This window comes from Chelmon rostratus, chromosome 22 (assembly GCF_017976325.1).
Source record: "Chelmon rostratus isolate fCheRos1 chromosome 22, fCheRos1.pri, whole genome shotgun sequence".
NCBI classification, from domain to species: domain Eukaryota; kingdom Metazoa; phylum Chordata; class Actinopteri; order Chaetodontiformes; family Chaetodontidae; genus Chelmon; species Chelmon rostratus.
Window position 1 is genome coordinate 3,238,049 of NC_055679.1, and position 284,852 is coordinate 3,522,900.

At 42.9% G+C, this 284,852-nt stretch overlaps 16 protein-coding genes and 3 non-coding genes across 24 annotated transcripts; 6 read left to right on the forward strand and 13 right to left on the reverse strand.

Moving 5' to 3' along the window:
• Positions 1–2,063: 2,063 nt before the first annotated feature.
• On the reverse strand, positions 2,064–5,698 carry asb13a.2 (ankyrin repeat and SOCS box containing 13a, tandem duplicate 2). 2 transcript variants are annotated; one of them, XM_041964011.1, is made up of 6 exons: positions 5,572–5,698; positions 3,965–4,152; positions 3,544–3,700; positions 3,299–3,433; positions 2,816–3,007; positions 2,064–2,258 (listed from the first exon to the last, which is right to left on the reverse strand). In XM_041964011.1, exons 1-6 carry the CDS (start codon positions 5,612–5,614, stop codon positions 2,131–2,133), a joined length of 843 nt encoding a protein of 280 aa, XP_041819945.1. In that variant the 5' UTR covers positions 5,615–5,698; the 3' UTR covers positions 2,064–2,130. The 2 variants fall into 2 exon arrangements, with proteins under 2 accessions (XP_041819945.1, XP_041819944.1); XM_041964010.1 differs by lacking the exon at positions 5,572–5,698 and having other exon boundaries at positions 3,965–4,342.
• A 219-nt stretch (positions 5,699–5,917) lies between these two features.
• On the reverse strand, positions 5,918–9,247 carry asb13a.1 (ankyrin repeat and SOCS box containing 13a, tandem duplicate 1). The gene is made up of 6 exons (XM_041964233.1): positions 9,152–9,247; positions 8,322–8,509; positions 7,801–7,957; positions 7,578–7,712; positions 6,314–6,505; positions 5,918–6,206 (listed from the first exon to the last, which is right to left on the reverse strand). The coding sequence occupies exons 1-6, from the start codon at positions 9,192–9,194 to the stop codon at positions 6,058–6,060; spliced, it is 864 nt and encodes a 287-aa protein (XP_041820167.1). The 5' UTR covers positions 9,195–9,247; the 3' UTR covers positions 5,918–6,057.
• Positions 9,248–9,849: 602 nt separating this feature from the next.
• On the reverse strand, positions 9,850–22,444 carry gdi2 (GDP dissociation inhibitor 2). The gene is made up of 10 exons (XM_041963779.1): positions 22,287–22,444; positions 16,104–16,211; positions 15,715–15,814; positions 14,233–14,367; positions 13,899–14,097; positions 13,646–13,777; positions 13,334–13,433; positions 12,763–12,934; positions 12,277–12,476; positions 9,850–11,013 (listed from the first exon to the last, which is right to left on the reverse strand). The coding sequence occupies exons 1-10, from the start codon at positions 22,329–22,331 to the stop codon at positions 10,861–10,863; spliced, it is 1,344 nt and encodes a 447-aa protein (XP_041819713.1). The 5' UTR covers positions 22,332–22,444; the 3' UTR covers positions 9,850–10,860.
• Positions 22,445–23,130: 686 nt separating this feature from the next.
• Positions 23,131–28,125, reverse strand: ankrd16 (ankyrin repeat domain 16). The gene is made up of 7 exons (XM_041964194.1): positions 27,672–28,125; positions 26,556–26,776; positions 26,300–26,342; positions 25,885–25,993; positions 25,627–25,788; positions 24,235–24,313; positions 23,131–23,855 (listed from the first exon to the last, which is right to left on the reverse strand). Exons 1-7 carry the CDS (start codon positions 28,007–28,009, stop codon positions 23,692–23,694), a joined length of 1,116 nt encoding a protein of 371 aa, XP_041820128.1. The 5' UTR covers positions 28,010–28,125; the 3' UTR covers positions 23,131–23,691.
• Positions 27,481–27,568, reverse strand: trnay-gua. Its single transcript is given in 2 exon segments — positions 27,481–27,516; positions 27,532–27,568. It is a non-coding gene; the product is annotated as a tRNA-Tyr (tRNA).
• A 2,613-nt stretch (positions 28,126–30,738) lies between the features above and the next one.
• On the reverse strand, positions 30,739–30,826 carry trnay-gua. Its single transcript is given in 2 exon segments — positions 30,739–30,774; positions 30,790–30,826. It is a non-coding gene; the product is annotated as a tRNA-Tyr (tRNA).
• Positions 30,827–36,944: 6,118 nt separating this feature from the next.
• On the forward strand, positions 36,945–40,722 carry glt8d2 (glycosyltransferase 8 domain containing 2). Its single transcript, XM_041964290.1, has 8 exons — positions 36,945–37,026; positions 37,762–37,963; positions 38,050–38,167; positions 38,315–38,399; positions 38,658–38,770; positions 39,008–39,174; positions 39,802–39,914; positions 40,232–40,722. Exons 1-8 carry the CDS (start codon positions 36,966–36,968, stop codon positions 40,405–40,407), a joined length of 1,035 nt encoding a protein of 344 aa, XP_041820224.1. The 5' UTR covers positions 36,945–36,965; the 3' UTR covers positions 40,408–40,722.
• Positions 40,723–42,411: 1,689 nt separating this feature from the next.
• On the reverse strand, positions 42,412–42,483 carry trnaq-cug. The gene has a single exon. It is a non-coding gene; the product is annotated as a tRNA-Gln (tRNA).
• A 22,562-nt stretch (positions 42,484–65,045) lies between these two features.
• Positions 65,046–78,122, reverse strand: adm2a (adrenomedullin 2a). The gene is made up of 3 exons (XM_041963947.1): positions 78,041–78,122; positions 77,409–77,729; positions 65,046–68,781 (listed from the first exon to the last, which is right to left on the reverse strand). The coding sequence occupies exons 2-3, from the start codon at positions 77,504–77,506 to the stop codon at positions 68,364–68,366; spliced, it is 516 nt and encodes a 171-aa protein (XP_041819881.1). The 5' UTR covers positions 77,507–77,729; positions 78,041–78,122; the 3' UTR covers positions 65,046–68,363.
• An 11,340-nt stretch (positions 78,123–89,462) lies between these two features.
• sbf1 (SET binding factor 1) lies at positions 89,463–148,298 on the forward strand. 3 transcript variants are annotated; one of them, XM_041963663.1, is made up of 42 exons: positions 89,463–89,645; positions 109,511–109,596; positions 111,226–111,363; positions 111,820–111,948; positions 112,591–112,701; positions 117,766–117,795; positions 119,839–119,944; positions 120,422–120,554; positions 120,803–120,911; positions 122,106–122,219; positions 128,057–128,134; positions 128,669–128,782; positions 128,936–129,064; positions 129,618–129,716; positions 130,000–130,207; positions 130,824–130,936; positions 131,172–131,321; positions 131,722–131,790; positions 131,939–132,100; positions 132,317–132,582; positions 133,008–133,180; positions 133,288–133,361; positions 135,050–135,242; positions 135,364–135,491; positions 135,590–135,765; positions 138,028–138,164; positions 138,380–138,587; positions 138,699–138,895; positions 139,053–139,190; positions 139,273–139,368; positions 139,660–139,734; positions 140,266–140,438; positions 140,561–140,737; positions 140,836–140,937; positions 141,026–141,211; positions 142,025–142,151; positions 142,257–142,387; positions 142,479–142,823; positions 143,593–143,798; positions 144,145–144,232; positions 144,398–144,529; positions 144,654–148,298. In XM_041963663.1, the coding sequence occupies exons 1-42, from the start codon at positions 89,591–89,593 to the stop codon at positions 144,750–144,752; spliced, it is 5,760 nt and encodes a 1,919-aa protein (XP_041819597.1). In that variant the 5' UTR covers positions 89,463–89,590; the 3' UTR covers positions 144,753–148,298. The 3 variants fall into 3 exon arrangements, with proteins under 3 accessions (XP_041819597.1, XP_041819599.1, XP_041819598.1); XM_041963665.1 differs by lacking the exon at positions 139,660–139,734; XM_041963664.1 differs by lacking the exon at positions 117,766–117,795.
• Positions 148,299–148,828: 530 nt separating this feature from the next.
• Positions 148,829–167,197, reverse strand: ppp6r2a (protein phosphatase 6, regulatory subunit 2a). Of its 2 annotated transcripts, none has more exons than XM_041963683.1 (24): positions 167,123–167,197; positions 163,301–163,470; positions 162,201–162,455; positions 161,499–161,685; positions 161,239–161,376; positions 159,110–159,175; positions 158,879–158,991; positions 158,281–158,394; positions 157,871–157,997; positions 157,469–157,621; positions 156,835–157,059; positions 156,642–156,706; positions 156,197–156,312; positions 156,026–156,111; positions 154,966–155,046; positions 154,747–154,844; positions 154,430–154,487; positions 154,125–154,252; positions 153,870–153,994; positions 153,621–153,765; positions 152,072–152,160; positions 151,777–151,954; positions 151,063–151,170; positions 148,829–150,366 (listed from the first exon to the last, which is right to left on the reverse strand). In XM_041963683.1, the coding sequence occupies exons 3-24, from the start codon at positions 162,425–162,427 to the stop codon at positions 150,318–150,320; spliced, it is 2,676 nt and encodes an 891-aa protein (XP_041819617.1). In that variant the 5' UTR covers positions 162,428–162,455; positions 163,301–163,470; positions 167,123–167,197; the 3' UTR covers positions 148,829–150,317. The 2 variants fall into 2 exon arrangements, with proteins under 2 accessions (XP_041819617.1, XP_041819616.1); XM_041963682.1 differs by having other exon boundaries at positions 166,783–167,197.
• A 1,283-nt stretch (positions 167,198–168,480) lies between these two features.
• cbll1 (Cbl proto-oncogene-like 1, E3 ubiquitin protein ligase) lies at positions 168,481–172,885 on the forward strand. 2 transcript variants are annotated; one of them, XM_041963965.1, is made up of 6 exons: positions 168,481–168,601; positions 169,640–169,804; positions 170,773–170,879; positions 171,082–171,165; positions 171,313–171,386; positions 171,607–172,885. In XM_041963965.1, the coding sequence occupies exons 1-6, from the start codon at positions 168,589–168,591 to the stop codon at positions 172,622–172,624; spliced, it is 1,461 nt and encodes a 486-aa protein (XP_041819899.1). In that variant the 5' UTR covers positions 168,481–168,588; the 3' UTR covers positions 172,625–172,885. The 2 variants fall into 2 exon arrangements, with proteins under 2 accessions (XP_041819899.1, XP_041819900.1); XM_041963966.1 differs by having other exon boundaries at positions 169,640–169,786.
• A 1,709-nt stretch (positions 172,886–174,594) lies between these two features.
• On the reverse strand, positions 174,595–181,174 carry slc26a3.1 (solute carrier family 26 member 3). Its single transcript, XM_041964419.1, has 18 exons — positions 181,047–181,174; positions 180,811–180,950; positions 180,233–180,343; positions 179,821–179,981; positions 179,564–179,728; positions 179,212–179,364; positions 178,880–178,962; positions 177,731–177,878; positions 177,353–177,466; positions 176,601–176,678; positions 176,375–176,470; positions 176,155–176,261; positions 175,843–175,912; positions 175,653–175,745; positions 175,468–175,563; positions 175,154–175,375; positions 174,870–174,924; positions 174,595–174,764 (listed from the first exon to the last, which is right to left on the reverse strand). Exons 1-18 carry the CDS (start codon positions 181,172–181,174, stop codon positions 174,595–174,597), a joined length of 2,190 nt encoding a protein of 729 aa, XP_041820353.1.
• Positions 181,175–182,386: 1,212 nt separating this feature from the next.
• LOC121625569 (chloride anion exchanger-like) lies at positions 182,387–197,519 on the reverse strand. Its single transcript, XM_041963699.1, has 20 exons — positions 197,443–197,519; positions 196,874–197,050; positions 195,895–196,034; positions 194,117–194,388; positions 193,056–193,220; positions 192,816–192,968; positions 192,444–192,526; positions 191,614–191,761; positions 191,410–191,523; positions 190,154–190,231; positions 189,975–190,070; positions 189,750–189,856; positions 188,582–188,651; positions 185,943–186,035; positions 185,631–185,726; positions 184,005–184,232; positions 183,869–183,923; positions 183,060–183,205; positions 182,898–182,957; positions 182,387–182,695 (listed from the first exon to the last, which is right to left on the reverse strand). Exons 2-20 carry the CDS (start codon positions 197,002–197,004, stop codon positions 182,669–182,671), a joined length of 2,262 nt encoding a protein of 753 aa, XP_041819633.1. The 5' UTR covers positions 197,005–197,050; positions 197,443–197,519; the 3' UTR covers positions 182,387–182,668.
• A 27,203-nt stretch (positions 197,520–224,722) lies between these two features.
• LOC121625804 (prestin-like) lies at positions 224,723–239,142 on the forward strand. The gene is given in 19 exon segments (XM_041964071.1): positions 224,723–224,857; positions 226,176–226,475; positions 227,523–227,662; positions 228,106–228,216; positions 231,433–231,614; positions 231,892–232,056; positions 232,226–232,461; positions 232,662–232,809; positions 233,486–233,599; positions 233,725–233,802; positions 234,054–234,149; positions 234,635–234,741; positions 234,885–234,954; positions 235,067–235,159; positions 236,639–236,743; positions 237,058–237,264; positions 237,437–237,491; positions 237,885–237,997; positions 237,999–239,142. Coding segments are annotated over 18 exon segments (2,253 nt in total). The 5' UTR covers positions 224,723–224,857; positions 226,176–226,296; the 3' UTR covers positions 238,053–239,142.
• Positions 238,884–243,433, reverse strand: psmc2 (proteasome 26S subunit, ATPase 2). The gene is made up of 12 exons (XM_041964075.1): positions 243,282–243,433; positions 242,933–242,970; positions 242,738–242,819; positions 242,532–242,631; positions 242,027–242,158; positions 241,844–241,916; positions 241,582–241,677; positions 240,826–240,990; positions 240,653–240,740; positions 240,172–240,374; positions 239,910–240,006; positions 238,884–239,164 (listed from the first exon to the last, which is right to left on the reverse strand). The coding sequence occupies exons 1-12, from the start codon at positions 243,349–243,351 to the stop codon at positions 239,007–239,009; spliced, it is 1,302 nt and encodes a 433-aa protein (XP_041820009.1). The 5' UTR covers positions 243,352–243,433; the 3' UTR covers positions 238,884–239,006.
• A 288-nt stretch (positions 243,434–243,721) lies between these two features.
• Positions 243,722–250,776, forward strand: dnajc2 (DnaJ (Hsp40) homolog, subfamily C, member 2). Its single transcript, XM_041964072.1, has 16 exons — positions 243,722–243,889; positions 245,154–245,344; positions 246,530–246,605; positions 246,699–246,797; positions 246,874–247,096; positions 247,225–247,290; positions 247,381–247,472; positions 247,571–247,692; positions 248,334–248,483; positions 248,580–248,668; positions 248,779–248,848; positions 248,997–249,187; positions 249,653–249,753; positions 249,999–250,109; positions 250,271–250,431; positions 250,615–250,776. Exons 1-16 carry the CDS (start codon positions 243,835–243,837, stop codon positions 250,681–250,683), a joined length of 1,866 nt encoding a protein of 621 aa, XP_041820006.1. The 5' UTR covers positions 243,722–243,834; the 3' UTR covers positions 250,684–250,776.
• A 48-nt stretch (positions 250,777–250,824) lies between these two features.
• pmpcb (peptidase, mitochondrial processing subunit beta) lies at positions 250,825–256,669 on the reverse strand. The gene is made up of 14 exons (XM_041964073.1): positions 256,380–256,669; positions 255,332–255,424; positions 254,854–254,991; positions 254,573–254,659; positions 254,200–254,329; positions 253,762–253,960; positions 253,486–253,565; positions 253,212–253,324; positions 252,673–252,816; positions 252,370–252,530; positions 252,113–252,198; positions 251,946–252,034; positions 251,553–251,628; positions 250,825–250,910 (listed from the first exon to the last, which is right to left on the reverse strand). The coding sequence occupies exons 1-14, from the start codon at positions 256,551–256,553 to the stop codon at positions 250,846–250,848; spliced, it is 1,635 nt and encodes a 544-aa protein (XP_041820007.1). The 5' UTR covers positions 256,554–256,669; the 3' UTR covers positions 250,825–250,845.
• Positions 256,670–256,835: 166 nt separating this feature from the next.
• Positions 256,836–257,630, forward strand: phax (phosphorylated adaptor for RNA export). The gene has a single exon (XM_041964421.1). It carries the CDS (start codon positions 256,836–256,838, stop codon positions 257,628–257,630), a length of 795 nt encoding a protein of 264 aa, XP_041820355.1.
• Positions 257,631–284,852: the final 27,222 nt, after the last annotated feature.

The following is a 284,852-nucleotide window of genomic DNA, read 5'->3' on the forward strand; positions in this document are numbered from 1 at the left end:
TTGGCTCCAGCTGCACCATGTAAAAGTGGCTCAATCTGAGAGAGGCCGATCGTCACGGTAAACGGTGTCAGCGGGACTGAATTTTACACATCAAATTCAAAGGCCGAGTGTCCTGAATTCCTCTGAAAAAGGTTCACTGTTAAAAACGGAATGCATGTTCCTGCACAAAGGTGTCCGATATCTATGGAGGTGACAACAGCAGCAGCTAAAGTTAAGATCACCGACTGGACAAGAAGAAGAAGAAGAAGACAGACAAAATGCAACTAAACTACTACACAGAGACAGAGATCACACCTGCAATCTAAGTTAGAAATTATGTTTAGTTTCAGACGACAAAATCATAAAGAGGGTGTTTGGCCTGATTCAACCTCCACAGATGAATAAAAGTTCCAAACAGGTCATGCCAACTTATGAGACGGAGAGCAAATACAGTTAAAACTTTATGGAATTCATAAACAACTTCCTGCACCTCCTTCTAAAAATACTAAGACCTCACTGAGCTCTCTGGGTCCTGTCTATAAGCAGATACAGAGGATCAACAGACAAAACTATAAATAGGCAGCCAGGATCTCTGCTTCCTTGGAACTTCAGTGTCTGTATCAAACAAAGGCCGTCGCCAGGCGTGGGCCGTGCGTCGCAGGAATCTGAGACGAAGCTACGCAGCATCTGCAGAGCGTCACCCCGAGCGCCGCTGTGACATCGACGCCGCTCGGCATTCCCGTGGCTGTCACGTCAAAAGGCGAGCAACCTTCAGCGATCCACTGAGCAACTTCTCGTTCACATTTTAGCTGCTACTCAGCATTTACAGCCGCGTTTGGCGACTTTCCCCGCAAATCCACGCATCAATCCGGCAACCTTTACTCGACTGAAAGATACAGATGTTCCCTCTGGTGCCAAACTCTGACACTTGTTCTCCAGCTCAATAAGTAACCATCTAAAAATCATTGCTAATATTAGCAGCACACTGTTCTCCTGTAAGCAAGTTAGCCCTCTATTTATTTAAATGGCAAACACTGAATGCTATTTAAGACTTTTATAGCTGCAATTTATCGTTAAAATTACACACTGGAGCCTCCATTGGCAACAACTAACCCTAACAAATAAAAAAACGTTCACACAGCAGGCCCATGTTTACCAGAGCAAGCCACTGACTGGGATAGTTTATAATGAAGGAAAACAAAAGGGAGCAGTGGTGAGCGCAGCTTCGTCTAAAAGTGGATTTCTATTTTCGGGTTATTGTTTCCTCTCAGCGGGTTGACTCTCAGGTGAGGCCGCTATTGCAGCGGTTCCCAAACTTCTCAGACATGGCAACCCCTCACAACCAGCTCATCCCCAAAGATACGCTGAATAGCTTTGACCGTGCAGTCTGAATTTAGTTCTTCAGCTCACGTTCGGCCGTCTCAGCACCCTCGGCCCATCCTCGAGGCACCCCGGGGTCTCGCGGCACTCGCTCTGGGAACCACTGCATTACTGGACTGACATCCTGTATTCTGATCCTGGAATAATGTGTACTCGTTCCAGACTGACAGGTATTCCAGTTCTAGGAATTGAAAACTGCTTATTCATCATTATAGTAGAATTTTAACCAGCTCAAGTGTGTAAATGTAGCGGAAATGAATTTCAGTTGGGGAGCTGCGACACTCCTTTTCCTCTGCTCGACCTCGTTCTTGCTAGCGTTGCGGTTAAAGTGCTGCTTTGAAAAGAAGCATGTGAGAACATTGTGCTTGTGACTGAACTGTCATCATCACATCTATCGCTGTGGCGCCGTTGCTGTGATTTTCTCCTAAATGTGTAGCAGATCTGTGAGTCCTCACTCTCTCCTTGAGCAGTGATGCAGCTCCTGCTCCTCCAAACGTCCAGCAAATTTCAACTGAATTCAGGAAATAAATTGGCTGAAGAAAATGCGAGTGAACGCTTGTTTCCATCCACGGAGCGGAAACAGCTCATCAGTCATGTGAATTGAATATTTCCAACCTCGGAACTTATTTGAAAAAGGTGTTTCCATCTTCCATTAAACATATTAGCTCTTTTCCAAAAGAAGCAAAAAACACCTCAAGCGAGCGTAAAAACTTCTTTGTGAAAATGAGGATGTTTTTTTTTTTTTTTTTCAAAAGGTGCATAAAAATATGGCTACTGATAGCGGAGGTAGCTGATGAGGAGTTTTGGTATGTGCAGCTGACCCACGACCTTCAGAGCTCTGGTTCCCAGCTTCTTCCTCACCGCCAGCCTGCTGAGCTGCTGCAGACTCATGGGGGTGGCTACAGACAGAAAAAAAAATATGTGTTCACAACACACACACACACATGCATAGCTAAAACTTGTCAGCTGACGCACTGATTGGATGATTGGATGTATGAGTGTGCATGAGAGTGACTGATATGTTATTTGGAAAGTACTGTCTGATTGATTGATGTATTTTAATTTAAAGATGCCATTTTGGAAATAGTGTCACCTGTTTCTTACGCTGATCCACCTGTATTTCGAGTTTAGAAACTGCTGGACATTCCTTGTTTCACACTGTGCTCCACTTTCTATATAAAGCTCTGTCACCACAGTCAGGAGGTGTAAATTATCGCCTTCTCATATGCATCCAGTTACGGCGGGTGTCGTAGATGTGGCCAGCTGTATAAGGTAGCATCACGGTTAGCAACAGGTGTCATCTGTCTGAGACTTCCTGGAAGTGAAACGTGATCCTTGCTTGCCATCTGCTGGCGCTACATTGACACTACACTGTCGTACAGGATTGATGTAAACCAGTAGATCTAAATGCTAATGTTTGTTTTCCATGCAGCCCTGACTCTTGTGAATAACTTACTCTCATAAAACTGTAGGCAGGCTGCAGAGGGAGAGCCTGGCGTGGTGTAGTCAACAGGTTTCCGGTTGTGCTGATCTCTGGCGTAGACGTTGGCACCGAACTCCACCAGTATCTCTATCATCTCAACCTGCATGTTTTTAGCAGCGTGGTGCAGCGGAGTCTCATGTAGCCGGGCAGCATTCACTTTAGCACCTAACAGGAAAAGTAGATTAATGTCAACTCTTGACAGATAAGGCTGGTCATATTATTATATTGTTATTGTAAACAAATCTCTTTATTGACAAGAATTAAAATACAGAATACAGCACTTCTTATCCTGAAACCTTCATGAACCTTAAAGCATTTGGCAACTGATGCTTTTGTAAAATGCACCAACCACCTGCAAAATCTGAGAGCAATAAACATACAAACACGAGCTAAATTTAAAGCTGGACAACATCTAGCTTTGCACATTTCTCCATCCTGTTTTGCACTGACACTCACCTGCATTGAGCAGCACTTTAACACAGTCTGTGTGTTCGTTAGCACAAGCCACATGCAGCGGGGTCCCGTAGTAAAGGTCGTACGCCTCCAGACAAGCATCCGTGGCAATCAGGAGCTTCACACAGTCTGAGTTACCTGAATGACAAGATTGTGGCAGAGACTGTTCACTTATAAAAAATGTCTATCCGGCTTAAACTGGTGGGAAGTGGAAAGGTAGAGTATGTGAAGCGAGCTGCGGCACTCACCTCCCACGCAGGCCTCGTGAAGGGGCGAGGCCGTGCGGGAGGTGAGGGCAGGGTTGGCCTTGGCGCCGCGCTCCAGCAAGAGCTTCACACACTCCAGACTGCCAGCCGAACAGGCATCACAAAGCGGGGTGCTCCCATCTACGTTCCTCGCATCAACCTGCGATACATCACATGACACAGGACAGGACTTAAATATCTTCCCACATAATCATAATGTCTAATAACGCTGCCAAACTCCTATCTATGTCTTTACTTTTCCCTACATTTATCTTTTGTTTTGTTCCATCTAAATTCGCTGAATAATCAGAGCATCACAGTCCTGAACTTAATGGTTTACTGTTTTTAATGGATGGAACATAAGAATTCTGTGGGATATTTATGAACTATATTTAAAAAAGTGCCCCCCGTCGCCCTGGTTCACCTGGGCTCCAGCGTCCAGCAGCAGCCGAACACACTGGGCCTGTCCGCGGAGGCAGGCCTCATGCAGCGGCGTGATGGAGTCTACGGCCACGACGTTGACTGAGGCTCCGGTCTGGATGAGGTGCTGCAGCTGGGAGGCCTGGCCGAGGGACGCTGCCTTGTGCACCTCTGTTCTCTCTGACCAGCAGCCTGCAGGGGAACAAGTCACAGCAGAACACACTGTACATGCAGACATGGGTAACAACTCAGTATCATCACCTATTGTTCTTCTAGTATGGTGTGATTGTCTTGTTGAATTTAAGCTACTTTAGGCAGCAAACAAACTGGACGGCACAAACAAGACAAATGTCCTGTACAGGAAGGGCCAAAGTCGTTTCCATCTGCTGAGACTGCAGGAGCTCTGAGGGGGGACAGAAAGAGACTCAACAAACTGGTCAGGAGAGCTGGCCCTGTCCTGGACTGCCCTCTGGACACCATCGAGGAGGTGGGTGAGAGGAGGATGTAAGCCAAGCTGACGCCAATCATGGACAACCCCTCCCACCCCCTGCATGAGTCAGCGGGGGCCTTAAGTAGCTCCTTAAGTAACAGACTGCTGCATCCACTAAGAGGCAACCTCCACAGGCCCTTCAATCCAACAGCTGTAGGATTATTCAACTCCAGCATCACCTAACATAAGACTGTGTTGATGTTGTTCTGATTACACACATCATAAACCTACTGTTTTGCACTAATGTACTTATGCTATTCACCCTGAATCCTTTACTTTTTGTGCAATATTACATATTTTCTTTTACTGTTTTTGTATTTTTCATCTACTGTGCAATACTATTAACACTGTATTAATTATCCGTTTTTATCTGAACATATATTTTTTATACTCTTGGGGCAGCAGTATTCTCATAATCCTGTATATAATATACATAGCTGTTAGTTCTATTTTTTTATTCTGTGTACTTTTTTTATTGTCTATGATTATCGTTCAAATACATTAATTATTGCTATAATGATTGTCTCTTCTCTCACATCCTAAAATAATATTGACAAGAAACACAAACTAAAACAATTTCTAGTAAATGTCCCCTAACATAGTGTAGCTTGAAGATTAGGATTTCTAACATAATTGTTATAATAGATACCATCATGCTTGATAAGTGTGACATGATTATTAACTGTATGTGCAAATAGTTGATACTCATCTTGAATTTTAATTGAACAAAAACATAGTCGGCCGGTATGTTGAGTACATATGTAGTATATATTATACTACATGCTGTAGATGTTGTCATCACCGTATACTTCCAGTGTCTTCTTCTCATATTACTCGAAGAGTTTTCTGTCACAAAGCTATTTATACACACATTTTGTAGTGATGCAAAAATGTAAAAAGGTGTAAGAAAAGCCAATAGCAACAATAGCAAACTACAATACATATATTAGAGTTGTAGGTAACAGTAATATCTACAGTAAAACATGCCGGCTGGGGCTAGCTTACGCTCGCTAGCTCATTAGCTTGCCCGACAGTCCGACCATACATGCAGACGTCAAACTGGGTCAAGATCTGAAAAGGCGACACTCTCACCGGCCATGTCGTCTTTACTTCATACTCACCGATGTCTCCAAAGAAATATGGACGAGCATTTTCAATTTCCATCCTTCCTCTGTTCTCTCCACGAAGAATTTACAACGTTAGCGCTGAAACAGCGGCTCGAGATGTTTGTAAACAGCCGCGTCCTGGTAATGTTTACATGCGGCAGAAGTCACGTGACATACCTGGAACTCGAAGTGCATGCTGGGATTTGTAGTGTTTATACCAAATACGTTATTTCACGATCCGAGAAGAACGCAATAAATATTTATTCTACGACAGGATAAATAATACTACATAATACAAATTATATTAGAATACAAGGACATGTACATAATCCAAGCAGCAATGATGGCATCATCATGAGTCACATGACATGCCTTCCAGAAATATGGTGGAAACATAACATATTTTAAATTATATATAGATATGCTGTCCATGATGCTCCTTGTTAGAGGTGTTGGATTTAAAATCAAACATGAGTCTCTCACACAGGTTTAGAAATCCATTCACTCCAGTGATGTGGGATGGTCACAGTACTGGAGGTAGCTGTGGATGCGGTGGGATATGTCCAGCTGACCTATGACCTCTGAGGCTCTGGCACCCAGCATCATCCTCACAGCGATTCTACAAAGCTGCTGCAGGCTCAGGGGATTACCTGTCGAGAAGAAGAGGTTTTCATAAGCCATGTTATCATGGTTCAAATGCAGAACTGAGAAAAGGAAAAGGCTGCTGACAGCTCTCTGAAGCAGTGAATGAACTTACTTTCATAAAAGGTGAGGCAGGTGTGAGCGGGAGACGCAGGTGTTGTGTAGTCTACAGGCTTTCTACCCATGTTGTCACTGGCGTAGACATTGGCTCCAAACTCCACCAGCAGCTCGACCATGTCCACCATGTTGACTCGTGCTGCGTGGTGCAAAGCTGTCTCGTGGAACTTGACTGAATTAACTTTGGCACCTGCAGGAAGTTGACATGAGCTTAGGCCTGTTTGTTTTATGGATTCATTACAGCTGAAATGATCTGACTGTTTTGGTAAACCTTGTAGTTGTGATGAAATAAAATCCACCCTAATACAGTGCTTTTACAGATGACATTAAATTCCATATTACTGGGCTTTTGCTTAGTGGTGTATTTTGTGTTTGTCTCAAAGAGAAAGGGACTCTGTTGAGAGCTGTCATGCCGCTGTCATTCAACAATCTTACACTATGAAATGTGTCATAAAAGAGGCACAGAGACTCATCTCTACACCTAACAGACCAGAATGCAATGCAGCCACACAGCCACTTTTTTATTAAATTGTGTGATTTCAGTAAAGAAGTAATTCATGAATTCTCAACTTGAAAAATGCGTAATTTGTCGCTCATTGCTGCTGAATTTTTCCAAGGTATAACATAAGGATTTAAAATGATCTTGTCAATTGTACAGACACAAAGAATGATTCATATGTTGTAATTTCCAAACTTCACATAAGCCCATTGTAATTGCATCATTCAGATAATTTGGAAGAGAACAACACTGATGTCTAGTGACTGAAATTAAGAGACCTAATTACAATAGTCTGTTTAATAAAAAAGGTCAAAGTAATGTATGTTTTCACGATTGAACGTTTTGAGCGAATTAAGTGTAAAATCACACTTGTATCCTCGTCACTGCAGGACAATAAAGTGTTCATGCCACTGTCACAATAAATGTAAAGGGACGTGGAAATGTGCTCCAGTGTAGATGTCAAAGAAGACTTTCCTCTGGCTTTTCTATCATTAGTCTATCCATCTTTCTAACATTCACTAAGTTTTCAAACTGCTTTTCATCTTACACACAGCTGGTTGCAACAGCCTGCAGGTGTCTTGTCTGTGTGCAGTGTGGGAAATCAGTAACAAACAGAATTAAATGATGCAGGCAGGGAGAAAAATGACACCACCATTCATAACTTTATCGAATAATAATACAGATGTCTTTCATACTATTTTTCAGTTTTTAGGGATGCATTCGTTCTTTAACACACTCTCTGACCTGCAGTCTTGTTGCTGACCTGCATTAAGCACCTCCTTGACACAGGCAATGTGTCCTTTGGCACATGCGATGTGGAGGGGTGGACCGAAGTGGACATCATATGCCTCGAGCTTGGCACCACTGGCTATCATCAACTTCACCACTTCAACATTACCTGGGAGGAAGTAAAGTTCAGCTGACAGCGAAGATGTCTGATGGGGTACGACTGGTCAAACCCGGTCTTATTGCTGCTGAAGGTTTACCTTGTATGCAGGCCTCGTGGAGGGGCGAGGCGGTGAGAGCTGTGAGGGAGGGGTTGACTTTAGCTCCGTACTCTAAAAGCATCTTGGCACACTCCAGGCTGCCAGAAGCACAGGCGTTACACAGAGGAGTGCTGCCATGGATGGTCCTTACATCCACCTGGAAGAACCACGGAGACAGTTCCCATTTTATTCTTTCCATACAACTTTAGATTATTGTCAACACAATAATGGCAGATGTTACTCTTCTTTGGGAACTGTCTCAGTGTTCTCTGTTTTGATCTAAGTAATGTTTCTTTGTTAATTACAGTGTGTCAAAGAGGCAGTGACTCAAATCCACAGAAACCTTTAAGAACATAGGCTGCTTTGCAAAGCTATCACTTATTCTGTATTAGATTGCATCGCTCAATACCGCTGCTCATGATAAGGTGTTCCAATTTATTTGCACATTTTATTTCGCCATATCTACTCAGTTCACGTTCGGTCCTCCACAGTGGAAGTTGGACCATGCAGTTTTATCCCACCTGGGCTCCAGCTTCCAGCAGCAGCCGGGCACAGTTCGGACGAGCTTGTATGCAGGCTTCATGAAGCGGAGTGATGTTGTCCACCGTCACCATGTTGACGGATGCTCCACTTTCTATCAGCTGTTTCAGCTGCAGGGCCCTGCCGTGGGACGCTGCTTCATGCAGGGCAGTCCGGTCTGCCCACAAACCTCATTCAGACCATAACACATAAACAGCACTTTTACAATTATATGGGTACAATGAAAGTTCTTTTTTTTTCTTTTTTTTTTTAAATATATATACTTGCACAAGTTAACAAAGTTTTTCACGAAGCTGTTTTTTATGTACTGCATCAAACCCTATTTACCTTCAACTGTATTACAGACATTAGTGTTTGCACTGTTTAAAATTCAGGTGAATGTTCATTAAAAAAAAATCTTAAACGTTAGCTTTGCCTTGTTTTAACTGGTGGTGCAAAAAAATATTTCACCCTGCATGCTAGGCAAGAAGAAGAAGAAGAAGAAGTAGAAGAAGAAGAAGAAGAAGAAGTGCTAGCTAAATAACTATTGATAGCCGTGATAGCAACTCTTTACTTCTCAGCTAAAGCAGTTTCTGTATATACAAATTTCTTTATATTCGTTAACGTGTGTTTGTGCTGTTTCTTCACCTTAATAAAATGTTGTGACTGTTAATACTACATTGAATATTCTGTACTGTGTATTACAATCATGGTCGGCACAGTTTTCGTATGGTTGTTATGTCGGTTTAGACATGACACAAAAACAAAGTGTCACGAGCACAAACTTTTTGCTGGCGTATATGCTGTTGTTAAAATTATCAACAGGGCTCACCGGTATCGCAAAGAAACGAACGGCGTGCAGGTGTCATTTCCATGTTTTACCGGTAAAACACTTCGTGCTGGGCTCAGGCAGAAGCAGGCAGCTCACGATATTAGCTTAAGTCGCTAGTGTCGAATGGAGAGGCAGCATAGAATTGTGGGAGTTGTAGTTGTACTGGTGTGAGAGTTCCTGCTGCTGCCACTTGTAATTAAGTCCCCAGTACAGGTGTGACATGACACCTCAGCTCTGTAGTAATACACAGCACAGGAACATAAAGATGTGTAGTAATGCTAAAACATGTATTACATGTCATAATGAAGCTGTTTTTGGATTGTGGCTGGAATTTCCAACTGCAAGTAAAATGTTCCTATTTGTCATAAATCAAAAGTCTGACCAAGTCTGCAGCTTCCCCAAAGCACACCTGAATGTCCTGATGCGGCAGTTTTGAAGGTGCTTGCTTCACTGCACTGCTATGGTCGCAGGCTACAAAAATCAAAAACCCACAACTGTCAATAAATAACCTCTTATTTTGCTGAAGTCAATCAGTGTTGGTTCATCTTGGGCCTCATCATCGCTTAAAAGCTGCTGTGAGCAGCAGAAATCTAGAGCTTCATTTCGCTTGTGTTGCACACATTCACCATTCATTACACACAAACACTGAACTGCAGGAACAAATGGATTAAAAATCAAACACGCCTTTGGTTTTTGACAAAGTTGTTTTTACTTTGCAGTACAGAAATCATTTGAGCCCAAGATGTTTGTTTTTTTTAAAGTTGTTCACAACAGAGGATTTCACAGGGCTCTCATCAATTCAATACTGCTGCAGTACACATTTGGTCCTTCTTAAGCAATTACAGTCAACCATACTTCCATTTATCTGCTGTTAATGCTCAGGTCATCCATCATTTTGCATAATACAGGAACTAATATATCTCCTCTGATGCGTTGTAGTAAATCAAGCTGTTGAAAACAGGTTCAGGTGGTTTATGCTGGACTCGCGCTCTTGTGGCTTGGTTTATGGTATGTCTGGCTGTGCTGGAGGTTAGACAAGAAAGGGGTTAAAAGGACTCAATAATATCAAGCCCACACACCCTGGTAACCACTTTATTTTCGCAAAATCTTACAATATAATGAGCTGAGGTGCCACCTCGCATGGCGGTCTGCCATTGCTGGGCCGGAAAAGTGCTTGAGGACCACTGAGCTACTCATGATTTCTTTCAGACGCACAAATCCAAGTCACCTCTCTCACCCTGACATGAAAAAACACCTGCAGAGACTAAATAACTGATGTTTGGATATTCTATACCTTCCAAACGCCTTTATTAAAATGACAGAAAGACTTGCCCTCCCAAAACACACAACTCTGATGGATACTTTTGATTATGAATCATTTGATTTGGCATCTTTGGACTAAGCATCATCTGAACACGATGAAGCAGAAGAATGTAGGGTATTACTGTGTATCAGGCATAACAATTATTTAGTGCAACAACCCTCTGAATGTGATTTGAAAAGCACAGCTCCCTCCCTGAACCCTTTCCAACAATACTATATCATATCTCTCTATGTATCATGAACTTCCTCAATGGGCAAACCATACTTGGAAAAAAATCAGCCAGCCCACTGGTGTGTACGTTTTTTGTGTAGGTTTTCTATTTTTAAGATTTCAGTTGTCGGCAGCGTTGTCTTTGATAATCAGGAGTGTTGCGGACACTTCGCCTCTACTCTGCGGCGTCGCCGAAGATGTCCTGCTTCTTGCGCTCCATCTCGGCAAAGTCAAATTCCGAGCCCGTCATCCTCCGGTAGATGTCCTTGATGTCGTCACAGGTGGTCTCAAAGTGAGTCGTGGCGTCATATGAACGGGAGATGAAAATCTAGAGAGGACAAAACAAGGCAAAACTGTCAAAGAAGCCTTTTAATTAGAGCATTCTTTCAGTGCACGAGGACAAAGACGTCTGGGCCAGATTTCATAGTTTTGATTCTAAAATGATGTCTGAAGACAATAAAAGAAAAACAAACTAAAAGAGAAAAAGTTTACATAAGCCCAGTGCTAATTCTCTACTAAACTACAACAGATATTTTTTAAAGATGGAAGGAAACAGACAGACAGACAGAAAAGCTTTCTGAGGAGGATATTTTTCTGACATAACTTTCCCCGTTCATACACGGCAGTGCAACAATGGCATGTTCTTGCATAACAGCAACAGCTGAGGCAAATTAATCATTATATTACATGTAAAACCCACCATTACATGCATGATTGATCTAAATCTAATCCCTATGACTGTTTCTGTGACCTGGTCTGGCACTGTGCGATGTAGCAATGTTGTGTGTTACATGTAGTATGAGGGATTTTTGGGAATATTTACTTGACGTTATTTTTTGCATGTTTTAACCCATGTAAGACAAATCACATATACTTTACATTAAAACCTTTGTTCTGAGAGCATTCCACACCTTTCAGGACTGATTTCACTGGTTGGCCTTATAGATAAAAAATATGGATGTATGGATGAAAGATCATCAGTTTCACCAGGACTGGGCTGCTGACTTTTTTGTTTTTTGGGGGTATTTTTATGCTTTTATTATTACAGATTTGGTAGTAGAGAGATGTCAGGAAATGAGGGGGAATGACATGAAACAAAAGGTCCCTGGATGGACACAAACTGGGAGCTCACAGTTGATGCGTCACCAGCTCAGCTCTCAGGGACATTCAGTGATAACAGATGTATTAACTGGGACACGTAAAATCATATTTCACAACTGATTAATGCATCATTTACTGAATGAAACATCCAAAAACTGTGAAACATGCTCATCACAGTTTGAAGAGCTCAAAGTGACATCTTCATAAAACTGGAACCAGCAAATGTTTGTCATTTCTGCTTGAAAAATGACTGAAAAGATTAATCAATTTTCCAAATAGTTGGCATATCGGTCTCTAACTGACGTGACGAGCTGCGGCTCAGCTATCAATGCTCCAGAGGTGCCGTTTTAGGTGATTAAAATATTGATGAGATGAGAACAGTGTGAAAATAGCCAGTAATCGAAGTTCAATTGACTTGTTGTAAATGGGTTAAAACGCGCATCAACAGTGGTACGGCCCTTTAAGTGCCATCTCATCCCGCTGATCATACCTGGCTGTCGGCGCCCATGTCAGTGGGTGCATACTGGTCACTAATGCTGACAAACTTCTGATCGATGGGCTCCAGCAGGTCCAGGGCCGGCTTGATCTCTTTCTCAGGGTCGCTCGTCTCCACCGTGGTGCTGGCGATGGCGATATATTTACCCTTTGCTGCCACGTTGTGAGCAAAGGAGATCAAACAAACGTAGATGTCTAGAAACAGAAAGAATAAAGTCAACGAGGGATGCACGGTATGGATTTTTCTGATTTTTCTATGCTGATAACCAATAAATCCGTGCCTTTCATGGCTGACACTGAGTCTACCACAGCGTCGATACGCTTGGCTCTGTAGTCTACACAGCATGGTTCTGCCCAGCTGCAGGAGTTACTCTTACCTTGATTCAAAGTTTCTCTGTGCCTGTCTGCAATATGACATCTTCAAGATGCATTTTATTTAAAATAAAAAAAAAGAAATCTGCTTGTTTCCTTTGGTACTCACCGTGCTTCCTGTTGACCTGATACTGGGGGATGATGATCTGGCAGGAGTTGACATCGCCGGTGTTGCTGATGGGGTGACTCAAGATGCAGATGGCTCGGACCACCTGGCCCACTTTGGTGGCACGATCCATGGCGTAGCTGGGGTCACAGATCAGTTGCTTGCACCTGGCAATCTATGGGGGAGGGGCAAACAAAGACAAATGTCAGAGGTCATGGGCGACTGTGCGGACTTTTTTTCCTCCATAATGCTTCATGAGAAGAGTGCATCGAGCCAAGTAGTTTATAAGATGATACAAGGAATTAGTCAAATAAACTAGTGAGAGCTGGCACAGCCTTGTGTGGTCAATATTTTCCATGGAAATAACTCAGGTTTTCATTTCCCCCTACGCAACAAAACATGCTGGAATTCCCAGCATCAGCTGGAATTGACAGTTAGCTCTAATGATGACAGCATGTCACTACAGAAGCTTCCAGTTTCTGTGAAGTCAAGTATCGCATATAATGTCTCAAAGGGCTTCACGGGCCACTCGAATGACAGGTGTTTAACACAGGAATCCAAACAAAACGCCCACCTCTCCCTTAGACTTCACGCCCACCACCTTCCCATTCTCCATCACGATCTCCTCTATGGGCTTGTCCAACATATACGTCCCACCATAGATGGCACTCAGCCTGGGATAGAAGCACAATGTGAGACGTCACTTCCCATCATCAAAACATATGACCTGAGCCAATGACAGTGAGCTATATGAAACTATAAATTGAATATAATTCAATATTAACAATGCAACACAAGATTATGTTTAACACTGAGTCTATTAGTTGTCTATTGAAATGATTTTCCACATGCACAGTTAGTGGAACCTTTGGTTGTAACAGCTTACCTGGCAAATCCTTGTGGCAGCTCTCCCAGGCCGTACAGTGGATAGAGGTACGGGCTTTTGCCATATCTGGCCAGAGACTCACTGTAAAGCTTTATCCTGTTTATCGTTTCAATGCAAGGCTGATCCAGGTAACTGAGGAGAGAGAGGTGGATCATTTAAAACTCTACAAACTTCACTGTTCAACAAGGCTGGTGGACATGACATCACATTGTGTGTGATATATTCCTGTCATGGAAGTAGAAAGACCACTGACTCGTCTGTGCGGTAGAGGGCGAGGGAGTGGCCGGTGAATTCCAAGACATCCTGGCTCAGGCTAAACTTTTTGAAAACGTCCCTCATGGTGGTCTTGTTGGGGTCGACATCCTCCATGGTTTTGGGGTCCTTCTCGTCGAAGTTGGCGATGAAGCTCAGGAACTTTTTGAAGCGTCGTTTCTCAAACAAGCCCATCAAACCTTTAGGAGAGTTCAGACGTTGAGTGGACCCATGTTGAAAACATCAATGTTATATGCAACAAGCAACCAACAGTGTTAAAGGCTAGAGCCAAACAACATTGCGAGTCACTTGCACTGCATCCTCCAATAACTTACTAGATGCCAGAGCCTCAGTCTCAGTAGAGGGGACTTTATAGATTTTGCCTCCCTTGTACACGAAGCTGCCTTCAATCACTTTGAAATCCAGGTAGCGGGTCACCTGTGTGATCAGCAGCATGCGCACCAGCTGACCTGAGAGAAGGAGACGCAAACATCAGCACTGCTTTCACAAAAACAAAATGAGGATGTTACTTCTTTCCTGGAACCATTTATCAAGTATAAGCATTGTAACTTTAGCCCCATCGTTGACATTTTTAGCTGCAGTTAGGCCTGTCATGATAACTATATTGTGGACACAGGGGCACCCCGACAGCTGTGGTGTGCGCCCCATGGAACAAGGCTGTGTCCTTAAAGGATAACTTTCATTTATTTTTACAACCTGGACTTTATTTGTAGCATTAAATACACCCATTTACTCACCCAGACAACTTTGGTGGCATTTGGAGTCGTTTTGAAGAAATTAGCCCCAGAGGAGCGGCGCGTATATCCGTGTAATGCGAGTAATTGGGGCATCCATGCGCAGCCTCTATAAACACATAATCTGCAGCGAAACCCATTCATATTCCAATATTTTGTTATGATATGCTGGTGCTATTCCCCTCTGAGCCCTCTAGACAACTACCTCTGACGTGGATGTTGTCATTCCCGAACGCCAGGCGCTGCGAGCAGCCAGCCACAACACGGCTGACTCTGCGGCGGTCGGCTACGAATACGCAATAACGAACCACAGCTGTGCCAAACTACAGCTAAACTAGCCGACCGCCGGCTCAGAGGGGAATAGCACCAGCATATCATAACAAAATATTGGAATATGAACGAGTTTCACCGCAGATTATGTGTTATACAGAGGCTGCGCATGGATGCCCCGAGTACTTGCATTATACGGATATACGCGCCGCTCCTCTGGGGCTAATTTCTTCAAAACAACTCCAAATGTCACCAAAGTTGTCTGGGTGAGTAAATGGTCATATTTAATGCTACAAATAAGGTCCAGGTTGTAAAAAAACGAAAGCTATCCTTTAACATAGCAGCCTGGATTGTGATAAAATTTACATAGATAAATAAATTGATGTGGACAGATCTAACAGCCTATCACACAGCAGAAATTAACACGACAACATGCAAGTACGAGCCCATTTCCAAAGGCACAACAGTGTTTTGAGAGACCACTGAACCACTGAGAGGAACCAATGATGTGTATTGTACACTCTCATAGCTGTGTGACAGCATGCTGTATGTACACTCGTCTCACCAGACCCCTTTTTTCAATTAGAGTTAAAGTGAGACCACCCAGCAATCGATCACAAGTCAGCCTTTCTGAGCTATTAAGCATTAAAACATTAAACATTGTTCACATCAAATGAGACATACTGCAGATATTTCTTTGGCACTTTGCAGGCACTCTGCACCCGAATGTCTTTTGGTTTAAGTCGCAAGCTAAAGCAGCATGTGATACACAGGTGAGTGATCTAAGTTTACCGTTGGCCATAAGGAATTTAGGGATGAGGTCCACATTCCAATCCCGGGTTTTTCCCATTGACTCAGGAGGTTTGCCAGGAAGGTTGAAGCGCTTGTAGAGCTGAAGGGAGACACAGAAACAGACTTCACTCACAAGCTACAGCCACCAACTTATACTAGACGATCGCAGGACTACACACTTGTGCTGGGTGTTGATACGTATGGCTGACCTAAACAATACTGAATTGTCTAAACAATAATCATATAACTTAACAGACTATTACAGCCTTTAGATGTTTACCACAATTCCACACGGTCTGCAGTTCCTGCTTCCTTCTGACCACATTTCAAACCAGGTTAACCTCCCCACTGTCGCTACGTCAGGCCAGCAGGGTCAGACATCTACTTACGTCTTCGAGAGGCGTGATGGAGGCACTCTCAGCTCCGTAGTAGGTGTTGCGGTCCATGTGCAGAACCTTCTTCCCCTTCACTGACATGATGCCTGATAGAATGCATTCCTGTTGGGAGAAAACACAACAGAAGAGGAATCAGACCAAGATCAACAGGATGCTGGAAAACCCACAGCAGCGCCTCCCACTCAGCTCGTACCAACATGCACACATGCATCTTTGGAATACGTTAACAATGAGACATGTGCTGTTAACAGTCTATGTTTTAAGGGCAATTTAGAGGTTAAACATCTTAACACCACTATGATCAGGTTGTTAACGCATTTTGAAACCCATACAGCAAACAAACAATAGTGGCAAGCCATGAAGCTGTTTGAGGTTTACAGATTAATCCAACAGATTGAGAATGGCGAGAGAGAGAGCTGGATTATGCTTATCAATGGCAGGAGAAACTGTCATGGCTGGACTGCAGTGACACTAACACTGGATTATGTGTGTTGTAAAAAGCTTCATGTGCTGGCGCCTTGTAATGCAGTTTGTCTAGTTGTTGAAAATAATCGTACATTTAGGGGTGCAACAGGTGCCTAATAGTTAAGGCACGTGCCACATATCCACAACATCTCCGGTTTGAGCCAAGACGCTGTCTAAAAATGGCTGAAACTTGTAAGTTAGCACTTAAGGTGACTAAAACCGGTTACATGTGTCTATACTGCAGCACCAACGAAGCTATGAATCCAACATCTCTGGATATGCATGACCACTGCAGACAACGCTGCAAATCAATGAACTGGACTTCGTTATGACATATTGGATACACAGGGCATCATCATAGTGGTTAAGATGCATGCCTCTATACTATGGACTGTCACACAATCATCTATGCGATGTGAAGTACATGGGTTTGTCAGGCATTGAAATTCACTGGAATAACCAAAAAGAGACTCTATGTATTCCCCAGAGTTACTGTGTTTATATTCTTTTCATCACTTTGTCATAGAGTGACAGATTGGCTGCACATGTTCATATACATTTAAATCCTACTCATGTTTCTCTCACTTGAAGTGGCTTTAACGTAAAACATAACTATGAATGGATCCTCAGCTCTGTGATGGCTCACTCAGATCTCCACTCTGGGACACAAAAGCCTGGAGAGACAATATATGAAACTATGTTTGAGGTTGACTGAACCAAGACTATAACCAGACATTGGTGTATCCAATAAATCAGCTCTGACACACCCAACACAGTGTCTGACTTGCTTCTGTGGAGCGTGGAGGATGATTATAGCTTCCACTGGGCTGTCAGTCTCAGAGGCTGGGTAATGGAGAGAGAAAAGGTGTGTGTTTGCCAGAGTCTGGAATTCCCACAGACCGATGGCCTTAATACGATTAAAGCAGCTGGTTTGTAGATCCGAGAACATAGTATGTGCGTCATGTGACTGAGTGGGTTTTACTCTAAAACAAGTTTTACTACTGAATGCAACACTGGTACAATGCGTCCACAGTGATTACGTGGTACAACTGGTTTCTCACATTCAAAAAAAACACAACACTCCATCATACTTCATACTTCCCACTGCGTGATGTCACCTACACGACTGACTGCTGGTGATCAAGGAGACCAATAACTATTTAATGATTATTTACTCAAATACTTCACTTCAGTAATTCCTTACATTTTCCCCTACTTTATACTCTTTATTTTGGAGGTTACTGTAGTTACTGTACATACAACTTAAGGGACAGCACTCGTGTTGGAAACCGGTAGACACTGTTCTACCATTGCAGGGTATGTGCTTACTGAGCAATCCAGCTGAGGGCAGCTAGCTACAATTAGCAGAAGATAGCGGTTCTTTAACAACAAGTAAGCTATCTGTCCATCAGGGAACTCCTTAAGCCACAGAGAGTTCAGGCGGAGCAGCCAGAAGATATTTCAGAGTCCTGGTTGGAGATGCTGTAAATCACCTCACTATGACAGTGGTGAGCCTGAACCTGTCTCAGATGGGTCTAAGAGGAAGGCACAAATAGGGGTTTTTTTTTTATAGGGTTATCCTTTTATGCAAGAGCCAGCGCTGTGGCGTGTTTCGTTTATTGTGTTGCTGCAGCTTTTCAAAACATGAGTGTGGCATACGTGCATTCATTTTTAAAGTGCGAACATGAGCGATAATCTGAAATCTTCTGAAAACACTGCAACGGTTAGGTTGACTGCACCTGTGGGCAACCTAAATTTAAGCAAACCTCTAATCGCGCCCCAGTGACATACGTACTTCTCTACATCCTGCAACAGTCAAACTAGCTTCTGCATAGGTGCACTCCCAAAATAACACAAGCCCCAGTGAAATACGATCGTGTCTATTTGTAAATGTCGGGGTTTCATCTCCTGTATGATCTTGCGATGCCGTTGACTTGAAGGACATACAGTCAGCCTACAGATAAATCTGTGGAAGAGACAGAGCAGTTCCGATGTGTCACTGTCACTCCTTTCAGGTGACATGTGACTGAAGCAAACCTGCTGCCGCTTATATAAATACAGGCTTTGACACAGAGCCGGGGGCAGCCTAGTCATCACTACTACTGCCAGATTGTAGTGGCTGTGCTGACAAAGAGGAAAACACACTGATCCAGCGTACAGTCAGGCAGAAAATTAAGGCAGTATAACACACAGGGAGCAGAGGTGCACTGCCAGTTCAATTTTTAACATGCAGGACCCATAAAAATCCGAGTGAGGCTGAGAGGCAGCAAAGTCGAGCACAGAACGCAAGAGCCGGATGTGTGTCTGCCATTCAAAAAGATACAATCACATGACAGAACATCACAATCAGAGCATGACAGCACTGGCTTTGATTCTGCAACACTGAAAATTATCAACGCACTTTCAAATGTTTCGAGTCACAAGAATGTGACGGACTTTAACCCACTGGGCTCACAGGATCAACGGAGCTGAGAAATTACATAAAACCACCATTCTGGTTTTCTCAGAGGAGGAAGTTCAGAGCTGGAAAAATCAACCAATTAATTAAGCAAAAATGGAACAAATTCTCTGTTTCCAGATTCTCTGATGTGGGAATTTGCTTCTCGTTCCTGCTTTATGTTGTTGTAAACTGAGCATCTCTGGGTTTTAGAGTGTTTGTTGGGAATCAACATGGGCTCTGGAAAATTGTGACAGGTATTTGTTCCCCATTTGCTTACAAAGTACAATCAATCACTTTGTTTTTATCCTGTACTATATAGTACAAAATTCACCTGTAGTTTGCCATAGTGCACTTTTTACTTCACCATATTCTACCTAGTTGCATGATGGATTAAAGGTCTACACTCAAAACATGTGATAAGCTTATTAAATTAGAGAGCAATGTGCTGGCCTCAGACAAATTTAGATTTTTATGACTATAGTAATGCAAATCTACATGTTTTATAAAGTTTTTTGAGCAATGAGTGAAACTGCCACATGAAGTGAGCTTATTTATTATATAGAGAGTGAAGGCAAGCATTGTGTCCCATTTCCTTTCCTTTAACACCACTTCCTCTTTCAAAGGGCACAAAGATAGCAAAAACTGTTTACTTCTTACTGGAGAATGCAAAAGTAACAGCACTGTGAAAACAATTTGCAATTGTACTTTATATACTTCAGTATGTGTAGCTTCATAATAAGGAACAATTATCTTTATCATAGTGACCTGTCCGTTATTTTGCTGACTCGTGTAGAAAATGCCAAAACAAAAGCTAAAAATATTCAGAATCACAATTTCCTACAGTCTATCTTGAAATCTGTCTCACCAACAGTCCAAAACCAAAATATATTCAGTTCGCTATCACATCAGATAAAGACGTGCAACAAATCCTCGTCTAAGAAGCCGGGACCAGACAAGATTTGGAATTTTTGCTTGAACACTGCCTTCAAGATAAATTGATTATTAAAATATTTGCCAAATAACATAACAATTGCTTCATCTGTATTTTACAGCTCTATTTCTTGACTAAGATTTTGTCTTAAGAACTTTTACTTTTGGTACACTATCGACAGTTTTTCCTTGGGTAAGTTCAAGATTTGTTCGTATATTCCTCACTACCGGTGATGATTTTGCATCAGTCATCGCAGATGTGGCTGATGTAAAATCATCAGTGCAGCCTCTGTGCATTCCTGAACTCACAACCGCCTTGACCACAGAAACGCCACCTATTCGCTTCTCTCACCGACAGGCAACAAACTGCTTACTTGGGATCACCAAGCGTATCATAATGTGAACCAGCCTGCTTTTAGGTACAGTCGGATATCTTGTGCCAAGCCACTCCCCTCATGTGACATTAGTAGTGGACAGATGGGAAACTCCATCCCCCAACCACTTAACCAATCGAAAAGGCCCTACAAACAAAGGCCAAACTAATGATCTCCATTCTCAACAAACAGGACCACAACAAATTCATTTTGAGGTTTAAATATTGTATAAAAAGGTGACTTAGGCTAAAAGATAAAAAAAAATTAGACGCCATTCTCTACTAACATAATCCAGTGTGAGTAAAATGATTTACACAGAGTATGTTAGAACCACACTGTTAACGATTTTGATTGCAGGCCTGTTAGAATTGTGTATAATCTGCCGAGTTAGCAGACACGGCGGTGCTGGTGTGTAGCGCATAAGTGGACGCTGTGACATGTACAGAAGTGAAGTCCCTGCTTTGCATAACAGAATCAAAATCATGTGAAACTACAGAGCCACATTCTGCAGACCTTTTTAGGCTGCCCTGGTAGGCAGTCGAGCTCTGACTGAGCTTCCAGAGTACTTACAGCGTGCTTTCGGTTCCTCAGCCTTGGTGGAACCACACCCAAATGTGAGCTACATCAACACCCTGCCCACCAAGATTTAACCAAGCCCCTTTCTGCTCCGAGCCTGCAGCAAAGCACTCTGCAAGTCAGTGTTTGCTGCGTTTGAAATGGCAATTTATAGAAAAATGAACAAGGCTGTGTTAAGTCAAAGATAATATCTGCATTACAGCTGTGCACTAAAGTTCTCCAGACTAAGAACAGTCCAGGAACTGCAGTGAATTTAGCACATTGGGGTTGACAGGAAGCGGCTCGTTGGCCTTCCATGTCACGCTTCAGACACGTAGTGACAGCAAGTCAGGAGGACTGTTAGAACAATTCTGTCCGTTACGCTACGGCATCGTTAATGCTAACAAAGTTCATTTCCGGGTAAACAAACCCTACGATCGCTCATAAACTGCCACCGCACATTCTGCTGGATCAGCTTTTTAGGCTTTTTAGTGTAAAAGTTAAAGGGACGCCAGAAGTTCAACTTCAAGTTACACGTTAACAACCTATTGCTTAAGTTTCTGACTGTTACAGAGTCCAAAGTAATCCAGCTATTCTGGATTAGCGGTCAATCCGTTATTTTCCCCAACTGTCTTCTCGTTTAAATTATTAAAAGTGCTGAAGCTTCGTTAACTTCGCAACAATTAGCTTTACTTTTACGTTTAGAGCGCTTCGTTTTACTCCCCCCTCCTGTTGAGCTCACCGCACGGACCGGCGCAGAGCGGAAACTTAAGATTGCCTGAGTTAGTTAGCCGCGTACTGTAACGATTACTTTTATAAAATGTTAGTAGCTAACGTAACCTCGGCTAAAATTATACTATGACTAAGATTAAGTCAACAGCCGAGTTAACAGGCACCGTGCGCGAGAGATCGGTGACGCTGACACGTCGTACTTTTGTTGTTAGCAGGCTAATTACTTAGCTTAATTTAGGTCGGCTACCGTTAGCAGACTAATGATCAGCGTATAATCTTATCTTGACTAAGAAAAGCTGCCTGAACTGGCGCCCAACTTCCAAATAACCGGCTAAGTAACGAGGTTCAGTCCATTCGGAACCGACAATATACTTACTAACCACAGTCTAACCACAGCCGAAGAGATCGAACTTATCTTGTGTAACAGGTATCTTTAATCTTTCCTTGCATTTAGAGTAAATGCATATAGCATAGTGCTAACAGCTAGCATTAGCTACTTTGCTCAGTTTCTATTAAGTAACAGGTAGTCACTCACTCTCGGTTAGCGGCTAAGCTAGCTACTTAGCGCTTGCCCTGCTGATTAGGCCCTTTAGCTCAAAGCCGAACTGTCAACCGCTAACGTTGGTAACAGGTTGCAAATCTTTTCCGCGCTGTAGACAGCGTCGTTGGATTCTTTCTCACCGTAAGCCCTGTGCCCAGCACGATAACGTCGTATTCTTCATTCATTTTTCCAAATCTTTACTCCTCCGATCCTCAATATCGGGAAAGAAGAAAATGGAGATCCGCGGGGCTGGAAATGTGAAGGGGCTGCGGTTCAGCGTCAGGCGCCTCGGGGGGCGTGGCTTCTCTGCTGTCAATCATTTGGAAGACCAGGCGCAAAGTTTCCGGTTGAAAACTTCGCAGGCCTACCTGAGAGGAAGGAGTTCGAACATAGAAGGACGTAAACATGGAGGAGGGCAGCCAAAATGCCAAGAGAGACCAGGAACTGCCAGTTGACGTGTTATGAGATACAACTTTGCCATCAGTTCATTTAGAAGCCTCTTCCTGTTTTGTATATTTAATGTTTCCTGTAGCGTTTCATTACTCCCACCCTTCATTTTTAATCAGTGATCCCTCTCACTCAATTTGTTTACCCATTTCATTTCTACAAGAGGAATAATGTACCAGGAACTCATCATCGTCTCATATGAGGAACTACACTAACAAATAGTGTAATGATGTGTACTGCAGTGTAGTCTCACTTCACTATTTGTGTTGCCAGGATGGATTTTATTCAAGCGTGACACACCTGCTTAGTAAAGCCAGTGGCATTCATGAAGTATGCAGCAGTAATTCTTACTCATGTCCTTAGTTAGTCTGTGTAGGACTGGTTACACGTGATAGTCAGCAGACACACTAATATTAACTGTGGTAGAGGTATTCTACAAAGATAGATATCTCATTTCCAAGAGCCTAAAACTCATTAAAATAGGCTGAGACTAAAATGAAAGAAACACATCTCAAATGTTTCATTGTAACATTATTTATACTGTGCATATGTCCAATACATGTATTTCACACACACTTAGATGCATACACTAGTTTTTACAAACAGTGTTTTCATGCAAATGAATAGACACCAGCCAGCCACAAAGACTACAGAATTATCAGATGTTGCTCACGTTGTTTGGTTTAGGTTTCGTTTTGCATTTGAAATCCCAGAAGGTGCGAAGGAAAGCTAGAGGGTCATGATGATATCAAAATGCAATCAGACAAAGTCATACGCAGCCAGGTGATCTTATTTTGAGCATGTCCAATCATGTCTAAAGCTCTGTGCCTAGCATCTCCAAACAAGGTACTTGTTCCCATGCAGCAGAAACACTATTATGGCCTTTAAAAGTTAGTCTTGGAGACAGTTTTCAGTCCAAGTCAAGCCTAAAGTCACAAGCACCAAAGCCAGGTCCTTCGACTAAAAGACAAAAGCAAGACTTTAATTCAAGTCAAACAATTCTGTCGCTCAAGAACATACTACACCACACAGTAAAGTCAAGATTTATTGTGATGCTGCCAACCTAAACTGATGTGCTCTGTATCACTATGATGTCCTTTACGATGCGTCTGGTGAGCCACACTCAAACACTCGCACCACGTCTGGTTTCTTGGCGAGCTGCCGTGCCGTTGCGCCCGATGCGTCCTCTGAGTCTTTGAGTCCCAGCTGCAGGAGCGTCCCGGCCGCGTCCGCATGCTGACCGATGCAGGCCATGTGAAGAGCTGGGAAGAGAGGGGAAAATAAGAGGGGTGGTAAGAGACCGTGCTGGTGCTTTTGCATATTTGCAAATGCTGTTGAGCAGCCCGCTCTCAAATCTCAGAAGTTAGAGTTTTTCATGAGCACACAAATGCATGAGCCCCAAAGACGGTAAAACCCATCTGCTTTCCAGGTGGATTATTACAAAACTAAACAAACTGATTTTCATTGTGCTCTAAAATAAAGTGTAAATGTTATCTTAGAATCTTCTCCCTACACAAAGTGATGTGATTAGCCACAAATATTAATGTAACAGAGAGATACTTTGGATCTGAAAGAATATTTTCAGTGGCTTTAAGTGTGTTTAAGACACACAACACAACAAGTGTGATCCTGCTTACTTACCAGTTCTTCCCTTTTTGTCCCGCACATGAAGATCTGCCCCCAAGTCCAGCAGTGTTTTTATAGTAGACGTGTGGCCCTCCTGAAAATCAACAGGTCATGTTACTTCATTTAAAATCTGAGGAGGTTTTACTCGTAAGAACTTCTCCAGACAAGCCAATTCAGCTGAAACAAACAGACGGAGCAAGTTGAAGTCTTTGTAGGTGAAGACTGCCTGCCTGCTCAGTCATGATGAATGTCAGTCCAGGTCTTCTTCTTAGTTTTTTCAGAGGAACTAAGGATTTCTGAGGATTTTGCTCACAAAACCTTCCAGTGACAAAAACATTTAGAAAAAGGAACTGTGTACTGTTTGTAGTTGAGAGAAGGACTCATTCATTGTAGATGAACTGTGGGTTTTGTCCTGAGCACCAAGGTCTTTTCTAGTTAGCATCTAGTTATTCATTATCATTATGATTTTTCAATTGTGATCAATCTTCACACTGAAAAAGACTCATAAAAATATCATTCATTTTGTGAGAAAGTGAAATTATTAAACAGTGATATGCCAATTAGGTCTAAATAAAGAAAAACAGAAGAATTCTGACCCTTGGACAAGTGCAGTTGAGGACCCCTGCCAAACCTCATGTTAGGAACAGACTGCGCTACATTACGAAGTGCAACATTTTCTATTTAGCAATAAACTTTGTTAAACTGTCTGAGCCTTGTCTGCCTCGGTTTCATACCGGCCCAGTCATAAGAGATGTGACATTAATTAATTGATTAAATATTATCTTGCTATCGTTGATCATTCTAGAGCCCAGTCCCAATAAAAATCAGATGTGGACCTTTGAGTGAAAAGTTTGAAAAGCCCTGGTTTATAGAATACTAGAGGACTTATTCATAAAATGTTTTGATTAAAAACCACCGCTTGCTTTTGTTTCTCCATCTGACTTAAGGACAGAGAGTGTTGTACGTTGTACAGATTGCAAAGAAAAGTCAAATTGTGATTCAATTGATAAGCATTATTTGCCTACTGATCCCTCCATAGCAGAGATAGTGAAGCGTAAATATGAGAATTTCCGAGTTAATTTGTGAATTACTGAAACACTACTCAAATGCTGTGTCAGTTTAAGAGTTAGACAACAGCTTCAATCACACAAAATAAAGCAAAGAAATGTGTAAATCACTGATTTTCTGCCCTTATATGAATACATATTTATTGCCAGTAATTATTCACACAGTCAGCAAAAATCAACATACAGCTATGCTGTGAGAATGTTTGCCCTTCCTCTGTGTGATCACATTTCTCTCATTTCTCATCGTCTCTGCTTGCCTGCTCACCACTTTTCATGCATATTTTCAGACCGTGTCAAATTAGTCCTGTAAGTACCCCCGGCTGGGAATCACTGATCTTACCTTTGCAGCGTAATGCAGGGCAGTGAGCTCAATGTCAGTGGCCTTCTGGTTCACGTCTACCTTCAGGTCCCGCACCAGGAACCACAGCGCCTCCTCCTGGCCGGTGACAGCGACCTGGTGCACCGGCTGAGCCCCGAGTATGTCAGCTGCTGTTGGAGACGCCTTCAGTGCGCACAAATCAGGTCATGAATGCAACACAAAAATATCACAATTTCTACATAAGCTGAAACATTACTCAGTTAAAATGCCTCGTTCTACCTGGTGCTTATCTAAAAGCAGCCTGGCCACAGGAATGTGGCCGTTCCTGACGGCATCCATGAAAGGAGTAACTCCACAGCTGTCGGTGCTGTCTGGGGTGTAGCCACATCTGGAAGAAGGCCGGCGAAGGTGAGGGTCAGACAGGCAAAGTTACCGAGCTGCAAATCATCACTGAACTGAACAGTACGGACATATATTTCTCCCAAAACCTGTTCCCACATTAACACCTGTACGCTGCCCAGCATAACCATAATCTGATCAGTTGACCACTGAGCAGCTCCACTGGGGCCTTGCTTGAGATTTATCCTGCCTAACCAGGGATTAAACCTCTGGTTAACCTGACTGACCTCTGGGTCACAGTCATGTTCAGGTTTTGTTTTGGGGGAAGTATCCCCCATATACAAATTCAACCTACCTCTCCAGCAAGAGCTTGACAACCTCCTCACAGCCGTGCATTGCTGAATGATGAACAGAGAGAGCGTTAGTTAGAATCTGACAATGAATACAAACGATCCCTCTCAAAAGTGATCACCAAAACACTTGAAGAGTTGCCTGCGACAGAATACCACACACTTGGAAATGAGATATTCTGGGAAGATACCTGTATGCCAGGTGTAACCACCGATGTTCCATTTCCATTCACTGGATATGGGGATGTGAGGACGCCTTACCTGCAGTGTGCAGTGGTGTCCTGCGCGTCTTGCTCTCCGTCCTCCAGACATCCGGCGCCGCAAGAAGCAGGTGCTGTATGACCAGAGGATCGCCCTCCCTGCAGGCGATGTGGAAGGAGTTCCAGCCGTCTTTGTTCCTCAGTGCAGGGTCGGCGCCATGGCGCAGCAGCTCCTGGATCACGTCGAGGTGTCTCCGTGTGCAGGCCATCATCAGGGGAGTCCTGAGAGAGAGGAGGCAATGCTGACACCTACTCCGACCCAGTGAGAGCTGCTGTCAGCAATCACACTGCATGCTTAAAGGCTACCACACAGTGCTATTTTTAAAGTGAATTATCTTCATTATTGAATATTTAATCACAAGAAAAGTCTGTACAATAGAACAAATCATGGTAAAATGTCAAAATAGTTCACAATAAATTATTAATTCATTATAAATTTTCAATCTTTAATTAAACTTAGCTCAGACACCATCCAATAAACTGTAAATTATCAATTTCATTGTGATTTTCACATGGTGTGTAGCATTTTGAAATCTTCATCTTCAGTTTTTGTATTATAAGAAGATTAAATAACGCATTAGCTCCGACAACAAGCGATTAGAACAAAGTTGTTCCCTTCATGTATTAAGAATAAATTCTTCTTGCTGTTTTTACAATGCAAGAAAAACATGAACGTGTCATTCCACAGAAGAATCATACCTTAAGATGATGAAAGATCGTCAGGGATTTATCTTTGACAAAAACTGACAGTGAAGTCTGTGAGCCGCATGGACCCACAGCACATGAGCGGTACATGGTGGGCCAATATTAATACAAAAACTGTTTCTACTTTCAATTGCTTCTACATCATGTTTGTGCTTTCTAATTCGGGTTTCATTTAACGCTTTGTTGCCGGTCTACTGTTTTTTGGCAAAGGAAAAAGTTGCTCCTTCGAGCCGGATTCGAACCAGCGACCTAAGGATTTCAGCTTTATGCCGCTACAGTCCTCCGCTCTACCAACTGAGCTATCGAAGGGCATTGAAGCCTATGGGAGGACTATGCCTCCTTATCACCAACAGGGGGCGCTAAGCGCGTATCCACTCCAAAATTGTCGTTGTTGCAACCAGCTTATCCTCACCAGTCGGCCTTCTTCAAACTGTCCACCTTGGCACCTTCCCGCAGCAGGTAGCTAACACAAGCCCGATGGCTCATGGACGCAGCTTCATGCAATGGCCTCTTGTAGTCGTTGTTGTACACCTCCACGTCCACACCCACCCGCTTTATTAGAAACTCCACAACTTCCAGGTGTCCCAGTCTGGCAGCGTAGTGCAGCAGGGTGTCTCCTGACCGACCGAAGTGTTTCCTACTGATTGTCTGAACCGCCGCCGAGCCGCCTAATGTTATCCGTTTCTCCAGACAGCTTAACTGTCCCTCCTGAGTGAGCTTCACCAGGAGTTTTAAAGTGTTTTCGTCCATGCTGGGTGGAGGTTAAAGGCTGCTGCAGCAACATAAAGTCACTTACGACTCAGAAGAAAATAGGAAAATAGTAAAGCGCGGATGCTTGAAGACATGGTGGAGAGAAGTGTTTACTAGTTTTTTTTGTTTTTTTTTTTAGCAGAGTAGCAGATTAAGTGGCCAACCATGACCTTACCCTGTTCCTGTCTCGCCATACATTAAACAGTACATAATCATGCGCAACAAAAACAGCTGTTACTATGGAATAAAAATGATATTATTGAATATTAACATATAAAACCATGATTACAAATTCAACATTAAGACATCTGCATATTTAAATCTTCTCATCTTGAAGGAATATACTTAATAAACTTAAATGTTAGTAAATTGTTGTTTGTTGCAATTGACGGCACATAAATACCTTTAATTAAAAATTATGATGAAGTTGTAGAAGTTATTCATATGCATGCTTAAAGAAACTGAGTTAATGAGGAACACAAGGTAAATAATTGTTTATAAACCTTTACTCCACTAGATGTTGAAATATCATAACATGTCATGTCATATCATATCATAATACATTTTCTGGCTGGAAAAGCAAACTTAGAGGCAAACATTAATAAAAGTTTGTGTGACAACTTATCGCAATCAATATCTAATATACAATAACTTTATGTAAGGAACGTGACGACTCAAACGGTTGAGGCAGGAATACGCTTTAGTCGCCCTTTCCAGCAGAACGACCCTGTGGGAATTATGGGAAATGTAGTTTTTAGACGACGTGAGCTTTTGTCCGCTGGAAGACCCTCAAACTGTTTTAAAAGTTGATGATGACTTCTAGGATTTAAAGTTAGAAGCAACTTTCCTTTTATAAGCATAACAAACACTACTGTAAGTATCTGTCACAGCCCACTGGTTAAACCAGAGCACTCCCAGTGTCATTTTCAATTTATTTTTTATTTTTTGGTCAATCAACTAATCTTCTCACTGAACACGACTCCTAAAAATAACATTCATTTTGTAAGAAAGGGAAGTTATTTAACAGTGATAGGCTAATTAGGTCTAAATAATAATTGTCCTTCCTCTGTGTGATCACATCTCTCATTTCTCAACGTCTCTGCTTGCCTGCTCACCACTTTTCATGCATTCTCTACACACAGTTTTCAGATCGTGTCAAATTAGTCCCCCTAAGCTGTACCCCCGGCTGGGAATCACTGATCTCACCTTTGCAGCGTAATGCAATTGGATGCAATGAAATACATATTTTTTTCTTCATATTTTCTTTTTTTTATGTAGTTAAAAAATTCTTCTTGCTTGTATAATATGTACATATATATATAGTCTACCCTTTTACTTTGTATTTCTTTTTTTTTTACATTTTAGTATATTTCAGCTGCTGTTCGTACATTTCATTGCTATATTTCATTGTTTAGTATATTTTTATTGTCTTAGTATATTTTCATTTCTGGTATAGTTTTATTGCATTTACGAATATTCTTACTGCATGTTGGTTTTTTTTTATTGTAGTACCTTAATTTTATTTTATAATCTTTCTTGTCTTTCTTATTATGTTGTTTCTAACATGGGGGGTGCAATGCAAATTTCATTGACATGTCATGCTCAATGACAATAAAGAATCTTGAATCTCTGTTGCTGTTTTTCTTCCAACTGCTATTACATGCTGCTGTAATGCTCAAATTTCCCCTGCTGGGGATAAATAAAGTCTTGTCTTATCTTAACCTATCCTATTCTATCTTAATACAGGGCAGTGAGCTCAATGTCAGTGGCCTTCTGGTTCACGTCTGCCTTCAGTGCGCACAAATCATGAGTGCACACAAAAATATCACAATTTCTACATAAACTGAAACATTACTCAATTAAAATGCCTCGTTTACCTGGTGCTTATCTAAAAGCAGCCTGGCCACAGGAATTTGTTCCTGGCGGCATCCATGAAAGGAGTAACTCCACAGCTGTCTGTGCTGTCTGGGGTGTAGCCACATCTGGAAGAAGGCCGGCGAAGGTGAGGGTCAGACAGGCAAAGTTAGTGAGCTGCAAATCATTATTGAACTGAACAGTATGGACTTAGAAATGAGATATTCTGGGAAGATAACTGTATGCCAGGTGTAACCACCGATGTTCCATTTCCATTCACTGGACATGGGGGTGTGAGGACGCCTTACCTGCAGTGTGCAGCGGTGTCCGGCGCCGCAAGAAGCAGGTGCTGTATGACCAGAGGATCGCCCTCCCTGCAGGCCTTAATTAATTATACGTTTTCAATATTTGATTAAACTTATATCAGACACCATCCAATAAACTGCAAATTATCAATTTCATTGTGATTTTCGCATGAAATGTTAAAATCTTTATTTTCAGTTTTTGAATCAGAAAATGATTAAATAACCTTTCGGCACCGATAACAAGCGATTAGAACCCTTCATGTATTAAGACTACATTCTTCTTGCTGTTTTAACAATGCAAGAAAAATATGAATGTGTAATTACGCAGTGGAAACATACCTTAAGATGATGAAAGATGGTCAGGGATTTATCTTTGACAAAAACTGACAGTGAAGTCTGTGAGCCGCATGGAACCACAGCACATGAGCGGTACCTACATGGCGGGCCAATATTAATACAAAAACTGTTTCTACTTTCAATTCCTTCTACATCATGTTTGTGCTTTCTAATTCGGTTTTCATTTAACGCTTTGTTGCCGGTCTACTGTTTTTTGGCAAAGGAAAAAGTTGCTCCTTCGAGCCGGATTCGAACCAGCGACCTAAGGATTTCAGCTTTATGCCGCTACAGTCCTCCGCTCTACCAACTGAGCTATCGAAGGGCATTGAAGCCTATGGGAGGACTATGCCTCCTTATCACCAACAGGGGGCGCTAAGCGCGTATCCACTCCAAAATTGTCGTTGTTGCAACCAGCTTATCCTCACCAGTCGGCCTTCTTCAAACTGTCCACCTTGGCACCTTCCCGGAGCAGGTAGCTAACACAAGCCCGGTGGCTCATGGGCGCAGCTTCATGCAATGGCCTCTTGTAGTCGTTGTTGTACACCTCCACGTCCACACCCACCCGCTTTATTAGAAACTCCACAATTTCCAGGGGTCCCAGTCTGGCAGCATAGTGCAGCAGGGTGTCTCCTGACCGACCGAAGTGTTTCCTACTGACTGTCTGAACCGCCGCCGAGCCGCCTAATGTTATTAACCATGACCTTACGCTGTTCCTGTCTCGCCATGCATTAAACAGAACATAATTTACTTTTTTATTGGGAAACTGGGAAATGACTTCTCTGCATTTCACCCATCACTGTTTGAAACACACACATGCAACACGCAACATCCGCCGGCTAATGGAGGCGGAGGGGATGCTCCACCACACCCAGATTTTCTGCCAGTCCGGTGGGGGAATCGAACCGGCGAACTTCCGATCACAAGCGGCTTCCCCAACCTAGGCCACGGCTGCCCAATCATCACAAACACAAAAAGCTGTTACTATCGAATAAAAATTATATTATTGGAATATAAGCATATAAAAACATGATTGTAAATTCAAAATTAAGACATCTGCATGTTTAAATCATTTCATCTTGAAGGAGTACTCTTAAATAAACTTAACTGTTAGTAAATTGTTGTTGGTTGCACTTGACGACACATTAATATCTATGAATATTAAACAATTTTTCATATACATGCTTAAGGAAACCGTGTACATGAGGAACACATGGTAAATAATTGTTAATAAACCTTTACACCACTGGGTTTGTAACATCATATCATGTCATATCATATCATAATACATTTTCTGGCTGGAAAAGCAAAACTTGGAGACAACCATTAATAAAAGTCTGTGTAACAACTTATCGTAATCAATAGCTAATATCCACCGGCCCAATAACTTTATATAACAAACGCGACGACCCAAACGGTTGAAGCAGGAATACGCTTTAGTCGCCCTTTCCAGCAGCGCAACTGCATTGTGGGAAATGTAGTTTTTAGACGAAGTGAGCTTTTGCCCGCTGGACGACCCTTAAAAAACTGTTTAAAAATGGTTATTTCTTCTAGAAAATAAAGTTAGAAGTAACTTTCCTTTTAGAAGCGTCATAAATACTACCAATAGTATCTGTCACAGCCCACTGGTTAAACCAGAGCGCTCCCAGCGTCATTTTCAATTATTGTAGATTATTTTCTCTCACTGTTGCTAAAGGGACAAACCCGAAGCGGACACAATTTCACACAATGATGATTTTTTTTTTTTTTTTTTTTTTTCGGTATCGCTGCTATGAGTCCGTGACATGGACCGGGCTGATCCAGTTTCTGGCTAAATGACAGCCAGGACTGTTCAGGCTGGTTAACAAGCTGAGTCACATCTGCGGAGAGGAAGGAGAAAAAAAAAAGTCGGAGAGGAGAAAAGTGGGCGCGTTGGAGAGGGTGAGTCTCAGTCCTCGGAGGTTTTACAACATGGACCATGAACATCAGGAATGAGACCACTTCTCTTCCCCCCCGGCTTTCTCTGGTGAGTTCACGTCCGACACTTCGATTTAAATTGTGCTGCAGTTTGAATGGCTGATAATTGACGCATCAAGCCAGCAGGGACACACCTCCTCACTGTAGCTTCTAAAGTGCATTTTCACAAAGAAAATTCAGTTTTGCAGGTTCATATCTGTTATATACTGTGAAATATGTCTCTTGTATTTTGTGTTTTTTATGAAAACCTGCCGTATTGTTAATCAGGACTCCGGAGAACTTCTTGTCCTCCTACACTAAAAAAAAAATCTGTCCTTAAAAGAACATGTCTTCATAAGTTTATACTGGAAAAACAAGAGGAAAACCTGCAAAAAGCATCATGCATGGCACAGTTTTACGTTCAGTGCAGCTCATTACTTCGCTGTTATTAGGTGTCAGGGTTTATCTGTCTGATTGCTTTTTATTGTTTCTTTTTTTTTCTTTTTTTAAACTGCAGCCCATACTGTCCTTTGAGCTTGTTTCAAACTTTTCTGCCCCAGAAAATTCTCCAAACCAGTTTAACTCCATTGCACATGAGTGACATTTTACAGAGCTTTTCTCCAGTCAGTAAAGTTTAGTCCTGAAAACGTGTAATGCTTTATCCAGGTTAATCTTTTGCAGTGTGATGACTTAAGTCGTTTGGCTTGGACCCCCAACCCCCAACCCCCATTCACCCCCATTCACCACACACACACACACACACACACATACAATGACATGCAAACTTAAAGGAAACTTTTCTCATTAGGAAAAATTGTTTTTTCTAGTTTGTAGAAAGTTGCAACACAATGAAAAACTATTCATGTAAACTAATTCCTCCACGCCTTGATGCCTCGAAGGAGCTATTTCAAGAAAATAATGCAAGAAAGACAAAGAACCTCTTATCCTGATATTTAGTATAATTTATTTTACAAATTCTCAAAAATAAAGAATACAAGTGGCTTAAAATCAAGCAATAGTTCATATCTGGTGGTAAATTCTACAAAAACCATTGACGATGTGGCTATCAATGCATTGAGATCAGAGAACATTTTGCATGTAAGATCAATGCATTGTAATTCGGAGGGTCTTGAGTGGATAGACAATTGTTCGATTGCGGCCCAGAGACAGTGTGTTCAGCGGTTCTGTCCTCTGGAAGGAGTGGATCTGAAGCTAATCAGCTCCAGATGTTCTGGGCTGTTCTAAACACTGACAAACAAACCTGAAACAAATGCGCAACATAAACTGTATGTCCTGTTTCACTTCAGCTCCCTGCTGATGTGCAGTTAGAGCCCAATGGGTTCCGGATTAAGTGCTGCAACTTAAAAAGCCGGCTACTGTGGGTGTGAAATTTAACCTGATGAGCAACTTAAAGCTGTTTCCCGCTGAGCTTTCACCACTTTCACCACTGAACGCACAAAGAATGTGGTCATTGGAACTAACTGATACTGAGTCGAAGAGGAGGCGATATAGACGGGATAGATCAGAGAGGAACTGTGAAGCTGAACTGTTGAGATGTGCGTGCTGTCAGACAAGTGTGTGTCATTTCTATTACAGCAGTTATATAAATGTTTCAAACGCTGAGAGGCAAATAGGTTCTCAATGAAGCCCTGGCACCAGGAAGGAAGGAAGTGGTGCGAGATTTTGGAAAAAATACAGCCACATATGCTGTCCAGGGTCTCCTGGCTTCAGGCCTCAGTGAGATTACTGCAGGTCAGGTCACGGCAGCAGTTTGTCCCAGTCACAAACGTCAGTGCATGCAGCATATGTGTCACGAAATGCATTCGCGTGTGGGACTGATTTCTCTTTGTGTTGCGTTTCCGTGTGAACATAGCTTTCAGGGGCAATCCGAACAGCCCCTCCTCAGTTGCATTTGTTCAGTGATACACTGCACAAATGTTCAATACAGCAAGCAAGTAATCATTGTAGAGAAATGCTACTCCAGCGCAGCATGATGTAAGTGAGTTAAGCACAGAACATGGATTATATTTCCTGGTTTGAAAAAAACTCTTTGGCTTGAGAGGAACGTCCTTTGCCAACAAAAGTAAAGTATGGAACATTTTTCTATAGTGTGTGCAAATCAATGCATAGCTTTGCATGAGCTCTTATGTAACAAACAGTGGAGTGTTCAGAGTGGAAACAGACTTTAGATCTCCTGTATAGAGGCTTCTCACAGTCAGTTTGTGCTGAAGTCTTATTTTGAATTGAAGTTTTTCAAATACAAGGATGCATTGGTGGTTCCCGTCATCCTTCTCACAGAGAAACTGCCTGTTTGTTGGAAAATCAGCACATTCATGATCAAGAATTTCCTATTTCTTGGAAAGATCTTGCTGATGCATATGAACCGTTTAAATACTTGAAAAGAAGTCTGTGAAGAGCTACTTTGTCCAGCTATGCCATTTTTGCACCAGATGAATAAAGTTTTATCTCAATGCTTCCCTGCAGACTTTCAGGATCTCTGCTGTATTTTAATTGCGTTTTAGATTATAGTCGCGTTTCATGTGGCCATCAGATAAAGCTCACTGGGAGCTTATGATGAACACTCAGTTTGTAGTTTGTAGCCTGTTTTCTGTTTTGTGAGATACAAGACTCGTAAAGCGCAGTCATCTGATTACCTCACACATTCCCAGCAGGGACGTCCCTGGCTGACACAGTTAGATCTCTGCAGGACAAGCTGGATTGTTTAGTCATGTTTCCCCTCAGCCACGTTTTGTGAAGGTTTCCTTTCTTTTTCTTTGTTTTTTTTTTATTTCCTCTATGTTTGTGCACAATCATATGAGGCCGGTCATCTTTCTGAGAGATTCGTTAAGTCACTTTCAGCTGTGTTGGCAGGTTTCAGTGGTAATGCTCCACTGAGGGAAGAGCCAAGCCCTTCAACTCTGCACACATCATTGTTAAGGCCAAGCAGTATTTCATCTTTGGCTTCTCTCTGAATTAACTTCTCATCGGTGACTTAATAGCCCTCTCTTTCTCTGCCTGTGTGTGTTTGCAGATGTCGCTGGAAGCAAACATGAAATATGGCTCTCCTGAGAAAAAGTGAGTGAAAATAAAGTGTCATCCAAATGTAATATGACTGATTTATGCTTTCAAGTGATAAAAAGTTGCACGAGACAAAGACGCTGCTGTATGTTCCCGTCTGTCTTCTGTTCCTGTTGACGTGCAGCGACACTGACAGATTCAGCTGTTTACTTGTGATTTAACACTTATGTCCACGAGTAGTAAGCATAGTAAAAGTGAGGAAAACATCCAGTGCATGCACCAAATGTGTGTGTGTGTGTGTCTGTGTGTGTGTGTGTGTGTGTGTGCTGGGGGAGGGTGTGATGAGGTAAGCAGATGGCAGGCTGTAGGAAGTTAACTTTCAAAGCTCTATTCGGAGTGTGAACTCAATGCAAAATACTTACAGGATTTTAAATGAAACTACAAAAAATGATGCATGTTTCATAATACAAAAACTCTAGAGAGAAAATGACGGCGTCCATGGGCCGCTGAGACTGGCCTGAGACACCCGAACATTTGTGCTGGGAAAATAAGGCCAACTTCAATTCATAAAGAACTTAAGAATGATTCAAAATAGTCTTATAGTCTTAAAAAGTACGTATGTGCGATCTTTGGTGGCAGGGAGTCCTGAATAGTGCGGTGTAAACTGCTGCTGCAGGCAGCATAGTGTGCACAATTAGCTAAGGCACCTGAACAGACACCAAAAAAGATAAAAGTGGCTTGTAACTGTTTGCAGCTGAGTATTTGATCTCCTTTCTCTCCGGTCTGCCGGATGGGTGGAAGGAATAAATCTTTAGAGATGAACTGTGTATTTCTGCAGCAAGGAGAAGGAAACGTTACAGTCAAAGAATAACCTGCTGATTTCTAGAGCTAAAATAATTAAACAGTCGATCAGCAGTCAAATTAATCAATTTGCTAGGGATTTGTTTAAAGGAATAGTTTGACACGATCATGTCTGTTCATTATGTGTGAAGCTCTGCTCTGCACAAAGACTGGAAGCAGGGGGAAACAGCTAGCCTCGTGCTGCCCAGAGTAAAAAATACACCTGTCAGCACATCTTAAGCGTACTAACTAGTTTAGTTGAACTGTTTAATCGGTATTTAAACAGCTTGTTTCTGGGGAGTTACTTGCTAATCGCCTTAATGTACAGACACGAGACATCAACATCAAAAGTCCCAAACTGTCAAACTGGTCCGTTAAGTCATCGATTGAGCAAAAATGCAAAACAGTCCAGATTGAAATGTGAACATTTGCTGCTTTTCTCTGTCTAATGGACAAAAAAACACCAATACATGCTATATGAAAGACAGAATTCATTATTATTATTAAGTTTTGGGGAGTATATTCTTCTAAACATGGAAAACAAACAGCTAGACTGCTCGTGAAGTCTTCTAATCTGACTGGATTGAAGTGTGCATGTAGAAACACAGACTGAGTCCTGCCTCTCCATGTGTTTAACAGTTAACCGGGTCCTCCTGGTGCTGCTGGTGCTGATGGTGTGTCTCCTCCTGCACAGTACACTGCTCAGAGCCTCCACTCGGCCCAAACTCTCAGGTACATCTGCACGAAGGATAAGTCTGTCCACAAATCCCCTGAAAAGACCAAAACCAACACTGAATAAAAGAAGTGTGTGTGTGTGTGAATCTTGATGTATCTTATTCCTCTGCGTCATAAAGCTCTATTGTTGTCCTCAGCTATTAAAAACACCTCAATGTTTATCTTACACACATATACTGCCCTGCTGCCCTAAATACTCACCAGAGAACCAAATGTGGATTAATCCGCCGCTTAAAATAGTCCCCAGCAAATGCACTACTTCCTCCTCTTGAGTAATGTTTGTTAAAACTACAGTATCCAGGTGCTTCAGGAATGTATTGAGCCTTATTTTTTAACAATTAAAAAATGTAAATATATGTATAACCTGATTTTAAAGATGTACGGTACATCTCTTATAGGAAACAGCGGCCTTGGAGCTGAGCGCCACTGACGAGCTAGAGAAATAAGAAATTATAGAGAGACATGTTTCTGGATTCTGTCTTTTTATGGGATTTGTTGATAATAAAAAAAATACAGAGTAACATGAGTCTTTTTAACAAATTTCATAGTTAGCCGTAGGTGTCACGAGCATTTAGCAACTTTTATCTAATTCAGTTTGAAAAGCTGTTGAAAGCTGTGACAGCTACGTACATATTTGTAAAAACAACCAGGGAAAGTGTTTGTAGGCAGAGATGGCATCCAGAATGACATGGAACAATCTCAGGCTTCAGCCTCCCCTCTGGTTCCTCTCAGACCACTGGAAGAGCGGCGGACGCGTGGCACGAGTTCCTGCGGTAAGAGCGCCCGAGGCCGACAATGTCGTCCCCGTCATCATCTGCGCATCTGAGGAGCGTGTGGGCGCAACCATGGCAGCCATCAACAGCGTCCGTAGCAACACAGATGCCAGCGTGTTCTTCTATATTGTTACTCTTCGCGATGCGGTTAAACTGACGAGGTATGTCACTTTGTGTTCATATACTGTAAATGTATTGAATCTGTAATCGTTCCAAACCTTATCTTCCTGTCTTTGCATCCTCCCAGGCAGTACATAGAGAAGAGTAAACTGAAAGGCATCAAGTATAAGATACTGGAATTTAACCCCATGGTTCTACGCGGGAAGGTGAAGCCAGATTCCTCCCGACCGGACCTGTTACATCCCGTGAGTTCTGCCTTTGGTTTTGCTCATGTGTCGCTACGTACTGTCCCTTACACATGCGCCGATGCAGCTCTAAAGCGTGCCATCCCATAATCTGAACGAAGAGCTGCTGTTTCAAAGAGGTGAAATAGCTTTGCTTTTGTTTTGCAGCTCAACTTCGTGCGCTTTTACTTACCTCTGCTTGACATCAGCCACGAGAGGGTGATATACTTAGATGATGATGTCATCGTGCAGGGTACGTATGTGGTCACGCTGACTGAAAGGTTTTAAGGTTGGCTGAAAAATGTCCTTATTAGCGATGACCCCCAAACACTGACGTATTTTGTGTTGTTGGATTTGTGGCACAGGTCAAATCCACAACCATTATTTATGTCTCAGTGGAAGTTACTAAATCAAAAATACCTGTGTAGCATCTAATCTTTCATTCAGAGTATGATAGTGCTGTAACAGGTATAGTGTATTGTACCACTTAAAGGCCTTTCATGCTTTCCAGGAGACATCAAGGATCTGTTTAACATCAAACTGAAGCCAGGCCATGCTGCTGCTTTCGCCACTGACTGTGACCTGCCCTCCACACATGAGATGGTGCGCAGCATCGGCATGCAGGTGGATTTTTGACCTTTTATCATATCACTTTGTGTATTAACCTGCCAGTGTGTAGAGGAAGTGCAATGGGTTTTTATCTGAAAATCAAACCCAGAGGGCACACACTAATAGGTCTCACATTATTCAGCATGGGTGTGCGCTCATGTAAAATTTAGAATTCCTTCCATGACTATGACTTTTTTTGTAAAGATTTGGTAATTGAAGTATGGTGTCCTCTTCTCTGAGCTCGTCCCATAGACAACCTACATGGGCTTCCTGGACTATAGGAAACAGGAAGTTAAAGATCTGGGCATCCACCCCAGAGACTGCTCTTTCAACCCCGGAGTGTTTGTGGCAGAAATCCGCGAATGGAAGAAGCAGAAGATCACCAAACAGCTGGAGAAATGGATGGAGGAGAATTTCAGGTGTGCACAGTGACCAGCAGTTTCTGGAAACCATCTCCAGTGGCCACTGATTGGCTTGGAGAATCCCTTTCTGAGCGTTTGGCCAATAGACGATGCAGTAATCTAATTGGCAATGCAGAACTACATTAAACCAATGATATATTTTGTAGCATACAAAACAACAAACTACATGCAGTTCTCAGTCCCTCATTGGAGATTCCTGTTTCAAAAGACGAGCCCATGTTTTCTGAAGAAAATGCCTTCCCCTGACCTTCTGCACCTGGAACTCTGGTTCGATATTGCAAGGTTACAAGACCCCAAACATGCATAACAAGACGGATTTTTAATTTCCATCTTAGAGATTATGTGTCGCAGAAACATGACATACAGTATCTTGGTACAGATCTCATGCCCACCTGCTGTTTAAACACGTGCTTTGTTGTTGTCTCATTTGATGACACATCAATCTCAACAGCTATGCTGATGATACGCAGTTATACATTTTTGTTCATCCAAAAGTCTCAAGTGGCCAATTTGTCTTTCTTTTCAATGTGAAGTACTTTGAATGTATGTAGCCTGTAACATAAAGAGTTGTGGAGCAGTAGAAGCATTTGCCTAATCAGAAATCCTCTTCCTCCTCTCCATCAGGCAGAACATATACAGCAGTGCCATGGCGGGAGGTGTGGCGACCCCACCCATGCTAATAGTGTTTCATGACAAATACTCAAAACTGGACCCGCTGTGGCATGTCAGACACCTGGGTAAGATCATCACTCTGAACACAACTGATAACTTTGTGCATGTGCATAATATGAGAACGTGGCGCTATTTTAGTGGGATGCTTATCTTTCATTTCCAAACTCACATTGAAAACAAACCTAAACTGAACTGAAACTGCAAATCACAAGGAAATGTGCCTCACATTATGCCCCAAAATTTAATCTGCAGTGTTTGAGGTGCTGAGCTTCATGTACATGTAGCAGTTCTGTTGTCCTGTGTTGTCGGACGAGTGAGGCACGAATCAACCTACCACAGGGACAGGATAGAGCCATTTCAAACAGGTTTTGTGGTTGTCCAGGCTGGAGTCCAGATGCCCGTTATTCAGAGAGCTTCCTGCAGGAGGCGCACCTGCTGCACTGGAACGGCCCATTCAAACCCTGGAATTACCCTGCTGTTCACTTGGATCTGTGGGAGAGGTGGTTCATCCCAGACCCCTCCAAAAGGTTCTCCTTGGTACGACCTGAGAGCAGCTGAGTGCGATGGAATGTACCATATCTGAGCCACAGGGGGACAGTGAAGTGTGTGAAGTTTAGGACTTACTTGAACAATGGTGGAAGATGTGAAAGGAAACGTTCAGTGAATTTAGTACTGAGGAACATTATTGAAAATAAAATGTCAAACATTATATGAGAAACAGTATTGAAGTGTGTTTTTATGTATGCTAAATACACAAAATGTGACTCATCTGTTGTGTTCGGGAAGTGACAGATACCTGTATTACAATGTTACCTGTAGGAACGTGTTCAAAGTGAAACTCAGAAACTCAGAATAGTGTCCAGCGATTTTTGTGTCTTGTAAATTGTTGAACTAAGAGAAAATGTGTTTCTCTGCTAACGTAAAATAAATTTTTTCAAAACTACGATTTTCATCTTTCCTGCTTCAAATCAGCATTGAAATTGAGGTAAACAGAATGCAAACGTAAAAAATAAATAAAATAAGTAATATTCCCAGTATCTGGATGTTGTTGGGCCAGGATATGAGATTAGAGCACATTTGCATTAGTTAAAATGTTGAAGTTTAAACCTGCATTAATCAGTATTTTTCAGCATGACTCTCTGGGTGACAATGTTGGTCGGTCAGTTGGTTCACCCAGACTGACACATCTCAACAACTGTTGCATGGGCTGAAGACATTTGCACAGATGTGTGCAGTATCCAGAGGATGAACCCCAATGATCCTCTGACTTTTCCTTTGGCTCTACAGTGAGGTTGGCTAAAACCCAGATATTCTTCCTGTGCAGGCCAAACCATGAAGGAGAGTGAAGTTGGACTTACATTTATCAGCTGGCCAGAACCACAACTCAATAAGAATGCTAATGTGACTTTATGTCCACTGTGGGTGTAGAAAAGACAACTACTGTCAGCTGGAGCTTTGCTGTTCTTCTGCCCCCTCGTGTCCATAAACTGACTAATGCAGCTTTAATTCATTAATTGAGTTCATTAATTCTGTATTGATTCTCCTGCAGAAATGATGTTTGTCCTCTGCAGAGCAGCAGGCAGCCACACCTCGCTGTCATAGTGATTCACCTTATTCGTATCTGAAAAATGTGTTTGGAATCGTAAATGCAAAAGCATGTCCAACAAGCAGTCCTACCAGAGTTACATCTGGAATCTAATCCCCCCTCCTTCCTCCAGAGACAGCGATTTCTAACATGCATGTGTGTGAGAGAGAGAGAGAGAGAGAGCAAAATGGTAAGAGCTTCTCCTTCAGGAAAGACGATGCAGCGAGAGTCAGACTGACCTGTGAGCTGCCTGAGACCAGATCACACTGCAGCATTGTTTAGTTAGTATGCAAAATGTAGAAAGTTAATATGGGGATAATATGAGCAAATTTCCACCACACTAACGAAGAATTAAACAACTGTAGCTTCAACAGGCCTTTAACAGCAACTCAACTCATACAGTGCAGTCAGGTGAGTGGAGTTCAGGCGTAATTTCATTCTCTGTTTGTCTTGTACACACTGCAGAATTGACAATAAAGCTGACTTTGACTTGACTTTGATTCTCTGTTTCAACAGAGCATTGGCACATATATACTGTAAGTTGCACCTTGCTGTTCCCTGGCTTTTATTCTATGGGGTCAAGTAAATGTTTGAGTAATGTCTAACATAAGGAATCAATTTTGGTCCCTCTAATGTCTGACCGAAGGTTTTACCCTGGTTTGACAGATGATGACCTTCCTCATTCAGAGTCAGTGTTTCGAACCTGTTTTGCAGTGAGGGTTTAAGTGTTGGAGTGAGCGTTGGTGCCCCCTGATTTAATTTCTTGCTGGATTTGCCTTTTAAAAAAATATGGTCGCCCTCTGTTTCTGTCATTAATGTGAATCTCTGTAAATTTCCAGGATGCACTGTCTGAAACTTTGGCAGAGATAACAGGGATATCAGCAGAAGGATGAATTGAGGAAGTAGTGATATCATGATCTTATTAACACACAGCTGCTCCAACTTTCAATGCAGAATTTGTCTGTTAGCATTAAGGCAGGTTCCACTGAGATTTGAACTCAGATCGCTGGATTCAGAGTCCAGAGTGCTAACCGTTACACCATGAAACCTCTGTACAGGCTCAGCAGACAGCTGCGTGACAGCAACAACAAGCTTTTGTGCTCCTGTGTTTTCCCTCCCTGTGTGTGTATGTGTGTGCTGTTTGATTCTTAACTGAGCAGCTCAAGGGCCCGTCATCACAGCCTGCGCTGGGGCCCGTCGTCACTGACTGAGGCCACTGCCCTGATGGTGACGACTATGACTACTACATTAGATACTATTGGTACTCCTACATAATGCTAAAGTACCACCTTTCTGCTGCTGCCTGCTCTACTATAAATACTGTGCTACTAATTACTGCTCGTTAGAACACGGCACTCTGAAATACTCGATTCTGATTGGTCAATCGCCCAAATTAAGTGCCGTTTATTTCTGGACAGACAACCGCAAGAAAGGTAAAGAACAACGCTGGACCGACAGGAGGAGCGATATTATGGCACAAGAGACTTGAGGACACAGAGATTGACCAGATTGAAGCCGACAGACACGAAAAAAAAAACACCAAGAGAAACACATCGACCTGCTAAAAGACTGCTTAGTGGAGACCAAACTTGAGACAGATTTTTATTGTATGACGCTGAACACAGAAATCCTCTGACTTTTATCCATCAGTACAAAATAATAGAAACCAAACTCTGTCTCCAGCTACGTCTCTCTCAGGTCTGGGATGTCCCGTCACTTCTCCACATTTTACATGATTTCTCTGAATAACTGTAAAGAAATATTGTTCCTCATGCAGGAACTTCAGGAAATTCACAACAAGATTAAACAGCAACAGAATAAAGACATCACATCTGCCGCAGAGACCATTCGCAGAGAGAAACAGGTTGGTTTTTATTGAACCGTAGGATGTTCTGCTCATTGCATGTCTTGGTTTAAAAAAAAAAACAAAAACAAACAGTATTTCATATCTGTGTAGAATCCAAGGTTGGTTGGTCTCTAACGGTGACAGTGGCTTTAGCGCCAACAGCATTTTCTAGAAAAGAGAAAGAAAAAGGACAAACCGTTATCAATTTTAACAGCAATGATCACATGTATTTACCAAACAGGCCTTTTTGGTCACAGCTGCTCATTGTTAGGAGTCCTCAGTAGTTCATTTAAACACAAGATACTTGTGCTCAAAAAGAAGATTAATTCTCAGTGAAGAACCTTGGACCCCTAATCTGCCTCTATACATGCCAAAGAGCAGTGATTCCTAACACGTCTCTGGGGGTCATCAGGTGGATACCTCCCTTCAACGGTGTTTCGCCTACTTAGTCCCACGACACCTCCAGGTGTTACGTTCAACTGACCCAGGCCTGGAGATGCTCCAGGTAGTGGCCAGTACCATGGCTGTGGCCATTTATCTAATGCTAATGCTAATGCCAACCGCTAAGAAGAACAGAAGAAGACAATACAGTACCGATGCAACCATTTAGCTAATGCTAAATGCAAACCGCTAACTGCTTAGAAGAACAGAAGAAGACAATACAGCTAGATTCACCTGTACTGTTAATGTTAACTGCTACATGCCAATACTAACTGCTAAGATACTATCATACTACCACTGCTTTAGCTATTGTTAGCTGCTACAATGCTAGCACAGGCCTAGAAACAGGAAAAAAAAACAAAAAAGAACAAACAAACAAGCTAACTCTGTATCTTAGTAGAATGAAGTTTTAGGTTCATTTCAAACATGTAGTTATTCTTTATTCAGGGTTTTTGTCATGCATTGCACAATGAAAAGCGGTTGTAGCCCCCTCCATGCTCCACACATATCAAATGTGTAAACAGGTGTTCAAGCTTTTCAATAAAAAAGAAAATTCCCTCTGGGAAATTTTGAAAGGGACACGGGGGGCTACTGCCGGGGGAACCATCTCTGTCAACATAGACATGATCATCTTTCGCTGAGCAATGATTGAGGAGCTGTAATCACATTAAGTCTACTGTGTGTGTGTATCTCTGTAATCAAGTTACCTGTATGTGCGTGCATATGTGTGTGCATGTGTGTGTTTAAGCCGACAAAATTATCTATGTTTTAAAGTTTGAATGAAGTCTCTAGGAGAAAGTATGGCGAAGCAGCGGACAATTGAAAAAGGCTGAAATTTGAGGAAACAGCAGATAATTACCTCTCTACCTCTCCCACTTTTTTTCCCCATTTTCAACCCTCTCAGTGCCAGTGTTTCTGTGGCTTTCTCCTTGTCTTTCTCTGTTGATCACCTTAGCTGTCTGTGTCTGCTTCTCTCCTCTGCTTCATGTCTCTGTCAACATGAATTAATGAACTGAATCAATAAACATGAATGGAGCTAATGCTAACAGAGCTAACGGTGCTAACAGAGCTAACGGTGCTAACAGAGCTAACTGCGTTAACAAGGGGGCGGGGGGATGGGGTTTTCATTCTGCATTTGTCTGTGTGTGTGTGTTTATGTATCTGTCGTTGTGTGTGACTGCGTATGTGTGTGTCTTCGTCTGTTTGTGTGTGTGTGTCTGCTTGAACTACACAAGCAGCCCAACCAGCTCCTACATGGAGATGTATCTGGTATTTGTGTGTCTGAATGTGTTTGTGTGTGCATGTTTAAGTTCTGCCCCACCTGCTGATAATTACCTCTCTACCTCTCCCACTGTTTACCTGTTCCTGTTCAGTTTTGACGTGCTTGTTTTTAATCACTTTTTAGCTGTTGGTTAGCCCTGTTTGTGTGTGCGTTTGTGTGACTACTGTGTCAACCTTTTTGGGAAAGCGATTTTTGAAGGAGAGTTAAACTGCTTGTTGGACGGAGATTGTTTTCAAACAATGCCCTTGTTTTGACTGAGCTCGTTAAGATAATCACTCTCAGGCTGGTTGTCCTGCAGATGTGTGTGCGTGGGTTATTGACCGGTATGTGTGTAAATGACAGTTGCACCTGTTAAACTCTTCCCTTGAAAAGCTATTTTTTCACTGTCGGTTTCTTCCGAACAACTTGCGATTGTGTCAAAACCGTAGCTGCTATCAAAAAAACGATTACACTGTGAGATGCGGACAAGTCTGGGCCAGATGTACGTGTGTTTTATGTCCAGATATTCTTTGGAAAAATGACTAAATGGTCGATTTAAAAAGACACTGTCCGGCAGGCTGCGACTCAGAGAACAGGAGTTTGTATTGTATGCAGTGAGATTTGGGTTTGGCGAACCTCCTGAACTAAATCCTCTGGTGAGAGAACCGTACCTCCTATCAGAGTGTACTATAGATCATCGGACTCCCGAGACCTTCCTGAGTCCGAATATCATCTCGTTTTATTCCTGAGACAACAACTTTTCTTTTTATGGCGATCTAAAGACAGGAGGCATTTCTGCTTTTCTTCCAAAACAGCTCTGAATTTTTACATTGGAGTCAATGGACAGCTGGAGGGAGGTGGCTGCACAAAAAGCCTCACTATTTAAATTCAGTAAATCTCTCGGCTTTTTCGAGGACATCACATGAAAGAGGACAAGTTTGTCTACAAAAAGATCGAATAATTATGTGTCTCCTATTCACCGTTTGGTTTTTACGGCAATTTTAGAAAACAATTTCAGGCGATTTCTCACTCGCTCTGTCACTCTGAGTGATGACATCACCCACTGTAGGGGGAGAGATTCTGAGCATTTTTGTGAGAATCTTTATGGTCTTCAGATGGTCATAGCTCGAAAACCATAAGAGATATCAAAAAATGTGCTGAGGTTCATTTTGAGCCGACAAAATTATCTACGTTTTAAAGTTTAAATGAAGACTCTCGGTGAATGTACGCCTGAGCTACAGACGTTTGAAAAACTCCAATTTCAATCTTTTTTTTTCGCCCGTCCCATTAATTTCTTATGGGAAATTTATTGCAGTTTTTCGCGTCGTAAGACCCCCGTGTCCCGAAATAGAAAAAAAATATATAAAATGGCCAACAAAATAGAACAAACTACGTAAAAGTGGCGCTTGAGGAACAAATAACAAGGAAAATATTTCCATGGTATCCTTCAATCAATCTGTCTATATAAACAGTGTGTGTGTGTGTGTGTGTGTGTGTGTGTGCGTGTAACCTTCCCATATATGGACATAGACTGCTTTGATGTGTGTGCATGTGTCACCTTACCATATATGGGCATAGACTGCTTTGATGTGTGCGCATGTGTCACCTTACCATATATGGGCATAGACTGCTTTGATGTGTGACGGGCTTTGATCTCTGACGCATTCTGTTACAGTTACAGTTACATGAATACCCCTGCAGAGACAGACAGCAGATCTACATTGACCTTCAAACAGGAAAAATACAGTCGTTTTTATTTTTGTCCGAGTTCATGAGATGAAATGTTAGATAGAATAGATAAAATGAAGGAGACAAGGATCAGTAATTTTGATTTGCCGCTGCTCATACCAGAGGACTATGAGGAAGCGGGCAAATATATCTTCCTCATAACAGAACAGTAAGTAAATAGTTAAATTCATCAAATTTAACATATATATATACATACATGCAAATATTTAAGCAATACATCATGACAGGCATGCATGAGCACATATCACGGACTGAAGTGATGTATTGCTTTCATCAAATTACCAATAATGGCAATATGGAAGAAGAATACACAATAACTTTCATGTAGTTTTTAATTGAATAGAAGTACATATTATCTCATAAAATAGCCCCTCTGCGAAAAAAATAGTCCCACCTCTCCGTACGTTAACTCTGCTTGTCGTCTATTCCTCGCCTTTTTTTCTGCTCAATCAACTCTACCCTTGTTAACCCTATCTGGAGGTGAAAGTTAACCTTAAACATGCGAATTTAGTCTATTTGTTAACGTCGTCAAAACACCGCAGCAACTTTTTGCTGTCTAACAGTTTGTTGTCATGGAGACGCTGTTGCTTCTCTGTCAATCAGCCCCGTAACGTAAACATGCGAGCCCCCCCGCAGTTAACTATGAGTGAGTGGTCCGGAAGAATCCACCCAAAACCTCAATGAATATCATGACTTTAAAAGCGCCAAATTACCTGCCTTAACGAATTTCGTTAGTAAATAATGGGAAGAATTGTAAACTATCAGTTCCATGAGGCTGTTCAATCAGTGACAGATCAGCCTGTAGAGCGCTCAGTCGCTGTCAAGGTGCTGATCCTGTGACTGTCATTATAGCCTAAGGGAGCTGTCCGTGGTCCGCGATGTGACTCCGAATTACTCATTGACGCACATTGCAGGATTTTACAATCTAAACTAATAACGATACGACCCATCTGACAATAATGACAAAATTGAAGAGGTATACAAAGTCAATTTATTTTTATTCAATGTGAAACACAGACTATTATCTCAACACGTACTCCCACTTTTACTAATTTTAACCTGTTTGAATACATAAAAAGTTGAGCTTGTTCAAATAAATGAAAAACAGATGAAAAATAACATTATACTTTGATACAATAATCTCTGCAGCTTTTACTACATAACATTAGACCTAGATTGTATTTACATTAATTTCTGCAGCTTCTAGCCTTCTCCATAACATTGTTGCTTCCCCGAAGCAGTGATCTGCTGTGAGCAATCAGATTGCCGTAATTCACCTTTCCGTTTTATAAATGTATATATATATACACACACACACACAGACATATATATATATACACATATGCATACATATATATACACACACACACATTAAATGTTTGTTTTGCTTACACATTTCTTATCTTTTCTTCCAGGCAATGGTTGTCATTGGCACGTGGAGAGACTGATGACCATGTAATCACCGTGCTGTTCAACATGTGTTGTGACATTATACAGATAACCTACAACGCGGTCTTGGATGTTGTTGAACCGCAGGTTTACAGCTGGATGTATAACCACACTACCACGGACGGTGAAACACCACAGAATGATTGGAACAACAGTAGAGTGACGACCGAGGATATCAAAGCTAGCCTGGGAAATACGCTTCACACCTTCATTTACGAACTAATGGGAGTCACTAATGGGATGTCTTGCAGCTCTGACCCTCTAGTGCGGCTGGTTGCACAAGAGGTGGCAAAGAAAGTGAACTACCGCCTGGCTGCTATCACAGAGCCTTCTACTTCTCGTCCTCAATTGATGGAACATGACACATCGGATGATAAAATTATGCAGATGGTTTATCATTTCATCCACATATTGTGTGGGTGCCTGGTGTACACCTCTGTAGAGGAAGACCTGGACAGTCTTTCGTTGGAGCCACCTTATTCATTCTGTGTCTCCCAGGTCGAGGAAAGCTGTCAGAGTTCAGAGCTCCCTAGTACCAAAGAGGGGTTAAGGCAGGGAGAGAATACCTTTCTTGTTTTGTTCCTAGCTAAGCTGCTGGACCACATTGCCCACTCCACCAAGATGTCAGTGCAGGACTTTGACTTTGAAGGAATTTTCAAAAGTCTGACGAGGACTATGGGAGAAGTAAGTTGCACTCTCCCACAGACCTGTGGAAACCTCCACCTGGCCATCTTTAAGAAGCTCAGTCAGGAGTTTAAATCCCCACAGCTGCTGCAGACGGTCATCGTGTCTGACCATCAGGTGTTTGTGGAGGCAGTGGCCAGGGAATTAAAATCAGAGCTGCAGAAGACTACATCCAAAAGCCCCAGCTTTCTTACAAAAGTGAGGAGGCTTTTCGGAAGAAAAAGCAGGAGAGTTTCCCCGGCCTGTGTGGTCGACACAACAGAGCCGCACAGTGAAGTCGTCGAACGGAAGAGCGGATCATCGCCCGGCCGTCCGAAGAGGCGGACGCCACCTGCCATCGTCAGGATGTTCTCTGCCGGGGCCCGGATTCTGACGAGGATCTTCACCTCCTGCACCAGCGGCCGATCACAGGATGACTAGCCCCTTTCATTTCACAGAAGTGTAGGGGGCATATGAGGCGGCATGGTGGTGCACTGGTTAGCGGTGTCATCTCACAGGAATAACCTGCCAACTGGTTGGTGCCTTTCTGTGTGGAGTTTGTATGTTCTCCCCATGCCTGTTTGGGTTTACTCCGGGTGCTCCGGTTTCCCCCACAAGTACAAATAAGTACAGATTAAAAAAAATGTATATAAAATATAATATATAAAGTTCGAATATATTATACTTTATATAAAACATTAAAAAATATACAAGAATAATAATGAAAATAAAATTTGATAATAAAATAAAATAATAAAATTCCTCCATATATAATTGTTTTTGCAGTATTTAGCAGTTGTATAGTCAGGTTTTCATAACAACCTGCTGTAAAATATAATGACGAAGGCACACATTATGACTGCTGAGCAGATCAGAAATATGACTTGGGCCTGACGATGAAGCTGGACCGGGTCTGTTCCAGTCCGGGTCAGCTGGTGTTCACAGTCACACAGCGTGTGATTTGTACAGATTCTAATCTGAAGTCTTCAGATCCAGCCACTGCCAGCTGTTCTCGTACACATTTTTAAAAACAGGATTGAGATTTGCGACTGACATCGGCGACTGATGTCATCAAGTTTTGTCCAAGAAATGGACATGTGAAGTACATGTACACACACACAGACACACAGACACACACACACACACCTCTTTGCACCCACTTTGCTGAAAGATGGAGTGATATTGAAGCGATATTCCAGATATATTAAAAGCGTTTGGGACCATAACCAGCTTCATCACGATATGATATGATGTCGATATGTTTGGACGACGATACGATGCTTGTCAATATCACAAAGTCTGTCACGATATGATTTCGATTCGATTTGATTTACAAGCCTGTGATCAATATGATGCGATATCATTTGCTCTTTGGATTTTACTTTACAAGTGTCCTCCTGTTTTCTTCTTTGAAAGGTTTTTCTTCAGCAAGCAGTTTGACCGAATCTTCAGCTGTGGTGATGTCTCCTTCGCTGAGTGTATGCACATCATTTGCCCCTTTCCTTAGTTTTTTTGTCCAGTAGTGAAGCACACACTGTAGATTGTTGTTCCAGAAACCGCTCTTACATATCAAACGAACTGTTCCAGAGTGTTGTCACGTCTTGTTTTGCTTTTGCTTCTCTTTCCAAACAGGTTGCCACCGTGCTGCAGTGGAAAAACGTCACGACTCGTCTCACTCTGGCCAGAAGACGCTGCACCAGCGCAGTTTAGGCCTGTCTGCATGGCCAAGTTTATAGTATGTCCGAAGCATTTTATATGTGGTGACAGATTTGCCTCTACTCCAGCGACGGACATGTTGCTGGCGTTATCAGTTACAAGCACAGGATTTTTGTCCGCTATGTTCCACTCCTCGCACGCCTCCTTCAAAACGGTGCCAAGATTTACTCCTGTGTATGCTTCGTTCAGGAAATGGTGACACAGATCTACAGACGTGCTATGTAAATTTTAAAGTTAATTTGAACACAAGATACTTGTGCTCAAAAAGAGGATTTATTCTCAGTGAAGAATCTTGGAGCCCTAATCTGCCTCTATACATGCCAAAGAGCAGTGATTCCTAACACGTCTCTGGGGGTCATCAGGTGGATACCTCCCTTCAACAGTGTTTCGCCTACTTAGTCCCACGACACCTCCAGGAGGCTAGGCGGTGAACTCCGCACCGCCACGTTCAACCAGGCCTGTTTAGGAGATGCTCCAGATAGTGGCCAGTACCAATGCTGCCATTTAGCTAATGCTAATGCTAACCCCTAAGAAGAACAGAAGAAGACAATACAGTTCCGATGCTGCCATTTAGCTAATGTTACGTGCTAACCGCTAACTGCTAAGAAGAACAGAAGAAGACAATACAGCTAGATTCACCTGTACTGTTAATGTTAACTGCTAGATGCCAATACTAACTGCTAAGATACTATCATACTACCACTGCTTGAGCTATTGTTAGCTGCTACAATGCTAGCACAGGCCTAGATGCCACATGTAACTGCCAATTGCCGCATTACCATCATCTACACCTGCCTCTCACCAACTGCACCAATAAAAGCGGGGTGTGGGGATGCAAACCCTGGTTCAGGTAGGGGTTAGAAAGTTTAGAGCAGGGGTGGGCAAACTTTTTGGCTCAGGGGCCACATTGACTTTAAAAATTTGACACATGGGCCAGGTCAGCACCAGATGCATACATATCAAACATAGACATAAAAAAGGCATCACAGTGTTATTACTCACATTACCTTTTATTGGGAACAGTGTTGTTGATCACCCATTTTTGCCAGTGCATCAAAGTCCGGTGTCAGTTTTGTTGTGGCAATTCTCAGAACAGACCTGAGGTGTTCATCACTCAACTGGGATCGGTGGGGTGCTTTGTTGGTGTTCATCACACTAAAAGTCTGTTCACACACATACGTAGAGCCAAACAACACCAGCATCCTCTGTGCCATCTTTTGGATGTTTGGAAATTTGGCTGCACTTAATGAAGCATAAAACTCATCCAGTTTAACAGAGTTGAACTTCTCCTTCAAGACAATGTCACACTGGAGATCAATCAGTTCTAACTGCAACTCTTCTGGCACTGTTTCAGGATCTTGTGTGAAGGGACATGAAACCAGCTGAAGTGACTTGTCAATTTTTTCAAAGTCAGAGAACCTACGGCAGAATTCTCCATGCAGGTCATCCAGTGATTTTCTGTATTTTTTCACATGTCCAGGGGCCTGTGTGAGTGTTGCCAGTGTGGGGAAATGAGCGAATGAGTTGTTTGACATTTGCTTTGAGAATAAGGTGAGCTTGGTTTTGAAGGCTCTGACGTTTGTGTACATTTCATGCACAAACTGGTCTTTCCCTTGCAGCTTCACGTTCAGCTCGTTCATGTATGTCAGAATGTCCACAGCAAAAGCTAAATCGCAAAGCCAATCTGTGTCACTCAGCTCAGGAAAATCGTCAGCTTTCTCAAGTAGCTCCAAAAATGAGATAATCTCTTGTTTGAGCTCCCACACTCGTTGACAAACTTTCCCCAGACTTAACCAGCGGACATTGGAGTGGTAAAGCAAGTCCTGGTGATCGGCATCAGTTTCTTCAAGAAACTTGATAAACTGACGATGATTAAGTCCCCTCGCTCGAATGAAGTTAACGAGTTTTACAACTGGCTTCACTACGTGGTCGAGCTGTAGTACAGATTTACACAGTGCTTCTTGGTGGATGATGCAGTGTAAGAAAATTACCTCCTGCTCAGGGTTGTCCTCTTTCACCCGGTCCTGGATTCTTTTGAGCAATCTGACGAAAGCTGAGCGGTGTCCTTTATGTCAGTACTTTCGTCCAGTGCCAAAGAATATAATGTAAATGACTCTGCTTGTCTGTTTAGTTTGCTTGCTAAATCTTCGTCAATTAGCTCAACACGGCGAGTCACTGTCCTGCGTGATAAGCTTATTTTTTCAAATTTGTTCTTGCTCTCAGGACACAAAATTGCTGCAGTCTCTACCATACACTCTTTGAGAAACTCCCCTTCGGAGAAAGGCTTACTGGTCTTTGCTAATTTGAATGCCAGTAAATAACTTGCCTTCGTGCTTGATTCTTGGATGGCAGTTTGTCGCGTAAAGGTGTTTTGCTGAGCCTGCAAACTAGCTGCCAACCGCTATGCAGTAGCTGTCCTTTCTTGTGGTGACTGGTTGTTAGCGTAATTAGGATGCTTGGTGGAAAAGTGACGGCTGATGTTGTATTCCTTAAAAACCGCGACGGTTTCTTGACAAATAAGGCATACAGCCTTTGACCGGACTTCAGTGAAAAAATATTTGGTTGTCCATTCCTTATTAAACACTCGGCACTCACTGTCAACTTTTCTTTTCTTTGGCCCACTCATTGCTGCAGATGGGTTCACAACAGTAGCAGAGTGAAAACAGAGAAGCACAGGTTCGGCAAAATCAAGTCAATGCATCACTGTATGTAATGCGCCCCCTGGTGGAATGATCAGGTATTACAGGAAAAGGTCGAATGTTGTATATGATTTGAGCAATTCTGTGCCAATCTTTGGCGGGCCGGATGAAAAAGGCAAACGGGCCGCATGTGGCCCGCGGGCCGTAGTTTGCCCACCCCTGGTTTAGAGGGTGCTGAAGGTGGAGGCCTAATCCACAGACTAGATTTAACAGCCTCTTCTAACATTTCCGTCAAGAAGCAAACAAAACAGGAAAACAACCCAAAAAGAACAAACAAACAAGCCAACTCTGTATCTTAGTAGAATGAAGGTTTAGGTTCATTTCAAACATGTAGTTATTCTTTATTCAGGGTATTTAATTGTCATGCATTGCCCAAGGAACAGCAGTTGTAGCCCCCTCCATGCTCCACACACATCAAATGTGTAAACAGATGTTAGAAAAAAAAAATAAATAAAATGGGCAACAAAATAGAACAACCTACGTAAAAGTGGCACTTAAAGAACAAATAACAAGGAAAATATTTCCATGGTATCCATCAATCAATCTGTCTATATAGATAGATGTGTGTGTGTGTGTGTGTGTGTGTGTGTGTGTTTGTGTATAAACAGGCAAACAAAACTTTGTCATCTTCTCAAACAGCTGATTCTTCTCCAGTTTTGTGGTTATAAATGTGTGATAGATGGGCCGATATCATCAATGTAGCTTCATGTGCAGGTGCTGCTGCGTCCTCATAGGTCACTGCGCCCTGAAGGCAGCACCTTGGACCGCTCAGCCATCCTGACTGCTGTGTGCTACCGTTATTCATTCTGGAAGTTCCTGATTTTCATATAATACGCTATAGGTGTTACGTATGACTTCACCTCATCTTCATCTCAACATCAGGTCCCACCTGATCTGAACTCAGATGGCTGGATTCAGAGTCCACACAGATAAAGGAGCAACAGTTACCTGAGACAGACAAAGACAATGTGCTATAAATGATTATTGTACTGAGCACAATGAATAAGATCATTACCAAAACAACACAACATGATAGAGTCTATCGACAGAAAGAGGAACATCACACTGACCCCTACAAATGGCTTTTGGTGTGTATGCTTGACAAAAGGGAAAATGTACTGCATTACTTCCTGTAACTTAACTGAGAATCTCACATTTCCCATATTTCATTCCCTGTCGTAACTCCACAGTAAACTCCACAGCCCTGATCATTTGTTCCATCAGTCACACTGATGAGACAGATCATAAGCAGGTTAAATTCTCATGTTGAATTCATGTAAACTGTGAATTATTAGCCCAGAGGGCTCTCAAAATGCACTGCAGTATGTTTAAAGAGTGCGTGTCTTCCAAAGGGTAGCGCACTACCGGCTCTGCTCCACTTGGAGGCGCCAGATTATAGTTCAGGCTGAGTCATTCAGTCTATTTTGGAGAGCAGTCAAAATGGAATGGCGTCACCTGTGGGCCGCGGCAACACACATTTATAATACATCATGAAAATACAACATATAGCACTGATGAATACAAAGAATATGTTAATTAACCAAGACATCATTGACTAGACTGTAAAAAGTCATTACTGTGACATGTTATTCCATTATTCTTACCTAAGATCTTAATGGTCTTTTTTTCTCATCAGAATTTTTTTTTTTAATTAATTATAGATATTTTCATTCATTATCTTTAAAAAATAATTTCACAATTTGTTGTATGATTAATGCTTTTGGTGATTGTTCTAAAAAATCAGGGTCCCATTCATCATCACTACAGATATTATAGGAATTTTCTCTTGCTGATTTCTACTGACAGAGCAATTATTGTGTTTGCCAGGAGATATTTTGTGGTTGAGTTCAGCTACTTTGAAGTTGAATCCAGGGGAAAGACCTTTGAAACTCAAGCAAACAGTGAGGGAGTCTGTACAGTCAGTCTGCTGCTTCCCTCCAGTTGGAGAAATTCTTTCTGTCTGACGTCACAGATAATGTCTTAAATCTCAGACTGGTGTTCATTTCAGTGCTTTGATTTCTGACTGGCATGTGCACAGAGCTACAAATGACATGTACAGTTTGAGAGGGACATGCTGTGGTTCTCCTCATCATGCATTTTGAGCTCTTATTGCTTCTTCATTGTGGGATTGGTTGTTCTCTCTTATTATGTTTACAGCTTCAGGAGTGATGTTGTTCCGCTCCTGCATCATAGTCAGACTGGTTCAAACATCCATCTAGCAATCTAGGCTTAAGGTCATAGGTATTTAGCTCTCTCCCCCGGTGTGTGTGTGTGTGTGTGTGTGTGTGTGTGTGTGTGTGTGTGTGTGTGTGTGTGTGTGTGCAGAGAGAGAGAAAGAGAGAGGGAGTTTAAAGCATGACTCCCCTTGACGCCTCCTGGAATCTGATGGAGGATTTTCTGACGTTGGGAGCCGGCAGTGAATGCATCAGCGGCGGTGATGTGTGTCGTTTCACGTCAGCAGGATGTCAGAGTTCAGGTTCAGGTTGTTGTGAAGCGGTCGGACGCTTACACACCACTTTGGCAGGATGCCAGAGCCTGAACGTTGTGTAGCATCCCAAAGCTAAACATCTGCTCTGGGACTGTCAAAAGAGAACGAGAAAAAGAAAAAGCGAGGTAGTGCTGAAATTTTTATTTTTTACATGACATCTGAACTTGCACCAATCAGAAATGAGGCCATGCAACTCTGCACGTGCTCTGTGGTGATTCCTCTCCGCCCGCCAGCCAACAAACTGATGTCTCATGCTCGTCTGAGTCTGTCGCTCATTCATTAGAGAGATGAGCAGTTTATATTTGACTAGAGAGGAGATCTAAGGCAGCTTTAGTGGAGCATCTTTAAAAACCGAAATGATAACGTGCAGTTCTCTTCTTGTTGCCAGTGAGGAGCGGCCTTCTTTTTCATGTAGTTTACAGAAATGCAACTGCATCAGGTTGTTATAAGACAGAACGAGCAGCATGGCGGTGCTAGTTGATTCCACAATGCTCTTCAGTGTTAATCCTGATAAAAGTTTATTTTAATCGTAATTAGCAAATGACGCCAATGACAGAACCGTCCAGGGCTCTTAACTTCTTGTGGCGTTTGTGACTGCCCCTTTAACCTGCTGTTGACGCCTGAGCTTTCTGGCTGTAAACTCTGACTTCACATTGAGTCATTCTGCTCTTGCAAAATTTGGAGAATTCAGAGGATGAGAAATTCACGTACACATTCAATGAGCTGTTGAAGTCAGGAAATTTCATTCATTACTGCGCAAATAAGATGGACCAAGCACAGAACCTTGTGGTGCCCCCTTAGGTAAACATGTATTTTACCTGTATATGCACTACATATATGATATATATTAATATCGTTTTAATTCTTTAATTGCTGTATGTGAATTGTTTTGGTATTCTTATGTGTGACATGCCCGCTGCAACACTGTAGTTTCCCTTTGGGATCAACAAACCGCCCTGTCTATGTAGCTGGTTATTGCAGTGGAGGTTGATCTGATGCCATCGCTACAAATCACCTGTGCTCTGATTTTTTTTATTTATTTATTTTGAATGAGCTGGCTACATATACAAGCAGGCTGACTTAATTTTGTGACAACAGTATCATTGGCGGACGCGATCAGAAGTCGGCACCACTGCACCTTGAACCACACTTAACAGTGATATGACGCTGCATTGAATAAACCCGGAGCACAGCGGAGAGCTTGTTGTCAGCCTTTGCACTTTTTTATGCAATGACTGCTGCAGGTTTCAGGTTAAAAACAAGAGAAAATTGAAAAAAAGTGAGTGAAGAAAAAGTTTGAAACTTTGACCTTTGACCTTGTTCATTTAAAAAAAAAAAAAAAGAAGGATTTCACTGAACTTATGATTAGAAAATGGCATTTGTGTTTCACACGTCACCATAGAGACATCGCAGAGGATCCAGTCTCCCAGACCTTGTGCTAATAGCCAGTGGGAGAAAAAGGCTGTGCCCAGTGAGGAGACGATGTGTGAGCCTGCACGTATGCTGTTCACAGCTGCCAGACAGGGCAGGAGGAGCAGCAGTGTGTGTGTGTGTGTGTGCGTGTGTGTGTGTGTAAAAGAGAGTCTGTGTGTAGGTGATACAGTAGTTGCGAGCTGGAGGTTACAGATAATAGAGTCAGATTTAAGTTTTATTTGCTTGTGTATGCATGTGCGTGGGTTCAAATATGGGTGTGTGTGTGTGTGTGTGTGTGTGTGGAGCGTGGTGTGGAGCGTGATGTGGAGCGTGGTGTGGAGTCACGTTTATCTTTGCTTTATGGAGACTGCAGATTATGTGATGTCACTGCCTGCCTGGGAGGTTTTCCACTGATTAGTTGCCTCTGCTCTGCCACGCCGTCCACACTGAAGCTGAGCCTTTTTAAAGGGTAAAGTTTTCTGATGGTCCAGAAATCCCACGAAAAGACCAAGACCAGCAACAAATGTATCCTGCTGACGAATAAAATGAATCAAATGACTCTGCAGCTGGTGCAAAGTATTTAGTATTTATACTGGTCTGCTCATGTTCTATGTTCTATGTGTTCTACTTGTCAGCTAATCCCTGCTGCAGATCAAACCGACCAGTTTATCTGATAACGAGCACCATGTGTGTGTATCAAAGCTCAATATATGTGATTCCTATGGAGGATATGTGATAGATATGTGTCTTGTTTTTAAATATTTATGTCTTTTGTTGGACCCAATTAGCCACAGAATTAGATTTTTTTTTTGGAAATGACTGTTTTCTTTCTTCTCCTACATGTTTGACCTCCTCGCCAGACTTGGCATGCAGCATATCTTGATTGGCCTGAAACCAAGTTCATTTTTTTAAAATGCCAAACTGTTTGTGTTTTAGTCTTGTGGGTAAAAACAACGGTACAGTGAAATTAATCTGTGCGTCTTTGAGAAATCTTTTTCATTCTCGAAGCATGCTAGAGTCAAACCAAACTGCATTCAGAAAGCGTGTGTTTTATGGTGTGGCCCCTTTTCATGGTAAAAACTTTACACCATCACCACGACTCACATTTCCTGATTCACGTCCATCTGCGGGCGCAGTCGGCACACGTCATCACTAACAACATTCACTAAGCTGTGATAAAGCGTTTGATGAAGCATAAACAAAGCTGTACAGCGAGGCGGGGACAGTCCTCAGCTACATCTTCAGGACCACACTGAAAAAACACTCGGCAATTCCATCAGTCCATAACAATTTAACCGTTTTTTTTCCATATTTTATTATTATTTTTGCGGGCACTTTGGAATGTGCTCATTATGCTCATGGTTTAGAGTGTGGGAGAAAGTAAACCCAGGCCAAAGAGGGAAGAAAATCACCCTTTTGTGTGAGGTTGGACTTTCAGCCACACACTTTGACCCTTGTGAAGCTCAAAAAAGTATGGATTTTCAGCTCACTGTAGCTCTTCAGGAGATGCTCAGCCCTTGAACTCCATTGAAGCGCTTCATTTTCACAGCCGGTGGCATCCTTTTCTACTGAAATGTGCCCACCAATGTTTTTTTTTGTGTTGGAGTCATAGAGCTCAAGAGCTTATTTTGTTGGTTCAAGGCTTTATTTCCCTCTTTTATGACATTATTCCTGTCTTCCCTCCCCAGAGCTCCTGGGGATGTTGTCGCAGTGCCTGTTTCTTCTGGCTCATGGCTCTTTTGATGCTTTCATTCCCTCTTTCATTTCCTGCAAAACATTTACTTGCAGGAGCCCTTTGCACATCTCCTGAATATGTTGTCTCAGATGGTCAGTTTCCTGGCTAATCGCCTCTCTCTCTGCTTGCAGCGCATCACAGATCTCACCCAAATTTCGACACCTCTCCTCTTGGATCTCTTTTTGCATGGACTCATTTTAAATACTCACCTCTTCAGCAGAAACCAATGGGCACCACAGGTTTTGGTCTTTACATACAGTGGAAAGAGGGCTGCCATCAAAAGGCTGCATACCAAAACCTGATGTTCCTCCTTATTTTCCCTTGTCTTTGCCCCACAGTGTACATACATTCTCTCATAGCTTCCTTGTTATGTAATAAAGTTATTTTGGCAGCCTGTAATATAGGACCTTAGAATGCTGTGACCCCTCTGACCCTGAAACCTGTGAACCTACGTGCAGAATGTCTAAATTTACACCATGCCATTACAGTCAATCACTGCACAGCTGCAGAGATGTGGGGCAGGCGGTTACCTCCCCCAGACTCTCAGAACACGCAGACCATGTCTGACAGAACGTGTGATTCCAGTGTCACGTCTACTTTTCCCCAACAGAGCTGTCTCGAGCGCTCCCTCACTGGGAACGTGCGGCTTATGTCGCATTTTTGTTTCCAGCCACAAACGGTGGCCGGCGGAGGTGAATGATGTTTCAGCAGAACTTTCACAACCACTGTCTGTTCTCTGTTCATCTGAGTCAATGACCAACAGCGACGAGTCATTGTGTGTTCCTGTCTGCTCTCGTCGTCTTCACTGCGCCTACGTGCAGCCACCTTTCTTCAGCACTTTCCATCTGAAGTTTTGAATGTGACGTTCTCTGTAGGTGAGTGAGGCTTTGCACGGATCAGTGTAATTACGCTGCGGTTTACCGAGGACACTAACCCCTTTCTCTTTTAAAATCTCAGGTACAGTAACGACGTTCTTACTCAAGACAGTGACTCACTGCCATATTCCTGCCTCAGCAGAAACCAGCCGACAGCAGATAACTGAACAATGTGACTCCTGACAGCAGAATCAGGACAGAACTGGGCCAAAGGGCGAAAAGGCTACCGATAGCTGATAGAGTAACACTGAGTAGGACTCGTTCGGCTGTAAATTTAACAAACAGGGAGAAAAAGTAGAACAATGGACGTGTTGGGGTCAAAGAAGAAAAGTAGCGCTATTTTCTTACGCCTTGGTTCTTACTAGTTCAAATGCTGACCTTTTGTTTCAGACATTTGCTTTTCTTATTTCAGTTAAGTGTTGCACTATGAAAGATGACCAGATGAAGGCAAGACAGCCAGAATACATTATGGAGATGCAAACCTTGCATTTGAGAAGCTAACTCTGGGCTTTGTCAAGAGGTCTGGCTGCGGCGGGACATCGAGAAAAAGCTGATCCGCCATTGTTGTTACTGTCCGCTGCCATGTAGCTGTTGACACGTGATTGGCTGACCTGGGAGTGAATACAATAAATGCGGCATTTCTGCAAAGCAAAAATTCTCTCAGTGCTGTTTCATTTCATTCTACAGTTTTTCATGACATGCAAATTGACATTTGCTGTAAATGGATGGTAAAAGGATGTCAGTAACAGCTACGTGCTGTTGACGAGAACCCAAACCGCCCAGTCGCTGTAGGTCTATCATACGAAACTACAGGCTGAGAGGGAGCAGAGCAACCTGACGGCCTTGAAACCAATCTCGAGATATCTGCTTCTTTGTTTTCTGTATTACAGCCTAAACTGTAGTCAGCTGACGCATAACCACTGTGCAAACTGTTCTGTGTATCCACACCGGGCACAGTCGCTGGTATTTTAAACAGACGAGGTATTAAACCAGAGCTGACTGACCGTTTGGATCCTTCATCCACAGTCAAAACAGCTCACAGTTTTACCTTTGAAACTTTAAGTGCATTTTGTTCATTTTACTTAAAAACATTGTGAATACCAGACTTGTAACTGACATTCTGTAATCTTAATGGAGCATTTTTGCAGTCCAAAAAAAAAGATTTGCACGCTCCCTCAGCCGTCAGCCTCCACACGGTGTCTGTGACGTTGGTCGGACTTGGTGTAGCTGACAAAGCAATCTGCTGTCAGAATGAATATGAACCACATTCCAACAATGTCAAATGTACATGCATGTGCATTAGAGCTTAACAGATGTTTCAGCCCAAAGTGCGTTCCTCTCAGTTAGTTACTGTACATAAAGGCGGGGCCTGAGCCGTGTCGCGTGCTGGAATGTGAATGTTATGACAGTAGAAGGGGGTCAGCGTGGATCCACAGGCCTCCGCGGACAGGTGCGTGAGGTGAGGACAGTGTCTGCCTTCTCTCTGTTTACCACACTCGCGTGAATGGACAGTGTCTCACGTGAAACATGGTGTGAATGGCGTGTTTGTCGTTTTCATCGATAAAAATAGCGATTCATCGCTGATGAGCCTTTTTAGGGAAGGGAGACTGTATAGGTCTGCTGTGACTCAGTGCAAGAAGTTCATAACAACAGACTGACGTCATCTGGTGTCCCCTGAGTCCCCCAAGCGCTGTGATGAAGCAACAGAGAATTATCACCCAACTCCTTCTCTCTTTAGGTGCTTTTTATAGTCTCGTTTTCTTCATTGTTTTGCTTGTTTGGGCCGCAAATTACACTCTCATCAAGCCTCATTTCCAGCTGCAGCAGGCAGCTGTTTTCAGCATAAACCCGCAGTAACTACCTGCCCAGCTCCAATTGACAAAGTTAGTAATTATCTGGAGAACACGGGCATCCAGTTGCTAAATATCTAAATAAGGAGTTGGGAGGACCACACCATAGGTAAGAGGAGACTTACATTGTCGCTCTACTTAAACTGAAAAAGTCATCACATGGATTAAAAATATGACTCTAATTCAATGCTGGTCCGGCCCCCTGCTGGATGGGCGAATTGCTTGCTAACATATAAAAACTTTCTAAAGTCAGAAAAATTTTAGGAGTTGGTGTCTTTCGTTGTTGTGGAGTTTTTGGTCACTTGAAGCACAAGCTGACATATTATCACCTTTTCAAGTAGCTATAGCTAATAGTAAAGCAGTAGACACAGAGTGACATCAGCATTCATTTGGAGTGGTGTCTGTGTCCACCTGATCAATGGAAGGCCAATAGACACTCTCCTTTAGGCTCTGGTTTGGTCTCCACCAACTCCTGAGAGACGCACCTGGCTCTTTAGCTGCTAAATGTTCCACTAGCTTCACCAGCGAGTCCATTACTTGAGAAGAACAGTGAGAGTCAACCAAAACAGTAAAACTGCAGAGTGTAAACCCCAAAACAATCAGCTGAAAGATGCTAAAACACACAGGGGAGCTGCAAAGTCGATGACAATTACCCGTGTCCATCACCACAAGTGACTCTTTCCACATTACATTTGATCCATTGCTCATATACAGTCCTGATTAAAGCTCGAATAGGCAGTAGGGTTCCAAAGTGAAAGGTTGATTGACATTTATTTAGGGCTGAAGAGACTGGCTGATTAATTGAACTATTTTGAGAATCCATTAATTGTTCAAGTCAGCTTTTTAGCAAAAAAGTCCAAACATTTGATAGTTCGGGTTAGGGTTAGTAAGTATGAAGATCCACCGTTTTTCTTCATCTTATGTTATAGTAAATGTAATATTTTATAGAATGTTTTGGGCTGTTGATTGGACAAGTGTCTAGTGATAATGAAAATAACCCTTAGCTGCAGCCCTACATCAACTGTACCTTTTTCTGATCAACAGCAAAGTGCATTAATTTCTTGTACACTAGCTGCAACACCATTATATTAAATCCAGTAGCCTCTTTTTACGTAATATGTAGTTGGAGATGGGACAGTGCACGTCCTGTCAAGTGATATCAGTGGGCGTTTTTGTTTTTTCTTTTCTTCTTTTATCTGGATGGACTTAGTTTCCAGCCTCTATCTATTGGAACATTTCTTGGAGCTTTTGAGACAGCATGTATCAAGACTTCTATGGAAACAGCCCAGAGCCTTAGTGAATCCCTGATTCGGACTGCTCTGATGGACAAACACCTTCCAGCTTGCACCAGCTCCTCTCTTCTTCCACATCTCCCTCTCTCATGTTAGCGTCAGGTCTCTGATTTACACTGAGTATATTCTCTGCCTGTAGGGTCGCATTCCACTGAACGCTGTGGAACATTTTACTGCTCCAGTTTGTGCCGATCTGGCGTGTGTAAAATGTTGTCGGGTATTTCTCTTTTTTCCATTCGGCAACATGAACCAGATGTGGCTTCATGTGACTTTCCACTGAGTTAGAAATCATTGCAATAAGTCATCTATCTCCAGTCGCTTGAGACAATTCAGTTAGTGGTTTACAATGTAGACACAATGTGCTTTTGATTTCTCTGCTTTTTTTTTAACCACTTGGAGGATGTTGGTTGTTTTGCTGGTTTAGAAACTGACATGAAGCCGTCAGTCTATCATTATATGCGACTCCAAGACTGTGAGAGTCGGCCGAAAGCCTAAATCGTAAATGTAAGCAGAGGCCATTCGCTGGTATGTGACACAGTTTCTGCTGGCTGACATGTATCAGCTGCAGGCAGAGCGATATGACATAATTCATGCTGGTGGACTTTTTGGTATTTGGTTATTTACATAGTGATAAAACCTAAGAGCAGAGTGATAACATGAAGGCACGAGGGCAAAATATAAACAGGGAGGTTTAAAGGAGCTGGAGAAGGGCCTTATAAAAACAGCAGCTATGCATACTTCAGGTAGAACACTTAGTATTCCTCTTTCATAAAGTTGGGGGACTCACAAGAAAGGGTGGTCAAACTGATGCAGCAGATCCCAAGACAGCTTGTGTTTTGCCCTCAAGCATGGGTCAAGCTCCAAAAATACCAGATCCTGTTGCAACTCAGTAGCTGCTTTCTCATCCCACCTTGATGAGATCTGCAGGGTTGATTTCTTCTGAAAGCTTCTTTAAGAGCCATTATCTTCATGTGTAAAGTCCGCAGAGTGTCCCTTTAAGCCTGTTGCATTGGAAAAGTGTCCTCATAGTGGCATGAAGCTTACGAGTATCTAAGTTGTTGATTTCAGTATTCACGTAGTCTTCTTTTCTACATGCAGAAATCATTACTACATTCAATTACTGCAAAAAATAAATGCATATATGTATGCATAAATGTATATACATTATATGTTGGTATGGATAAAGTCACTTAGATCCATTCATTCATTCAGCGTAAGCATGATGTACAGACTATCGGTATATTAAAGGAAATAAATATGCTTATGTAAGAAGTATATTATGAATGCAGATGATTTTATACAGGGCACAAGGCCCCACTGACTGTTTGCTGAGTGTGAAAACGATGTGTGAGAGAATGACGTTCATCCCTGCAGAGTTAAGAGGCCCGGGAGAATCAGTGACACGATGCACTGAAGCTGTTCTGGTGGAACAACGCCTCACTGACGCAGCTTGTGTTGGTTGTTCACTCCGTTTGTCACCCATCTGTAGCTTCAGAGTCCTGAAATGAGCACCTCCAAATCACTGGTATGATGCAGTGTGGAAAAAATGGGCTAGCTACGCTAACATTAAAACCGCTCAAGGTAAACTTAGAGCGCAGCGAGCGGAACGTTTGGGTTCAAATCGTCAACTCAACCTTCTGTTTCCACGCCATCCTTGCCTCCGAGAAATGCCTGCAAAATTCAATTTGTTATTGGTTCAGCTTGTGAGACGTGGAAATATTTGAATTCTTACGTCCCTGCTCCTCCTGTTTCCCTTTGTCCTCCCTCTCTCCTCTACTTTCCCAGATGATCCAATAGCTTGTCTGTTGCTGACCAAACCCCTCGTCACTTATTAACTCTGTCCAGTCATAAGACCTTTACCGCTAACGTGGCTGCTGTCACATCATGCCCTGATTATATGTTTCTCAATGCTTCATTCACATTGTCCCCTGCCCCCATTACATTTGTTAGTTTTGTCATGCAATGACTTTTAATGATTGACTTCTTTGGGGACTACTGGGTCAGACTAGTTTGGTCAAGGGCACAGCAACATGGAAAGGTAGAACTGATTAGAAAGTCTTAAAAGTATAGATTCTCACACACAAACACACATGCAAGCTTAAATCATACTCCATACTCCATCACATGACAGTATAGTTCTTTATTTTACAGAGTGAAGGACATTATCAAACAGTAACGTTTAAACTACAGTTAAGACTTCCTTTCCTACCATAAGGTCATGTTTAAGGAACAGTGGAAAAGATGAGATAAATAGTCTTTGGTGACAAACATATTAACATACAAAGATAACTTAAATACATAACTTTCTTTAAATAGTTTGACTATATATATATATATGTGAGTGTGTGTATTCACAGGTGCACACGACGCTCAGTCATCCTGACGCCACATGGAGTGCACTGACATCTTTAAACACATTTAAAGCAACATTTACAAGAGAAACCTCATCTGTCACAAGTTCATAATCATGAGCGAAGTTCAAGAAACTTTCGCCCCACGTGTTTCCATTAAAGTGCTTTCCTGTGACCCTAAAGGACATCGAGATCGTGTGACTTTCGAATGGAAAACCAGCAAAAACGAGCCTACTGAGATCTACCTGCATCTGCTGCGTCTTCCGAAACTAATAGTTTACATTTCATACGCTATTTCTGCGTTAATTCCTCTTCGCAACAGAAAGCCACAAAAAAAAAAGCTCTGGATGTTTCTACGGGGAGGTATTAGCGGTTTGCTCGCACAACTCGCCGTGACGCAACGCCTGACGTCACAAAAACACACTGCGCGGAAAAAAAAGAGTGGGAGCACAATGGTCCAAAGCGCGGATCAAACACGGGAGATAAGCGTCCTGATAGGCTGCGTGCAGCAGCTAGAACATGCATGCACATGGCGCGTGCGAAACAGCACATTTTTAAAAAGCAGAGAGATCCACCAGGGTTTCAGAGCGTTTGAAAAGCCTTTTAATGATCCGTCACGAGACATTGATTAGCCACATTACAGCAGGGAGAATGGCATGTTTCACCTCAGCAAGCCTTTGAACAGATTAGATTTAAGACTAAAGAATCACTGATTATTACCCTGTGACCTCCAGGCCCGCATGATTACAGACAGAAGAGAAAAGAGAGCCACGGTGGGCCTGAGAGGCTAAATCTAAAAACAAACTGTCGATAAGGAAGAAGAGGATGATGAAGAAGACAGGAAGTAAAATCAGAAGACACACAAAAAGAATACATTATTATATGATGTAGATCACATGCTGTAAAGTCATTTGATTTGTCAAGTATTGCCAGGTATTTGGTGAGTTTACACTAATGCTCTTAGGAAAACCAAACTTTCATGTCTGTGAACTTACATGCAAAAAAGCAAAGGCTGAAACACTTCTGTGATATAAGAATTCTTAATCTAAATGACTGTGCACATAAATCAGAATGTGGGTCACACTCTGGCCTTGATTACTACTACGAAACACTCAGCCTCTCTCTGCAGGTTAAGGTCAGGCTTTCGTGTAGCAAAGTCCTGGAACAGACGTTTAGAAGTAAGTAAATAATGCGCGATATAATTGTGCTCCTGGTCAAAAGTGTGGGTTTTATAGATATGGTAGCATTTTTTTGAGTGTAAGTTCCAGACCTCTGAAAGTTCAGCACGCTCGATGAGTGGAACCTGACCTCGGTTTTTCTCGGTCCGTCGTCCGCCCACCGTTTCAGAGACGGACTTATATAGAGGAGAGGAAACGTCGGGGCATGTACTTTTGATTTCCTGCTAAGCTATTTTGCGTACATATTTGAAGCTGGGCACTCTTGCACCTAACATTTTGGTCACTGTGGTCTCTCATTAGAAACCCGCAATGTAACAGTAGAGCTTTTAGCCGTCATCTCAGGACTAACTTCGACCCATTTAACATACTACATGTGAACAACAAAGGCGCCTGTTGCTGACAACAGAACTGTGTGTATGCTACAATGCGTTGTCAAGTATTCCCTATAGAAAATATAAGAATATAAGGAACAGCTGACCTTCATTTAGCGTCAATGTTATCCACTGTATCTCAAGGCAATAGTGTTTTATCAGAAGATTGGATTTATTACTGGTGGTTTTGCCAACTTTTAGAGCCTCATTATGACCTCCAATAGGGTGGAGTATGGGTGGGGGTGCTTTCAGTGCTTTTAAATCACAGAAGATTGTGCCTGAAAACATCTCCTGGGCTAAGAAAAAAAATCAACAGCAACATTTCTGCCTAGAATAAGAAAATCCAAATTATGCTGCAAAATAAAGAGTAAAATTGTTGTTTTTTGCATTGTTGCAAACTTCATTGCTCTTAATTTATTAGTGTTGTATGTGCAGACTGTGGGAGGCTTAGGGCCCCCCCTCCCCTGCTGTGGTGGCACATATGACTGAAGCGATTAGGTCAGGTTTATTAAACTGCTGTCAACCCAAAGTCCTGACTTGCAAGGGGAACTTATGAATCACGTGAAAGGGCTAATATTTCAGACTTGGCCTCCCGCGGGGAAAATGCCAGCAGTGGTGCGACGGAGCCCTGATCCGTGGCTCCAAGGTTCACTTCACCACCTACTGTCTTGGCCGCTACAACGCGGCATCGAAACTGATCCTTTGGAAAGTCAGTTTCTGTGCAGCTTCTTCTGGACGCTGACCCTCTTCTTTTTCATTTTCAGAGTGGAGGTTGTGTGGCTAAGTCCTGACTCAGAATGCTCTTAAACTCGGGTGTAACCCAAGTGCTGTGGCTGGTTTCAAGTGTAAACTGCGGTCCTGAAATACAAAGTCCTGCTGAGTGACGAACTCCCAGCGATACTCCAGGGATGTCAGTGCTCAGGCTGAAATATGTATGCAGTTGGGATACGACCTGGGAGTTCCAAAGCTGACTAAAGGGGGGGCACAAAAAAAGAGGTAAAAGGGTTCATTGGGTCATTTACAAGGTCTTTGGGAATACATCGGTTTTGACAGTCCTCTGGCTCTGAGTGCAGGTTGAAATCCACATTAGGGGCTTAAGTGTTTGATCAATGAGCCGCGGGATAACCGCCACTGGGGGGGGTCAGCTGGCAGACAGGACCGGGCCACTAAATGGTGTTGAGTACAAGCCTTCATTCTTACATTAACAGGATTAAGATGTCAAACTGAGGCCTCTTTTGCCTTCTTTTGAGCATTTTGGGGGGGAGGGTCCAAAAAGACTTTGACGAAACTTGAACGTCCTCTTCAAAAGGCAAATGTTCTCAGGATGGTGGGAGAACTCAGATTTGGGTTTCGAAGATGATTCAGTTAGTCAAAATCTTGAATCTGAGAGTAGAGATGCACAGCAGTCATTTAAAGGGGGTATAATTGCCATTTTGAGACATTAACTAATGGACTACATCAAGTCTAATGCAAAGGCTACCAGTAACACATTGAGATAAATAAATGAATATATATATAGACTTGCTGTTGGCTTTTGGAGGTTTCAACTAACTCATCCATAACTATGGGGGCTCCTGGGGTTGATGGGGGATGAGTCTTCTCTGCCACTCTGACCAATGAGCTGATAGAGCCGGTGGCTGAGGTTCTGCACTTGGCACGTTCCCAGGACGCAACCCACTCTCATCAGCTGGGCGTGGTGGGGGTAGTGGTGACCACCTCGCGATCCCGAATGGGCGTGGCGACGAGATCTCAGCACCCTCCTCTGGATCTGTGCAGACTCAGTGGGTCGCTCCCACGGCAGGCTTCGCAAGGCCGGTCTCACTCCCGAAGCTGGTCGGTGTCTCAGGAAACCAGGCAGCCATTTTGGGGACCGGCCGGGGGCCGAGGAGCGGACGGCAATGTGAGTCTGGCTTCCTGACATCGAGTCTTCGTCCTTTCCCTGGTCAGAACGCATATTGAACAGGTCCAACCTGAGGAGAAAAGAGAAATCAGGTGAAAAATCGTCCTGGAGGCAAAGCACATCAGAAATGCTTGTGTCACCACTGAAATTAGATGATCAGGTGCAGTATTTAATGAGAAGAGAAAAAATGGAGGAGAATGCTGGTGTGGGCAAACGAGGAAGCACAAATTCAAAATACGACCATAACAAGACTAAGAGTCTGCAGCCATGTAAGCTGCTGTGTGCTTGCTAAATGCTAACGTCAACATGCTAACATGCTAATAATGACCATTTTAACATTCTGATGATTAGCAAGCAATGTTTACCATGTTCACCATCTTCATGTTGCATGTTAGCATGCTAATGTGCTAACAAGCGCTGAACATGAGTTGAGGGAATGCATTAGTTTTGCACTTATTGTTCATAGATCAAAGTTTTAGACAAACAAAAGTATTGACCTGATGAAAAGTTAAAAGATTTGTTGTTATTACAATTCATCCAAGTAGTTGTCACTTTGCTTGAAAACAAAAATGTCTCCCTCATGGTCTGAACTAAATTTGCTGGTAATCCATCCAGTTCAGTCTTGACCAAAGTGGTGGACTGACTGACTAATATTGCCATTCCTGGCCAGCAGAGCTAAGAAAACAGCTGAAATACACAGAAACCTCTGTGTCTAAAGTGCTGCTGCACCCATGAATTGAAGGAAGGATAGAAAAGGTTTTTCAATATAAAACGACCTTTAGTCATGCATGCACCTGCCAGCAAAGTTACTATGACAACTAATGTTGCAAGTACACAGGTGATTCTGCAGAAATCCGATTAGCCCCACAAAGCAGCTTTCATAAACAAATCATTCTTGCCTGCTGTCTGAACACAGCGTGGCGTTCTGCACCGTCACATATCCATGTGGACAGCGTGCTCATCTCTTAATGCACTGCATCAAAGTTAATGGCTTTTCACATGTTGCCTAAACCAACATGTGCTCTGAGTCAGCCTCGCTCATTGCATCATGCAAGCAAAACCTGAACCTCGCTGCATTTTAATGCCCAGCTGGGTTTCAGTGCTAGAGACGGGAGATTGAGCCTGGCCAGCCATGTCTCAATGGTGGCTGCAGAGGACGACATTAAAGTCTCTTTTAGAGTTTTAGTGAGATTACTGGTAGTCAAATGATTATATCTGCTATATATACTTAATGCATTAAGTGAAACTGAATACCCGTGCCCAATAGACACACATTTTCACTCTTTAAAGGGTCAGTTCATTCAAACTACAAAACCCCTGTTATCTAGTTTTGCAAATAGTTTTGGTTTTATGCACGCAGGTTGTGAGATATCAGCTTTTGAAACTTTTGAAGCTTTTGCAACCACCCGAATACAATGGAGCTGAATGGAATTTCAACTGTGTTGCTCAAAGCGCTGAAAAATGACATTTGAAAAACTCGGCAGCAATGTGTCTTGACCAAAAACAGTTTTCATAGGAACCATTTTTTCAGTAGAAAGTAGTTCCAGTAAAATCTGTTGATAGTGAGATATGAGAGTTGTCCAGAAGAGCTAGGAAAGTGTTTCTGGAAATATAAGATAATGAATTGCTCAAGTGCCACTGTTAGTTGCTTGAGTCTTAAGACCTGGCCAAGGAAAGCACATGTACAAAAAACAGGTTCCTGAGAACAGCACATGAGACTAAATGGCCTGTTAAGACGGACAGGCTCTGCGGTGCGGTGGGCCAGCGGGTACAGGCCGTTCAGCAAACACAGCCCTGACAAACTGGCCATCTGTTCATTGTTTGACAAAGACAGTCACTTCTCACAACTTGACCCCGCAGCTCCTCACTGAACTGTCACCGCTGTGTTTGTGCAGCACAGCGTGACTCGAGTCCCTGAGCGTTAACCCATCACCGCCGCTGAAGGACGTACTGACGCAAATAGGACAGTGCTTTTGCACCTGGCAGCCGGAGATAAAGGATGAAAATGCAGTGGTTTAAATCTAGCACCGGGGCAAATGTATCATTGCTATTTGCATTCCATTTGCTTTTCTTAAGGAAAGAAAATCTTCCACCGCACTATTTTCCCATGTTCTGAGAGGCAGAAGCCACGGTTGATCTAATTATAACAAGTGTGTTGCACTTGTGAAACGCTGACTTGTGTTGTGTCGCCATGAACGCTCACTCACTGCGAGAGCTTGTTCATCGCAGCGACTTCCCTTGCAGTTCGTGCTACGTCGGTTATGGCACTCCTCGGTGAAACGTGAAGCTCTCGGTTTATTCAGCCAGTTCAGCCGCTGGCTCACAGCTGACAGGTCTGCTGGCTTGGGAGAGACCTGCTGTCCAGCAGTGGCAGTGGCTGAATAAATAGTTGTGTAATGCCAGGCCACAGACGGTGGTGAGCACTATTTCCAGGACAGGCTTGGTGTGCCATGGTGCCACATCACCAAGTTACACCCACCTGGTCTGCAGAGTGAAAGTGGCATTTGACTGCACAGGAAGGCTATTCACGTGGGTAAGAGTGAAACAAACCAAGTGCTTTATACCCAGGCCACTACCAGGCCTCAGTGTTTAAAGTAACCTTCGGATCCCTCAACTGGTAATAAAAGTTGTCTCTTTAACCCTTTAAAGGACCAGTATGTAGGATTTAGTGGCATCTGGCAGTCAGGTTGCAGATTGCAACCAAATGACTTCACCTCGCCTCACCCTCCCTTTCATAACCTGTAGGAGTTTCTACGGTGGCCACAAAAACATGTGAAAGCCGCTCTTCAGAGCCAGTGTTTGGTTTCTCAGTTCTGGGCTACCGCGGAAACAGCAACATGGAGAACGATTCTCCAAGCATCACACAGGACTGGACTTAATCTCCAATTTGCCGGTAAGCAAATGGCTATTAAGGACACCTGTACTGACTGGCAGATGGCCACAAGGACCCCGTGACCGTGCTACGAAAGCAATTACAAAGACGAATGCTGGCGTAGAGCACAGTTAAAGGAGGCAGATCGTGTTTGCTCTTCATGTAAGGTTAAATGTGTTTGTGTTTCTTAAGTGTTTGGTCTCCAGAGGTCTCGTTCGGTTTCTGAGATTTGCAATGCAATGGGTTTCTTGATATCTTTCAGTTCAATTCAAAGTTCAGAAATACTTTTTAAGTAGTTTTCCGCAGCCAAGTTGAAACGTATTGTTCGATGTCAATAGCTATGTGAAGTATGTATAACGGAGGGAAAAGCTAAGGCCAAGCCCTGAGTCAGCCTGCCCAGAAGCAGCTCCAGTTACATCCTTCTCAAGAAGACTTTCAGCCACTGTGCTTTTTCTTCCAGAAGTTAAAAGACTTTTGCAGCAGAGAACACTTTCACTCTGTCACATTTCATCTCACAAGACAGGCTAATTTGGCTACAAAGAGCCTAATCCCGCAACTCGCAAGTAATGGAGTTCTCCATGATTGGCGGGCGATCAAAGATATCCAAGCTGCTTTGTCTTTAATTGTTCAGTCTGCTGGGGGTTTTTTTTTCGACACCTTACATGGCCTTAGCTTAAGGGCTTTCTTTTGACTGAAGATGATTTCTAAGGATTTTACAGTTCGGTAAAAGGCCAAGCTGATCCCTTTGTGCTGCCTGTTGGGTTTTTCTTTTGTATTAGCATTGCTGCCTTTATGGTGAGGAATATAAACAGGAGTCTCCCGATGTTGATGGCAAGCTTCAGCTGCAATGCCCTCCCTGCAGAGGGACACAGTCCCCCAGGTCCCAATGTTAGAAAGTTACAGGGAGGGTTCTGAGGTCATTTAACCATGTGACAAGTAGTTCTGATGAAGCATACTGGTGTAAGCACTCCCTCGCCCTAACCCCAGTACCATGCTGCAGATATGATTACCAGAGAGGCTGAAGCTTACCAAGGCCAGCCTTAATCAGCAGCAAATATGGCACATTGAGTTGTAATCTCCCACTAGGTAACAGTGGGGAGATTGTTGTTAGCGAGAAGCAGGACATAAATAAAGAAAAGGTGATTTACTGGATGTTGCATGAAACACTGGCCCTACTTGTTTGGGAGCAGTTCTGCTTTCATAACCTCCTCAATGGGTTGCGATTGACTTTATGTGGACAAAAGTGCAGCACACTCGGCCCAGGAAACGACACTGATGGCAGGGCGGCAAGCTAAAAGCTACACGTGCGCTCGGACACCGCATTAGAGCAGCGCGAGTAGACAAAACACTCGCAATCACAGCATCAACGGCAGCAGGATACCTCTGCCCTTGGAGGCCGCCTTTGTTTCCCTTAAGCCTTTTGATCCACACTCCCACTATAAGCTACTCCTCTTATATGTACAGTATGCATGCACGTTCATGCCTCCACAACGGTGTGGCTTTCTGAGCCGAGTGGAAACTGCTCTTTAAGGATGTGGAGGGTGGAATTTAGGTCTTAGCCATTAATCCACGGTGGAATTCTCTGCCTGCTTGGCCACAGCTCCACCCTCCTCAACTTCAGCCTGAGTTTGGTCAGATTGACCCCCGTGGGGAAATACGACTGTTTATGCCGGTCATATATATGTCTGAGCAGTCCAAGCCAAAATTCCTGTTTACAACATGCAACCAATTACAGGAGACACACGGCATGAGAAGACGCCTCTCTTGAGAGGATTTACAGCAGAGGCAATCCTGGTTTCAATCATTCCGGAGGCATAAAAATGATTTCCTAAGATGTATATTTCAGATGTATACAAGATAAAGAGAGGCTAACATTCTTGTTGTTCCGTGAAAAGGTGTAAAGAATATAGAATATAGATCCAAATCAAGAGGACGGACCCGAAGAACTGCATGTGCAGCGGCCCGACAAACATCAACAAGGCAGGAAGCCACCCTGCGTGAGTTGAATTCACCATGTTTCTCAGGTAAATATTATGGTAGGAGTATCTACGCTGGACGCCTGAGCCCCACGCTGTTCAAATCCACGCTTGGAGTGGGTTAATGATTTAACAAATCATTCGGGGGAAAACGCGATTTTGGCCTTGAGCAAGTTTGAACAAACTTGCACCCGCAACATATCCACACAGGCTGATGTGTCACGTCATTGTACCCTGGTCCGGATGGAGCGGAGGCAGATTCGGTCGATGTAACAAAAGCTCGACCACACGTCCTCCGTCTCAAAGCAACGAGCCACTTCCCACTTCTGGAATCTGTGTTGTAAAGCGGCTTTGCTGCTAAAGCAATATTTAACTTATTGTTTGGCTGCGGCTCCCGGTCATTATCCCTTACAAACAAAAACCACAAGACGTTATGTAAAACGACAATGAAGGGTATGCGTGTGATCCCGGGAACATGCAATTTCTCCTTGTTTGGAAAGAGCCAGTCAGTCGGTCAGACATTGTTAAAGCATCGGTGGGGGATTCTGCTGCGTCCTTATCAGGACACATAGGGACAAGACGGACACAAACACCGAACGGGGAAGGAATGAAAGACATCTGAGCTCCGATACGCTCAGCGTCCGACGGGAGAGAAAAATGTAGAGTGGTCATGTCTGTTATTATCATGCTGACAGAATCTGATGGTTACAGAACAGGATGTGCTCTGTTGAGTTAAGAGAAGAGGGAGAATTTACTGTCCCAACAAAAGACAGACAAGGCGTTTATGAGAGATGTGCAAATGGAGAAATGTGGAGGCTTGTGTGGCAGGAGAAGCAGTGGGGGGAGGGAAATCATTTGTACAGCTAAACCCTAGAAGTCTGATTTAAAGGAGGCCCTAGAGCACACTGGTATATGCGGTGGGAAGCCAGTGAGGGGTCGTGATCTTGTTGCTGCTGTAGTGGCTTCTGCTCTTTGGTCAGGGTTAGCTGAGGTTATACCCCCCCTGGTGAGGCTGTCCTGGGTCCACGTGTAAGTGAGTCAATGTGTGCATACCCTCGCAAAAGTCAACAGTGCGAACGTAGCAGTGAACAGGGATGTGCCAATCTGAAGCGGGTAAAACATGTGTTTTAAAAGAAACCATCAAATTACCCTGCTCTGATGAAGATAAGCATGTCAAGGTCAAATGTAGATGACTAATGGCAAACGAAATACATCACACACAGCATTAAAGCAATATGAATGATGATCTGCAACTAACGTTAGAACGGGGACGTAACTGAATGTTCTGGTGAGACATGGGGCAGTCTAATTATACAACTAGTATGCTTTTTACTGATAATTCCCGCTTAACTGCCGCATCAGCATCTCCAGGCCGGGAGACAGAAACCACGGCGATGACCCATCCTGTCGATGAGGGATGGGAATCATGGGGGATTACGGCGCTGGACAGGTGTAGCGAAGGAGCAACACAAACAGAGAGCGGATACAGGAGCCTCGCTTCCCTTTTTCCCGCTTGGGTTTCAGCAGCAGGTGTTTGCCAGTCGAACACACACACACACACACACACACACACACACACACACACACACACACACACACACAGACACAGGGGATGGCCACCTGGAGGAAATTTCCACTCCAAGATCTTCTTACACTGTTGTATTATCAGGGTGTTATCAGTATTATATGTTAAGTGCTTTCATTGAAGGCCATTTTTTTATTGCTGCATACGATCCGACCATCACCAGAAAAAAAAAACGTGGGATGTCAGGTGACCTGAGACAAAAACCAACACCATGTCCCTTGGACCCATTTCACAAAAGCATTTCTGGGATTCCCACTGTCCTCTCATATGCTCATGCATGGCTCGCAAGTATGATGTTTCTTTTGATTCATCAAACATGGCAAAATTTGCGCCAGAGGAAATGACCACTTGTTACAAGTCCCAGCTTGGACGTTGCAGATTTGGTGAAACGGGTTTGAATCCAGCCTGGGACCTTTGCCGCACATCCCTCAAATCTCTTCCCACATTCTAGTCGGCTTTGCTCACTCACAACCTGACTGAGTCAAAGTGGAACTCAGGTCCATTTTTAAGTCCTTACATGTCACTTATAACTCTTATAAGTTGTGAACACTTCAGAAATGTACTGAATAACCATCCATTACCTGTCTGTGGCTGATTTTTAATTGCTGATTTGAACGGTTGTGTTTGACGATTACTTTTACTGATTTCATTTTATATTTTCCGTTGTTTAATCTTGGAGAACCTCTGAGAATCTAAATAACGGTTAAGCAAAAGAATAAATGAATGAACTTAAGGGTGATGCATACACAAGGTGGATTGTAAAGAAGGGTCACAGTAGGCCAGCAGGGGCCCCACCGTCCAGGGCCCCACATCCCAACGTCGAGTGTCCCTCCCCTCCCAGTGCTGATATCACGCCAGCAGCTGTGGATCCAAAATCCACCAGAAGAGGGCATTCACACACCAACTCATCCACATTCCTCACTTCTCCTCAAGAGTGCAACTCCTCACACATATTGCATCGCTGGCGGACCTCCCTCACTCATCAGAATGTGTAGGCTGCCGTATGCGTGTCGGGCTGTTAGTAATCAAACTGGTTGTCGTGCTGTTGCCTAACATTTTTTACGCAGGGCTTTGTGATTAAAAGCTCTGCCACTTAAGGGCTGGAAAAGTACAGGTGCCACTCAGTGCCTGACAAGATCCTTTACAATAGTCCTCGCTGGTATTTCTGGCCAGACTATTCATGGGGACAAACTGGTTTCCCTACCTCGGAAATAACAGTTTTCCGTCCGGAATCACAGGGAGATTAAACCAAACAAAGCAGATCGAGATGTGGAGGAAGGAGAAGCAGAAATGTGAGGATCATCATGTTTGATGTTTTGCAGAACACAGATTAAATAGTGCTGATGAACAGGTTTGGCATATTGACTGGCACAGACAAATATTTACTGTACATCTGCTGCAAAAGGTAAGAAAACTTACACACTTCCATTCCCATTTCCCCCACTGTAGGAAATAAAACTGAAACAACATGCAGCTGTTGCAAACACTATTCAGCTACGTGATTCAAATAATATTAGAAATCAAATGGGTTTTGCTCTTTTTTTATGGGTTCAATCCCTGTGACACTGTTACTTGTCCCACAGCCGACGTGCCCTGCGGCAGGGCTTCTCTCAGGGACAGATAAAGTCTGCGCCTTTGACCTTGCAGTACACGTTCGACCTATCCACTATCTGGCCGACACAACACGCCACTTTCACTTGACACACGCTGACCCTGGTGTGATTTATCACACGGGGCTGAAGCCTTTCAGCTGCCGAATGAGCACACTCAACGTATCAACCTCAGACAATAAGTTAGGAGGAAAGTGGAAAATTTTAAGAATGCCATTTAAACATTTGTTGACACATCGGTTGTAAAGTCTGCATGCTTGAACAATACCAAAGTCCACTGGAAAAGTACAACATTTTGGAGAAATGAGTCAACTTGAAGCTATGATCTATTACTTTACAACAACAAAAGCTTTGTAGCTACCTGATGTACTAACATAGTAAAGGCTACTGACATAAAAGGTGTTCAACACATCTAATAGCTACTTAATAACGCTTTTATATCACATTTACATTAAATAGTAAACCAAGCAGGTCAAAGTGACCATTAAGAGGCAGTTTATTGTTACCAGGTGGCGCAGTGACATTTAAATGAGCAGTAATGCGGCTCCAGGTGCGTTTATCTTGTATGTTTCTGAATCCTGTTCAGCCAATCAGAGGCGAGGAGCGGGTCTTTATGCCTCATGAAGGAGTAGCCCGGCAAGCCGTGAGTCTTACCTGTTCCCGTCGGGACGCTCCTGCGCCGGCAGAGCCAGCAGCTGCTGGAGGGAAACCAGGCTGATGCAATACACAGTAAGCGGGAGAAGGGACCGCATCTCCGGGCCAACTGTCACTTCACACCCTCTCTGGGAAGGAGGGGGCGACCACACGGACCGGGCGACGTTCAGAGCCCAAAGAGCTGGGCGGTGGGGGGATTGAATAGGGAAAAAATAATAATAATAAGGAGGGGGGGTAAAAAAAGGGAAAAGAAAAATGCTCCCAAAAGATTGATGCTGGGTTGAGATATCCAAAGTTGGCAGTGGAGAGCGCTGATGGAAGCTTTGGAGAAAGCAAAAGTAATAAAACGATCAATTAAGCATGAACTTTCACTCACACCCTTCACTCAATGAGAAACTTCTCCAACCATACTGTCTATCTGCACTAAAAATACTAGATCCCCCGCTGGACTGTTCATCCAAAGCCCTGCTCCACAGCACCCACCCAACGTATGCAACTGGTGCACATGAAGCCTTTACATTCTTCTGAAAAATGTGCAAAAATGCAAACCTCCCTCCACTATGCAGACACCTTTACAAGCTGCCCCACTGGAAGTTAAACCCACTCCCAGCATGAATAAAGAGAGGTCTCACCTTTCTGGGTGTTCACAGCTCAGACTCTGACAAAGTTTTTTTTTTCTTCCCCCAATGAATCCAAACGTGTTGGTCAAGATCAAGTTTTCCAGTGTGAAGCTGAGCGCCTGCTGACATGTGGGTTTAAATACTGAGTGGGCGGAGTTCACGGACTCGGAGTGCCCGTGGGCAATTTCGGAGGCGAAGGTGCTGAAACATCATTACCTCCCGTGCTCGGAAACAATCGCGCCGATGTTGCTGGCAAACATAAAGCCTGGAAATAGCTCGCAGCAAGCGTTTATGGCAAGAAATGACTGTTCCTTTGACACATTTGGGAAATATTCTATTAATAAAGTATTCCAGAGGAAAGCTGCAAGTTCCATGATGCTGCTGAAGCTGCTGATATAGACCAAAGTATGTCAAGTTTATATATATATATATATATATATATATATATATATATATATATATATATATATATATATATATATATATATATATATATATATATATATAATGAGCACTGGGCAGCAAGTCTCAGGAGTATTAAAGAAACAAGTCAAGTGGTGTGAATCCACCATGAAGCAGCACAGAGTTATAGGTCCCATTTGGAACAGCCTAATGCATGAAGGGCTGCTTTAAAGTTCACTTTAAAAAAGTAGTAATTTCCAGCATAATTTATTTTTACTCTATCATAATCAGCCATTTACTGAAATTTTCATGAATTTCTCTTGCAGTTTGTCTTTCTGACCAAACCCTCCTCTTATCTCTTATCAATGCTGGCAGCCAAGTGTGTAGGACTGATAAGAAATCCAGGAATCCTCACAGAATCCCCAGAACGTGCCGGCAAGTCACACCTCTGCTCAGATCATGAGGCGTCATTGGTAAATCACCTGGGCTGAACTTCCTTTGTCGCTGCACCACCTACCGAGAAGCTGGCGGGAAGCACAGTATTGTTTAGTAGTATTGGTTTAGTGTTATTTATATGCTTGATCAGGGAGCTGTATATCATGCAGAAATGGCCTTAAAAGTTGCTACCAAGCCATGACTCATCACCATCACTGAATTGTGTTTGAAGATCTGCTCCAACAGATATGAGGCAGATATGTCACAGGTCTAAACATGCATCTTACAACTCTGTTCAATGACTCAGATGGATCCTGTGCAGCTCATTTCATCTCATTACTGAGGATTTTTGTGTTTTGTCCAAGGTCCCTCCTTCCTTTTGAAGTCAGTTCGCTGATGTAGCGACACACTGGTAATACATACATCTGATGCAGTTACACAACGCTCACTTCCAGGAAGCGCCTCGAGTGGGTTTTCAACTGTTGAGTGGACGCCTTTCTTCATAAGCGGAGAGACGCTGCACATCCACACAGGCAGGACGAGCGAAACCAGACTCCTGGAGGAATGCAATAATACGCTGTTTGTTATTTGTCCTTTTGCTGATGCAGCAATCATCTCATGCGTCCAAACAAACATCAGGAACATGTAATACATGTAAAGGCATGATTTTCAACTTAGAATAGGCAGATGCAGCCCCAGTTTGTGCCTCTTATGTACACATTATTATTACAGTCACAGAGCCAGGCATCCAATTTTCAAAAAATAAATAAAAACCCAGAAGGTCATTAAAATCACTTAGTGTTGTTCTGGATGGACTCCAAGAATTCTCCAAAACACATGTGGATGAAAAGATATTCTGTAGTAAGATTTTTTAACCTATTTCCCAAGTTTCTACATAGTAAGAGATGACATACTGTATGTCCCTGCTCTTTATGTGACATGTGTCACTTTGTTAGGACGAGTACGTAGGACGAGTGTTATTTTCAGGTATGCTGGTGGAAGTTGATTCCAATATGTCACATTCATATTCAAACCAATGGATTTGTATTTTGTGTTTTATAAAAAAGAGCCGGGACACAGCGTCAAACACCGCTAAAGGAGCTATTGCCTATGTATTATTTAGCTTTTTTTCTTCTTCCCATGTATGAATCAGGGAAATCTTAGCTGCATCATGTCACACTGACATATTTCCAGGAGCCACAGAAGGAGTTTGAAATCAGAAAACACTTCAGTGATCTCAACTGTCAACCTGAATGTCATCTTTTGTCCTGAAACTTTGCATTCACAGTCAAAGCAAAGGCACAGAGCCCAGTCTTCAAGTGGACAGAGCAAAAGACGTCGCTTAACTCCTGGAAATCGTTAACATCACAAATCCGTCATTTGGTAACAGTGAGGAAATTCTACTAGTACCATGAGCTCCTAACAGTTCTGTGCATGCTGTATGATTATGGCCAGCTCGGGATTTTAGCCTTGTTGTGCTACGTGATCCCTGCCTCGCGTGTAATGTGAATCGTCACTTGAGTGATATTCCCTCGGACAGTTTCGTCAGTGATAGCTGCCAACTTCTCGCCCCTGCCGCTATCGTCTTACAGCCGGGCTCTGCTCAGGCCTTTCTTTGATCGCCTCATGGGCTTTCTCAGTAGTTATAATACCGTCAGAGTTAGTGCCACAGCATGACCTGCCAATGACTCGCTAATCCAGGTTTGGTTGTAATCAAAAAAATCCTTCCAGCCTTTGGTTTGGCTTCACTTTCACAAGCCGATTTGGGTTATGCTATCAAGTCATCGCTTTCACTTTTTGTATTGGTGAAAATCAAACCTTGTGATGTACACAGCAGTGTTGTGGTTCTGCTGTTGGACTTCCTTCCTGGGGTTAGGCCTTGAGTTAAGTTTGATTCACTCATATTGAATATTGCGTGTTGACCTTAAACCACAGTGGCACTTATCGATTTTGGCTGTGATGACACAGTCTTTCATGAAACATTTCCCAACACAGGCAGCTGATAGTCACTCATTCATCAGACAGACTTGGCTGTGGAAGCAGGTCACTTCTTCACTGATTCTGACCCGTTTATGTAAGAGTTCTCTGGCGTGTGACAGCTGCCAGTGAATCAGTACCCGCTGGGCCCTGAACACAGGCTTCCCGTCGGGTTTGATCTCTCAATCGTGCACTGGTTTTACTTTTGTTGTAGGCGGCAATTAGCAAACATGGGTCCGTGCGCTGAGGGGCCGGCAAACGCGGCGCAGGATGCTTTTAGAGGAGCCTCCGTCTCTGCCTTTGAAACCCGTCCAAAAAGGAAAGGTTTGGGGGACGTAGTCAACTGATCAAAGAGCAGGGGGGACCTTTGCTTGATTGTGTGGTGTTTTTGTTGTTGTTAATGTGAATCTTTGAATGAGTGAAACAGGGACACAGTGTGCTGTAAAGGTTGCATAAACAGCACAAATAAGCAGGGAAAACACAGGCCATAGTGAGGCAAACTCTCACATGCATTCAAGTTCACTTTAAGGCAGAAAGCATGTGGCTCGTTGCTGTCGATCAAATATCTGCTCCAGCCGTCTTAGTCAGCATCTCGCCTAATGGAGCAGCAGACTGTAGAAAACATGGACGTAGTCTCCATGACATCACCCACAGGTTTCTGAAGAGCCATAGTGAAGCTTAGTGACAGTGGCTCCGGCCGTCGCCATCTTGGCAGCGTCTGATCTGGGCAAAGAGGTGGAGCTGAGGCGGGCCTAATTAAGTCTGGTTCCTGAAACATGTGCGCCAAGCTCAGTGTGGCCAAGCTAGCGAAGGCCCACAAGCAAGGCTAAAAAGCCGGGCAATATGCTACTCTGCGTTGCTACCTGGCTAGCCCTGTGGTCTTGTTGGTCCTGGTTGGTACTGATCACGATCAGTCAACAGTAATATATTGCAGCATCTAGACTGATGTTTTTTCTAGCACCATGCTGAAATGTGACAAGTTTTGAAATTGCTCACACCTCATTGTAATTTCATGCAGTTCATCACTTTTGAGGGTACAGAGCCAAGTAATTTGTCTGATATTTGCATGAAAAATTCTCCAAAGGCACCAACGCCCCAAACACGGTCAAGAGGTCAAATTCAATGACTCCAACTAGCTGTGGCGACGCCAAGCGGACAGCCAACAGTCAGCCGCAGCTCAAAGCAGCCATGCCCTTCATTATGCATAACTTTAAGCATAAATATAATTTAAATGAATGAGTCTAGAAAAATTCAGTTGTCATGAACAGGGAAATTAGCTTAAGTGATAAACCAAAGTGTGAACGTGTTTATTTCTGCTGTAAAGTTGGGCATTTTAATATGGGCGGTCTATGGGGACTGACTCACTTTTGGAGCCAGCCTCCATTATTCAGCCCCGGAAGTTGAACCAACAAAGCTGCTGCCAGCTCACATGCAAACACTGGCCATGTTTGAAAGAGTAGTCTGGTGTAATTCTATATTCTTCTCATCGTCAACAAATCCATGGAGCCAGCAAAACCAATTGCTCATAGATATATTAATATCCTGAAACACCTGGCACTGTAGTCCATAATAAACATTACTCATACAGGAACTTTACTCAGCGGTGCATTAATCCACATTTGATAGTGAGTACTGTGGGACTGAGTGAAAATAAATGGCAGTGTGTGCTGATGGTAATGAAGGAACATGCCACCCAGTGTACCTCTGTGACTCACTGACGTGTTTTAATAGTTTCTGGGCAATAATGGCGCTCTATGGAACAGGGAAGTAAGATATGGTTTTGGTCTTTCGTGGGACGTGCTGACAGTAAGTGAAATATAGAACATCAGCAGACTTAATATAATCACGCTTTTTGTTGTGGAAGAAGTTGCACAGGAGCTTTAAAGGGCTGATTTGAGTTAGTTACAACAAAAGATTATTTTAAGTAATATTAAGTAAAAAAAAGTTGGTTTCCACCCGTGCAGATAGTTCTGGTTTTACTAACGCAGGTTTGCGATATCAGTCTCTGAGATTAATGCAGAATGGACGTGAATGGAATTTAGTTTAAAAAGATCAGGTGACAGCTTCATTCTTGACCTTAGAAAACAGTAGAATGAAGGAAAGCTGTGTTGGCATGGAAACTTGGAGGAATGAGGATGGAATCTGGTCACATCCTAACAACAGCCAAGTCCATTCACCAAGGTGGGATGCAGTTGAAGGCTCCGGAAAAGGCTGGCAAGTGGCCCTTGAGTTAAAGGAGCTTTTGTTGCTGCTGAATATTCTGAATCAAAACTTTCTTGAAAAAAAAATATTCACCTCAGAGACAGTTATCTGAAAGCCACAACTATCTGCACAGATGGATACAGATACTGTTTTTTACAATTTCAGTGAACCAACCCTTTCATTTTCCTAGTAAACAGCTTGCGCATAAATTTATGCTGTATTTGTGTTTTTGCTATGTTGATGATACAAAACCAATGAATCATCCCAGCAGAGGCCACGTGATCCGAAGAGGCCGAGCTGAAGGACTTCATGTCCAAACACACGACACCTGCGGCTTTGAGGAGGACTTACGGCTCCTTTGAGAGAACGTCTGCTTTCTCCTGATTTCGCGGAAACCAGCGGCTCATGTATCTAAACAGCAGCTTATCCAAAGCGCATGTTTTTCTGTCCTCGCAGCACCTGATCTGGCTGCAAACTGAGCACTTTCTCTGAGGTGGTACAGTGTTACATCTTTTCTTACTCCCCGCTGATCGTCGAAGGCCACATTTTATATCAATCTTTCTTTCATTTTGGCCATTGTGTTCTAACTATTTGTTTATTTAGTCGTGACTCCATAAAATCAGACCACACCTTAGGAGCACACCCTCCACTTCCTCCTCCCACCTTGCACAAATAAGTGACACAGTCAGAGATGATGGACACAACTGTCTAAAGTCACTATACTCTCTGTGTTAATATCTGCGTTGTGCCTGCCGTTGTGGATGTTTTGGACTTAATTTAAGCTCATCTTTTCTGACTGAGTAAGGTTTATTTCCATCAGGAACCAGAGTGTGGTAGTCTAATGATTGCTGCCCCCTAGTGAACGTCATGTTACATCAGCAAAATCCACCATAGAGCAGTTCCTGAACTGTGATGCTTCCCAGGAGGACCAGGCTGAGTTAACCTCCCAAACACATAACAAATATCATTTATCAGCATGTTTGGACAACAAAAACAAACATTTTATCTGATTGTCTTGGATATTGAAATAATTGTTGCGCAAGTCATCATTAAATCCCTATGAAGAATCAATTTGGAGGCATTTTCCCACTGCCGTGCTGTTAGCATCCTCTTGGCCGCTTCAGAAATCGTTGTTTACATTGCCTGTTTGAGATGGTGTACAACCCAGTTTGTTTGAACAGCTTGTTGTCTCTGTCCGAGCCCTCTCAGCCGAGTTTGTTTAGCATGGCTGCTCACCAGTGCGGTGGTGTGTGGGAGGAGACCTCGGAGGAGGGAGCTAACGGGACGGTGCTGTGCCAGGTTTGTGGACAAATGAGGGGTTGGATTTCAGTGTGAGAAAGATGATGGCGAAGGACAGAAGTGGCTGATAACAGTGGAGCTCCGAGGAGTCGCAGCGCCTGATGAGGGAAGCCAAGCTGAGCTTGTTTGGGGAAAAAATCTTTTGAACATGACAGTGTCCCTGTGAACAAAGCCAGGCTGATAAAGTATTACCTCTCCCAGTTTGGTGTGGCAGACCTTGACTGGCCTGCTCAGGACCCTGACCCCAGTCCCATCCAGCATCTTTGGGCTGAAGTGGGACACTTGAACCAGGCCTTATCACCGTGGTTTTGGAGTTCAATTATCACATTTTATTTGTTAAAAGCGCCTTTCAGGACACTCAAGGACACTTTACAACAAAAAGAATATCAAACAATAATACGATAAAACACAATAAAATAAAGAAGTGATAAAATAAATTAGTGTAAAATCAGACTGACCAGTTGACCTTAAGTAGGATAAGCGATTCTAAACAGGTGTTTTGAGTGTGGATTCAATCACAGTATAGAACATAGTGGGATTAGTACTTTGCTTAAGGACACTTCAGCAGCATGGATGCCTGTGGTTATGTCATGAATAGATTAATAAAAGAACATTTTTTTAACTTTATTTTATTATTTATTATAAACTTATTCCACATTTGAAGATTTTGCTGAAAACCTTCAGTATTTTCATTAGGATCGCACCTGATCGCAACACTTTCTGCCAAACTTCACTTTTTAATTTAGCAAAATTTAAACAAAAATGTGATCACTGTTGGTGGGTTTGCTTTTTAACGGTCGATCACACCAGTACTGATCTTAATAAAGCAGATGAGCAGTTAAAAAGACTATTTCTGAAAGATGAAATCAAACTGTCTTCATTCTGCAAATCAAACGCTGAATTTATAAGCAATAAAACACGCCCATGCCCAGTTCAGTACGCTCAAGGGTTTTGTTGCTTCAGTGTTACTTGGTCTGGTGTTGGCTAATGTGGCCAAACTTTGTCTCTCACAAATGCCCCAACTATTATGATAATGATGCACTAAGTTGCAGAGGATGAAGGATTAATCACAGATGACGCTTTAAACTGACAATACAGTGCTTTGTATTTTATGGCAAAAGAGACATAGCAAGTAACTGACTCTGCCATATCTTTCTATCTGTGGTCATCTTCTTTGGGTGTTTTGGGTAAAAACACATTTACAAATCAGGATTTACAGCAGTTTACTGTACACAGTGTTTTGCCACATTACCTTTGTGTATGCAGAAACAGATGAGCTCCAATTACAGCTGTGGGATACATGAGACAGGGAAGTCGGTGTGTTTGTGTACGGTTTATCATTCACCACGAAATACAGTCCAGCTACCTGCATGAGTGTAATTCATGCGCTTACACATACAAGTTGTGTAACTTGATACAATCAGAGTGACAGTATCAAATTGAAACACATGCTCTGACTCAGTGAACATCTGCTTTTCTCAGTGGATCAAACCACTGCCTGCTTAACGAAGCATGTGCTACACTTCACCTGAGCCGAAGGGAAGCCGGCTCTGGGAATAGCCCCATGAAGAGCACCGATGTGCAAGAGGCCTTTAGACCACTTCCTGTCTGCTGGTTAGTCTGCAGGAAGTCACATGCTTGTTGCATCCTGCACAGAGTGGCTTTGCGCTCTGATTGGGCTGCATGTATGAATAACACAGAATCAGTGACGGGACGGGCGCCTCGCCTGCTTATTTCTTCTTCTTTATTCCCAGATATAAGGAGAAGAAACATAAGATCATGACAGGATGCTAAAACAAAAAAGCTGCAACACACAATCATATACATATAGAAGTATACTGTGAGTGTAGCTCAGTCCTTGTGTGGTTATCTTTCTTCTTCCTGTCTCGGCTGCTTTATCGTGCACACTGAAAAGTCATAATAGGCCATCAAACATGTGATTTCTGTTTGGTCAAGATCCTGGATTTCTTTCAAGATTTCTTGAAATTTCTGAACATTTTTGCTATTTTCTAATAAACCATATGAATGAAACAAATCTAGAGCTGAAACAATGAATCAATCAGCCATTTGACAGAAAGTGAATCCTCAAATAGTTTTGATAACCAACTCAACATTTCAGTGATTTTAGTTTAAGCAGAAATGTCAAACATTCTCTGGTTCCTGCACCATGAGATGAGATGCTTGTCTTTGCGATGATGTTGAGCTAAATATGTTTGGGTTTTGGACTGATGGTCACATAAAACAAAGAATTTGAAGATGCCACCTTGGACTCGTAAAAACTGATATGGCGTTTTCACTATATCCTGACATTTTATATACAAAAAAATAAATCATGGAAATAACCAGCAACTTAATCAATAATGGAAATAATTAGTTGCAGCCCTAAACAAATCTGGCACATGTATCGCATGATTTTCTGTCACTAAGTGCATTTCCGCGCAGATCCTGATCCTGTTTTTTTAATGGAAAAGCTCGGCATTAAGAAAAGATTGATACCACTCCGTCATGTCTGTCCATTTTGAAGCTACACACAGCAGCTAGATGGTTTAGTTTAACATCAGTCGGAGACAGGGAGAGACAGCTAGCCTGCCTCTGTCCAAACAAAACAAAATCCACTGACCAACACCTCTAAAGCTCACTAATTAATATGTTAGATCTTGTTTATTTAATCTGGACAAAATCAGACCTGAGTGTTAATACGTGCTGGACTATTCATTGGCTGGGTGTAGCAACTTCCTGGAGTCTTATAGTCACTGTGGGGTCGCCAGGCAGCAAGGAGGGATATAAAGTTTTAATTAGTGAGCTTTAAGCTTAATTTATACTTTCTGCATCCTGGCATCCTCAAATGTCATCTATCCATGTCCAGATGCACTTTGTGCACAGCACAAATATATGATAGCACAGGTGAATATGTCAGTGTATGTATGCAGACGCCCAATGTACAATCATGTGCAAGATTGCATTGGACTTCATCCACACCTTCAGGAGCTTCTGATAGAGCCAGGCTAGCAGTTTTCCCCTGTTTCTAGTCTTTATGCTAAGCTAAAACTTACCCGCTGCTAGCTGTAACTCCATATTTACCTCACATGCATGAAAATGGTATTAATCTTCTCATTTAACTCTTGGCAAGAAAGCAATTAAGCACATTTCCCTACATTTTGAACTAGTCCTAAACATATACTTCTGCCATAGAACTTATTTATTAAAGTAAATACTGCAATAGAAAAGTGCTCAGTTACAAATAAAGGTTAATTGTACTTGAAGTCAGTGTACTTTCCAGCACTGGTGGTTTGTGTTCTGCTTGACGCTTCAATTGACTTAAACTAACACTAACTTACCACAGAAATGCAACATATCTCTGTGCATCATCTCTTTGCTGCTGAAAGAGGAACAGCTAGAGGACATGTTTCCAGCTAAATGCACAGCATGGTTCGTTAAGTCAAAGGCAACATTATTTACATGCACATGTCAAGAGTTCAAGTTTGTTTAGCACCGACATACTTCATTACCATGTGTGTCCGTGTCCTTGGGGGAGAATCTGGGAGAGACTGAGCTCCTCTTATCTCTGTCTGTCTTTCTCACCTGCTGTCTGTCTCTCTGGAAACTTGTCAAGTGTGGTTCAAGGTTAAGATACACTTCGCAAATATAAGAATTGAGCCACGGTGGTGACCTCAGTGCGACTCCATGAAAATAGTATTCACAGACAGGCTTGAGATGCGTGTTATCTCCCATTAACATAGCTTTGGGTTGTCAGGCGCAGTGTTTATCAAAGAGCAGCGCTGTCCTCTGCTCACGTTGGCCCGAGTCTCAGATAAGTGTGTGAGAAAAGAGGGAGACAAGTTGTTATTGAGTGGTGGGGAAAACAAAGCTCTTCAAGAAAAATGTGACATCTCGTGTTCGGGATTGTTTTCAAGCAGGGAGTGATAAGCACTTTAGGTCAAATGTCACAGCGCAGGAAGTGTTGAAATTCTCTCAGGGCTCTTACAGTGCTGACAGCCAAGGACGGCCACACGGATGTGGGCCATCAGGCCTTCCTCACATCCCACTGAAACACTATCTGTCCATTCAAAGTGACACCGCAGCATCACGCCAAGGTTTTCTCCAGCCTTACTTAGCATAACTCAAGTGTTTTGCAGCCAAAAGTTCAACATATTTCTGCTAATCTGTGATATTTTCCTCAGTGAGGATGCTCTGCTTGCTACTTAAGGCTGCAACCAGGATGAGGATTGTCGAAGGGGATAGTATCTGACATAAAATACATGAGTATTTGAGTTGGACTTGGATTAATGCTGCCCAAGCACTTTGGTGAAATCTATCTCACAAACGTTTTATTTTTCTTTATGCTGTAAAAAGGATGGTCCATTAACTAAAGTGGTTTGGCACTGTGGCTGTGTGTTTGTACATTTATAAAACTTAGTCCTGAATACTCCAATTAATGGCTGAATTTTAATTTTGTCTTAAAACTATGAGTACAGACTACTAATTCCCAAGCAAAACCTAAGTGGAGCTACATGATCCACATTAGAGCTGGATCTTTCATCAAAGTCCTGGCAAGAACACAAGCAGAATATATTACAGCTGAACTTTTACAGACTTAAAAAACAAATGCACTCATATAAATGAGTGTAAGATTGGGCTAAACAAGCCTTGTGGGTTGACAGAATTTTGAAGTTAGTGATATTAATTTTATTTATTACTTTAGTACTAAAATTGACTTAAAATGCACCAGAGTTAACTCATGAGATTGCTGAATGCCTGACTTTTGCAAGCAATCTTCTTTACGATGTAATAAATTATTTTTTGTTATCTATATTATCTTCTCTGATGAGAGAATGCTGTTTTGGAGCAATTCTGCCCCCTTTTCTAAGCGAACCAGGCTGCACTGGACTCTTTGTGGATCCTCATTAGTTCGGGGCCCCTGGAATCATCACAACCTTTCACCCCTCCAGCGACGGCACTGCTGGGTTTATTCTAGGTTTTGGTCAGACTTTTGGCCCCTGAGCTGGTTTGGCTCCTCACATGGGACATTCCTGCCTCGCAGCCCCTCCCTGGAAGTCCCTCAGTGCGCAGACTCGCGGCTCTCCGCTGTCAGGGCAAGGCAGACTGACAGTATGGCGGCGGGGTGCAGCTGGAAGGATGCTACTGTCGCCCGTGATGTGTCTATCGCCGGTAGGACGTAAATGGACTATTGACGTCAAAAAGAGAAGAGGATTTAGCAAGATAGGCCTGTCGCCGTGAGCTCCAAAGATGGCCAGGCTCGCCGACTACTTTTTAGTGGTCGGTTACGACCTCGACAAGCGAGGTGGGTGTTTGTGCTAGCCTGTCTTGCTAGCTTGAACGGCGTAGTATTAGCTGTGGGTAAACAGGAGGCGGGGAGGGAGGCGGGGACAGGCCGGGCCGGCGCTCGTCACCGGCCGAAGCTAGGTGCTGTCAGCAGGCAGTTAGCCGGCAACTTTGGGCCGGGGATGCGCAGGCCTCACGGGATTAGTGTACTTAAATGCTAGCCTGTCAGCTGGTGTCTCGCATTTCTGACGGGGGAACACACTGAATGCACAGCTCCATTGCAATGCTCAACTTCCAGACATGTTTTAGCTTTAGCAAAACAAACAGTCTTACTCTGTGTACAGCAAACTTGGGCTAACTTTATTTGCTAAGAGCTAATGTTAGCCGGGCTAGCTCTGAGGGGGGGCTGACTGTTTGGTCGGCTGTGACCTAAGACGGATTTGTTCAACCGCTTCACACTTTTAGTTGCATCCCCCCCAGTTGTCTCCCATTTACAGATATAACAAAGTGCAACTGTCGCCATTCAAATGTGGCATTTTAAAGCCGAACTTCACGCAGAGTCTGCTGGAAAGCGAGTTGTCAGTGTTGAGGCTGCAGGGTCCAGAGCAGTTGGGACAGTCAGACCACGAAAATCCTGCTGATTTCCGCTTGGACTTTATTTTAAGCGTTATTTTAACTAGAAATCGATGCTTCTGCTGTGCGGAGTTGCTGATTGTTTTCTTTGTCTGTGTTTTGTGTGGATTAACCCAGATGGCTTTGCCCCTCCCTGAGCCCCCTCGGACCGGAGCTCTGTTCCCTTGTGTTGTTGGGACGGGGTTTGGACCGTTATCTGAGCCCCCCTCCCTTCAGCCTGAGCCTTGGCCTAGATCTGTGTAGTATAATGGCCCGTTTAATCATGAAATATTCAACCCGCCTATCCGATGGAAGCATGCAGCGTGTTTCGTGGTAGAGTCTTTTATTTAGAGTGGATTTTTGCCCATGATTTATTCAGAAGAGGCAAATCGTAACATCGCAAGCCCTCTGTGGGTAAAGCAGGCAGAGCACTGGCTTTCATTGCTGGAGCAACCCGCATCACTTTTCTGATTGCATGAACGCACTTATTGCATCTTGCATTTTTATTTTCAGAGGGGGTTGAATACAGGATGTTATAACGTGGACACTGCAAACGTTGCAGAAACACTCCTTCCTGTCTCAATGCAATGCAGAGCGGAGCAAGCCTGTAAAAAGCATCTGGGAACCAGACATTAAAGCCACAGTGGCTTTAATGGATCAAGGCTCCCATGCCTCGTAAAGCCAAACACTTAAGGGTGATGATGATTGTCGGCGTTGCACCACTGCTGCTGCCTCACTGTTTACACCAACTTTACTCAATACTGAAGTTTCTAGGTGGAGACATATTGTTGTGCTAAACATCTCCGGGAGATGCAGTGAGGTTATCCACATCATCGCCATATGACAGCCATCACTAACTCCCTTCCTGCACTTAGAGTAATACGCTGCTGCACAGTCTTTGCTTTTAATAGTCATATTCTGGTTTTGTCTGATTCATCAAACATCATTGCAAAGCTCCAAAAAGAGATGGAGAGTGAATTAATTACTAAATATGTGGATGTTCCCCTTAAAAGCATGCTCCCCAATCAATAATCAATGTCTGCTATAGTGTCAGAATTAGTCCTCAGGGGGTGGGGTTGGAGTTAAAGTCTGCCCCAGAGCCCCAGATTTCCAAATGTTTGTGCGTGTGATAATTTTTGATTGTATTTGGATTTTTCCAGCGCTGGTGCTGCTCTCACTAAGTGACTGTAAAGAAAGCACTTGGCTGTGAATCAAGAATGAGCGGTCCTCGTTCATAAGAATACCAGGAATTCTGAAACACAGCAGAGTTTCCGCTCGTGTCTAAATATTTCATGCATCCTGTCTACGTGTGTGTGTATGTATGTTTTCGTGTGAGTGGTTGCTGGTTGTCACTCAGTGGAATGTTTTGCAAGCGTGGGTACTGACAGGTTTTCATGGCTGACATCATCGCTGCTCATCTGCCTCTCAGAGAGCCGTCACCAACAGAAACGTCGTGGGTGTTTACAAACAGAATATCCTGCCGACAGAACTGCTTTTTTGCTGCTTTTTTTCTATGATTTTAGATGAAGCTCTTGTTCCTGGTTCGTTTTTAGATACCCAGTGACAGCCTGGCTTGTCTAGCAGACACTAACCTGGGGCAGAGCCTTGAGTCTTCCATTCACCCTCTCAGTTTGTCTCTAAAGTGTCAGGTTGCTCACATTGTGCTCAACCTAGATGCTAAGTTATACTATCAGAGGATCTTACTTAGAGCCAAGATGGCTGCTTGTGGGCTGGAAGGAGACCATAGTTGCTGGGGTGTGGTCCTCCTAGCAAGGGTCTCTTGAGAAACTCCACAGCATGTCACTGTGTTTTGACAGCGGTTCCTCCACTGAGTCGAGGACCCAGTGGCTAAATGGATAGGCAGTCCGAAGCCCAAACAGGAAGCTGGGGAGAGGACCCAAGGGAGACTTGTGTTTAGAGCGAGAATCCAGATTGTCTCCCTGTGCATGTCTGAAAACCAAGAAAGGGGCGTGCGTTTGTGTGTGCGACCGTGAGGCGGTCTCATTCAAGACTGTGAAGAGACACACATGCATTCACACACAAAACACACACACAGGCGCTAACATACAGGCTCTATTGTAGCTCCATCTGTGTGCCTCTGGCGGAGCAGTTTGAGGGTGTTGGTCACTGCTACGTCGGCCCTAAACAGCATGCAGGATGGTTGTTGTTTTCCAGGCTGGGGTGACGAATCTGGCACATGAATCCTCTACTGACTCCCAGCCCCTTCTACACACACAATTGCTCACACACACATACACACTCCTACAGCTTGTAGTCAAGCTACAATCATTCATAACATTAGAGGCCAGCGAGGACACGGAGGTCCACACATGGCGGACTGAGCATGCACGTGGGCTGTTGTATTTACAGATCTCAGGTTGTCTCTGTTATTGTCATACAGGGTTGTGATTGTAGAATTGTGACATTGCTAACAACGTATAAGATTCAAGGGTGCTATTATACCTTAATAATCAAAATAAGAGCCATCAAGCAGTGTGTTGTAACTCTTGATTGGTGCAGTCCTGTAAAAAAAAAAAGTATTGTTGGGGTATTGATACAGAAGCTCTAAAAATAAAATAAAATAAAAACGTTTCAAATGAGAACCAGTGCTAGCTATGCCAGATTTCAGCTTGTATCTATTTCTGTCCACCTACTAGACATTGTAATAAGTCACTTTTAATGTGAGATGCATTAGAGATGGGCAATATGACAATTTCAACCATCAGGAGACTTTGATGTCATATGTCGATGACAGTGGGGAGATGTCAGGAAAGGCTGGGAATGACATGCATTATGTATGCAACAGCAAACCACATTGTGAGTCATAGTTGGCGCCCTAAACCCCTTGGCAACCAAGGTGTCTTGAGGCAGGATAAATTTGGCAAAGCTATTGAAAAAAATTATTTGATCTAGACTGTTGCTGCAGTATCGAAGGGATTTCCGTTATTGTGACAGAGTTGTGACTATTTCATGTGGTGATCACAGGTGCATTCAGGACTGAGAGTGTGACTGCAGCTGAAGATCTTCATGAGGCTACATAAAGCTCAGAGGGGAAATAGAAACCTCTCAGATTGAAAGCAAGATGAAGCGAGTGAGTGAGTGGAGGAGAGAGGAGTGTGTGTGATGCTGCCAGCAGTGCCTGCCTGTGGGCAGCCACTTCCTCCTGCGTCGCAGAACAGGGCTGCAGCCTTTCAGGCCCTCCAGAAATAGCCCTCACAATCTGCCTTTCATAGGGGGACAGAGTGACGCTGGGTCGTGGCTGTGGTGCACTGACGCTTGTGTGTCTGTGTGTTGGCGTGAGCTGCTCCCCTCAGCCATTCAGATGGCTGCCTGAGTGTTTGTGGCTGTCTCTGTGTGTTTGCTGCGTTACCAAGGCAACGTTGACCCCCCTGTGGGCTTCAGTTTATGGTGAGCGCCCATCACATATTGACCAATTCATCTGCAGTCATTTGGGCTGTGCAATATCATATTGTTCACGACAATACTGGTATAATTTTTAGTATAATAATAAAAAAACTAAAAACATGTCATGATGAGGGCATTATTTCGACTTGTGGACGCAATGATGTCATACTGTTTGCACAGCAACACCAAGTATGGCTGAAAGCGAAAGTAACATTGCTACCAGCTCCACGGTGGAGGACTTTACAAAAAAAGGGAGCAACTGTGGTACTGTGAGGCTTAGTCTCCACCTCAAGCAGAAGCACCTGCTTACGTATGAGGGGAGCCAAAAAGGAGAGCTCAACAGCTATTGTGAGTTCATAACCAAAAACATTTTGCAGTATTTTGTAGAAATCTCTTTATTGCAGATAATGTTGATATTATTTTAGGACCATATAGCCCACCCTTATTAGTCATGGTGCTGTTATTTTTGGTGTGAAGGTAGCAATGGCATATTTTCAAGCTGATATGAAGTGGCTTTAAATTTGAGTACATCTGCACCAAAACCGAGTTTTCTGCATAATTGATTTTTTATTTCGTCTTTTCAAACCAGCATTTGGACCACCGCAGGACACCAAACCTCTCCACTGACACAAGTTGAAGGAGTAATTTTATGTTTTTTGTTGCAAATCATAAAGACAGGTAGAAACAAAACAACAGAATTTTGCAATTAAAAGAACAGGAAACATATTTGCAGCCTTTACAGACAGCTGGTGCTGTCATGGTGCTGTGGCCAGGGAGAAATTCATCATATCACTGTAGTGATGTTGCCCTAGTCCTTCTGTGTGTGTGTGTGAGTGGGTTTGTGTGTGCACGCGTGCGTGTGTGCACACGCACAGTCTGTCTGCTGTGCTGAATACTTGTTATTCATGAGGAAGACGGTGGCCCCAGGGCCCCAACGCTGCCCTCATTCCCTCATTCCTACGACACGGATACAGAGGAGAATGTGTGTGTGTTAGTGTGTGTGTGCTGAGGCTAGGGATGCAGATACATTCACATACATTACACATTCACAGCCTGCAGACCGCTTCTCTCGGCAGACGTTTATTCTTTTGTCATATACTGTATAATACGTGTGTGTGTGTGTGTGTCTCCAAGTGCTTGGTCTTATGCCCTAGCTTTGCCCTAGAAGGTTAATTTATTTATCATTTTACAAGACAGTGTTGTGTAGCAAAATGCTAGTAGAAGTCCCCTTTATGTTCCTCACAAACCAAAAATGAGATAAATGCCTGAATAAATAATTATAATTAGTAATAGTAATAGTAGTTTTTTGGAGTTGGGAGTTTTTTTTTTACTCTGTTCTTAAGTTGGTCTTCAACAATCATCCTCATTAATACACACAATTTTCACTATTTATAGCCACAGAGTACATGGATCCACTGAAATTTAGAGACATGTTGAACACACTGACTATAGGCATTTTAAACACTGAAAACACTCATGTATCGCTCGGTGAAGGTGTAGACACCTATCTTCATGTAAATACTGTCATAGTTGTTTTGTAAGTGTGTGTGTGTGTGTGTGTGTGAGAGAGAGAGGTGGTGTTAGGGATGCCCTCCTCCTTGTTGCTTTGATGGTTTCCCTGGAATTCAGAGAATGTCTCTGTCCCCTCTCAGGACAAAGGCTGAGTCAGTGTTGCTCACAGTCTGCCTGTTGGTGCTCAAGGGAGCAATCATTCAAATCCCTGAGGGGTGATTCCAGCGTGTCCCGAGCAGTTTCGATTTGAAGATAGGGGGTTGTTAGGATTAGTGGAGGTGGTCGTGTGAGCCGGCGGTGGTAGCTACGTCACTGCTACACCCTGTTTGTGTCATGCTGTCACATGTATGCATGTGACAAACACTTGCACTCGGAATATTTTTGATCTTTTTCTTTTAAATAGAGATAATATTGTTAGATGTGTTTTAATATAAATTCCATCAACGTTCCAGATCAGTTTATGGTCTCAATCGCTAGTTTCAACTCTTCATAAACACAGCATGATGTTATTTTTCTAAATTATAGAGTAAAATAGATGATAAAGCAGGATATGCTTTCCAGCGTGGCAACCTTCTGATGCGTGTCCTTGGCTCCTCAGTCAGAGCCAATCAGGATAGAGGCGTATCATTGCGTATCCTCCCTAGCTTCACAGTCTCGTGCAAACATGGCCATTTGTAGCTCCATAAAACCAAGATGGCGACCACCATAATGCCAAACTCGAGGCTTCAAAACAGTAGTCCACAAACCAATGGGTGACATCATGGTGGCTAGTTTTTGTTCCACTAGCTTCTGTAATGCAGTCTGATTCAGCGTTTCTTGGATCAGTCTTTCTGAAAGAATGTAAAAAGTATGATCCCAGGGCTCCCTTTCCATATTCTAAGGCAGTTCAGCATCCATTAAGCATCCAGCCATTCAGCAGTTGCTATAAGAAATTGAAATCTTTGTGATTTTGTGCGAGCACAGAAAAAAGTAGAAATGCAGCAGCTCAGATACTTATGTCATTGTAACCTGGTCTCATCCATTTTCACATAACCGTCGAGAAAAGGTCAGTTGCAGGCTGTATTTTTAGTTATTAGCATAGTTACAAGCTTCAGGGGGATTTTGAATGAGGTTTCTGTGCGCGAGGAACAGAAGTTAAGCTTCTATTGAAGCTGTTTTCTATTTCTCTTATTTTTGGGATTTATTTTCCAGTAATCTTCCTCACGGTGGCTAAATATATGCATCAGAAACACTGGGTGAGTGATTGGTGGGAGAAGATTAAGGCTCATCTTTATTAAGTTGGCCCCCAGGTCGAATCTGTTTTACAAAAAAAAAAAAGGAAATCTGCCTCCCAGACACCCAGTGTGCTCGCTCTAATCTTGTGTGTAGCCTGTGATTGGTTTGAATATGCAGATCAAAGGTTGGTTATTAGTCCAGTCCTGGTTTGATGTCTTTATGACTGGACTGTATTTATGGCATGATTTGCTGCTATTCCCTCCCCCCACCAAGAGGTCTGTGTTGTTTAAAGGTTATACAGATTATTGTTGAAGCCCAAGCCTTAAGATTTATTGTATACTCCTGATTGTCAACTGCTAAGACAGGGTGATATGTCCTATATGTTACATCATGTTGGTGATAGGCCACCTTTTATGTGATTAACTTGCAGCCTTTGTTGTATATCCACCATACGAGTTTAATGTTGTCACAGCACCGCTGTAGCCCCTTTCAGACATGCACTCGGTGACCTAAATGTGAGCACTTTTACATGTTGGTCTTATGTCTTGAAAGGTGCCTGAGTCAGTTTTGCACTATGTAAATGTCAAGACTGCAACCGTTCTGCAAATCTTTCAGCACAGCACAGGTCTGAACTGAATGCTGTCATTGCTAACATAAAGGCTGCATCAGCATCGAGGTTAAATATGCACAGAGAGGTTAAATACATATCTGTTTCTGCCTTATTGTCAGCAATGTAGTTCATGTTAGAGCTAAATAAAACCACCAAACACTATGAATGAGGCTGCTAAGATCACATGTCAGATTTGTCTTATGTCACATCCATTTTTAAAAATGATTTTAAGACATTAAACAGTTTAAATGGAGCCAATGTTTCCAGTATATTGCCTGCGACCACAGGTAGCACACCTTTACGAGTTAATTATGTGTCACATTTTGCTCAGTTAGTGTTGAGGGGAAATGTTAAAGCATTTAAAGGTCAGAAAAAGTCAGTCAGCTACCGATTCAGCCCAAACCTAGCTGTGTGCCTCCATTGCTTTACATACTCTTGGTCTGGTTCCTGTTTGGTTATGAGACACGCACACGTCTGTTTCTTGACTATTGGTTGCCCAAGTAACAAGATGCAATTTCCGGGCCATGTGCGTGGGTGATGAATGCTGTGGCAGGAGAAAAGGTCTTGGCCTTAATTTCTTAACTGAACACAATATGGCTATACTAGAATATAGTAGAAGTGATAAAGGAGGAAAGGAGAGTGTTTGGTTAAAGTGATTAAAGGATGTAATGTGTTGCTGAGCAAAGGTCTGGGTGCCAGAAGATGAGTTGTGATTGAGTGCAGCAGCCCACGTCCCATCATGTTTCCTGTTGCAGTATTCTGGGGCAGTACACGGAAGTCTTGTTTGCATCTTGTTGAGCTGCTTGCATTAAGACTGTGTTTCCTGTATTTCATCGTGTCTTTGGTGAATTACCAAACTGAATTACTGTCAGGGTGTGCTCACGGATGCCGGGTGTATGTTACAACTACAGAGTGATGTCTTCTAGACATCTTAAAGCTGTTTGTGAACCGTGAAGTCCTTCACCATGCTGTGGCACCCTCCTCATCACCTTGTCCTCTCAAAGCTCCTTTTGAACCACCTCATCTGTGACAGCACCATGTCAGCATGCGGGTCATGTGCCTTCCTCATCATGTGATTGTCATGCACTGATGAGTCCTCGATGCTGCCCCTGATTTACGCCGCTCTCCTGCTGTCACTCTTGGACGTCACACCAGCCTCATTGTTGCATTTTGGCGACTGGACACTCTTTGCACACTGGCAAACACGCGCACCTCACATAAGATGACTCGCAGTCTTTTCTTGACTTCCTCTTGACCTTATGACTGACTTCTTAGATGTGTCTCTCGGCAATGCTTACTTCAGAAAAAGCTTGATTTTGATCACTTTCCATTGCTGTCCACAGAAATACACTTAGTCCTGGCTGAAGTTTTTGCTGCTGACATGTATTGCCATATTCTAGTGCCCCCCAATGACTCATAAATATCTTACTGCTGTTTTATAACATATAGTTTATGCAATGTAAAAGCGATGAATTTACCGCAGTGTTAAATCTGCTCACTATGTTCAGGTTCATAATGCAACAGTGCAATAGTACAAGGCTGCTTGGATTCCCCCTCACACTGACCGTTGACTTTATGAGATGATAATGTTTGATTGCTCTTGCGTCACTCTCTGATAGCTGATCAAATCAGTGCTATCACAATGACTTACCATCATGATCAATGCAGTGAATTTGTGTTCACCAAAATTGAATTTGGTGTCAAAACATTTTGCAGATTTACTTGACCCCATGTACAAATGCAGCTTTATTTGTGATTACATTGAAATTCATTGATTTTGCCGTGAAATTTTGCTATTGGTGGTGACTGGCTCCTTACTTCTTTTGTCCTGTGACCTATAAAGTTCTGTGTTGGCAAGTGCTGCTGCTGCAGACACTGGTTCAGGGACTGTGGTTAAATCTCTATTATTATTGTTTGCCAATTATAATTCAGATTGACTGATGGCATCTTTCAATCTTAATTCAGGTTTTTTATTGTCTGCAATAAAAAAAAAACATCTAACTAATGCCTGACACACTATTAAGGACCAGGATATGAATGACTAAACAAGCCGAGGTCTGTTTGTGTTCAGTGGAAGTTGAATCCTGGATACACTTTAGTCAGAAACACTGCCCAGAGTGACTGGAAAGTAGATGGCCCGTAGTCTGTGAGCGCTGGCAGGTTTCCCCACTCTATTGAGTGTGTTTGGTGGCTCAGACTGAAGCAGAGCGCTCCTGTAGACAGCCACCTGTAGCTGTGGAGGCGAAATGAGAACTGAGAAGAAATAAAGCTTGTGGATTACTCATCAGTCTGTGACATTTTGACTTCAGTTAGCTCTGAAACAACCTACTACCTTAAACTGAAATATGTTCAGTCACTGTAGCTGCTCCGTCCCTCTCCAAGCCCATTTCCTCTCCTGGAAAGCCTCTCTGGTGGAGAGGGGAGGCATTAGTTTTGCAGGAAGGATGTGAGTTTGCTGAAGAGCCTTTGCACAAAGAAAATGTCCCGCATTGTCTCCAGGGCAACGGCGGTTGCCAGATGGAGCTGTTTTTTTTTCACCCTCTTATTTGGTTCCTAAATGGCAGCTTCACTCAGACAGTTGCTTTTATACATGGACCGGTTCATTTATTTATGCAAGATTAGCATCTTTGCCATCATGTGTCACCAAATTCAGATTGCTCTAAATGTCAGGTGTTACTTATTGATGTGCTGATCCTCTCTGTAGGTGTTCTTGAATGTTTCTGTCGACAGTTCTCTTCATCTATTGACTCCACGTGGACGAAATCGTGTTCGCCTGCTCGTCATATGAGCTGCTGCTTCTTCTTCTTCTTGGTTTTTTTTTTGTGGTCTTCATTCAGTGACACAAAACCATCCTGTGTTGCCTCTGACCCAGTGAGGGGCCTCTGTAGCTGCTTTTAATCAGAGAGTGACTCACACGCCTTCATATTACTCCACAAGACTGTCCAGCATGTGTGTGTGTATCAGAGAGTGCCCGTGCATTTGTGTGTGTTTCATAGCAAACTGGGTGGACAGTGGAGAGAGCACTGTCAGGGTGTGGCATATTTAATAGAATGATGTCATAGATTTGCATGTTTTCAACTTCGAATGTTTCTGGAGCTGTTATGTCAACACAGTGCAGATACTGCTGCAGTGAAAAGCAGTGATGGCAGCTTTCTCCTCACATACACTCTCATCCCATTTAATGTGCAGTGTGATTGCTGTAAGATGGTCATGTGACTCAGCTTTAGGGGTTCAACAAATGACACATGGATTTTAATAGTATTATTGTATGTAATCATAATAATTACAGTTTTCTAAAGCACATTTTTGTGGCAGCATTGATTTTTTTTGTGAAAAAAGCTAAGTATGAAAAGTATAGCAGCAGCAACACAATGCACCAGTAAGATATTAGTAATAATAAACTTCCTCTCTCAGAACCTTAATGCTTGAGTGAGCTCGCTCTAGACCAAATTCAATACCTCATTTTGGACATAGTTGCAAACGTGCACACACATTCTGTCCATGCACACAAAGATGCATGGAAGCACACAAGGCCCAGAGCTCTTCTGTCCCGCCTCCTGCAGTCACTGTGGAAACCGCCTGATGTCGTGTCACTGTGGTTTGGAAGCCTGCAAACGAGAAGCTTTGGTCTGGTTCAGCACCAAGAACATGACACACACAGTGAGCTACACGCTCATTTCAACTTGACTTCATCATTCAGTGATTACACGACCGCTCGGTCTCCTTCCATCACTCCGACACTCACACACACACTGACACACACACAACCACTCTGTGTGACCCACATTTCCTTCCCTGCTCATGCCTCTCTCTTTCCCATTTGAAGTTTTTTTCTTATGTAACCTTTATTTGACAAGGTTATCTTAGCAAGTGTACTCTCTTCAAGATCACACTGTGAGCCTTGTCGACGCCTCGGTTGTGTTGATCGGTTGGTTTGTTTTGCTTGATTGTGGCTGGCATGAAGCCGTGGCTGTATCTGTGGTATTGGCCTGCTGAAAGATATAAATAAAATAAATAAAGAAACCTACCATTTTTGGCTAACAATTAATAATACTTACTGATTATAGCAGCCCAAAACACATCTGTAAATAAAGCTCTCATTTGCTTTCAACATATTTTGGTGATATGTGATTTGCCAGCAGTCAGAACCAGGACTTGACAGGTGCTGCATTTAAAAATCTTAATCAGATCACTAAAATGATACCCAGGCTTTACTTTGGTGGACACCAACAAACGGGCTTTTGAAGCTTTACACTTTCTTACCGCTTTGAATGCGTATAATCGACTTCAAGACCATTTTGAAATTGCCAGGCTGAACTATTGTGTGTGAAAGAGAATGATTTCTGTTGGCAAACCAGGAACCATGGAAGTCTGATTTGGCTGTCGCTGGCGTTCAGCGGTGGCTGAAAGGCCTGTCTGCACATTGACAGAGCCTCTTTGGTTGCTCGGCACTGTAGGAACTGAATGCACTGATTGTGACTTGCTGATTGTGTTCAAAGCTGCAGTCTTAATCATTCAGCTCGTCTTTTATGAGATAGATTTGTAAGATATCATCTTTAGTGAATTAAGTTTGACACAAATGACAAAAAAAATATTGGTTTTCGCTGGACTATATTGAAAGACTAAAGACTAAAATCTTGACAGTTTTCTTTGACTAACATAAGACTGAAATGCCAAGATTATTACTCAGCTAAAACTTTAACTACTTTAACTGCTTTAATTTAAAAAAAACAGGACATTTGACACAAGACTAAGACTAAAACACAGTCAACAATATTAACACTATTGTGTTGTTTAACCACATCAACTGGTTGTGCTGCTTGATTATTGCAAAAATCATAATTCTTTTTTATTTTGGTCAATATTTAGAACAGTTATTTATGATGATTACTCTTTGACTTTGGAAACATCATGCATTTATTGAACATTAAAAAAAGGTATTTTTAGCAGTGCATTACCTTGAACATTAGATAGAATTCAACTAAAAAAGAAATAAAAAGAAATAAAGAAATAAATGTAATAATTACAGTGGCATCATGGGTGTGCTTGACGGCCAGTAACACACTGTCAGCTCTGAGCACACTACACACACAGCCGTCACTGTCGTATGATTACGCTCTCATCTCACTGATTTTATACAATATTTTCGGACTGCCAGAGTGCACAAATACCATCCCTGCCTGCTCTCCCAACATGAGTTCGCTGTGTAGGAGTGTGTGTGTGTGCGTGCGCGCGCGCGCGCGCGCACTTGTCTGTGCTCATCTGCGCGCCATGTGATATCTTCCTGTCTCAACAACTGAATTGGTTTTACCGAAAGTGAGTTTGGGCTTTTAGGGAGGGGTGAACGCACACTGCTGTAAAAAAAGAGGTGTGCTGGATGTATAATAGAAGAAAAAATGAGTGTCGTTGTGAAACAGAATGCGGCACAATACTCGTTTTGTCTCAGGTATTGTTGTTCCTGTTTCCATAATCAATGGAAGCCAAAATCGTTTTAGAAAATAAAACACAATTAATTGCCCAGCCCTGCTATTACACTCCTTCCAAGTCATGTGGTGGAAAGATAACATAAACAATGTGTAATATAGTGCAGTAGCCTCATAGCCTAGAGTGTTTTTCTCTTGTCAAATCTGTCTGAGGTGTAAATTCAGCTCGGTAGTGATTTTCAGGACTGTAGTTTGTTGTGTTTGCGGTGCTCTCAGTCACTGTGACTTATAGTCAGTTTTTCCTTGTTAATGCCTTTTTTGTTATACTTTTTGTTGTCATAACTTTAGAGACATTTACCCTTGTTGGAAATGAGGGCATGAGATGATGAGCGTAGTACGCACAGTGTTTGTATGAGCTTTTAGAATGAAGGAGCAGATCTGTGAGAAGTCAACAGGGCTAATTTTTTTTTATTGTTGCAGCAAGACGTGCATAAATGGGCTTTCCAGGAGAAAATAGATGTAAGATGCAATCATGGAAACCCACACACAGAGTTCATGGCCATATCCTGAGTTTGAGATTTGAGGATATACAGTATGCAGTTGGAGAATATCGTCTAAATCGGAAGGAGGATGCAAAGGCGATCTGGCCATTCAGACATTGTGCAGAAAAATGGACCATGGTGTGTAGTTTGCAACAGCATAGTTTTAGAGATGACGATCAAAATGAAAGTGATAGCCCTCCAGTCGCAAACCTGTTGTGTTGTGAAATAGGTCTAGCTGATAGCTGCATGTCACATCCTTGCAAAGGCCACTCCACTCGTCTCACATTTCTCTCATGCCACAGACTGATAGAGCAGGCTGATTGGAAACTGTTATCTTGCATCATCCGCAGCTCTGTTGTACAGTCACGCCTGCAGACTCACTGCTGCCTGAACAGCAGCACTCTCTGCAGAGCTCAAGCTTAATTCACCTAGAACTTACACACACCCAGTGTGGACGTTTGGGAAATCCATACATCTACCCTGCCTGTATGATTGTGGTTAAAAGGAAATTACAATTAGTTTGATGATCAGAGGAATACAGATTCAACATCAGTGGGTGGTCCAAGTGAAATAAAGTGCTTGATTCAAGATAAGATGCTAGTTTTGTGTAAAAATGCCACAGCTTCCAAATGCCAACCTGCGGGAGACTTTGATAGTCTAAACTGAAATCACAATCAGACAGTTTGATATGAAGTCTTGAGGAAATTCAGAAAAATAAAACCATGCCATACAAGTGTATATGAGGTTGAAGACATTGAAGAAGTGCAGAGCCACATTATTATACTACCGACTTTTGCAGCATGCACAGGTACAGTAAGCAGTCTATGCTACATTATGCATACTGTTTTTGTAGTAGTATGCAGTATGAAACTGTTAAATTGGTTTATTTTGCAGCATGCAGTTTCTGGTTTACTACAGATTTTGCTTTTGTTTATGTACTGCATACTACATGCTATGTATTAACCAAATCAGTACGTACTGCTTGTGTAGCAGGCGGTTTCAAATACAGCCTGGCTTTGCAAATTTTTACCTGGCATTGCAGGAAAAATATAGTTAGGCAGTCCACATCCAACCTGTCAGACTCTTATGAAAGCTAATAACCGCCTTGATACAGCACAGAATGCAATAACCGATGAATCACATTTTTCGTTGTCACATTATCATTATGTGAAACAGTATCATTTTCTCATACAGATGTCTGAGTGATTTCCCATCATCGTCCACTTCAGACAGCTAACCTGTGACGTTATTTCCGAGCACAGTATTGAGAAACTAGAAAATTCCCTCTGGGAAATTTTGAAAGGGACACAGGGGGCTAGTGCCGGGGGAACCATCTCTGTCAACATAGACATGATCATCTTTTACTGAGCAATGATTGAGGAGCTGTAATCACATTAAGTCTTGTGTGTGTGTGTGTGTGTGTATGTCTGTAATCAAGTAACCTGTATGTGCGTGCATGTGTGTGTGTGTATGTGTGTGTGTGTGCGTATTGCACAGCACCTTGTCTCTTTCACAGTGATGTTGCAGAATCATATACACACAATTAGTGGTATTTGTTTAAACATTTTCTTCACCATTATTAGCTGTGTTTGCACTCAGTGCTTGTCTGTCAAACTGTCAAGGCATAGGCTACATATAAAATGTAGATGTATATAATGAAATGACAGGAGGCAGCAGTTTTATTGCTTCTGACATTAGAAAGAGTCCTGCAGGCCACCATACCAGCTCAATGCAGCTGTGTTGCCACGGATACTTCCCAGAGTAAGACTTCATTGCTTATACAGGACTTTTATTACTTTTCTCCGTAAAACATAGGACAAAGCTTGCATCCTGAGGTTAGGTGTTTATGCAGTTGTCATCAGGTTTTGGTGTAGACCCCGCTGTGCTTGATAGCACACTGCTCCGCCAACAAACAGCGGATCAGTCCAGTGACACGCAATAGTATTTCTGCAGGAGCTGGAAAAAATTTGATTTAATAACGGGTAGTTTGATCCAAGCAGTCTGAACGGCCAAAGACACATTCCAGCTACAGTAATGAATCCCAAAAAGCAGTCCCGACAGGCCTGTATCCTGGTCGATCTCTTGTGGTAGATCTTGCTTTTTATTCGGTTTGTATGTACCTCAGTTAGAGTTGACAGGTTTTATAAGACCTGTATGAAATATAACATCCCACCTGTAATACTTCCATATCTTTAATGAAGACGTGGGTGTGTATATACTAGAAATCAAAACCAGCATGTTAGAACAGGTGAAGGGACCACACAATGTCTTGGCTTTGATCACTGCTGAATGTGCACGGTTGAGATTCGTTCTCTGCTGCTGAAGCTGCAAACGAGCGTTGTTGTCTGTCTCATTCAGCTACGAGGAAAAACGACTCCAGCCATTCGTACACACACGTACTGTCAAATACAAGAAACACCGAGCTGCTGTGGTGTTTATCCGATCCCGGATCAGTTCATCTGCTGAATGATCTGAATGAGTGATGAAGTAGCGTTAATTAGATCCTGTGAATACAATAAAACGTTTGTTCAGTAATGAAATTCACTGTTCGGGCCCAAACAGTTGAGATGTCACACAAATCCCTGTTCATTTGTAGTTGCAAGTCCTAACAATTATGCAAAACTTGAAAATGCTAATAAATAAGTATGGTGTAAAATAATTGTGCAGTGAGAGTGTAAAGGCAGCATTGGCACTCAGAGAAGAAAGCAGACTTTGTGTTAGAACTAAACTATACTTATAAAAGCTGAAGGGTAGTTCATTTTTAGAAAACCACAAACATCCCTTACACACTGACCATAGGAGCTCAGAGATTGTATTGATGTCATACAGCTTGTTCTTGACATAGCCTCTTTATCTATAAATATGGAATTCGTTTTTTCGCCACGTGAAACCCTTGACTTGTGTGATAGCTGCCCATATCTCAGCTAGCCTCGCCAAACAGACGTAAGCCACTACGTAAGGCAGTGCTTCAGCGATTTCAAAGTGAGCTTCTGCTCCTCCTGGAGAAACATTCCTGAAGCAGAAATATTCACCTATTCAAAGCGTTAGCATTAAAAGCAAACATTTGTATCAAAGTTCTCAGTTTGGTTTCAGTCATTGTTTGCATCACGCTGGATCTGGCATTGGTTTGTGTTGATGTGGAGCTACAGCTGCAGCATGGCCGACTCGCAGCTCACTGTTTGTTCTGTCCCTTCTGCCTGCTGCATCTCTCGTCAGAAAGTGTTAACAACTGCAGACGTTGCTTTCGTTTTTTGTTTTTTTTTTTTTGTTGCCTAGAGGATTAGCCCAGAAAGGCCCTAAATGAGAGGTTACAGACTTGTAATTTTATTTCAGTTTTATAAGCTCGTCCAAGGCTGGCCGCATGCTCCAAAGTCGCATTAGGAATATTCTCAGACTGCTGTCAGCTGGCGAACACTGTGACTCCAAGTGTGCTCTGCTAATAGTAACCCACACTAGATCATTGACCGTCTGAAGCTTGGTGTCAACAGACATGATTCAGGTTCCTCAAAACAAAAACTAGATTTTATTGAACTTTGCATAACTGACCAGTTGCGGGTGACCCCATACTGAGGTGGTGATGAATAATTTTTAAGATTAAGTAAAAGAAGCCGCTGCTTCTTTCCCCAAAGAAAAATGTTTGGAGTTTTGCGTTTTGCTTGTGGGACGATCCCTGACTATAACCACTGCTTAAAGCTCTGCGTCCAACTCAGTGAACCCCCGAAACACAACACAGCAGAAAGGAGCTGGTCTCTGGCAGATCAGAATAACAAAGACAATAGTCAGCACTCTGGCTACAGAGTCTGGCAGCATTCACATTGGTACTGTCATAAACGGACACGTTGTGATTTCAGCTACGCCAAGTTCAAATGCAAACATCTTTGTCTTTTTCTGTCATTTCTTTTTGTTTGACTAAACTAATTTGAAAGTTGTGTTGTAGTTGAAATATGCAGCGGTTGTAATTAGTTGTTGCCATGGCACAGCCACTATCTCGCTCTGCGCCTTCTTATTTGTCTGTGTAATTGCTGGTTTCATGAAGTCAATTGGAAGCCTTTAAGTCTTGTTTACATTCTATAGATTCCTTTCATATACATGCACATATTCTTAACATCACAGGATCAGAGTGAAAATGAACCTCTTGTGACGAGGAGACACTTCTCGCTTGTGGCCTGCCTCCAGTGAACCAGCCCAGCACAAGGAGTGGGCTGGGTTTAGCTTGTGGCTCAGGGGGGTTGAGTATAGTGTGTCTAGTGTCTGGTTGTGAGGCCTGTGTGTCACTCCCAGCAGACTCATTTTCTAGTTTGTTCATACACTCCTCCCTCACCTGCAGGATGGCCTGCTTTACCTGGCTGAATAGTCCCCACCCTGCCTCACTATTGGCTGATAGTATCTCTGCACCCGCCTCAATTTGCACCTTGACACTCTGTGAATGTGTGGGTTTTTTCAATGTGTGTGTGTGTGTGTGTATCTGTGTGTGTGTTCCTCCCTGCAGACATACTTCTTGTCATCCACTGACAACATAATGCTTGAGAACATAACATAAGGCTGCAATAGGTGACATGTGCACTGCTTTTTCAAATCAGTGTCTGTGGAAGTAGGTGGAAGGTTACATCAAGTCCCAGCATGCATCAGCTATGGTACACTGCACCAGATGATTCATCACAATATACCGAAGAGGGTTGGCTAAGTCACATGTTCTTACCGTAGGTGTCATAACAAAGTCAGTCCCTTCTACCAGCATCCTGTGAATTATCTTCACCTCTTGTAATAATTATTATATGACAGTCTATTGAGCTCTTTGCAGCCCTGTTGTGTAAATTCGTCTAAATATACTTACTTTTATGTAGTCCTCACTTCAGTCAAATTAGGCATTTGCTCTTATTTGCAGTTCATATGGCACCAATGACAAATTGTTTTCATTGTTCACACTTAGTTGTGGTATGATGCATAGTCTTACAGACAGACCGGTATGTGCAAGTCCACGTGGCACTCAGCATTTTGGGCCTGCGATTCCCAATTAACTGACGCCTATTTATGTGGAATAAAACACTTTTTCTGCTTCAGCTCTGCTTATTTCAGGGAAATTAGCAAACCAAGAAAAAAAAAAAGAAAAACCAAGCTACAGAACTGAAACTCTTCATGGCGTTCCCTCTCCAGGCTCCAGTGATTTCGTTTGATGCCAGAACACTTGGAGCAGGTCGCGGCTCTGGAATTAGGGCCAGTCACCTCTAAAAAAAAAAGGAAATTAACTCATTGTCTTTGATTACTTGATCCCAGAGCACCACTCCCACAAGCATCCACATAGCCCTGGTTTGCAAGGGAGAGGGGATGACTTGTGGGTTTTGGGAGCTGGCCTACTTTCTGTTTGTGTATTGTCTCTGTGTCTGTGCTTCTGTTTTAGTTCCCTTGGTAAAGGCCCACTGGCTCTGTTGTTTTTTCTGAGGCAGCATTTAGTCCAAGCCGTCCAGGTTTGGTCTAAACGCTGGTCGAAAACCTCTCCTTTTTAGCACAGGATGATATTTTGTTTTGTTGCCTTTTCATGCTGGATTTATGTCCTTTGCATTGGTAGGAATTGTATTGGGAAGTGTATTCTCTGTGCGGATGAATGCTGCCATTAAGCAGCCTGCAGGGCTTTAGATGGAACTAAGCTCAAAGACAGGCTTGTGGTGGTTACATAAGTCTGCCTTTGCTGTGTCATTGTGCCACTGTGATGAGCCAGGCCCTGGCCAACAGTGGAAATGGCCTCATTAACCAGTAGCAAATGTGCATTTTAACACATATCACTACTGTTTAACATGTAGATATTGACTCATTTGGCCTTTGATGATATCCACGCATGAAAGCAGCTGTAACTAATAGATGTGTCTCATACTTAAGTCTTATCTGCATGTAAATGGATATTTTGAAAATGAATATTTTCCTCTATATGTTTTGGCCTGTGGTCCACATGCAAACAGAGTTTTAGTTCACTGAAATGGAAATGTTTGAAAACGCCTTTTGTGGTGCCGGTTTTGTGTACTTGTACAACATTGGAGAAATTATGACATCGTCATCGCAATTTGTGCATGCCCACTGGTGCTTTGTGTAATAAGCCTGCGCCTCAAGCAACAATGGTGGACTACCAGTTTGTTTACGTTTTTGTAGCGCTGCTAGGCCATGTGCTAGACAGGTGTTATGTAACCTGAAGAAACAGGTGTCAAGTAGCAATAAAATACTTAAGCTAATGAGCTACTGTTGTGTGTGTTTTAAGTTGCTAGCAGAAACAGCTACCCTACCTTTGTCAAAGACCCATTCAGAAAAGCTGTCATAGGTCCTTGTTGAATATATATCAGCGCCGCTCTCTAATTCCCAACCAAACAGCACACACACAAATTTCACTGATGAATCAGTTAATTGAAAATAGCGCTAGCTAGCGATAGCTAGATAGAATAGTTCCTTTATATGCTGACATACAGATGATAAAACACAAACATCAGCATGCAGATATGATTTAGAAGAACTCAAAGGAGCTTGTTTAAAGGAACATGGACTGACCTCTGTACTCGTCCCTTTCCGTGTCTCTCTACAGTGGAGGGTGAAGGTCAAGGTCGCATTCTCCAGCGGTTTCCTGAGAAAGACTGGGAGGACAGCCCGTTCCCACAAGGCATAGAGCTGGTAAGTTGACACTTACAGACATGTTCCAGTGTAGCTCAGTGGCTTCAACAAGACACATAGCCCAGTCAGGGTTAGGGATTCAATCCCCCAGGCGGCTCAGTGGTTAGAGCAAGATGCTAACTGCCAGATTAACAGTATTTATAGTAGAGATCGATGCATTCGCCACACTCCGCACTGGATGAGATGTGCTTTTGTGGGGCTTGCTAAATGTTAGAGTCTGTTGGAAGGTTTTAGCAGAAATAGGGGAGTCAGCACTTATGTTATTTTGAATTAAACTTTTATGCCTTTTAATGAAACTTTTTTGTGGTTTGTCTGAGGTCCAGGTTATTTATAGATTTAGACATTTTCTGCATTTGCTTTTGTTTTGTAGCTTAACCTTTATCTGTTTTTCACAGCGACATTTATTTTTGGAAAAAAAAGAGCACCAATAACATCAGTACTGGGGCAGAAATAGTCAAATTGTTGTATCCTTAATATTATTGCAGGTTAGTTGTCAGGTCTGTTGAGTGAGCATAGATTCACACATTGATATAAAGGTCAGCTGGATAACATTTTATCCTCTCCTTGAATCAAATATGAAACGGATGACTGCAAATTCCTTCATGAATGCTTTTGGCGGAGATTGACTTAAGATTAAATCAACTGGAGTCCATAAAATGGCATCTATAACATGTTTCCACATGCCAGTTATAGGCCAACTTCACATCAAGCCATTCAGGCAACTTAATGAATAATGAGCATTAACATACTAAATGTCAAACTTAACAAAAAAAACCCCACTTAATATTGACTCTCTATTGTTTGCTCACTGGAGTCAACACTGTGGCAGTATTGATTGCTCCATTAGCATTTCATGTTTTGCAAGTATGTATTTCAAAATGACATACTGTAACTTTGAAAAAGCTCAAAGGAAAGCAAAACCTTCCGCAATCAGTCATCTGATCCATTTCCTCAGTGCATACATACAATTTCTCTTGATGTTTGGCTCAAGGATTTTCTCTTTCTATGCTAAGACATGAAGTTTCTCCTTTTGGAACTTTGCAAAAAAAAGTAAATCTTGAAACTTAGCTAACTTGGCTTCTCGTCTGTTACCCCTCATTTCACCACATCCCCACCCCACAAGTTGACAGGATTGGCTCCTCAGTTGTGTTATGTATGACAACCTGGCTGTCTCAATCTCTTTTTGAGAGACTTTTATTGTGCCACTGCTTATTTTGCTCATAATGCATCTTGTAAAAACACGACATGGACATGTTAACATGGTGAAAAACTTGATTTTCATTGGGGGGGGGGCGTTAATAAATGAACTACATTGTGATTAGACATGAGAGCAAAATATGCTTCCATGTTTTTCCACATGGTTCAGTCACAGCTCTGGTGGTGTCGCCATATTATTTAAGCAGATGGAAAGTTTCCAGAACCTGTTTTGTTGTGTTAATGGTAGCCCAGCCCAGCATGAATCACCCTGAGGTGCTGCAAGAACATGTGACCTATGATATGTCACCCAGGTTGGTATGTGCACTAATCTTTTTTTTTATTCCCCCCTTTCTTTCCTTCTCCCCGTTTCCCTCTGGCACCAACCCTGCCATCACCTTTTCACCTCTCTCGTTTCCTCCACCTGCTCTGTAGTTCTGTCAGCCCAGCGGTTGGCAGCTGGTTCCCGAGCGGCAGCCTGCATCCTTCTTTGTAGCGGTTTTGACTGATATCAACTCCGAGCGTCACTACTGTGCCTGCTTCACCTTTTGGGAGGGCTTGGACAACTCACAGGTGAGACAAATGACACCTGTGCAGCGTCTTGGTTGCTGCTGGTGCAGCAACAATGACATGATCCCTCACTGGCTTCCCATTTAGGCCACAAGACTGGGCTGTGTGGCTATTTTGGTGTAGCTGTCACATGACACCCTGATACCCAGGAATCCTTTTTGCCATTTACATCCTTTAAAAAAGATATTACTTTAAAACTGAAGAAATCATCCTGACACATTCAAAAATGATCTTTGAATTTGCACGTCAGAGCTTATATCTATGTACGAAAAGCTCTAATATCAAAATGCTGGCAGAAACGTTTTGGTACATGTGCTGGGTGAGCAATAATTTATGTATTCATTGGAGTGAAAGAAATTAGCGTGCACTACGTTTATCTAATATGTTCTTTAAGTGTGAGTGAGTGTTTATCTCAGCTCGATGTGACCGCAGTTATATCTGTTCTTTCTCTGTGTTCAGCTGCCGAAAGCCGAGACCAGCGAGGTGGACGAGGTGGATGAGGAGCCGGCCGTCGTCCAATCAGCTCAGGTCTTTGCCCCCAAGAGCCTGGTGCTGGTGTCTCGACTGGACTACACCGAAGTGTTCAGGGTACGACACGCAATAGCAAAGCAAATACTCTGCGAGCTATGCACCTTTTGTGGATGCTTTTCGCTCATTATTTGGGACACACAAACATCTAAAATACAGTACTGAACATAGGTGTTATTGCTTTTTTACAAGGTAAACATTATTTTACTAATATACATTTTGTGACATGGTGTTTTATTTTAGATAAATAGGCATTTAATACAAATAGCTTATAATGATAAAAGCTTTACGGTATGATATTGAATTTTCTTTTAGGAATAGTTGTCAGTAGCCAACAATGTTGTTTGGACCTAAACCATGATCGTTTCCTAAACCTTACTAAGTAGTTGTGTTTTCAAAACTGCATCTGAAAACTGGAAATAATTAATCATGTAAGTCTTTAAAGCAATAAAAGAAAAAAAAGGTCACCATTCACTACAACCTCCACCCTATCTGGACCTATGTTGCTCCTTCTACACCGCCCCCCCTGCTATGAATGCAAATTGCTGGATTGCTGTTATGCAGCTTCTAATTCGTGTGTAAATAGACGCACTAAAATTTACAGCCATTCCTTTACTGTAAATACTGTGTTATTGCTGTCTTCATGTGGCCGGGTGGCGTGTTGAACCTCGACCTCTGTGTCTCTCCCTCTTCACTGAACAGAACTGTCTGGGTCTGATCTACACCGTCCATGTAGATGGCCTGTCTGTCCCCTTGGAAACGGTGATTGGAAATCTCCTCACTTGTGTCATCCCCATTGCTGGAGGCTCCCAGGTAACTGCTGATCATTCATCTCTTTCCTCACACCTGCACAAACTGCACTGCCTTCCCAAGGCAAAAGTCAAAGATCATGATTTGATGTCATTTGGACTAAAGCTGTTGTGATCAGCTCACCAAGGGTCAGGATAAACCGTGACACCATTCTTGAGTCTCTTTTCTTATGCTGCTATTACTCTTTGGCTTTGCTTGGTGGTATACACTCCTTATGTTACCCCATGCCTTGCTCAGAAGCGCAGCTTATTCAGGCAATTAACAGTGTAGAGAAGTAGAGCTTGGTGCAGCCTGCTTGTGTAGCACCCTGTTCAGTATCGACAGCTGGCTCTCACTGCTGGCACTGCTAAGCTTGCATCCTTGTTATTGGTGCAACAGAGAAATAGTAGCTGTTGTTGGAGAGGTTTGAACCATGTTTTCATCCATATACAGTGTTTATGCGTGCAAAACTGTGATGCACATGTAGAAGGGCTTGTAACATGCCTGCACATTTCTTTGTGCATTCATAATAGGATGATTTATTGATTACTAGCTACAGAGTCATGAGTTTTGAAATGACACTAATCCTTTTCATTGTGCTGGTTTTACAGCAGGTCTCTGCAGTGTCATATACAGCTCAATCAGCAGTCCTGTGCACACTCTTTAGTGTAGACGTTTTAGCATCATTCAATTAATTTTCATTGCTATGGGCTTACCGGGAATCATTCGTTTCAAAGCTTTGTGAGACACGTAGCTTTCTTTGTGGATGATCAGCGCCACTTAACAGCTGTAGACGAAATCATCACAATTTGCAAGCAATAATGGACGTGGAGGCAAACAGCAATCCTTCCATTTATAACCAGACAAACAAGTATTTCCTTGTACATAACGTATCAAATACAAACTTAATACTTGCAGCCAGGCTTCAGGGGTTTTTTCCATAGCTTTTTTTTTTGCAAGTACTACGTTTGTGTCCTTGCTCGATGTGTGGAATAAGTCCCCCAATGAGCGACAGTGTTTTCCCTTCATGCTGAAATTGCAGCACAGTATACACAAATAAGGTGTGAGCATGCACGACAGCATGTGTGTGCTTGAGAGCACATTTTGGTTGTGCTTATTTCTCATTACATTTAATGGATTTTTCTTATCATTGTGTCATTTTGTGTTAGTATTTCTCTCTGCACATTTTTTCATATGTTCTGTAAGAACCATGTGTTTTTTTTTATCTCACCTCCAAAAAATAGTGACTTCTTTCTGTTTTTTAACCATGAATTTGTTCAAGTAAACTAAATATTAAAGTGCAATGGGAAGTGGCAATTATGCCCACGGTGCACATACGGTAGGAAGTGTCTATTTTCTCTGAATGCACATCAGTTGAACGCTCCCACTGTGCTTTCCAGATGTTATAACCCATGTGTGTCATTTCTGTGCACTCTACTGTACACTGGTTCCTCTGTGTTACAGATAAATGAGTCCCCAGTTTGTAGTTTAGACAAGGTTCCTCAGGCCCTGGCCTGTGACTGGCTGCTGGCCTGTCTCCAGGTAACTTTACCGTTCTGCAAGCTTCACCAGTCAACAACCAGCTGAATGTTATTGATTCTGTTAATCAAACAGACCGGAGTTTTTTTCTTTTCTTTAAGGAATGTGTTCTTTCTTGCAGTCATTTCAAATCATGCCTGATTGATGGCGCTAAGCTATTTTTTTGACCTGCTTTTTTGTGTGTTCTGTGATCAAACACTTTCCATAGGATCATGTTAATCATTTCAAACATTTCATGTCTTTTTTTTTTCTTCTGTTATGTTTGTCGTCGACCTGATTTGTTGCAGCTATTAGTGAGCATTTGAGAACATTGATTATTTTCAAGTTGTTTCCTCACTTTTGAAAAACAGCCAAATACGCACACACAAAAACACACAGACACTCAAACCCGTTGCTGTGCAGGTCGTAGTTCAGTTGCTGGGCGACCATATGGGATGGCAGATGGCCTCCTACCGGGCAGCGCAGCGTCTGAATGAGAGAATCAGATCTAATCAGTATTAACACACATACAGACCCAAACAGCAGAGGCTAATGCGCGGCTCCCCTCACACACATCTGAAAACACAAACACAGGCTAAACTTAAAGCTTACTCCTTCAGCATTCTCCATCACACTGATTGATTCTGATTGAAATGTTTTTAGTGGTCGCATTATTGAGCTGTATCATACCTGTGATACAAACACGGAATGTCCCTGTATAAACCCATATACAGTATAAGTACACAGCTTGTTGAGGCCCTTACGAATGAGTTTGCACTGCCGCTGCCCAGCCGAGCACAAACAGTTCTGTTCTTTCGACTTAAGAGGAGGACAGACCACTTTGAAACGAGAAACACACAAACACACACACATTCCTGCGACTGTTTAATCACACAGGACTTTTCTATCAGCCACACTAAATGTCTGTCATTACCACAGAGTGTGTCTGTTAATGTCAACCTCTGCCCAAACACACACGGCAAAACGACTCCAGCAACGTGACACTGAAATCCGGTCTGCCGTTTAACATATTGTCAAGGCAACACTGTCACACACCAAACAGACAATCCTCTAGCCTTGTGCCAAGCCTACATTAGACTTGTATTTGTGACTGTTGTAAAAATAGTTAGTATATATAGTAATATATATATAGTAATAGTAACATACAGTAATTGTACAGGTTAGAGGACATGCTGTATTTGTGTATGGGTATGTTAATGTGTATGATAAATTTTCTTGTTGCATGTTTTTTATTTTGTATTTTTTTTATTCAAAACACTTTCTTCCAATTTGCACATTACTAAAAACATTTGTGCTTGATTGGAGAGTAAAACTGTATGGAGTGTATTAAACAGTGTGTTTGTCTGCTCTAAAGTCAGTTGCAAATGTTAGTGTGTCCGGCTGCCGGGCTTATTACAGTCAGAACTCCACACAAAGTAGCTTCTTCTTCTGATTTCTGTGTGGGGTCACAGTGGTACCTTTGCCACACATTTTTTAGTCCTCACCGTAAAAGCCTTTTCTCTCGTAGCATTAAACGTTATTTTAAAGTGCATATGTACAGTCTGAGAATGTAAAGCTTGTGACCAGTGCAGCAACATCATAGATAGATAGATAGATAGATAGATAGATATACTTTATTTATCCCAAGCTGGGAACTTGCAGAATTTCCCAGCCCTGAGAGGGCAGGGCTTAGATTTATACGGAGTGACTTGTCCACATTCATCTAAAAGACATTCATTCATTCATTCATTCAACCTTTATTTCACCTCAAAACAGCTTCAGTGCACTGCTGTGCAGCTTGTGAAATAACTAAACCGATTTTTTAATGTATGACTGGGACAGGTTGACCCGCAGGATGTTACAACACTTAATTCATTCATCTGAGCTTTTTTACACAACTCTAATGTGAAGTGAACTTCAGGCCGTTGCCCAAGCAGCAGGGTGGCCTCCTGGTTAGGAAAGACCATCCTTAACACAGAGAAGTGACAGACCACTGAGTTTTCAAGCATCCGAGCCCCCTCGAACAACATAGGGTATCCCCGCAATCTGTACAGGAACCTAACCTATGACGTGCGTGTGTGCACGTGTGTGCATGCATGCGTGTGTGCACATGTGTGTGTCTGTGTGTGTATATATGTATTTTGGGTTAGTGTTAGGGGCGAGGGAATGTATTGTGTCAATGAGTGTCCTCACAATGATAGAAGCACAAGTGTGTGTGCGTGCATGTATGTGTGTGCACACGTTTGTGTGTATTTAAGTTAGGGTAAGGTTAGGGTTGGGGGTTAGGGAATGTATTGTGTCCTCGCAAGGATAGAAGTACGAGTGTGTGCGCGGGCATGCGTACATGCACGTCAGTGTCAGATCTCCCCATGGTGGGGCACGGCTTCTATTTAAAATGGACGAAAGTCAAGTGCTCCTCTTCCCATCCATTAGTGATTGAGCTTTTACAGGAACATGTTTGAATCTGCCTCTGCAGTGAATTCATGTGACAGAGGGAACTCCAGGCCCTGTTTCTGGAAACTGTCTGTCACACTGCCAAGTGCTCTGACTGTCACAATTTGATGAAGCAGCAACACATCAGAGCTTTAAAGCATAACAGTGAGAAATTCACTTCAAACTGAAAGTTGGCGAAGTTGTGCTGAAGGTCGTTGCCACTGTCTGTTACTCATCAGGTGTTTGGACTCATGAAGCCTGTGAATGGTTTTTCCCATTACCTCTTATCATTGTATCAGATCAGTGAGTTTGAGGGTGGAAGGTGATTTCAGTCAGGAACTCTTTTGTTTCCAGTATCAGTATGAGGATCTGTTACAGTTAACAGCTGTAACAGTCAAATGATGTTGGAAAAGCCAAACTGTGGCCAGATGTTTTCAGTTTTGAAATGAAAGTCTCTCAGTTGTGGAAATCCCTTTATCACACCAGTATTATTGTCAGAGTGTAATTTAAAAAACATATGAGGATGTAAGGATGTAGGAGTTCAAATAGCTCATTCTATAGCTTCTATAGCCACGAGACAGAAGCTGTGTGTGTGTGTGTGTGTGTGTGTGTGTGTGTGTGTGTGTGTGTGTGTGTGTGTGTGTGTGAGGGAGACTTGCACTAGTAGAAGTACTATCATCTGCATACATCTTTTCCCCTCTATTACTATTATTATTGTTATATGTGATGGAGCAGCTTACCAGTATGTGCACTGTTCCTGCTCTCTCTCTGTGTTTATTTGAAGTTAAAAAATAAAATGACATAATGAATCATCTGTTGCTTTTATTGTGCTGCCGAATGCTAAATGATGGCTTGACTTTGTTTTGCACGAGTGTCTCTCATGTCTGATGTTGTACTCATCCCATATTTTTACACAGCCGTCATCTTGCAGTTTATGTTGATGATGTTATTGTTCGTGCAGCTTACTTGTTTTGCCATGCTGATGCATTACTATCATGTTGTTGTCAAGTATGGGCATTCTGTGCCCTCACTCCTGTTCTTTCTAACCTGTGTCTTATCCTGCTGGGTGTGTGTGTGTGTGTGTGTGTGTGCGTGTGCGTGTGCGTGTGTGTGCACGTGCGCTGGGTGCTTGTATAGCCGGGCCAGGAGGAGAGAGAGGAGAGTTTGGTACGCCAGCCTGACTTCGTTCTCCCCTCACAACCAATCAGCTCTGAGCTTCCTTTTCTCCACCATTCCCCCCAGCCAATCCACACACACCTCCTGTGGCAGGAGAACCAATCAAAATGCTTTGATACATACTCAATATGCGACCCACATCTGATCATTCATATATTAAGTACAAATCTGATACAAGCCTCTCAATTTTAACGATGTGGCCATGATACGAGACATTCCGGCTTAAATGGGTTGTTTTATTTGTGCAACCGCTGCAGTTCTGTTGAGGATCTGAAATTTAAAGTAGCAACAGGAGTGAAATTTGGATTCCACGTTATACTTGGTATCAGTCAAGAGATTAATCACATGTAAAAGTGTAATTATGATTTTTGCCTCCCAAGGACTCTCAACACTGTAGAGCGCTTCCTTAAACGTCTGTTTATTACATGAGAAGAAGTTGTTTCAAGCTTGTGCGCGTGCCTTATGGCCCCCGAAGCAGCAGATAAACATGTAATAAATGGTTTATAACACACTTAAATGCAGTTGTATGCAGCTCTACCGGCATTATAAGTGTTTATTAATGTACAGTTTTCGTCAACAGTTCTAAGTTCTCATATGAAGACGCACTTAATTCATTCATTATGTGTTTATACAGAAGCCTCCTGGTCTGAATGCCCACAGGTGGACTTAGAGTTGTTCACAATTTCTTAACATTTATGACCACTTATACCTGCTTCTAACTCCACTATAGTGTGTTGTGAAGCATTTATTCCATCTGTGTATTTTTCTTGTGAATGCTGAATAAGGGGATTTGAAGTGTTGCTCAGTGATTGAGCCTATTGACTTTGTTAGTTTACTGATGCAGCAAGCATTAGAGGCCTGTAGCCTGTAGGCTTCCTGTTATGAGAAGGCATTTAAGACAGTGATGAAGATGCTACATCGAAGCAATGCTACTATTTATAAAATAGATGCTTGATTGATCAGAACTGAGTCTTCTCTCCGGCCATGTAAGTCCACACTATGGGTGTCTGCACCTTATTATCAAAACTCAAAAGCCAAACAGTGAATTGAACTCACCTCATGATCAGATGTTGGGTCACTGTATTGAATTGCTAACAGCTCGCCTGTGGTTGCTGACGCTATTCCTGCTGCTGTCGAGAGCATGAAATAATGCTGCACTTTTCCTTCCCAGCTAGCCTGGTATACACACAGCCATACTGACTGGGTGCATTTCAGCCACTTTCAGATGGAGCCTTTGGATTTTAGTTGTGCAGTTGTGTGTCCCATAGGTTAGCATACATCAGAAATCATGTCCCCAAAGTAAACTGTGTTCAGCATTCATGATCTTGCCTCATTTGGCCTCATCTTGCGCTGCAATGCATGCAGTAGTTGTACTGAATTGTTGTTCTCATGCTGAATTGATTTATCTTTCTGCAGTCTAAATCATCCTATTTCCACTCCCGGATACGCTTGTTATCCAAACCACACACAAATCAATATTTATTGGCTTTGTATTGTGTCCGGAGCACAGTAGACTTTCAGTTAGCAGACATCTTTGCTGTTGTAGCCTCTCAAAAAAAGACATTTTCAACATTTTTCAGATCAGACTAGAGAAGCGGTTATACATTGTCAAACGTTAGAGATGTTAACTTAATCCCAGGGTTAGGGTCATTTCCCTTTGTGCTCACAATAGACTGCAGTGGACAATCGCCCGCACATGACACCGGCCATGTGTGCTGGGATGTCTCTCTCCCATAAAGGCTCATCGGCATGGTGGTGCTGGTGTTGTTTTGCAGTACGGTCGTTGGCATGGAGTCCTGCCCTGCTCCATTCATGTCCTGATCAGCTGGAATGGCTTGTGGTTTATTTGTGATGTACCTGCTAAGCTTCTGGGATTGTCCATCTCTCTGTTGCTGACTCACGCTGCTCTCTGGACGCGCACAACTGATTAAACCACGCTGTCGGAGCCTGATTTTCTGACAAACAGCGTTCGGGCTTTGGTTTTCTCACCTCCCTTTTCAATCCTTTTCTCTCCGTCTCTCTCTTCACCTATAGAGGACTATAACGTTAGGTGCTGGTGACCGGCAAGTTATCCAGACCCCCATCGATGACTCGCTTCCTGTCAGTGGCAGCAGCGTGGCCCAGCTCTTCAGACAGCTCGGTACGGCCAGTCATTTTATAATATGTGATTCTACCCCTGTTCCATTTCCAAATAGCGTTTCTGTGAATCCAAGTCAGGATTTTGCTTAATGCTGTTGCAGTAAGACAGTACGACTGTCAAACTTTGTCAAATTCATGCCATAACTGCAGATTTTTACCCATAACAAACATCTGAAACTATGTAAAATGTCTTGTGTTTTATTGATTACCCAGCCCTATAGTGCATGCATTTTATCATCTTTAAGATTTTCCAGAAGTGCACAGAAAGCCTGTTCAGTGCCCTATCAGCAATAGAGGTGTTCAAACCTGTAGCAAAACCCCCGAGTGTTTCAGTGTTCAGTCACAGCACATTCTTAGGTTACTAGTTAAACGGTATAGCCACACACACACAGTTTCTACCTTTAGAACGTATGATTATGAATTTGGTCTCTGTCCAGGACTGTGCGTGATGCCTTGTACGTGCTTTTGTCTCCCTCAGGTATCGTGAACGTGTTGTATCTGTTCTGTGCCGCTCTGACGGAACATAAGATCCTGTTCCTGTCCAGCAGCTACCAGAGACTGACAGACGCCTGCCGAGGATTGCTTGCCATCATGTTCCCCCTTAAATACAGGTGTGACACCACTCCTCAGTCTCTCCATGTATCTCCATCTCTCATAAAAACACTAATACAGTAGAATTCAGTACTGTAGGTAAGCAAATGTAACTTTCAGGATAGCCATACATTTTCATAACACGGTTACCACTGCAGCCCTATTCACACTTGATCTAATGTTTAAGCAGAGTTAAGCATGGATCAATGCATTGGTACAGTTGACAGCAGATGTACTCAATATCTTCCTTTGTGTGTATCCCTTTCAGCTTCACCTACGTTCCCATCCTGCCGGGGAAACTACTAGAGGTCCTGAGCACCCCCACTCCCTTCATCATCGGTGTCAATTCATTCTTTCGCTCGGAGACACAAGAATTGGTGGGTTCTCATCACTCCAACACAACAGAACAGTGTCACACTGCTGGTGTATGTTTGGATGAGACAATAGATGCCAGAGATGACCAGTACAGCATCAGTGCTCCATATTACAGTGCTTTTTAAGACAGCTTCTTTTATGTTAGATCTTGAAATCTCAAAGGCCCACCATAATTGTTTTATGGGAGATTGTTGGCCGCCACTCTGAAAGAGGAAATGAAAAAAGCTTTTGAACAGAAAGCAACAAGGGATGCCGTCTGAAGCAGCAGGAAATGTTGGCACAACTCAGCCAGCTGGAGCACAAAATGCCAGCTACACACAACCCACTCCATCGACAATAAACAAACAAGCCAATATCATGAAACAGCCAAGCGCACACCGTGTGGATAGACAAGCTGAAACACCTGCTACCAGTGTCCAGCTGTGGGAAAGAAATGTGATCAGTCTTGTAATAATGAAAGCTGAATATGTTGTTCCTTTTTTGTAATTTATTTGCCCCCAAAAAGGACAAAAGGAGGCCATACTTCTTTATGAAGAACCCTGTTGTATGCTTACATATACCCTCAGCTACTCTTACATGGAGTTTTGATAATGAGAGTGTTTCATGTAACCCGTCTCTGACCCAATAAGCAATGGTTCATCTGTCTTTTACTAAACTGCTCCTGCTGCCAGCCGGTCATTTGCAACCTACCTTTGTAGGTTCTAATACAGTACTCTTTACAAACCTTGCCAAGACAAATTTGACCAATATACAAGACAATAATTACTGTCTAGATGTCACGATCAAAGAAAATAATCGTCTGCTGTCTTATTAAAGCCTGATGAGAGCGTAATGAACACTCCTGTCTGACCGTACGCTGCTGCATGCGCCTTGCTGTGCCGCCCTGATGGAGCCATTGTCTCACATCACAACGGGGCACTGTGTTTTGTACAGTAGTCGCACTATCAATGTGAGTCTGCATAGCAGTCGTCAGGGTCAGGGGTCAGAGGTCATTGTTTGGGCAGCCTCCCCTGCTGTCTGCTGTGCTATGGGAATGTGTGTTTTGTTGTTGGATAGCTAATGAGCAGCTGCTGATGGAGACGACTCTGTCCATCTCTGCGTTTGTCTGTCAGTTGCTGCAATCAGCTCATCTGTCCAGCGGTTTTATCAGCAGTCTCAAAAGCAGACATGAAGAGTGCATTTGTGTGTGTTTTCAGTTGGACGTGATCATCGCCGACCTGGACGGCGGCACGGTGACCATCCCCGAGTGCGTCCACATCTCCCTGCTGCCTGAACCGCTCCTCCAGCAGACGCAGACCGCGCTGTCCATGGTAAGAGCTGCAGCCTGAGTTTTGAACACACCCTTAATCCACACCACTACTGGGAAATCACATTAATGTCCAGTGGGTGGTTTCTATTAAGCAATAAAATTCCCCATCAGTGATTTATAGCTTGGGATGCCAGTAAGCTCTTCAGGGTTTGTTTTCCTCTTGTTTCTTTGGAGGACTTTTGTTCAGGTTTCATTTTGGTTTTGCTAGAGTTGAATTTGACTGTGGATTTGATTTTTTGTTCTGTTCTAAGCTATAGGATGCAGGATTTTCCTAAAAAATGTATAGACTCATACAAAAATAATCCCTCTCAGTCATCCCTTATGACCCACTAGAAGTGTGTTGTGGTCTATGTATCTGCAGAGACCCTGCCCTCTGCCTGCATTTCTTATTTGCTTCTAATTTTGTTGTGTTCGGGACATTTCTGGGCTGCAGCCTTTGGGCAGTGGGTGTGCAGCCCCTAGCCAATAACTGTCGAGACTTTGGAAAAGGTAGCACCCAGTACTAGACCTTTAGCAGCGCGTATCCAAGAGGAAGCTGAAGTGAAAATGGTGGGCACAGTCCCGAAAACTGCTTTTTCACAAACAGCAACCCAAAATTCCTGCAGAGTATTCCTTTAAGTTCTATCTCAGGCTGCTGTTTTCACAGACGTCATGAAAGAAGATCAGCGCATCGCTGGGATGTTTGTATCAAGCACTGTCCCTCATCCTGCAGCCTCAGCCCCTTGCAGCAATGTGCCAACCCCTTCTGAGAAATTCTGTTTATTTGTGTAAATAAATTTCCAGCTTCCTTATTCTCGTACTGATAACAGTATACGGGAATTTCTTTCCTGCCTACCACTGGGATTTGCATTTACTCATTTTATTGAACGTCTCCCGTATGCAGATCACAGGAAAATTGTTGCAGGAAATTCAACTCAGCTTATGATCAATTTACTAGATAAACTGTAGATTATTATGATTGCAGTCACATTGAAAACACCATCGGGAATAAGGGGGGAACATTGTAAAAGGCGTATTTGAAAGGTATATTGGTGGAGCACTCCACTTACCTGCCTGTCTGATCTGCCAGCTCGCGTGCTGCAGAGTTATAAACTACTGCACAAACAAGTAATGAGGAGACTGTTTGTAAATCACATCGTGGGTTTTTTTTAAAAAACAGAATTATCCCGCGCTCATAAAACACGCTCATGTCACGTAACTTCTTTGTGTTTTATTCTTTTACTGCACTGAGTAAGAGTCGATGTCATTCGGATTTATGACACTGGTTGTGTTTCATTATGAAGACAACAAGCCCACGCTGCTGTGTGGCTGCTCACTACTCACTTTTGGGGGGTAAATACTTTTTCAATCAATTTTTTTTTTTCAATTTATTTCTTTTTCAGGTGGTCAGTGTCAGGAAGTGATGAATTCACAGAAAGTCAAGACACAGAAACAAAAACAAAAACCTTTTTAAGCAGATAAAATAAAGCATACATGTTTGCAGAGTGGCCATGCTCAGCCCATTAAAGTGTCCTGTAATACAATTTTGAGGTACTTGTACTTGAGTTACTCCATTTCCTGCTACTTAATACATCTGTTCTACTACAGCTCAGGTGAAAATATTGTACTTTTTACTCCATTACATTTATTTTGCAGTTACTGGAATCATATTTTACATAAAACACATATGTTATAAAACACACACCACATACCAGTCGTTCCTAGATTTTTTGGGATTGTGAGAAAACGGTGCCGTGCTGGGGCACCTTGTCATGTTTCAGATATTTAGTGTTCACAGTTACACCAAAGAGATTTCCCCTTTAAACTTCTCACATGTTTTCATTTCAAAAGTTATTTGAGGCTCAAAGGGGTCAAATTATTTAGTATTTCCCAAAAAGATAAACTAAAGTAGCTAACTATTTATAAAGTAGCTAAAAGTAAATCCAGTTTAAACAGTTACAACAGTAAAATGCTACTTACACATTAAGATATGATAAGGCTTTATTGATCACACGCCAGGGAAATTAACTTGTTACAACATCAGGAAAACAAAGGACAGGTTGAAAAAAGAGCAAATAGACAATAAAAAAGATAAATCAACTGTAGAGGCTATGTGCATTATATGCAAAAGAGCATAAAAAATATTGCCTTGTGAAGTTGTGGGTTTTAAATTGCACATGAGTAAAGTATGAATAATAAAATACAGTATCTTTGTACTGTTGCACACTAAAAATATATAACAGTAAAAACATGAAATTGCACAAGATAAGCTGCACAGGTGTAATGGATATTAGCATATGTTGACATAAATAACACAGTGTGCAATCAGTAGGTTTGTTCTGTTGTGATGTGAAACAACATCAACACAGTGCTTTGTTAAATGATGTTGGAGTTAAACAGTCTGACAGCTGTTTGAATGAAGGGTGCAGCGGTCTGTTGCTGAAGGAGCTGCTTAAGGCCCCCACCGTCTCATGCAGGGACTGGGAGAGGTTGTCCATGTCCAAAATGAGTTGACTTTGGCTCTTCTTGTACAGGACATCTGTGTCGTTAGTCCGGTCCAGTTTGTGGTTGGAGGTGAACACTAAAGTATTTGTACTTGCCCACAGTCCTGATGTCCAAGCCCTGGATGTTCACCGGTGTGATCTGTGACACCGTCCTGCACAAGTCTTAAGATAGATAGATAGATAGATAGATAGAGAGATTATTCATCTCCGAAGAGAAATTTGCAGTTCCAGCAGCTCAAAGGGTGGAAACACAAGGACATGCAAAATAAGAACAAGAACTACTTTCAAGTAGAGATCAACTTTCAAGTAAGTGGCAAAAATACAATACAAAATAACAATATAAGAAAAAATAGTGAAATAAAAATATAGAACTAAGCTATCCAGGATAAACATCTGTAATACAGGATAAACATCTGAGCAGTTAAATATTTGTGCAAAATGACAGTGTGCAACAGTTGGTTTGTCCACACTTGGGTCCAGCGTATGGATGTGTGTGTGTGATGAAGTCCAGCATATAGATGTGTGTGTGATAAAGTGCGTGCGTCCATGGTTTGTGGTGTAAATGTGTAGTGAGTTCGGAGTTGTTGTGTTGATTATTGCTTTTGTTGCCCTCCCTGAGAGGTGTTGTATAGCCGTACGGCGTGGGGGGAGAAGCAATCTTTTCAGTCTGTCCATTAGTGTTAACAATCAGTTTTGTAATATACAATAATATGTCAATCATGGCCCCTTTGTCTGTAGAACCAGTACTTTTACTTGAAGTACATTTAGGATTTTACTTGTTCCACCACTGTTACTCTTCATCAGGCTTGTGAAAAGACACTACAACCATCATCTTAAAACAGCATTTAATGACTCCCAGACAAACATTGTCAGACCATGTCTCTGTGAATTTGATTGCACACGTCACATGTCACTTGTGGGAAAATCTTTCCCATTGTGTGTTTTGATACCAAGTCATCCCTTCCTCAATAGTGTGGTTTGTTTGATGTTGTGATTGCAGTCACGTGTGATACATGATGATTGACTTTATTTTATTATTGTGTCAATAAGCTGATGATGATGAAAAGGCTGACTGATAAACTGGCCACAAACAAGAGGGCGGTTTTCCCTCTGCTGGCTGCGGAGTGACTGGACAGTCACACAGTCACTGAGGCAGAGGGTAGGGCGTGTTTATTTGTGAGAGGCTGGAGCTGCTCTGTCTCTCCTCAGATATGCCGAGTGTGTATTTGGATGCTGTGAGGAGCCTAATTTTTGGGAATCAAACATGCTCTTCCCACGGACTCTCACTGTATTTGAAATATTTGTAATATAAGAAATGCAGACGTCAAGTAAAAAGGCTAGAACAGACTTTGTAAACTGCTGCTCGAAGCCTGAATGCCTGAACCAAATTTGTTTGATTATTTTGACTCATCAACTATGGCCAAACTTCATAACATTAACACATTGTCTTACTTATGATAACCCTGGAAAAGCAAAATAATGCCCAGACAGCAGCAGTCCGCCTTAATGGTATTAGTCATTATTACTCCCCCTGTGTCTGCTTCCCTGCAGCCTCTCAGTCTGCGCTCTTATCTTCTAACACACAGACACAAGATCAAGCCACAGTGCTTACTGCACAACCTTGCGATGTGCTCCTTTTATCTTAATTATGTGCTTTTAATTGTTTTCTTATCCTAAGTTTTTATCTATGCTGATGTCCTTTGTTTGTTTGGGAGAACAAAAGCTAATTAAAAGTGTGTGACAAAGTGACTTAGTGAAAGGAAAAGAGACCCCAGACCCCTTTGATGTCAGTTTCTTCCATGGATCAGTAACAATCTTGTTGTTTTGAACTTAATTGCATCATGACAGTGGTCAGATTGAAACCTGTGATTATGATAGTCATTGTTCTGCGTTGTCCAATTCTAATAATATCCTCCTCATGTTTCTGGTCACTCTAATAGAATTCCCTGAAGGATCTCTAAACCCACTGCTGTCTCATTAAAGCGAATGTTTACAATCCTAACAGCAACATTTTGTGTCCAGCAGCTGTGTGTCAAAGTGTCCTCAGGCAAGACGCTGGACCCACTGACCGGGGCGTCTGTTAAATGCCTAAGATGACAAGGCTCTGAATAAAGCGAGCTAACAAAAGCCTGTAGTGTTTGTATGGTGTATGGTCATGTTTTCGTCTTTGTGTTTCTGTCACTGGGTGACCTGTGTGCTTTATGGCTTATAACCTGGAGACTCTTGCTCTGCACTGATGGAATGAGAGCTGGAAATGAGTCAAAGAGAAGAAGTTCACTGGGGTATGGGCCTGAGTCCTCAGCCACACACACACACTTACACACACACTTAGTATGCCTGGTCACAGGACTAATGACCCAAACAGACCCAAAAGTATATCAGCCGGTCCCATCAGCTCACATAGGCGAGACTGACCTCTCTCATTGAAACAAGACACAAGAAGAGAGGACTGGAAAGCTGTCTGATCAGAGGTTTGTGTAGTGGATCTTTTCTTGTTGAGTTGTTTGAAAATGCTCTCTGGGAAAGATAGAACCTGCTTTGGGTGGAGGTGGTGGCAACAATGATGCTGTAGATTGTTGGCGAGCAACGTGAAGCAAGGCTTAGCTGCTGTGCTCTCCCTACAGTTAGCCGAATGAATTTTCATTCAGTGGCCTGAGACCAAAGGCTGTCTCCAAGCTAGTATCTGTTGCTGGTATTGGTTGATTGGGCTCTGGACATGTTGCCGCTGCTACAGTGTGTCTCCACACACAGTCTAAGTGATTGTCCTTAAAGCTGCGCAAAAACAAATCTGTCAATCCAAACAAGTGTTTCAGTTGTTTCCACTTTTCTACAAACTTTGACCGAAAAGTGACAGCATCGTTGAAAAGACATCAAGTTACCAAGAGGATGCCACATACAAAGTATGTGTTCATTAAAAGCCAGACCACAGATCAAAAGTTAATATTTGGCATAGGGATGACTCTTTTTTAGAAATTGATATACAAATATATAAATTGTAATACTCTAAACAGTCGGGAGTATTCTTAACTTCTAAAGCTACTACAGCCTAGAGTTGGGCTGCAACTAAAAAGTATCATCATTTCCATTTTTCTGCTGATTATCTTCTCAGTTAATTGTTTTGTCTTTAAAATGTCATGAAACAGTGTAAAATGCCACTTTCCATAGTCCAAGTTGACGTCTTCAGATGTCTTTTTTATTCAGTTAACAATCATCAAATCCTCACTTTTACCAGAAAGGTTTGTACGTCATGCCGTCACTAGATTTGTCTCAGGTCTTGACTGAGTTACCCAAACTCAGGAATGAGCTGTAACAGGTAGTCAGATAGTGATTAATGGTGGCTTCATACTTGTTGCAGGTTTTGGATCCAGAGCTGGAAATCGCTGATCATGCCTTTGCCCCACCCTCCACACAACCCTCAGCACCTAAGATCCAGGTAAGAAAAGCACTTCTGAGAGGTCTCAGGTTCATATAGAGGCTTTAAGAATGTTAAAGTCACTGTGCAATCACTTTTGTGAGGAATTAACCAAATGAAAAAGTTTTTTTTTTTATTTATTAGCTCCAACCATTTCTGTACAGCACTTTTCCTGAATGTAGCCAGTAAAGTCAGCAGAACAAAGAGGCTTTTCAGTCGACAACATAATCAATCACTGCAATCTAAGATGTTGCCAGAGTAAGCTATCGGCACAGCCAAATTGCTCATACTCTCAACCAAAAATATTGTCTGAAGTGGCCAGATTTAATCTAACTCCTGCTGCTCTGATAGGCCTAATGTCTAACTATCGAGGTATCTTTTATGTTTGATTCTTGTTTGCTTGAAAAATAGGATCAAAGGCCAAAAATGTAACTGGATTAAACCCACAGCTCCAGGATTCTCGAGGTTTTCCAGTTCCTCATTCCATTATTCCTTCAGTTTTTGTGTGTGTGTGTGTGTGTTGGCTTGAGCTTGTCCGTTGTTTGTGTGCTTCAGGATAAGGAGATCCGGGCAGTTTTCCTGTGGCTGTTCGCCCGGCTCTTCCAGGGCTACCGCTGGTGTTTACACATCATCCGCATTCACCCAGAACCAGTGATTCGCTTCCACAAGGTCTGTGAGCAACGCGGCATGTGACAATAACTCTGACCAATCGTCTGCATGTCCTTAAGAGAGAGAGTCATTTGAAGAGAGGGGCCGTCGGCGTGTGCGCCAACTTTCCTGAATGAGAAGCGCATCAGATGAGTGTAACGTGTGTTTCCACAGGCGGCCTTCCTGTGTCAGAGGGCGCTGACGGAGGACGACTTCCTCATGAAGGTGTTGGATGGCATGGCGTTTGCAGGCTTCGTGTCAGAGAGGGGGCCTCCTTACAGAGCCACTGACCTGTTTGATGACGTGAGTCCCTGTTTACTATACAGTGCACTGTGGTTACTGTTTCTGCTCCATGCAGAGCCCTCAAGTTCACACAGTGGAACTGCTAAGAAACCCACAGAGCAAACAATCCCATTCTGTAGATGTTACAGTCAAGCCACACTACAACTGTGATGAAAAAAGTGATGATGCGTGTCCAGTATCTCCCTTTACTGCTCACTGTAGAGTTAACTACTGAGTGTCTTGTTCCATTGGGAGAACTGAATGAGGCCCATAACTGAAATTCACCAGCATATACCATCATTTGTCTCTACAGCTCAATGAAAAGTGTTTGACTTTGTTGGCCCACCTACCAAGGGCTGCTGACACAGCTTTTATTTAACATCATAATGAATGTGATGAAAACAGCTCTCAGTTTGTTTGTTTTTTAGTTTTGTGTGTAAACATTTGTATTTTTCTCAGTTTTCTGACTTTTTGGAACACGTGTTCAGTTATTTTGGAGGTTATTGGAAGCACGTGGCTCAGAGATCAATGCTGAAATTTGAGGTGAGCTTCCTTCTTTGTCCTGTCTCCACAGCTGGTAGCCAATCATGTGGAGCGGATACGACAAGAGGAGGCCTGTCCACACAAAGTCATGAACCATGTCAAGGAGCTGGCGGAGCAGCTCTTCAAAAATGTATGTTCTCTAATGAAACGTACATGGAATACCTATTACCAGCCCTTTCTCTGCTGGTTTCCTATCAGTCCTGTTATGTTCTCTTTCTTTCTCATGAGTTTCCTCTTGTGGGACTCTCTTTTCCTTCATTTTTTATGTCTTAACTTTTCTGTCCATTTTTCTGTTTCTCTTCCTTTCTCCCACCAAACTAATGACAGGATCCCTCTCTCTTATGGCTCTGCTTTCGTTCAGTTGCTCCTCACCGGTTTTTCTCTTTACAATCTCTGCCTTTCCCTCCCTCTAGGAGAATCCTTACCCCTCTGTGGCGATGCACAAAGTCCAGCGGCCGTCAGAACACAGCCAGAACACTGCACAGCATCAGACGCCCTTCCCTGGGCTGGACGACGTCGCGGTGCAGCTCTTCATCGACCACGCCGCCGCCAAGCTCAAAACTGCGCCTCCTGTTGTCAAGGCGGAGCTGAAGGGCATGGTGCCATCCGGACCCCCACTGGGTGAGCTGTAGTACTGTAGCAACATCCTTTATACAATCAAGTGTTCACAAAGTGGTGAACCTCGCTCCAACCTCGCTTGTGAGCGACTGAGCCTTTCCAGGATGCGCCTTTCATACCCAATCATGATACTCTCACCTGTTACCAATCAAACAGGTGTTTTTGGAGCGTTCCACATCTTTCCCAGTCTTTAGTTGCTCCTGTCACAACTTGTTTGAAACATGCTGCTGCATCAAATTCAGAATAAGCAGATATTTACAAAAATCAATGAAGCTGATGAGATTAAAATGTTAAATATATCGTCTCTGTACTGTTTTCAATTAATTAATTAATTAATGTCGAAAAGGATTAGCAAATGATCACATTCTGTTTTATTTATGTTTTATTTGTTTGGATCAGATTAATTTGAAATAAGGAGATTGAAAATGTGTTAAAGTGGTAAACACAAGACTTTGTTGTAAGGCAGCAGGTGTTAGGTTTGATAGTTGCATTTGTAAAAACATACCACCAAGCTGAACGTTTCCCTCCGACAGCCTGTCTCACAGCGTGTGTTTAATGGGGTTAAGTCCTGTGCTGCAGTGATGAATGAGTGTCTGGTCACTTCTCCCCGTCTCCACAGGAGACATCGTGGACAGGAACGGCAACGTGATGGCAAACAGCGCCCGCAGGTTGGAGGTGGTCAGGAACTGCATCACGTACATCTTTGAGAACAAGATGCTGGAGGCCAAGAAGGTAAGAGCGCCACTGCATGAGCAGACTGACGGCAAAGTTTAGGAGAGTTTCCTACAGTCACAAAACACTGAATGCCTACTTAGCAGAAACAAAACACTATCTTTAGTTCTAAACTATAAAGTGTCTTGTCACTCAACAAGTTAAGGTACCCGTGTTTTTTAAAGTGGCATAATTTGTTCTACTTTTATGTTTGTGAAGCGTTTGTGACTCAGCTGTTTTCATCTCCTCTGTCCAGTTAATGCCAGCTGTACTACGGGCATTGAAGGGTCGGGCGGCCCGGGTTTGCTTGACCCAGGAGCTGAATCAGCACGTCCTGCAGAACCGAGCTGTGCTGGATGACCAGCAGTTTGACTACATTGTCCGAATGATGAACTGCACCCTACAGGTGAGTCTGCAAATACTAGAATGTCACTAGAATCAGTGTTACAGCCATAAAATCTTAAATAAAACTTCTTTATTAGATTACATGTAAAATTGAGGCACGGCAGGAAAACGAAGATGTGAGAATAGTCAGGTGAGAATAGTGTTCTGCTCCAGCAGCAAAGATATTTTGTGGGACATTTCAGTCTGGACCGACCAACACGTCCCTGCCATCCCAAACATATGAGAGCTTGTTACAGATATACAGATACTTGCTGTTCAAGATGCTCAGTATAAAGAAGAGGACGTAATTTAAAGCGAGGCCGACACAGTAGCCCAATAATTAGTCTCTGATGATATATATTGAGTGCAGTTCTGTTTCATGATTGGTTGTCACATCATTCATTGCATCTGTTTCTGTTCAGGACTGCTCGCATATCGATGAACACGGTATTGCCGCTGCCCTCCTTCCACTGGTCACGGCCTTCTGCAGAGTAAGTTTATAACCAACATCAGCAAAGTCATTCCACACCACCGCATGAAATTCAGCCTTAACCACAGCTTTTCTAAACATTCTGAATGTTGAGACATTCAAAGTGTCTTTTTCTCTTATAAGAGTCTCTTTCTGTGTTTGTCTGGCAGAAACTGGGTGCAGGCATCACACAGTTTGCCTACAGCTGCGTACAGGAGCACATGGTGTGGACCACCATGCAGTTCTGGGAGGCCATGTTCTACAGCGATGTCCAGAACCACATCAGAGCTCTGTACCTCGAGACAGAGGAGGGAGAGCAGCAGAACCACTCTGTGAGCACCTGCGTGGCACTTATATGTTACCAGAGTGAACAAAGACTGATGAATGATGGTCTTTCACGTTGCAAAAAGTTTTTGGTGGATTTTTGGAAGGAAGTGTCCCACTTCAGCCAGTAGACTAATGAGTCAGCCTCCCAGCCTGCTGAGCAGAGTGTCATTTTTATCTTGACATGATTAATCTTTAATAAGCCTCCTTCGATTTGTTCTCAGGAGCAGCAGGACGGGTCAGGCAGTGGGAGGGAAATCAGCGCCTTGGAGCTGGCGTCGGAGCAGAACCGGCTGTGGCCGACGCTCAGCAAGGAAATGCAGGCGGAGCGCGTGCAGAAGGAGGAGAGCACGGTGTTCAGCCAGGCCATCCACTACGCCAACAGGATGAGCTACCTGCTGCTGCCGCTGGACACCAGCAAGAACCGCCTCCTGAGGAGCTCCGGCCTCGGAGACGTGGAGAGCGTCAGCAACAGCTACGTCACCAACAGGTATAAACGGCTGTCAGCCTTCAGCAGGACGTGAAGGGATCAGATATGATATGCAGCACAGGTCCGCAGACTAGGATGTGGCGGTCACAGTACATGGTGCTGACATTTCTTTAGAATTAAGGGAAAAGAGGAGGTGATGCACAAACCAGTACTAGCATGCTTTCACAAAAAGGTAACTGATAACTGACACATAATGAGTCAGAGGAAACCTACTAATTGAATTCAGTGTTGCATATGAAAATTAAACCAACCAGGTGATTATACTGTTCTGTACACAACACAAATATACCGAATCAAATACAAATATACTCATATGCATGTAACCAAACATTTACACCTCATCAACAAATGCTAAGCTCAGACACTTCTTTGTTTTCTACTTTTCTAGAACCATAAATGTTCAAAGCAGTCCTTTTGTCCCGTAGTATTGCAGGCAGCATGGCGGAAAGCTACGACACAGAGAGCGGCTTCGAAGACGCTGAGAGCTCAGACGTGGCTAACTCTGTGGTGCGCTTTATTAACCGCTTCGTAGACAAAGTGTGCAATGAGAGCGGCGTGACCAACGAGCACCTCAAGGCTCTCCACACCATGATACCAGGTATGGAGGCACCGAGATGTGCCCTGACAGAGAGCATCGCACCGAACTTCATGACAAAATCATCACGTCTGTCCTCCTCCTTCATGCCTCTGTCCGTTTCTTTGCAGATATTGTTCAGATGCACATCGAGACGTTAGATGCAGTCCACAGGGAGAGCAAGAGACTGCCTCCGATCCAAAAGGTAACCAATTCCTATTTTTACGTTCCACTGGACAAAGGCCTTGCAGAACCCCAGCCAGCCACGCCCTCTCCCCTCTCCACCAATCCCTACAGCACACGCTCACAGTGTCACGCCAGGTACGTCTGTCCGTCAGAGACAGAACTGTGTGACTCACAGCACGCCTGAGCAGTGCATGCTGGGTGATTGCTCTCCCTTGTCGTGCCGTTTGGTCTCTTGGTCCGGTGGAGCTCAGCCTGGCGGCTGCAGCTCTCCGGGGTGCCGCGGAGCTGAGTGCCTTCAGTCTGAAGGGTGCTGTTAGTCCTGCGTGCAGTGTGTTGGAGAGGGACGGTGGCCCCGCTGAGCTTGACGTGACATGTTTTGCCATTTCACTAAACACGTAACTGCTCAGCGCCCCGGCAGTGCCTTTCTCCATCGTCTCCCTGCCTCTGCTCTCAGAATGTCTCGTCAGCATTTTCTGTGCAGCATGCGAATACATATCCTAGTGGATAACACAAAAACTATTGTTTGCAGTTTACAGCTATTAGGGTCTCAGCATTTAAAGGCCGACAGAGGAAACTCTGCCCTTTTTCCGCTGTGTGACTGCAGCTGGAGTGCAGATATGTGTGGCATAAGGTGTTGTGCAACAGATTATGAAACAGGTTTGCAAAGTTGTCATTCATTTCCTATCAGAGGTGGAGTTCCTTTAGGAAGCTCTCCAGGCCTCACGGGGGGACAGGAAGTGATGTAAGGGGCCAGAGGACAAAGCCCGGTCATATTTCATACTGCTGGTATTCAGAAAAGCTCAGCAGCCCTCAGAGGCCTGAAAACGAGAGTCGTGTAACCAAGCTTTGGATCCTCAGGGACTGTTCAAAACTTGTCCTTGTATTTTTGAAGAAATATGAAATGAACATCTCATGGCATAAACAAAACCAAATAAATATTATTCGACATTTATTTCCATGTATTTATCTTTTCGTCCGTAACATTATGTCTGCCAAGATCCCACAACTCCAGATCAACTGACGTGTGTGTTATGCAACAATAATGCATTAATTTCAAGATTAGCCTGTCTAAACTTCCCAAACAGTGCAGTTCATCCAGCCAGTAACCTAACCGCATGCTTATGGAAGCATGAGACTCTGATGAGTGGAGTGTTTGTTTGGTTTTGTAATATTTATATATACACTTATTTTCATGTGTCATTGTGCAGCCTTATTGTCCTGCTGGACCTGAAGTCTGCTCAAGGTTCCCACTGGAATATGAGGCAGTTTACACAGTTTACAGACAAGCAACGAGTGAGAGTTATTGAAGAAAGCTTTACAAATTGGCAGCTTCACTAAAGGATTTTACAACTTTCACTGCTAATCGTTGTGGAAACCAGACTGCAAATATGAAAATATTTGGATAAAGAGTCATTAAAATTTCTCCTGGGTAGATGTATGTACATATTTTAGACTTCCCTCGTCTCTCATAAATGTAGCATTCTATAGAGTAAAGATCAACACCGTCGTTCTTTTGTTTGAGGTTAAATGAAAGAAAGGAAAACCGTGTGAAAGTGCAGAAACTCTCCAACTCTGTCAGGGGAAGTCGTGACGTTTTACATTAGTGGCACAGTCAGAATCCTCCATTTTCACTTCTCGACTCATCCTCTTTCCACTGCCGCATCATTAATCTTCCTCGTCTCCTCTTCTCTTTCTCTCTTTGTGCAGCCTAAACTGCTGAGGCCAACACTATTACCCGGTGAGGAGCTGGTGATGGACGCCATGCGGGTCCACCTGATTTCCGACGGCCGCGAGGAGGCCACGGGTCTAATGGGAGGTCCGCCTCTGCTCCCTGCTGAGGGCGCCATCTTCCTCACCACCTACAGGCTCATCTTCAAGGGGACACCCTCTGACCCACTGGGTGAGAGATGATACACACTAACACACACACGCACAACTTTGAGAGGCCTGAGCTTCACCCTGCTTCCATACCTGTGGGTCGTCTAAACCCTGCCCTCTGTCTGTGTGTCCTCCTCATGCAGTGGGTGAGCAGGTGGTGACTCGCTCGTTCCCCATCGCCTCTCTGACCAAGGAGAAAAGAATCTCTGTCACTTTACCAATGGACCAGTTTGTCCAGGAGGGGCTGCAGCTCCGGTCCTGCACCTTCCAGGTACTCTTACATTCTCAACTCTTATAACAAATATCTTATTCTTCTTTCTGCTTGCTGTTGTTTTTCTCGGATTTCACCGTTTTCCTGTCTGCCCGTAGCTGATGAAGATCGCGTTTGACGAGGTGGTCGCATCAGACCTGGCAGAGGTTTTCAGGAAGCACATGCACAAGCTGCGCTACCCTCAGCACGTCCAGGGCACCTTTGCCTTCACTGTGGGTCAGTGCGGGAAGTTGGTGGTGGAGCACAAGACCAAGGACAAGAACCAGTCGCTCAAGTAAGGAAACGTCCATGTAGGATGAATGAATTCCCCAGAGCACAAAATGTTTTTATGCAAGAGAAACTATAATCACTTGCAGCTTTGCTCCAAGGAACCATCCATCAGGAACACAAGCACGATGTCTATTAAGAAGGTGACAGGCTGTTAAATCACCGTAACCTTAGACCCCATCACATCCTGTGGGTCAAGTACAGCGTGTTCATTACAGTGTAGCAGCTCACCAGGTGACACAGACAAGGCTTCACATCTGTAACAGCTAAATTTACTGCTGCCCCCAGCTGTTGTTCTCATGTTTGCCCCATTTACCAAGTTATTCAATTACACCTCGAGCTCAAGAATTTTCACCCCATATTTCACCAGGCTTAAGGTCAAAAGCAGTTAGAGTCTATTGTGTAACCTAGATGGGCTTGTTTCCAGCACGAGTATGTTGGGAGGTGGTTTAAACAGTGGTATTGCCAGATTTGATCATTAACGTGTTAAAATGCTCAGTTTTTTTTTTTTTTTTCATGTGAACTGTGGTGCAATTCATGAGGGAAAATAAAGTGGTGCAGCTACATTACCAGAACATAAGTGACATGAAAATACAACCGCTGTGGACATTTCACATTGAGATTAGCATTGGCTGCATTTCTGTGGGCAGGGTGCAGAAGTAATTTGTCAGGATTTTGCATCTCATCATACAAATGCGTTCTGGGTCTCGTTCTCCTCTGCTGGTTGCATAATGTGAGCAACATTACCCTTGCCACAAGCTGAGCTGATGCTGACCCGAGAGGTTCAAAGGTCAACGTGAGGAAGTTTTTCCTCACTTTGAACAATAGAAAGGCGCTCCCTTGTGGCGGATTAATGTAAAACAACAAATGAAGCCAGGAGCGCTGTGCCGTGTCAGTGCATGGTCTTTGTAATAACTGTCAGCTGTGTTGTTACCGTCAGTATGTTTGACCACAGTATCTGATGAAACTGATTGCTGAGAACAGAGAAGAAAAAATACAAACCAGCAAGACTGATTAAAATGCTGAGTCCATGCCGAGCCTCTGCTCAAAAACCAACATGTTTTTAGTCCAACTCTGAAAAGATGACAGATAAATACCCTTCTGGCAGATCACACTGATGTGCAGTTTGGCAAAAGGTCAACTAATCTGACTGCTGACTGCATTGCACAACAGAAGATTGAGATTTTTTAAAAGGAAAATAAATTCCCGAAAGAGTACAACACAATTCCGAGGTGTTGTTGCAAACACAAGCTCCTAAAGCACATGTCAGCCTGTAAACAGACCTGGCTCTTTGTGCTTTGGCTCTATGACCATAAACAACGTGTGTGCAACAAGGAAGGTTTTTCTGCAGGAGTGACTGCATCTAAAGGCACAGGATCAGGAGCTGCCTTCATTCTAATGCGTTGCATGTTGTGCGATTCATGTGCACGCTTGTACAGTATCGTCACCTCTGTCGCGACACAGTGCATTAAGCCTTGAGTGAAACAGGCCCTCGGGTCTGCAGAGAGTGAGTGGAACGTTTCACAGCAACAACAGCATGGGAGAGTTCATGAATATGGTGCTTTGAGAAAAGATTGCTCTAATCTTCCCCTTTGGTTTTTAATTATCATTTAAGTCAACGTGACCTCAGGAGTTTTAGTTTGAGTTTGAGTTTGAGTGTGGCCTCACATGTTAGTTTCTTGATAAATCCTCTAGTCAAGCCACAATGTGAATTTGTCTCCTCTTTATTCAAAGTCTGAGCAACCAACCCCTTAGTCCTCTCCCACCCTCCTGACCACACACACACACACACACACACACACACACACACAGTTCTCCCCTCTTTCTTTTCTGGAGAATGAAAGGAGCATGAGAGAAGCCTTTGAATAATTCATCAGTGGAAAATCGTTTTATTGGCCCTGTTGTTTCCATCTCTGCACTGTGTGTGTGTGTGTGTGTCTGTGTGTGTGTGTGTGTGTGCACGCATGCATGCATGTGTGCTAAAAAACCTCCATTCAGTCATATTAACTCAAACTCTGGCCATGTGGCATGGTAAACCAGCGACTCACCACTGAATTCACAGCTCACACAGATTACGCACTGAGACAAACATTCAGTCAAATCAGCTCATTGTCAGTCGGAGTCGGACTCCGTTTCTAATCTAAATGCATATTTGTGCTCTAACAGGAAGTCCACATCAAGTGACTTTGTGAGATACGCTGTAGAATCCATGAGGTGATGTATGTTAAAAATGCTCAACTTCAACGTTTCTTTCTCCCTCCTCCCTCAGGACACTTTCCAAAAACCTGGTGAAGAGCGCCAAGAGGACCATCGGCCGGCAGTATGTGACCAGGAAGAAGTATTCTCCCCCCACCTGGGAGAACAGGAGCAGCTTCCAGTCAGAGCTGGATGAGGATGAAATCTCAGGTAATCACACCTTTACACTCTTTCCAGGCCTTCTGGGATTCTTACTGTGGGCGGGTGGCATCATCACACTCACAGCCACGCCACTCATTAACTGTGTATGTAGATCTGAGTGTTAGCTATATGTGTTATTTTAAACACAAATTAGATTTCACCGCAGCTCCCAGCTCACCTGTGACCTAGTGACAGCCATGCATTGCTGCTGTGTGCCTCCACAGTGTCAGAGGAAGTGGACCAGGGCTCCCTCACCCTCTCCTCCACCATCCGTTCATCCGACAGACAGACCATGAGCAACGTGGTGGAGCGTGCCTGTTGCCGCGACTACCAGCGCCTGGGTCTGGGCACGCTCAGCAACAGCCTGACGCGTTCTAAGAACGAGCCTTTCAGGATTTCAACCGTCAACCGCATGTACACTGTCTGCAGGAGGTGAGAGGCCACTGGAGGACGACACACACTGATGAGGGGTGAGAGGTGGGGGTCATGCGTGAACTGGTTCTCCTCAGTGCTAAATACGATGTGTGTGTGTGTGTGTGTCAGCTACCCCGGCCTGCTGATTGTGCCTCAGAGCATCCCAGACTCGACTATCCAGAGGATCTGCCGCTGCTACCGGCAGAATCGCTTCCCTGTAGTTTGCTGGAGGAATTCACGAACCAAGGCCGTCCTGCTGCGTTCTGCAGGCCTCCATGCGAAGGGGGTGGTGGGCTTCTTCAAGTCCCCGAATGCCCCTGCTGCAGGTAAAAACTAAAAATCTATTTTAGGCATGTAGGCTTATATGTAGGCGCTGTTGCTAGTTATTTTTCAGGAGTGCCCTGATTCATACACGTCTGCTCATTCAAAAAAACATATCAGTTACCTGAAACATGAAGGTGTGCTCGTGTGTTTCCTGTGCAGTGCCCTCCCAGGCCGACTCCACCAGTCTGGAGCAGGAGAAATACCTGCAGGCCATCATCAGCTCCATGCCTTCTTACAGTGAGAGCAGCGGCAGAAACACACTCAGCGGCTTCACCTCTACTCACATGAGCACCTCTGGTGGGTAGACTAACACACACCGACACGACATGCTGCCGTCACAGGAGCCTCACCGGTCGCCGATGCTCTCTTTTGTCCACAGACTCCTCAGATAAGCTGCGGCAGCCCAAGATCGGCGCTCTGATGAAGCAGGTGATGGGCACCAAGGAGGATGTTCCTGGAACCTTCAGCAGAGGAGGTAAGACACGTCTGTGTGTGTGTGTGTGTGTGTGTGTGTGTGTGTGTCCACACGCTGCCCCTGTAGTTTCTCTGATAGCTTTAATTAGTCTCTTACAGTCCTGGTTTCAAAACAAAATGTGTGAATTGTGTTTCAAGTCTAAATTCTGTTCCTGAAACCGGGACTGGACCAGGAGGATGATGAATGAGTTGATGCATCCCTTGTAGCTCATGTTTAGGGTGTGTGTGTGATTGAAACCATCCTCCACTGTGTGGTGTTGTTTAACGGGCCATCTCTGTCGTTTGACCTCAGCTCTGGGTCAAAGGGCGAAAGTCATCTCCCTCTCTCAGCCCAAAGTGTCTGGCAAGGGCAGGAACCCTTCTAGAGGTACAGTAGGACCCGCCCCCCCCCTCCCCTCCTGCCTAACCAATCAGATCTCTTTCCCGGTAGCGTCAGTGTGTTTGCAGTGGTTCCTGATAGTGTGCTGTCTCTGCGGACTAATGGTGTGTTGTTATTGCTTGTGTTGATCAGAGAGCGGCTGTGTGTGCATGCTGCTGCTGCTGCAGCTCTGCCGTCTGACGTCCTGTTCGTTTAATTCTTCTTCTCTCTGTTGAATGTCAGCAGCAATCACAGTCAACTCTGTTTCCTCATAATGTAGCGCCGAGCCAGACGTAGCAAACTGGACCGAGTAGTTTTCGAATGTTTCTGCCTTATTTACCAGCATGGATGTTAGTAGTTGTGGACTTCATCATTTAAAGGATCGTTCTGGTTTATTACAACTCTGCTCGTAATAAAAAAGAACCATCCTTTAATGGCTGTTTAACATGGACAAGGATTTCACGTGATGATTGATAATTGAGTTCTCATCTCATGATCGCTTTGAAGACTCTACCTTTTCTGTGTGTGTGTTTATTGCAGGTAAATGGGGCAGTATCCGGGGCAGCGGGCGTCTAAGTACCTACAACCCAGATGTGGGGACGCGTCTGGCGGGGAAAGAGTCTCCGCAGCCCAACGGAGGGCCGAGCGAAGCGCTGTTTCTCCGCCAGCACAAAGCCTACCTCTACATCATCGGAGACAAGGCCCAGCTCAAGGTAACCAGGGACACACACTCGTTATTGTGATGGTTTGAGTGTCGTGCTGTGATTAGGTTGCTGGAACGTTCCCTGGGTCTGGTTCGGACTCAGCAGCAATACAATGTTGTGGTTGTGTTCAGGGCGGGAAGCAGGACTCATTCCAGCAGTGGGAGGTGGTTCCCATCGAGGTGTGTGACGTGCGGCAGGTGAAGAACAGCTTCAAGAAGCTGATGAAAGCCTGCGTGCCGAGCTCCCCCACCTCTGACCCCAGCATGAGCTTCCAGCGCTGCCTGGAGGAGTCAGAGTGGATGGCTCTGGTGGGTGCCCTCGGGAACACGTTCACTGTCCCAGCTCGTTTCGGGAACTTGGCTGTTGTTTTGGCTCACCCTGCATGTGTGTGTATGTGTGTGTCCAGCTGCACAGGGTGCTGCAGGTGTCTGTCCTGGTGGTGGAGCTTCTGGATACGGGCTCGTCGGTCATGGTCAGCCTGGAGGATGGCTGGGACGTCACCACGCAGGTTTGACCGACACCCAGAAACGTCACTGCTGAGAGCTGCTCTCTGAGCCGAGGCTTAGCGTTGACGTGCTGTGTGTGTGTGTGTGCAGGTGGTCTCCCTGGTGCAGCTGCTGTCTGATCCATACTACCGAACTTTTGACGGCTTCCGGCTGCTGGTGGAGAAGGAGTGGCTGTCGTTCGGCCACAGATTCAGCCACCGTGGAGCACAGACCCTGGGCAGCCAGAGCAGCGGCTTCACCCCCGTCTTCCTGCAGTTCCTCGACTGCGTGCACCAGGTGGGTCTGCGGTGCCGGCGTGAGGCCTTGTTTGTAAATGTGAACATCAGAGGTCAGCGGAAGGATGGTGTTGAAAGGATGCTTTACTTTTTTTTTCCCAAAAAATTCTAGACTATAAACAACCTTCCTGGTAGACAGCCTGAGTGCTTCCATTGCTCGATGCAGATGATATGTTTTTGAGCATCTAAAGATCAGATTCAGACATAATGACAGTATTTTTTTAAATATAGAATGGCTTTGATTCCTCTGTCCATGCACAAGGAATTTGCACTTGACAAGGTAATTGCAAAGTGAGCCACTAACTACACGCCAACACAATATTAGTAAGATCTGAGACTAGAAGCAGTGTGCAATGATAGAAATCTTCACTGAAGGTCAGCTCTCTTTCCTCTTCCTATATATGTTTGTAACGCTCTGTGTGTGAGTCGGACTGTATTTCCTGTTTTGCTGATCCGTGACGTGGGTCCTGCCGTCCTATCACATGCAGGAAGTGCGGTGTAATGGAGCTCGAGTGGCCGCGCCGTTCTGAGCCCACAGACAGGCTCCGTGACACTTTAAATATTGTGTTGTCCCGTGCATCAGAGAGCTTCCCCTCTCTGTTCAGTCAACAGGAAGAGGGACACAGTGTAACTGAATTTAGCTCTGGCAGCTGGCGCATGTCAAATGCAGCTCTTACATAGATCTCTGAAATTACAAAGAGATGACATAAAAAGTGTGTTTTTAGACCAAACAAACTGTGTGGCCATCAGCATCCTTGTCTGGCCCTTTCAAACTGTAGCCCTGACCCGTGTGTCTCTGTCCCTCCACCCTCAGATCCACCTGCAGTTCCCCATGGAGTTTGAGTTCAGTCAGTACTACCTGAAGTTCCTGGCCTACCACTACGTGTCCAACCGCTTCCGCACCTTCCTGCTCGACTCCGACTACGAACGCATAGAGCTGGGTAAGAACATTCCTGAGCAGCTGTAACGCTGCTTCAGAAACACAAGTCCAAGTCATGGAGACTCTGTGTGTGTGTGTGTTCCTAATGAGCCCTATGTGTGTGCAGGAGTGCTGTATGAGGAGAAAGGTGAGAGGAAGAGCCCCCAGGTGTGCAAGTCTGTGTGGGATTACATCGACAGACTCAACAAGAAAACCCCCATCTTCTTCAACTACATGTTCTCTCCTGAAGACGAGGAGGTGAGACACACTTACCTGCCCAGATTTCATACATTCAAGTTCATTCAAGGATCGTGGAAGTGTGACTAAAGGGAGTAATCGTGTGTTCCAGGTGCTGCGGCCGTACACCTTCATCTCCAACCTGAAGGTGTGGGACTTCTACATGGAGGAGACTCTGTCAGAGGGGCCCTCCTATGACTGGGAGCTGAGGGGCCGGCAGGAGCGCGTGGCGGAGGAGACGGCGGAGAAGCCCGACACCAGCGGGCCAAAATCGCAGCGGCGCATCGTGTGGCCGTGCTACGACAGCCTGAGCAAGGTGGTGCCCGACGCCATCACCAAGCTGCTGCAGGACCTGCAGAGCCTGGAGGCTGAGCTCGGCCAGACGTCGGAGAAGTGGAAGGACACGTGGGACAAGATCAAGACCACACAGAGAACTGAGACCAAACTGGAAAGCAAGGTGAGACGGCGGGTTTGTTTCCTGGAAACAGACACATTTGATACTCTGCTGAAGTGCTGTATTCTTGTGCAGACTGTCGCAAAATTCCTACTCCGAAGATTAGTTAGTGAATGCAACAGTCTTCTTCAAACAATACTGAAGAACAAACAGTCTCTGTAGGAAGTATTTTACTCTGTGGAAGGAATTTCACACACTAGTTGACTACTTCTGCCACAAGCTGGGGCTTTGACCAGTCAGTTATGGTCACATTCTAACAAATCTGTCAAATGTTGCTCACATATAAATTACTCACAGCGTGATTCTGCTTGATAGTGTTTACACTGGTATAGTTAAAAAAAGACACCCTGATAAAGTCTCTTTCAAGAGACTTCCAAACGTTTCCAACTTTTTAAATGAATTTATTCATGTCCTTTGACATAAATACATGACCGATAATCCGCAGCTGTGTCTGTCACCATGAAGCCAGCATTTATTTATTTACCACACCTGACTGAACACCTGACTGACAAGCTGTTTCAATGAAAGGTAAAGATGGAGACAGGTGTTTTCCACTGACACCTTGTGGTGAAAAGGCAGAATGCCGGTAAATGGTGCACTATTAAAGGAGCATGGTGCCTCCTTTTTCTGACAAGCTGTTGTTCGGTATTTAAAGCAGCTTGCTTGAGATGTCACGTGGAACATTTGTGTCCTGTTATTGTTGTATGGAAATTACTGAATGAAGTAAGCGTTTTTGAACTCTCGCTGAAAGCTGTTCCTCCTTCCCCCTCAGCCGTCGTTCTCCAGCTCCTTGCTGATGTCGTCCAACCTGAGCCACCAGCGCCGTTCCCAGGGCGTCTACCTGCAGGAGAGCGGCGTGGGGTCCTCCATCAACCTGGCTCTGGACTGCGAGGCCAGCGCCACCTCCACGCCTGTCGCCGGTCGGCCCAGCACCAGCACGCTCTACAGCCAGTTCCAGAGCACCGAGAGCGAGAACAGGTCTGTACCCGCCATGGTGGCGAGAGCAGAGCTGCTCTGTGTGAGGATTTCTAATGCTTTTGTACAGCCACCTGCTCTAGTGTCCCTGAGAAAGACACCATGTGGCTTTTTGCCCTGCTGCTCTATGAATGGAAACATCTGTGAATGACAGCAGCAGAGGCGTCAGTACAACTGACAGAAGACATGCATTAAATTAACCAAGATCTCATCTCATCACATCTCGTATTAAACTGTGTGGGATGTCAGGCAGCGAGGAATCAGAGGTTGAATCATCATCGTTGGTCAAATATCAATGTATCTCCCTAAAACATCTTTTCTCTCATTTTTGTTCACCTCCTCCCACTAGGAGTTTCGAAGGCATCCTGTTTAAGAAAGGCGCGTTGTTGAAACCATGGAAACCACGGTGGTTTGTGCTGGACAAGACCAAGCATCAGGTAAGACGGAGGGATGCTGAGCATGAAACTGTGGAGTTAAAGTGTGGATTCAGTGTTCAAGCCCACAAATTCTGCAAAGATTTACCCTCACGGAGTGACGTCATGTTTTTATGGCGTTGGCGTGAAGCATTAAGACGTTTCTGACTGCGTCACCTCTCTCCCCAGCTGAGATACTACGAGAGCAGGCAGGACAAGGAGTGTAAAGGGGTGATTGAGCTGGCTGACGTGGAGTCCGTCATTCCGGGAACGCCTGCCATGGGAGCACCGAAAAACATCGACGAGAAAGCCTTCTTTGATGTAAGTCCACTGCTGCTTTCACATCAGAATGGCAACGCAGTCATGATTTCTGTGTGAGCAGAACATGTGATCGGTCGTTTGTGTGCACACGCCCGCAATGAACTTCTCCCCTGTCGCCTTTCAGCTCAAGACGACCAAACGAGTGTACAACTTCTGCGCCCAGGACAGCCTGAACGCACAGCTGTGGATGGACAGTGTTCAGAGCTGCCTGTCAGACGCCTGAGAGGGAGGCGGGGACTCTTAAAGGAGCAATGCAAGTAGGAACGAGCGAGCGGTGCAGCGGCGCCTGACGGACATCTCGACTGACCAATCCCGGCGGAACAGGGAGGGGAAGGGGCCTTTCACCACTTAAGCTCTGCTCCGTTCGCTAGTGTTGAACTAATAACCTTGCATCACGATGTTTCAGTGTTTTTGTTATAAAAAAAATAAGAAAAAAGAAAAAAAAAAACTAACTAAAATGTCCCTGAAGAACCACTCGCTGTCATCTCACCAAGTAGCTGCAGCCTCTCACCCACCCCCCCTCCGACAGTCTGACCACTATGTGCGCTTCATGTCAGTGTGCACAAAGACGATGCATATGAAAGCATGCATTTCTGTGAGGCATCCTGCAGCTCGGACCAGCATGAAGATCTTTCCAGACCCTCCACCTGTAAACCACAAACCCGCTGCCCCCCCGACTAACCCCGCTTGCCCTTTATGACACTCCAGGAGGAATGACGGAGGAGCTGCAGTCGCCCAGCTACAAACAGGATCCGGATCAAAAACACTGACTGGTGGGTCGACGGACCAAAACAACCCTGAGGACCACACGGGGGCGCTCTTCCCTCCCCTCCTCAGAGGTCTCTGCTCTCTTTGCCTCTCACTGCCTGATGTAGCAGAAACAGGAAGCTGCGAGGGGAGGGCTCCTCAACGGTTCATGAAGGATTTCCCTTTTTTTTTTTTTTTTTCCCAAAATCTCAAATTTGTACCAGAAAGAGATCAATGGTCGTCGCCCGTGCTCAGCAGGCGACGGCGATATACTGTGAAAGCCATGAATCACTCGTAGAGATCAAAGCAGGAGAGCCAGCCGGAGATTGGAGTCTGTCAGGTATAGAGTGCGGCGGTGAACTTTCACCGCGAGTGTTTACAAAGTAAACAAATCCTCCCTCACTAAGCTAAACTCTGCTCTTCGCCTGTGCGTTTTTAACCCGTACGACCACGATTAACATTCAGATTTTTAAGGGATGCTGAAGGAAAATGGAGGGATTTATTTTGTAGTGATGTCTTAAAAACAATCTATAGAAGGAGAACTGGAAGGTAGATTAAGAGGAGGGATACTAATGAACAGAGTGATATTATGGGATGCTTTGGAGAGACTACAGTTTTTAGAGGTGGACATTGACTCGCCACAGTGCTCAAAGTGTCAGAAACTGGATGTTTGTCGAAGGAAGATTGAGGTGTTTTTCAACCTGGGTCTCCAGCTGTTGTGTGTACAGATCATTTCAAACGCTCGTCTCCAAGCCCGACTGAAAGCAAACGCAGAAATGAGTCCCCTAGATTAGCTCTTGTCGCTAACTGCAAGCTACTTTGGTAAACCCGGGCAACCAGCTGGTTCACTAGTTTAGCTGTGCAGTTAGCCAACAAGCATAACACCGAGTCATCTGCAGAAATACCAAACATTTCTTATCATTTCAAACACATCTAGACGAACACCTCAGCTCATCTGGAGTCAGGAAAGAAGAGTCGGGTTGGAAAACAGCCGAATCTTCCTTTGGCGCTGCCGGGACAGGGAAAGTCAGCCAGACGTCTGAGAGCCGGTCACACACACATACAGGCCTCCATCACTTCGCTCGTACTCAGCAGCTGCTCAGACTCACTGTGCCTGTGTCTACAGACCCCCAGTGTTCGACCGACCGTCAGCGCTCAGGTCTACACCTGTTAGAGAGCTGTGGAGAAACAGCACGTTTCAAACATCAAGTCACTTGGGTTTTTTTTTTTTTTTTTATGTCAACGGTTTGTCAGACTGCCCACCCCCTCTCCCCTCCACACACACAAACCACTCTGACCCACACCTGTTAACACAAACCCTGCTATGTAAAATAAGGTTCTACTGCTGTCTTTGTTGAACATAAAATTTGAAATTGTAGATTTTTTTTTGTCTAATAACTCCTTTGTATATACTACTCCAGATTTGTATGTAACGTTTATGGTAGTAATTTATTTAACTTGTCTCCTCAGTAAGAAAGTTCCTCAAGCACCACTTTATTTTTAAATTAGGAATTCAATGTGCCATTTGTTTATTTCTGTATTAATGTGACTAATGCTTTTTTTTTTTTTTTGGAAAAATGTACAAGTAAACCCTCAATGTCTTTTTTTTTGTAGTAATCGTGGTTGTCCTTACTCGATAGCAACCGTTAACGCGAGAGTGGAAATGGTGTGTTAATGGAAGAGGAAGCCTCTGGGCTGGTTTTTAAAGGCTGGTTGGATTTTACTGTGTTGCTCACCTACAGTGGTGGGATGTTCTGGACGGAGGTTACAGTCCCAATAAACTTCACACATATGAAGTCTTCCTGGTGCTGGGTTCTGCTGACTGGCCGGCTGCTAGCTGAATAATGGACTCCTTTTGTGTTCACTGAATAGTCAGTATGAGATGAAGCACAGAAACCTCCATGATTAACTGAAGGATATTATGAAGGCATTTAAAATGTGAGGTGTAGTAGTTCAAGATATTAATCAAAGATGCCAAGCATACTCATATTATTTCATATAGTAATATTAGTTATGTCGATGATTCTGGGGATGTGGCGCATTCACAAACCTTTAAGAGTAGCTTAAAAGCACGGTTTTGCTGCCCTCTCTGGTTGCACCTGTAACCACACCCAACAGTGATGTCACAGTGTACTGACACAGCCCGGAGTACACGTCACATCTGCAGCAAGGCTGTAACTAACCAGTATGTTCTACATTATATTTCTTTTAGTCAAAAAAATGTCAGGAAAGTAATGAACAGTGACCCACATGACTGATGTGTCAGTCCAGAAGTTAAGAAGATATTCAGTTTGCTATCATAAGACAAAGACATGCAGACAATATTCACATTTGAGATGCTGGAACTAGAGAATTTTGGGCATTTTTGCTTGAAGGTAACACCTCTAACTGACGTTCAGCTGGTGTTAAGTTGCTCTTTAAGCTCAATGGAAAGTCACAGGATGATCCTGAGACTGTTCCTGTGAATCACTGACCCAAACTCCTCGACTCAACATCTGTTCTGCCTCAGTACCCTGTACCCAGTTTACAACAAATCAAACGTACAGTTCCCTGACAGCAGCAGCCTGATTTCTTGTATCAGTAAGCACGATTTTAGACACGTCAGCATCCACTAACAGTTTGCTGGAGGTCTGGTGACAAAGTAAAACTGCATGATCCCACGTCGTTAAGTTTAAGGTGACCTTGTACATCTTAAAATAATCCCCCCCCCCCGAGGAACAGATGGACCAAAGTGACAGCAGGAACGCTGCAGCAGCCAGAACCCGCCTGAGGGAAGACTCGGTGTGTCCTTGTGTTGAGACTGCAGTCTACATCCAGTCAGACCCAGCTCATCTTTTCACTCTACTTCACTCATCTCTCTGGTAATGCTCGACAACAGCTGCATTAACCACAACATGATATAATCCTTTTTATTTATTTTTGCTCTTTTTTTAATTAGAAATGACTTTCTGAGCCGGGTTATGTTGTCAATCATGTCAATATAGTTTTTAGAATCCAAATAAAAACTGTGGGTTTAAATGTTCCTCTGTGTTGTGTGTGTATTGACCAATTTCACCAGGCTCCACCTCGGATGACAACACATCCCTTTTTATTTTTATAGATGCAGTTGTTGCATGTGTCGGCCACTTGGAAGCAGCAGGTAAACGGGACACTAGCAAATGATCACCTCATAAAGCTGACACGACGTACGTGTTAGCAAGCAGCTGCCCGGCTGCACATCGGCGTCCACCTGGAGTCACGTGATCATACGATGAACCGGAACATTCACCAGCTAGTTGCTAACTAACTGCTGTGTCATTCCGAGCAGGTAGTGTGCTGACCCTGATCTCTGACCTCCCTGTAGATCTCTTCGGTGGGCATGTGTAGACCGCGTTTGACTGACATCTCCCTCACTCACTCTACAGCTTTGTTGGACCTGTGAGGGAGGGACAAATGACACCTTCATCATCCTTATATTGAGTCAGGCTAGCTCAGGTGCAGGAGGGCTGAAGACACCCGAGCGTCTTCAACGTGAACAGGCAGCTGGATCTTTGCAGAGGCGGAAAGACAACAATCAGACGGGCAGAGCCAAGCTTTTGGTATTAATGTGGTCAACCAGACACTTTTAATTTCAATGTTTGTTTGTTTTTAACAATGATCGTAGAACCTGATAGCTGTCAAATGATTTAAGTAGGTACACCAAAGAGGCCTGGAGCTCCACAGAACCCAGACCTGCCCTCGTTCCAATCCTGCTGCTCAGAGAAATAAAATTAAATCTTAAAAAAGGGGAGAAAAAAAAAAAACATACAGCGTCACTCCAGATGCCACTCTCGCCCTGTGAGTAAGTGCTTGGTGGAGAGAGAGAGAGAAAAAAGGAACAGACAACAATAGTAATCTCAAGACTGCTTTAAAATTACTTTTAAATGTAGATAATATTTGTATATAGGTAGATAATGTTTGGTTGATTTAAGGGGAATAGTAATAAGAACTTAAAGGTCAATACAATCAGAAGGTCTTAGCTCACTAGCTAGGTCAACAGAGAACCAGTTATACATGCACTAAAAGAAAAAACAAACCAAAAAATAAAAATTTTAAAAATCTGAAAGATAAATTGAGATTATATCCAAATTTGTTTTTCCAAAACCTACACCAAATGAGACTCCGACGCTAGATTGATTTTTAAAAAGAAACAATGCTGGATTTCATTTTTAAATAAGATGGCTAATTGACATTATTGCACATGAGCAAAAGACAGTAATACTATTAGAGCTCTGTTCATCGACCTCCTCCTCCTCCTCCTACAGACCCTCCTTCAAAACATTCAGAAACCTGGTGATGTACGACAACAAGAGATGTTTCATCAACAGCAACCAAAGAGAGAGAGAGAGAAAATAAAAACGGATAAAAACCTTGATCTGGGTGAGCGGACAGATAAGACAGCCAGCAGAGATGAGGGTAGAACACTTACATTGTGCTATAATGTACAGTAAATGGCTGCATAAGTGCTTTTTCTTAAGCTTGAAGAGGAAAAAAAAAATGTTTTCCAAAAAAAAAAAAAAGAAAAAGAAAAGGTATTTATTGTTGAGGCATCGTTAAAAGTTAGCCTGTGCTATCCATTCAGGGGTGACGATGGCAAATCCCTAACAATGGGATCCCAACAGCTTTGAACGAGTAGGAGAGAAATCTTTCAGGTCATAAAAAAATAAGGATGATGATGTTACCCCTCGGATTCTGTCGTTTCAAAGATCGCTGCTACATTAAAACTGCACAGAATTATGTGCAACATCGGAAAAAAGGCTTTGAAGATGATTCCTCTGCACTCCGTTCTGTCTGTTGGATTCGTTTTTTTCTTCTTTTTCTTTTTTGTTGTTTTTTTTGTTGTTGTTGTTTGTTTTCCATGTTCCGCCACCTCATTATTGGTGTTGATTGGCAGTGTCCAGTTCCAATAACATGGCAGAGTGATTCAGTAAAAACACCGTAGTTGCAGTGAGGTTATTTAGGGGAGTCACTCTGGAGGAGGCTGACAGTCCGCGGCGCCGTCGCCGATGGAGTTAGCTCGCGCTCACACCGGCCCATTGACCGACACTTCCTGGGGCGGTGGCGTTTCCTCTCTGTTGGGATGACAGGGGAAACAGTCACATACACGCAGAAATGTGGGGTTAGCTGTTAAACACACAGGAATAAGGACAAACTATCCTCTGTATCTCTTCCAGAGTGGAGAGTCAGGCTCAGCCCTCACGGCTGACTGTTCATTCAGCACAATACAAACATGTTTACTAGAGAATAAAGCTGTCAGTAACTGTCAAAAACTATTTCCTGCAGCTGGAGCCGCTTCCTGTGCGCCACTTGGGCTGCAACTCTCTCCTTTTCAGAAACACCCTGATCACCTTCAGACAGTTGCAAGCCGCTCAGTGCGAGCGCAGTCTGATCTTCAAGCCTCTGAGCAGTTGTGGTTAAGGGCGTTGCTCAAGGGCACCTCAGTGGTGGTGATGATGGAGGAGCTGTCTTTTCACTTTCCCCACCCAAGTTTATGTTGCAGGTGCCGGAAGCTGAACAGACAAGCTGCCGGTAACGAGCTCGCTCCTCCATCGTTTAATCTCAATGAACTGAGTCATCATTTGGTCTAACATCAGAAAATAGCTTTTTATTTAAAAAAAAAAAAAAAAAAGGCCCATAACATGGAATGTAAACACAACCACATGTCTGCTGTCCACGTTTTTGGCCCCATGGGGTCGCTGCCCCCCACCCCCACCCGCTGCCATCATGGATGCTTGTTCTTATTTCACTGTCAACAGGCAGCCACTCACTTCCTGTCAGTCTGCGTGGTTACAGGTGAATCCTCAGCAGGCTGCTGCTCTGACGCTTTAGGAGGATCTGACAGAGAGAGTTTCTCCAGAGACACCGGACTCTCCTCACTGCAGGACGGGGAGACACACACACACACACAGTTACTAATTACTCCACTCCAAGACAATTTCAGCACATATTACAGGTTCCAGTCAACCGTGTCTCCCTCCTTCTCTTTGACCCCCACTATAAGGCAAAAGAAAACATTTTCTGCTTTGGGCTGAATAAACAAAGCACTTCATTTAGCTGGTTTAGATGTGTGTGGACATATTGAACGACAGTGCTGGTGATCAGCATTCATTACAAGAGGAGAAAAAGGGGCAGAAGCTGTAGAACTGTGTGTTACTGTGTGAGTCATCAGGGGAAGCAAACAGTGTTAATAATATGTCTGTCACTCTACTTTCTGAACAGGCAAAACTCAGAGTTTAAGCTCTAGTTTGAGTCCTAGGGAAGCTCCCAGGATATACTTTTCCTGGGAAAGGCAAAACTGAATGAATCCAGCAATTTGAAAATCCCAGTCCAGTCCATAATTACCTCCATGTGGTAATTATGTTTCAAATATAGACGTTTCTACACACAGCAGCTTTCTGTGTGTGGCTGCAGAGTGGACCGGTCAACAGAGGATTTTACCGCTCAGCATCCGACAGGGAGGGTTTCCGCTAAAAGATGCAAACCTTTTGAGGTCAGCTGTCTTGTTGCCGGGGGCACAGGTTGCGGTGGCGGCAGGAGGAGCGCCGGCGTTTTTGTCATCCTCCTCGCTGTCGGATCCACCGGAGGAGCTGCTGTCCGAGGCCACGAGTGGAGCCTTCTTCCCTTCTCCCACCGGCCAAGCGCCAGACGAGGCACTAACATCTGCCGACACAAAGCACAGAAAAATGAGTTTGTGGCGTTCTTCGGCTCAATGAAGACATTTTTTTACGTTGGAAACGTGCATTCCAACAGGCTCTGATGCTGCAGGTCAATGCTCACCGCTCTTCTCGTGGTTTTGTTTGGCTTGTTTATCTGCATCACTGCTGCCCGAGTCCACAGGAGAGCTGCACCTGGGATCCGTCTCTGTACTGCACAGAACCAACAAGAAAACCGTGTTAACAAGGCGTAAAGAATGACAGAACATTCATTTTTGTGACTGTATTTCTTGTGTAATTCTGAAGCGTGGTCCGTGTTCAATTTGTGAAATGGTAATAAGACGATAGAACTGTTGCCTAGCACACACCGTGTTAAAAAAAAAAAAACTGTGGGCTACAGAGCCATTCGATCGAGGGTATCCATATGACATCACTGAACATTGAACTGTGCGGCGTGTCGTCCGGATCTTCTGCTCGCCTTCATGTTGACAAGCTTTTTGTTTCTCTCCCTGCACTGAAACTCAAACCATTTGCAGCAGCCACAGCACATTTATGTGACATGGTGGAGGAACTGGGTTCTCATAAACTCACACATACACACAAATCCACTATAAGTGACAAATGTTAAGTTGGTTTCTCTGAATATTTAGCCTTTATTCTAGCAAATGTTGAGACCCAGAAACAAACAGTCACTTTTTTTGAGACAGGTGTATCGGAATAATCACTCTATAACTGACTGACTGACTATTTGAAACTGTCCTGTACACTTTATAGGTCACATGCAAGAATCCTCCTCTGCTCAAGCCAAAAACAGCAACTCTTTCTGATATAGAAGGTCAATCAGTTAAATAAACCTCTTTTTAACCTTTAAGTTCCAGGAACTATGGAACCAATTTAACTAGGGATGTTCATGGTTTACGGTTAATCGAGCGTTTTTGACCAGTTACACATGTCAGCCCATAGGTTCATTTCACACACACACACACACACACACACACACACACACACACACACACACACACACACACACACAGTGTGATGCACTATGGTCTGTATCTGAAGAAGCGTGAAGATCAGGCAAATTACACCTACGGTTAAAAAACTATATTTTTACACAAGAAAAACATCGTGTCAGGCCCTTTGTTCTTTGTATTTTCTGTTGTGAGACTTGTGTGGTTTGAGTTACATGTGATGGAAAGTTGAGTGAGAGAGCTTGAGGTTTGCTCAATGATTTCTCCTTTGGAACACAAATATTGTGAAACTGTCAAAAAAAAAAATTGCCTCTCCTTCATTTGCGTTAATGCTCATCAGTGCTCCCTCTTCCTCATTTGCTCGTGTTGCCAGCTTGTTCTCTCTCTCTTTTCACTCTTTTGAAACAAGCCGAGAAGACAACAGAAACCTTTGGAAAGTACTACAGCAGTAGGGACTTTTTTGCCACCTGAATCATACAGGAACTAAATTTATTAACGCTAACCCTAAAATGCATGTTTAGTTCCTGAGTTCAAGAGATTCTTGGTGCCTTGGGAAAGTTCCTTTGAGTGGAACTAATAGTGAGTCTGTTGTATTAATTAAACCTATAACCAATCAGATGTAAAGGCAAGGCAAATTCTGTTAACTTTTCCTTGACAACCATCGCAGGAGACTTTCTTTGAATGAACCGGTTTGCTTCTCACCCAGAGAAAGGCTGGAACTCAGTGAAGTTGGCCCAGCCAGTTTCCTGCGTCTCTGCTCCACTCCCGGATGAGCTGTCCCACCCTGCCGGGGTTTGGGATGCTGCAGTCCCTCTAGAGTCCCTGAAATTTGCTGTCCAGCCTGGACCTGGAAACGAGACCATAAAAAGACTTTCAAACTAAGACAAGAGGCCTATGCTGAAGGGCTGCTCAACAGTTTACATGACATTTGGCTGCTGTCATCTTATCTACCTGGATCTGATGTGTTCTGCTCAGAGTCCTCATCCTCATCGGATTCAGATCCGCGATCCCGCTCCCTGCCTCCGTTCTCCATGCTGCTCCTGGAGCCTCCCTCTGAGGTCTGGGAGACCCCAAACCTGGAAGGGAGTGACAACAGAATGAGGTTGAGGAGAGATGAAGGGGTTTACAGACACAAGACGGAAATATCTGATGTACTGAAAACTGCCACGAGGAAATGAAAAGCTAGAAATTCATTGTGAGGTTTACCGTGTTCTGGATTTAGCTTGTGTTGCATAGTTCATCTCCTTCTCTTCCCAAATGTCCTCCTCTTCTTCAGCATCATCAAATTGGTGTATCCTCTCTTTACAGCAGGCTTCAAAAGCAGCCGCATTGGCCTGTGTATAAACAGACACTTAGATGACGTCATAATTCCTCCTGTGACAGTGTCTAATACACAGATCACCAATGTCTCTTTTTAAATTATGTTACACCTGAAAACACTCAACAGTATCAACAGCTGTTATAAATAGTTGCAATATTAAGATCACTGATAGCAACACATTTTTACTTACACTATTATCATCAGCATCTAGATTGAAGTTTATTTCGGCAATTCTGTCAAATGTGGCACTAAAGAGAGAGAACAAGAGAAATGTTAAGCTAACAGCAAACATCCTGCATGGTAAGGTGATCGCTGTGGGATAACTGAAAGAATAAGACACCTACACTGAAGTATTCAAATACTACAACAGACACAAAATCACAGTGTAACTTAGAATCAATAGAAATGTCTCTGAGCTCTGGTGTAGAGGATTTGTTGCTGTGTGAATGCAGAAACCTTTAATAATCTGTAAAGGGCAACGCACTGTGTGAGACTTCTACTACGTACTTGATGTTTTCATCATGCTCACTGAACTCCTCATCGTTGAACCCAAACTGATCCACAAAATTGGCAGTCATCTGTTGGATCTGATAGTCGGAGAAGGCCTGGGAAGGTCAAAGGGCAATATTATTATATAAGAGGTTACTAAAGATGGATATTTCTTTATTACTACAAGCAACAGAGGTGTGATGTGTCACTTTGTTTCCGTGGTGGTGTGCATCGTACCTGCTGAAGTGACAGGTCGTTGGGGAAGGGGCTCTCCATGTCATCATCCTCACTAGACGAGTGCATGTTGTGGGTGCTTACCTGCACGACACAAATCAAATCAGAGGTTTGATGAACTTTTAACAGTGTTCAACAGTATAATACACAGTTCAACGTCAATGTGAAATATGAGTGATGGTGCTGAATAATGACCAGAAAAGTGTTGCTGCAGAACATTTAGATGTCACAGTGAAGCTGAGCTTTCACCTTTTGGATTAAAAATGCCATCACTTCATCATTTCATCCTATGAGACATCTGTGTGAAATTTTGTCATTATTAGAAGATGAATTCTTGAGCTATGGTCAAAAATGTGTTTCGTGTAGTCACGTTGACCTTTCACCTCCAAAAACGAATCAGTTCAACATTGAGTCCAAGTGAACGTTTGTGCCAAGTGTGAAGAAATTCCCTCAACGTGTTCCTGAGATATCATGTTCGTGAGCCACGGCTGTCACAGGCGCAGAGGCATAATCATTTTCCCTCAGTGTTGTTGGAAACTACAACACCCCAATAACAGATGTTCCATCATCCTACAGTATACCACTGAGCTTTTGTCAAAACACTTCGCCATGGAAAGTAAGAGTCATTCAGACTAACAGTCTTCTTAAATACCACAGTACCTACAATGCTGCAAATCCACTAATAATAATTTGCAAACATGCCTACTTCAGTTTCCTTCTCCTTTGAAAACATATCATCAGATCTCAATGCAGCCTGCGACCTTCACTGAGGGATGCTGTCACACTTCTGATACTAAGTATCATCTGAGCCACTACTGTTGTTGATTAATTAAAACAACACTTCTGACTTTTGTTGCTCCTTTTTTAGATTTATTAAATAACAAATATCAGATAAAAAATCTGATTTGGTGAGAAGCTGATGACGGCTGCTCTGACACTGCCCTGGGCTGCTTGGTCCTGTCATGATTACAAGCAGGCTTAAACTGAGAAAGAGGAAAGGAGAGGAAGTTAAGAGCAAGCTATTGATGCGGGAGAACCTGAGTGCTACTAAACGACATCTCACCAGCTCTACCGTGTTCCTCCTGTTAGTCTCTCTCAGGGTCTCGTCCACAAAGCTCTCCCAGCGACCTCTGCAGTCTTCTGGAAGCTCTGCAAAAGCAGAGATATTCATTTTCACTGACTTTCCAGATATGTCGACTCATCTCAAATCAGGACTATTGTAGTATATGACAACCTTTGATGAGGTCAGTGATCTGGGCCTGTACTGGTCCTTTCTCCAGGTTCTGGACCACCATGTTGGAAATTCTGGTCAGATGACCCATGTTGCCTCTCCTGGTGCCGCCCTCAGCCCTGAGATTGAGAGAAACACACTTACCATTAGCTTCAAGTGGCAAAATAACTCCACCGTGAAACCACAACTGCACTGCCATAACAAATCTGTAATGCTCCGATGTTACAGCACAATATTTGCTGAGGTCTAGGTATTGAGAAGATTCTGATCAAAAACAATTTACCAGTTTAAACATCACTGCATATGTTTCTCTTTACTTTAAAATAAAAACACAAAAATGCAGCACCACAATAAATACTTAACAAGACCTGCATAAAGCAAAAAAATGCAGCTACAGAAGTACAAAGGATAGCACATAGCTACGCTATGGATGCAAAGACATTCTTACTGAATTTTATCATTCTCCTCCCAGGCATCAAGGATCTTCTGTACCAGCTGACACTTCTGGAACAGCTGAGAGTTCAACAGAAACATGGAATGACGAGGCGTGTGGAAATAAACAAGAAGGAACATCAAAACATTGCAACAAAATTTTGGGTGTAGTGGCTAGTTCAGGACATCAAGCTGCTTCAGCCACCTACATGTGCCACAAGGGTAGCGTGGATGGAGGTCTGTGGGTCACTGGTCCTGCCTGTCTCCCCTGCCTCCCCCTGCACCTCGGGGTTGGATGCTGCTGGCTTCCCGTCGTGGTTCTGGAGGCCTGGACTGGGCCGCTCCTCTGAGGAAGGATGGTTCAGGATAGCCGCCACACACAGCTCCACTTGGAAGTGCAAAAAGTTATTCCAGGAGTATTTGAAGAACAGATCCTATTCAGAGAGAGGGATGTGAAGCAAAGTCAGTGACATGCAGCAAAAGACTGCATGTAAGGGCAGTACTGAGATGAATGGACACTTGTCTATTGTCCATTACGCATGGGCGAAAGTGGAGGGTCTGAATCCTTGGTCTGTTGAACAACACACTAAGCTGAATAACTTTATATGAAATTGGTCTAAATAAGTCACACCCTCTGCCCTTTGGTCAGGTGGCGTGATAAGGTAATCAGAGCTTCCCAGCCTCATTGCCAACCTTGTGCAAATCTGATGCAACTTTTTCTGACATTACGCGCAAATACAATAAGACAAAGCATACTCTAAAGCTCAAACACATCGTGCTCACTATGCGTGCAAAAGCAGCGACAGAGTTTCAATGTCCAGAGTCAAGCCAGGCTTAGCCTACCAGTAGTAGGTTCATGGTGGAAAGATTGCAGAGCTCCTGACAGATACTGGGGGCACTGGTCTGCAGCAGGGCGGCCACAAGCCGGGCCACGTGAAGGCGGGCGTTCCCCAGTGGCTGCTCTAGAACGCCAACGGTCGTCAGTATTGCACTTTTCTGTAGAAGGAACAAGAAAAGTATGTCAAGTTTCAATACTAATACTGCACCACAGAGGAAAAATGAGGTTGTATGACAGTGCAAGTGCATCATGCCAATTCACCATCAGCTACTGCTGTATTTTTAAAGATAAGGATATATAATGCGTTGCCACCAGTCAACTGTCAGAAAATACTGTTTGAAATGATGGGATTAACTATCTGACTTATGTTTGGAATGTATTTTGCTTTACTTGCTCAATGGATTTACCTTGGGGGGATCCAGAAGAAGCTGCTGGAAGTCCTTTAAATGGGGCTCAATGGCATTTAAAATACTGCTGCTGACAGTGTAAGACCTTTCATAACCCTGAGAATACAGATCCATTAGCCCTTCCAACCTGAGAGACACAAGCAGACAAAAATGTTAGCACACTATGTCTGGTCAAGCTCCAACAGTTCAGAGTCATCACTGTGTAATTTTCTACTTTCTATTTACTATTTCTATTCTTCCCAAGTCTGTATTTATGCCATTGGCCATATTTCATTTGTGGAGCACTTTGTGACATAATGCTGTTGAAAGGTCTTATACAAAAAAAGGCATTTCCTTCCTTACTTGAAACTATGAAATGTTAATGCATGCAACATGTACAGTTAAAGGCTGGACAGGAAACGCTGACTCACCCAGACCTCCTGGTCTCCAGTAAGGTAAGTAGCACTTGAGTTCCATTAACGATGGAAGCCTCGCTCCTCTCGCCCTCAAACATGTTCTTAAGGAGCCCCGCTACACTCTCCTGCCTGAAAGACAAAGGTTCATGCGGTGGCAAAATTAAAAAACAAACTAGCTGATGGTGATGGCTATTTAACAGGTGTTTGCATACACGCTACAACCTGAGGGATTTTTTTTGTTGAGAATACTCCAATACAGATTAGAAAAATGTGCAAATCTGGTGCAATGGCAACATAGGAGTGTTTCAGTATGTTTACAATCCCTGCTTGTGTTGACATGTAAGCACAAACATCTTGTCCCAACTTTACAGAGTCTACCCTCAACTCACTCAAAGGACACAAAGAAACATGAAAAGAATGTATAACTTATGTGACATCCTTAACCAACATGTTTGACAGTCACACAAAACCAGTCTGGGGGCTTTTTTGTTTCTAATGTGTGGCAGTCAGACAATTTTCAAGACGCACTGACTCTAAATAACACAAGCAACTGGACACAGGTGAGATTTACTTTTCCTCTTACAACTTTAATCAACAGTCATTGTAAACTTACGACTCTAGTACAGCCAATAGTGGGTCAGCCTCCATATTCTCCTGCATCTGATTGGCCTGGTCTCGACTAAGGCGGATGATGTCACAAAGCGTTTGGGATGCATTTGATTGTCTCTGAAAAGTAAATCATTGAAATAGAACACAGAAATTAACAGATTAGAAATTACAGATTATAGCGAGATCATCATGACAGCATTGTAACAGGTCAACTCCCAGCATGCCTGACACTCACCTCCTCATCTTTGCCAGTATGGATGAGCTCTGTGAGTCTTTGTACCAACTTCTCCTCATTTAGCCACTGGGGGGGAAAAAATGAATAGTGTTAAGATACCTTAAATGCTGGTGTTAGCGGTGGGCAATATGACCTATAATTTATATTACAGTATTCTTTCCACCTTTTACAGTGATGGTATTATATCACGGTCAAAATGGATTTGTTTATTGCCTCCAATGAATAGGATCCAGGAATACATGTGTTTTGGAGGGAGAAACCTGCCCCATAATGTAGGTTAACTATTAAATGTAAAGTGATTCGTTCTCAGAGTTAGACAAGGGGTCGGATTAGGCATTTCAGCAGCATGTATTTGGAAGAAAACCCAAAGTATATTATATAAGTACAGTCAGTGTACCACAGGGCATGTCTATCAAGTAGATTTACAAATGCACAGCAACATGTGAAGGTGCTTTTTTTTTTTTGAAACATTGAATCAACTTCATTGTAAGTCAGTGCCATCTCAGTGATCAATAAAAATGTCAGTGAAACTGATGAGCAGGCAAAAATGTTACGTTCAATAACTAATTAAACAAGCTGTGCTCTCTACTCTCACTGCTTCAAAACCAATATGGAAACACAAATTAAAAAACATAAGCAGCGCATAATTAAAATAAGCAGTTGTCGAGTGTGTGTTCACCTATGTGCACGTGTGTGCATGCACCTGTGCTCACGTGGGTGTGCTTAATTTAGACCTGGGTACTTTTGCAGGACAGGCTGTTAACGAAAAGTGCAATAACTCAATGAAGTGAATAATAATGATAAAAAATTCTAGAACAAAAATCCTGACTCCCTCAGGATCAATTCCTCTCTGTCCTCACCCTCTGCCATATTTCCATCAAGTATGTCTGTATTCCCTGCAGCAAAGATGTTTTAGGCCTCAGCCCAAGGACTGGGGTGTGATGTCACTTTCATATGTAAGTGCTTCTGTAGGCTACACATACACGTCCATGTATGGTGGTGGCGTCACTTCCTGATCTTCAGAGGTTTCATTTCAGACTACAGCAGAAAGCTCCGGTACCTTTGAGCATCAGAGCTTAGCTGCTAAAAAGCTATGTGATTCAGAAAACAGCGACGCCACCATCACGCCACTGAGAAATGTAGTTAAACTAGTAACTGCGCAACACTGACAGAAACACATACCAACATAACACACTTTGGCAGAAAACCCAAAGCTTATTATTTAAGTACAATAGTCAATATACCACAGGGCATGTCTGTCAAGTACTGTCACATATGGTACAGTATGGTACGTATGGCTTTCCTGCAACAACCGAATCAGCTGGGCTTGTGTTGCAGTATGAAGTGTGGAGATAACATTAGGACCGGCTGTGTGAGACTACAAAAAAAGCAACATGAAAAAACAGTTTCCGACATCCAAGCTTCTACTCTGGTTATTTAATTGGCTTTAAATGAGGCTTTGCATTAAATACGCCAACACTGTTCCACTGTGTCTACAACAGATACCACTTGGCATATTAGCTGTGGAATGTGCCAGCGCCAAACTCAACAGGCTAACCAGCAAAATAAACATTCAGGCACAATAAAAATTTACAGGTTCTAAGATTGAGGTCAGTATTGATTCATTCTTGAGCTTCAGGTTTGAAACGCTTTGTAATGGCCCTCATAGCAGTCCGAAGTAAAATGATTAGCACATGTATACTCAAATAGTTGTTGTTGTGGGGACATTTTCATTAATCCATTGGCTCTTCACTTCTTTGAATGGTGGGAGTAGATGAGGACTTTTGTGTTGGTTTTTACAGCCAGCAACAGAGAAATTGGCCTACATTGCTTGTCTTGTTAACTTCTACATCTTTGTGTTATCTGAGTCAGCACTATAGCAAAGAAAATAGTACTTACTGGATATAACTCCAGTTCTATGAGTACACGTGTAGCCCTTTACCTCCATGTTATCACAGGCATATTTTTATTTTTAATATGTTTAGACATTTATCACAGTAATGACGGTATTGCAAAATCCATGTCTCTGCAAAACTTGACACCAGTGATCATGGCAAAACCAGCATACGGCCCACCCCTAGCTGGTGTTTACTCATGGAAGTACACAAAGACATATTTAGAGAGCTTACATGAAGGACCTCCTGCCTCAAGGGGGCAGGCTCCACACAACTGATGAGGCGAAGCAGCAAGTCCATCATGGCAGAGGCGTCAATATGTTTCAGCACCAGACCAATGAAGCCTTCCTTTTTCTTTAGAAAAGTTATCACCTGGAAAACATCAAGTGCACATTACTTTTGGCTCCAAATAGCAGAATGTGCGCTCTTCAACATCTTATTGCTTATTTAGATGCTCTGATCAAGAAACCCTTTCATGATCATTTTCAGTGTACCTGTTCGGTTTTCCTGGCAATGAGATTGCCGATGGTTTTGCTGAAGAAGCTGGCCAATAACGGATTGAGGGGTGGATCCTGCTCCAGAAAGTGATAGAGCATCTCAAGGAGAGACTCTTCCCCGCCCAGCTTATCATTTATAAGGGACACATCTGATGTCAGGAGCTCACAAGCGATGTTGGGAAATCTTTAAAAAAAACAAAACGAAGGAGTCTCGGTACAATTCATGTTGCATTTCTGAAATGTTTTCTGATGATCTGAGCCTTGATGAGTTTAAAAGAGGTCAAAACAAATTTGATTAAATTAAATCAAATAAATTGTAAAAGGATAAATACACAAAATCAGACCAGAAACACAACCAATAGCTACAGCTCGAGAACAAATTACGTCGTATTATTTTTTCTTTTTCAGACAAAATATGAATAAAAGTACAGAATGACAAGAATATATTTTAATGCATGTTAATCCAAATGAATAATACCAGGTCCCCAGATAAAGAACAGCAGGTTTAGTAGGAAATCATTCCTTTATTCAACTGAAATTCATAATTTCTGTCATTTAAAAAAAAGATTTCACATTTTTAATACACCTAAAATATTTTTTGGTTATTTGTCTCAAGAACTGAAGTAAGAGCAATAACTGAGAACAAGAACTGAGTTCATGCTGCCCTGATGTCTCCATCTAATGACAATGAAAACTCACTTAAAGCGACTCCTCTCCTCCAGGTCAGCAGGCGGCTCTGTGGTGATGAGGCTGACCAGCTCCTGCATGCAGTGGTCCTGGGAGAGGAAGAGGAGCAGCCGACGGTTTTGGGCCTTGCACTCCTGCAGGACGTCATCTTCCTCCATCAGCTCTCTCAGCGTCACGTCCTCCCTGTCCAGCAGCTGGTCGATGTGGGAGGTGGTGTGCAGATCGAACTTCCAAAACATGGTGGCCGCTGGGACAGGGGACACAGCCCTGGGCCATTGGACAGAAGAGTGATGAGGGAGGGAAAGTAAAGGGGAAAAAACAAGGGTTAAAGGAGGTTGAGGGAGCACAAAGAGGCCCAGCAGTGATGAGAACAATGAAAGAAAGGGTTAGAAAAGGGAAGGGAAGATTGGATGCGTAGGTGGGGAAGGAAGCAGAGGAGAAAAATGAAGTAAACAAATGATGTAAACCAGGGGATTAAACCAATAATAGCTGTAACAACAACATAGCACTATCACTTGCAAAATGTCCTTACAGGAATTGCAGTACTTTTGAATTACATTAAGTATGATCACATTAACATGAGTATTCCAATTTATGCTGCATTAATGTGGGTCATTTTGGCCATGTATACACTTTCATGGAAGTAAGATTTAGTGGAAGTTTTTGCAGGATTTTGCAATAAGAATAACAACACATGCTCTACTGTTTGGATCTTTCATGTTAAGCTTTAAAAGAACAGCCCATATTCCTGCTAAATTTGCATGCTGATGCCCACAGAGGTCAACGTCATCAAAATAACAGAATAAGTAAGTATCTGGTTAAATACTAGACCTGATGTTGACAACCCTGATGTTGTAACATAACTTAGAGGTGATGTCTTCAGTCACAAATTAAACTGTGTTGTACAAAATTTAAATGTAAGTTTAAAATTTAATAGATCTATAGACAACACATATACCATATAGTTGCGGTAATAAAAATATTAAAAGATTAAAGTATTTACAATAAGGACAACAGTTCGGTTATTATGGTACAGGTAAATGTAGCCATATGTATATCACACATACAATTACAAAGATGGAAATGCCAAACAGCAAAGTGCTCACACATACCAGTGGATGAAATGTGGATATCTTTAATCAGACCTCCCCCACGGGCAGGCAGGCATTTGTGTTTGTGCAGACGACAGAGAGTGTGGTGAGGCCTGGCATTTATCAGCATGGGTCTCCTCTTAAAACGCAGGCCTCTTTAGGAGATGAGACGCTGAGAGGCTCACCATAACCTGCATGTCACAAAAAAACAGCAGAGATTAATCAACTGTGCAACAAGATTTTACGACACTGTGTTCACATACCATTCAAATGTTATTCTACGTCTGTACAAATTATGTATTTGAATGCATACATGACAAGTGATAGTGTATGTTTTGTATTGGTGTTTTGCACCATTGTGATGCTGTGTCGTCCCAAAGCAGAAGGTGCAATGTTTGGTTGTCGCATGCAGACATTCTTAAGCATGAGTTTTACTCAGAAAGTTTTGGCAATGCATCAGCTGTTGTCTATCAGCTCTAGCATGCTAGTCAGCTTAAGTGGTTAACCAGGTTACTCAAGCTCATGTAGTGCTGCTGCCATCTGTAACACAAACACGAGACACCAGAGCTGGAAGATCCTCCGTATAGGAGCGTCACGATATAGTGCTTAACTACACGAAAATCCACAAAGATAAGCGGATTGAACGAAAACTGTATACTGATATCCTTCAGATGAAGTGGGTATGTCTGCGGGAGCACTTCCAACATGTAGTTTACGACAATCACATGAATATGTGAGTTAGTGAAACAAGACATAAAGAGATTGGAGGGCGAGTCCTCTCCACTGTGCCAAAGCCATAACTAATGCTATAGGAGTGTTTATTGCTGCAGATATGTGACCACAGTTAGTTAAGAGAATGCAGGATTTAAGCATATGGTCAAAGTGCACGAGCCCTGCTATACGTGTGTATTTTAGTCAGTCTGCTGTGCCTGCCCTGTATACATGAGCACAAGCTGCACTTGTTCGGGAATTATTAACAGGTCTGAGTCTGGAGCATTTACTGACATTTCTGTTATCTGTTTTTGTTATTTACTTATTTTTAAGTTGTGGCCTTGGTGCCTTTCCAACTGACAGCTAATGATGTTAGAGAGGATCATGATGTAAATTTTATCTCTAATAGTCAAATTTACAGAATGCATATTTCAGTTTGATGAACAAAAAAAAAAAAAAAACCAAACAGTGCATCCATAAAGTCAAAATTCTCTAATTCTAGTTTCTTTAATGTGAATATTTTCTGTTTTTTTCACTCCTCTATGACAGTAAACTGAATATCTTTCTTTGGGTTTTGGACAAAAGAAGACATTTGAGGACTTCATCTTATAGAGACACTGATCAACGTTTTTCAATATTCTCTTACATTTTATGAACCAAACAACAATCAATTAACCAAGGACATAATTAACAGTTTAATAAACAATAAAAATAACTGGTAGTTGCTGACCTAATATAATTTTTAAGAAGTACTTTAAAAAGCACTGTGTTGGACTCTTTGTGCCTGCTTTCAGATGGAGGTATTGCATCTTAAATGATGGAGAACAAGTATTTGATGCTTTTGTGACTATGTAAGTATGTTTAGTTTTTTTCCCCTCATGTGGTTACTGTGGCAGCTAATCTAGACAACCAAACACACCAGCAGTGAAAAAAAAAAAAAAAAAAAAACGTCTTCTGGCTTTGTCAATGGTAACATGTCTCTCTGAGCAACATGCTTCCTCCTTTTTCTTTTCCTTTTTTTCCTGGGGAGGACCCTTGCCTGCACATGCAGCAGCAGTGTCCATCTGGCATACATTTACAGAGTACACAAGTGCAATAATAACCCGCTGAACACTCCCCGTGGACACTGAGCAGGAAAGCAAATGCTTGACTTTATATCCAAAATAGAATCCACCAGAGGCAACCTCAACAAAAACAGTCTACTGGCACATATAACAGACGATGAAAAGAGGAACAATGGCAGACATAAAGGGCATACATGTGGATGTTGTCAGCTAACAATAGTCTGTAATTGGGCAAGTTAAATAGAGTGAAATAAGGCAAGCGGAAATTCCACCTGCACTTTTACATGAGTTCTCCACTTACTGAATGTAAATAAAGAATGCAACTGGTAATTCATGACTGAATGTTTATCATGTTATACTAGATACCTAGTACAACAGTACACCATTGGTCATGTAGTTGTGCATGTCGTACTACTGTAGATACCTTGTACAACATGAACTAAAAATAATCAACCCATCTGCAACAGTGTGCTTCAAAGGACAAACAAAAACTACAGTTTTACTCAGCCTGTTGCTGCTTACTTGCACTGAAGTTTTAAAATTTGGTCAACAGACCTGTACCTAATGTTTGATACACAGATGATGGTCCCACAATATTGAGACACTTCCTTATTCGAATAAACTCTGGTGATTTTAGCTGGTTCAATAATAGTCCTTTACAAATGCACGATTAAGTTCATGGTGCTTATTCACATCAAATTATTGATCACCTTTGGTTTGTTTACAAACAAAAATAAGCCATCGCTTCAAACTTCGATCACCTGAGAAGTGACAACATGTGACAGCTAATGATACATCAAACCACAGATCAACCTACTGAAAAAAAGGTATCTGCATCCCTAGCTTGTCGTAATTTTTTATGTGAGGCCCCCATTTGTTAAGACGGTCTAACAATGGGAGACACACTGATGTGTAGCTAAAGAAATGTAAACTGAGCCGCCATAGCCTTGGCATGAAGTGCACATCAACTGACTTGCGGTAGGAGCTCAGATTTCTGTTTACTTCAACTCCAGTGGAGGCACCACTACCAAGTGGTATAAGATTTTAAAAACAACATATTTACATTACGTTAACTACATTCCTCACGGTTAATTATATTCCGTCGTTTCGTCGAGGTCCCTTTCTTTTTATCCATCGGTAACTGATGTACAAACAAATCTAGATGGTGTGCAAGGTTGCCTGATTTCAGTAATTCAGCAAGGCGTCGTTGCTACTGGCCTTAGCTAGACCCGAATGGCTGCAGTCAAGAACACTAGGAGTTAACTACTTAGCTCTTTAAGGTTAGCTATTAGATAATATTTAACTTGCAAAAAGATTTGCAGTATATTAAAGGACATATCCATTGGAAAATAAGTTATGTTTATCTCGATGGTACCCAGCTATAAATGTTAAAGGTAACTTAGCGACTGTTACCTAGCGTTAAATGATCTAACAGCTACACATATTCCTATGACAAAGTTAGTAGATTACTCAACATTGGTGTCTTAATCAATGCTAACTGGCGTTTTTTTTAGGCACCAAGTTATCAAGTTAGCTAACGTTAACGGTAGTTCCTCCTTCCCTCTGATTAGCACGTAAGCTAATTAGCTACTAACAGTTAACGTGTGCTGAGCTGACTTAGCCAACTTAAATAGCTCTCCAACTTAGGTTCAACTTTGTCGACGAAGCACCAAAGTTAACGTGTGCTAGTTGCTGAAACTCATGACGATCCTTCTGTCCAAAACTCACCCTTTGATTGAAAGTCCGCTGCTATTCCTTCCGTCTGTATTAAATTGTTGGTGGACTTTTTCGTCAAGCGGCCAGCCACTAAGTCACTAGCTTTCCAGCTAACTATTAGCTAGCTGTGTTGGCTAACATACATTAGCCCGTGAGCGAATAGTGATTTGTTTTGAAGGGTCAGTCTGCGACAGCACAGGCTACTGTTAGCTAGCTCAACTTAGCAAACGTTAGTCAAATGTGGCTTTGAAGTCCATCAAATGAACGGTTCCCTAACATTAATGGTTACTTGATATTAATAGCAATTACGTTACCTGTTATTATAAATATAGAGTGTATTGTTCGTACTCACGCACAAAGTTATTCAAACGCGGGGCTAAGTTTAGCATACAAAGCAGGAAAAACTCAGTCATATTTTTCGAATCAAAATGGCGACATGGTTACGAGAGCGCGCAGTAGACCTATGCGGGGACGTGCATTGACTTCGGGCAGTGCACACTGTATTTAGCAGAATGATGATCAGGACAGGAAGATTTGCAAAATAAAATAAGTACGGTGAAGTGGGTTAAAAAGGCGAGGGGTTTCAAGGCAGCAGTCATCCATTACTGATCAATGAACACTGATTTTTTTAGTTCAGAAAGTCAAAATAATATATGAATTAACAAATATCCAACACAAGTTATGAGTCCGGAAGCAAATAAGGCCTCTAATAATTAAAATTTCATAAGCAACCATATATCTAATTGCGAAATCTAAGCCAATGTTGACTTTAAATTTATCACTGAATATTTTACATTGAAATCCAACTATCTGAATCTGAGATTCGAAATTTTCAGAGGTTAATTTCAAGTTGTGCCATTAAAAAAAAAAAAAAAAAAATCAGAAAACTCAGGTCGCAAAGTTTTCCAGTCACTGACCTGAGCTTATCTTTCTTGGATCATATGACTGACAGAACGTAACGTAATAGCTCAAAGGGGTGATCGATCTCGTCCAGTCTTGATTGTTTACCCACGGTGGGCCAGATTTTCATATTCAGTTATGATGTGTGAGGTTCACCAGTCCAACAAAAAATGTGACTGGGCTCTAAATTTTAGATCAGAAAATGATCAACTGAAATTGAGAAACTTGAATATTTGACTTTGTGATCTCTTAAAAAATAAAAAATAAAAGATTTGATATCAATATGACCTTTCTGGAAGTTTAAAAGAGTTGAATTCAAATGATCGCACCTAAATTTAGATGAATGGTTTTCAAAATAAATATTTCATTACAACCACGTGGATTTCATTTTCAATATTAGGTATTAAGAAGTGATTCAATTACACAATTCAGTAGTCAATTGCGTAAGTTTCAAATTTGCTTATAGTCTTGCTTTGGTTATATATATCAGAGCATAAATTTGTTTATTACAATTTTTTGACCCACAGCCAAGAAAATATTAATTTGAATATAATATGAAACCATATGAATGAATAGAAAATGCTGAAAAGTGATTCTTTATGTAGTTTATTTTGTTTTAAAAATAAACTTCAATTCCCATCCGAATAGGTTAATATTCCACCTAACTGACTCTAAGCTATTAGACAGTTATGTAAGAAAGGGGTGATAACTTGCCTTTTATTAATGATGTCCTGATTTTTTTTTTCTTTTTATTGTTTTCTCTTTCCTTTGCTTATTTTCTCAACTCATATAATCATCTGACACCTTTCTCGGCGCTCTCCCCACTTATGTTCCTTTCCTGCTCTCTTCTTTCCTTTCCTCTCCCTTCACCTCGTCTCCTCATCTATCCCACAATGCATTGTGTTCACTCGTTGGATCATGGACCAAAGCGGTAAGCAAAAAGCCCAGTAGGGCCGACATTAACAAAGTACTTTTATGTGATATATTTTTCACTATGCAGTTACAGCTGTTGCTGTACCAGCTCTTCGGATAACGACATATCATACTCTCAATCGGCAGGTTTGCTACGGCATCCTGTTGTCTTCCAGAGCAACGTTAAAGATAGCATGGTCCGGGCTAACGTTAGCTAAAAACAGGCTAACGGTGGGAGTAACGCTACAGCACTTGTGTTCACCAAAAGTTAACGTGAAGTTATAAGTGAATCTATACGGTCACATGCAATGTAGCAACCGAGTTTACACAGTTACGATATTAAACGGCAAATGCTGCATTTTCGACATGTTGGTAGCCGTAACTGCTTGCTGCGATTGAGTTGGGGCGCGAATGCAACCTGACCAGCGTTAGCATAATGCTACCTAAGCTAGTTAAGATGTAAGAGCTGGCATAACTAATAACATACCTTCATGCTGAAACGAGTGAGTCATTCCCCCGTAGCTGTCTGTCTTTTAATCCTAAAGCCTGATCGCTAAGGTCATAACAGATGAATTTGGACTTCATAGCCCAAGTGTAGCTGGTTATTCAAAGTTTCAAGATGTTATCGTGTGTCACCAACTAAAGTGTCTTTCTTGGTCTACCAGGGGTGGGATGAGGGCTTTGGCAGTGAGGATTTTATCCAAAACGTGTCCCTTAGTAACATGTTGTCGATCTGTAATGTAATTCCTACCCCTGTGGATGTGCAAGGACCGCTATCACACGCCCCGTCATAGTGCATTTGTACATCCTGACTTCGAGTATCTTTTCCTGCAAGCAAACCTCCCTCTGTATAAAAAGCTGTATTTCTTTTCATTCGTTTTGCAAGAAACATAACTAGAAACTCCACATTGAGCCAGGTCATTTATGTTAATCTATACTAATCATCAATCACAAAATAATATCAAAATGGTATAACGTGGACAAAATGTTGGCATGTAATTGAGTCTTGGTTGAGTAACTGTATAATTTTAAACTACTTTGCCTTTTTCCCCAATAGACAATGATCTTCAAGGAAGTGATGGCTCTGGGAGTTTGGGTGGCCCAGATGTTCGCAGAAGAATCCCCATCAAACTGATATCCAAGCAGCCCTTAAGGAGCAAACCTCTGCCCCGCACCCAGAGACCCGGCAGCAGGCCATCTAAAAGTGAGGCTGGAGAAGATGGTAGGCACAGTCTGTAGTACACCATGCCTCTTCGTACAACGTGTTAAGTACCTAAAAGAGAGCATTCTTAGTGGGACTCAGACTGTGTGCATATTTAAAGTTCATGAGTATTTCACGAAGTTTGCGAATACAGCAGGAGCTGCACAGCTTCCATTCACTGGTAATGTAGTGCATGGTCAAGTTTAGATAGAGCTGCGTAGATTTGCTTGACCATATCTTCACGGTCGATGCATAGTAGTCTGCAAAAGACAGTGCAGCTGCTACCGTACCACGGGATTCTTCATACATGTCCGGGGCTACTGTCTTTGAAAATAATTTCCTTTTTAGGAATGCAATATCTTGGGTTCAACTCTTTAATAAACTGTGTGAAACCCTCCTTCTCAACTGCATCTTATCTTTAGCCAAACAAAATGTGATTGCTTCGGTAATGTCTTTCCAGACACTTGCCAAAGATTTGGCGATGCTATGCTGAACCCATGTACTTTGTCTGCTTGGTTTAGAACTCTCAATAGCTGTTGAGCTCTCCTGGTCGGATTTTTAGCTCTCCTCATACTCACCAATTGCTTCTGCATGAGGTGGTGAAAGAAGTTGTTGTATTGCTCCCCTTTTAGAGTCTTCTTGCATATTGCCGTGGTTTCTTATCTTTTGTAACCAAACCACTTCCACACTAATTTTTTGGAAGGAGCAGTGCTACTTTCGCATTTAGCCATGCTTGTTGTTGATGTCCGTTTTCCCCTTTTTTAAAAGTGAAAACTGTGGCGACACCATGCATTTTTCCTTTACACCACCAGAGCATAAGAATGAATTACCTTCATGACCATAATTATCAATAAGTTAACATTTGGTTCCAGCCCTATCAAGGGCTTTGGTTACTGCTTTGGGGACACTAGAATTAGACTGCCTATTAACACCACTTGCCTGGGTTTTTCTGCATTGTGTCATTAATACTTGTCTCTTTCTTGTTACAGATAACTTTGGCTTCAAGCAGGAGGAGAGGTTTGATTGTGGAGCTAAAGCTGGTGATGTGTTCGCAGGTCAAAGGAGATTCCCCCAGGCACTGTTTTGGGACTATAAGGTACATCACATGTGGGGAGTGAAACCACTCAACAGTCCATGCAGTGGTTTCAGATGGTTATTAATAACACTTTCTCACTAATGTCTGCCACACAGTACAGGGTGTCTCCTCTGCAGACATTCAGAAAAGTAATGTCACACTGGTTTAAACAATTATCTATTATTATTTACTTATGATTTTGATGTTTTTTTTTCCCCAACAGTTAAATTTGATTGGAGAACGGGATGAAGTACCAATTCACTTTTGTGATAAATGTGGTCTTCCTATTCAGCTATATGGCCGGATGGTATGTATTTATGTATTTATTTCCCCTCTGGAGGATCAATGAAGGATGATCTTATCTTATTTTGGTGAACTGACCTTTCTCTACAGGCAGGCACAGAGATATGTTGATGTGTAACACTAACTCCTTTTCCTCCGCCTGACCCCTCAGATCCCGTGCAAACATGTTTTCTGCTACGACTGTGCTTTGCTTCATGAGAAGAAAGGAGAGAAGATGTGCCCTGGGTGAGCTCTTTGAGAGACATTTTAACTATTAAAATGTGCTGTGGTGAATATTGCAATTTCTCATAGTTTTAACAGCCTTTATTAAGTGCTAGATCACAGCTGTTTTTGAAATATTCTCTGAACCTGAACAGTATTTTTCTTAGAGGGGTCGCTCCTCAGCTCCTCCTCTTGTGTTTTATTACTACTTATTGTCACTGAACTTTTTTCCCTGTGTTTTCAGCCTCACTTTGTACAACTGTACAGACCCAGTGCAGCGTATCGAGCAGTGCCAGCGTGGTTCCCTCTACATGTGCAGTGTTGTCCCGGGATGCAAGCGCACCTACCTGTCCCAGCGTGACCTGCAGGCCCATGTCAACCACCGCCACATGAGGGCAGCCAAGTCTTCCTCCGGCCGCCAGGAGCCTGTGCACCTTCCCCCTGCATCCGAGGTCCCCGACCGGTTCCGTGTGCATCCACCTCACTTACCCAAAAACCATGTCCACCTCCCCAACCCGCTCCAGCACAGCAGTCATGACCCCTACAGTCAGCCTCCCCCACCCACTGCTCATGAAGCCCCGCCCCCAACCTCCGCTCTTGGCCCCGAGACATTCCGTATTGCCACGGTAACAACCCGTAAACACAGCAATCTCATCACAGTACCCATCCAAGATGACTCCTCTTCCTCTCGGGAACCCCACTCTGGCGGGCCAGGCCCTGCTCAGCCGCCCCACCACCACCCCGGGGACTATCCTGGCCAGCCGCCTGTAGTGTCCCACTCTCACCACATGATGGCACCACCGCAGCAGCACTTCGGCCCTCCACCTCCCCCACCTCCTCCTATCAGCCACCCCATGCAGCATCCCTCCCAGGCCTCTGGGACGCCACACATGGTGTACAACCAGGCCCCTCCGCCCCCCATGTCCACAGCTCCCCCACCAATCACTCCACCACCAGGGCACATCATGGGCCAGATGCCGCCCTATATGAACCACCCACACCCAGGACCTCCACCACAGCACAGTGGCCCCCCTGTCAACGCCCCCCCACCTCATCATTATAACCCCAACTCCATGCAACAGTTCCCTGAAGACCAGGGCACCCTCAGCCCCCCGTTCAGCCAGCCAGGAGGGCTCAGTCCTGGGATGTGGCCTGCTCCAAGAGGGCCCCCACCGCCACGAATGCAGGGCCCCCCTCCCCAGGGCCAGATGCCTGGACCGCACCACCCAGATCAGGGCCGCTACCGGCCTTACTATCAGTAAACTGCCAATGAATGAATGGGCAACAGTCTGTGTCATTCTGTTCCATACCACTTGTCTGATTAATGTGATAGTAAACCTCAGGGTTACAGGATGTAGGACGTTAATTTTGATAAAACTGCCCCAAAGCAAATGTGTATGTGCTGCACATTTTAGTTAAGTGTACTGAACTTCCTGCTGAACATACAATAGACTTGGAGAAGAGCAGGAATGTCCCCCTTTTCTTTTTTTTTTAAATAGCGTATGGTAAATATTTCTGTATATATGTCAGCTGATTTCACATGTATGTACTGTTCATTGAAAGACACCAACAATGTCTCAATAAATTTTTAACAGAAAATTGTCATCTCATCTTTGTCTGATGTGACAGCTGATGAAGCTTTTGTGGTTATGCACATCTTATGCATGTAAGAGGACATTTAATTATGATGTTTAAAACAGGTTTTATCAAAGAAGATACTTGACAGTCACCAAATGTGTGTGTGTGTCTTTAGAAGACATTTTATTGGTCCCTTGGCTGTTTCTGGTTCTTTCATAGCTCATACGCAGCTTGAGTTATTCTTCTCATGTGTCTTTGTCTATTTGCTTTTCAGAGAAAACACAACATGGTTAGTGCTTAAAACTGGCCAGTGTCATGCATCATGAACATTGAAGGACATTGTGCTTCCCGTCTGTCAGGGATTAGCTGACACTTTGGCAGCTCTTTCTCGTCTTTGGGCTGTTTTATCACGTACACCTTTTCAAGGTTTGTACGAAGGTTATTCTCTTTCAAACCACACACTGATGCCTCACTTTTTCCAGCTTTGTTACCTTAGTCCATACATTCAGCTTGTGTTCAGGTGGCATTTCAAAAATCGTCGTTTTGGAAAAACCTGCTGATGGTGAAGGCTGGTTTTAACCATGTAGATGCCACACATTTGCAGATTTTGAAGAAAATACAATTAACACGTTTATTTGTTACACTAAATGTTGCATTTAATCTTGAAAAACATTTTTGTCAAAGAAACAGTTGTCTGAAACAGGACACTACTGGAGAGTGTAACAACTACAACAACAAAGGCTGGATTTAAAAATCTTCAAAAGACTTAAACTTGAGTCTATTTAGCAGAAAAACTAAATTCCAAAATATTGTCCAGTGGTGAGTGAGTACAGCAGATTAAAATAGTACACTTCATTTAAAGGCAGTTTGTGGTCTGTGGTTGCATGGTCTCGCTCAGTTGCTCTTCTAGAGTTGGGTGTCTTTTAACTGCAAAAAAATAAAAAGTCAAATGAGTTTCAGAGTTGTAAAAGCTTGGATTGATTGGAACTTATAAACTTTTATCTACTCTTTTAAAAGTCAGGAGTTTCTTTCGTTTTTGGTCCAAGGTGGTTTGCTTCTGTCACAATTTATCATAAGAGAGATGTTTGATATAAGTAAAGTTTAAACCTTCTAACGGCATTATGTAAGGGGTGCTTTTGTTCGCCATGAGGTTTGAGGATGGTAGCGATCGGGCCATTGATCCATTCATACTTTGTTGTGGAGCAAGATACCTCCTTCTGCCAGACAGCTCTGAGATACAGAACTCCACACTAACTCTTCACTTTGTGGTCTGATTTCAATGTGACAATGTTCAAAATAGATAATCCGAAACATTTCATCCAGTTATGTGAGACAAGAAGTCAAATACATGTCCTTTTAAGTGTGTGTTTTATTTAATCACGACACAGTGAAGGCACACATCAAACAGAAATGCATGTTACAATTTCAATTGTATTTCACTTTATGTCTTTGATTTGTTTTTATTTAGGCATTTTAAATCTTCCATAGTCTGCATCTAATTATATCAAGGAAATGAAACCTTTGATTACAGTGACCTGATGACCTCTGATGATGATCCTGACGCTAAACTCTTTTAGCTCCATGATTCATATCACTATTTTACCGCATATGTTTGTCTACTTAAGAATACTAAGCGTCCATCCAGAAGCCCAGTTCACAAAGAATGATAGATATGAATAGTTGTCCTTACCACTCTGTCTTTGCCGTTGTCCTCGTGCTTTTCAAGCACATGCAGCATGGCGTCATGAAGGGTTGGGAAGAACATGGAGGTCAGGAGCTCGTCATCGAAGAACATGCAGCTGTGCAGCTTCTCCAGGATGTACACTGTCAACACACGGGAAGCAGGTTGTAGGGTTTTACGGGCAAAATTCGCCTCATGCTCAGTGTGCACGCGTCACCAGCGGTGCCAGGATGTAGTGTTGAACTCACCATCACAAGAAACAATGTAAACATCCACATCAACACGGATGAACTCTTTGAGCGCCTGTGGGGAATACAGTGAGGTTTTAGGCCGCATGAGGACACCTACTTATACTTGATCTTTTTGCATGCAGTGGAATTGAATGGGTTTTGGACTGTTGGTCGGGCAAGCTGAGCATGGAGCCTTGGGCTTTGGGATTTGTCACTTTTTGACAGGCCTGCCATCAAGGTAACATCCTTTTCAGCTTCGCTGCCATTAATTGAACCGTGAATGATTCTGAATGATTTTGTACCGTTTTGAGTCCCTTCAGAGCAGAGATATCCAGGAAGGAGACGGCAGAGAAGTCCAGGATCAGGCTGTGGAGGTCCACTCTGGGGACGCTGATGTTAGCGGGAAACTTTGCGTTCCAGTCTATCCGAAAAGGGAGGTCCTTGACATCAGTGGGCAGATCCAACTCCTCCGTGTTCATGTAGCCCTCGTCACCCATCTGGCTGAGTACGTCTTCCAAGCCTTTCTGTTGGACACATGCAGGAGAGGAGGCTTAAAGCATTCTTTGGAAGAACACGCTCACTGGTGCAGCGGTTTCTAGTATATTTGAGATCTCACCTCTGTAATGTCAGGATTCTTCGTCTGCAAGAGTTTCTTGATTTTCCTGAGAGCCTTGTTCCTCTTTCTCAAAACCCTCAGAGGGTTGAACCCAACCTGGAACAACCAAGTGTTGGCATTACATTCTCTGACAGCCAGAGAAAAGCAAACTGAAGCAGAGGCGAGAGCAGATGTGTCGTACTTACAGCTTCTACGAGCTTGTCCTTGAAGAACTCAATGTTGGCGAAGAAGATAGGCGAGGGTATCCTGAAGATTTTTACACCCGCTGGTTCATGTATCTGAGAAGGGAAGCATCGTGATAAAACAAAGGTGATTCAGAAGGATGTGACGACATGAACTGAAACTTGTTTGATTTCATTTAACAGATTGACGTACATTTAGGTAATCCTTGCGATCTCTGTAGAGGTCAGTCCCTGGGATGTTAGCCAAGACAGAACAGCGGGGGCTAGAAGAACATGAACAACATGTATATTGGACAGTGTAGGTCAGGGGATGGACTCTATGACACACCGCACATGTGCCATTTTTACTGCTTTATCATGTATAATTATATATCATATTAGGGGTGTTGATGCTGTTTTTCATCCACGACAGCAAATCCACGATTCTCTCATTATTTCCTTTTTGCAGCCAGTTTGCATATCAAAAAACAAATTATCGGCCGTCACAAGGCATCAGTATTATTACAATTGAGTCCTGAAGACGACAGTGAGCAGCTCCACCCCCAGGCCCACGGCCAGGCCAAGATCCAGTCCCAGCAGGATGGAAGCCACACAGGTTACCACCCACACCACCTGCAGACAAACACCCGCGGTCAAACACAGACAGAGAGTAGACTGGGCCAAGAAAGGTAGATAGAGCACACCTTAGATTTGCCAGTGACCTGTAAGACATTTTGAACACCTACACATTCTGGTTTGTCCTTCCTCCAGAAGTACGGGATTTCTCTGAACTGCATCAGCATGCCCTTCAAGTTGATGATGACCAAGGCACCCAGGACAGACTGCAGTGAAGTCAAATATTAAGGGAATGTATAAGAAAAAAAGACCCGCAGACGTACAATCGCATGACAACAAAAACTGAAAATTCTCTCTTCATATAAAAGTAACATGAACACATTAGCAGAGGCTCACCCTGGGAAGTGGCTCCAGCAGGAAGCCAAGCGCCACAGTTACGATCATCGCCATCATGGCTGAGATTATGCCTGCAATCTGCATTTGTAAAAAAGTTAATGTTTCTTTATAATGCGCCGGTGAAGGAAGAGAATGTGATATAAAGTGGATTGTATAAAGCCGACATTACAACCCTGATGCTAAAAAAAGCTGTGATGCTGTGTAAAATAAAAATAAAACAGAATGGGATCATTTGTTGACCCTTTTTTTTTACTTATGCTCAATTGAAAACAACACAAAGACAGTATATTTAATGTTTTTCCTCATCAGCTTCATTGATTTTTATAAATATCTGCTTATTCTGAATGTGATGCAGCAACACGTTTCAAAGAAGTTGGGACAGCAGCAACAAAAGACTGGGAAAGATGTGGAACGCTACAAAAACACCTGTTTGGATCATTCCACAGGTAAACAGGTTGATTGGTAACAGGTGATAGCATCATGATTGGGTATGAAAGGAGCGTCCTGGAAAGGCTCAGTGGTTCACCAAGGAGGATGGAGGGAGGTTCACCACTTTGTGAACACATGATCGTATAAAGGGTGTTACTTCATTTGTTTACAAGGGATTGCACTCTGATTTTATTTACATTTTACACAGCTTGCCAACTTTTTTGGAATCAGGGTTTTAAAATCAAAGTAGGTCACCATACACGGCGCATAGTGACCTAATAAAAGTTCGTGACCCAGGAAACACATGAGATTTGTTTTCTGACCTGTGTTTTGCCTCCTGAGCTCTCCTGCACAGCCGTCCTGGAGAGTGCTGTGCTGGCTGCAAACGACTTGAAGCTTGCACCGAATATGTTGCTAACCCCAAATGCAATGAGCTCCTGGGATGGAACGGTAAAATATGAAGTTAGCACTCTGACAACAAAAGCTTTCCTTTTGTTTTGACTTGAATGATTCTGTCTGACCACCTTTTTTACATGTCCAACCTTGAGATAAAAGCAATACTCAATGTCACTTTATATCTTCATAACCAAAATTATGAGTCTTATTCTTATTATAGCTTTGAATCAGTAACCAATTAACTGTTTTTCCTCTGTCAGAGCCAGGAAGGGATAGGCAGTGTGCATATACAATATGTAACTCACCTGGTTCCCATCAATGGTGTAATCGTGTTTGATAGCATAGACTTTGGCCACAGAGAAACCAACAGCAAACCCCACTATGGCTATAGGAAAGGCCTCCACAGCACTCTGTTGGAAGACTTCCATACTGGGTGCACTGGGAGGCTCATACCTGAAAGATGATTGTGTTATAATGAGCATTTAAAGGACCTGATGGGAAGTAGCTAAGTACATTTCATGTCATTTACTTACATGACTTACCTACTACAATTTACAGGTACTTGTACTTTACTTGAGTATTTCCATTTTATGCTACTTTGAGCTTACACTCAACCACATTACAGAGGGTAGAATTGTACTTTTACTTAGTCATTACTAGCTAATTTTAATATTAAGACCATGCATAAAAACACTTCTAAATACATGACATTGTTAATGATTAAACTAGTGGTTTCCAACCTTTTTAGCTACTGACTCCTGACAGAGACGCAGCGTCTGGTTGGGGATCCTTGTCTTGTTTCATATGTGTATGAGTTGTCAGTTTCACCAGAGAGACACGTCGCCTCAAAACGTTCATACGGTTTCATATAAATAACGGTCCAAGGCGAACAATTCAATAATTCACAATAAAAGCCTTAATGCTAGAGAAAAGCCAGACTTGTGGAGCAGAAAAATAGTCTTTTCTATTTTCCTCTCCCTTTAATCATCTCATGACACCTCAGATTCATCTCATGACCCCTCTCGAATTTTCCCGGCCGGGGATGAACAAGGTCTTATCTTTGCAAAGTAATCAATAGTATTCAAAACAAGCTCATCTTCAACCAGCAGTCAGTTTACCTGCAGTACAGTACTGACACTGAGACGTCAGTACTAACAATCTAATAATGTCATATGCAATATCATTCACTTTTTTGAAGAATAACATTAGATCAGACTTATATTACCATTCACATTTTAAGATAATGCTTATGCAGGATTGTTTATTTTGTTGAATTAGGATTTTAAATCACATTCTGTCACATGTAATGAAGCATGTTTACATGTTTTACTGAAGCAAAGGAGTATTTGTTCCACTAGTGGATCTGAGTTACCTGATGAAACAGCTGACAACAGTCAGCTTGTTTCTGACTCCTAATGCACAGATGTACTGTGTGCGCAGAGCTTGATACTTACCCACTAACCATTTTGCCAACAATGTCAACGCCGTATCTCTCGTTGAAGTTGAAGCCATAGGACACCCCACAAGCTATGACAGTCTTTGTGAACAGAAAAGAGAGAGAGCTATAAGCATCGGCACAAATTGGTTTCCATTCATTGTGGTTTGAAGTGCAGGTGTAAATAATAACATTAATGATGGCTAAATTGTATTTTGGTGCTTCCGTTTCAACGATCCTGTTCATGTTTATGCTTACTCACTGTTAGACTGTCATGGCTTACTGGGACACTTGAACAGAGCCATGGTTAATGTCGGTGTGATGTGATGATGATGTGATGGTTTCTCTCACCGTGATAGCCTCGATGGGGATGGGAACAGGCAGCTTGGCTTTGTACATCTCATTCAGCTCCTTCACAATGAACACCACCACCATGATCACGATGGACATCACCAGGTCACAGATGTTGGTGGAGGTGATCTGGACAAAGACCTTCTCCAGGGTCTTTGCAAAAGAAGGCACGTTTTACTCAGCAGCATGATTAAGTCTCAGTCAACCACTCAAAATGTAGTTTATGTCCTCTGTTCCTGCTCTACCTTATTCTCCTACTGCCTGAATAATAAAAGCGCTGGAAGTGGTCTTTCTCTGCCAGCTCCAAATCTCAAATTACATAATATGACCTTCAGATGCATCCTGGACTTACAGATATGATAGCGAGTGGACCATTGAGGCCCGGGACGTCCAACCCTAACACAAACTTGAGCTGGGACACCAGGATGTGGACGGCAGCCGCTGTGGTGAAGCCGGACACAAGAGTGTCGGACAGATACACAACAATGAAGCCGACCTGCAGAACACCCATGGCAAGCTGCATGGGACAGAAAAATGAAATGTTTGGTTTTAAAATCTTTCCGACAAAATATAGAATTGCTGGAATGGTATCAAATCAGCCAAATCTACCTGGAAAATCCCCATGAGGAAGGTCACAGAGGACGCCACCATGACTTTCTGCTGGTCCGGGGTCAGGCCTTCAAAGGCAGTGATGTTGGCCGCTGGTCCGTCCGGTGGGACCAGGCGGGTCACCACAGCTCCCACCATTAAACTCAGGACTGGGAAAGCGCCTGCATGAAGGTGGATGTGGAGGGGTGGGAGGACACGGTTTTATAAACTTTTCCAAACCGGCCTCTTTAACTGATATTTGATGACAAAAACCTGTTTTATTTTGAAAAATAGTGATAATTCACAAAGTTCAATTTATATAAATTCTGATCAAAGTGCTTTTTCCGTCTGGGTTTGGAGAGTCTAAGTCAAGGGAAGAAATATTTTAAAATATTTCAAATATTCAACAGCGGCTCAGCGTGGCGTGACATACCTACAGATAAGTGTCTCGAAGTGCCGAGGAAGAAGTATGTAAGGACGGGGAAGAAAGCCGTGAAGAGGCCGTAGCTCGGAGGCAGGGAGGCCAGCAGAGCGAAGGCCAGTCCTGAGGGAGAATGAAGATTTCAATAACACTTTTCACAGTGAATATCTCTGGTGAAACAAAAGTGCCATTTGCATGACCATGATGCCAGCGTTAAAATGCCCCACAGTGAGTGAATCATGTCCAAATTAATTTCGCTTTAGGGCTTCCTTCAGATAACCAGGGCTGCATCAAACAACATTACACATTAATTGTCGTAGTTATATAAATACAAATATGATACTAATAGCCAATAAATAATAAATAAATAAATATTGATCTATTGCTTCTGGTTTTAAACCAGCGCCAAATAACACTATTTTTATCATGTGTGTCTCAATACACTTACATAATTGTAATTATCACTGCGACTCTTTCATTTCACTGCACTCATGGATCAATAAAGTTTTATCTTATCTTGAGCCAAATTTTTGAACGCATTTTAATGCACCCACGACACACTCGGGCTCTCTCTCCGCCCTGCTCCTCACCTTGCATGATGGCCACCATCCCGGTGCTGATCCCTGACACCACATCGCCCGGCAGCCACTCTTTAATTCTGTAGATCCTCATCCAGCCAATGATGGGCAGGAGGGACAGCACTGCATTCTTGGCGCGTTTGGAATCGCATCTGGATTTAGCAGAAGGAAAAAGCTCTTCCTCACATACAGTTTCATCAAAACCATGATCATGATCAGACAGTTACAGAGAACCGGGCTTCACTCACGTCAGATACTCTTTCACATGGTCCAGGAGGGTTTTGCGCTGCCTGGAGACTTTCTCATGATCTTCACCGAAGCTGTCCTCAGAGTACACAGGTCTGGCCACCGTATATTGTCTCCTCAGAGTCGCCATCTTATGCCTCAGATGTCTGAGGAATCTAATCCGAGTGCAATATGAGAGGATCTGGAGATAGATCCCTATATAACCTTTGTCCGTTACTTCCTTGTGAAGGGCTGTGAGTCTGTGTATCTAATCTGTGATCAGAGATCAATCTCATGCCTCTGTCAGTTTTGTCTTAACACTGCTCAATCATTAACACAAGGAGATTTATGATTCGTTGTCTTCATATGCCGTTTCATTTCCTTTTCTGTTTTGATTCAGTCAGGTTCAAACGGGTATAACGGATGAGAGGGTTTTCTAAAATGTTGATTTTGGATTGGTTACTTTCAATGTGAAATGTTCATTTTCTTTGTATATGGCTAAAAAATGATCCCAGAGAATCAGATCTTTTCTCCTTTCTTTCCCTCCAGCAACATAGTTAATGAGTGAGGAAAAATCAAATATGTAGCTGTCGACTCTTTGGCTCCATATTTCGTGTGAGGTCACATGAGAAGGGACACGCCTGGTTGGTCGCCGACAGTGTGGCAAAATAAATTGACGCGATGCGAGTAAGAAAAGCAGCACTGACTTGGAATACTGAACTCAAAGAAGGTGCAATAGTTGTATAACTCTGTGACAGTGTGATATTGGACAATATGAGGTTCATCAGCAATTTAAAAGAGAAGTTCAGGGCCCATGTAAACCCATTTAGACAAAGAGAATATTGCAGTAGGTGCAGTTTGGATGAAAATCTATGGCCTGATTGGTCCTCTGTCTGTGGTAATTAGTCTAGATTCTGATACAGGGATCCTCCTCAAGACTTCAACATCAGGCATTAAAGCAGGAATCCAATTAAAGCCCCTGAAAACTCAGCTTTAAAATCTTCAGTATTTCTCTATGGCATTAAATATCCATGACTGAATAAGGAAAAAAAAGTGATCTAGATATTATCTATGAAGATCAAAAACTCAGCTGCTTGTTCAGACCATCAAGCCTGACATGGCTTCAAAAGTCCCTAAATTCTGTTAAGAAAAATGTGATGTCACATTTAAATGCACCAATCACAGTGCAGAGTGTGATGACAGTTGTTCCTGAGGAAGCACATGAGCAGAGTTTTTGACAATTGGAAATCCAGCCTTGGTATCCAGTGAGTATGATGGTCTGCGAGGGTAGCGGCCAAAACAAAATTTAAGGATACTTATTTTATTTATTTATTTATCTGTTGTTAGAACAGTGTGCCAAAAAAAGTGAATTGACAATAATAATAACTTTACAACATGTAAAATATATTGCACCTAAAATTTCTACAAATTCACTATAAACAGCATAAAAAACAAAAAATAGCATGAAATTTGTTTTCTTACATTACAGTAAATTCTGTATTTGTAAACTTAGATTGTCAGAAACAGTATCTCGTGATTCATTCCATCAGTGTATTGTACAGCATGATTGGTAAAACATTTACATGTTCTTTCTTTGGTCTTTTTCGGGTTTTCTCCCAGAAATCCCCATCTCCTCATGGACAAGTTAGAACTTGGTTTCTGGATCTGGAGCCTGTGTGAGAAGAAAGGGTGGTGTTTCAGTCGGGTTTCCATCAAAGCTTAAAGGCATCGCATTTGAAGAATGAATATGGCCAACTCTGGTGCATTTTGTAGTTTCTGTCTGCTGATCAGAGGGCGTTGTCTCAGAATAATCAACCAATAGCATTAAATATAGGACAAGGTTATAGTAAAGGAGATGAAACCTGTACACCTACATTTCTATCTCTGCTCCTCACATGGCGTCCAGGGTGGTGAACTGTGACTGTTGTTGTAATCTGCAGAACAACACGAAGAGTTAAGGTCATATTCACAGCACCAATATACAGAATTTGTTCAGATAAAAGACTCCTCCAGATATTGCGCCTTGTCTTCTTTACCCTGTCCAAGTCAGATTTCTTCTCTGTAGGCTGAGGATGTTTCTCCAGAATGTGCAGCATGGCGTCATGCAGGGTCAGGAAGAACATTGACGGCTGAACTTCATCGTCAAAGAAGCCGCAGTCGTGCAGTTTCTCCAGGATGTAAGCTGCAGGTAAAGAGAAGAAGTTAAGTACTTCATTCAGAGGTCTGTTAGGTCAAAGACAAAGTTGTCCTTCTTTAAATAGAGATTATGACTAATTGGGCTATAATCTACTGTAATACCAGTCAGCTGGCAGCAAATGCCCAAACTGAACATTTAAATGCACAAAAATATGCTTGACAATGGGACAGAAAGCATTTGAGGATGCACCATCATTCAGTGAAGCGTATGCACAAGTTGCTAAAGTAAGGGCACAATACAAAGAAAGCACTGGTGCATTTTAAAAACTGGAAGCTATTTTGCAAGTCCAAATTCCCCTTTCCCAACTCAGTGATGCTGCTTCTGCAAACTTGGTGCATGCACTTCACACAAAAAACAAACTCTTCTGGCCCTCTGGTGTCTCCAGTTTGCTAGTAGAGTATAAAAAGGACCAGAGCAATGACTTCGAAGACCTGAACTTGCTAAGCAATGGCAGCTGTTTGCGTCTGTAATAATAAATGATGGGTGCTTGCTTTCATAGATTCATTTCATAGATAGATCTTTCATTTTTATTGGAAGAAGTCCTTCATAATAAAATCCATTGTTACAAATCATGATGTCATGATATGCAAAAACCAGCATCTGCTCCACAGAGAGTACTAAACTTAAATACTGTGGGTTCACACTTACGATCACAAGCCACGATGTAGACCTCAACCTCAACCCGGACCAGCTCTTTCAACGCCTGCAAAAGTTAAAGGCGATTAGAGAAAAACAACATCAGTAAAATAACTGCGTCTGTCGCTGCTGCGAATGAACCACTCACCGTTTTGAGTCCCTTCAGACCAGAGATGTCCACGAAGGAGACCGCAGCAAAGTCCAGGATCAAGCTATGGATGTCCACTCTGGGGACAATGATGTTGGCGGGAAGCTCGGCGTTCCAGTCGATCCGGGCGGGAAGGCCCTTGAAGTCAGTCGGCAGGTCGAGCTCCTCCATGTTGCTCTCATCCTCTGACTCATTCATTGATCCATGCGACGTACTCAGGAAGCCTGTCTGTAAAGGTAACATATTGTTCATGCATTTGACGAAACAGAGCTAAATTTATACTGAAGTTATAGGTGCAGACAGTTGAGACCAGTTTAGCCAATATTGTTTTATACTGTATGTCAACTTTTCAGTCCAAAGTAGCCTTTTAGATAAGCTGAATCATGCAGCTACAAGCTCTACTGTTTGTTGTCGCCTACTTGTGGCCACTTTACTGTACTTTGGAACAGACTGGATTATTTTCATTTGATTTTTGTCCTTTTGTTCCATCAATTTAAAAAAAGACTCTTAAGTCGACAAGGTGAGCAACAGGCAAGGTAACGAGACAGGACTGACATGAATCATGGGTCATACAAGACAATCTGGCACAGGACAGGGGAAACACAGACAATATATACACGAGGTAACAAGGAACAGGTGGAGACAATCAGGGCGGGGCAGACAATCAGACAGGCGGGAAACACACCAGGAAGTCAAGGGCCTGAAACGAGAGGGAAGCTAGGTTTCACGATAAAACAGGAAGTGCTAGACAACAACATGACGCCAGTGAGCAAAACCTCAACAAACACGACGGGGCATGATACACTTCAAACGAGGCGCATGGAAGAGGGGGTGGAACAGTGCTTGTTGGAGGGGAGAAGAGAAGAGAGAGGCCAGTGGAAATGACAGGAAGTGGCCAAAGTTTGCGAGCATTTCAAGCTGAAACAAAGCAAAAGCTCTATACAGTGTGTCTATTAATCAAACTAATCGCAATAGCACAATATCAATTCTTCAGCATCTTAGCAGAAAGCATCCAGTCTATGCAAATGCTGATGTAAACATTTAATGTAGATCAATGGGATTGCTAGTTGAGATAAAGGCCGGTAAAAAATGCATATTATTTATGGCTATGTGTACTGGCTAGTTGAGAACACAAATCAATATGGTGGCGTGTTATAAAGTCCTCAGCGTCCAGATTAACACCCACCAAGCACCAAATGCAGGTCGAGTTTCTGATTGGCGAGTAAATCTCAGACGGCTGTGTCAGATTTACATAGTACATAGATTTTATACATAATTAAGTAATTAATGCTGCTTCTGCCCTTTAAGTCTTTACCCTAAAACTCAGTGATTTATGACATGGGAGCTTGGATTTTGCCCCTAGCAACTGGAGCCTAACATACATCAATTCACATTTGGTATATTCATTTTAACCCTTTAGCATAGTAATTAACATAATGACACATAAAACATAATAATTGCTTTATTATTATCAGGACTGATTTGCCTTTAACAATGGTTTTCAAGTGGCAGTAATGTTAATGTTTTCATTGTTCATTGCTGACCTGCACAGAGTCATCAGGCCAACAAAATAGTGTGAAAATGGAGTGAGTGGGACCTTTATGATACAACAAAGCTGTTACTTACTGATGTCCACTGCAGGTATCCCTTCTTCATCAGTTTCCGGATCTTCCTCAGTGCTTTATTCCTCTTTCTCAACACTCTCAGCGGGTTAAAGCCAAGCTGGGGAGACAATATGAGAGGTACGGCAGACGTTTTAGGTCAGGTCACAGATAAGATTTATAAAGCTTTATTTTCCAGTCTGTCTCTTTACAACATGACCTTTAATAGCACCTTTATGGTACTGTAGTTTCCATTCAACAAGATGCTGTCTTACAAACTAATTAGCTAAGCTGAAAAAAAAAATGCAACACAATCTGTAGCCACAGTTGTACTTACAGCCTCCACCAGTTTGCTCCTGAAGAACTCAATGTTGGCAAAGAAGATTGGTGATGGTATCCTGAACGTCTTCACTCCCTCTGGTTCATATATCTGGAGAGAGTTGTTGGCGTTATACCCAAAACCATAGTCAAGTACAACTTGTGTGATGCAAACATAAAACAGGCAAGAAGGAGGATGGAGGCTCTCTGGTTCCCTTAAGAACTATATAGACTTTTTTTCTTTTCTTTTTTTTTTTAACTGGTGGTCCCAATACTGTAAGGTGGTGCTCCCTTTTGGAGCCACTGGTCAGAACAATTCAATACGATAAATGTTTTAAAGGAGAGTTAGATAACAAGAATGATACCACTCTCTTATCTGTCCATTAAATATGTAACCAGAGCCAAAGCTAGTTAGCTTAGCTCAACACAAAGACTGAAACAGGGGAAATTGATCTGCTCTACTCTATTTCCAACATTTATGCTAAGCTAAGCTAACTGGCTATAGTTTTTTATCTAACAGTCAAGTATTAGAGAGGTATAATCTTTTGATGCAGCCTTAGACTGCAAAGAAGAAGACACAGCCTCCACGTCTGATAAGTGAAGCCCGTTGTGTAAGTACTTTAAATCTTCTGTCTCATGCCCAGCAGGAGATGACTCCACTGATTGCAAAAAGAGGTCCAATTGCATAGAAGTCTATGAGGAAATGACCCCATTTCTCACTTGATTTATTACCTCAGTAAACATTTCCTGAAGAGTTTATGGTCTCAATTATTAGTTTCAAGACTTCTTCAATAGAGCTTGATGTTCATTTAAGGTCACTTTTATGGTCAACTCTGACCTTTTCTGGGGGCCGCCCTGTTTTATTTCAGCACGATGGACTACACCTGAACGACGGGTTCTCAGGTGCTCGCCAACAACTCAGTGCAATATATTTCACCATGACTGCCTACCTCTGTTGATCTGATATAACTCATCAGCTCAGTAGATTATCTGGTAAATCCACAACCCACTACAGTATCAAGCCTCCAGGCTCTTAATGTTAAGAGTTTGCTGGCTAATCAATATTAGATCTCATATATGTCGGCAGAAAAGGCACACTGTACTTTTACCTTTATCCTGCGTACAGTATGAACATTTGGATCTGGTTGATGCTGATTTCAACTTCCAACTCTTTAATTCTGTATCTGAAGACATACTTGCCATGATAAATCACTCCCTACAGCTCAGTGTCTTCCCCTATGAATTTCAAACTACTTTAGTAAAGCTGAACCTTGATATTGTAACACCCAGCAAGTGTAACTTAACCGCTACCCCTGTGCAGTGTCATCAGGAGGCTCGGCATCTCTTGTGGCCATGTCTCCTGGTGACGCTGGGCTGACTGACTCACCTGTAATCTGCATTTTACATGTAAAAGCCTGGATGTTATGCAATTTTTCACAGTTCCACCAGGATAAAACAGAAGTACTGATCATAGGTTCAAAGGCTCAGAGAGAGGGAGAAACTGGACTAAATACACTAGGACTCAACAAGAAGCAAGAAATCTAGGAGTGATTTTTAACTGATTTTAATTTGCTTCTGTGCAAAGTATCTTTCCAAACCACTTCAGTCACTGAGCAGCACAGAGAGGCCGATGCACCCTTTAAAACTAGAACACAATACACCTACACCTACTCACATTAGGCCTATTTAAGTCTTATCACTGGTTAATTTTTGTATTGAGTTTAAAATTATTTTATGACTTTATAAGGCACTATATGGCCTTGCACCTTGCACCTTTTGGTTTATGAACCAGGAAAGCCCCTTTAGTCCTCATGATCTCCTCTTTTAGCTGTTCCGCAAAGCAGAACAAAAATATTTAGTGATGATGCTTTCAGCCATCACACTCAAAGACCTGAGAGGAGCTATTGTCAAAATATTACTATATTTTTTCTTGATATTATGAACTAAAAACCCATCTCTTCAGTCTGGCTTTTTTTTTGTGTTTTGTAATTTTATAGTTTTATAATTTCTACCTATTTTATGTATCATCGTCATTATTATTTATATTGTTCAATTTTGTTTTATCAAAAATTTTGCTGTCGATCATTATTCATTTTATTCTATTTGTTTTATCATTTAACTGATGATCAATCTTATTTATTTAATTCTTGTTTTTAATTGACATTTTTGCTTATCATTATTTGCCTTTTTTATCATAAATATCCATCTTATGTTGTTGTTTTATTCACTTTTTCTACAGGTTTTTGTTTGTTGGTGGTCAGAGTGCATTTGTCTGTAATCTTTTTTAACATCCTACGGTTGGTTAAGGGCTTATAAAGCACTTTGAGTTGCATTAGATTTGTTCGAAAGGCACTATATAAATAAAGTTTGAATGATTTATTGATTGACACTTTCACATTCTGTTTTCAGTTCATTAACGTTAATTGTAAAAGTTTGGTCACATAAACATGTCAGCACTAAAAGACACTCGCAGGAGCCAGCTGTTCATTTTTTCCAGTGAGTGTACTTTGTTTTCAGCTTGTTTAATGAAGAGGACGACGGCCAAAATGCCAAACTCGAAGCAACAAACCAATGGGTGATGTAGCAGTGGCTATTTTCACTCCTTTTATACAGTCTATGAGTGTATCTACCAACAACTGAACACACACGTCGACTTACATCAATATAGTCCTTTTTGTCTTTGTAGATATCAGTTCCTTTAATGTTGGCCAGCACACTGCACCGGGGGCTGAAAAAGAAGGGAAACATCAGCACTAAAAGAGAAGCATCATTCGGCTGTTCACTAAAACAAATTATCAACACGTCACATTCCATGTCCACAGCCTGTATCAGCTATAAAAACTTCAAAGCACAATCAAGTCAACATTTCAAGGTGTGTACTGAGATATGGTTCTTGCTATTATACACATTGGCTCATAATTGGACCATAATCAGCATATTAGCCATAACAGTCTGTAACATGCTGCCCATCAAAGCAGCCACAGCAACAATCAGCAACACGTAACTAATGAGACCTGCGAGGTGATAAAGAGGGAGACACAGCGCCAGAAGAGCGAAGCCTAAACGCTGACCTATATGTCTGTTTGTCACCGTTAAATCCAGTTTGTAATGTAGTTCAGACACTTCACTGATAAACAACTGTGAGTAATATTAGGCTTTATTATTAAAGGAAGGTTTTATATCACATTGACACTTCTGTCAATATTCTTACACTCTCTCTTCTGCAAGTCTGCATCACACTGTTCTAGAAATTGATAGCTTTTAATAATTCCTGGAATTAGGGTTCAACCACCTCAGCTCCCCTATGTCTAGAATCCATACCTATTTTCCTTTTTTTTAATTCCAACTTTGGAAATAAAGTGATATTATTCACTGAGCTGTCAATGTTTATATGAAACAACATGGTAATAGTGCACAAAACACAGCTGAGGCTATGGGAATGAGAATCTCATTAGTTTACTTTTCATCATATATTCAAGTATTGTACCAGAAGTGTCTGTACCAAATTTTGTTTCAATCCATCCAATAGTTGCTAAAACATTTCAGCTAAAACCCCAAATGTGAACCTCATGGTGGTGCTAGAGGAAAAGTCAGCGACTCCCCAAAGCCTTTAGCATATAGTGTCTGTGAACCATGAATGTCTGTACAAAATTGAATTGCAGTCCATCCAATTTTTCAACCTAGACCAAAGTGGAGGACCGACAACCAACATTGCCATCCCCAGATCCTTGCTGCCAGCATGGCATAAATTGGCGCACTTAAGCAAAATTAAACAAGTTTCAAAGTTACATGTAAAGAAAAAGTACAGAGTTGACCAGATACTTACAACTGAGCTCTGAGGACGACACTGAGCAGCTCCACACCGAGACCCACGGCCAATCCAAGATCCAGCCCCAGCAAGATGGATGCAATACAGGTAGCTAACCACACCACCTGGATGAAAGTGGTGAGAAAAGTTTTTCAAAAGGGGAACCATAAGTCTTTAAATGCAGAGATTTTTTGTTTTTTATAACTTTCTTTATAACTACTCTCAGAGAGTGTGAGAACTTACACAGTCTGGTTTGTCCCTCCTCCACAGGTATGGGATGTCTCTAAATTGCATCAGCATGCCCTTCAGGTTGACGATAACCACAGCACCCAACACAGACTGTTAAAACAATGGGTCAAAGGTCAGATTTCAGCCAGTCAAGACTCCAAACACGTGTGAGATTGAGGAAATTCTGGGGTTACCTTCGGGAGAGGATCCAGGAGAAATCCAATGGCCATTGTGATGATCATCACTATGATAGCTGACAGTAAACCAGCTACCTGAAAAGGACAGAACAGCCATGTTAAATTACAGAGATGAAGAATGCCTTGGTGCCTCATCTCTTATATAGGCTGAACAGAAATTTAGGGATATGAAGTCTCCTTTTGCTTCCATATGTTCAATTTTATTGTGCTGCAAAGTCCGTACAGTCTCACTAAACTAAAGTTTTAGTTCATCTGTAAAATATACCACTGCTCTGCTTTTCCATTTCAAGTTTGCTAATCTAATATGTATTGGTAGAGGGATATCATGGCCTCCTCCCTAAACAGTAGAGGTCAATGTTGTTTAGAATTTTTATTGGTCTGTCACTGTGACTTTAATGAACTGTCTCTCTAGTCTCTAGTCTCGAGAATGCTTTTTAAGGTCAAAAAGTTGGAAATCATATCAAAGTTGTGTTTTTCCACATAGTGCTACCAGTGTTTTCGGGGATTTGGCCTCTGGGCACCTGCATGCTCTATTAACTTTACACTCTTTACATCTGGAGATGATGTGTTTTACATTTGTAAAGTTCAGCTAATAATGAACTGAAATTAGTAATATTACAGTTAATAATACTTAATAATACAAAAAGTTCAGCTTTCAAGCCAGTGCTACTTATTGTGCAGAAGGATGGCCTCTTTAGCAGTTTAACCATTATATACTACATTATTGGAACACCATTACTGGTGTTAGCTAATTCTTAGCTATTTTATAAACTGTTAGGTAGTCTATAAAAATGCATCATATCTTGATGGTACTGATGATTTGTTTTGTATGTATGTTCACCTGCAAAGAAGTTAAACAAATGAAGCAGAATTAAAATTGCAATATTTTCCTCTGAAATGTAAATGAGCAGAAGTATAAACACGAAGAAAACAAACTATACTACATGCTACATACTTAGCAATAGCACTAAAATGCTAAGGTTAGCCTTTCAAGTTCCTAGAAAGACAGCACCCTGGCTCTGTCCAAAGCTAACAAAATCCACAGACTAGCACTTAAAGCTCACTAGTTAACTCACTATATCATGTTGCTTCAATGTGAATCAAATTAAAGCGTAAAAACAACATGTTGTGGTTTTATGCATCACTGCATTTTGTCCCAGATTTGACAAAAACTCCTCTATGGTTAGACTTCAGGTTAAGATTAAGTAAAGTGACTGCGCTGAGGAACAAAAAGACACCTGATGTGAGTTTACCTGGGTCTTGCCACCTGTGCTCTCCTGCACTGCGCTCCTGGAAAGAGCTGTACTCGCAGCGAAGGACTTGAAGGAAGCTCCAAAGATGTTGCTGACTCCAAAAGCTATCAGCTCCTACAGCCAGGTCAGACAGGACACATTTTATTCAAACGCTGATTAAACCTGTGCAGCGGCTTTTACTTCGCGTAAATCTTTGTTCCATACCTGGTTTCCGTCTATGGTGTAATCGTGTTTTACAGAATAGACTTTCGCCACGGAGAAGGCGACAGCAAAACCCACTATGGCCATGGGAAATGCATCCACTGCCGTTTCCTGGAAGATGTGCAGGTTTGGGGCAACCGGAGGCTCGTACCTGAGAAAGGATATTAGCGTGTTACGCTGAAATATTTCTGTAATATTCAACACAGACACTTCAATATGAATTCTACCTCAATTAACATTTTTCTTTGTGGCTATGGGTCATCAAGTCCATCATGTGTCCTGTCATCCGTGGTGTTCACAACATCGAAAGCCTGACCGTGAACACCTCTGTCCCGGCTGATCAACAAACAAAACTCCACCTAAACTTAACTGCATATTTACTTCAGAGATAGAAAGTGTATCTCTGACATTTCTCTCTTAGCAGATCTCAGCTGCCCTCAGCGGATGACTACAGCTGCATAGATAACAGTAAGGGTAAAGTGATAAAAGTACTTTTTGTGATATTTGAATGCCAACTGTTCATGAAAATCCTGTTTGTAGTAAATCAAGGAAATGTAGAAATCTGGGAAGTTGGGTGAGCGTTGCTTGCTGCCAGCGCACACTTAGGACAGAAGCCTCCTGGACAATGTTTCCTCTGAAATTCCGACTTACTGTACTGACTTCTGTTTTCATTGTTAAACTGTGTCACCTAAAATATGACGTGGCATGAGAAAATCCTTTTCAGAGGGAGAGAAGATCATCTGTGTTTGGTCGGGCTTGCCCTATAATCTAGTGAGTGCTTGGCCTTGAAGTGTACTCATCACTGATGGCATTGCTGTGCATGTGTGTCTTACCCTTTGGGAATATAGCCAACGACATCAATGCCGTATCTTGTCCTGAAGTCAAAAGCGTACGAAACTCCACATGCAATGACAGTCTGGGGAAGAAATGACAAATCGGACAGAAGTTCTTGGACAGAAGTATTCACTAAGTCCTGGTTTGCAGATTGTGAACTGAGCTGACATAAATGCTTTCTTTTAAGCGACAAATGTTATCTCCTAAATCAGGTTAATGATTCTTATGGAGAGCACTCCAGCTGATCACTGTCATAAAAAATCACAACCAAAATATGCGTTATCATTATTACTGTTTATATAACGAACTCGCTTTCAGCACCTCGGGTTATAGAAACACTGTTAAGGATCGTGTTGCACCATGTTGCTCACCATGATAACCTCGATGGGGATGGGCACTGGCAGCTTGGATTTGAATCTGTCATTTAACTCCTTCACAATGAACACCACCACCATGATCACCAAGGAGATCACCACGTCACACACATTGGTGGAGGTTATCTGGTTGAAGATGATCTCCAGGGTCTGAAAAAGACAAATGAATCGGGTCTAATAGATGAATGAATGACACACGCTGGCTGTGATAAACAGCAAGAATTGTCCTGGACTTACATATATGACAGCAAGAGGTCCACTGATGCCTGGGACCTGCTGCCCCAACACAAACTTGAGCTGGGACACCAGGATGTGGATGGCGGCTGCTGTGGTGAAGCCAGACACCAGAGTGTCAGACAGGTACATCACAACAAAGCCCACCTGTAGGACACCCATTGCCAACTGGAAGAGACAGAGAGGTGAGCGGTGAAGGTCTATAGTAGAGCACTATGTCTGGATACTTATTCAGATGAGGGTACTTGTGTGCTGGACTGTGATGCAAAGCTAAGCCAACTGTCTCCTACTTGCAGACTCATATGTAATAGTCTGACATGAGAGGGATATCGACCTTCTCATGTAACTCTCTGCAAGAAGGAGGATCAGCCTGTTTCCTGAATGTCACACTTTTCCTTTCAGCAGGTTAAATGAATTAAGACTGTTTCAGTGAAGAAGTGTGTTTTATGAGGGGTTCTTTAAAGGTCCAGTGTTTAGGATTAGTGACGTCTAGCGTGGGGGTTTCAGAGTCCAAAACTCACTCCCCTGTATGGAGGCTGAAAAATGTGAAAGCTGCTCTCTAGATCCAGTGTTAGGTTTGTCCGCTCTGAGCTACTGTAGAAACGGTGCAACATGGTGGACTCTGTGGAAGAGGACCTGCTCCCTCTGTAGATATAAAGAGCTCATTCCAAGGTAACGAAAACAAAACTAGTCTTATTGTCAGGCGATGCTACACCAATGAAAATATAAGTGTGAGTATTGTGTTACATTTCTGCCAATAGATGCCCTGAGATTCTACACACTGGACCTTTAACTTGCATGCATGCAAACTGTTCTGCATTTGATTGTGAAGAGCTGACTGAAGTTGACTGTCTACATCATTCAAACAGGACAGATTCATGCTGTAACAGGACTTTCGGCTGCGTCAGAATCCCCTAACCACTGTGCTTCCCTGCCGCCCCAATGCAAATATTTTGTTTTGTACACACGAAAACTTGAATTACTGTGCTGAGAAGTTAATGGTTATTTGTGATGATTTAGCTGCGGGAGGGGCGATATGAGCGCTTGTGGTGAGTGTGTTTCACCTGCATGAGGCCGACGAGGAAGGTCACAGAAGAAGCCACCAACACTCTCTGTTCGTCTCTGCTCAGGTCCTCAAAGCCTGTGATGTTGGCAGCCACACCGTCGTCCGGGACCAGCCTGGTGACCACCGAGCCGATCATCAGACACAGGACCGGGAATGGGCCGACTGAGATGTGTCTGGACGTGCCCAGGAAGAAGTAAATGATAACAGGGAAGAAGGCGGAGAAGAGTCCGTACCAGGGTGGCAGAGAGGCGAGCAGACAGTAGGCCAGACCTGAAAGACAAAACCATGTGCATATTATACAGATTTATAGTATGATTGTTTCCTTTTTATACTTTCCAAAGCTCACTTTGAAAATACAAAGGTTGATTTCTGCAAAATATCTTTAAAATGTATTAAAATATGTTTAGGATTATGTTTAGGAAGAAGCGAATGCATGAAAACGATTCTGGGACTGCTTGTGTGATAACCATGACCTGCTGCTAAAGATAATGCCATTATCATGCTTAACAACTCAGATAGCGGGGGAAAGCTGGCTGTGAGGTTATCGCGTATTATCAGTTATCAGGTGAGATTTCACAAAGGAAATGTTTGCTCCTGACTCACATCTTCACCTTTTGTCGCAGTTGCTTATTTTCCGAGGCTCAGGCGAGGTTTACAGCTGCGTATTTCGTGGGTGGATTTGTGCAGAAGTAGAAACACTCCTTTTCTATTAAAACGCACAACGTATCACAGCATGTAGGACTCGTTCAGGCAAATCAGTAACGATATTCATCTCCACCCCCTCCTGAGGAATGTTCAAACACTGCATTTTTCTTCTACCGATACCAACACTATGTGATCAAAGAAGCATTTCTCTACTCCCTTCACTTGGGTCATGCAGTGAGAATGAGGCTACTGATAATTAAAGTAGTTTCATCTTCATCCCACACTCTGGCCAGCTACAGTGTGTTTGTATAGCTTAACAGTCAAAATGCATAATTTATCTGTGCGCTCAGATTCCCCCTGCATTGTTAACTCTACTGCTTATCTGCAAAGGGCTGCAGACAGACCTCTGTGACAGTGTGTCGCCGGCAGCCAGAGGTGAGCTTCACCGCTACCTTGGTCAATGAGAAGGAGGACGACGAACCCTGCCAGTATCCCACCTGCGAACACACTCCAGTTGTACTGGTACTAGTACTGGTAGCTGAAATCCAGATCTCTTTTGAGAAGAATTTAAAGCTGGGGTGCAATACTTTTTCAGAGGAATTAACATCTCTTATACTCAAGCCCAAACAAGTTCACACAATGCTGATTAAGCCTATCACCACCAGGTAAATCTCTCTGCATTTCACCGTACAGGAGTTTTTAAATCTGGTGACTGCAGTGACATTCCCACACTAGAGCACCCGTAGCGATGCGTTTTACAAAGTGACGCTTTTTACGTCAGCCAGCAACGATTGGTTTGCCGGAGCCATACCATCGTGATGGAGTAGGCTACAAGGAGCATGGCGAAGAATATGGCCTGATTAGCGACGGTGTTTGTGTAATGACTGTCACTGCCAGAAGGGGGAGACAAAAGTTCTGCACTGCAGATTTAACCTTTGCAGCCCCAAGTCAGACCTCTTATAATAACACTCATATTTTCTCCACAACTGGGACTTTTTGACACATCATACATGCAGGTCTTGCCAAAATGTGACCACCAGAGCCAAATATTATATTAGATAGACATGCAGATGCCTCTATTAAGCCAGTTTGGTTTGACGTTGACATGCTGTGAAGTGAAACGCGTTTTACCTTGCAGGACAGCTACCAGTCCGGTGCTGACACCAGACACAATGTCATTGACCAGCCACTCCTTGATTTGGTAGGTTTTTATCCAGCTGATGATTGGCAGAAGAGAGAGAGCGGCATTCTTGGCTCGTTTGGCATCACATCTGCAATGGCACAATGGCAAAAACAAATACGGAGTTCATGTTAAATAGATAAAGTAACGTGATGAACACTCTCTGAAGCTCAACTGTATGTTGATCTGATCTTTGAAGAGATCTTAACAGATTAAAATGATACTTTTTAAACTTTCTGCTGCTATGACGCAGTAAACGTGTATTTATTTTAAACAAGAGATTGTTAGGCACACTTAACCATACAAAAAAATTCTTCAAAGCTCTGGCACAATGGAAAGCCTTATAAACAGGTGCATCAAAATTAGAACCAAAAAATGCAATCACTCATATACATGAAATTACCAGGTGAATGTCTGAGGACCAAAATGTTGTAGATAAAGTGAGTATGAATGGTTGACAGTGTGCTGGACTTCTCTGGTTCTTTCAGTTTGTACAAACAGAAATGACGTGTTTGATGCTTTATATACAGGATTCATCCTTATAGTGTTGTTCTCCATATTAACGTTCGTGGAGAGAGAAGCATAGATTTACCTTTAACTTAACAAATCCTGACCTCAATCATTATGTTTTGACCTCAGTTTAAACTGTAAAAATGGAAAAATACTTTGATGCTATATGAAAAGTTTATTGTTTTAGACTGTGTATGTATCTTGTAATGGAAGTTATTCTGCAGACAGTAGAGTTTTAGAAGCATGACTCAAAAAAACAAGAAGAGACACATTTCACCCAGAAGATCGACTTTTCCCGCCCCTTTAAGTTCCTCATCTTAACATTCAAAAAAGAAAGTCTTCAAAAGTTAATTGTGCTGTTATCAAAGCAAGATTCACATGAAACAAGCGGCAAAAGCCAAAAACCACAGTGCTCCTTACGTGAAGTACTGCTTGACGTGATCCAGCATGGTCTTGTGGTGCCTGTAGACCTTCGCGTGCTCCTCTGCGAAGGACTCCTCCGAGTACACCGGCCTGACCACCACATACTGCTTCGCTCCCGGGCGCATCATCTCGCCTCTGCTGCCTGGACGACTGCTGCTTCCTCTCTATGTGGCTCTGAAATCCATTAATCACGTTAGGTTAGGAAGAGGATCCTGTCTTGCCTTTGAACATCACTTATCAAAGAGCATTAAGAGCAAACAGCAAAGGTCCAGACCCTCAAATACAAGCAGAGCCCGTGAGCCAGGTCAGGACCTGCACTGTCCTAGGGGGGTGTTTTGTCAACCTCTATTTGAGCTCTAGAAACAGACTAAAGTCGGAGTCGGCTTGATTTGAATTTTAGCATTGAAATGTCTCAGCTCCCTTTTCCAAGATTTTGTTATCAGCTAACATTCCAGCCGCTTGTGAAAATCCTCCACTGTTAAAAGATTTCACCTTCAAAAGTAGTATTTTCTATTTCCAGCAACTTTCACATCCACATGCAGTGTACAGCAGCTCGTCCCACATACCTGACGGTGTCTGAATCTGTCTCAAATCCAAACTCTCCGTTTTCTCTTTCTCCTCCAGCTCCTGGAGATCAACTGGGACCTCAGACAGCTTTGCCATCAATAAATGCCACCTGCGTCCCTTATCACAACTGTAATTATTAACAGCAATTATGATGAACTCCCTGTTTCGCACAAATGCTGGACGCCTGCCTTATCCTTGACCATTGTTCTTACTGATATCTGCAACCCGCAACTTTCAGCGGCGGCTTTCCGCCCCCAAAGAGAGTTTGGAAGATGTTGTACCAATGGGCAGGATAGGGAGGATGTGGACGGGACAGACAGGAGCGGACAGGACGGGTCATTGTTATGAAGTGGAAACCAAGTAGCTTTTCAGGACGGGAAACTCTGCTTAAGGTCGGCTGCAGAGCTCTAGCCGTGCACTTCAGTGGTAAAAATAGTCTGTGGGCTGCAGGAACCAAGAATGAGGAAAGAGCTGCTGAGTGCAAGAGTTGAGAGTGGAGTAAGACACAGTGATACTCTGATAATCGTATGTGTCAAAGTTAAACACAGTAGAGGCTGAGATTCATGAGTCAAAACTTAACTGACCTTTAATGTTGTTCCCCGACCGAGTGGACAGCACAGAGTCTTTCTTCAAATTTAAAGCGACACCAACCAAATTGATAAAAAAAAAGAGCAGAAACTGGAGGACTGTGAGGTGTGTGTGTGTGTGTGTGTGTGTGTGTGTGTGCGTGTGTGTGTGTGATGGTGGTGGTGGTGTGGGGGTCAGTTGCCCACTGGTTTCGGTGCAATCTTATCCAAGTGTCTATTCAGAATTAAGTGGAGGTGATGCCTGCCCCCACTGTTTGTGCAGGATCAAGCACAGTTCAGGCCAGGTTCATGAGAACTGTGTGTGTGTGTGTGTGTGTGTGTGTGTGTGTGTGTGTGTGTGTGAACCCAGACACATGAATACATCTCTTTGTAAAAGTCTCCAGTCTCCAGTTTCAGGAATTTTAAAACTGGGGTAGGCAGCAATTGTTGTGAATCACAGGGAAAAATATCATGATAACATTTTAGCATATTGTTATTCGAGTGATCTGAGGGAAAACTAGACCACGTCACCTACTTCTGGTTCTGTTTTCAGGCTTTAGAAAATCTAGCCGGCAATGCAACTCTTTTACCTCTTTTATCACAGGTCATTTCAGAGAGGGGGAGTTCCTCTTGACCTATTAATGCAGACGTGCTTCCCTTTAGATGGTGAAAGCCTAATTTAACGGCCAAAATGCTGCAGAAAATCTTTTAAGAGGGGACAGTGGTGTGTGTGTGTTTCTGCGTGGTGCACCAGCCTCTCATCCTGATGGTGTCAACCATCCTTCTGCTGCCATCTGAAGTTGTGGGTTTAGTATCAAGAGGCAGCAGAGAGAGGCAGGGGTTTTTACCTACTGCAGCTTTAATGGACTTATTCCAAACCTGACAATGACAGTGCATAATTGTGAGTGCACAATTACGGGTGGAGCTGTCTTACTCATTGGAGTAATAACTTTGAGTTCATGAAAAGCACTGTAATAAACCTATAATAAAAGTGTGATCTCATTGTATTGCTGTGAGCGGGCGGTTTCAGCCAGCCTTTGTTCTGTCACACCTTCGCTCAGCGATAATTACGGCACAATGATTAATAACTGATTGCTTGAACAGCAAGGTCATCTGCTTTCTAGGCCGTGCATTTATTACTGATTCTTTAATAAATCAATCATCACGATATTGAGTCAACTGGCCAAGTGCCTACATGGCATTGCTTCAAAAGCAAAGCGTTAGCTATCATTAACCAAGAACATTAATTTGAGGGGTTGCAGGTTGCATTTACACAAAATCAACTTCGTAGTATTTGGAAAAACAAAATGGAGTAAATGTTTGCAGATATGAACAATATGCTGTCAGCGTCTCCAACAATTAGAGCGTCTACAGTCAAGCTAGCACCTCTGCATCTTTTGCATCAAGATTTGACCTAAATGCCAACATTAGCATGCTAACATGCTCACAATGACGATTCTAACATCCTGGTAATCAAATAAAGAGCAAGTGTAATGTTGACTATGCTCACCATCTTAGTTAAACATGTTAGCATTGCAGCGTTTGCTAATTAGGACAAAACACAATACAGTGCGGCTAAGGCTGATAGGAATACCAATAGTTTTGCAGGCACTTGGTTGTAAACCGAAGTATTGGGCAACTTCAAGTGTCACCTCATCGTGGCAATATACGACAAAATCAGGACCAGGTCATTAAGATTGATCATCTGGAGAGCTTTGATATTTGTACCAAATGACAGGTTAATCCATCGAGGGAGCTGTTGAGATGTTTCAGGTTGGACCAAAGTAGATACCTGATACAGATATCTGAGCAACGGAGCAAGTGGAGCAAATACATCCTCACTATTCAAGGGGCAGCTAGTAATGATTTTGCTATGTCAATCTTTTATTTTGGTAAAAAAATTGACATAGCAAAGATTATTCCACGATTTTGTCCAATTACTGTTAATATCTTAGGCTAATTTGCTGCCCCGAGTAAATGAGAGGCACAAGTTTTCTGCTGCTACTATTTCAGGCTACATAGTATTTTTATAAATATGATTTTAAATATGAAGTAGCCATTCTTCTAATAATCATTTCCTGTTCCGATTCTTCCAGTTATCTACGGTTCTTGGTCCATTCTTACTTTTCATCGCACCCTCAATCTAATTAATCTACACTAGTGCAGGGGGCTGTTTCTTCACTTAATCCAAGAGGATGGTGGTGTAGAAATACAGGAAATTTTGTTTTAAATTGCTCCAACATACTTCTACTTGTAGCCTACTCCATCTCCATGGTTGCTTCCCCCAAAAGTGTCTTAGTTTCAGTAATGTAGCCTTGTCCGAAGTGATCTTAAAGGGTAACTACACTCTCAAATTCTGCGAGAAATATCCTTTAGAAGTTTAAATATAGTGCAGTTATCATCAAGCCCATGTGCTGCCTTTAATGCCACTGTAGAGGAAATACATCGTGTTCATGTACGACTTTGTTTAGTCACCTTTTTCATCCCGCCGGAGTTTGCAGACCTGATGTAACAATGAAATGTGTGCTTTTGTGGATCATGAGATATGCTTCTCCCTTTGCTTTTCTTCCCTATCCATTGCTTATCAGGCCGGAGAAAATACTTCAAACAACAGCCGAAAAGGAAAAAAAATAAAAAAAAATAAAACCCCTGCAAATTCCAGAGATCAAGAACAAACTGCAGCTTCAGCACACAGAATGTCCTGGACTGTCCCGCTGGTGTGAACAGGATGTGGTGAGACAGATAGAGATTATTTGAAGTCAGGGAAGAGTACGCATGGACTAATCTGCTTTATGTTGCAACACTGTAAGGTCTCTGCTCCGACAGTCATGACTGTCCTTTTACAAAAACACACGATGTATCTGTTGCAACTATGTAGGACTAAAACCGAAACTTTTGGAAACTGTAGCCCAACAGGAGGCTTAATTAAAAGGGAGTACAATCGATAAAATGAAGGAGACGCAAAGCTTAGTGGCACTTATTGTTACGCATGTAGTTCAGTGTATTATCAATACCAAATTACTGCAGTAACTCTTTAAAAACTTGCCATAAAAAGAGTCTGCTGGTCAAAATAAAGATATTGGCTGTATAACTTCATGTTTTACACTGTGAACCAAAGTGCATATTTCATTTCACCACCAATGAAAGTAAAATGAAAGCTGTAAAGCTTAAAAGCCCCTCATCAGGAAGCCACAGGAACATTTTTTATCACTAAGCAGTTACAGAGAGTGCATCTTTTACCTTGTCATTCCTCTCTTAAATGGCCACCGCTTGCAATGAGCTTGCATCGTCACCTGATCAGTAGACACGTCTATGTATGTCCATTGTTTATTTGTACATTTTTTAGGAGGTGCACTTCAACCACAGTGTAGCCTAATGACATAACGTCAAACCCTAAGCATGTCTTAGCAGAGATGTATAAATCCAGCTTCAGTTTTAGTCAGTATAACTAGATGAATAAATATACTGCAATGGCTAAATGTATCGTACAATTTCTACCTGTCAACAAAACCATTTGTTTAAAAGTGTGGATTTCTGTGCATGTACATGATGCAATAGAACTTTTTCTCACCAGACCTTTTCTGTTTCTATTCAAGCGTCCAAGACAATGTGACAGTGAGCCTGCAGGGACGATGCCAGGACCCTGAAACTGAAGCTGCTAAATGAAATTCATTCATTTCACTATTCACAGCTGTGCCTTTTCCCACTGCATCAAGTCAAACTGTCTGCTGTGAAAAAGGGCTACTGACAGTTATGCGCTGTGGCCACACGGTATCTTTTCAGACAGTACTAAAGAGCAGATGTAGTTTCAGATAAAGGTCATGTGGAGACACATTCAAGGATGCTGTAAAAATAATCACATCTGATTCTGACAGGAGTGCGGGAGGTTCACTCACACATGTGAGACCATTTTGATTAGTCGGGAGAAAAAGCTGAGAGCGATATAACGTAGAGACGCAGCACAGAAGTTTATGGAAACCACAAAAAGCTGTATTTGACTATGAAATTCATTCACAGAAACTATCAAAATAAATGCTCCTTTAAGGGATTCTCCATTGAGATCTTTGTTTACATCGAACGCTCGACAAATGAAAAGGTGTTTTTTTATGGCACAGACTTTAAACCCATCATGGGCAATAAATGGTGACAACCACCGGTGGAGATAATGCTGGCAGACAATAGAACCGTGTACAAATTTATCAGGTGCAATCAAAGAGTAATGAGAATAGACTGATAATGAAAATTACATACGTACAATACATAGTCAGTAAACTCAATATAGTAATTATTAAGTTAATTATTCATAATGTTTTTGAACAGGGTGCCCTGATTCAACAGAATTAAGATCACATGAAGATGCAGAGAAAGTGTAAATACTATGCAGTTAAAATGTCACTTACTGATGCAGACAGCTCACTCAACTTATGATCAGGCTTCAAGTGTCCTTAAAGTTGTGCTTCTAATATTTCACCTCCTCTGCTCTTTATATCTTTGCTGACTCACTAAAAACTGTATGTGTTTACACCAAAATGAGCGTTGACCACGGACCACGGGCTGCTGCGGTGTACGTTTAAAGTGCCTCTTCTCGAGGCCGGCGTGTGGGAGAGAAAGCTGTGTGTGCGAGCACGCTTCCTTCTGTGACTAACGATACCGACCGTGCAGTGTTTTCTCACAGTGGCAATCATGTCTGAGGACAGAGTAAACATTGTTCCGCCATAAGTGAAACAACGTTGATGTCCGGACCTTCAGAGCTTTCCACACAGGAATGAATGCCAACAAGGGGTACAAAGTTTACTGGTTCACGTGGACCAACAAAATCGATAATAACAGGGCAGAACAATCTTGGCAGTTGAGTGTAGATTCACATGTGAGTGTAAAGTTATGTTAAAGTTTTTAATGGTAACCTCACACACACAGAATTTTGTTTGAAATCATTGTGCCGTTATAAAACAGTTACTTCTTCCATAAGTAAATATTTAATCAGCATGATTGCCTTGCTATTATCATCGTTTCATAATCCAGCGGGCAAACTCCTTAAAAGTCAGAGCAGACCTTTACCTTAATGACCCCTGTATCCGCTTTACATTTCTCCTTAGGTAGCTTTAAAGGTAGATTAGATTAGATGCTTCGTTTTACAGGGTTGTAATTTGTGAATCACTTTTTAAAAATTTCAAAGCAGTATCCTGTTAAAGAACTGTGTAAATTGGTAGGTAATTAAAAGGCACATAGAGACAGCGCACAACTGGTAAATTTCCAAGTAATTAATGGCAGTGAACTACTGTGAACTTTTGAATGGACTGCTGAACATGCAAAGAAATCTAATCTGTGTTCAGGCAAGCATACAAGTCATCAGATACAAAGGATTCTCCAAAAATATATGAATAATGAAATAATTGTTTATGAAATTAGGGAAATTGCTTCCCTATAAAATAGAACGTCACCATGGAAACCTTTTTTACTTTCACCGTAAATGATAAAAATGTGGTTTTCACCATTTACAGTGAAAGTTGAGAAGTAAGTAAAGTAAAAAACAAGTGCGCTAACAAGTAAAAAGTAGTAAAAACCAGTCTACACAGCAATATCTACCTAATAGTTTGCTAACATTCGCTAACTTTAGCCAAAACAAGCTAACAATATTACTAGACCAAGTAAGGCCTTAGCAGCAGAACCTGTGAGTGCAGGCTATTTAACTGAGCAAAGGTGTGTTTTAATGTTTATTAATTCATTTTAATTTTATTTGTAAGGTGAATAACATGTTATTTGTTCATAAACATCTGCTCAAAGGTAAAAAAAAAATCATTAACTTCAGACACGGTCAGGCTAGCTGTTCTAGCTAGGGTAATTTCCATTTTCTTCCTGACTCATTCTTTTAATTTTGTGACGAGCTCCTGTGTTTTAAAAGATAGTTTCGACACCAAAAGCGTGCAAGCTCTTTATTTATCTTTTTATTTTCACACCAAAAAAGTGATCTGCAACATTTATTGTCGTGATCACAGAGTTATCCTACGCTCGAGTATAAAGATAACTCTTAACCCGAAGCAGGAGACCAGAGTTCCTGCGTCTCTCCTCGGGGTCTGTGGTGTTTTCAGATGTCCGGTCGCCCCCCTGGGGGAGGAAACAACGTGTTTATCCTCAGATCAACCACAGCCGCGTGGTGAGCAGTCCTCACCCGCAGATGAATGGTGTTCCATGTTTAGGCCTCCGTTCCTGTCCAAGCCCTCAACTCACACTCAAACAAGTGTTGGTGGACATGTGCTGCAGGAAGTAAACATTGTGCTCGTGCCAGGAGATCTCGGTTGACTTAATAGAGATGGATCGATCTTAAAAATAGCTGCGATCTTGTTTCACTGCGCCGCAGGCTGCTGGACTGATTAACGGTGCTACATTTAGCCTTCAAGCATAGATCGCTGCAATATTCATGATGTGGAAGAACTGTCAAATAGACTATGAGCCTCAATTCACGCAATTCATTTGACTGTAATAATATTTAAGATCGCTCGTAGACAAAACCGCTAAATTTTCCGCGTAAACTAGATTAAGTTTATGGCTGATGGTATGGCTTCAGGGGTGGAAATATCTGTACAAACATTTGTGATTCCCCAAAGCACACGTCCTAACGACTGTTCCTCGTTGCCGTGTTTGTCCAATACGTTGATTCACGCATTCCCTCCAGCCTCGGCTGCTCTTTGTGTTCAGTACGCTAACACGCTAACTTAGCATGGTGAACAGGGTAAACATACTGTAGCCGCTTAGCGTCGGCGTGTTGGCGTTTGCAATTGGCTCAAAGCGCTGCTGCGACTATATTCAGTCACGGAGCAGCTAGCACAGCTCTAGTCATGTGACCTGACCTCTGAAATGACGCAACAGTAATGAGGTCATGAGGAGGATAAAATGACTCAAATCCTGTATAAATAGCAAAGATGTAAGAGGTGTGATCTGTGACAAAGAATAACATGAACACCATCTCATCCAAGTATGTCTCACTCACTCTTTGAGACACAGGTGATAGTGGGCTATAATAAACTTAAACTGACTTTGAATTTCCCATGTTTGCTTGCCTATTTTCAACCCTAGTTCCTCCTTATTTAGTCATTCTGATTGATTCAGCTTGTTTCTGCCACATCACCTTCTTCTGAATTTTTGATTAAACGCCTGTGATACTCTTATTGCTCACATGAGCGTAGAAACCTTTACCTTTCGGGTTAACGTCAGCGTTCATGCCGGCAGGATAACGCGTGGATCTACTGCACAACCATCCTGAACTCCCTCGCCTGACCCTAGGTGAACGTGGTTCAGTAACTCGACAGAGCTGTCCCGTTCTAATATTCCAGGATGGAAATTTCCTTCCTGATGTGTTGCTGTTATGTAACATGAAAACTGAACCGCTTTATTTCACAGTGAGCTTTGAAACGTGATTCATACAGAGTCACATTTTATAGACTTTGGGCTACACTCTAAAGAAAATTACACTGGCTCAACTTAAAAAAACTTTGTAAGTAATTCCAACTAAGCCATTATTGAGTATTTGCAATGAGACTGGTATAGCTGCACTAACTCAGTTAGTACAACTAACATGATTTGTTTTGTCCTCTACAAGCTTTATTATGTTGAACCAACGCAATTTTTATATCAAAGTTTTAATGTTAATAAGTCAAATTACTCTATTTAAGTAACTCCTTTATTTTACTTTCTTTCTACTCAGAAAAGTCCATGCAAATTGTTACCTTAATTTTATTGTGTATAAGTAACTCAACACTCAAGTCAGAAAAAATTAGACATGGCAGTTCCAGTTTTACTTTCAAAATGTATTTATTGTAACCAATTTCAATATCAATAACATTTTTTTATTGCCGTCATCCAGCAATATCAGGTGAAAGGCATGGTTGCAGATGTGGTAAATGCTACAGCCCGGTCTAAATATCCTCTTTTGGTGCGAAATATGGTAGCACTTGAAGAACAGAAACCATCTGATCAACATTCACTCAAATCGCCTTGTGAAAAATAATCCTTACAGTATAATGCACTTAAGTGCTACTTGAGTATACTTGAAATGCAAACAGTGTAATGAACTTGCACATTTTACAAACCATTTTCATCTCCGTCTGCCATCTAAACAGGGTTGTTCCTCGTATTTAGTGAAGCCGGTTTGTGCGGTGTGTATTAAATTTACTGAACTTGTACAGAATAAAGTGTATACAGTAAAACTTTACAAATGTACAGATGTGATGTATAAAACAGATGCGACATTTCCTGCTGAATTAGACGGCCTAATTCTTCACAACTTTAGTGCAACAGTTTACTTTAGACTTTACCTGAGACATTACCTTTTACTGAACTTCAAGTGTACTTTTATTTTATCCCCCTCAAATAACAAAAAATAAAAAAATATCATCACTCCCCTTTACAGGAAGCAAGTTTAATGTGAAGTAAAAATATAACTCTGTTCTACTTTTTTCAAATGTAATGCCGTTTTGTTGATTTGCTTTAATTAAAACAGTTGCATAAAGTCCGTGTAGGCTCTTCTTTGCATCTACTGCAATTTCCCAGCTTGGGATAAATAAAGTACATCTATCTCTCTATCTATCTACTGTTATTTCCAAGGACTCTCAATAAATCACATCATAAAGAAGCTGGAAGAATAGTTTTGTAAATGTTGATGTAATAAATGTGGCTGCGTCACCACACAGGTGAACGTAAAAAGTGTGTGTGCCTGTATGTCAGCAGAAAGGAGGAGCACGACAACAGGAAGCAAACGGGCTGGCTCGTCTCTATCCCCCCCTTGAGGACTGTGTTTTGACCCCTCCACAGGGACATAAGATGAGATAAAATGAGACTTTATTAATCCCCTGCTGGGGAAATTCAGGTAATACAGGCAGCAGGTAATAGCAGTTGGAGAAAACTAGAAACAGAATAGAAAACTGCAAAATACAAAACAAATGCTGACTACATATACAGTATATATGTATATACAGCACATATAGCAACACCTGCTGAGTGTGCACAACTGTGCGATGTGCAGTGCACAGACTGAGCTCACTGTGCGCTGTGCTTGAACCTGCATAAGAATTTTAGCTTCAAACATTCAGATATCTGCTGAAGTTCGCCTGCTAATCAGCTAGCCCCGGCCCGTCCTGTCTCATAATCCATCTCTGTACCCCAGGGGCCACGGTGAGCCATTGTAGCATCCAGTCTGCCCTCAGTGCAACAACACAAACATGGTTTCCTAGTTGGGTTTGGCGAACTCATCTTCCCACACTGGTTAGAATTCACAGATAGTTTAATGAATGAATCATGTGCCTGCAGACTTTAATGATCTTTAAAATAAAGAAACTTTACATACTACAGAAATTAGCATATATTTCATGTCTTAAATGCTGACTTTGTACAGTTTGTCTGTACTGTAGCAGTTTAACTCAATGCACTGGACTCACTGAGCATTGTTATTTCTGACCATGTCTGCTGTATTACTTAGCAGCGATGACAATGCCATTAGGCCAATGAAAAAAACCAAAGCGAGGACAGGGAACAGGAAGTGCTTCCGACCGGACAATGCTGGCGCCGCACTGAGGCTTTAGGTCAACCTGTGCTGCAGACAGAAACATGGAGGAACAGAATTAAAGAGAAAATACATCGCTGGGCAGTGATTGATTAAGATTGAGACACAGAGAAACATAATCGCTGCTATTTATCACTTTAGTTTTAAGTGGCAACACTCTGCCTGCCACAGCCTCCACCATCAGATCTCCACCAACACCAGCACTTCCATCTGAGAGGAGCAAGAAGCGGTCATCAGGCTGAAGGCTGGGGGACGCAGGGAAAAGCCATCATGGCAACAATGTGCATCCACTTCTAACTGAAGGAGCCATAAATAAGGTTTTACTACCCCACAGAACAAAACAACACTGTAAAGTATTCCAGATTGGAAATCACTGTTAATCAACAGACTCAATAATTAATAGATCACATGCTCAGAACTTATTAACCTGAGCACATAATCCTCCAAAAAGTCCAGTCCAGTTCACAGTCAACGCAAGAAACCTGAACAATCATAAAACACAATCAAAGAATACAAACAGTTCTATCAGTGCTGGTCCCCGACAGAAGGCTGATAAGATAATGGTAATTTATTACAAAATGCTATATGACACTAATGATAGTGGCCCTGAGGGTTCAATGAAAAAAGAAAAAAAAAACCACAAACACATGCAAATTCAGAAATCATCGTCACCAGTTTGACAACACGTGCACAGCGTTTAGAAAAAATGATGCAAAGTGAAAAAAAAAACCCCAAAGCCAAATACTTTCCTGTTTTGCTGAAGGTTTTAACAAAGTTCAGCGAGACTGCTGTACTGCAGGTTTATCAGGGAGCCTGAGGTCACTGACACCAGCCAGCAAACAGCCCACACTGATTTCAGCAGCAGTGGCAGCTCGTGTTTTATTACAGCATTAATCTCATTTACAACCCGATTCCAAAAAAGCTGGGACGCTGTGTGACACATAATAAAGCAGAGCGGGATCATTTGCTGATGCTTTTTGATATATCCCCAATTGAAAACAGCACAAAGACGATATGTTTGATGCTTTACCTCATCAACTTCATTGATTTATGTAAATATATGCTTATTCTGAGTTTGATGGGAGACTGAATGAGTCCATCCATCCAATGGCTGACTGACTTTTGCCTATTTCAATATGACTGTTTATTGGGTATGGTTTTTGCTGTGTGTATAATGAGCACCAGGAGATGGTGTTTGGTGTTCATGCCATGGATAGCATAGTCTTAATGATGCTTTTCTTTGAATTCCCTTTGTGTAAAGGGTTGAAATTCATGTTAAAGTGAGATACTCTTATTATGTTTATTATATTTTCATTGCCAGATTATCCCAGTGGAGGACCCTGTATTTCCACTTTTCACTGAGACAGAGTGAACAGTTACGGGACAAGACACAAACAAAAACTGAACTGAAAGTGAATCCCACAGAGATAAATAGGAATAAATAAATAGATAAATAATAAATAGGATTTCTATTCATTACGTTGGAAACTGTAGACTCAATTTAACAACACAAAAACCTAGTATGATTTAGTACAATAATATTGTATTATTGTCTAAGTATATTAACACACAGTTTCATTATGTTTATGTACTGTTTCAAACAATTTTCTATACTTCAGATCCAACATGATGCAAACTCAAACACAAAGCAGAAATGATGGCGGTGAATATGATTTTACTGAATTATCTTTAATACTCTAAGCCCATCTTCAGCAGAGACAAGTGAGGATGTTTGATCGTGATTATATTTCAGTGGCGTCTGTAGTGTGAATTTCTTTCTACTTGAACATTTGAATTAAACATTGTCAGCGTTCGTGTGCAGATGTTTCAGGATCATTTTAGTCTCTTCTGTATTCTCAGATTGTCGTGTGGATCATTCATTTAGCCTGATTCTCATGTATCACTGTTTGACATATCATTTATGCTACAACCCACTGACATGGTTTTAAAGCTATAGCCTCTGAAAACAAACAACAAAGCCATTCACACATGGCTCAAGGAGCCTCCCAATGACAACAATGGGACACTAACGAGGCTAACGACTGTCGTTGACACCAAAGGGTTGCACCCCACCCCGCCTTAATGGGGGGATCGTTTGCCTCACAATAGAGTGATACCATTTTTGTTTTTGTGGGTTGGTCTCACTCAGGGGATAAATACTTGAACCTAACATCATTGCATTGGACTAGAGCTGTCCTATCTAGTCTGGTTGCGTACGAACTGATGAAGCCTGCTCGGATGAGAGGCGAAACGTCTTCTAAGACAAACTGACGAGGTCCAGTTGCGAACGATTGAATGCCCTAAAGCTTACAATGACCTGGATGAATGAGAATATTCACAGGCATGTTTTAAAGCTATTGTTATCCAATTTTTGCTCTCCAAATGTATTAAAATGGGTATATTCAGATCATAGAATTCAAATTTTTTTGGGGGGGGGGGCTTAGCACCAAACTCCTGAGTTTTTGGACCTTTGTGTATTAAAACCCCACACTGTAATAAATTTCACTGTAAAATTACAGTAAATTACTGGTTAATAATTGCATTACTTTCACAGCAATTAGCTGTAAATATTTTCACAACAATTTACCGTTATTAATTCACAGTACTTTACTGTAATTATTCCACAGTAATTTACAATAAAACAACAACACTTTACCGTAAATTCATGGTTGCCATGCCCAAGGAATTAACGTGATATAGCAGTAATTAGCTGTGGACTTACGGTAAACTAATGTGAAATAAGTACAGTAAATTGCTGTGAAAATATTTACGTTGAATTACTGTAAAAGTAATGCAATTATTAACCAATAATTTACTGTAAATTTACATTTTAATAAACAGCGTAATATATTGTAAAATCAATTTGTTAATTGTAATTTTACTGCACCCTCTCACTTTACGCTCAAAAAAGAAAAGAAAACAAAATAATATATATATTTTTTTTTTTCACTTTTTAATCAAGCTTGCGATAAGTGCAAAGTGCAATATTACATTTAACAGGAAATTTTCCTGGGCAAACATGCTGCCAACATATTCAGAACAAGCATGCACCTTGACAAAATGTATAAAATGTGCAACAGCAAAAATGTGCAACAGTTAACCACTCACAGGAAATACAGATTTTTTTTGTCTCTTACATAAAATCAAAAATAAAGAACTAACATTTTAAAATGTGCAACAGCAAAACTGTACAACAGTATAACCACTACAAGCGATGTTTTAAAGGAACAGTTCAACATTTTGGCAAACTGGCCCATTGCCATAACCCCTATAGTCATAGCCAGTAGGTCCATTATCTTTAATTGTTGGTACAAGCTATTTTTTTTAGATAAGGACTAACTCACAAGTTTTTAAAAAAACAAAACAAAACATTCTACCTTTTATGACCGTCTACATTGCCTGCCACTCGAAATCTACCAGTTTGCGCATTAGAGTGCTTACATGTGCGTTGATCCCTCCACGCTTCCTCTTTGTCTTCGAGCCAGTTTCTGGATTGATACCCAGGAAGCATCTGGGAAAAAAAAAACACAAAAATTGAAGTATTTTCAATATTTTAAATGATCTGGGGGGAGGGATATTTTTATCTGGTATCAGAGTCTTGGATAAGTCAAAGATTTGTAAAAAAACAAAAACAATTTTTGATGCATAACTGTTCCATCAGTAGATGGCGATAATTACGGTCTTTTGTGTGTGTGTGTGCATTAATATTTTCATTTTTGAGTAAAAAACGGTGTCAACTAAAGATCCAATACAATGCTAATTTTGAAATTACTATACTGTAGCCTACCTCTGAATAAACTCCAAAGTGCAGGAACTGTCTTCAGGGTACTGAAGATTCAGATTGTAGCTGGCAAAAAGCGCAGCCAACCCGCTCACGATGTTGCTGTATGGTCCCATCACCACTCGTTCCTCAATCGACAACATCCACGCCCTTGGCTTCATCAGGTCACCTGAAATAAGCAGATGTGTGCTGTCATAAAGATGTGGAATGCTGAATGTGTCATTGAGATGATCAGCAACATTTAATGCTCAAAGAAAAAATTATCAGAAAAGATCACAATCAGAAGAGATGGAGATAAGACAAAATTTAGCAAGAAAATTTTCAGTCAGCCAGTTACAGTAAGTAAAGATATGTAATGAACTTATAATCATTTTTAAAATACTGACAGTTTTCACATTTTTCCTACAAATATAAAGTTAAAATCAAAGTAACAATACCTTGTACAATCAAGCAGGGGGTGCTTGGCAGCTCCTGTGTCCTTTGTATATCAGCGGCAGTGGCACATGGCTGTAAAATAAAATCCCTGTATCATACATCGGTTCCAGCAAAATGTGTGCTTACTTATGCAATCACTACATGCTTATTTCTCTTCTTAAAAACTTACATCAGTCTCAAGCATCAGGAGTAGAAGGACACACACAGCCTTGTCTGATGTCTCTGGCTCGTAATCAGCCACGATTTCTTCAATTTTGGGATGACGGCTGAGTTCCTGGTAAATGGGAGGCATGAGATAAATATATTGCTGAAAAAAGTGTCAATTAATAAAATGTTACATTCTGCAATTTTTGCTATTTTACTGATATCATAGGCCAAATTTGCATTTGGTCAACTTTTGTAGAGCAGTATCTAAATGTGTATTTACCTTCATTCTTAAGGCCATTAAGCATCTTACGGAACTGTATTGGTCGAAGGCCTCTCACCAGATCATTCTCTTCAAGTAAAACAAGGTCTGCTCTACTCTCAACATCAAGCTCTTCCAACACCTCCAGCAGGGATGTAAGAGATTGAGCAGACAGGCCAGGTAGATGTGTTGAGATTGCTTCCTCTATGTCTTCACGATTCATGTTCTTTAAGATAGGAGAGAGTGACAGACAAATTGATTACAGCAATGTACAGTCTTCAATTAATGGTGCTTTATTTATTATAACATTGGGGGCCCTAAGAGTGCCACCACTAAGACGAACAATTCCCATCTTAGTTCGTTTCCACTTGCAATACCTCTGTTCATCAAGGGTAACAGTCATCTCAATAAATAAAAAATAAATACGCCAATTTAACGAGTTTCAACTGTACTATGATAATAGAAATTAAACCATACATTTGTTCCACTCCCATAACTTTTAGACCCTCAACACACTGTGTGTCATGACCACTCTCTCCCTCAACTGCAAAATAACCTGCCAAACCTCATTGTTACAAGGATCTTTGATCCTGTCTCCCACCAAGAGAGGTAGTAGTCTTAGCAGGCACCAGTTTTGAACTGCATGCCCACTTAATCTCTCACTTCCAGGGAGGACATCTGCTGGTTTGTCATTTCCTTGGTATTTGAGTCATAAGAGACAATACCCTCGAACAAGTCGTGGCCTAAGCATGGTGGAAGGCCAGGTTGACAGACATGGAAATGAGCCAGCTGGTTAAAAGGAGAGTCACACTTTATGCCACATACTGAGTCAGTGCAAGTAGTTGTTAGATGTTGCAAGTGACTTTGGTAAGACTGTTCTGTTCTAGGGGTACCGCACAACAGGGGTTCGTTCAAAAATGTGGCTCTGTCTACCTCACAGTAGCGACAGAAATGATCAGCCCGGCTGAAGTTTTCTAAAAAGCCACCAACAGAATGGGATCCCAAGTTATCTCCTGAAATGGCAACCAATGTACCTTTTACAACACTACCGTCACTTGTCACAATACCTCTCTCCTCCAGGACTTTAAGGTCCTTGCAAGATGAAAGAGAAACGTAAGCTTACGTTAGCGTAGGTGTTTTGCACCGTATCAAACCAACTATCTAACTTGCTAATGTGGCAGAGAGAGCCTGAGCTGGAGGCTGCGGATTGGTCAGCTCCTCCCCTTTTCCCAACCCCTCTAAATTGGTAGCCTATTTAAGACACCTGTGGCATGAAGGCTGCCCTTTCTTTGTCTGTGCCTGGTGGCTGCCACATGGTCGTGTGTCTGAGGTGGGTAATGTGGCCTGGAGGTCATTTTAGACTTCTTGTGACTTTTATTTTAACATGGGCATTGTGAGCATGTGTTGTGTTTGTGTTTGGTAGTTTGCTGTCTGTGTGCTGGTGACCTGGTCGTCGTGGTGTGCATTGGGAGGGATTTGAGGTTTGTTAACTTTTCAACAATGTTCAACTTCCACAAACCCCACAAAATGTTAACACTGTTTGCCTCTTTTGTAGTGGTGACTTGTTCCAGACTGAGGACATCAGGGTAACTGTAGTACCTGCTCAGACACAATCAGCTGCTGTTTTGTTTTGTGCTGTTTTGTTTTGTTTTGTTCTGTTTTGCTGTGTTTTGTTGGATTCGTTTGTTTTGTTTGTTTCAATTGTTTTGCCTTGTATCTGTTTTGTTTTTGATTTATTTGTGCTGTTTGTCTTGGGTTATTTGTTTTAGATTTGGGTGTTGTAAGTGCTATTAAAAATTGCCCTTTTAGTTCGAACCAACTGGTTTAATACAGTTTTAACTGTTTCTTTGGTAACATTTGCTTTCTCCTCCCTTACAGTGCAGTGGTTGCTGGCCGGCGGTGGAGGCTAGGCACTCGGGGTGGTTCCCGGCACCTTTCCGTTGTCGTGATAAGGGCACTGGGACACGATAGTTTGCACCCGTTTGCTGTGAGTTCACGAGTGGTGAGTAAGTGCACTCCTGGGACACCTCCTTCGGTAGTTTGCCTCCCCCTTGCTGGCTTCCACTCACTTCCCCTTCCCTTTTTTTTCTGATAGTTTTAATATTTCACTTTGGAAGTGTTTTAAGTGAAAACAGTTACTGTAATAAATTTCCATACATCCTACCGTAATTTTGATCTGCATTCATTGCTCAGTGCTAATCTCTTCTTTCCCTCCAACAGACACTTCCAGTTTAATGTTTTTTTGTTTAAATCATTAATAAATTCTGATTTGCTTTTGAACCACGTCTCTGCCTGTAGTGCTCGAACCTGTGTTTGCCTTACTGTGTAGAACTGGGTAAAACTCCTTGGGTGAAAGTCCCTAGGTGGCGTTGTCTGGCTTGCAATTTGTATTTTGTTACCGCCCCTATATAATATAACGGTACCACCACCACCGCGTTGCCACATTCTGGCGTTGTCGGCAGGATTCTACTGTAAAAGCAGAGACGTGTGTTCTTTTTTTTTTTTTGTTTTATTCTGTATGCCAGTTGGTTCATTTTTTAAAACAAAGCATTGTTAGTGTTGAGTATTTTAGAAAACAAACAAAACAGCAGCTGATTCCACAGGCATCCCAAGCTTCAAGCGACCCCTCCCTGTTAGCCTCACCGGCCCTGGGTCTCCTCCTCCATCATGGCAGAAGAACTGAACCAGTTAAAGGAATTGGTTGCTCAACTTCAAGCTGAAAACCTGCTGCTGCGAGAACGAGATGTGGCACCCAGTACTAGTGCTGCATCAGTCAGTCCCTCTCCTAATCAGCCCCCCTCTTCCAATGCCCCACTAGTTGAGCGACTGGTTTATGTCCCTAGGGACAGGAAGTGTCCCAGGTTTAGGGGTAGGACTGGCCTTAGCATTTTAGAATGGTTAGAGGAGGTTAAAGCCTGCATGCGTGTACGTCATTTGTCTAGCGCTGACAAGGCCCTTTTCATTTATGATCATTTGGAGGGTGAGGCCCGAGAGGAAACCAAATATCGATCTAAAGAGGAGAGGGAGGACCCAGATAAAGTCCTTGACATTTTGCAGGAGTTGTATGGATGTTCTAAATCTTATGTTTCTCTGCAAGAAGACTTTTTCTCAAGAAAGCAACAGGAGGGAGAGACACTCCAGGAATTTTCACACGCTTTAATGTGTTTGATGGACAAAATTGTAACCAATGCTCCTAATGGCCTTCCAAACTCTGGTGTTTTACTCCGTGACCAGTTTGTTGAGCATGTTTTTGATTTTACCCTTCGCAGGGAATTAAAACAGCTAATCCGGCGTCAACCTAATGTCACAATGCTTGATGTCCGTAGTGAGGCCATTCGGTGGGAGCGGGAGGGAACACCAGGGGGTGCCAGAGGCCGGAGCCACTCGGTCTCATCGGCTACAGGTTTCCAGTTTTCTCAGACAGGGGGTCCTCATTCAGGGTCAGGTAACCCAGACTGTGGTGCTGAATTAAAAGAATTGAAGCAAATGTTAAAAACGCAACAAGAACAGCTAAACAAACTAAGCAGTTGTTTAAATGCACTTCAGCATGCCCCCAGGCCAACTTTAAATAAAAATAAACAGTCGGTTATTTGCCGCAGGTGTCAGAAACCTGGTCACTTTGCGAGGGAGTGTGATGGAGAGAGAGTTAGGCTGCCAGCTAATTCAGCCCCACCTGTTGCTACTACCTCTAACCATAGACAGTCTTACCAAAACCAGCAATCGGGAAACTTTCACCCCCTGAACTGCTGAGCCAAAGTTCAGGTGGGGGCCTTGTTGGCTCAGAGCTAGGTGCAGAGAAATCCATCGCTATGCCAGAGTTGATGTCCGCTTGTCCTCACATAAGTGTTTTAATTGGTGGGGTTCCAGTGCCATGTTTAGTTGACACAGGTTCCATGGTGTCCACTATAACGGAATCTTTCTTTGTGCAGAACTTTGCTCCTTGGGGGGAAGAGAAGCTAAAGTCATGCCACTGGCTACAACTGAAGGCGGCCAACGGGCTAGAAATACCATATGTAGGTTATCTTGAGCTTGACGTTGAGCTTTGCGACAAGGTAATGACAAAGCGTGGGGTGCTGGTGGTTAAAGACCCCCCAGGTCACTCCTCTTCCTCACCAGGTATACTGGGTATGAACATTCTTAAATCATGCTATAAAGAGTTGTTTGTACACCATGGTCCTGCTCTTTTTGATCTGCCCTCTGTGTTACAGGCCCCCAGTCCACTCCAACAAGCCCTACAGCAGTGTCACCAAGCCCAGGCCACTGCACCCCCTGAACACTCAGGCAGAGCTAGAGTGAAGGGTAGGCGGGTTTTTAGAGTTCCTGGCGGCAGCATGAAGCTAGTGGCTGCCACCTGCTTCCAGCAGCATTTGAGCAATGATGTCTTGTTCGAACCTCTGAGTGACGGGTTACCTGCAGGTTTACTGGCCTCTCCAGCTCTCGTTCGACCAACAAGGGGTACAGTGTACATTCCGATTGTCAATGTAGGAGGTAGTGATGTTGTGCTTTACCCGAGGACTGTGATAGGCTCGATAAGTCATGCCAAGGTAGTGAGTTTGCCCACCGGGGTTACGGAGATTGAGGGACTTACCTCGGCTAGAGTGTCTTCTCAGACAATCTCCGGCTCAGTGCAGGAGAAAATTAATGCTGTTGATTTGTCGGCCCTGTCAGAGCATGATCAGTGTCAGGTTAGAGCCCTTTTGCAGGAACACAGCAGTGTATTTTCAGCTCATGATGGAGACTTAGGCTGTACTAACCTGATTTCTCACGATATTCCTTTACTGGATGAGACACCAATACGACAGAGGTATAGGCGCATTCCTCCCTCAGAGTATGATGCTGTTAAAGCCCATATTCACCAGCTTCTCGAGTCACATGTTATCAGGGAAAGTAACAGCCCCTTCGCTTCTCCCATAGTCCTCGTCAGGAAGAAGGATGGCACTCTTCGGCTGTGTGTGGACTACAGGCTGCTTAACAGCAAGACACGGAAGGATGCCTTCCCCCTGCCCAGGATCGAGGAGTCCTTGGATGCCCTCTCTGGAGCTCGCTGGTTCTCCACCCTAGACCTGGCTAGTGGGTACAATCAAGTGCCGGTAACCGAGAAGGACAAAATGAAAACTGCTTTTTGTACACCATTTGGCCTTTTTGAATGGAATAGAATGCCTTTTGGACTTTGCAATGCACCAAGTACATTTCAGAGGCTCATGGAAAGGATTTTTGGAGCTCAAAATTACCAGTCCTTGTTATTATACCTCGATGACATTGTTGTTTTCTCTTCCACGGTAGCCCAACACATGGAGCGTCTCGATTCAGTGCTGGGATGGCTGAAGCAAGAGAATCTCAAGGCAAAGCTGGAGAAATGCTGCTTCTTCAAGGAGGAGGTTGGTTACCTAGGCCATGTGATCTCGAAAGAGGGGGTGGCTACCGATCCTCGTAAGATTGAAACAGTCTCCAGCTGGAAAAGGCCCACTAATGTCACTGAGTTGCAGTCATTTTTGGGGTTTGCCAGCTACTATAGACGTTTTGTTGGTGGTTTCGCTAAGCTGGCAGCCCCTCTTCACCGGCTGGTCGCTGAGTTGAGAGGCACAAAAAAACGCAGAAAATCTGAGCAGCCTCTAATGGCTGCATGGACTGACCAGTGCGAAGAGAGCTTTGAAGGTCTCAAGCGCCACCTTGTGGAGGCTCCAGTGCTGGCCTATGCCAATTTTTCGCTGCCCTTCATCCTGGAAGTGGATGCCAGCCACAGCGGGTTGGGAGCTGTTCTTTCCCAGGAGCAGGACGGTAAGGTTCAGCCAATAGCATATGCCAGCCGTGGCCTTAGGCCAACAGAACGTAATATGAACAATTACAGTTCTATGAAGCTTGAATTTTTGGCTCTTAAATGGGCCATGACTGAAAAGTTTAGAGAATATCTGTTGGGTCAGAAATGCATCGTCTATACTGACAATAACCCCCTAAGTCACCTCTCGACAGCAAAGTTGGGTGCTGTGGAACAACGTTGGGCATCAGAACTCGCCAACTTTGATTATGTCATCAAGTACAGACCTGGAAAAAGTAATGGAAATGCTGATGCCCTATCACGACAGTACTTACCTGCATCAGTCACAGCTGACAATCTGGCACCTGGCACCCGTCTTCCACAGGCCATCCAGGGAGTATCAAATCCAGTGCCCGAGGTAACTCAGAATACCATATCTGTATTTCCAAGTCATTCTGTTACTGATCTCCATGCTCTACAGGCAGCTGACTCTGTAATCCGTGACTTCTTGATGTTTTGGACTCGCACGAGGGCCCCAGACGCAGCAGAGCAACGTGCACTGTCCAAACAGGCCCTAGCATTGGTAAAACAGTGGGATCGGATTGTGGAGCAAGATGGAGTGTTATACCGTAAGGTCTTCCAACCCGACGGGGATGAGGTACTCCAGCTGGTCCTGCCCTCCTCACTGAAAACCCAGGTGTTGCATCAGCTACACAATGAGCATGGCCACCAGGGGGTGGATCGGACCACCAGTTTAGTGTGGCAGAGGTGCTACTGGCCGGGCCTGCACCAGGATGTCAAGCGCTGGTGTCAAGAGTGTGAAAGGTGTCAGGTCGCCAAGGACACTCGGCCAACAGTTCGCACCTTCATGGGTCATCTCCTCGCTGCTCGTCCAAACCAGATCCTGGCAGTGGACTTCACCTTGTTGGAGCCTTCTAAAAATGACATGGAAAATGTGTTGGTAATGACAGATGTCTTTTCTAAATACACTCTGGCAGTCCCCACTAAGGACCAACGTGCAACAACTGTGGCCAAAATATTAGTAAACGAGTGGTTCTGCAAGTTTGGTGTGCCCAGCCGCATTCACTCCGACCAGGGTCGAAATTTTGAGAGTGATTTAATCCAACAGTTGTGCACCTTGTATGGCATCAAAAAGACTCGCACTACACCCTACCATCCTGAAGGAAATGGCCAGTGTGAGAGGTTTAATAGGACCCTGCACGACCTTCTTCGCACATTGCCTACAACAAAAAAGAGAGACTGGTCATCTTATCTGCCTCAAGTGGTGTTTTCGTACAACACAACAGTTCATCAATCCACTGGTGAGTCCCCATTCTTCTTAATGTTTGGTCAAGATCCCCTGTTACCTGTTGACTTTCTTCTAGGAAGAGCCCCAGTCCCAGTGGCAGGAAGTACACAAGACTGGATTGTGGAGCATCAAACCAGGCTCCGGCTGGCTTTTGAAGGAGCCACAGAGCATCTGCAAGCTGCTGCAAACCGTCGCAAAACACGTCATGATGCAAAGGTGAGGGATTCCTCCCTGCAAGTTGGACAGCTGGTGTACCTCAAGGACGTGGGCATCAGGGGTCGCCATAAGATCCAGAATGTGTGGAGCTCTGTATTGTACGAGGTTGTGAAGGTCCCCCAGGGAGGTGGATCTGTTTACACCGTTGCTCCATTGGATGACCCCAGTAAGGTAAAGCACGTTCACCGCACCTTACTGAAGAGTTGCCTTCAAGGTACCGTGGGGGACAAAAGCACCAATACCTGTTCACCTGAGGACGTGGCATCCTATCCCTTGGCAGAGGACTCATTAGATGAGGATTTGTGTGTAATCCAGCCAGAATCCACTCAAACTCATGTGCCTGTGAATCTTTCATGCCCACAGGTTGATGTTGCGCCAGCCCCTATGCCTCAGCCTGATTCTTTAGTGCCCTCTGCATCTTCAGGTGGGCAGTTACAGGCTTGGCCCCCACTTCACCAGGCAGGGAACCGACAGGAAACTGAGCCTGAAGCGGTGAGGAGGTCCAACAGGTCGACAGCTGGAAGGCACACAAATATTCACCGCCTACCCCAGGCTGTGGGGAGCAGGGCGATTGGGGCTGCGAACTCCCAGGTACATGTATCTGACATTTTTAGACCTTGGCAATAATCAATCGCCGAGTCGGCGATTCAAAGGTAGGGGGAGATGTGGCAGAGAGAGCCTGAGCTGGAGGCTGCGGATTGGTCAGCCCCTCCCCTTTTCCCAACCCCTCTAAATTGGTAGCCTATTTAAGACACCTGTGGCATGAAGGCTGCCCTTTCTTTGTCTGTGCCTGGTGGCTGCCACATGGTCGTGTGTCTGAGGTGGGTAATGTGGCCTGGAGGTCATTTTAGACTTCTTGTGACTTTTATTTTAACATGGGCATTGTGAGCATGTGTTGTGTTTGTGTTTGGTAGTTTGCTGTCTGTGTGCTGGTGACCTGGTCGTCGTGGTGTGCATTGGGAGGGATTTGAGGTTTGTTAACTTTTCAACAATGTTCAACTTCCACAAACCCCACAAAATGTTAACACTGTTTGCCTCTTTTGTAGTGGTGACTTGTTCCAGACTGAGGACATCAGGGTAACTGTAGTACCTGCTCAGACACAATCAGCTGCTGTTTTGTTTTGTGCTGTTTTGTTTTGTTTTGTTTTGCTGTGTTTTGTTGGATTCGTTTGTTGTGTTTGTTTCAATTGTTTTGCCTTGTATCTGTTTTGTTTTTGATTTATTTGTGCTGTTTGTCTTGGGTTATTTGTTTTAGATTTGGGTGTTGTAAGTGCTATTAAAAATTGCCCTTTTAGTTCGAACCAACTGGTTTAATACAGTTTTAACTGTTTCTTTGGTAACATTTGCTTTCTCCTCCCTTACAGTGCAGTGGTTGCTGGCCGGCGGTGGAGGCTAGGCACTCGGGGTGGTTCCCGGCACCTTTCCGTTGTCGTGATAAGGGCACTGGGACACGATAGTTTGCACCCGTTTGCTGTGTGTTTGCTGTGAGTTCACGAGTGGTGAGTAAGTGCACTCCTGGGACACCTCCTTCGGTAGTTTGCCTCCCCCTTGCTGGCTTCCACTCACTTCCCCTTCCCTTTTTTTTTCTGATAGTTTTAATATTTCACTTTGGAAGTGTTTTAAGTGAAAACAGTTACTGTAATAAATTTCCATACATCCTACCGTAATTTTGATCTGCATTCATTGCTCAGTGCTAATCTCTTCTTTCCCTCCAACAGACACTTCCAGTTTAATGTTTTTTTGTTTAAATCATTAATAAATTCTGATTTGCTTTTGAACCACGTCTCTGCCTGTAGTGCTCGAACCTGTGTTTGCCTTACTGTGTAGAACTGGGTAAAACTCCTTGGGTGAAAGTCCCTAGGTGGCGTTGTCTGGCTTGCAATTTGTATTTTGTTACCGCCCCTATATAATATAACGGTACCACCACCGCGTTGCCACACTAACGTTACCGCAGCCACAGCCTCAAATCAAAATGTGGAGCAAACAGTGACACAAAACGTCCCTTTAGCTCACACAAACAGTTAATCAAACCAACTAACCGTGTTAATCCTCCGGGTGATTGTCCCTCGCGTCCCTTCGGTGAGGTGGGTGTCACTCGCTTTGACTGTGTAGAAATAAACGCGTCAGAGAATAAAGAGTGATTAATACGACGAACGTCACACTAGTTTAAAATGTCAATACAGTGAACGCAAAGGTGGAAAATGAGGCTGAATTACCTTCTCTTGTTCTCCGGGCGGGTGGTACCAAGTCCATGCACCGACAGTTAATAATATTTGGAAAAAATCCGCGGCAGGTCCCACAATTCAGTGCGGTTCATGTAATTTGCTGTGTTTTTGTGTGGAGAGTCTTAATACGGTATTTTGCACTGAAATAACACTAATAAAATGCTGTGAAATCCCAGTAATAATTAAAACAACAAATAATACAGTTTACTGTGATGGCACTGTTTTTACAGTAAACTTCTAAATTAGTGTCATACTGCGAACATTAAAGTTAAATACTGTAAAGTAATAATACTGCAATTTAGAGTGAAGTTTTACAGTTGACTATTGTGAAATCCTGGTAATTATTTACAGTGCACAGACGGCCCTGTCCACCACGAGTGATTTCCCCTCCAAACTTCTCACAGGGTTTCATTTCAATAAGATGCTCAAGGTGAGATTATACGATATATTTTAAATTTAGAGATCAGTCCAAAAAAATGAATGAACTTTTTACTCTTCCCTCTCCCGTTAACAATCTCACGATCCCTCAGGTTTATCCTGTGATGCTTTGGAGGAGCCCGATCCTTCAAACCCAAGTATTTAAGAGTAACTGCACCTCAAGGAGCTTCACCAGTAAAATACTGCTTACACGATGATGGATCAGTATTAACACCTAATGATAGAGAGATATATGTTAGAATCAGTGAATGGGGTCATTTCTCTGCAGAATGAGTGCCTTTACTTTTGATGCTTAAGGTACATTTTGGTGATAATACTTCAATTCTATTTCTTTAGTAGGATGATTTTGTTGTTTTGTTTATTTCATGTAAAGTTGGAGTCTTCAGTTTCTCAAACTCTCAAACTGTTTCTGCAGAAGGTCAGATTTTGATTTTATTAATGAACTGTTGCTGATCTCACACCAGTGATACCTCAGCATGTGGGAACCTGGTTACCAGGAGTGATGATGCATGGATTAGTTTTTTCTACCTTACTACATTTATTTTGTTTTGGACCATTCATCATTGCACTGATTGTTGTGTGTTTAAATTAGAATTTCCTGAAAAAAAAATTAAAATTTCAGGCCATGTCACACCAAATCTGGTGTTGTTTTATGTGTGTTTTCATCAAGGAAGCAATAAAAAACACAATAATTGAGACAATGGCAGCATTACAATAGCTCAGTGGTAAATTGGGGGTCATAGTTCTCCCACTAAAATAGTGTAAGATCAGTTCATTTTGTGACATCAATTTTACAGCTGCATGACTGTTCTGAATGCATTTTCATATTATAAATCACACTTAAGCTGAAATTGCATGTATGAGAAGTCGCATTTCTCACATTTGGTTGGTATTATCACAGCTAAAAGCGTGAGAAAACATTGTGACTAAACTCTGCAGTGAAATGTGTTAACTCTTTGGCTGTTATCGCCCCCTAATGGAAACAGACTGTTAATACAGAGAGTCAGGTGGATTCAACGCATCGAATACTGTCTGCATTTCACATTCACTTTCACTTTAACTGTACTCACTGCATGTTCTGCTCTGCATACAAAATATGAACAACACGCTCTAGTTTCCCATTTTCTGTAGTTTTTATTTGTGAATGGGATATTGTTGGCTGGGGGTTCGTCTCACTGGTCTCTTTAATGGAGGAACACAGAGGAACCAATATATCAAAATGATCAGGGAAGTTACAAGTGAAAGCCCTGCATTCACTTGCGATCTTATTTAAGTAAAAGTCTGTAAGTAATAACAGCAAAATGTACTGACGGTAAAAGTAGTCATTGTGCAGTAAAATGGTCCCTGTCAGTGTTTTACTATTATATGTGATGTTGCTGCATTAATGTGAATGTTCTACTGTACTGGACTTGAGTAAATGTACTTAGTTGCATTACACCACTGCAAAGCAAGCCATCAGAGCAGATATCAAATAAAAAACAAGTAGTGTGAAATTTAATGAAATCATCATCACCATCATCATCATCATGTGTTTGAAAACGAAATTCTTTGTTAGAGGGATGTGTAACACGTGGAGAGGGGCGTGAACTTTTTTAATGATTATTTATATAAATATTTATGTTGTTGAAAAGCACACTGTGAAGAGATTATATATAATTCCCCTGTTCATTTTGCACCGTGAGAGAAAGGACGGCAGGGGGAGAGCCAGCCACGTGATCACCACATGTCTTTATCATTCAGCTTCCTGCCCCCAGACAGCCAGAGATCCACAGCAGACAAGAGCTCTCACTGCGACAACAATTTAAACTACTACAACGTTTCACTTTCATTACAGAATCCCTCCAAATAAAATGTGACCATAAACCTTTCCTGACATGCAGTTTTCAAGAACAAGATCATATTATATATAAATAGATTTAAAATTGCCAACATTTTAGGGAATGAAAAATAGATTTAGAAAGGACAAGGTCAGTAAATGTGCCAATATGATGCTTATCACATTGCTCATGCATCAGTCCTAAAAAAAGCCTCAATAAAAATGAATCTAAAGTTAGAAAAGTCATATTTGATTGAAGAATACATCAAAAGGGCAAGAAACTGACCAAACATTCAATACTAGATTAATTTGATAGCGAATGCTTTTTGATACTCGTTTGGGTTTCAGAATGTATTGAGAGCATCAAATTCTTCATGTCAATAAATTCCACTCAAGATACAGCTAAAGAGTGAATAAATGAACAAATAATAAAATATGAAAATTCATTTAATCTCAACGAATATGGGAGCTGTCAGAGGGACTCAGACTGTAGTATTGTAATATTTTGTGGGTGTTTCTGTAGATAGAGACGTATATATTATAATATAAAACAACATCTGCCAGTTTCATAGCTAAATAATAATGTAACGTTAATCTGAAACTCATGTGGGAACACAGCATTAGAAATCTGGCAAGCAACGCCGTGGCTCAAAACTCCCAGTGTTTAGGACTACAAACTGGCAAGAGGAGAGCGCATGCGTGAGGATCGTTGCAGACCGGAAGGCGAAAAGGAATTTCACCATACAGAAAGTCATCTTTCAACGTAGACTATCTCTGGTCTCTCATAAACGGTAGCTGATGTGTGCCGACCAAGGACGTTGTCATTGTTAAACTTTAACTCAAGAGGTCAGATCATATAATCATATTCTTCTTCATCCGGCAGCATCTCCAGGAGCTGGAGGAGTGCGGAGGTAAGAGCCCTGTCTTTACTAGCATCTTTATGTTAGCTTAAACGCTGAGCTTTGGAGCGCCAGAAAAAACGCTCTCCTGTCAAAGAGGGGGTAGAGTAGTTGGACACTGGTTTATATTTGTAACACGAATATTACTGTTCTCACATTTCAAATGTCTGAAGTCGCTGTTTGTCCTTTATCAATGTCGTGTTAGCTAGCTAACGTAGAGGAAAGGTGACTAAAGAAGCGCGAGGCTCTCAGACGTGTGTGCGTCAGAGAGTTGAGTGAATCCGTGGACTCAGTCTGATCCGTCTGCATGTCACAGACAACGCATATTTACAGCTGTTTTTAGCTATTTTGACCATCCTTTAATTGGTTTGAGTACATTTGAAAGGAAAAAAATCAGAATTCTCTGATTCCACGATTAAACGTGGACATTTTCTGGTTTCTTCACTCTCTCACTGACAGTAAACTGAATATCTTTGGGGTTGTGGACAGAACAAGTCATTTGAGGACATCGTCCTGAGCATGTTCTGACATTTGATTGACCAAACAATTAATTGATTTGCCAAGAAAATGATCGACAGATTATTTAATAATGAGAATAATTAATTGCAGCCTTGCACATATTATATACAATCTTCTGTTACAAGCTTTCATGCCTTCAGAGAATAATATAGCTGTTAAATAGTTTTTTTTTTGTTTAGCATCAATCCTTTATTTTATAGCTATTTCATTCATTTGGATCCAGAAATGTGTATCTATGTATATGCTAAACTTTTTATTGAATTAAAGCTTTTTCTGTCACAGAAGATGAGCTTACTGTAAATTCACTATGAAGTCATATGTAGACACTTTATACCACCTTTTTTTTTTGTTTCTTGTCTGACTTTAAAGGCAACACCCTGCTGTGTCCAACTGACAAACTGTATTCTGTGATACATAAAGCATAAAACAAGGAATATATTTGCGTATGTGTTCTTGGTTCCGTGGATGTCGAAACACGAAGGCGTGTGATTGCAGGACTCTCACGCCTGCTATGAAACCTGTCGTGCTCTGACAGGAAGCGGGGAGGAACCTTTACGCCATATGATTTTGTACAGCAGAGTCGGTCCCAACAATAGATCCCATGTAACACAACCCACCTAGTTGCATAAACTGTCCAAAGACCAAATATTGGCTAAAAATCTGATAAGTCCCAGCACAAAAATGCACAAACACCAAGGCCCGCTTGGTTATCTTTCACTCCTGCTCTTGTTATCTGAAAGTAGTGAACCGAAAAGCAAAACAGCTAGTGTTGGAATAACATCTATCTCATCTTTTCTCGCCATCTGAGCAGACCGAGAAAGTGCAGACAGTTGGAGCGGTTAAAGGAATGAAGACACGCCATCCAGAACAATGACGGAGAAGAAAAAGCAGGGGAGATAAGCAACACCGGCGAGACATATACGCTCAGCACGATGAGCCCTCCTGCCTCTGCTATGGAGCAAGAAGAAGCTGCAGCTCGGGAGGAGGCAGACTCGCCGCTGATGTACAGGATAGAGCGCCCGGTCTATGATGAAGCCTTCATCCGCTCGCAGCTTCTCCACCGCAGAGAAAACTCTACCACCCTCCGGCAGAGGCTGGCACAACAGTTCCGGTAAGTTCGGACTGTGGAATTTACCTCTGGATTTGTCCTGCTGAAGTGCTGTTGAGCAAACCATTGAATTAGTGTAGCTATGTTCTCGCAAGTTAAAAAGGAAATATTCCTACAGGGCTCAATTAACTAAGCACAACTTCAGTGGAAATGCAATTACATTTTCCCAGAGCAAAAGAATCGACATATTCAGACACGCTGTTTGATCTGAGCCCGAAGATATTTAACTGACATTAAATAGAAACCTTATATTTGAGAAACAGGAACCAATGTTTGATAATGGCTTGCCTGTTAACTGACTGAAAAGGTTTCGCCAAGTTCCCCACTCACACAAAGTGCTTGTCCTCCTGCCTCCGGCTTGTTAATTTGAAGGTAGTCCGGCTCTGTCACAGGCTAACCCGGCGCTATATGATCATATGTCCCGCCTGGTGACTGAATGTAAGGCCCCAGCTTGTGGATGGTGAGGAGCATGATGGAGCATGTGGTGGCAGTTTAGAGCACCGTGTTAGCAACGAGCACGAAACACGTTGGGTGTGTTTTTTTTTCATTGTAAGAATAAAAAAGCCCTCAACAAAAAAGTGCCTGTGATCACCTGTCCTCTGGCTTTTATGGGTACAGTGAACAGTTCAACACTGTTAAAACTTCTGGCTCAGTGAAATGACACAATGCCAAGCAGTATGTCACTGGTCTGAATTTCTCTTTACGGTCTTTAAATCAGTTAAAGGCAGTTGAAACAGCAAGAATATTTCCCCATCATAGTCCTGTGCTGAAATGAAGGATCCATTTTATTATAATTCTCTTTTTGTCAAGTTTAATTCCTTGGTTAGCATAACCCTCCCATCTCCCTCATGGTGATTGTCTGTTTTTGGTAGGGTATGAGATTTATGAAGTATATCTTGTAAGTGATTTCATGGCTATGAGTCAAGTAAGGAAGAGGAACTGTAGTTGTCGGGATACTATTTTTCTGATGGGACATAAAAAGTGTGAACTATTATTATTGTATTTGATTACAAACCCATGTGACACTAATCCACATGTCTCCCTTCAAAGGTGCTCATCAGAGAAGGCCAAGGCAGCAGCTTTGAGCTTCCTACCAATTCTGACGTGGCTGCCATCCTATCCAATCAAGCAGTACCTGTTTTCGGATGTGGTCTCAGGTCTCAGCACGGGAGTTGTACAGCTTCCTCAAGGTCAGCGCCCTGCAGCCCCTTTCAGGCATGCACTTAATTCAAAACAGCAAACGAGGGGACGTCTTTGGAAGAATGGTGGAGTTCATCTTTGCAGTAGAGTTCTGCACACTTGAAGAATCTATGGCAGGGGCCAGGAAGGATTGTGGGGGAGAAAACACCTTAGACACTTTATTTGTCACCCATCTGTATGTTTGAAGGCCTAACAAATGTTAAGTATTCCAAGGCCTTGTACAGTAGCACGGGCTAAATTTGGCTAGTCTGGTCATCTGGAATGACATAAGGGTTAAGTGTGTGCTGGGCCGGTTTCCAACTCCTGATGGGTTGCTTTCAGCTTCACACTGTCACTGTTTTGGTTCCTCTGCAGCTCTGCGGTTGTGATGCAATCACTTGGCTTCTGGGACTGTTGAGTTTATTTCCATCCGTCTCTCTCCTCCGCTCCGCAGGACTAGCCTATGCTATGCTGGCTGCCGTGCCTCCAGTTTATGGCCTCTACTCCTCGTTCTACCCGGTCCTGCTCTACACCTTCTTTGGCACGTCCAGACACATATCCATAGGTGAGAAATTGCCTTAAAGCTTCATGTAGAGGCTTTGTTAATCTCCTCTTGTAAACTGTGGTTGGTGCCTGTATGGAGATTCAGTAGAAACAGACACCTGATGGATCCCATGGGTGCCTTTTGTGCTGTTACCTTATGTCCCTTTGTGTATTGTTCTATGTCAACATGCCAAAAATGAGAAATGACCAATCCAAACAGACTTGACAGACCATCTAGGCCTAATTACTGGTTTCTGAACTATGATTGGACAATTGCTGCTTGGGGGCGGGGTTAATGAACTATCAATAGGGAGCATATATAAAAAATCCATACAATTAAATGCAATCATTGCAAAAGACCCAAACTTTGGCACTTGGCCATTTTTTGCAATGGTTCCTGGAAGCCTGTTCCTAATTAATTATCTTACCCCACATTTTTTCAGTTTTAAGTAAATTTTCCATTGATTAAAAAAACGATAAACAGTAGCACACCAACGTTGTTCCTTTTTTATGATGTTTTTTATTGGAATGAAACATGTTTAAATTTAACTGTGGATGTGTGGAAGCCATTGGCCTTTTCACACAGCCAGGTTGCTCCTCACAGTCAGTGCCAAGAACACCGTGATCAACTAAAACTGCCAACCATCTCTGTCTCACACACACACACACACACACACACACACACACACAGAGGAGGCACAGCACTGCTCTGGGAGTCAACTCAATTAACTATTTGAAGTTTTACAATCTACAGACTGGTCCAGGATAATGAGATGAAAGCTTTGGTTGTCTTTGAGATGCCGTGAGGGGGAAATGTTTTCAGTCAGATGTGATAACCGTGTCCTCAGCTGACATCCGTGGCGGTGTTGTGAAATTTCAGTGACCCACCCCTGACATCTCACCCATCTGACTACTTTCTTTCCCAGAAAGGGTGCCAAGTCATCTCAAATGTGAGCTATAAGGTATGAGTCCTCCAGACAAATGGCTGCAATAAACTAAACCTGCTCAGCCTTTTGAAACAAAGGATCTCATCTCAAGTGAACAACAGGAAGCAGTTGGCTCTACTGTATAACGGCCTCTGCCACAAATCTTGCCTGATAGCAGGTTGCTATGGAAATGATGATCCCTTAACTCCTGGCAAGAGTGAGGGGGAATAACTGGGCTGCTGTTCAAGTGCTGGGCAAGATGGCCTTTTCACTCAGAGGGATCCACACACACACACACACACACACACACACTCATGTGCTGTACAGCCCCTGGCCTGGACATACAGGAAGTGATACTAAGATGAATTCCATCCGTGATTCAGACATAATGATATTTGACCGAGGACTGCTGTGTTTGTTTTGGTGTTACTCTGCTGCATTTTTCTGCAGCGGGGGCCAACACTGATAAGAGTGTGTGTGTGTGTGTGTGTGTGTGTGTGTGTGTGTGTGTGTGTGTGTGTGTGGTGACTGATAAAGAGTATGCATTTTTCATAATGTTCCGATGCAAAGCCAAGCTTCATCTACATTCACATATGGCCATAAATGCCCACAGTCTAGCTGTACTTTCAAGATCAGAGTTTGAGTCAGAATATAGGAGGTGCCAGGCACATTTATACATATTATACAGAAGCACAGAGGTGTAACTGTGCTTGGTCAAATTTCTGTTAAAGTAGCGTGAGTGTAATGAACTCTCATGTGGCTGTATGTTAAGCAGTAGTGGTAGAAAAAAACTGATGCCAACGTTAGTATGACTCTGTCATTTCTTCAAACCTGCAACCTTGTGGTGTTCCGATACCGTTCACATGTTGTTACGCTTGTTAATGTTCATCCTGGTCTAATTTAATGGTGATGTTTAAGGCTGTCCGCTGCCTTTTCTCAAGCTCAAACTGCCAACCGTCCCTGTCCCACACACGAGCGGTCAGCTCAGTTATTTTTGTCGTTATTTTTTAAATGTTTGCTTGTATAGAGACAAGTCCCTCTTCAGTTTGAGTTTGAATGTCACAGTCAGGGTCCAGTTTCAGTTCTGCCTGTAAGCGAGCCTGAAACTGTGTGTGGAACCACAAGGTCACTGAATACCTGAGGAGCCCGAATATATATGTGTTCATCGATGATTTTAAGATGAGCACATTTAATAAAGTGATTAAAACTTAACATATTAGATTTTTCAAAGAATGTGGCAATAATACAATCTTATCAGCTTCCTGTCTAAAATGTGAATTGCTCAATTGCATATCGTCATAAGAGGCTTGGTTGTTGTAAATGCTGCTTGTGACAATCTTAAGAGATTGTGCAATAACTTCAGCGTGAAACGATCATAGGCTTGGCTCAGGCTGCAGGTAAATCAGATTTGCTTCTGAAATCAGATCTCTAAGACGGACTGTCTGCACTGTTATTTGCAAGTAATCAGATTAGATGTGTTTGTACAGACATTACCAACCTATCTGCATGGGTTGCTGTGGTAACAGCATCGGTAACTATAGACACTGGCGACGTGGCTTTCCAACAGGGAAGCATGAGAAATGGCAGTCATCTTCCCCTCTAAACAACGGCGCTGGCATGTTGTGCTGCAGAGCTCCTGTATGCCACAGGCTGGTGTACACGGTGATGTTGGATTTGGGCGGGCAAACTGAACAAGGCCATAGAGGGTATGGAAATTAGCTATCTGAACAAGTTACACACTGATCCAGATCAGGAGGTGTTTTGATGCGCTCTCTGTAGCTACAATCGACGTGAGCAGCGGGATAGTGAAATTTTAGTGACCTGACACCCCCCCTCGCACCCATCTGACTATTTTCATTCCACGAAAGGTCTCCAAGACATCTCAAATGTCAGCTCCAACCTTTAAGCCTGTCTGACAAATGGCTGCGATAAACCAAACCCACTCAACATTTTGAAACAAAAGATCTGATCTCAGCTGAACAACAGGACACAGTTGGATTCACTATAAAATGGCCTGTGCCTAAAATTAAGCCTGATCACAGGTAGCTGTGGAAATGATGATCCCTTAGTGTCTGGCAGAGAGTGAGAGGGAATAGCTTGGCTGCTGTTCAAGTGCTGGGCAAGATGGCCTTTTCACTCAGAGGGATGTAGCACATGACAGGGTGCAGGCTCACACTGACACACATAGTTTAGGTGCATGATTCCTTAGTTACAGTGGACGTCATGATACTGCACAGAGCCAAGCCTGGAAAGATGAGGCACTCATATTTCAACCATAATAAAGTTTGTTTGTGTGTGTGTGTGATCTGCAGGCACCTTTGCAGTGATAAGTCTGATGATTGGGGGTGTCGCAGTGAGGGAGGCTCCAGACTCCATGTTTTACGTCCAGTCTGCCAACGGATCCAACACGTCTGCCGTCCTGGACGTGGCGGCTCGTGACGCCAGGCGGGTGCAGGTGGCCGTGGCGCTCACGACCCTGGTGGGAATCATCCAGGTCAGCCTAGAAAAACCACACTCGGCCAGCATAACTGCCGTCAGCCCCCACAGAGCGTCTCATCTTTGGTTTGGAATATCGCAGTGAAGTGATACAGCTTTCTGAAATCTTCTCACGCTCAAAAATCACTGTTTACCCAAAGGATGTTTGAATCCCTGTTGATGTATCCACACACTGAATGAATGTTTTCATTTGAAACAGAACTGTGTAGCTGGTGCTTATCGCCTCACCTCTTTCTCATGTCAGGCTTTCTTCTTTTCTTTTTCCTTTCTTTCAGTTTGTCTTGGGTCTTCTCAGGTTTGGCTTTGTGGCGATCTACCTCACAGAGCCCTTAGTGCGAGGCTTCACTACAGCAGCATCCGTGCACGTTGTTGTCTCTCAGCTAAAGTACCTGCTGGGGGTGAAAACACAGCGCTTCAGTGGGCCCCTCTCTGCAGTTTATGTGAGTTTTAATAGCTTGTGGAGGGTTTGAAGGTAGAAAGAGTGCAATGGTAGCCACCTTGATTTTGGAGTTGGGAGAAATAGCTTTTTGCGTAATTTTCTAGGTCTGGTTGTATACATTACTTAAATGCACTGTAAATGGTCACGCTGTCCTATTTCTTTTGCCCCAGAGCGTAATGGCGGTACTCAGTGACATCGCCAACACCAATGTCACCACGCTCATCCTGGGCCTCGCTTGCATCGTCTTCCTGTACGCGGTCAAAGACCTAAACGAGCGCTTCAAGAAGAAGCTGCCCATCCCCATTCCTGGAGAAATTATAGTGGTCATCGTGTCAACCGGCGTCTCGTATGGCCTGTCCTTATCAGACGACTACCAGGTGGATGTGGTTGGGAAGATACCGGCTGGGTAGGTTGTTGCCTTCTCGTTTTGTCACGGGAGTTTATGGAACGTTTCAGAATTTAGAAAGGCGTGTTTCAGTCAGTGGGTTTTACAGCTGGGAGATATGAAATATATTATAGAACATGTGTTTCATATCTTCATTCTATTAATTTTTTAGTTTAAGGCTCCTCTTCTGAATGCTCTTTTGTTAACTTGTGTGTTCTCAGGCTTCTCCCTCCTGCTGCCCCAGACTTCTCCCTCTTACCCAGACTGGTCACAGACTCCTTTGCTGTAGCAATTGTAGGATTCTCAATGGGCATCTCGCTTGCTAAGATCTTTGCCTTGAAGCACGGCTACAGCGTGGACAGCAACCAGGTGAGTGTGGACGTGCGAGGAGCTGCTGATGAGCTACAGATCCCGGCACAGCCACGCACGCTAACCTGATAATCAATGCATTTACACACTCTTAGCGGTGTAAACCCGTAACTGGCTTAGGGTCAGAGAAACCTGCCCGGCTAGAATTATCATTGAGTAAGATGATTTCTCTCCAAGTATAACAGTAACCAGCTTTCTAACCAGCTTTTGATATGTGAGCCCATGCAAGACAAAAACTTCTTAATAGTTTCCAACGCTGAACAATGAAGTATTTGTAAAATTGAGACACAATTGTGCAGTGAGGAAAAGCTGTTCTCCATCTGTATGTCTGTCTGCTACAACACGAATGTTGTGTTTTTTGTATTTGGCCTTTGGCTCACACGCCTTTGACAAGGATACAGGAGCATGTAGACACAAGTCACATGGATTCACAAGCAGAGTAAGGCTGTATAAAACAGTGAATATCCCAATGATGACAAGACCTTAGTTCACTCAATAAGCTGTATGTTACAGTGTCTGATTAGGTATGAATAATCACATGTGTCTGTCACACTGGACTGTCCGGAAATGAGAAGCCAGTGGAACTTCACCTCAGCATGATTGACCCATAAGATGTTCTCTGGAGTTCAGTGTAGTTTACTCTGTCAACATCTGAGACCAAACGCTTGTGTTCCAGGAGCTGATTGCCCTCGGCCTGTGTAACTTCATCAGCTCTTTCTTCCAAACCTTCGCCGTCACTTGCTCCATGTCCAGGAGCCTGGTGCAGGAGAGCACTGGCGGGAAAACGCAGGTACAACACACACACACACACACACACACACCACACACTTTGATGAAATTGGTGAATTGGTGTTGCAAAACCATAACAAGAATGAGAGTTGATGTTGACGCAGTTATCGCTGTATTCGCATTCAGATCGCAGGGCTGCTGGCATCTCTCATGGTGCTGCTGGTGGTGGTGGCCATCGGTTTCATCTTCCAGCCGCTCCCTCAGGTGGGTGAAGCTGCGGAGCTGATGACGCAGAGCTTCCTGTCCGGCAGCTCGGCGTCACCGGCGGAGCGGCGGACGCTCTTATTTTCTTCTCAGTCTGCTGAGCAAACAGCGGCTGACAGCTCCACTGATACAGCATTGAAGGCACAAATGATGAGTTAATGCTTCATGTGTGAGACTGCCAAGACTCTTTCCTAATGTGTTTCTGTCTCGCTGTGTTCTCATGTTGTATTGTGCTCTGTTCCGTGTCCCAGAGTGCCCTTGGTTCCATCATCATGGTGAACCTGTTGGGGATGTTCAAACAGTTCAGAGACATTCCAAGTCTGTGGAGGAGCAGCAAGATCGAACTGGTCAGTCTGCCAAGTCAAAAGTGACATCAGAAACATTAGTGAGCAGTAGAGGTCCTCAGCTGGGCTGCTGCACCAAGTCTAATCTAGTTGGTGTCCCGTTCAACGTCATGGTCCACCTTGGAAAAAGAACCATGTCGAGTTATGACCTTGTAATGACATGATTGTAGATTTTAAATGTTTTTATCTTCTATCTATCAGAAAGTTAGATACGAAGCTGTACTTATAAGTTGTTTAATATATGGTTTTGAAACAACAATACATCATTGTTAGAGTCAGTGTAATTCCTCTCTTCCGTTACAGAAGACACATGAGAGATGATGACTTGGAGCCTCTGCCAGTGATGTTGTCAGTATGACAAAATAGAAAAAAACACCCTGTTCCTTCCCTCTGAGATGAGGAAAAGAGGATGTAGTTGTTTGTATTCGCCCTCTGCTGTAACACTTGATGTTGGTGTATTTCTGATTCTTCCCTTTTCTCTCTCTCAGGCCATCTGGCTGGTATCCTTCGTGGCATCCGTGCTGTTTGGCCTGGATTATGGCCTCCTGGTAGCGGTTGCGTTCGCGATACTGACAGTCATCTACAGAACACAGAGGTATTGATAAGCGGCAGTTTCCATCGCATCATTATTCACTATATTCAGTGTGTAAACATGACACGTATCACAGCATGTAAATACATTACACATACATACACATGCTAACTGAAGCGTTTCTGACCTTTCTCCTTGTCTTTCAGCCCTCAAAGTGCCGTCCTGGGCCATGTGTCCGGCACAGGGCTGTACTGTGACGTGGACGAGTATGAAGAGGTGAGTGTGTTAGAAGAGAAAACGCTAGTGGGAACCTAAAGCGTCTAAAAACGTCACACTGAGCGTGTTGGTCTGAACTCTGAGCACCTGCGATTGGTGTTTTTGTTCCCAGGCGGCTGAATATGAGGGGATTAAGATTTTCCACTCCAACTCTTCAATCTACTTTGCTAACAGTGACCTTTATGTGAACACCCTGAAGGAGAAGGTAATCTTAGCCTGAATGTGTGTGTGTGTGTGTGTGCATGTGTGCATGTTTATGAAGTACTGTACAGAATGTAAAAGAAACCTACCCCACTGACATGTGTGGAGGAGAGAGCTATTACAACTGACCACTGGCCCAGAAAAAAATGCAACAAAAAGCAGAATGCAATGATTAGCAGAAGCTTTTCGACCTATATTCAACTGAGCGCAGCACAAAAACAAGATATCAAATGTTCAGACTGATAAACTTGGTAAATGCACACTCATTATGAATGTGCTGGCTTCACCGTGGTCCAAAACATTTGGGACAAGGTCATGTCACTGTGTTGCGTCACCTTTTTCTGTAAACAACTCTGTTTGGCCTTTGTAATGTGCCCCACACTTTGAACGGGAGACAGATGAGGACTGCAGGCAGGACAGTCTCTCACCTGCACTCTTTTATTATGAAGCTAAACTGTAGTAACATGTGCAGAATGTGGCTTAACTCAATGCAATTAAAATGTAGACTGTTAAAAGGCGGATGGAGCCAGAAAACACGGTATCCAACTATCTCCTATCTCATGAAGCACTGACTGACTGAATGTGGTGTAAATACAAAGGTGACAGTATGACTGCGTTTTTTAGTCCAGAAATATGTTTAACAAGATTTAGTGAATTTGTCCTGTTTAAAGGAATAGGACAAATTCCTAAACATGAAGCTAAGGGGGTACTTCACCTTTGGACACAGCCAGGCTAGCTGTCTCCTCAGACAGATCTTTATGCTAAGATAAGCTGGAATTAGCGTCATAGTTGGCAGACATTAGAGTGATATTAGTTTTATCTTATCAATATGGATGTTAACAAAGAGATTTTGTCATATCTACATACGATGGTGAACTGCAATACAGATTAAAATAGTAGCCTCAAAAGACTGAAAATGACTACCAGGAACATGAGCTGGTTCCACATCAAGCAGCAAGCAGCATAGCAAATATGTTCAGTTCCTTTTTTTTTTTTTTTTTTTTTACTTCTCATGATCTGAAATGCCTGAAGGAGTTTTCACACTCCCCAGCATGTTCAGATGTCATAGCAGGCTTTGCTCCATGTTTTCCTCTGTCCAGCTGCTCATTGGACACCCAAACTCCAGTAAAGGCGCTAGCTTTATTGGAGCACATTTGTCCATGTAGCCACCTTGTTTGTAGCTGTAATAATGTAAAAAAAAAAAAATTTATCACTGTGAGCTTGCCCCCACAAACTGACTCTGATGTGTTTGTCCATTTCTTTTGGAAACCAGCAAACCATGTCAAGGAATTTTGCTTATTTTTTAACAACCTTTAAAACCGCTACATACAAAGCAAAGATACAGAAATGTGTATTTTTTTCCTGATCAGTTTGGAACCATTTGAGCATGGACAAAAAAGTGCTGACTAGAACAGAGCTGCTAAAAAGGACATTACAAACTGTTTCACTGACACGTCTGCTGATACTGGTGATGCGTTCGCAGACAGGAGTAAACCCTGTGCACTTACAAGCTGCCCGGAAAGCCCGGAAGAAGCAGAGGGAGAAGGCCAATGGCAACCAGAACTCTCCACTGAAGATCTGTGCCAGGGTGAGTATTTGCCTCCTGGTAGCTGTGTACACAGTGAGCTGTGTTGACAGTGTAAATATGCGACATGCTGGCTCATGTACAGTAGGAGGGTGTGACTGAGTCCTCGGGGGGTTTTATTGGACGATGTTTCTCAGGCTTTGGTGCATTAATTTGATCCAAAGCATTAATACCATAGTTTACTTGTACCGGTGAAATGACAGACTCTGGCTCCCTGCAGCTGTAGTACCGGGACATACAGAAAAATGGCAACCTGAAATGCACTGTGGCTTATTGAATTCCCATCGTAAAGCATCTGTTGCTTTGATGGGTTCCAGTATAAGGAGCAGGGAGTGACCCATGAGGTTTTGTCCCAGAAACATGTGACGGAGGAGCAGAGAAACGGCCAGCTGGAGGACAGACACAGCGAGTCAGACTTGGAGGAGGCCATCTTCCTCGAACCTCTCAGCACTGTCCACTCCATCATCCTGGACTGGACGTCTGCCAGCTTCATCGACTCTGTGGGAGCCAAAGCCATCAAACAGGTCCTTCCCTTTTTCACACTGGTGATATTTTCAATATCAGGTTTGCTACAAAGTGTACATGTAAATTCTCTTGTTTCACTCGTGCCACAGCGTCAGTTCAGGGATGCTTGTATGTTGCGTCCTGATGTTCAGGATTCAACCTCAGTGAGTAAGTCGCTGTCTGTCTCTGCAGGTTATTAAGGAATATGCAGCTGTCGATGTTCAAGTGGTCATAGCCGGCTGCAGCAGTAAGTAATCATGATAACTTCTCTCTGTGTTTGTTTAAAGCATACCTGCAGTGCTAACTTGATGTGCCAGATGGTTTGTTACACACAGCCATTTGTGAAGCCGTCCATGGAAACAGTTTGGAAAAGGGCAGGCAAAAAATACTTGGCATGTGATTAGATGAGCCATCGGTCTATCACGGCCAAACTTGAACCACTCAAATCACCCATAGCTGCTAGTAGTTCCTCGTAGGACGCCAACTGGTTTGATCAAATGCGATTCACAAGTACATAAGAAGAAGTCTGGCAAGATGGCTTTAGTAGCTACTTGTGGCTAAATCATGAAGTAGCTTCACCTGCTGGAGAACAGTTTGTATCTGGTCTGACTGATCACGTGTCTCTGCCTCGATCTACAAGGAAACCTCCTGTCTGAGCTGGACGCCTTGCAGTTTTTCACGGGGATCGTGACTCCAGCGACGGTGTTCCCCACCGTCCACGATGCCGTGCTGCACTGTCAGCGCTCCAATTCCTGCCCGCCAGCCGCTCCGACCAGCGTCGCGACCTGACGGGAGGCGACGCCCGTAACCGAGGACAAACCGCTGCAGCAAGATCCCGACCTGGATGGCAGATCTGGGAGGTTCCGCACCAAACTGTAGGAGTGATGAACTTTGTCTCTACTGATGGTCGAGCGTCACAGTAGAGGTGACCTGAGCGATCATTCATATTGAATAGTGTTTGTAGCCCAGGCGGATGCTCTTCTCTCTCACCTCACGCCCTTGTTAACTCAAAAGTGCCCAGAGCAGCGAGACACAAGGCAGTTTTATGAAGCTTTTATCCAATCAGTAATTCAGGATTTCCAAATGACATTCCTATAGCCTTATTCCTGTGCGTCCTCTCTCGAGTGGATTGTTAGAGTTGCACTTTGAGAGTATTTTTGTATTTCTGTTTGACGTCTCACTACACTGCTGGGAGAAGTACATTTTTAAACTGCTGTTGGTCCTAACGACCTTGTTGGACTGATTTCTGTAAGAGTTCACAAACTTCTATGAAACTGACTAGAAGCTGTCCGTCATTTTCATGCTGTATCAGATGTTTATGGTTACTGAGAAATTGTCTTCATGGATTTGAGTGTATTTTCAGCTGTAATTCTGTGTGATTGTGTATTTAAACCAGCAGAGCACTATCATTGGTCAATTTGCATCATGTTTGTTGTTACAGTATACTTGTACTACTGTTTGGGTCCGAGTGCAACAATAAGGTAGTATTGTACATGCTGTCAGTGCACATTTCAGCATAGTGAGTGTTCTGTTTTTTTAAAGCTCTAGTTGCGCTATCATAGTGTAACACAGGAGGCCTTTAAAGTTACCATGTGGTTGTTTTACAGTCTAACTGTTTGACAAAACTGAGACTCAACTCTGGAATAAACTTTATTTTTAATTGAACAAGAATGACAACAAAAGGACAATATTTTTTGACTCGGCTCTCGGGTTCTTTAGACAGTAAAAAGCCAAAGTGGAAACTCACTCACACACACACTTCTCAGTTGTATGTCATGTATCTGGGGGTGGCGCTGAACTTGGCGTAGGACTTGATGACCTTGTTAACGGCCTCCAGGAAGTCTTTCTCTGTGGCGATCTTCCTGCGGGCTCTGATGGCGAACATGCCTGCCTCTGTGCACACGCTGCGGATCTCAGCGCCTGGCAGGAAACAGCAAATTCTGCTCACACAACGTTTTTCAGGACGAACAGGAAATACTGTGTCGAGGTTTGGTCATTCGTGTAGCACAGCCCTGTTAGGTTTTTTAGGTTGAGATGCTTCTGCGGCCTTTTTGTTATCAAGGACCGTAAAAAAAAAACTTTTACTAAGAATGTAGAGCAAAACATTTGTCTTCTGGCCTTGGCTTCCTTTATAGACAGCGTTGTCTCTATACATAGCTGAGATCCTGTTAGATAAAGTAAAATAAAATTTCCCCTGACTCGTCATCTGTCCTGTGAAAACCATAAAAACAGGTCTGCTTTCATCTTTGTGACAAGATATAATTCACTGGGAATTTCAATAGTTTATTTAGCTTAAGAAGAATGACGATCCTGTCAACACAAAGGACATTTAATCCTTTTGGTTTATCTGAAAAATTAAAAAATCACTACGTTGAGAGATCTGTGGTTTTGATTGGACAGTGACAAATGGTGTTTCAGTGCACCCTTGTGGCCAAACATCAGTACTACAGGAATGAACAAATAAAAGCCAATTAGTAACTGTTGACTGGATCAACTGGGAGCTTAATCAGTGTTACAGTGACCCTGGAATGATCATTTCAGAACAGGAAGGAGGGAAATATAATGTCAAAGAAAAGACGTAGCTGTTTTAATAACAACATAGAAATACAGGGAGAATGCAGGTCTTTGGAGGACATGTGACAGAACGCAGCTGTGTTAGTCTTACCAGTGCTGTTGGGACAGAGGCGAGCCAGCAGCTCAAAGCGAATGTCTCTCTCCACACTCATAGAGCGGGCATGGATCTTAAAGATGTGTGTGCGACCCTGAAACACAAAACAAACAGGGGTGAGGTTATGGCTCCATGAAAGAAAAACGAAGAGAAGAAGGGATACACAGAAAGAAACAGTCCAATTTCATGACTAATGATATAGGTTTGTGGTTGACTCATGAGAATATGTCTTCATGTCTTGTGAGCTCCTTTAACTCACCTCCAGGTCAGGCAGGCTGAACTCGATCTTCCTGTCCAGACGTCCAGGTCTCATCAGGGCCGGGTCTAGGGTGTCTGGTCTGTTGGTGGCCATCAGGACTTTGATGTTGCCTCGAGGGTCGAAGCCGTCCAGCTGGTTGATGAGCTCCAGCATAGTCCTCTGGACCTCGTTGTCTCCACCAGCACCGTCATCAAAACGAGCACCTGGCAGGTAAACGAAGCCCATGTGTTACGTGGGAATATTCATGCATTTCACGACGGGACAAAACACAAAAATTGCACATGAAGAAACACTGCACCACAGCTCCCTAAAATTCCACACATTTTGATACACATTATTGTTGGTAATCTGAAAAACATTTTACATTGAGATTATAGACATGGTTTAAGCCATTCTGAACGGCTCATATTCACAGGCATACTAGAGTAACAGTACTGTAATGAAAACACAGCAAAGACTGAGACAGTGGGCCGAGCTTTACCTCCAATGGCATCGATTTCGTCAAAGAAGATCAGACAAGCCTTCTTTGTCCTGGCCATCTCAAACAGTTCACGCACCATCCTGGCCCCCTGCAAAACCGATGTTTACATTCATCAGGACTCTGAACGGCTGCTACCCTTTGCCAGGTGTTTCTCCACCTCTTCTCACACTCACCTCTCCCACATACTTCTGCACCAGCTCAGAGCCGATGACTCTGATGAAGCAGGCGTCGGTCCTGTTCGCCACGGCGCGGGCGCACAGGGTCTTTCCTGTGCCGGGCGGCCCGAACAGCAGCACGCCTTTCGGAGGCTCGATACCCAAATTGACAAACCTCTCAGGCTGGAGAGCAGAGGACAGAGAGGAACAAGAGGATCAGTCAGGATGGAGGCATGTGTAATCTCTTTCAACTGGCAGTGAGGAGATGTTTAATGCTGGGCTCAGACTACATGAATCTAGCCTGCTTTACCAGCGCTGTGGCCCAGTAGATGTACAAATTATAACCGAATGGGCCAAAGTGTACTCTGCCTCTTGCATTTGCTTTATATGTTATAGCGCATCCACAGCTGTTTTTCTTTCTTTTTGGTCCACAAGATGGCCAGCATCACTCACAACACTTCTGTCAGTTGCTTCACCCGCCTCCCCGACATCTTGTACATGACCATGAAATAAGACGTGCTGTGATTGGTCGGGGTCATACACGTAGTCTTGCCAGTCACCCGACCAAAACAAAACAGGATTTTATGGTGCTCTGATCGATAATTCTGACACGGTGACCACCGTTAAAGACAAAAAAAAATTGTGTAGTCTGATCCCGGCCTTGGTCATCCCTGTTCCAAACTGGGGAATGGACAGTTGGTCTGAATGCTGAGGAAATGGAAAAGCTCTAGCAGTGATGGGGCTGTGGGATTTTCTTCATTTGTGAGCACTCACATGGAGCAGGGGGGTCTCGACCACTTCTCTCAGCTTCTCAATCTGCTCCTTACATCCACCAACGTCACTGTAGGTCACATCAGGCTTCTCCTCCACCTACAGCATGAGAACAAAGGAACTTGCAGAAGCCAACAGCAATATTTCATGCAATTTCATTTGGCAATAATGTTGGAAAAAGACAGATAAACTAAAATCTTAAACATCTCGACTCTGCACAGATTTGTGTCGAACAGTGATCAGTAATAACTGGGTGGATTCACACCTGCATCATGGTGACAGTTGGGTCAATCTTAGGAGGCAGAGGAATGTGGATCTGATACTTGTTTCTGTCGACACTGGAAGAACAGAGGAAACACTAAATTTAGCAGATTATTTCACTGGACATTTGACATAAATATGACTTTTAAATAATACTTCAAACACTTAAATAATCTGTCTGTCTCACCCGACTCTCATGCCCTCCTCGATGTCAGTCGGGGCCACCTGGTCGCTCAGGTCCACCACAAACTTGGCAAACTGTTTGACGTTGATAATGTATTTGGGGTCCTCGGAGTCTGCGTTGATGATCTTTGTGCATCTGTTTGAATAATACACAGAAAGAGTAACATATGGGACTACAAAATGATAGCAAAGATGTCTCTTGTACTGGCAGGAAAGATGGTAAAATATTGTTTACAGGCCATCACTGCAGAATATTTAAGATCTGTGAGGCAGAATAGCTTTTATTTAAGAATGAGAATAAACAGTATGTAATATTTTCTTTTTTACAGGGATGAAGTACTTGCTAAAGTGTGTTTCCTCACAGATCATGTCACATTGAACTTTGTCCAAAAAGCAAAAACCATCGTATCCAAAAATACTATCATAATATGATCATATCTGGCACAAAGTTAACTCAATAGACTCAAAAACACTGATTTTTTTTTCGGCTATCAGCCAGTTTGCTTTACCTTGCCACCTGCAGCGGCTGTTCGCTCTGCAGAGTCTGTTTGTCGGCAGCCAGATCCCAGAGTGCTGGTGGAGCCAGGCCTGTGTCTGACTCCTTAATGCCTGGCAAAGCCAAAAACACAACCCAGCATCCGGTCAGAACATCTGAAGCCAGCGGTTTCCTGAGATCATCAGTGACTCTAAGCGTATTTGTGGTTTGATCACCCACCTGTCAGCTCGTTGATCTTTTTGAGCAGCTGCTGGATGTCATCTTCCACTTGTTTGATCTGTCTGGAGTAGGTGCTTTGACCCTGGCGGTGACCAGCAAGGACTACATTAGAACCACTTTAAATGAACACTAATTAAGATGTAACTAATTTCACGGGATCTAAACGGTCTCAAGCTTTGCTTTGGCCATACTTACATATGTCTTCAGCAGGGCGATGTCCCCTTCATCCAAAGCTGTGAGGATGAAACAACATCAATGAGTTTGCACTCTGACAGTGTCAGCGGGCCGCTAGCATTGTTATCCAACTGAGCGATGCAGTTTACTTCATCATGGCTACATCTTTTATAGCAACTGCTTTCACTGCAAACATTTTAAAAGTTACAGTCATCGCCCCATGACAGCTAACGTTTACTTGAGCCAGTGGTTAACCGTAGCAGTTTAACTAGCAGAGCTAACGTTAGCTAAGCAGCTAACGTCGGCGATCCTCAGCAAAGAACATTGGTGTTTTAAAGAAATTAATTTCCTTTTTAGATATAGTGGTTACCTCTGATAGGTGCGTCATCCTTTTCCTCCTCCTTAGTCTTCCTTTGATCGTCTCCTAAATAATCCGGCATTGTAATCAGAGAATAAACTGTTTCTCACGAAAGACCGAGCTGCTTCAGCAGCCAAACTATACCATTACACAGCAGCTTTGAGTTTCCGCCGCTGGGTGCCCGTCACCGGAAATGCAGGTCGGAATTTTATTGAGGATGTACCACCAATAAAACCGATATTTTTCTCAAATATAAAACACTATTAGAATTATAACTCTCTATTGTAAAAATAAGTTAAATAATATAAATATCCAGTTAATATAAGTGGGTTACCAGCGAAGAGGCGCTGCTCAACAAAACGCCAATCGTGGGAACGCGGAACCATAACGTTAATCACAACACGGAGAGGTTAGCGGCGTGACAGCGGAGCTCGTTTTCGGATTGGCACTTGCAAAGAGAGGCCCATGTGGTGTGTTCGTGAGCGGGCCACAAACTTCAGCACTTTAGAAAGCTCTCACTGAATAATATCGGCACCTGAATGTTCGTGTAGCCCATCCTTCTAAGATGTTGTTAGAAGCGCTGGACGGAGATGAAACGGTTGTCTTTACAGCCGCTGCCGGTAAGCACTGAAAGAGGCCAGAGGGAGGTAGCTAGCTAAGCTACCAATGTTATGAAGTATGATGCAGTACTCGTTAGCATGCAGCTAAACAGCAGACAGCAAGGACCGAGCTACTGTCAGCTAATTTTAGATCTTGAAGGAGTGTCTTTACTCTAAATAATTTGTGTAGTTTCTAGGTTTACTCCAACTGTTTTTGCCTGTGTTGCATAACAGAACCGAGCTGCTGCCCACTCATGGTTGCACTTGCTGCAGTGATTTATTGGAGCTCTTGACATTAGCGGAACACTTGCTAGGATGATATTTAACACACTTTCTCATGTCTGCGCGTGTCAGCCATTGGTCATCGGACTGTTACATAATGTCCGGACACCTGTTGGACCTTCAGTCTCACAATTTTCTGTGAGGACAAAAACATCTGTAACGTTAGTTTTTCCCTTTTCCCCCCTTTCCTTTTGACGGGGTTGAAGGGCTCTGAATGGGTGGCCTTTCATCCAGGTAGCGTGGGTGCTATTTGAGACTGTAACAACCCCAAATACATGTAACTGTAGCTCAGTGGTGTTTAACTGTGGTGCTCAGAGTTAGGAAAAAAAAGAATCAAGACTCAATCAAAGTCTTTTAAAGTTTTCCTGGAAACAAGCATGTTTAATAAAGTATGATTCAAGACCATGCATGACGTGCTTCCACATGACATTTTATGATGTTTCACTTTGAACCTTTTTTTGCAAGCTCCTGTATTTGGAAGCGATCACATCTCTGAGCAGAGACTTCTTGGCTGCTTTGAGCCCCATGAAGGTAGAAGAAAGAAAAGCGTGTCCAACCAGAGACAAAGGATAACTATAGTGAAAGCCATTCACTGCATCAGAATAGTCTTTTATATCTGTCAGATCTAATTTGGGTGAACTTCCCTTTAATTTCTGAATGTTTTGCATAGACTGGTATATCTGTTTGGTTGATAGCTTATCAGAGGTACAGCATAAATGATGGCCAGTGAATAAAAGACACCGCAGACAGGAAATGCTTAAAAAAGTTAGTTTGTTCGCCAGAGAGCACTGATGAGGTTTACTTTTCAAGTCTAAAGTGTCTCACTCATGACATCTCTGACATTAAAAAAAAATAAATAAGGGATCCTTATCTTTAGTGGAAAAAATATCCCAAATATTGATTTTTCAGCATTGGCCTAAAAAAAATCTTCCATCCAGCCAGGCTCCATATTGTTGTCTTGATGAGCAACAGTGGGGGTTCATGCCTCTCTGTCCCCCCTCAGCCTCTGTGCAGGTCCAGGTGGAGCCTGTGGGTCGATGGTTCGAGGCCTACATGAAGAGGAGGAACAGGAGCACATCCACGTCCTTCCAGGAGCTGGAGGAGGAAGAGGAGTCCTCAGACGAGTCAGAGGATGAGGAGTTTCAGCTGGAGGAGTACCCCATGCTCCGGACACTTGACCCCAAAGACTGGAAGGTATCAATCTAAATCATGCAATTATGTCGCAGGAAGACAAGGTTCTGTCTGCTTTTCAGGGGGAGTCACTCTTCAAACGTGTGGTTTGGAACAGTGGAGGAATTGCCTACATTTTGAGGAGTTATTCTCTGTTAACAGCAGTGTCAGCTCCTCCGCTAAATCTTCCTCCTGCCCTCTCATCTCCTCTTGTTAGACAAATATTGTGTAAATGCAGCCATGCTCTCCATAAGGCATATGATATTTGGCATTGTACCAAAATGTAGAGCAGCACTGATTATTTATCATCACAGATTGAATAATGAAAGAAATGATCAACAGATTAGTCTGTTAAATGAAAATGTGACAATTGTCCATCAAGAGTCACATGGTAGCATTTTCAGACTGCTTGTTTTGTCCAGCTGATAGTCCAGAACTCAAATCATATCAATTTAAAACTAAATAAATCAGCCAAAAGTAGCACATCCTCACATTTGAGAGGCTGGCATGAGAGCAGGATTGCCATATTTGGTATTAAGCAAATATCACATTTGCTGATTAGTCGACTACTTCGGCACTAACAAAAAAGTCTATCAGCTAAATAGATCCGAAACAAAGTAGCTGAGATACAATGCAGTCACATGGTGGGTGAAAAAATACTCCTGTAATGTTTGTGGTGAGTCATGATCCATTTTAGAGTTAACATGTCATCACTGACAACTGATGAAACAGTGACTCTGACAGCAGTACAGATCTGAAGCTGTTGGTTTTCTTCTTTCTTTATCAATGAGTTGACTGACAAAAGATTAATGAACTATTTTGATACTTGATTAATCATTTCAGTCATTATGTAAAGCACAAAACAACAATTCTCTGATTCCAGCTATTCAAATGTGAGGATCTCCTGGTTTACTGAATACCTTCTGGTTTTGAACTGATTGTTGGACAAAACGAGGCATGAGGTTGACATGATTGGCTCTGGGAATGTGGTGGACTTGTCTTGTTATTTCTGACATTATATACACACTGAATAGTAATTGATCATAAAAATAACAGCTAGTTACAGCCCTCAATCTTGCACCACTTAGACATGGATCAATATGTGTATTTATCAGCTGGAAACTTGTGTGTTACTCCTCAGACCTAATCAATGAATGCGACACATCAGCTCATCATTTGAACTCTTCACTGTCCTGTTACTTTTGTCAGAATCAAGATCACTATGCCGTCCTCGGGCTTGCACACTTGAGGTACAAAGCCACGCAGAAACAGATCAAAGCTGCCCGTGAGTATTCTTCTTCCTCCTGCTCCCGTGGATCCTTCCTCTGGTTGGTGGAAGTATCTCATTTCAGTTATATTCTGTGCTGCTTCTGAACAGACAAAGCGATTGTGTTGAAGCACCATCCTGACAAGAGGAAAGCTGCAGGAGAGCAGATTGTAGAGGGAGACAACGACTACTTCACCTGTATAACTAAAGGTACGTCGCCCTGCTTGGACTTGCCATCAGCGCTCGCGTCCTGAACTAACCGTGACTGTCATTGTTTGATTCTCAGCTATAGAAATCCTGTCGGACCCTGTGAAGAGGAGAGCCTTCGACAGTGTGGATCCTACCTTTGACAACGCCGTGCCTTCAAAGAGCGAAGGCAAAGAAAACTTTTTTGAGGGGTTCGCTCCCGTCTTTGAGAGAAATGCCAGATGGTCTTCCAAAAAGCACGTGCCCAAACTGGGAACCATGGAGTCCTCTTTTGAAGAAGTTGACAATTTTTACTCTTTTTGGTAAGTTTTTTTTTTGTTGTTGTTGATTGGATCACACAAATGTCAGCGATTGGCTGGTGCCAGAACAGATGGCATTAACCTCAGTTAAAGAGGAAGTGTTCTAACTGGGTTGGTGACTTTCATTAAAGGTACAACTTTGATTCATGGAGGGAATTCTCCTACTTGGATGAAGAGGAAAAGGAAAAGGCTGAATGGTAAGATTTAGTCCACTGTACTGACACCCAGGTCAGGCCCTGTGTTCTAACTGAAGCATCTGACCGACGTGTTTTACCTCTGCCTCGCAGCCGAGATGAGAGGAGATGGATTGAAAAGCAGAATCGAGCTTCCAGAGCTCAGAGGAAGAAGGAGGAGATGAACAGAATACGAACACTAGTTGGTACTGTCCCCCGAGTAACAACACTATAACACGGTGCATGATCGAGGAGATGTCTGCTGAAAGTGAGTGACTTGACGAGTTGTGTTGCTCCACTGCAGATACCGCCTACAGCTGTGACCCTAGAATAAAGAAATTCAAAGAAGAAGAAAAAGCCAGGAAGGAGTCTGAGAAGAAGGCTAAAGCTGACGCCAAGAAGAGGGAGCAGGAGGAGAAGGAGCGAGTAAGTCTCATTCTGAGCAGAACACCTGCCGACGTCATGTGTCCATTGGATCCGCACCTTCCAGTCCTCTGAAATGTTGGAAATTTGGAGTTAGATGTTCTAGGAGAATGAAGAGTAGATGCTCTGGTGAAAGTTGGTCTCAGGAAGCAAGTTGTTTAGTTTTAGCTAAGCTTCAGTTTGTCCGGGTACACATTTAGTCCGTCTCTCAATACTTTGACTTCCCTACCGTCCAAGCCCATAGGTTCTTACTGACGACACTAATCCTTAAAAACAACTCACAAATGTTTAGTTTCAGTTTTTAAAAAGCCTCAGTAATTTGCTAAAACAGCTGGCAGCTGTTGTTTTTAACAAATGTTACTCAAGCAGGAGGAAATGGGGCATTTGTTGGGGATTCTTTTCAGCCTATAATACAGGAGGAATAAGATAAATCAGGCCTTCGTACACACACACACACACACACACACACACACACACAGGGCTGTAAATAATTAGTCAGTGGAATTACTGGGACATACATCCGCTCACTAGCAGAAGTCAAGCTTCAGATAGGTCAGGGTTTAGGTTTTTGGTAACTCAAGTTTGCTTTTGAAATGCTTTTGTTTTACAAATATTTACCAGTCAGTTTTCTCTGTGTTTTTCAGGCCCGGCAGGCGGAGCTGGAGGCAGCTCGTTTGCTGAAGGAGAAGGAGGAGGAGGAGGCCAAGCAGGCAGCCCAGCAGGCCAAGAAAGAGAAGGAGATCCAGAAGAAGGCCATCAAGAAGGAGAGGCAGAAACTCAGGACCACCTGCAAGGTTCGTTCTCATAGAAGCACTCTCTGCTAGCCTCAGACGGCTTTAGTCACAGCGCTTGAGTTCATGTCGTTTTCTGTCTCCACATCACGTCCGCAGAACTGGAATTACTTTGCTGACAATGAAGCTGACAGTGTGAAGATGATGGAGGAGGTGGAGAAGCTCTGTGATCGGCTGGAGCTGATGAGGTAGAGCCAGCTACAGGACCATTGCTTGGTTGACTATTGATGCTGTCATAATTATGGCCAAACCCTGAGGAGATGTTTAACAGGATGTTGTGGTTGTTGTCTGTTTCCAGCCTGCAGTCCCTGAATGAAATCCTGGCCTCAGGCTCAAAAGACGACAGTAAGGCAGCTGTGGAGAAGCAGGTAAGAAGGCACCGTGATTTTAGCTGATAGAGGCGATACGCAGCAAAGACCTCTGGGAGACCCCACACACACACACACACACACACACACACACCACCCTTCAGCAGATGTATGTGAAGTCCTCACAGGATGGTGTACCTCCCCTCAGGTGCAGGAGGTGAACGCCCAGCTGCAGAGGGAGAAGGAGGCCGAGGTCCAGGCGAGGCAGGCGGCTCGCAGTGGCGACCAGGCCAGTGGAGGAGGAGGGGGCGGAGGAGGCGGGGGGAAGGGCTGGAACGAGGACGACCTCCAGCTGCTCATCAAAGCTGTCAACCTGTTCCCTGCTGGAACCAATGCCAGGTAGACTCTCGCACGATGCCTTCAGGCACACAGTTGAAAGTAGGTCAACCACACTTTGGCAGCGCGCTGAGCCCGACACACAATCACTTTAGTTACATCCAAAAAAAACACTTGTGTTTACATGTCATCAGTTAAGTGTTAGGAGAGAAAAGTCCACAGTGACCTCAGCGGTCATCATGGTGGTGTGTCAGGTGACAGTGGCAGAAACAGTGCCTGATCGTCTTTGTATCAGAAAATACTGCACACAACAGAATGTGTCTTGCTTTTTGGGTACAACAGGACTGTCCTCATTCAGACTCACATCATTACTCACTTTTTGTTCCTCCAAACCTTTTTCTTTGACTCCATTAGTCTCATTTCTTCCTCTCACAACAGATGTTTTTCCTCCTGCTCCTCTACCTGTGAACACTATGTTACTAAAAATAATGACCAGCATTGAGAGGTGAGCTGTTTTTTTCCTTCCAGATGGGAAGTTATTGCCAACTATATGAACCAGCACTCCACCAGTGGCATGAAGAGGACCGCCAAAGACGTCATCAACAAAGCCAAGAATCTACAACGGCTAGGTGAGCTCACACATGAAGGAACTACGATTTACACAGCCTGCTGCAGACGGCCTTTATTTACTAACAGTCCTGCTTTTAATGAATATAAAGTTCTTTTGAGTACACTTCTGCTTATTAAGACCCACAGAGCTATCAAGGCAAATTAATAATCAAATGTGACAGAATTATCGTCCTTCAACGTTTTTCCACTGTAGCACTGCGGCATACTGTTTGTCATGCTGCTCATCAGTTTGTCCTCTCCACAGATCCACTCCAGAAAGATGAGATCAACAGAAAAGCCTTTGAGAAGTTCAAGAAGGAGCACACTTCAGTAGCGCCCTCCATAGACAACGCTGCGCCCTCAGAGAGATTTGATGGTGAGTGTATGTGTCGGTGTTACAGGTGTCAGGCCACAGTTTGAATCCTGCCTGAAAGATGTTTCCTCCACTGGAAGCAGAGAAATTACTCACAGAAGGCACATTGAGGGAAATGCTGAACAAATGACAGATATTCTGGGTAACAATGTGTCGTCCCTCAGCCTCTGGGAGCGACGGTAACACTGCCGCATGGACCACAGAGGAGCAGAAACTTCTGGAACAAGCCCTGAAGACCTACCCAGTCAGCACACCTGAGCGCTGGGAGAAGATCGCTGCTGCCGTCCCAGGACGAAGCAAGAAAGACTGTATGAAGAGGTACAAGGTAAGATGACGTGCTGGTCTGCTTGTCAGTGTTCCGGCCTCAGCTGCCAGTTTATTAGGCACAACTACCCACCTCATTTATATCAGTCAAGGTAGACTAAATATTATAAATGTCTCTACAGTAGCACACCTCCTCCCAACCATTACCGGTACTCTAACAGATGTTTCCCTGCTTCTCTCACAGGAACTGGTGGAGATGGTTAAAGCCAAGAAAGCTGCACAGGAACAAGTGGTGGGCAAGAGTAAAAAATGACAAGAACCACAAAGAATAGTATCTGTGTTATTTTAACATTATTGTGTTGGTCTTTATTTTATAATAAAAATTAAAGGAGGAAAAAAGGACTACAGAAAATACTTGAATACTGTGTTTGTATGCTGTACAGATGAGGGGGGGGGGGGGGGGGATCTGGTCTGTTCAGGTTCTCATCCAGTACATTCCACTGCAGATCTGGTTGTAGTCTGGCAGATGTTCAATTGGACCTGAGACAAAGAACAAATTGGATTAATGTTTAAGTTTATTACAACATGGGTTTTATTTGTAGCTCTGATAACAGTGCGCTCACTCTAAATCAGTGCTGGGAACACTGTGATAGCCTGGACACTTTCTACCTACCACAGTTCTGTGGTTTTCCTGTGAAAAGAGGGATCAGTAGTGATATTACAGTTTAGACAATCTGGCAAAAACTGCCATCTTGTTTACAGCCTGGATGATCAGGTTTCTTGCCACGTTCCCAGATCTCACTGTTGGTGAGTGCAACGTTATTGTTGTTAATTTGTTTAAGCGAATTAACCTTCAATTTTAGAAGCAAGGATCAAGTGTCCTCTTGAACAAAGAAATGGATGTTTATTCATGTCAGATTAAGTTTCCTGACCATGAAGTCCAAACATTGTCTCATAGCAACCGTCTCTGCTTGCTGCATGGTGGACGAGGTCTCAAAATGATGCATAAATGGTTATTCCAAAAGGATATTTCCTCTACCAACTGGGAATGACTAATCAAAACATCTCTTAAACTTTGATGGCTCAGCGATAGTCAGCAATTATGTACTAGGCAGGTGTGCCTGCTGCAAAGTGTACAAGCTGTACTAATACACGTTACTCTAAATCCATTCAGCAACATACCAACTGCTGCGATGGCAGGGGCCTTGTTGAAGATATATCTGGCACACACATCCTTGATGGTCTTAGCATCGATAGCCTGTTGGGGGGTAGGAAAAATAACATTACATCACCTTTTTATGCTTTTATGCCCCGGGTTCCCAGTGGCCTTAAAAAGCTATAAAGTTTATCAACCGCAGCAAAGGCTGCATAAAATTGCACATTTCCTACATTTATGATTCATTTCTCACTGAAACAGGGTGTTGGCATGGGAATACAACGGTGGCAATCATTCTGAACTCTTAACCAATGAGATATCAGCTAAGGAGACAAAGGCAGGGCCATTTATCAGGAAGGGTGGAGCAAAAAAGGTCATCAATACAGATTCAACACTTTCCAAAATGACGATGCACTCACATCAATTCTGGCCTCCAGCTCATGCAGAGGGATCCTGCGACTGTAGCACAGCATCTGTCTGCCGATGTCCTCGCAGATAGGGGTGGATCCTGGGAACGGCACATAAACAAGTTGACGTCAGTAAAACGCACCGCACTGAGCTTCTCTCACCATCGGTGCCGCCTTACCGTCCAGGTGCAGGAGCATGTTGGTCTTGAGCAGATTTTTGGCCCGTGCCACCTCGCTCTCCGTCACACTCGTGCAGAGAGACATCCTGAGGAGGAGCAACAAGACGCATCATCCCACCAGATCTCGTCAAACGTGGAGCTCTTATGATCTTTGGTTTCTGATTTAGACCTGGCAGCTACAAAAACGCACCGTGGCTAGAGTAAATCTGTCTCCTGTGTGTGTGTGTGTGTGTGTGTGTGCATGCACATGTACTCACCATTCCATCTGAGTGAAGCGCATCATGTCGTTGATGGTGCCGGGCTCACACACCATGTAGAGCCCCCACAGGCCTGTGTCTGTGTAGCAGGTGTTGAAGGACTGGAAGCTGTGGCACAGGTTTCCCTGACAGGCCATCTGAGCCAGTTTGCTGGACAGATTCTGGGGGTTAGTGCAGAGCAGCTAGATTAATTCAGAATTTGGCGTACTGAAGTCCGCTGGTGCAGGTTGGTGTGAGAAATCTAAACTAAATTTAACCTGTTTGTGTCAATTAACCTGACCTCGAGGTTTGAACAGTACTCACCACACCTCCACCAAACGAGCGGTCCCAGTTTCCAATAAGTGTGTTTGCCACCATGAGGGGGATGGTGTCGGGGTGGGACCATCCCACCGCCTCCACTGCGATGGCAATATGAGCCAGAGGCATCTTGTCGTCACGCACGCGGATCTGAAGCAATAGCGCGACACATTCCCTGGTCGTTAGCATTTTTACACTGTCGGGTTTTTAAGGCTGTGCTATTCTAATCACTATTCTATTCTGATATGTGATAGTGATAATAAACATTACATTTTATTAATAAAGAGCTTTTAAAATACTCAAAGACAGGGGCAACCCTGTGGCTTAGTACTTCAGACACTGACCGTGAGCCTCAACATCTCTAATTCAAACTCCTTTTTTGCATCTGTCTCTGTCTCATTTCCTGTCGTCTTTGTACTAATGTTATTTGATAAAGGCTTAAAAACCAAGAAAAATAGTTAAGAAAAAAGATGATTTACTTGGCAAATTAAAATAAAAAACATAGCAAGAAAACTAAAACATGTAGTATTAGCCTTTAACCTTACCTCACTTCCTGTGAAGTGGCATAGAGGAAGTGCTGGGGCTTCACCTTTATATCTACCAGGAAGTTTTCCAAAATGGTACTTGGCCAAATCAATGAGCTCATCATGGGAAACCCCTGATCAGAAACACAGGACAGAAAGTCATGTTTCACTTTGGTTTGCTGTGAGTTCAAGCAGAATCAACAGTTATGTCAACTTACTTTAACGTGTCTTTTATTCTTACTTTAATTATGAAAAAAAACAACATATGGACTTATATAAACCAAACAGCTCTGACCTCCGGCAGCAGCCAGCACTATTCTGGGGCCTTTGTAGTGAGTAGTGATGTACTCCACCAGGTCTCCTCTGTTGATCGTCCTGCAAGCAAATACAGCTGACTTACAGCATGAAAGAAAGGGTGTGGCACAGCATTTCTAAAGCAGGTCTGATTACAGCAGAACCAAGTGAGACCACTACATCGCCCACACTGTGATCCAATGTCTGCAAGCTATGTGACAGATTTCATCTACACGTCCTGCAGACCACAGAACTGAAAACGGATGTTTGGGCTTACTTGATGTTCTCGGTGGGGCCCAGGATGGTCCTGCCCAGCGCTGTGGACTGGTACGCAGTAGCGTGCAGGTAATCAAAGACCACTTCCTGCAGATTGGTCTCCACTTCCTGCATCTCTCTGAGGATCACCCCTCGCTCCCTCTCGATCTCCGCCTCACCCAGCATGCTGTTCTGGATGATGTCAGCCAGGATCTCCACAGCTTGGGAGGAAGAAAACAGAGAACATTTTCTTTGCATTCATGTCAAACATGTCTGTCTGTGATGTTTAGTTCATGCAAGGTGTGATTTTGTGTTGTACTTCATCAACCTCAGTCTGTGATTTCCCAGAATTCCCGTCTGTGTATGGAGACTCCACATAGACGCCCTCGCTCTGTGATTATGTAATCTAATATGCAAAAACAAGTATCCCTAACCTCGCCGTAACTCAGCTGCACTGTACCTCGTGGAAGATCTTTAGAGAAAGCTTTGGCGTAATACACAGTTTGCTCTCGGGAGGTGTAGGCGTTCAGGTGAGCCCCCATGTTCTCGATCTCCAACTCCAGGTCCAGCTGGGAGCGCTTCCTGGTGCCCTGTCACACACACATGCACACAGGTGAACCAAGGTTGGGATAGGTTTCGCATTACTGAAGACAAGAAATACATGTTCTTTTTGTTATTTGCATTATGTCAGCCTGAAGAATTCCACTGTGTCATTTTGCTAAAGTGTATTTTGTTTGTAATTGTTGCATATCTGCAAATAAGAAATATTTGAAGGAAAAGCAGTAAGCCCAGTGAGCAGAAGTTAAAACTTTGCTGCACTGCTACCATCTCACCTTAAATGCCATATGTTCCAGGAAATGTGCCGTGCCATTATTTCTCTCGTTCTCATAGCGACTGCCGGCGTCTATCCAGAGACCCACCTGGAAGAAGTCAGTCATGAATATCCACACAAGGTTCGGTAAATAGTGGTTATGGTTGTGGTTAGTCTCATGGAAATGAAGGTAAGTCTATGTAGTGTTCTCACAAGACATGGAAACACTGTGTGTGTGTGTGTGTGTGTGTGTGTGTGTGTGTGTGTGTGTGTGTGTGTTAAGGGGGGCAACTCTAAACTTACTGTACAGGTAGTGAGCCCAGCGTCCTCAGAAGCCACTCGGAGTCCGTTTTCTAAAGTGGTCACCTTAGTTTCAGGAACATTTAGAGCCACCTGCTGAGCAGCCTGAGTAGCCAAGAGTCTGTGCGGCTCAGCTGCGAGCTGCAGGTGGAGGACAGACAGCCAGTCATGATGAGACTACACATTTAGGACAGTGACGTCAGCTGTTACGAGACACCTGTCACAGATGATAAACGTAACAAACCTACGCCGTCGACTGTTTTGCTGTATCGCACAGGCCAAGCTTGAAACGCTACTTTGAGAATTCATCATGGTAATGCCGAGCAAGTCGCAGAGCTAGCTAACTTTAACTGTTACCAAACAGTAAGACTGGCAGGCTATGCCGAGAGGTTTTCTTCCGTTAGACTGTACACGGATAACAGACATGACCTATAGAGGAAGAGTTATAGCAAAAACATGATTGTAAACACATTCTTCTTACCCTGCTTAAGGAATTTGTCTTCAGTAACTGTCTTTGTAGGAGATGTCTCCCAGCATACGTGAGGCGCTGCAAGGACGTCGCCATGTTGTTTATCTGTAACACAGCGCATGCGCAATTTTCACTGACGCTACCTGTACGCAACATCCGCCGGGGATAGCGAGACGATTTTATTAAAAAAATAAGAAACTTGTGACTATTATTAAAAATGAACGTAGATAAAAGTACTCCTAGGAAAAACGAAATAATGCTGGATAAAAAAGTTCTACATGGGTATATTACATTTTTCCAGCATCTATAGGTAATGGATAGATTGATGGAAACTATTAAATATAAAACACACACATATATTATTCAGTGCATGTTCCAAAATGGCGCAATACAACATGTTTCCATTCTTTTCAATTTGACAATATATATTAAAAAGTACACGTGAATTCTACTTTCTATTAATATTATGACACTGACAACATCATATGGTCTTACAAAACTTAAGCAACAATGAAAAACATTTCATTTTTCTTAAATGACTCGTTGTTGATTAGCAGTCTTAGCCTTAGTTTATGTATTTAGAGTGTTTATGATTACAATAAAATACTTTGTTGAGCTTTTAGGTTTGCTCAGTATTATATTAAGTGATTATTTCAACACATTCGCTGCTGTCCCCCCACCCCACCCCACCCCCTTCATTTTTGCGTTTATTTTGAAAGGGTTTGACAGCTGGAGGGCGGAAGTGTGGCTTTAGCCTAGCGCGAATTTTCTTTAGCGGGTCTTAAGTTTGTCTGTTGACTGACAACCTCATCCCGGCGGTTCTCAGTGAGCTGAAGAGCGAAACGAAGCTGAAATACTATTTCATGCCGAGCAGAGAGTCGGCTGCTGTGTCAAATATCTAAAGGTATTTCTCTTTTAACACAGAGTTTGATTCTGTGCCGGGTGTAATATGAAGTTCTGTGGTATTGTTAGCTGCTAGTGGTGTAGAGTTAGCTATTACGGCTAATGACTGGCTATAACTTTAGCGGATGTGTTAAAACAGCAGTCAACAGCCACTAACATTATCTATCGTGTGGCTTCCAGACAAGAAATGGCGGATGGCGGAGATCTGATGGACGGTGATCTGGAAGATGGAGAGCTCTCCGGGTCCAGCTCGGACACCGAGATGGGAACCGCCGCAACAGCACAAACTCGACCCCAGGTTCTTCCAGCTTTTAGCGGCCAGTCCTTCCATAGCAGAGCCGCTGCCCAGCACTCCGCCTCCGCCTACCGCAGCACCGGCAGGACGGCGGAGTCCAGCGACAGTGACCCGGAGTCGTCGGACGAGGAGGCGGCTGTTTGGCGCCGGAAGCGCCAGAAAGTGTCCAGCGCTCCTCCTCCGCCGCCTGCCTGCATCACCCGGGCAGGGCCGACCTGCACGCCCGCACCGGCAGGCCGCAAGGTGAACAACATTTGGGGCTCTGTGGTCCAGGAGCAGTGCCAGGATGCCATAGCGGCAGAGCTGGGCATATTTGGCATGGATGGTGAAGTTAGCACGTCCAGCAGAAATGTGGAGACTTATAACTTTGTCCTGGCTCGTAAGATAATGGAGAAGGAGAGGGAGATGGAGAAGCTGAAGGATCAAGGAGAGGTGAGCATGCTGGATGCCCAGCTGGAGGAGTACATGAAGGGTCGGGACTCAGAGGAGAGGGCAGGGGGTGACGCGAAGAGGAAGAGGTCAGCTAAAGAGAGACTGGGCCCCCGGGCGGAGATGGACATCAAGGGCCGGTATGAGATCACAGAGGACGACCCTGAGGACAAGGTGGTGGATGAGATCGCACACAGGCTGCAGGAGCCTAAGAAAGAACTGATCGAGCGGGTTGTCGAAGTCATCGGGAAGAAAAAAGCCATAGAACTGCTCGGAGAGACTGCCACACTGGAAGAAAACGGCGGCGTGTACACCATGGACGGCAGCAGGCGGCGAACACCTGGTGGTGTGTATCTCAACCTGCTCAAGAACACACCCAGCATCACCAAGGCCCAGGTCAGGCAGATATTCCTGGAGGAACACCAGAAAGAGTGCAGGAGCAAGAAGGCCGCCCAGAAGAGGAGGCGACAGCTGGTGTCCAAGAAGATGAAGCAGGCCATCAGCACGCTGAACCTGCAGGAGCACGACGATGTCTCCAGGGAGACTTTCGCCAGTGACACCAACGAGGCCTTGGAGTCACTGGAGGAGCCTGCAGAGGAGGAAGAGGAGGGTCAGGAGGAAACCGCTGTGGGCATCGAGGAGACACCAGTGGTCTACAACTCTGCAGACCTGGAGGTCTTCTGAGAGCCGCCTGCTGTCTGAACTCTGGGAGGTTTGAACAGGACGGGACATTTTGTATTGAAACTAAATCGAAACACTTAAAACACTGTATATTACTGTCTCTACTGAGTCCGCATTCACACCTGAGTGTCTTTTTTTGTTTGTTTCTTTACCTTATCGATAAAAGGTGAGCTTATGTCAACTTAAATACTGTTTTTGTTTGGTACTGCATGGATTTGTAGATTTCAATCAAGATGTTCAAACTTGCCCAATTGTTTGCAGTATATTGGAGTAACAGTGAAGCACTCTTGTTGATTTTCAATGAGATACTGAGGTCTTGGTTTAATAAATTAATTTGTGTGACTGTATCTGGAATATGAATAAAGGTGACTCAGGTGTAATTATTTAAAAGTTTTGCACACTGGGCTTTTTTTCAATGCTGCTCACCATAAGTAAAACAACATTTTTCGACAAAATTTTGAGCATTGTGATACAGATTAAGTCCCTGATATCCAAGCATGTACAGCAGGTCATGATGGTTTGGCTCAGAGAGAATCAGTAGGGCCAGAGAAGCAGAAGAACAAAGATAATGTAGCTTTGGCAGCTATTGTAGTGCAGATATTTGTCCACTAGATGGCGGACACATTATTTCCCACAAGGACTAAATGCCTTCTGTTTACATTCAGTATTGATCCCATACAAGGAAATGAAAGGAGCAAAACATACTGTATATGTTAGAAAACTACAGTATACCAGATGAGGCATGTGATGGAAGGTGCTTTATACAATATAGTTTATATAAAATATACTGTAATATCAAAGCAAACAAAAAAACAATAAAATCACAAAAGAAATACAGAAATAGCATTTAAAAAATAAAACAGCAGCACACGCAGCTGTATTACATTTGAATGAGGATGCTTTTCTGACCAATCTTAAGATGGATATCAGCAGATGTGGCAGCAGATAGTGTATCGTTCAAGCGAGCGATATCAGACACAATGTCCTCGTTACACCGCATTAACCACAGACCAGAGAAATAGTCCCCATGAAGACTGTTCACTGGAGAATTATCAAGAGTAACGTGGACACGGATTCAGCTGCAGTTTAATTTATGCAGTTAACATTTTCAATGCTGCAAGCATACAAACATGAAATACCATCCAGCTTCATTGTTTTTCAGGTGGAGGCAGAAAAGGGAACATGAAACCAAAACTTTTTTTTGTTGTTAAGGTAAATCACACCATTAACACCGAACAGAAATTATTCTAATCTTAAAGGCAAACTGGTGGTGTTGAAGTCTGTCATCATCAGTTAGGAAGACAGGAGTCTCAAAAACACGCCTGCATTAATCACATGTACAAATTCCTGAAAGAGCTCCACACTAATCAGCTGTGCTAAATCTTCACCGATATTATCATGTTCAAGAAATGTGCTTTCCTGGAGGACAGGCAGAGTATCAGTCCTGCCTGCTGTCTCTCGTGTCTTTCAGTGCACTTCTTCTTGTATGTACCACACACAACCAATGGGTGGCAGCAAAGGGCTGATTACGGTGGGATGAACTTCACAGTACACAGGCTGTGCTGTTCTTTGATGAAGCGAGGAGTCAAATATGGGATGAATGATTTGTCCTTGAGGGCTTTCTGAATCATGTGTCCAGTGTTTCATTTAGAGAGTTCTTACATCTAAAACCCTGCATTTTGTTTGAAAAAAAACACATTCATGTTAATTCCACCACAAAACTGAATTTTCACAGGACAAACACAAAAATGGCTCATGAGCCATAAAGCCAGTTATTTCCTAATGATTTCCTGAAAGTTTCTTTGTATGAACTACGTAATTCAGCACTAATTAGAGGGAAAATGAAGAATGTTATTTATAGTGAGTACTGAGCTCATTAGTAATTGTAGATTTCCAGAAGAATTTCACTGTAAAAACACGTCAGCTTGAAATTAATTTGAAATAAAATTTCCATAACATTTTTATTCATCATTCATTTGTTACGGTAACTTTTATTCTCCACATATGTTGCATTTGATTTTTATGTGCCCTGACCAAAATACTCCACGGTGCGTTATGGTAGCTTAGCATTTAACTAAATTAAATACCATTAAACGCTGTCTCCATCTTGTCTATCATTAGTGGGAAACTCTCTGGTTCCAGCAACCTTCCAAGGACATTATTAGCATTTTACGGACCCATAACTGACAAACTGATCATTTAAAGCAGCATTTACATATTTTTGGCCACTTAGGGGCCAAGGAACAAGCTCTAAGTTGTGCTTCTGGTGACCTGACTCTGTCTTGAGCTCAACTAACTGCTGAGTTAACTGTCTGGTTTTCTTTCTTTTCATTCCTTCGTCTCTTTGGTGCTGGGCAGCTGACAAACAGAGGGTTGGGAAAACAGCTGCTTGCAGCCTCTGAAATCAGGGTTGATGAAATCAAGGTAAAAAACAAAGGAATGAGCCAAAACATGCTAAAAAGGTGCGTAGAGGTGAGGGGACTTGCAGGATCAGGTGAGTATTCTCTGGTGTTTCGGCTCTATGAGGTACACCTTTCACATTAAACATACTTAAGTGGTCCTTTGTCAACACAAAAAATCTTGATTAGTGCAGCTGTAATGTCCCATGTACATCAGGAAAAGTTCGCTTGGAAATAGTTTACCATTTTCCTTTGAAATGGGAGTTTTTGCTTGAGCTGAGCAGACCTCGGTAAACAAATGACCCCGCTAAAGCAGCTGCATCTGAATCAAAGTAAAAGCATACAGTCACCCCACACAGCGCCGGGGGAGAATGAAAGCCTTTAATGGCGGCGGTGGATTTGTCAGCTGAAGCGCCTTGGAAATGATCATTATCTCTGCTCATGGCTGCCACATGAAAGGCCCAGCGTTGTGGCAGAAACATGTTTGATAATCCCACCACTTACGGCTGTTTTCATATTTGCTGGCGGATGTGTCCTCTCTGATAAGCCGTCAGCGCGTACATCATGACTCCACGCGGCAATTAGGCAAGCTGATTTAGGTTTGCGAAAGGTGCGCGGATCAGCTTCCTGCAGTTGAGTTTTACTGTCAGTTCATCTGGTCATGAGCAGGGTTTAATGGATTTGTTACCAGTGAGGAAGAAGGGAGTTCACTGTTGCTATAGCAGCAAACAGATGTGTATTGTTTGCATTAATGGCAAAGGCGATCAAAGCAGGATTATCAAAGAAATGTGCGAGCTGCAGGAGGTGACTGATGTTCTGCCTCGTCTTATTCATGTGGAATTGTTGCACGCAGTCTCTGGTCTCAGGACCTCTGTATCTGTCACCTGGCAACGAACTTGTTGCCTGGATACAACACGCTGTTTCTTATTTCCATTGGATCAAACAGGACCAGGGTTGAAAGACTTGTATCTTTGGACAGGAGGGGGGGGGGGGTTGTTCAGGGTTGTCAAAAGATGTTGCTCCAGCGATGAAGTGATTGTTTTTTTTGTTTGTTTTTTTGCATGGGATTAGCATTATTTTGACAGACACCACGTCTCTTTGAGCATCTGCTCTTTGAGATCTGTCCACAATCATCGAGCTGTGTCACGGATGAACGGCTCACTGCCTGGTACGTCACAAATCAGGAAATCAGAGGAGGCTGCTCAAAGACTTTTCTTCTTCCTCTAATGATCACAAAAGCAGAAGTAAAATGCAGTCTAAGTTTATCGGTGCACCGCTGCTGACCCGTCTGAGCTAATCTTAGAGATGTTGACAGAGAGGCAGGAATGCAACCAGCACAATTAGACGTTGCATCCACGCTCCACCAGGGAGAGGCTACAACTTTTAATGTGTCTTCCTCTCACAGTGACTCCGAGCTACAGAAAGTGGCCACAAGAACGGCAGTAAAGGTGAGTTTGATACCATCATCAGAGGACTATTGAGAACAGGCGGTGACTCATCGCTTTCACCGAAACAAGGGTGACCCAGTTGGGAGGAGAAAAGAGACGGAGGATCACGTTCGGAAAGTATGTCAGCTCTGGGGATGATGTCACTTCAGTGCAAAGACTCTCCCGTGTTCCTCAGGAACATTTTGCACGTGGCATATTTTTACCAAAGTTTTGCATTAGTTGTAATGTCAGCTCAGGTTCCGGGTCCTCTCATCGTACATGGTAACAGAGACCAAAAGAAGAAAAAACTGAGAGCTACACCTGTTCAGTACCCACATCTTAAAGACCTGAACTGAATTAACCCAACTGGTAATATCATTAGAAACGGGTTCCAATAGCCAGTTCCACACTGAATCTGTTAGTTGTTAATACACCAGAATTTGTTAAGGTCTGCAACCATCGAATACCTCACAATCTCTCTCTGATACTTTCCACAATTTGAGGTTTGACTGGCACGCTTTTAATTATCTCGGTACGCCCTCTTTTTCTGCAATGGTATAAAGTCACCTGCCTGCTGCATTAGCGCCACCTACACTTATCAGGATGGACCAACTCCCAGTATTCACACAACAGCAGAGGATGGAAATGTGCCCAAATTTGCATTTCCTCCGGCCAATATTCCGAACATTTGGATGGAAACCTGGCGGCAGTGGCACAGCTGCTGACTAAACATGCACCGCCTCAACTTAAACTTTCCAAAGTGTGGCTACGCTTCACCAAATTCAACAAAACCGTGGTGGAGACCAAAACATAGCTAAAACAGAGTGAAGATTGTACTTACTGGAGATTTGCATGACGGGCAGAAAACATGACTAGAAAAGTTAATGTTGTTCTGTATCCACTGGAGTAAGCACGCAACTGTTTGCTAACATGTTTGCTATATCAACTTTGGTCATATTTTTATGCCATTGTTGTGTTGGCAGCTTGCTGTATTGCCCCCTAGTGGCTAAAAACTAAATTAAAGCAAGTTTAAGTAATAAAAGGAATATTTTTCTTCTACTTTACTCTTACATGAACCCTCTATGGTACAACAAAGACCCTCATTATTGCTCTCATTGTTAGTTGCCCGCCTGGTGAATTAAAGATAATTCTACAGTTGTTCTGCAAGCAAGCCAAAATCTAAATAGAAATATGACATATGAGGAGTTCAGTGTGTCTTTCAGTTGTATTTTGGACAGTAAGATCATGCGTGAGTGTTTCTTCTCACAGAAATGAGAAACAGCTTGTGTTGCTGGTTGCCTAGGTACAGCTGAAGTCAGTCTTCCTCTCTCTTTTTTTTTTTTTTGTCCTTGCTTATCTTAGCTGTAAGCTTAACACGAAGAAGCCTCCACCAAACAAAATGACTTATAAGAAGTTCCTAATGGCTGTGATGTATATTTTGCCTGCGTTCGGCCACGTGGCGGGGCAGTGACCTTTGGTTGATGCTGAGTGATTTAGTCTTTGTGTGAGCATAAAGCAGGAACCAATAAAAGAAATTCAAATTTTAACTCCGCTCCCATACCCCGGTGAAGTGATGGTCTGAGAGTCAAGTGAAACTGTGAACAGGTACAAAGCCATTTTGTCCGAATGCAGCTCCAATGCCACTGGTTTCCTTTCATGCAGCCTCTTTTGAAGCCTTTTCAGTGATGTTCCTCACGGCTTGACGTGGGTGGCCTCTTTTAGTCGCGGCTAAGCAGCCAACTATGCCAGCACTATTTCTGACTACTTCCTTACAAAGCTTCGAGTGTACATATAAACAAAAGCGCGCTCTTATTATTCAGACACAGAGTGGGTTAACACTGGCTGTGACGTGGGACAACCTTGATTAGAATTTCATAGAAGTGCCGAAAATATAACAAACCAAATGGGCGTGGGTGGTGTTTGGCAGGTGCAGTTCAAGGCATTAACACTACGAGGTTAGAAGTTTGAATCCTGTTGGTGCTACCTATGGCTATTTTTCAGACTTGCTTAAAAGAAAACATTACAACATGGCCCTCATCCGGATTTAAGAATTATAATTATTATTTTCCATGCAGGGAAAATGGAGTTTAGATTAAAACAATTTTCTTTACATTCATTATACATTTTCAGCATTTTACGGCTTGTCATAATCCAACAACCCACTGGGACCATTAAAGTCCTAATCCTAATGGTTTACTGGGCTGAGACGATTGTCAATAAAAGCAAGCAAAGAAAACTATTTTTCAAAAACACATCAAACACTATTAAATCAGCCTTTTAGACCGTAATCTAACAGATCAAATGTATGGACTTTCTTTTCTTGTTATCATTATTATTATTTCAAATTTCTAATCCTGGAGATTTTCAGGAAACAAAACCAAATTTTTATACTATTAGTAATCTGCATTTGCATCTGTTGGTCCATCATTCCCACACAGGAATGCCTGCTAAAGCACAGTGTTTTCAGTGTTTTCTTTTTTTTTTTAAATATCAGCAGATCATTTTTAATTTTTGCAAATAATGGTGCAAGAAGGAGCAGAGGAACGAGGTGGAAACTCTTCCTGTTGCAGTATGAAATCAGATTGTGGTTGCAATTATTTTTGGCTGACAACAAATACACCAGTAGCTGCTCAAAGAGCATCAACCAAATCAACTGAGGGTTACAACTTTGACTGTAAACCTTATTCAGCACATAACATCAATTTCAGTAGATAAAAAATGCATTAATGATTAATAAATGATGCATAATTGGTAATTTTGAGGTGGAGGTTTGGTGGTGTCAGAGAGTTAATGGTTCAAGTAATTGCTTTAATCATTTCTAAGGTTGTAGTTTGTGGTGGTGTTGGACTGGATTATTCTAAAAGATGCTTCTAATATATTAATAAATGTTGCCTCTCATGTGCAGTCACACCTGTTGCACATCAGCCATTCTGTAGCAGGTTGGTTGCATCTGGTAGTTTCCCTTTTACGCTCTCATAATGTGTGTGCTGAGGTGGTGGGGAGTGTGCGTGAACGATCGCGTGAGTGAGCTTCTCGCAGTAATCTGAAGACCACTCACCATGATCACCGCTACAATACACCGCGCTTCTCTGTGAAAGACGAGGCTGGCGGATGTGACGGTGCGGGACAGATACGTCAATGAATGAGAAGGCCTCGTCAAGCACACAGAATGACAGATTGCCCCGAGAACACCATTAACTGCCCAATTCAGAGGCGAATGAGGGATCATTTGCATACAAATAGTGTCCCTATATGAATCAATGATGGATGACTCCAATAGACTCCATCACTGTTTCCACGTCTTTCTGTTTGAAGGACACAGCCTTAGGGGAGTTGCATGGCAGAAAAATATCAAGGGAATGGCAGATTGATGTCTCTGAGGGAGGAATTATTCTAGATGTTGAGATACAGTTCTGTGGGTAGGGTTAAGGAGCCATTTCCTGGATAAGAAATGTTTTATTTTAACCAGACTCTCTTCTTTGCTTAGGAGCAGCAACAGCCCAACATTTCTACATTGAACAAATCAGAAATTTCTTTGGGGCTCAATCAATGACAGTAATCGTACCTCCAAAGCAGCTCCGCCTCTCATAAGTTCTGTATTTGTACAAGTTACACGTTTAAGCCCTCAAATTGCCTGGTCACGTCAGATGTGGCGCAGCAAAATAAGCAGCGTTGGAACATACAGACTACTTGTGCTCGGCAGGCTACTCAGTAGCTATCTGGTGACAGGCTGGTGCCAGCGTGCCACTATGACCCACCAAGCAAAGCCTCCTTGCTAACTATAAGCTCACAACCATTCCCAAGATCAGCATTGTCAAGATGCTTTACCACTTTATGATAAAAATGCTTTTGCATGTACTAGCTTATAAACTACATGCCATTTTCCTAAACCAACAACAGCAAACCTCTTAACGCAGATAGCACCTGAATTCCTATCATCTTTTTCATGCTGTCCACGTTTGCTCGTCTGTTTGATGTTCCTGTTCTTTCTCAGGGACTATGTTTTAAAGAGCTTCTCAGCAGCACTTGAACGCACCACGCTGAAAAAAACTTTAAAATGAATTCCGCTGCTAAACTGCATTTCCACAGATAATAACTGTGATAGATTACTAATAGATTAGATTAGCAAACAAACGGCTTCCTGGAATGAAGCAAGTCAATCTGAACACTTTAAGGATGATCTGAAAAATGACTAGCTGTACATATGATTCATAAGAAACTGGACCAAAACATTATGATAATGTGGGAACAGTTAATCTAGTAAATGCAGGCCCAATTTTGTATATTTCAAAATGATGTGTGATCAAAATAGCCTGACATTCTAACTGCACTCAGATTTTGTGCTTAAGTGTGGTGAAGTCATATCAGTGTATTGTTCTGAGGTCGCCCTCCCCTACAGTCTACTGACATCTCTCTTTACAGGTCGCTCTCTGCTAAATGATTTGGTTTGGACAAAGCAGTGGTGTCCTGGAACTGGATGGCAATCTCATTAATCTGTCGTGTGACTTCGCCACCCCTGTCATTCCTATCTGGCCCTCAGATAATGGGCTTCTATTATGTCGACCAGTGTGTAATCGCCCAGACTCACAGACCACTAGGATTGCTTTGTTGCCCTCGTGGCCCCGTAATGCTCCATGCCCTGCACAAGGCTCACATTTGTCAGTGAGAATATACAGTAGGAAGGCATGGAGAGAAAATACTGTGGGATTAAAATGTGTCTGGAGACGACTGTGACCTGCAGAAAGGAGCCTTTACTTGGGGTTACCTCAGTCTTTTCCATATTTTGTCTACTGTGACCAACATTTGTTTGAATCCACAGCCAAAGAGAAGATGAATGTCTCTCATTTTGTGCATTCTGTAGCCTAGCCTGGTTGCAGACGTTGGCATTCCAGTCCATATCTCATCTCTTTCAGTTTCCGGTGTCCGGTGTTGTGCTCATTAACGGTGAGCCACCTGAGCCACTCAGAGCTTTGTAGGAAAGAGGAAATGATCTTCCTGTGCCAGAGCCTGGAAATGGTGACAGGAAATATGGAAACAGGTGGAAGTGACCAACACAGCTGCAAATTGACAGACATGTTAAATAACTTTGTGATGACAGTTGACTTAGAAAAAAGGCTAATCTTAAGCATCATTACAGCTACAAACACGCTAAACTAGATGTACTGAGAGGACAAATACACTTCTTCAGCAGAGTTTGGGTGCCTAACAATCAGCTTCCAACTGCCAACAGAAAATTGGTGGGATGGGTACATCACCCACTCACCACAAAAGAGAACAAACCCCCATCCCAAAAGAAGATTCAAGATTCAAGATTCTTTATTGTCATTGAGCATGATATGTCAATGAAATTTTCATTGCAACCCCCATGTTAGAAACAAGATAATAAGAAAGATAAGAAAGATTAGAAAGAATAAAATTAAGATAACTACAATAAAATAAACCAATGTGCAATAAAAATATTCGTAAATGCAATTAAAAATATACCAGAATGAAAATACTAAGGCAATAAAATATACTAAACAATAAACAATAAAATATGCCAGTGAAATGTGCCAACAGAAGAAGATATACCAGTGAATTTCTTTTTCAAAAAAAAAAGAAAGCTGTGAACATCAACACAATGACAGACTGACATGATAAAGTTGATCATTTATGGCTACAACGATGAAGCTAACAGGGATGCAGATCAGAATTCAATTTTCATTTCTTGAAGCAGAATTAATTTTTTTGTTTTTTCCTCTTGGGGACAGTAGATCAAACTGCACACGAAACACTTACAAATTATCACTGTATAGAGTTGTTACGACAAACCTGGTTGTAAAGCCCAAAAAAAATGAGCTAAAATATGCTAAAATACTCCATAAAACCTGGTGGTAACTGCAGTGTTGCTGACAGGCTATTTGTCACTAAGAGCGACTCATTTTACATTCTAGGATGTAATTTGATCAGTTGATTAGATTTGATTGGTGCAGCTCTAAGTTGTATTAGATTTTCACTGTGATATGGCAACTGAGATCCAAAATTCTACCAAACCCTGAGCTCCACACTCCAGAGGGAAATTTCATTCAACCCACAGAAATGTTGTGATCAGTTGTTGTAAGAGTCTGTCTGGCTGGCCTGTCAGCATGTGTCTGACACATTACAGCAGACGTTCCTGACAAAAAAGGAAAAACAGAAATTATTATTAAATCATGTGTCTTTCAACCGCCAGGCCAATATGACTGTGCTTTGTCCTCACTCTCTCCAGACAGATTTAGAGAGCAGAGGCTGAGAGGAGGAAAGATAATGAAAGGGAAATCTTGTCCAGCATGTCTGAGGGCTGTGATTGGTCAGTAGTTTGCTGAGACACTGAGGGATGTCGGAGACACACGTTAACTCCAATCCAGATCAAACATGTAGATTCCATTACACTGATTGAGTGCACAGCTTGAGGGTGTGCGTCATCATTCAATGACTGCGACTTATGAGGCATCAGAAAGGTGCTGGAGAGTCTTTCTACATCTTGAAAACGTCTGGCAGGCAAAACGGTGCTAAAAAACAGCCGCTGACCTCTGACCTATGGAAATGACAGGACCATGCAAATATGAAGCCTCTTTATTAGAGACAGAATAAGGAGATGGCGTTGTAACCACATATTCATCTTGAACAGTGGATGTGTGGAAATTGCAATGTAACAAGACCTTATCCAACAGCAGCATGTTGGCTGGTTCTGAGGAGGGCCGAACAATTAATCGAAATGTTATCTCGACTATCCAAATCGCAGGAGCTGTAGTTTTTAGATCAAAGTAAAATGTGTCACAACACGCCATCATAAATGAAGGATTGCGGTGCTACAGAGAAGCCAACAAATCCCATTCATCAGATGATGTGACACTGATTTAAGGGGAAGATTTGCATATTGCTAATTAGAACATTAAAATTCAGACTATAAGATGTGGTTGGCAGTTTTGAAAAAGCCAGCGAGTGGACATTTGACTGGCGCTTAATTTGACACACATAAAGGGACCCAAATGAACTTTAATGATTAGGGGGTTTTTAGAGATCACGTTTGTACGTGCACATACTGTGTATGTTCATAGATAACTGTATATTTTTATTTCTTCTTTCAGTGCTGCTTTTTATACTCTTCTTCGTCCTATTTTATTGCTTTATTCTGTTCTAATTTGAATAAAATCTGACCCATTTCTAAATGTTCTCTTTGTGCAGCATAGAGAGGTTAAACCTGCATTTCACTGTGAAATTCCGCATTTTATCACGGCGGTAAAGCTGACCCTCGACTCTATTACTACATCATGTCAATTCTGTTCTTTTTATCATGAGGATACTGTTCCAATATTCCAGATTTAGTCAAAAAAACAACAACTTTGTCCACTAATTGGCAACCCAATAAGGCCAATCAGTATGTCTTCACATGCTTAGACACAGTGCCAAGATGCATCAGCTCTGCAGGCTTCATATTTCATAGCCAGTCCAGTGGTCTCCATCCAAAATAAGCACCCCCTATTAATTCCAGTGAGGGAGAGGAGCGCATAGAGTACATCTACATGTTCAACACGATTAAGGATTCATTTTTCATATGAATTGCTCCTAATCTGTGCGACTCCTCTGTTTAACATTAATTGGCTCATTAAATCACTGCCAGCAGGCTGACACCAGTGTGAGATTAATAAGCTCCATGTCTGTGGTGTGGAGAGATCCTCGCAGCTGCAGCGCAGCTGCAGTTTGGCCGTCGCGGAGGGTCGTCACACAGATGAGGAATGTTGGTAAGAACGCCTCTGAATTAAACAAACTTTTAAGCACACACATACACACACACACACACACACTTTGATTAATCAGGAGTAGAAGCGCTGAACGTGTGAGGTCAGAGAAATATTGTTCTTCTCAACAAATGAATCTCTGGTCTGTACTAAAAATAGCCTGTCGAGCAAGCACATCAGTCTACAAGGAAGCCAGATTAGCTGCTATATTAGTCACTGGGTCTCCACTACAGTCACACAAGTGCCTCTGATTGCCTTTGTTCCCTCCCCCGGAAAATTACTGAAAGCCCGTAAAACAGTGAGTAGAACACTACACTACTTTACATGGCTGCACAACACAAGCCAGAGGCTGACACTAGTTTAACTGTCCACTGTTCCACACACAGGACAAAATATCAATATTATGACACTCATTTCCAAAAAACTGTCAAGGTTGTGAGTACTTGTGAGTTTATTGTATTATTTGCATTCTGACAATTGAAAGCCAAGTATCAGTTTAGTTTTAAGCTGTGATGTACTGCAGGAATACTTTGAAAGATGCGAGCATCAACGAGGAAAGGAGGGTCTAATGCACCGGCTCCCGACATGGGGGACTAAATAAGATTGTTACTGTTAAAGTTTAGATAATTTTTCTAAGGCACAAACCTTTAACAGTCTCACAGGATGAGGACACGGTGAAGACCTGAACACAAGCTGCATTCACAGAGGCCTCACTCGCTGATAAACAGCTTCATCCTGCATTAGAAAGCACAGTTAAAACAACCCAAGAGCTAACAGCGCAATGGCCAAGCATCAGGGAGAAGAAACACTGAGTTTGTCAAAGATGTAAATAATACATAATACATATGAATGTATCCATATATATTAGGAAATATTACAGTCATGCATTAAATGTGAGATGAAATATCTATAAAATATGTCGCTTCTAGAGGGATGGTCAGTTTCCTCTGACAGAAACAAGTTGGGAACCACTGGTCTAATCAAAGCTGCTATTGGTTGCATTGAGGGACATGTAAGATCCAGCAGTTTGCAGTTTCCCCCACACTGCAGACGAGTCAGGATAATTTGTTCACTGCAGCTTTGCATCTCAGGAGTACGTCCTGCTCACCGCGGCCGAAAACGACGTGTGAGCGCGAACCAAAAGAGCAAAGTTGTGAGCCGGACAGCTGAACAATGAGCTGCAGCTCACTATGAAGCTCTTTAAGACTGAGAGGAGCTGCAGATTCAGCTGATAATTCTCTGCAGGTTCATCACTACAAGTGACTGCTTTCACATTGTCACACATTGACACATAATAATAGTGATAATAGCCACTTAAAAAGCTATTACTTAACACATGCTAAGTCTGTGCACCAGTGCAGTTCAGTCTCTTATTTCCAACCCGAGCCTGAGATAACATAATACACGTGTTTGTACATTTGAGGGGACTTCAGCGACTTATTATTGCACTTAAAGTGCACATAAAGTCGGAGACTCATAAAAATCGAAGCAGCAGAGGCTGAAATACCCTTTTATTTGGTCCCTAGTGAAACAGCGGACCCTACATTTCCAACAATACAACAGCGTCTTTGCTGAGACCCTCCATGCCTGCTAAGTGCCCACAGCTTTCAAACTTCACACCCTCAGATCAGAATGCAGGTTTTCCTTTAAACACAACTATTGTTTGTTTTTCTTAGACTTGACAAAGCTTCTTCAGAGCCACAGAAGACTCTATAGATCTCTTCTCGAAGACTGAGTATTGCTTATTATGACTAGTAAGCTGACACTATGCAAAGTCAGAGGAGTGCGCCTTTAAATTCTCATGTGACAGAAGCAAAATAAAGAACTGCTTCTGATGCATTAACCTACGTGGACAGTAAAGGTTTCAGCTCTGAGACACACACACACACATAACAAAGCTTTTGTCCATCAGGGACAAACAGCTGGTGACCTGACAGCCAATACTGCTTGAATGTCAGCGTCCAGAGGAGAACGTACTACGTCTGGTCAGAGAGGAATCACGCTGGTAGAACCGTCGCATAATTATTATTGTGCTCATACGCAATCAGTTTACTGTGATTACATTTGCATATTTCCATAATGGAGGCTGCTTCACAAAAAAAAACATCATTTACCATCCGATGCAGTGCGAGAATAATGCGGAATAAACTGCATCTGCATTCCTACTTCAGCACGAAGGACCATCGTGTTTTTGGCTCGTGTGCAAATAATCTCTAACCAAACTCAGCAGACATCACACGGGTGCTTTCAGAATCTTCTTCAGTTTGTACTGCACGCATTTTCAGCCTTCCAAACACACAACCCAGCGTGTTTCAGATCAACATATTCATAATGCATAAATTACCATCAAAACACACATCCTGAGGCAAGGAGGGGAAGTGTGAGTGCCTGGTCTGCACATCAAACGAGTGTGACATTCACCGTTTTCAGTCCAAAAAATAAACGCAGAGGTTCGTTCCCTCTGAGGAAACGATCACGACAAAATGATTACTGGGATGAATCTAAACTGGGTAATATGAACATTTTATATAATATAAACATTGCCATTGCAAGTATGTTTTCATTTGTGTTTTTGATTCAAAGGTTGAGTAGGCTACTTTCAGCACACAGCCCCTCTATGATACTGCATGTTCCTCAAGTCACTGATTTAATGCCTGACTTTCTGTATATTTCTGGTGTTAACTGAAACAAAAGTGACAGGAAGGATTGTGCCAAAACGCTCTGGATTTCTGTCACCTGCGCTCAAGACTTCGAGGGGAAGTAAATTCAAGGCGGCCTTTGGGAAAACGCAGTGATGTCGGTGCTGCTTGAAGTAAAAACGACGTGTGTGATGGCGTGAGAGCTTTTAATCGGACGTCCTCTAAAGGGCTCTTCTGACAACTTGCATTTCATTAGTCCTACTTTGCATTTTAAGTGAACTTCTAGAGTGAATTTAATATAGTCTGAAGAATAACTTCTTAAATTTATAAACTCCTGAGGCCTAAATGTCTGTTAAGTCACCATCTATCACCACATGAGATACACAATACACAAGTATATGTGGCTTAAATAACTGTCATTTGCAGATCATGTATTTTTAGTCATAATAGTCAAAACTACTGATGGATTGACACAACATTTGGTATAGTCATTCCTGCTCTCTAAATGACGAAGCCTACCTTTGCTGACCCCTGACTTTTCATCTAGTGCCACGAGGCAGGCTGAGAATTTAGCTTTTTGTTAAATACCTCCATAACTGTGATCAGGCGCCATGCCACAAGCTTTCATACAGACGATCATGGATGAGCATCAGGTAAATTTTGTCCAGTATTATGAAATATGACTGACTACTTTCTTAATGGTGTTTTCGCCGTCATGTACTGCCTTTCGCAAGTTTAAACCCGGTTTAACAACTGACAATAGCTCATTGGAAAACAAGATGCAAGTGTGAAAACTCGTGCAGTATTTCCAGTTTGTTTATTTTTTAAATTCCAAAATTGCATGCAAATTGAAAATGCATGGGTGGAAACACACTTCCCAACAGGAGAAAGCCTCTTGCACAGTTATTTAACCAGTTAGCTGTCGATGACTCCCATTTAAGCTTTGTGCAATCAGCTGATTACATCCAGTAGCTATCAGATAGCTAAAAGGCTAAAGAGCAAACAGATGAAGGTATTCAAGTCACAACTGTCATTGCTATTCTATCCCCAAAACACTTCCCCTCATCACCACCACGGGTGTAGAATTAAAGCACACAGAGGTCTCAGTTTAATACTGACCTCCACATGGCCTACACAAGCAACTGAGATCATCAGCGAGAAGACTGCTGATTTTTATATAGTTGTTCTTCAAACCTGTCCCCATGAACTCAGACGAAACCATATATGACACGCAGAACAAGAGGATTTATTGAGCCTTGTTACCAAGCTATACCTTGATGTTGGTTTATTATTATGAATACATATTATGAGGGAATGATGGTAACTTTAGCTTTCACAACAAAATGACTATTATCAAACAACCAGATCTTAGTTGTAGGCTTCCGTTGTAATCTAGGTAGATGAAAGGTACAAAAACAAAATTTACATTGTTCCACCATCATCATAGTAGAGTTATTAATCTTGCATAGCCACAAATAGATGTGTTACCTCATTGCTCACACGTCATAAAACCGCTGTCAGTAAACACAGTTCATTTGCAAATGACTGCATCCTGCTTTTATTCACTTTTTACACAGAATCCCAACTTTTCTGGAACGTGGGTTGTAGCAGAAAGGTGTAGGATAGCTGCGGTCCCATTTCTGTCTATCTGGACGATGAAATATTGGTGTGTCCTGGTGTACACAGCGTGTGGAGAAACCTGGCCTTGACAGGTGCAGGGCGGTGAAAGAGAACGCGTCCAGATAAGTCAGGAAGAAAAGAATCGTCACACAAAACAGTTCAGACATGATCAGGGTTGTGTCTGCTGTCATCACCCACCAATGACATCAAGACGGAAAGACCCATCTGGAGATGACGTGCCCGCGTCGTGACGAGCTGCAGGTCTGAACCTGCGGTGCGGAGCTTCTGGCACTGCGGCGCAGCGATTGGACGTGCCGCCTTAAACCTGCTCCAGTAATGTTGCTCCCTTAGTCTCGAGGAGCAGAGTGGAAAATCCAAAGTGACTGGAATTATGTAAAGTAACACACTACTGGCTTTTTATAGAAAGGGACCGCCTCCCGTCGGCATGGTAACTGGCCGCCATAATTGGCCCCCCATTTCTGGAGGTGTGAACCGAGGCATCCCTCCCTTCACCGCCTTGCGTGTGCGGCTCTGGATAATCGAGGTGGTGACAGAGAGGTGAACAAATCCGACTTCGGCTGTACAACAGGCTAATAAACACACACACACACACACACACACACACACACACACATTTCGCTATCACCGAATCATTGTTAATATCAGCCTCTCCTTTATCCTCCCTACCAGCAGCTCTGACACTCTGCTGTTTGCAGGCCGCTTCAGAACGTGGCCTGTTTATCTGATGGCATCGGCTGTAAACCGCCTGAGTAGCTGTCTTCTTATGAACCTGTGACTGTCTTTATTCCTCTCCTTGGAACAGCACACAACCTCAAAGTGTCTCAAATTAATTGTTTTGCTACCGCATGCGACACAGATCTGATGTTTTCTAACCAGCATAAGCATAAAAAAGCAGCCAGAGCCCTTTTTTCCTGCGTGTTCATCTGGGCCACATCTCGGAAATCCTCATGTTGGAGCAAGCGACCCACATGCGAACCGAATTCTTAACAGTCAGATTGCAATTTGCTGGCGTGGCCATGATGATAACGTAATCTCTGTTCACCTGAGACAGCTGTCACTATTTTTGCTCCATGTAGGACGATGAGACACACGGATGGGAGCAGTGTTGGGGTGACACATTACAGAAGTGACATAATCTATCACTCCATTTACTATATGAAGTAATGCGTTCAACCCATGTCAACCCATTCACAACGTTCAATACAGAGGACAAGAAGTCAAAAACACAATAGTAAAATACAGCTGGGGTCAAGAAATATAACAGCCTCTTCACTAATGATTCAATCTCTAAAAAGAAGAAGTAGAAAAAAACACTAAACAAAACATTTTTATTTTGGAATTTCAAACAGCAAACTTAACAAACTACTCAGTCTGGCACGGCATGATGGGAAATGTGCTAGAGCTCCAGCTTTTAGCAAACTTGGTGCAAAAGGGGTGTGTGTGTGTGTGTGTGGCTGTCTCTGTTCAGAGGGCAGCTCACTCTGCTCCGTCTAGGTTGCAAAATGTAGATAACTATGTTTTATTCAGTGCCTTTTTATTGAGAGTCAATCTAACAACAACATCAACAACAAAAAAAAAAACAGACTAGAAGCGTAAATGAGCGTTTTCTGTGGTTACAGCCGTGAGGCACATTGAAACAGCAGCCTGCGGGGAGCCAGTGCAGACAGCTGCAGGGTTCAAATGACAGCGGATCTGTTGGGTGAGACACGCAAGTAGGAGCAAAACTGTCAAAACCAAAATCACAAGGTAAGCTAACATTGGCATAAACACCAGGGTATGTCTGCGCCATAGTAGAGTCTTAATATATATCGCTAAATTTCATCTAATTATACTTCTGCGGTTACTTTGGTAAAAGTAAACAGCTGATAAGATGTTAGGCCGAAATGAACAGAGCCTCTGACAACTCCACACAGTCTTTCAGAACCCTTAAACTGACTGCATATAAAAGTGTATCTCCGTATGCGCGCACACACACACACACACACACACACACACACACACACACACACACACACACACACACACACACAGGCCTGGAATTCAGTCATTTTTAGGACAAAGCCACTTTGGCTTTTGACAAATATAAATTTATTGCGGCATCGTGGCCAAAATGTGGGGCACTGAGGCCAAAAGCAATGGTGCATTAACAACAAGTGACAGGTGCCTGATTGCTTTTTTTAAAATGTGAACAATGCATATTACTTGTTATTGTTATTTTAATGATACAATTAAGTCTTTATGTGGGTTGAAGGTGATCAAGATTAATCTGAACTAGTTTCAACACCCATGCAACTATTAGCATTTGAGATCATATGAGTGTCATTTACATGTTAACAATTAAACACACCACTGAGAAACTTCTCAAGGTGAGACTACTAGTGCCTTCTTGTCTCTAGACACACTGCAGACACACAGCAGCTGACAGAAAGAGCCATGTTATACAGAGAAATATTAGCTGTTTCCAGGTTTCTTATAAAAGGGAAACTAAAAAAATGAGAAAGCTGAGCTTTCATGTTTTATCCGGATATGTCATTAATAAAAACCGTCAAGCACATCATGTTGAGGTAAGTAGTTTAAAAACAGGTACACAAAGGACAACCATGTACTGCATACTAACGTCAGAAAGTGAGTACAATTAGCTGATAATCAGCCTGATCAGCCACCATCAATACTCCATACTAACACGCATTGTCAGACTGTAAACCATTAATCAACCCAATAACCGACTGCAGTCAGACAACCGAATCATATTTTAGCCTCGTGTTTCTGTGGTGCAGACAAAACATCAAAAATCGACACACAATACCTGAATTAAACAGGAGCTCCCTGCGCCCTCCAGGGAAAATATTACTCAAAGCTTCGTTTTCATTTTGCAATCCTCCATGACGAAAAGGGTTTGCAGAGACAACTTATCTGTGAAATGAGCATGAAGATGCTGACTCTTCGGCTGACCCGTATGCTCAATTACGCTTTCTGTAGGACATCTGTGAAGGAAAGTGGGCAGCAGGGCGTCCTGAGCCCTGCCTGGGTGGAAAAAAGTGGGAGAATTCAAAGCAAAAGCATGAAGTCAGTTGGTCAAACAGACATTACAACTATAAGTTCTAAAAAGGATTATTTCAATTGTTAATATTTATGCTTTTATGTTTCGTAGGACCTGGAACGTCCCCAGTCAGGGGTGAGCACAGAGGGCAGCGTCGTGGAGGTGGTGTGATGCCGTGGATGAGGCAATAGGCGGCGGGCTGTCCATCTCACCTCCTGTCCTTATTGCCTCATCCAGCCCTGATGCTGCTGCAGCCTCACCACCATCCATCAAAGACAGCAGGGAGGAGGAACACACTCCGGTGAGGAGGAGGGCAGGGCGGATGTCCTGCCTTACCTGAGGGAGATGTGGATTATAGGGTAGTGTCATACCCACCGCTGTTCACAGTATAACAGAACTTACTGCTTTTAATCTAATGACCTTTTGGTTAAACTGAAAATTACATATTTATTTAGCGTAATGAGAAATAGCTTTCAGTGTGTTTTAATATATACACCACAACAAGTTTAATAAATGATGATGATAATAATAATATACAATAACAGGAATAACAACAACAATTCTGATAATCGTAGTAGTAGTAATATATTAAAAAGTAATTACACAATAGCAATACCAGTATGATAATAGCCATAGTAATATAGTAGTAATTTCAAATCAAAATACCATATTAATGAATGTATAACTGTACGCGAGTATAGACTGATGTGATGACTTGTACACTAAACATTTGGAAATGGCAACATAGTGAATTGTGTATGAACATTTTAACTGTAAAAGAATGGCAATAACAACAAGCACAACAATAAACAGGGCAGGAACTGCAGCCTCTGAGCCAGCTGCAGACAGTGAGGCTCTTAATGCGTCCCCTGGGTACTCTGTGGTCTTCATCAGCGGGCTCCATGATGGCTTCCTCCACCAAGTCGCCGTTGTCCAAACAGATGTTGTGGAAAATAGCACGACAGGCGACAACCTCTGCCATTAATGGGGGTAACTTCAAGGGCCTGAAAGAAGATGGAGCGTCAGCGGGGCTTCATCGCGCCGAGCGACCGCTCAATGATGTGCGGTGCCTTCGGCGCCTCTGGTTGAACCGCGGCGGCGCAGGGTTCTACACAGGCTCACAGTAAGAGGTGATCACACGCCTCTAACATAAACAGGACTGTTTTTCAGCACTCGGGAGTCGTGCACTGAGCCAGGGAGCCCGGCGAAGACGTCCAAAAACTGGCCCGCATGGTCACATATCGCCTGCAGCTGAATGGACCAAAACAGCTTCCAACTGAAATAACAGCAGGTGGTTTTATTCTCACGTGGCAGCTATGAATTGTCCCGCCCACCACAGCACCAGGTGTTGAAATCCACCACCCACTTCTCCCAGCTGGTCACCTCTGGGAAAGGGGATGATTCGCTGTGAAAGGTTTAACCGTCTTCAACAAAAAAAAGCTCATGTCATTAGAGCTTACTGCTACAGGATGAGGTGGCTGGAGAATTGAAGATATGGCTACATAGTGCGCTGTTATAAATAAGTCATTTATTCAACACACATTTAGATAACTCAGGATGGCACCACTCTACTCTGCAAAATCTTTGCTAAGGTGCTCGAAGCATTCATGAGTCCAAACTGACAGAAGAGATTTCCATACACTCGCTTGCTTACTGAAGTGAAATTCTACATAGATTTAACCCCTACATTCCACCGGGTGTGTAACGTCTGACGTCCGACGGAGCTGATCGCTGCCGTTCAAGACAATGCGTGTAATTCCACCGTCCGCGGCCCATCCTGGAGACATGTCCAGTGGAAACTCGGGGTATGTGTGCAGAAATTTCCTCCATCAATTTCAACACACAGTTAATAAAATCAACAACTACAGCAGAGTCTTACAAAGATCGGACAATGCAACGTTTTTGCACTCTACAAAAAACCTGAAAATTCCTGACTGGCTACTGATTTTATAACCTTGGAACACCGGGCACAATTCAACAATAACAAAACAAATAAAAACAAGTAATATCAAAGTTGAAGCCACAGCTGGAGGAAAAGCTCTGAGACACCTTCTCCTCTGAACCCAGGAACTCATCTTTGCTCAAAGTACCGCGTAATTCATTTTTATCACAAGATGTGGCTCTTTATAAACATGTACAGCTACATTCACAGTTTCTCAGCACGCCGCTGTCCGCTCCGATGGCAGCCACGCCGCCGCTCCCTCTCTCTCCCTCGCTCGCCGCGCTGCTACGACACGAGTGCTGCCTCAGATTGTCAAGAAGGCTCTTCAACACAACCGCTAGCAAAACTTTCTGTCCTTAACTTGCAAGCTACCGCAAGTAGCTAGTGGTATGTCATTAAATAATTCATCATTCTGTCCTCCTCTCAATTTTATTCAAGTACTTTTTTCAAGGACTGAGCTAAAAAAAAATGTCTGATTTCCAAGGTACTCCAGTACTTAAATTGCTGTGTACCAAATTCAAGCACCTGATGTGAACCCTGTGGATTGCCAAGCCATTTATGATGCCCAGAGGACGAACTACAATGACTTCAGTGATCATATGACACCACAAGGCTGATTTTTTTCTTTCTGTGAAATGTCTTTACAACTATTGAATGGATGGCCATAAAATCCAGTACAAGTATCCACGGCGCCCAGAGGATGAATGACACCAGCAGCCATCTGACCTTTCATGTAGCTCCTCCAAGAGGCTGACATTTGGGGTTTTTATTGGGCAGCTTACCATGAAATTTGGTCCACACATTCAGGCCCCTCTAAGGCTGAAGTGTAACAAACTTGGTGGTTTCTGAAGCAGTCATCTAGTGCCATCGTCAGGTCAAAATTTCACTTTCACAATTCGGGTTTTTATTATCAAACGCTAACATGCGAACACACTAAACCAGACCTTCTCAAAGTCTGAACTCTGGTCTGCATGCGAACTGAACAGCGAGTCAATCTAGAACCAGAACGTATCCTCAACTGGTGGCCCGCAGGTCACGCCCAGCCCGCCACATTCCTACCCAGCCTGCAGAATATTAATGTGCACATGTAATGCTACTCACCAGTGGAAGAGGTCCAGTCCGTCCTGGAAGAGAGAGATTGCCAATCAGTTTGCCAACCCCTGGCAACGAGGTGAAAAGTTGACCCGCTCTACAGATACTCACAGACAATCACAAAGCTTGTCTATTAGATGCAAGAGGCGTCCCTTTCATTGGTCAAATGTTATTAACTGTATTACTGTATTAAGGCCCAGAGAGGGCCTGAGATCTAGACTCATTCATCTGTAGTTGAAGTGTGGGTTTTGTACTGAGCACTGAGCACTGAGGTCCTTCCCCCACCCACATGTGCAGGCGTTAGAGTCTTGCTATAATGTCCTAAATGTTGCTTTGTGCTTCGTTGCACTTGTGCAACTTGTGTAATGACAATAAACGCTCCTTCCTTCTTCCTTCCTTTTCGAGTTAGTATCTCGTTATCATGACTGTTCACACTGGTACAGAAAAATAAAGCAAAAACAGGATTTATTTTTTTTAAGTCCGGTCCCAACGAAAAACTCTGGCTCTTAGACAAATGTAGTTGCCTGGGGGAAAAAGACAAACAGTGGTTTGATCGGGATTTGTGGAGACGTATCAGCTCAGTTACACACAAATGGGAATGTGATGGAGACGAGGTGAAGCTGAGCTACAAACAGATGTGACGTCTTCTGTTTCTGTCACTGCTGTCAGGTCGAATCCTTACCGGATACGGGTTACTACTGGGAATAGTTATGAATAAGGCGTCAACGCAGCCTTATTCACACTTATTTTCCTTTCCATTGAAAGTGTCTGAGTCTACCTTTGATTTAAACAAAGGAGACAAAGACCTTCTTACACACACACACACACACACACACACACACACACACACACACACACACACACACGCATGTGCAAGCAACAAGACTCTTGCTTCCTGCACATCATGTACCTGAAAATCTCACACGAACGCCGCCGCCAAAACCCTCACCGTCTCCTCAACCCCATCTGCCAGCAGCTCTGCACGCATTCATTACGGCTGCACAGAGCACTTGATAACTCGACTCTGATACACCACGCGGTCGATTTATTTGCACTGACATGATAATATGCAGGCCCATGAAGCCTCAGAGTGTCATTCAACATCCAAAAACAACGGTGTGCAAATTGAGATTTCAGGCACTTATGAATCGTTGTGCACCATCACTGACAGGTGCAGCGCTCCATGACTGTAATTTTCTGATGTATGAAAGGGGAAGAATTGCATTGTGGTAGTAAAAAAAGTAGTATACATGCTATTTTTGAGGGCATTATGGTATTTTGTGTATAAATTAACTGGTCAGGTTCAGCAGTGCACCAAACACTGTTTTCACTATACTAAAGATAAAAAAAAGAAACATGAGGAAAGCTGTGCAGATAAAATACAAATTAAAAATACCAGAACCCCCCCACACCACCTACAACAAAACACCTTAGTAGGCTGCAGCCCAGTGCTCAATAATAATCTATTCTTAGCAGGTGTTAAGCAGTGTTGTCAAAATACTAACCTACCCGTTGAGATTATTTCACACTTCAAATGAAGACCTTCGTCAATTTTCATTAATTTACCACAGGCTGGTTGTTAAGCTATCACACTGTATCAAATAAGTGAGAGCAGCCATTGCAGACGTCTTTAAAAGTGACAGGAGAGCATGTGACCTCCTGCATGTTTTAACGAGCAGAGCCTCTGTTTGTCTAGGTTACAGACAGCGTCTTACACGCTATTATTCATTGTAGAGTAAATGTCTCTACAAGAACAGGCCCCAGATGACACAGGACCTGCCCTTTGGCTCCTTAAGGTGCTGTGGTGCTTTCATGGTGCATATTGATCCAATCGTCATGAAGCAGCTGGCACACAGAGGATTTGGGGCAGTTGGTAATTCAGCCTTGGCAGCAACACATCAGTTATCGCTGATGCGGGAAGTGTCTGAGACGGGCCACACAAAAGCAGACAGGCGCGTTTTGAACAGCACAGATAAGAAACGCTCGCAGCAACGCAGTGATGAACAGGGTCAAAAATCTATTTGGATGTTTCCTAGCAACAAGATGGTCCTGTGTGACAAAGCGGAGGAAACCCTGTAGCACTGGCAACTTTAAGAGTTGCTCATAAGCTATGTAATGATTTTTGTTAAGAAGGTTACAGGTTATCTGATTACCAAACAAAGTAAACCAAACAAACAAACAAACAAAATCTAACCGACCGTGACCTTTGACCTTTGGTAGGAGTGGGAGTGAAAACAGTTTCTTCCATCAATAAAGACTCAGGATTGGCAGCGGTGCTGATAAAAACTGCAGCTGTAATGTTCCTCGCTCTCCTCCGAATCAGCAGAGTCTGCTTGTCAACACAGTCCATCTCTGCCTTTGATGTCTCCCAGATGATCGCGGCGAGCCTGTCGGCGGTGACGACACCGTCTCTCGCTGAACTCCAAATGACTCGAGCTATCACAGAGCTGGATCAGACGAGGGTCGGCCGGCCGCTGCTGAAATCAAAACAAGCCAATGCCGGGATCAGACCACACGTCATATTGTCATAACATTAACCCCGGTCCCAACTGTGGGAATATGCTCATCATTACTAATTACAGATCTAATGTTAAAGTAGCCGGTTTGATGCGGCCAACACAGCCGAGCCCGTGGCTTAGAATAGAATAAACAACTGTACTCTTGTTGCACCTGTTGTAATTGTAACCCGGATGCTACCCAGCAGATGCACAGATAATGACCGAATGGGCTGAAGTTCACACGCCTCTTGCATTTGCTTTTAATGTTATAGTGCATCCACAGACGTTTTTTTTTTTTTTTCTTTTCGGTACACAAGACCGCCAGCATCACACACAACGCTTCTGTCAGTTTGACTGACAGTTACTTCACCGCCTCCCAGATGACATGTGAACTTGTGGGTCTGATAGATACTTGTATGCGTAAACTGATCAACAGAACATTCATCTGGCCGTAGTTCTGTACTGTATATTCTCTCGTATCCACACACAAAGTGAAATGTGTTCTGTCACTGCCTTCATCTGTGTTTCTGTTGTCTGTTTTCCTGCAAGAAACACACAACAAAGAGTAGAACACCTGTTTCTTAAACATCCTTTTCAACACGCAACAACTGAAAATAATTGCTGCCTGCTGTATAAACGATGCATTTCCATGTGCCGCACACTACCCGGTGCTTATGAAAGGACATATGGTCAGAATGTGCACACGTACGACACACAGGCGCACACACAGCTTTCCAGAGGGAGCTCAGTGTGATAACAGTGAAGTGGAAATGAAAACATGAGTTGTGAAGCTGAATCTAATTGTAATGTTGCTCTTTTTGCTCAACAGTCACTGTCATTGATTTTCTTCACTGACACTTACAATGGTCAAATGTGCACTGTAAACTTCATTTTAATGACTGTTGGGTGATCAGTGTTATTATTCTTCTTTATTCTACCCTCTGTATTTTCTCTTATTTCATCATTTCCTGCTGTCCTTTTCCATATTACCATCTATTGTGAAGTGAAGTGTGGTGTGACTTGAGCGCTATAACCAAAATCATGATGGAGCAACTTCAGATGTCTCGTTTTGTGTGACCAACAGTCCAAAACCCAAACACATTAACTTTAGTGTCACAGATAACTAAGAAAACAAGAAAATTACCAGATGTTTTTTGTTTTGCATTGTAGCTTAAATAAGATTTAAGAAAATATACAATAATAATACAACAAAAATATTTATCAATTATCAAAATTATTGCTGATTGATTTTTCTGTCAATCACCTAATCAATGAATCGACTGATCCCTTCAGCTCTAGAGCACTGGTGACTTCCAGGTGTCTAGATAATGATTAAGCTGTCATGCACTGGGTGTCAAGAGGCCTCCAGTTAATCTGGCCATGTGTCCTGCTACGTCTTGTGAATAATTAATTATTGACAATACATAAACTGTAAATAGCATATGGAAGAATTATGACCTCACCAACCATTAAAAAATAGATAGATACTTTATAGATAGATACTTCAAATTTCTCCTTGGACAATGACACTAATTTGCCATTTTTTTCACCCACTTTTTTATAAATTTGATGAAATGAATGTGTATTCATATTTCTGTCTCTGTGTTTTCTGTCGCGAGCCTTTTGTCCCTCTGCCATGAAAAACAAAGCAGAAATATTGTCAGAGAAGACAATAACTAACCTGTGTGGTGTCTTATTTCCTGTGTATCTTTATAAAAATCCACCACGGCAACAGTAAACCAACACTTCCACCTACAAACATGAGCGCACGTTAGGACCGCGACCTTGTTTCCCCTTCCCTCCTCCTCAGTCCTCTCCTCTCCAGATTGTTTACCTCCTATCAGCACCTTGCAAAACTCAGTTGTAATCACAGTTTTTTTCATTTCCTATTTCTCTTGAAGGCTGCTGCTGCATGACTGATGAATGTCGACCTGGAGCAGGGTGATGAAGATGCATGACGCGAATGAAACGGCTCCTGTGTGATGTTGCGATGTCTTAATGTCTTTACCTCGTGGCATTTTCACTTCTAGCCTGTTTTTGTAATTCTGCATGTATTCGGTCACACCTGTATATTCATGGGTGTTTACAGAATGGATTGCATTGAGAAAAAGAGACACTTTGACAAATCCCTCTCATTTGTGCGATTTCACAGTTGACCTTGTGGAGTAGGCATGAGGCGTACAGCGGATCCGGCTCGGGCCTTTGCAGGGCTCCATCCCAGTCATGTCCATAACTATGGTAAACATCGCTCTCTAGAGCAATATCACAACATGACACTGAGCCACATAAAGAGTAGATGTATTATCTTTGCATGATGCATGACTTCTCAGCCTGCAGACATTTTGAATGCTTTCACTGATGAATCCACCAGTGAAGCTGGAATCACCCTCTGCGTCAGGGTCCATTACTGTTCAGAACTCACTGGCGACCCTTGCTCAGACTGCAAGGAACCTGGGTTTGACTCTGGATGACCAGCTGTCCTTCACTGCCAACATCATCGCGACAGCCCACTCCCACAGATTCATTCTCAAAAGCAGCAGGAGGACATGACCATTCTTCACCCTGAGGACGGTGCATGTTCTGGACCAGGGCCTAGACTACTGCAACCTGCTCCTGGACGGAGTGCCTGCATGTGACCCCTGCAGCTCATCCACGATGCAGCAACCCAGCTGGTCCCCCTCCGCACCCTGTGCTGGCTACTGGTGACAGCTCAAATGCGATTCAAGGTGCTGGTACTTGCAAAACATGCTCTTATAATCTCTTCCTGTTCAGCACTGAAGCAGTTCA

Bases quoted from the DNA above. Each gene is read 5' to 3' on its own strand.
- asb13a.2 (XM_041964010.1), bottom strand. From the start codon at position 4,198: ATGTCTGCATGTACAGTGTGTTCTGCTGTGACTTGTTCCCCTGCAGGC. The intron at 3,434-3,543 runs GTGAGTGCCGCA...CTTGTCATTCAG, and splicing joins TCACGAGGCCTGCGTGGGAG to GTAACTCAGACTGTGTGAAG. The intron at 3,008-3,298 runs GTGAGTGTCAGT...TTTTCCTGTTAG, and splicing joins TAAAGTGCTGCTCAATGCAG to GTGCTAAAGTGAATGCTGCC.
- asb13a.1 (XM_041964233.1), bottom strand. From the start codon at position 9,194: ATGGAAATGACACCTGCACGCCGTTCGTTTCTTTGCGATACCG. The intron at 7,713-7,800 runs GTAAACCTTCAG...ACTTCCTCCCAG, and splicing joins CCACGAGGCCTGCATACAAG to GTAATGTTGAAGTGGTGAAG. The intron at 6,207-6,313 runs GTAAGTTCATTC...TCTTCTCGACAG, and splicing joins CTGCCTCACCTTTTATGAAA to GTAATCCCCTGAGCCTGCAG.
- gdi2 (XM_041963779.1), bottom strand. From the start codon at position 22,331: ATGAATGAAGAATACGACGTTATCGTGCTGGGCACAGGGCTTACG. The intron at 14,368-15,714 runs GTAAACTTAGAT...TCCTTCTCTCAG, and splicing joins TAAATTCCTTATGGCCAACG to GTCAGCTGGTGCGCATGCTG. The intron at 13,434-13,645 runs GTAAGCTGTTAC...CTTCTATCCCAG, and splicing joins CTGCCACAAGGATTTGCCAG to GCTGAGTGCCATCTATGGTG.
- ankrd16 (XM_041964194.1), bottom strand. From the start codon at position 28,009: ATGGACGAAAACACTTTAAAACTCCTGGTGAAGCTCACTCAGGAGGGA. The intron at 26,777-27,671 runs GTGAGGATAAGC...CCTCTCTCTCAG, and splicing joins AGTTTGAAGAAGGCCGACTG to GACTCCCCTGATGATGGCCT. The intron at 26,343-26,555 runs GTAAGGCGTCCT...TTCATCATTCAG, and splicing joins GACACCACTGCACACTGCAG to CAATGCACGGCTGTGAGGAG.
- glt8d2 (XM_041964290.1), top strand. From the start codon at position 36,966: ATGGTGTGTCTCCTCCTGCACAGTACACTGCTCAGAGCCTCCACTCGG. The intron at 37,027-37,761 runs GTACATCTGCAC...GGTTCCTCTCAG, and splicing joins CACTCGGCCCAAACTCTCAG to ACCACTGGAAGAGCGGCGGA. The intron at 38,771-39,007 runs GTGGATTTTTGA...CTCGTCCCATAG, and splicing joins TGCGCAGCATCGGCATGCAG to ACAACCTACATGGGCTTCCT.
- adm2a (XM_041963947.1), bottom strand. From the start codon at position 77,506: ATGCGGTCCCTTCTCCCGCTTACTGTGTATTGCATCAGCCTGGTTTCC. The intron at 68,782-77,408 runs GTAAGACTCACG...TTTTCTCCTCAG, and splicing joins GAGCGTCCCGACGGGAACAG to GTTGGACCTGTTCAATATGC.
- sbf1 (XM_041963663.1), top strand. From the start codon at position 89,591: ATGGCCAGGCTCGCCGACTACTTTTTAGTGGTCGGTTACGACCTCGAC. The intron at 120,912-122,105 runs GTGGGTTCTCAT...GTGTGTTTTCAG, and splicing joins GCTCGGAGACACAAGAATTG to TTGGACGTGATCATCGCCGA. The intron at 143,799-144,144 runs GTCTGTACCCGC...TCCTCCCACTAG, and splicing joins AGCACCGAGAGCGAGAACAG to GAGTTTCGAAGGCATCCTGT.
- ppp6r2a (XM_041963683.1), bottom strand. From the start codon at position 162,427: ATGTTTTGGAAGTTCGATCTGCACACCACCTCCCACATCGACCAGCTG. The intron at 157,622-157,870 runs GTAAATCCATTG...TTCCTTCTACAG, and splicing joins TTCTTCTGGATCCCCCCAAG to AAAAGTGCAATACTGACGAC. The intron at 156,112-156,196 runs GTTGTCATATAC...CTGCTTTTGCAG, and splicing joins GATCACTGACCTCATCAAAG to AGCTTCCAGAAGACTGCAGA.
- cbll1 (XM_041963965.1), top strand. The intron at 170,880-171,081 runs GTACATCACATG...TTTCCCCAACAG, and splicing joins CACTGTTTTGGGACTATAAG to TTAAATTTGATTGGAGAACG. The intron at 171,387-171,606 runs GTGAGCTCTTTG...CTGTGTTTTCAG, and splicing joins GGAGAGAAGATGTGCCCTGG to CCTCACTTTGTACAACTGTA.
- slc26a3.1 (XM_041964419.1), bottom strand. From the start codon at position 181,174: ATGGCGACTCTGAGGAGACAATATACGGTGGCCAGACCTGTGTACTCT. The intron at 180,951-181,046 runs GTGAGTGAAGCC...TGCTAAATCCAG, and splicing joins CATGTGAAAGAGTATCTGAC to ATGCGATTCCAAACGCGCCA. The intron at 175,913-176,154 runs GTAATAATACTG...ATGTTCTTCTAG, and splicing joins GTCGTCTTCAGGACTCAATT to CCCCCGCTGTTCTGTCTTGG.
- LOC121625569 (XM_041963699.1), bottom strand. From the start codon at position 197,004: ATGATGCGCCCGGGAGCGAAGCAGTATGTGGTGGTCAGGCCGGTGTAC. The intron at 193,221-194,116 runs GTGAAACACACT...TGTCTCTTCCAG, and splicing joins TCCTCGTCGGCCTCATGCAG to TTGGCAATGGGTGTCCTACA. The intron at 182,958-183,059 runs GTAAAGAAGACA...GTTGTTCTGCAG, and splicing joins AGAAATCTGACTTGGACAGG to ATTACAACAACAGTCACAGT.
- psmc2 (XM_041964075.1), bottom strand. From the start codon at position 243,351: ATGCCGGATTATTTAGGAGACGATCAAAGGAAGACTAAGGAGGAGGAA. The intron at 241,917-242,026 runs GTGAGACAGACA...CTGTTCTTCCAG, and splicing joins GAGGAGGGCATGAGAGTCGG to TGTCGACAGAAACAAGTATC. The intron at 239,165-239,909 runs GTAAGACTAACA...GTTTCCTGCCAG, and splicing joins CCTCTGTCCCAACAGCACTG to GCGCTGAGATCCGCAGCGTG.
- dnajc2 (XM_041964072.1), top strand. From the start codon at position 243,835: ATGTTGTTAGAAGCGCTGGACGGAGATGAAACGGTTGTCTTTACAGCC. The intron at 243,890-245,153 runs GTAAGCACTGAA...GTCCCCCCTCAG, and splicing joins TGTCTTTACAGCCGCTGCCG to CCTCTGTGCAGGTCCAGGTG. The intron at 249,754-249,998 runs GTGAGCTCACAC...TCCTCTCCACAG, and splicing joins CAAGAATCTACAACGGCTAG to ATCCACTCCAGAAAGATGAG.
- pmpcb (XM_041964073.1), bottom strand. From the start codon at position 256,553: ATGGAAGGACTGGCCGCTAAAAGCTGGAAGAACCTGGGGTCGAGTTTG. The intron at 255,425-256,379 runs GTTAGTGGCTGT...GCTGTGTTACAG, and splicing joins GAAGCCACACGATAGATAAT to ATAAACAACATGGCGACGTC. The intron at 252,817-253,211 runs GTAAGGTTAAAG...CTATTGCTTCAG, and splicing joins GCCACTTCACAGGAAGTGAG to ATCCGCGTGCGTGACGACAA.
- phax (XM_041964421.1), top strand. From the start codon at position 256,836: ATGGATGGTGAAGTTAGCACGTCCAGCAGAAATGTGGAGACTTATAAC.